The 241,895-nt window shown below is 43.5% G+C and overlaps 6 protein-coding genes and 1 long non-coding RNA gene across 19 annotated transcripts; 3 read left to right on the plus strand and 4 right to left on the minus strand.

The window, feature by feature from the left end:
• Positions 1 to 16,454: 16,454 nt before the first annotated feature.
• Positions 16,455 to 30,089, minus strand: IL1F10 (interleukin 1 family member 10). Of its 4 annotated transcripts, none has more exons than XM_045446831.1 (5): positions 29,976 to 30,089; positions 19,719 to 19,778; positions 17,844 to 17,929; positions 17,436 to 17,563; positions 16,455 to 17,141 (listed from the first exon to the last, which is right to left on the minus strand). In XM_045446831.1, the coding sequence occupies exons 2-5, from the start codon at positions 19,748 to 19,750 to the stop codon at positions 16,929 to 16,931; spliced, it is 459 nt and encodes a 152-aa protein (XP_045302787.1). In that variant the 5' UTR covers positions 19,751 to 19,778; positions 29,976 to 30,089; the 3' UTR covers positions 16,455 to 16,928. The 4 variants fall into 4 exon arrangements, with proteins under 4 accessions (XP_045302787.1, XP_045302784.1, XP_045302786.1 ...); XM_045446828.1 differs by lacking the exon at positions 29,976 to 30,089 and adding an exon at positions 28,867 to 28,962; XM_045446830.1 differs by lacking the exon at positions 29,976 to 30,089 and adding an exon at positions 25,484 to 25,659.
• On the minus strand, positions 27,395 to 33,162 carry LOC123581107 (interleukin-36 receptor antagonist protein). 2 transcript variants are annotated; one of them, XM_045446833.1, is made up of 5 exons: positions 32,994 to 33,162; positions 32,564 to 32,619; positions 31,137 to 31,222; positions 29,976 to 30,103; positions 27,395 to 29,773 (listed from the first exon to the last, which is right to left on the minus strand). In XM_045446833.1, exons 2-5 carry the CDS (start codon positions 32,590 to 32,592, stop codon positions 29,549 to 29,551), a joined length of 468 nt encoding a protein of 155 aa, XP_045302789.1. In that variant the 5' UTR covers positions 32,593 to 32,619; positions 32,994 to 33,162; the 3' UTR covers positions 27,395 to 29,548. The 2 variants fall into 2 exon arrangements, with proteins under 2 accessions (XP_045302789.1, XP_045302788.1); XM_045446832.1 differs by lacking the exon at positions 32,994 to 33,162 and adding an exon at positions 32,813 to 32,877.
• A 21,425-nt stretch (positions 33,163 to 54,587) lies between these two features.
• On the minus strand, positions 54,588 to 72,940 carry LOC123581114 (interleukin-36 beta-like). Of its 3 annotated transcripts, none has more exons than XM_045446850.1 (5): positions 72,840 to 72,940; positions 59,422 to 59,509; positions 58,758 to 58,865; positions 56,005 to 56,144; positions 54,588 to 55,211 (listed from the first exon to the last, which is right to left on the minus strand). In XM_045446850.1, exons 2-5 carry the CDS (start codon positions 59,435 to 59,437, stop codon positions 54,999 to 55,001), a joined length of 477 nt encoding a protein of 158 aa, XP_045302806.1. In that variant the 5' UTR covers positions 59,438 to 59,509; positions 72,840 to 72,940; the 3' UTR covers positions 54,588 to 54,998. The 3 variants fall into 3 exon arrangements, with proteins under 3 accessions (XP_045302806.1, XP_045302804.1, XP_045302805.1); XM_045446848.1 differs by lacking the exon at positions 72,840 to 72,940 and adding an exon at positions 60,446 to 66,294 and having other exon boundaries at positions 59,422 to 59,454; XM_045446849.1 differs by lacking the exon at positions 72,840 to 72,940 and adding an exon at positions 60,446 to 66,290.
• Positions 69,252 to 232,171, minus strand: LOC123581113 (interleukin-36 gamma-like). 5 transcript variants are annotated; one of them, XM_045446844.1, is made up of 8 exons: positions 232,115 to 232,171; positions 156,095 to 156,248; positions 108,187 to 108,330; positions 106,250 to 106,359; positions 104,738 to 104,800; positions 73,588 to 73,692; positions 72,840 to 72,979; positions 69,252 to 70,225 (listed from the first exon to the last, which is right to left on the minus strand). In XM_045446844.1, exons 4-8 carry the CDS (start codon positions 106,326 to 106,328, stop codon positions 70,016 to 70,018), a joined length of 597 nt encoding a protein of 198 aa, XP_045302800.1. In that variant the 5' UTR covers positions 106,329 to 106,359; positions 108,187 to 108,330; positions 156,095 to 156,248; positions 232,115 to 232,171; the 3' UTR covers positions 69,252 to 70,015. The 5 variants fall into 5 exon arrangements, with proteins under 5 accessions (XP_045302800.1, XP_045302802.1, XP_045302799.1 ...); XM_045446846.1 differs by lacking the exons at positions 108,187 to 108,330; positions 156,095 to 156,248; positions 232,115 to 232,171 and adding an exon at positions 74,147 to 74,214 and having other exon boundaries at positions 106,250 to 106,291; XM_045446843.1 differs by lacking the exons at positions 104,738 to 104,800; positions 106,250 to 106,359; positions 108,187 to 108,330; positions 156,095 to 156,248; positions 232,115 to 232,171 and adding exons at positions 74,147 to 74,214; positions 74,705 to 75,002.
• Positions 166,755 to 173,060, plus strand: IL1B (interleukin 1 beta). The gene is made up of 7 exons (XM_045446838.1): positions 166,755 to 166,833; positions 167,253 to 167,314; positions 167,853 to 167,901; positions 169,532 to 169,736; positions 170,247 to 170,408; positions 171,655 to 171,785; positions 172,767 to 173,060. Exons 2-7 carry the CDS (start codon positions 167,262 to 167,264, stop codon positions 172,974 to 172,976), a joined length of 810 nt encoding a protein of 269 aa, XP_045302794.1. The 5' UTR covers positions 166,755 to 166,833; positions 167,253 to 167,261; the 3' UTR covers positions 172,977 to 173,060.
• Positions 180,320 to 185,842, plus strand: LOC123581116. The gene is made up of 2 exons (XR_006703602.1): positions 180,320 to 181,362; positions 185,524 to 185,842. It is a non-coding gene; the product is annotated as an uncharacterized LOC123581116 (long non-coding RNA).
• Positions 228,855 to 238,400, plus strand: IL1A (interleukin 1 alpha). Of its 3 annotated transcripts, XM_045446840.1 has the most exons (8): positions 228,869 to 229,555; positions 229,688 to 229,764; positions 230,179 to 230,233; positions 231,199 to 231,247; positions 232,014 to 232,236; positions 234,031 to 234,204; positions 235,562 to 235,683; positions 237,889 to 238,400. In XM_045446840.1, exons 3-8 carry the CDS (start codon positions 230,187 to 230,189, stop codon positions 238,084 to 238,086), a joined length of 813 nt encoding a protein of 270 aa, XP_045302796.1. In that variant the 5' UTR covers positions 228,869 to 229,555; positions 229,688 to 229,764; positions 230,179 to 230,186; the 3' UTR covers positions 238,087 to 238,400. The 3 variants fall into 3 exon arrangements, with proteins under 3 accessions (XP_045302798.1, XP_045302796.1, XP_045302795.1); XM_045446839.1 differs by lacking the exon at positions 229,688 to 229,764 and having other exon boundaries at positions 228,871 to 229,555; XM_045446842.1 differs by lacking the exons at positions 229,688 to 229,764; positions 234,031 to 234,204 and having other exon boundaries at positions 228,855 to 229,555.
• Positions 238,401 to 241,895: the final 3,495 nt, after the last annotated feature.

Raw genomic sequence — 241,895 nt, forward strand, 5'->3', positions numbered from 1 at the left:
CACTGGAAGGGGAAGCAGATTGTTTCGAAGGCAGTGGAGGGAGACAGTTAATTGAGCTTAGTTGCATTGTGTCTGAGATGTAGAGGGGACATCCAAGGGGGTGTCCAGTTGGCAGGCAGACTCACACACCTGGAAGCTAGAAGAAGAGACTGCTCTAAAGATAGACACCTGGAAGTGATGGCTGAAGCCTGAGAGAGGCCTGAAAGAGAGAGTGTAAAGGGTAAACCAACACTTCAGCACGGAGTAGTTTGTGATATCATTTTTAAAGATGAATTTGTTCTCCCTGCTGCATTATGAACTGTAACATTTTTATCTTTGAGTCTGTAATTTCTACTACAGTATCTTGAATATAGTAAGAGCTCAAAATACAGTAATAAGCACATCAATAATGAATTAATTTACTCATTTTTAAGGGGAAGGGCTTTAACTGTAGCTAGGAAAGTAGATCTTTCTCATGATCTCAGGATGAGGACATACAGGACTATAGGATTCCTGTAAAGCAGAATCCCAGGCAAGGGGGCACCACTCTGGATCCAAACGGCATTCCCAATGCCCTGGCCAATCAGGGCATCCGAGAGGATCACTATAGCCCAGGCTGCTCTTAGGGCCACCTGGAATGAGGCTACCTCCTCCAAATGCCCAGTTCTCATGGCCAGTCAGTTACTGCTCTATCCTCCAGGTATTGTTCCTGGTCTTCCTCTAACCTTATTTAGAGATTTACTAAGAAAACAAATCTCCTGGCTAAAATTTACAACTCAGAAGACAACAGATGTTGGCAAGGATGCAGAGAAAGGGGAACACTTTTGCACTGTTGGTGGGAATGCAAACTGGTACAGCCCCTCTGGAAAACAGTATGGAGGTTCCTCAAAATTTTAAAAATAGAACTGCCCTATGACCCAACGGTTGCACTACAAGGTACTTATCCATAGTATGCAAAAATATTGATTCAAAGGGATGCACCCCAATGTTTATAGCAGCACTATCAATAATAGCCAGTTATGGAAAGAGCCCAAATGTCCATCAACTGGCGAATGGATAAAAAAGATGTGGTATATATATACAATGGTATACTACTTGTCAATCAAAAAGAATGAAATCTTGCCATTTGCAACGACATGGATGAAACTAGAAGCTATGCTAAGTGAAATATGTCAGTCAGAGACAGGTAAATATCATACGATTTCACTCATATGTGGAAGTTAAGAAATAAAACAGATGAACATGGGGAAGAGAAGGAAAAAAAGATAAAAACAGAGAGGGGGACAAACCATAAGGGTCTCAGAGAACAGAGGATGGCTGGAGGGGTGTTGGGTGGGGGGATGGGCTAAATGGGTGATGGGCATTAAAGAGGGCACTTTTGGGGATGAGCACTGGGTGTCATATGTAAGTGATGAATCACTAAATTCTACTCCTGAAACCATTGTTACACTATATGTTAACTAACTTGAATTTAAATAAAACTTAAAAAAAGAAAGAAAGCAAATTTCCTATGCTTACTAACCTCAGTAAAGTAAAACTTCCTTTTCTTTGCCCTAAAAAAGTCTCTTCTAAGCCTCAATGAATGTCACGTCTGAAATGCTAGCCACTTCCTTTTGCTCAACTTCAAGAACACCATTGCTTCCTGAGCTGCATGCAAACTGTCTTACCCTAGATGCTGCCTCCAACTCCCACAGGGCAAGGGCTTGGTCTGCTTTCCAGTAGTTCAGTGACCTGTGGGACCCTGTGGGGGCCTGTGGGCAGGAATTGCAAGTGTCTGTCCTTGGCCTTGAGGTCAAAAAGGTAAGAAAGGTTATGCAGTGGCCATAGCTTTCCCAGGGGGCCCACAATGGGAAGTAATTGCTGTAAAAACCCTGGCAGTTATTTTGCAAAATCACATGTCCCACAGTGATGGTTTGCGAACCCTAATGTGCTTTCCTCCATCTGCCATTCGGCAAAACTATTTATTCTAGCAAGCACTAATTCAATAAAATCTATCTAGGCTTACTATTTACACAACTCCCACTGCACCCTCCTTTCCCTTTGGAGAACACGATTTGTGACAAATAAGTGCCCACTTCCTCCGCACACCCTCCACTTTCCATCTAATAGCCCTATTTTTCTCCCTCACAGCCTGTACCACTAGCCAAAATTATATCATATGTATTTGCTCAGGTGTTTATTTCTCTGTCTCTTGCTACATAAATCCCTTAATACACCTTATTCATGGATACATCCTAATAGTGAAAACAGTATCATACACATAGCAAGTGCTTAATAGTTATTTTTTAAATGAATCACTCTATTCTCTTTTTTAAATATTCCCCTAATTCTTGCATTGGCTGAACCCTGGCTGTCTTTCTGGGGACCATGCTTTCCTTGCAGCTTTCTCAAGGAGAAAGAACTCAGGCCCAGATATTTCAGGGCCAGAGGGTTGGGGCCAACATTGGGTCACCTCTCCACTGACATCAGATTGTGACATCTTCAACCTTTGTTAAATGAACAACCAACAAAGGCAAACAAACGAAAACCCCAGCCCTTTGAAGTTTATACCAACCTGTACTTTGTGTAGCTTTCAGCTACTGACCTCATTATCATTCCCCTCCATTTATTAAATATTTGGCACCTGGAACCAAGTCTTTCTCTTTGTCCTGAACCCCAAGGGACCTTGACATCCATTTGGATGACCTACACCATGACTTCTCAGTCTCTTGACTTTCTCACTTTCAGTGACTCCCACTTCTACTCTCCCTTTTTTACCCTATGACTTGTCATTTCTCATAATCTCTTCACTTCTGAAATGTTCAAACATCCTACTCTGACCACAAAAGACAAGATTTATGTCCTGTTTCTCCTTTTCTCCTTTCTCTTTTTCCCTCCCTCTGTTTCTCCCTCACTTTTCATTTTTTACACTGCGTATGTATTTCAACACCAGAGACCTCCAGTCCCTTGACCACTCAACTTTCTTCTATCATCTCTTCCAATTTTCACTTCCTTCTAGTCCCTACTTGGACCATTCTTTTGTCAATATTCCCCACTGATGGCCCCTCTGCTCTCCCATTGCACTGCTTGGCAAAAATCTGGATCTATCCGATGTCTGCCTCCTCAGATTCTACACCGAAGTCACCAAGTAGCTCAGAAGATCATGGCAGATCTGCCCCATTGCATCTTGATGACAGCCCAAACCAGCTAGCCTCTATCGTTGCTTAGCATCCCTTCCTTGTTTCTATAATTTGCTAGCTATCCCATCTCCACAGAAAATATTTCAAATATTCCTTATATTCTTTAGTCTCCTGCCCAACCTCCTCTTCCTTTACTTAATAACAAAATAACAGAAACTAGCAGGAAGAATTTCTCAACTCCTCATCAGCCCATATTGAACCTTTCTTTATCTTTGCCTTCTTCCCTCTTACCCAAGGCTAGTCTCTGACCTCTAGCTTTGGGTATCATCCCATTCAGCCTCCTCAAGTTTCTCACATCACCTACCATTTTTGATCATCACGTGAGGACTCTTGTGCGCCTGGTCCCATGCCAAGAGCTTGGCATGCCTTGACTTACTCAATCCACCCCCAAAAGGCTATGATATGGTGGCCACCATTAGTATAAACCCACTTTATTTGCCCAAGTTTACATTAAGTGGAAGAAAATCGCTCTACGTTCCTTATTCTACTATCATTAAATAAAAATCCTATTTAGTTCTTTTTCCATTCTGCTGTTAAGATTAAACCCAAGGGACTGCTGCTTATTTATCATAGAAATAATATAATTTCTATGCCTACAGTGTTAGTCTTCATAACTGAAAAACAAAAAATCCTGGTAATAAAGGAGGTATCTGCTCTTCCTCACAGCTTCAGTGGGACAGATATGGTTCTGCAGCATAAACTAGTTCAAAGAATCCATTTTAAGCAAGATTTTTTTCCATATTAAGCAATAATTAAGAACAGCCACGGGTGCCTGGGTGGCTCAGTCGGTTAAGCGGCCGACTTCGGCTCAGGTCATGATCTCACAGTCCGTGAGTTTGAGTCCCACATCGGGCTCTGTGCCCACAGCTCAGAACCTGGAGCCTACTTTGGATTCTGTGTCTCCCTCTCTCTCTGCCCCTCCCCTGCTTGCACTCTGTCTCTCTCTGTCTCTGTCTCTGTGTCTTTCTCTTTCTCTCAAAAAAAAAAATGAATAAACGTTAAAAAAAAAAAGAACAGCCACAAGACTATCACTTTTTGAGTGTGTGCATTATGAAGACCTGTATGAATATTCGTTACTGTCACAAACTTTTCTATTCTTAGTTAAAATAAATATGCCCTTGCAAGTGTTAGTTGAACAAAACAGTCTTATAAAGCACTGAAGCCTTCAGAAGTTGTGTCCTGTAAAAGTAACCCCCCAAAAGAAACCTGTAGTTTTAATTTGACTCAATTGGCACCGTGTTGCTGTTGTGGTTTCAAAACATGACCGCACATTGTTTGAGACTTTTCTCATGAGGAGGTGGGACCTAATTTCCCCCATTTTCAAAGTGGGCTGACATTGATGATGCACTTCTAATGGATAGAATGAGGCAGGAGTGATACTGAATGACTTTTGAAGCTAGGTCATCAGAAGTTATACAGCTTCTGCCTGGCTCTCTCTCTCTCTCTCTCTCTCTCTCTCTCTCTCTCTCAAGACGCCCACTCCTGGAACCCAGTCACCATGTCGTGGAAAAGCCCACGCTGCATGGAGAGTCCATATGAAGGTGATTTGGTCAACAGTCCCACCAAGGTCCCAGCAGAAAGCCGGTATTACCTCTAGACCTGTTAGTGAAAGAACCATCGGATGACCCCAGCTCTTAACCTTTGAACTCCCTCAGCTGATGCTGGGGTGGATCAGACTGAGTCTTGTTCAACTGCAGATTCACAAGCAAAACGAAATTGTCTTCTTCTTCTTTTGTTTAAGCTACTAAGTTTCAGGATGCTTTATTTCACAATAATAGATCAATGAAATCGTTGGAAATAATGTTGAAAAAGCATTTCCACATCCTTAAATGGTATAAAGATTTAAAAGATGTCTCGTTAAATCTGAAGGTCACTAGCACTTTTCTTTTCTCACAGATGCATCATGGAAAGAAAAAAAGCATATGACTCTGCAATGTAACTTAAAAAATAACTTGAGTATGCCTGTTTCATTCATTTTTCTCACATGAGAAAGAGCAGAACAGGAACTTAAAGTCACACAGACTTACTTGAGGACCACATACTTACCCACAAACACACATATTGCATCCCTACCCTGACTTTTCCAACCCATCCTTCTCCATTAGCTCCTTCCCATCCACTTTTACACTTGTTTAAACCTGTTACATCTTGAAAAATCCTTCCCTTACCCATGTGTCTCCCTCTAGCCTTCCCTTAGCCACATGTCTACTCATCGCTCTCCCCTTCAGAGCCAAATCTATTGAAGAAATTATCTCTGCTCACTGACCTTCAGTTCTCACCTTCTACTCACTCCTGAAGATGCTTTATTTCTTTTTTTTCTTTTAGTATTTAAATATCTTTTTTTTAATGTTCATTTATTTTTGAGAGAGAGAGAGAGAGACAGAGCACGAGTGGGGAGGGGCAGAGAGAGAAGGAGACACAGATTCTGAAGCAGGGACCAGGATCTGAACTGTCAGCATAGAGCCCAACGTGGGGCCCGAACCCATGAACCATGAGATCCTGACCTGAGCTGAAGTCGGCCACTCGACCAGCTGAGCCACCCATGTGCCCCATAGACCCTTATTTAAACTTTTGCCCTACGGTTACCAAGCTCCTAGATCCAATGGACACTTTTCAAACTTTACCAGCCTTGATGTACCGCTAGTGTTCAACACCGATGATTCTTACTTTAAAACACTTTTTTCTCTAGACTTCCATACTCCGTGTCTCCTGGACTTCCCTCCACCTCCTCAGGCCTCTCCTTCCGAGCCTCCACTGAAGGCTCTGCACCTTCCACCTCTCAAACATCCCTCTGTCCTAGACCATCTTCTCTTTTAAACAAATCTCTCTCCCCATTTTATTCACCCCCCATGTTCAATTATCTCCTTTGCTTTGAAAACTCCAAATTTTAAATCTCCATTCCAAATTCCTCTCTTGAAAATCAGATCTACATAAATAGCTGCCCACTGAGCACCTCTATCAGGAGTTCACATATACCTCAAAATTCAACATATAAAGCTTATCAGCTTTCCCCCAAAACTGCCACTTTCTCTTCCATTACTCCTTATGTCAGTGAATAAAATTGCCATCCATCACTAGAATCACTACCCGTCAGTAGAGACATCCACCAACAGACACCAAAACTGTAAATCTGTTAATCAATCTCAACAATTACTCCCTTCATTCTGCACATAATAAATTACCAAAATCTATCAACTCTACCCTCTTACTATGCCTTAAATCCATTCACTTCCCTCAAATCCCCTATGACAATTAGTAGACACTCATCTCTTATCTGGATCGGAAGCAAGAAACACTGGAGTAGGGAAACTTGAGAGGCTGTCCCAACATCCATTCTCCAGCCAGGAGCCAGAAGCAACTATTTTAGGAGGTAATTTGGTCATGTCATTCCCCTGCTTGAGATCATTGATAAGAACTCCATGTTGTCCTCTTGTTAACAACCTGGGTTTAGCATGTATAGTCTTAATAAATGTCATGATCTGGCCCTTATTTTCCTCTAAGTCACCTCTCTCGCCTTACCCCTTTTTCTTCTACTCTGTTCCAACCACTTGTGGCTCCTCGAAATGCGTTAGCATAAGGCTTCCCTTTTTATTCTCATCAGCTAGAAAGTCAATCGAAGTACTAGCTTTTTTAGTACAAGGCACCTTATTGTCAACTACCATAACATTGTCCTAATAAATATTCAAGTCTATGATGTCAAAATGTGAGTGGTGTCCTCTGGAGCCATGCAGCCTAAAACGCGCACACCCGTGTGAGGTAATGTTAGCTGCCTTGTGCTCATTTATGAACATTTAGAAATGAAAATTTCAGGAGTTCACAGTCTGGTGCCTTGTAATAAGAACATTGATAAAGTGTCAAGCATTAACCTACCACCGTCAGAGTATTTGGAGCGTGCGGGTTTGTGCTCTGCTATCCCATATTCTCATGTCAGGATCTCTCCAGAGAAGGAACTCCCATCCCTTTGGTTAAGTGATTGGCCAGGCCTAGGAAGTGCCACCTACAAGATACAACAAAAGTATACCCAAGGACAACACAGTAAGGGGAGACACCCAAGTTCCAGAGCAAGAAAGGAGGTAACGTCAACCTCAAACTCTCACCTAAAAACCATTGCCCTGCACCACCCCCCACCCCCACTAACCAATCCTAGGCAAAGCACTTCCTGTCCCAGTGGAGTCTGTTCTAATGAATTCCCAGAACCAAGCTTTCCTGAATTTCCACGCTGGTCATTCACTTTTCCCCTCTCATAGGATGACTGGGGAAGTAACACCTGACAAGCAGCTCTCATAATGAGGATGATTTTCCATGATCTTCTATGACTAATGAGCTTGAGCAGAGAATGACATATTAGGTCACATCTGTGGCACATGTTTTTGTATAGAGACTTATGTTCTGATTCTCAACTTCCTGTTTTCATTATTCCCCTTTGTGTCATGGAAATATACACAGACAGAGTGCCATGTGCTCTGATTGGGATCTCATTTCTATGGGGCTGGTTGTGGAGGAAGTGAAGTTTCGTTTACACTGGGGATCCTCAGAATCTTCCAAAATATCACCCACAGGCTCCCTAGAAATTCAGGTTCCTGGGCTTAGCTTCACAACTCTGTACCTGCCAGTCTGAAGTGGGGACTCAGGAGTCTTTGTTTTTAACTGGCTGATCCTGATAGAAATGATCAAGAGATTCTGAGAACTTTTGGTACTCTGAGAACAGATTATTACTTAACATAGTAAACATGTAAATCTATACTACCTACAAGGTGCTCGGCATCCTAGGAATTGTATGATGGGGGGGGGGTGTCTTGGGTAAGGGTCAGGCTACTCTTTACGATGTCTGTGAAGATACTCTTTGACCTTGCCCTCAGTTTGCAGCTGCCGCTTAGAATCATCCCAAACCATTGATTAAGCTCTCAACATGCGCTCAATATTGAATTCAGGATTTGGGAGAGCAAGACAGAAGCATAAGCTTGAGCAGGCTGTGAAACCAAAACTTACAGGTATCTCCTAATACAGAAGTTAACATAGTAAATACAAATGGAAGTAAATACAAATGGAAGAGAGGGAAGGAAGAGGAAAAAAAAGAAGGAAGGAAACATCAAGGAACAGCATGGGTGCCTTTATTATAATATTATTGCCAGGGCACCAGAAGTTAGTTGCTTTGAGGCAGGTGGTATCTATTTCAGAACCCATTCCTGGGGCCACAGACCCTTTGGTTTCTGATGTTCCTCCTCCTCCTTGAATCTGTTCCTTTTCAACGTTAGTGATTTGTCTTAAATCTTACCCTCACTTATACCAGCCTGTGTCCCATAGACAGAGGCTCCATTTGGGCTTCACTTCCCTCTGGAAGTCCCTCCAAGGGCTAACACTGTCCCTTGGGTTCCCAGTTAGCCTTGAAACCACTAAGCAAGATGAAGAACATCCAAGAGGGCTCGAGCAAGGTAGCTTTCCCACTTTCCTTAGAGCACCAAGTGCTGGACCCCACTCATTTCAATACCCCCATGCCCAGCACTGCACTTGAACACCATGAGAGCTCAGTAATGTTTGATTAGCAAATGAGTGAATGAGTGAGTGAGCAAGTGAGTGAGTGAGTGAATGAATGAATGAAGAGTTTACTGCCTTACACAGCCCACTGAGTTAACTATGAAGGTAGGGTAACATGAAAGCCAAGAGTGCTCATTCAGTCTGGGTTTAACCCTTTCCTTTTCCATTTCTTCACAGTGACTTTGGGCACAAATCCTTTGTAATGCTCCCCATTAAGAGGTAGAGTCTATTTCTCCATCCACATTGCCTTAAATCTGGCCTTGTAAGTTGCCTTGACCAGTAGGACATGGCAAGAGTGATAATGCGAGTTCTGGAGTCTAGGTTTCATGAGGGTTTGCAGCTTCTATTTTTCCCCTTTGGAACAGCAGCCCTAAGACTGCCACATAAGGAAGTCACTCTAGCCTACCAGAGGACACACAGAGGAGAGCCAAGGCATCCACCCAGCAGTGCGTATCAACTGCCAGACATGCGAGTGAGACCATCTTGGACCGTCCAGCCCAGCTAACACTCAGCCGAATGTGTGTGAGCCCAGGAAAAACCAGCAAAGGACCCACCAGCCAACACACAGAAATCATGAAAAATAATAAGTCATTCTTGTTTTAAGTTCCGAAGTGTTGGAATGGTTGTTACACAGCCGTAGATAACTGGGAAAATCCCTCTTGGAAACTAGACCCTTTCTCCACTACTCCCACCCACTGCCAAATCCTGACAAATCTAGACAGGCGTTCCAGTACTATTCTTTATAGGGCCTGACCCTCAAATTGGACCATTTTGGGAATCCTACTTGAGTTTTTTTGGGACTGAATTCCACAGTGACCTGAATAGCCAACACTCCCCCAACTCACTGGTGCATCTATTTCTGTATTAATTCAGCAAATGTTGCTAAGTGCCTGACACATGTTATAAGCACTTTTGCATGCTCACGATCTGTAAACAAATAAAACAGACTAAAACTTCTGCCCTGTGTAACTTGCATTCTAGTGGAGTGAGAAGGAAAAAAGTAAAATACATTTAAAAACTACATCATAGAGTGTGTTAGAATATGATGGTACTATAGAGGATGTGGGAGTGCTGGGATTCATGTTGCTATTTTAAATGAAGTGATCCAGGTAGCCCTCACTGAGGAAGTGAAAATTCCAGGAAGAAGGTAGTGCAAAGGCCCTGGGGTGGCATCAAGCCTGGAGTGTTTGTCTTTGGAGAGAAGTGAGGAGGCTGGGGTGGCTGAAGCAGAGAGTAACAGGGAGAGGAGCATAGGAGGGTAAGTCAGAGATAACTATGTTAGGGTTCTCCAGAGAAACAGAACCAATAGGACAGATTAGATAGATAGATAGACAGATAGAAATACCTATATCTATATCTATTTGTCTAGAGAGAGAGAGAGAGAGAGAGAGAGAGAGAGAGAGAAAGAGAGACTCGTACAGTTATGGAAGCAAGGAGTCCCACAGTCTGCTGTCTACAAGAGAGAACCAGGAAAGCCAGTGGCAGAACCCAGTCTGAGTCCAAAGGCCTGAGAGCCAGTGGGGGGTGGGGGGGAGTGGGGGGGGGCATACTGTTGGTGTAAGACTGGAGTACAAAGGCCCTAGAATCTGGAGCTCTAATTTCCAAGGGCTAGAGGAGGTAGATATCCCAGTCCAAAGAAAGAGAAAAAAATCACCCTTCCTCTGACTTCTTGCTCTGTTGGGGCCCTCAGTGGATTGGATGAAGCCCATCTACACTGGTAAAGGCCACCTTCTTTCTTTTTTTAAACATTTATTCATTTTTGAGAGACACAGAGCACAAGTGGGGGGAGGGGCAGAGAAAGAGGGAAACACAGAATCCAAAGTAGGCTCCAGGCTCTGAACTGTCAGCACAGAGCCCAACATGGGGCTCAAGCTCAGGAACCGTGAGATCATGACCTGAGCCAAAGGTGGCTGCTTAACCAACTGAGCCACCCAGGCACCCCAAGGCCACCTTCTTTACTCATCCTATGGATTCAAATGCTGACCTCTTCCAGAAACACTCGCACAGACATTCCCAGAAATAATGTTTCACCAGCTATCTGGGTATTCCTTAGCTCAGTCAAGTTGGCACATGAAATTAACCGTTACAATAACCCCTTTTCCCCATAAACCCATGAACATTCATTGGAATAATGTTCCCCAGAAGAAGTCTGGAATATACTTAGGTAGGAGATACCCAAGTCTCCAGTCCTCTGAGTAGACAAAGTCACATGACCTGTGTGGTTTTTTTTGTGTTTTTGTTTGTTTGTTGAAGGCTATGAGCCTTCATAAAATGTCACTGGGAAATGCCCCAGTGCAGAAGACCCTCTGCCAAAACTGCAGGCTTCCAGCCTCCTACGCCACTCTACTTCTATGACCAAAGCCTGGGCAAGGGTTTCCCAGGGGGTTGGAGGGGATGACTATGGGAAAGGATGATTCACTGCAGGATGATTCACTGTCACCAGGAGAAGGGATCAGACATACATCTTTGGCTCCTTCACATACATACATAAAGAGTAAAAGTGACTATGTGTTTAATATCTTTCTTCCCTCCGAGGCTCCAAGCTCCTAGAGCATCAAGAAGGTACTAGGAAACTTGTCAGAAGGAAGGAGCAGGCAGAGCTTCATAAAGTCTCCATATGATTTGGACCTGCACTCAGACACCATTTGAGATGGCTGCATCTATGGTAGGAAAGGCAGAGATTTGGTGCACACAGGCTGACACACTGTGGATACTAAATGTAAGAGGAATTGTGATTGCTCAAGGCCTCAAATAGGCAGTGAGGAAGGTTGATCTTTGTCGCCACCTGCAGCCCAAAGGCCTCATTGCAAGTTGCTGGCCTCAGAAATGGGCTGTGGGGACCAAATCCTGGATTGTTGTGAATTTGCGCCTTCTAGGAGCAGAGATCAGAATTTGCTTTAAGGATAGACAGACTTTGTTTCGCAATAATCGCTAGTGAACCCTATTAGTTACACAAACGTAGAATCCAACCGGTAATGCTGTCAAATAACTCAAATGCCAGCGCTTCTGTCTAAGACGTTAACTTGTCTCACAGCAAAGGAAACAACCAACAAAACTAAAAGGCAACGGAATGGGAAAAGATATTTGCAAATGACATATCGGACAAAGGGCTAGTATCCAAAATCTATAAAGAGCTCACCAAACTCCACACCCGGAAAACAAATAACCCAGTGAAGAAATGGGCAGAAAACATGAATAGACACTTCTCTAAAGAAGACATCCGGATGGCCAACAGGCACATGAAAAGATGCTCAACGTCGCTCCTCATCAGGGAAATACAAATCAAAACCACACTCAGATATCACCTCACGCAGTCAGAGTGGCCAAAATGAACAAATAAGGAGACTATAGATGCTGGAGAGGATGTGGAGAAATGGGAACCCTCTTGCACTGTTGGTGGGAATGCAAATTGGTGCAGCCACTCTGGAAAACAGTGTGGAGGTTCCTCAAAAAATTAAAAATAGACCTACCTTATGACCCAGCAATAGCACTGCTAGGAATTTACCCAAGGGATACAGGAGTACTGATGCATAGGGGCACTTGTACCCCAATGTTTATAGCAGCACTCTCAACAATAGCCAAATTATGGAAAGAGCCTAAATGTCCATCAACTGATGAATGGATAAAGAAATTGTGGTTTATATACACAATGGAGTACTACGTGGCAATGAGAAAGAATGAAATATGGCCCTTTGTAGCAACATGGATGGAACTGGAGAGTGTGATGCTAAGTGAAATAAGCCATACAGAGAAAGACAGATACCATATGGTTTCACTCTTATGTGATCCTGAGAAACTTAACAGAAACCCATGCGGGAGGGGAAGGGGAAAAAAAAAGAGGTTAGAGTGGGAGAGAGCCAAAGCATAAGAGACTCTTAAAAACTGAGAACAAACTGAGGGTTGATGGGGGGTGGGAGGGAGAGGAGGGTGGGTGATGGGTATTGAGGAGGCAACGTTTGGGATGAGCACTGGGTGTTGTATGGAAACTAATTTGACAATAAACTTCATATATTGAAAAAAAATTTAAAAAATAAAAAAATAAAAACAAACAAAACAAAACAAAAACAAATACAAAAAAAAATATATATAAGACGTTAACTTTTCTGTTTACGCTCATTTTGTTCATTTCTGTCGTGCTCATTTATGAAGTGGCCGTATATTTTAGCAGAACGATACCTGGGAAAATTTGGCTCCCATTAGAGTTTTCTTCTTCACTTTTATTTTCCTCCCTGAATCCAGGTGTAGACCTCCCTACAACTGCCATCTCTTGTGTAGCCTGTGGAGTTTGTGTCCAGCGTTTTAAGTCAGTGTTTGTAGAGGCTGTAATAAAGTGCAGAAGTGGGGTCATGAGGTGAAAATTGGGGCCCAAAGTAAGTGTGACCAGATCTTGAATCCTGGTTGGAATGACACGTGTTACAGGAGACCCTGAATACATTAGTCCCTTGTATAAAGTTGCTCCAGGCTTCTTGGAATAAAGACAAGGTTCTCTGGTTCTCGACAGCTGGCTATGTCTGGAACCTCTTGTGGACACAAAGAGAACACACACGCTCACGCAGACATTCATGCATACACACGACACACATACGCATGCATGTGGACACTGGTTCACACACGTGCATATGCACGCCATACACACAAATGCACACATGCATGCTAGTGAGCACACGTATACATGTGCTCACTAACACACACATATGCAGCCACACTCAGGATTGCCTGCAGGCGTGTGACTGTCTCCTCTGCCTGAACCATCTTGACCTGCCCCCACGACCCCCCCATCCCCTCCCTTGGCTGGTCCCCATGCATGCCTCACTTCCTCTAAATCCTCTCCTGACCCCTTGGATGAGACCACTTACCCTCCCCACCAGCCCAGCTCCCTGGTGCTGCCTGAAAGAGAAGTTACTACGCTGCTCTCCAACCGCTTGTTTACTAGTCCTTGGCTCCCAACTACAAGTTCACCCTGAGATATAAATAGAGGATGAACCTGAAAGTGTGCCTCTCCCAGAAATTTACACAGTAATAACTCTGATTGGCTGGTTTTGGAATGAAGCCTTTGGTGTGGTCACCAGGGAGGAGGAGGAATTTTAAAAACAAGACTTGGGAGGGAGAAGGAGAACATTCCTGGCATCTCTGAAGTGTATCTATCAGAGGTCACTTCCATTTCTTACTCTTAAATCCCCAGTGCCGGAACATCCCATCATTATTCCTAGAAGAGCCCTACAGAATTTCAATCCCAGGTTCCCTGAGTGCTATTTCGAGTGTCTTCTAGTCATTCTGTAGAAAGCAGTCAAAACACGTTGGTTTTTTATTCCTAATGTCTGGTTTCCGCATCTACAGTGTGTGTCTTTAAAGGGGAGGGGCTGTGTCTCCTAAATCTCTTGTGTCCTCTTTGTCCCCTATGCACTAATACAGAATTGGCATATGTTAGGTGCTCAAAAAAAAAAAATTTTTTTTTTTTTTTTTTACTTATATAGAGAACTTGATCCAATTTACCTTTCTCTTGTGAACTATGCCCGTGGCCACCCAGGCATACCCAATATTCCTCTCATTCGTGAGCCCTGCTCCAAGCAGGATCAAGTTGAGTTACCATGAGTGAAGGAGATGAGCGGGCATGGGGAGGTGACAGGGGCTGGCCAAACCTTGGAACCGAAGCACCAAAGCTGATCCCAGGGTGGTGCCAGACAGAAGGCAGTTGGGACAAGAGGGGGAGGAGAGAGGAAGCTGGAGGGGCTGAAACCCTCATAGCAGCTGGGTTGGGCCAGTGCTGACCTCAGGGGCCCAGGCTTAAAATCCAGGTTCTACTTGGAATACTTGGATGATGCCTCCAGGCCTCCTGGATAAAGTGTCACCTCCTCACCTCTTTCACCAGCATTCATAGTCAGGCCTCCCCTCTTCATTTTCAGCAACTCCTCAGCCAGAAGCCCTAGGGTCCAGCACGGCCATGGCTCACCAGGCCCAGAAGTGTTAACAACTCCTCTTCATCACGCCTCCCTGAGTTGTTCTCTCTGCCTAGAAATGCCCACGCCCACACTCTCCGCCTGGAAAACGACTCTTTCTCTGAGGCCCTGACGAAGTGCGCTTTCCTTTTTGAAGCCCTGTCCAGCCCCCTCTGCCAGCTCTGCCTCTGTGCTACAATGGGGAGCATCTCTCTTACTACCTTGGCTCTCCTTACACTGTATCCCGAATGATCCACAAGACCCAAGTGATCATCCGCTAATCCATTCAAGACTTTGCCCTTCTTCGGCACCTTTGGTGTTTCAGTAGCTACTCTGGGCACTGGTGACTCAAAGTTGAACAGAACGGGCCCTCAAAAAGCACAGAGCCGTCTCAACACATAAACACATAGGTATGACATGATGGCCAGAGGGTGAAGGAATCGGGGCATATGCGGGCCATGGAGAGGCAGGAGAAGAATCTAAGGCCAGCATGTCCCTCCTCTGCTAAAACCCCTCCCACAGCTTCCCTTTGCACTTGAAGATAAACTGAAGCCCTCACTTTGCCTTTAAAGCCCCCATGACCCACGCCCTGCTGGTCTCGCTCCCGTTCCAACCCTCCCTTATTCTCCAGGTTCCAACGCCCCTGCCTCCCACTGCCGTTTGGACACACCAAGCCCCTTCTGTCTCAGAGCCCGCACACTTGCTACACCTCTGCCTCATCACACCGCTCCCCCCTTGCTCCTGTCCTTCAGTCTCGCCCAGATGGCACCTCCTCAAAAAGACAGAGGTGCTCCCCCTGACCACCTTCTCCAATGTTATCGTCATTCAATACCTACCACGCTCACCCTCTGTGATGTAAACTGCTCTTGTTTGTTTGTTTTCTTCTTTGATTATGTGCCTGGTTAGTGTTTTCCCCTCTCGGTTATCAGTCGTAAGGAAGCTTGTGCTTGTTTGCCATCCTGTCCGAACTCCCAAAGAAAGAGTGGAATAAAAATGCGTGGACCGACACCGGGGTCAGATGGGCCAGGACGACCTTGAGTTCCATCACATACGGCCCGCATGACCTTCAGCGAGGGATTTCATCCCTTCTAGTTCAGTGTCCTCATCTGTCAAATGGGTGAAAATGCTTGCCTTGCAGGGTGGTTCTGAGGGTGAAGACAGCTTGTCATTAAATGCCCCGGCCCCTGGTGCCACGGGGGTTGAGTGGTTACACAAAGGAGGAAGAGAGCCAGCAGCCCACCGCTCTGAGCGCTGACGTCATGGGCTCTCCACTCTAGCCTGTGCCAGACCACAGATTGAGAAATGGAGAGGGATTCAGGCTCCAAGGAAGAGAGTCAGTCCCAGCTGCAAACAGTCAGCCGAGTCCCAGCCCTGTATTGCTGTTTGGACCAAGCCACCCCAGCCCATCCGCTCCACCGTAGCCTAAACAACACATCCACTACCAGCTCGCCATCTCTCCCTCACTGCCCCTCCTTGCTCCTCACACGTCAAAACTGGCAGACAACCAGAGCCTCTGCTCGACCGAATGACTGATTCACTGTGAAGTATCTGAAAGGAAAATCCTAAGACTTGAACTAAAACTACAACTGTGAGCAGTTGTAGGCGTTGTCTGTCCATGGACAGCAGGGGAGAGCTGGGTTCTGCCTGGAGCTTCTGGCTGTTTCTAGGAGCTCTGGGGCAGATGGACTGCAGGAGAAGCTGTGGGCAGCCTCGCAAGAACCCACCGAGTTACCCACACCCCTTGCGTTAAACACTGAATACTGGCACCTGTTAAGACTCTGTACCATTTTTCTATTGCTGCTGTAACAAATTACCACAAACTTAGTGGCTTCGAACAACACAAATTTATTATCCTACAGTTCTGGAGGTCAGAGGTCTAAAATGGGTTTCACTGGACTAAAATTCAACTGTCAGCCGAGCTGTGTTTCTCCTGGAAGCTCTAGGAGAGAATCCTTCCCTTGCCTTTTCCAGCTTCTGGAACCACCTGCATTTGCTGGCCGATAGCCCTGTCTGCTACATTTGAAATTCAATTAACAGCATAGCATCTTCCAGCCTCTGACTCTCACCCTCCTGCCTCATTCTTATGAGGACCCTTGTGGGAGTCTTCCCATCTCAAGATCCTTACCTTAATCACATTTGCAAAGTCGCTTTTGCCTTGCAGGTAACATATTCACAGAGTCTGGGGATTAGGACGTGGACATCTTTAGGGGGGCATTATTCTGCCTATCAGCAGGATGCTGCCTTCAGCAGGATGAGCTTGGTTTGGGGGCACCAGCCTGGTACTCGGCCTCCTGCCTCGTTACCGACTCTGTTCAAAGTAGAACTCAGTGCAGGCCAATGGCTCACTTTCCTTGGCAAGTCGTACTGGTTGCTGGGGCTCAGCTGGGCCACAGAGGAACCAGCCAGGCCAGGCAGCAGCCTCAAGCCTGAAGGCTGATCCCAGGCTTCTCTGGAAGAAGGTGAAGCGTGTGGCCTGCTCACCACCCTTGTACAGGTCCTCGATGTTCACATCCTGTGGGAGCAAGGTGGTCGCCGCGGGATGAGGCTACTGGTAAAGATGTCAGCCCCAGAGGGTGGTCAATAAGGGACCTCCAGGGGGTGGTCAATAAGGGACTTTACGGAGAGGTTCTATACCCGGGGAACTGCCTTCTGCGGGTTCTGGAGGGCAGGGGTCTTGGTGCTAGGTGCAGAGGGAAGTAGAGGAATGTGTGGACCTGGCCAGGAATCCACAGATGGGTGCAGAGATGCCAGAGTATCCTGGAAGCCATGTCTGCAGGGTCCCCTAGAACAGGGTGTGGTTTCTCACCTCTAGCTGCAGGGAAGGCCCCTCTTCTGTCTCCACACAGGCCAGGCAGCGACTGCCTCCCTGGAGTCCCAGGAAGATGGGGACTTTGGTGCGGTCCAGGCCTCTGTTGGGAAGTATGCAGATCTTCTCTGGGAGGGAAGAGAGACGAGAGCCAGGAGATGAGAGGGATTCAGATTGCAAGCTCTCAGTGAGCTAAGCCCAGGCAGGAAGGAACCGGGTCAGGCCTGGCCCCTGCATGTGGGCTGCTAGGCGAGCCAGGACCCCTGCAGCGGCCACGACACCCTCTGAAAGAGAGGTCCTCAGCTGTTCCCTGCGTCTTTTCACTGTTACCAGAGGCAGGAGGGAAGGGGAAAGCCTGTGGAAGGTGGAGCATGAGTGTGTCCGAGGGGGTGAAGCCCAGACGCTCACCTGCACAGCAGTCGTCCGCACTGGGATCTCCTACCAGGAGCTGGTCACCTCTTAAGTATAGAGCCTTCTGATCTGCATCCTTAATTCTGGAACAGGATGGCAGTGCTGATGGCCTGCTCCCTTCAGGCACCACCAAACCCCAAAGTCCTTGCCCCTCCACACTCTGAAAGTACCACACTGAGCATTTAGGGGTTCTTCTCTCTTCCACACATGAGAAGTGGGTATACAACTCCACCCAAGAACAGGTGAAACCAGGTCAGCCTTAAGGCCAGGGAAGGTCTTCTGGGGCTCGCGATTCTCAGAGGCTCCCTTTACCAGGCTTGGGCTCTGTTGGGGCCCTGGGGGCACCGAGGAAAGCCAGTACCTTCTCACTGAGGGGTAGACAGAGTTTTCCCGATTATGCCGGCCCTTTTGTATGCCCGTCCTGAGAAATCTCCTAATGAGGCTCAGATATCTGTGGGATGTAGTAAGCCTTATCCCAGATTTTCTGAGCCTGCCCCAATTTTACATAAATGTTTATTCTCTTCAGCGAAGGGATTCATTGAGTATATAATAAAGTGTGGCTGCTTTTCCAATATCTTAAGGGCTTTCTTATAGAACAAAATCCAGGAATCGGGAAAAAAAAATCCAACGTGACAGAAGGTGAGCCAACATGCCCCCCCCCCCCCCCGTTCCACGCGAGGTATGCGCTGGGGTGGGCCCACATTCTAGGTGCCAGACTTAGGAGGTCAGCAAAGAGCTCGAACAGGGTGTGATTACAGGCATTTGGGGTTGGCAAGGTTTCCATTGATGGGCCTGGGAGGGTAAATACGTGCTGGGGAGCAGGGAGGAAACCACAATGAGTGTGTGCAACATCAAAGTCACACAGGTTATTAGCCTGGTCGCTTGGCTGGTTTCAAAACGTCTGTCAGCCACTCTCAGGACCCGGGGAGCCCTCCCTACCTCCTCTGGGCCAATGCCATCGCCTCCAGGAGATTTTTCTCTCTCAATAACAGCTAATTATAATACCCTTAGCTAATGACTGTATGTGTTTAAAGTAGGTTCACTTGTACAATAAAAATAAAGATCTCAAAAGAGCCTAGGCTTGCCAACCAGCATTCTCTCTCCAACCTGGATGACCAGGACTTGTCTGTAACTCATCTGCAAGCCACATTCTATTTGGAGACCAGAACCCAAGTTAGATACCCCAAAGTGCTGATATCTGTTTTGTCATTTGGGTGCTTTATACACAGGTGTTTTGCCTTCCCAGCCACGTGGCAACTTCCTAGAGGTCCTGACTGGCCCCCTCACGTTCAGGACAGGACAGACCCATGCAGGAGCCACAGCAATGCAACCCAGAAGTCATTTCTGCTTTTGGCTCATTCCTCAAAGGACTGGAGGTAGTTTCCAATGAGAAATCACAGGCAATAAAGTGTAAGCTATAAGTAAAGTCTCAAATGTCAAATGAGGTAACAGTGAGAGTTAGCAGTGCATGCTGGGAGCAAAGGCCACAGAGACCGACGTGTGAAGATGCTGTCTCTGAGATTCAAAATTGTTCCTGAGCTTCTGGAGAGAGGAGGTTGGAGTGGCACAGAGAGTGTGGGTCCCAGCTTTGTGATACATGAGGTCATTGATCTAGCCTCTTTGAGCTTTGGTTTCCAAATCTGACCGGACTTAGGCGCGTTCCCCTTGTAGGTTACTCAGGATGGAGGCAAGGCATCTTGGATGCTCAGGGAAGAGGGCTATTGTTAGCATGCTTATGATTAAACTTAATTAGGGGGCACTTGAGAGTTCTCAGGTGAGAAGGAGCCGCATCCCTCCCCTGGGCCTTCCTGCCCTCTTCCCACATCATCTCCAGACCTCCAGTTGGAAAGGATGGACTCCCGGGAGACTTACGTGTAGTATCTTGCCATGGGCAGGGAGCACATTCCTGCAATCCTGGCTGACTGGTCCTTGCTGAGGGGGAAGAAAAGACAGGCTGTCAGAAAAGGAGGGTATTATAAGGGTGGGGCTGGGGGGACAGACCCCCTGAGGGGCCCCAAATCCCTGAATCACAAAGCAGAAAGATCTCACTAAGCTGCTTATCTATAATTGGCCTGATGGAATCCACCAAGGTCTCCCCAGCCCAGCAAGCTCCAGGCATCTCTGCTTCGCCCTGCTTTGGGGTCATCTGGCAGGGGTGTGAGCCAGTGACATGTGAGTGGTGCTAGCTTGGGGGAACTGAAGAACAGGTTCCCCGAAGAGTTTGGCCAGGACTACCTCCTGGGGCTGAGACTAGGGTGGGGTGTGCTCCAGCCTCACAGTTTGAGGATGAGCTGAGCTCAAATCCTGTCTCACTGCCCAGCCTAGCTGTAGAGTCACCGCACCTCTCCCGGAGCTGCGGGAATAGCAGCGCTCCCAGGAGCCATCTCCAGCCCGCTGCTGGAGGGTGCAGGGTCTCCCTGCAGAGTTAGAAAGCCTCATTCAAGGAACTAGAATGTTTTCCCAAGATTGTGAAAGAGAGACCATCCAAACTCCCCCATGATGCTCCAGATGGAAAATAGGACAGGCCCTGAGATATAGAGACTTGTGTTCTTGAGGATGAGTGATCTCAACTGAAGCCAGTGTCCCCTTATTAATCCCACACCACAGTTTCACAACAGCTCTGCTCCTTCCGGTTGGATTATCCTGCCCTAGAACTTGACCCTAAAATGACCACCTTTAGAAAGACCATTCCAGAACCTAGCATGGAAAAAAACCCAGAGCCATTCAGGGCATGAGGGTGGTAGCCATTAGAAAATAGCCTGGAAAAGTAAATGCAAGGGTAGTTGGGGCTGGGGTGCGCCCAGTAGATCTGATTCTCACAGAGTAAGAAAACAAAATAGAAGAAGAAAGAGAAGATAGCAGAAAATAAGAGGGGACAGGGGAAAAGGGGCGGGCAGAAAGGAGCAGGGCTCAGAGAGAGAGAGAGAGAGAGAGAGAGAAAGAATGACACTGAAGGACATTTGGGGAAGTGGGTGAGGAGGAACAGGTTGATGATGACAGCAGAGCTTCTAGTCATGCCAGCAGCTCCGAGCTCCAGGACCCAGTGTTAGTACTGGATTTGCCACGCGGTCACCTTGGACAAGTCATTTCCCACCTCCTAGGCTTGGCAGCGGGCATTTAAGTGTTGGTGAGAATAACGAATAACAGGGCATCTCTAGGATTCTGGATGGATATTGGTGACGTGAATCAAAGTCTTAAACTATTCTACATACTCTGTAATTTCATTTGTTGCCCTTTCTCTAAGGGAAAGTAATGGATTGCCCAAATGTTTAATTATGTCCACTACATCATTTCGGACAATAGCAAGAAGTTGGATATAAGCTAAACACCCAATAACATGTCATTGGTTTAAAAATTATGGCAGGGCGCCTGGGTGACTCAGTCGGTTAAACATCTGATTTCGGCTCAGGTCATGATCTCACAGTTCGTGAGTTTGGGCCCTGTCTCAGCCTCTGTGCTGATGGCTCAGAACCTGGAGCTCCTTCAGATGCTGTCTTCCCCTCTCTCTCTGCCCCTTCCCCACTTGCACTCTGTGTCTCTCTCTCTCTCTCAAAAATAAATAAACATTTAAAAATTTTTAATTAAAAAATAAAAATAAAAATAAAAATTATGGCAAGTTAAGTAAATAAGAAACATGTACATTAAACAGGTACACTAAAGATGATATTGTGGAAGAACATTTTATGACACGAAATGTTCAAAATACGTTAAGTGGAAAATTCAGGTTTTGAAGAATGTGTACATTACTATTCCATCGAAAGCCACACACATGGAGAGACACACACAGGAACAAAGACCATGTTGTTCTCTTTGGCTGACAGGGTTATGAGTGATATTTTCTTCAGCTCTCTTAACATTTTCCCCATATGAACATGATTCTCCTTTGTAGTGTAAAGTAAGTTTTAATTGTTTTCAATAATTAAACTCAGCTAAAGTCATTGGCTCCCAAGCGCACCTGCCCATCAGTCACCTGGGGGACTCTGGATAAGTACTATTCCCTGTGCTGAAGGTTCTGATTCGCCAGGGCTTGAAGTGACTCCATGATCAGCCAGGCTTGGGAACTGGTATACCATCTCGGTTTTTCTCCCTCTCCAATGAACATGTAAATCACCTGACAATTCTGGTTCCCTAGATCTGGGGTAGAAACTGAGACCGTGCATTTCAAACATGCAACCAAGCGAGATTAATGCCGCTCGTCCCTGGCCACACTTTTGAGCGGCAGAGGGCTAGACAGATGATCCCCCAGCCCAGATACGCCATTAGCAGCGTGGCCTCAATGCAAGCACACTTGGTGCTGTGCTCTCTCTCATCCAAACTACTGGGGCTTCTTTTGTTGTAGCAGCAAAAATATGGGCAGCCTAGTAGCTATGCCAAGGCCTGGCCAGGGCCGATCAAATGGAGGGCTCCATGTGAGGATGATGACTCCCACTCTTGGTCAGTGTCGGTGCAAGAGACGGGCAGAAATTCAGGGCTTGTCCAGTCCAGCCAGATCCCCTGGGTCCCCAGAAGCCTCCTGTCCCAACCCCAAATTCCAGTGTTTCCCCCAAAGACTCTCCTATCAGGCACCCCCTGCCTGGGTCTGGCTAGACTGTGATGAAGTAAACAGGAGTGAGAAGCTGGCTTCTAGCCCATCAGAGAGCGTGGGGTCCTGACGCTGAGTCTGTCATGGTCCCTCCCAATGCACCACACACTCCATTCCCTAAGATTTCCCTTCCCTATTGTCTCCAAGTGACCTTTCACTGGACTTTGGCCTATAGTCCTCCCTGGACACCATCTCTGGCTGTCTCAGATTTCATCAATCCACCCGTCCTGAGTCAAAAACCACTACCAAAAACCTGAGTCAAATGCATTAGGCATTTCTCTATCACACCCTCTTCTCATTCTCCTACACATTTTCTGTGTGAACTATGTTCTCTCCAAGACCACTATTAACCCCTGTGGAGCCAAATCAAGACTCTTTTGATTCCTCTAATATTTGGCTACTGCCTCCTTGGAACTCTTGACATTGATTGACTCCCTTTGCACTCCATTTTCCCGTTCTCAGGTCCATGTAGATTCTCTCTTCCATTTGGGGGCATCCCTCAGGCTGGAAGTCACACATCTAAGTCTTAAGCACTTGTATCACATGCCCCACAGAGTTGCAATTCATACATTTCTACATCTGCACTGATCATCTTGGTCTGATGCCTCCCAAGCCCAGACTGAACACCCTTCTGTATCTCCAGCAGACTATAGGACACCCTCCTTTGGACATCCTGCCATCACACCCAACAAATAGATCTGAAGCCAAATCTATCCTCCTCCTCCCAGCCCATTCATCTCCCCACTTTTCCTTACTCTGTATCTGATTTACCAATAAGTTCTGACAAATTATTCTTTAAAATGTAACTTTGTCAAAAAAAATAAATAAAAATAAAAAAAGTAATAATAAAATGTAACTTTGTCTTCTTCATAGCCATTAGACCTGTGCCTGTATTCCTGGTTTTTCTCCCTTCAATCCAGCCCAACCTATGTGAGGTACCCGCACCTACATTCTAAGTACTGCTTTCACAATATCCCTGCTCAGCCCTGGAGTCTCCAATGGCTGCCCATTTCATCACCATCTGGCCCTGATTCACTTGTATGAGTGTATCTCACTGCTCTGTGGACACTAAACCACCCCTCCAGGCACATGACCTCTTCCTTGTCTTCCCAGAGGGCATGCTCAAAGTTGTCTTTGGTTTCCCTGCCTCAAAAGCTATCCCTCCTCCTTGCCATCCATTCAGATCTTTTGGCATTAGAGCCACTGGACATGGTATCATTTATCTATAGGTTGAGTCTCTAGCTCTGCTAAATTAATTATCAGGTCAGAGTAACAGCTCAGGCATACAAGGTTGTGACACTTAACCTCCAATTCTCAGTTTCAGCATCTATAAAATTAGAGTCTGTGGTTATTAAAGATCCTTTCCAGATCAAACTACCTGTGATTCCATGACTCAAAGTTTAATGGATCTTTCCTTTACTATTGCAACCCTACTCTGCACTCCTATTAAATCTCACTGTATTGTGTATTGTTCTATATATAGACATTCATTTCCATAAAAGTTAACAATATCTTGATCCATGAAATGTGGCTTGTAGCTCCCTCCAACCACCCTGACACACATGTATGCTTATAAGCAGGACATAGAAACACACACAGAAGGTTTCAACGGCAAGGTTGGGTTCTGGAACTAGCTCTGTTACCAATTCATATATATTGCCACCCTTTGGGGCAAAAGTCCCTTTTTGTCCCTGGGCCTCCAACTTGTTATCATTAGGATGAGAGGCTAGGTAAGGCCAGTATTGCTCAAAACTAAATTTCACAATGAAATTTTACACAGAAACCTGATGAAAGTAAAATGGATAAAGGGGACCTTCTTTTGCTGAGTCAGAGAATGATGGTGACTCCAGAACCCTGCTAACACTGTCCTTGACCACGGAAGCAGGCACCAGGACATATCCAAAGAACTCCAAGCCTCACCACATACTGTGGAATACCACCGGCTTAGCTGATTTCTTCTGAAATTACTTTCTAAAATCTATGGTTCTAAATATTTAAAAATCTTGACTTGGCTTAAACCATACCTTCTCTCAAATTTTTTCTATGTGCTTTCAGGCTTATTCAGCATCCTACTCCGTTCCGTGGAGGAGATACCTTGTTATCTAGAGAGCCTGTCAGGAGGAGTTAAGGGAGGGGGCATATCAGAGATATTAACAGAAAGGAGAAGGAAAGTGAGAAAGAGAGAGAGAATACTGCCTACCAACCACTGACCTTCAATCCTGGGTGCCTGAAAGGTCCGAATGATTTCTCCCGGGCATTTGCCCTGAGTTTATACTGTCGGGTCAGGGTGGGTCAAGCCTGCAGCAATCTTTATAATTGGTTCCAGGATGGGGAAGAAGAGCCTAGGGATTTCACAATGTCTTTAGCACGGTATGGATAATAAGAAGGTGGGGGCATTAATGAGTGTTTGTTGAAGGGGGAGAGAGTCACCCATAAAGCCCTGGCAGAAGCCAGGCACTGGGCCCCTGCTCATAGCTACTGTCATTGACACTGTTATTGGTGATTTCAGTAGCCATATAAACAGCCTTGAGGTCAGATGTCTTCATGTCACCTTCCCTTTGGTGCCCCATGGGGCTCCATCCTAGACTTAGAGGGATAGAAAAGGCAAGAGTGAATGGGTCGGAGGGGCCCAAAGACAGAGTGACCTCTAGTGTTTTAAACCAGGCTGTGGCCAGTGAGGCAACGTGAGAGAGGGGACTGATGGCATTGCAAAGATGGCCCTGTTTGGAAAGAGGGGAGGGAAGTCTCTGCTTTTCAACAGGTCCTATTAGCTAGTATTAGGCTGATGAGACAGAGCATCTGAGGAAACCTACCTACAGAGGACATGGACCTTAGACCCATCCTGGGACTGGGCAGCCACCATGTGCCCTGGACTGCTAGGACACATGGCACAGTGGGAACAGGGCAGGGGTAAAGAATAGTCAAGCATCTAATTGATATTACTTAACTCAGTCCATCTATTCACCCATTTGTCCATCCAGCCATCCATCCACAAGGGGTAGAGAAGCTTGGCATAGCATTCTCTGGGGACCATATGCCTTACTGTAATACTCACTATTATGTCATTTGCACAGTTCCACAAAGGGCTTGGTAAGGAGGTAGGAGAGGCCAACCCACATGCAGATGTCTGAAGAGGGAGAGACAAGAAAAGATGGGCAGGGAAGGGACCCAATTTGTGTTTCCTAAGGCTGACAGTCATTCTTCACCCCTCTCCCAGTCTCTTCTCTCTCCGTGGAAAGGCCCAAAGCATGGGGTATTATGCCAGGCAATCAATGGGCATTTACTGAGCATTTACACTGCTGTGTGACAAAGGTGTGCATTACATAGTCCCTGTTGTTAGGCAGCTTCACAGTCCAGCTGGGGAGCTAAGTCATAAACACTTAAAAAGATCATTAAAGAGACCAGACTCTCTAATCTGCAGAACAAGGGCATATTGGAAACAATAGATGCAGAGAATCTCCTCGAGTAAAAAAATTCCTAGAATTCTTTTTATGACTTAGACATGGCATATAGGTTCCCTCTAAATGGAGAGACCTGTGCTATGGCATCCCTGGGACATAGTTAATCAGGCTTTGCTTCAACACCTCCACAACCTCTTAAAGAAACCCTAACAATATGTGTGATCTTTGCGGTTAAAATTTTTGGGTCACACATAATTTCTATCAATCGGTCCTGCTTGTACCTCCTGGAATTACACAGGACAAGTTTATTTTTCTAGTAGGCAGAGCTCTGAGTGCTTGAATGGAGCTCTCTGTGTATTGCTTCTCCAGGATAAAGACCCTCAGCTTCCTAGCCTCTGCCCTTGTGACTTGCTCGTGGGACGACATTCTCTACTATTCAGGACCCACTCAGTCCTCAATGCCTACAACCGACACAAACTCCATGTGATGTGGGCATTACACCTCTGTAAATACAGGTCAAGCAGGGTGCTTATACTGAAATTGGAGAAATCTAAAACCACTGTATCTTTTTCATATAAACAGTCGTGATGCCAGGGTCCCCCAGCCCAAACACTTCTAAGGTAGCATTTTACATTCCTTCCTTTTCTGTTGACTCACGTCAGCTCATCCTTGCTAACGCCATTTTGAATTCTATCATCCTACAGATGATGAAGCAATCACTGCAGGCTGGAGAAAGCTTCCAGAGTGAGGCAGAATTTCGGCTGCTTCTTGAAGGGTGGGCCCATTTAGATGGGTGGAGAAGAGAGAAGAAATATTCCAGGGTGGAGGAATAGTTTCCACTGTCTGTACTCACGGGTTTCCAATTATTTGTCAAACATTATTTGAGGTGCTTGGAAACAAACTGATCCAGCCTTGACCTTGAGGTCACTTCAGGGGCCACAGACCGCAAATCAATTCTTACGACGAGGGGAAGTTAACATAGCAATGTAGCACAGTCAGAGCAGATGACCAGATGCCTCAATTCAGCAAAGGCTTCTCGGAGGAGGAGACAAGGTGAGAGTATGGCTGGGTCTGTGAGCAAAGACAGAGTGTGAACTAGGTCTGCAGAAGCAAGCCTGGTGCCCAGAGCCCGTGTTCTTGGCACTCCTGAGAGGCCTCTGGAGGCACTTGTGCTGTCTGCTACCCGAGACCTTCAGCTACATCGGGGTCTCGGCCGCTCCACGGAGACAGAGGCTTCCGGCCTGGCCACCTCCTTACTAGTGCCTCAGCAGAATCTGAACCTGCCAGGCTGGTCTGACTGGTGAGGTGCAGCAGAATCCCTGGGACTCAGGTTTGAGCCTCTCCTCTGGCTTCTGTTTTCATCTCCCAGAGTTTAGGTAGGGACGCTGGAGTCACAGTCCCTGGCATGTAGAACTAGAGGTGTGAAGGTGATCAAGGAGGAGCTAAACCTTGCAGGAACAGAGACTATTCAACATATTTAGCATGATCAGTTTTTACGTAGAATGTTGGGGAAATTAAAGGGCCGATGTTGATTTTGAGAAGGAAAACGAAAATACTGGAGAAAATTACAATCATAATAAAAGAAATGTGTTTATTTCTCTTTCCTGTGTATTAGTTATCTATTGCTGTGTAACTAGTGACCCTGAAACGTAGCAACTGAAAGCAACAAACACGTATTTTCTCGCACAGTTTCTGGGGGGTTGGGAATCTAGACCAGCTTAGCCAGGTGGTTCTGCTTCAGAGTCTCTCCTGAGGTGGCAGTCAAGCTGTCCCCAGGGTCGCCTCATCTGAAGGCCTGACTGGGGCTGGGGCAGCTGCTTCCAAATGCACTCATGTGGCAGTTGGTAAGAGGCTTCATTTTTCAACACATGGGTTTCTCTACAGAGCTGCTTATGCCATGGCAGCTAACTTCCCCCCAGAGCAAGTGAACAAAGAAACAGAGAGAGAAAACAAGATAAAATCTACAGTCTTTTATAACCAAATCTCAGAAATGGCATAGTATTATTTCTGCCATGTTCTGTTGGTCACAGAGACAACATGGGTACAATGTGGGAGGGGACACACACACTGTGAGATGGGGTCATCGGCAGCTGTGTTAATTCATAGGGCTGCCACAACCAATCCCCACAAAGTTGGTGGTTTAAAGCAACAAAAATTTGTTCTCTCACAGTTCAGGAGACTAGAGAGCCATACTCCTTCTGAAGGGTTTGGAAAGAATTCTTCTTTGCCTCTTCCTCACTTCTGGTGATTGCCTCAGTCATGGCGTTTCTTGCCTTACTGCTGCATGAGGGCAATCTCAGCCTCCATCTTCACATGGCCTTCTTCCTGGGTCTCCTCTGGGTCTCTGTTTGTCCTTTCCTCTTCTTGCAAGGATACCAGCCGTGTTGGATTTAGAGCGTGCCGCCCCCCTCCCCCAATACAACATGACCTCTTGACTAATTGCATCTGCAAAGAACCCAACTCCAAATAAGGTCATGGTCTAAGGTTCCCAGAAGGACATGAATCCGGGGGGAACACTATTCAACCAGCACAGGTCCCTTTGGAGGCTGAAACCCACACCCTGAAATCTCAGGGAGTTGTGACCACTCCAGGTCCAGGATGGTTCTTTCTGTAAATTCCTTCTCCGGGAGATTCCAACCACACTAACTAACCCATCATATTCTTTTTCTTGGCAGCTCTGTTGAGGTCTGTTTTCTCATTCTCACTACTGCTGCTCAGAGCAGCAGACCTTAATTCAACATGAATTTTACTCAAGGAAGTGGATGCGGAGGACCATCAGAAATACTGTCTGCTCTGTTTTCCTCAAGGTTAACTTACTTATTACACAAGGAATCCATCTTCATTGTAGAACAATTAGAAAATGCAAATAAATAAAAGAACAAAAAGAAAAACCACCTGTGATACCACCACTCCGACGTTGCTAAAATCGAAGGAAACTCTTACAGACTTTTTTCTATGCAGAAATATATAGATAGGCATTTTTTTTTAATTAAAATGAAATTATAGGATATGCGGCTTTGTAATTTGCTCTCCTTACTTAATACGTCGTGAGAATCTTTCCATGTGAGTGGACACCGCATCTTGGATTTTAATGGTATCTCGGGTCTCAGAATGTATGACATGCCTGCCTGGCCATTCTTCAGTCTTCTGAGCTGGAGCCACTTCCTCACACACCACCACCCTCTCCTGCCACGGCTAGAGCACAAGGATAGGACGGAAAAAAATAGCATACAATGTCAGCTGAGTTAAAGGGAAGAGGGAAGGGGCTGGGCCTTGTGCCCCTAACTCTATGACCTCCCTCTCCTGCACAGTGGTGCACGAAAGGACCTCATGTGGGCAGCTAGTGGCCCTAATAGGCTCAACTGGGATGGGCTGCCCTGTGGGCTCAGGGGTACTGGCTGAGTTACCATAAAGCATGAAGGATTTCTCCCTGCACCCTGCACCCGTAAGGAACCTTTTTATGTGACTCCCAGTTCATCTCATATGGTTTTTGCAAGGTTCCACGAGAGCAGCAGCACCCAACAGGGAAAGAAACTGTGGCCTAAGCCCCGAATCACAAAAGAATTCACCCAAACTGGGAACCAAAAGGGAGAGTAGCCAAATGCCCAGCCAGAGGTGGGGTCCCTGAGAGCAGAGGGGGTGGCTGCCATCAGTGTCCTCTTCCACCTTCACCCCTGCCTGAGCTGTCTCTGCCCAGGGAGTTCTGGGGGCACATTGCCCTAGTCACACTGCTGGAAGTAGAAGTCCGTGATGGGGCTGTCCCAGCTGGCATCCTCTGAGAGTTGGGTGAGTCTGAGAGGCTGGTCTGCTTCCGGCACAGTGCAGAGGAACCAGCCTGGGTAGGCAGCTGACTCAAAGCTGGAGGTGAGCCCTGTGTCTCGCCGGTAGAAAGTGAAGCTCTTGGATTCCTTGGCACCGAGGTAGAGCTCCATGATATTTACTGGCTGTGAGCAGAAAGGCATGGCAGGTGAGGGGAAAGGAGTGGGGGAGGCAGCAGAGCTGGGCCGGGAGCATGGAGAGGCAGGGCTGCAATCAACAGAACCCCACAAGGGAGAGGAGCTTGGGCCCCAGGACACCCAGCTCAGTGGCTTCAGCATCTGCTGGCTTTGTGAGATCAGATAGCAAGGATGTCCCAACAGGACTCACCTCTAGTTTCAGAGTCGGTTCCTGCCCTGTCCCACATGACAGGCACTGGCTCCCTCCCTGGACACCCAGGATGACTGGAGAGAGCTTGGCATCCAGAGACCGATTGGGGACAACACTGATCTCCTCGCCTAGAGAAAGGAAGTCAGATGCAGAGGACTTGACTGCCCTTCCCTCCCTCTCCCTGCATCATGGACTTTGGAGAGCAGGACCTGTGTGAGACCTCCTGTCCCCAGACTGAGAAGGGAAGCCTGTTAGCAGCTGTCACCTAGGGAAGGGTGGTCTCCCGTCAGTTGGCCCAGTGACATCAAGGGACATAAGCACATTGTACCACCTCCCACCCCATGCCCACCCCCTGGTCCAGGCTCAAATTTTCAAGTCTTCTCTAGTCCCCAGGAAGATTTGACCACTTCCTTTAATGCCGCTTGACCCTCTGGCCTCTTTTCGGAAACTCGATTGGATAAGCCTCTCATCAGGGTTATTTGGACATGTTCTACCACCTGTGAGATTTCTGAGACCAGAAGAGGGTCTCATTCTTCTCTGTACCATCCCCCACCACTCATACAAACACATGCACACATGCACTCACATATACATACATGCAAGCATGCACACGTGCACGCACACGTACACAGCCTATACAAGTGTCCCAAGTGGCCAGGTATGTACTGTTCTAGAGAGAAGACCTGCCACAGTGTACGGGGCAGAAGGAGTAAGCCCACCAGCCACCTGGGTCCCACCACTCTGAGTGACCAGGAATCCCCAGAGAGCAGAGGGGACCCAGGGTAAAGGGGCGGAAAACCACTCCCACATGGGAATAAAGGCCTAGAGAGCCTGTTTTAGATCTCTCCTCAGCACTGGATCCCAGGAAAAGAAATGTTTGGTCTAAGTCCACCTCTGAGGGAAGGACAAAGCATTCATCTTGAAAATATTCCCCACCTCTGTATAGAGGCCTCAGGTGGCATTGGGGCATGTGTCCTCACTTTGCTGGAAGATACTGTAGTTTATTTGTCCTTGTTCAGGGTCTGCTTTTATGATGCCCCATCCACTGTGTCAGGCCTGGGGTCTGTAGGTCTGTGCCAGTTTGCATGCCTGTTCTAAGCCCTCTTCAGGCCCCGTCCCCTCAGAGTGTCTAGGGAAGTGGTGTCGTGTTTTGCCACCAACCTTGGATGATGTTCCCTGCATGCAGCCTTCCAGCTAGAAGCTGGTTATCATGCAGATAAAGCACCTTCAATTCTGCATCCTTCATCCTGAAACATCAGGACAGGATGACACTTAGTTAGGGGAGGAGTGGGTGCTCCGGCTTGCTGGGCTCTACAGAGTCCCACTGTCTCCCTCTCCTCTGCCAGGAGCAACAGCCCAACCTTCTTCCCAGCCCTGCTGGGCTCATACCCTACCGATGGGACAACAACGGGACTCCAACAACAATGGGACTGCACCTGAGTCTTGGATTTGCTCCTCCACCCCATTCAATCTTTGCTACACCAACCAATCTCCTCCATGGGTGATGTTGGAAAAGAAACTGGACTGTGAGTCAGAGTCCTGGGTGCTTGCCTGGCTCACCACCATTATTTCCAGATCACAACAGACAAGTCACTTGACCACTCTGGGTCTGAGGCTCCCCACTGCTAAGTTAAGACAATGGGTTAGATAACGCCCAGGCCTTTCCCAGATGAAAATCTGATTCTTCAGTCATTATTGAAGACATCAAGGCACATTTACTTCCACTTATTAATTGTGGGATATCTTTAAATTTGAAATGAAAGAATTTCATTTTTGAAATGAAAATTTATTTTTCATCTCTGATCTCAGTTGATTTTTCAACATCCTATGAGGTGAAAAGATACATCCCAAAGTGGGTTTCTTCAGATATTATATGGAAACAAGCACGCTGCGTGCAAACTGGTTCAATGGTAGCTAAACATAAACAAATCTGTACTTCAGAGTTGCTAACATGCGGAATTACGCCATGGTTCTCTTATGCGGAGACGTAGAAAGCAATATTTCCCACATTTCTTGATCACGGGGCACCACTGTATCAAGCAGCTCATAGGATTGGGGTTCCACTGAACACACCTTGCGAAAAGCTATAGTAGACTCTCGGTTCAGAGAGAGCAGGGACCATTTTTGCTCATTAGTGCAAAGTCCAGAACACGGCAGACTGCCTGGCTCAGTACATACCAGAAGACAGACAGACTGACTAGTTTTGCCCCAAAGGGCAGCAAGGATGTAGCAGAGCAGAGCCGCTGGATGGACATTAATATTCACCCCAGTGGGTGGTAACAGCTCCAAGCTGGGTCTCCCGACTTCCATCCTCATTATGGATACATGAAGCTGCAGCTCGACACAGAATGATTCACTTGCTCCCCTTCTCTTCAGGGAACCCCCATGAGGTGGCCAGCCTCAGCCTGACGAAGGCTGGAAAAACTTTCCTTAGGACAGTGAGCGCTGTTCATAACTGCCCAGCTGCCCACCCACCTGCGCTCTGAGCAGCCACAGCCCCTCCCTACGCAGAAAGGATGGACAACAGGTCTACCTGGAGCTTAACTTCTCCCCAGAGGACACAGCCCATCAGAGGCTCAGATACTCACCGAAAGCACAGCGCCCCACTCAGGACCATCTTGAGTTTCACAGTGTGTAGACTCTCCTGTTTTGAAATAACACAAAATCTTAGGTGGAAATAGAGGTTGAGCTGGCAGGGGCCTGGGTAGCAAGCAGCGTTCTGACCCCACCCCCTCAGCATGGGAACATCCCCCCCAGAGCAGGGGATTCCAGGTCTGGGGTCAGGAGAGAGCCCCAGCCCTGCTGGGGAGAATGAAACCCAGCTCCCCAAAGGACACCTCAGAATGCTCCTTTCTCCTGGCAGAGCCCGCGGTATCTGCCTACTCCTCCGAGGTGCCACAGCCCTTTTAATAATGCACTAGGGAGGAGCCCCTGAAACTGCCACAAGCTGAGGAGGAGCAGGGTTTCCCAGGTATTTCACACCACCCGAAGCCTCCAGAAACACCTGCTGTTCCTTACCTCTCCCAGGGAAGGAAGGTTCTGGAGATAATCTTCTTTTAGCAATTCTGAGGAACTTCCCTGAAGCTTTCCCAGCACTCAGCTCCTGGACTTCAAGTGCTTCCAGACCCAAAGACTGCAGTGCAGATAGCCCCTCCAGGCAAGCAGATTTTAGAACAAACCCCTCTTCCTCCCTTCCTTCCTTCCTTCCTTCCTTCCTTCCTTCCTTCCTTCCTTCCTTCCTTCCCTCCTCCCTTCCTGACTTTGCCAAGCCTATGGAAAATGCTGGAGGTGGGGTTTTCCTGTGTAGGCAATGTTTAGTCTACATGTTCACTGTAGAAAAACCTGAAAATCCGGATCAGGAAAAAAAAAAGTGAATACTTGTGTTCTGTGAGTGTGCCACCAGAAAGCCAATGAAAACAGTTTTCCTCTGCATACATACACACGTAACTGTCAACAGTGTTTCACAGAAACCTACACTAGATTTGCAATTTGCTTTTTTCATATAGCAAATAGCAGAATATCTTTCCATACCAAATATGAATGATGCAACATTGAATAGCTGAATACATTTCATTATATAGATGCAGCATCATTTATTTATAGCAATGAATTATTATTAGTTTATTATTATTTGCTTGAAAATCATGTTGTGACAAATTTTTTGCATCAACATCTTTGCTCATGCGTTTGATTATTTCCTCAGAAAGTAAAATCTAGCTCATGCCATCTGTGATTGATCTTTCTCCAGTACCTGACTGGCAAAATAAAATGTGATTGGATAACAATTCATGCAGTTTCAACACCTCCATACATTCTCTGTGATGGATCTGAATTAAAGGTAGAGGGCAGTGCATAATAACAATTTAATTATATCTTGAGTGCCATTGATAGCAATTTATTGTTCAGGTATAAACGTTAAAGAAATTGCGTTTCAGCTTATAGACTAAAAAACCCTTACAGCATTCAGGAATAAATAAAATATCAAGTTATTCTAATGTGAAAAACACCTGCCAAAACATTTTAAAATCATTAAATGGACCAAACTGAAATCATTGCAAAAAAGAACAAAACATGGGGCGCCTGGGTGGCGCAGTCGGTTAAGCGTCCGACTTCAGCCAGGTCACGATCTCGCGGTCCGTGAGTTCGAGCCCCGCGTCAGGCTCTGGGCTGATGGCTCAGAGCCTGGGGCCTGTTTCCGATTCTGTGTCTCCCTCTCTCTGCCCCTCCCCCGTTCATGCTCTGTCTCTCTCTGTCCCAAAGATAAATAAACGTTGAAAAAAAAAGAACAAAACCAAAAGGAAACTCCAGAAGGTGTTGTCCTATCAGCAAAATGGGTTTAAGCAGACAGGCTTTCATTTGTAAAGTGATTATAGAGAAGTACATATTGTTTCACCCAAAAAAGTAAAACACCAACCTTCCTGGGCTCTGATCCTCTAACCCCAGTGAATTGCACCCACGTGCCCACAGGACACGTGTGTGGGGCTTCAAAAGCTCTGTCCTCATTCTGACTAACATGAAATGATGCCAATGCATGGCTGTCCCCCTCCAGATGGGGCGACTTGCTGAGGGTGCAGGGGGATGTTTCTGCCAGCTGTGTTTGCTCCGCAATGTGTTTCATGGTGATGGGTACAGGACAAATGGATGGAGAGGTGAATGAAGGAGCTAAGATGGTGAAAATATAAATAAATAAATAAATAAATAAATAAATAAATAAATAAATAAATAAATAAAATAAAATAAAATAAAACAAAACGAGCCCTCATTAAGGAAGTTAAGTTCTTGGGGCACCTGAATGGCTCAGTCGGTTAAATGTCTGACTTCGGCTCTCTCGATTCATGAGTTCCAGTTCTGTGGCAGGCTCTGTGCTGACAGCTCGGAGTCTGGAGCCTGCTTCAAATTCTGTGTCTCCCTCTGTCTCTTCCCCTCCCCTGCTCATACTCTGTCTGTCTCTAACTCTCAAAAATGAATAAACGCTAAAAAAATTTAGAAAAAAAAAGTTAAGTTCTTCAATCTTGAAAAAAGACAAAATGGTGACCACATGTGCTTTCAATGTTGCATTGGAACATCATGGAACAGGCTCCACCAGTGGTTACTCAATTCTCTAGGAAACGGATGCCTTGGCTTGATTTATGATGGTGGAGATACCAGATTCTGCAGATACCAGATTCTGCAAAGTTAGATGTGAACTAAGAAGAGAGAGATAAATTGCAAATCATTTCTGCCTGATAAAAAATATAGCATCCAAAGGGTGCAGTTTTATTGCCTTGCAATTCATTAAGCAGGGTTTTGGTTTTGTTTTTCTTAATCTAAGTCAGCCAACCCATTCCACCACTTCTTTCCTGACTGATCGTATCTTTTGAATCAGTTTCATCATCCTGCTGGTTCCTTCATTTATTAACAATGGTAAATCTTTGGCACATGCCCACTTTGTGTTTGTATGAGAGTTATATTTTGGACTTGTTGAAAACTAAACTGGTAATACTTAAGACAATGTTATTTCGCCCCAAGTCACACATCACGTGTGGTGGTTTTAAAATCTGTCCACAAATTCCTTAATACTCTACCATTTAAGAGGTAGAGCTTAATTTTCCTTCAAGTGTGGGCTGGACTTAGTCACTTGCTTCCAAAGAATCTACTACCTGGTAGAAGTGACTTGTCACATCTGAGGCTAGATCACAAAAGGTGATCACAAAGGATCTTCCTGATACTTCTTGGCTCTCACCCCTGGGGGGAGCCAGCTGCCAGGTGAGGAGGACATTCCAGCAGCCTGTGGAGAGGCCCACGTGGTGGAGAACTGAGGCCTCCTGACAACAGCTATGTGTGAGCAATCTTAGAAACAGGCCCCACGTCTTCATTCCAGCCTTCGGATGAGGCAGCCCTGATGACATCTTGACTGCAACTTCATGAGGAGCCCTGAGCCAGACCCAGATAATGCCACTCTTCTGATTCCGGATTCTGAGAACCTGTGTGGAATAATGCTTGCTGTTTGAAGCCGCTGCTAAAGTTTGGAATGCTTTGTTACACGGCAATAGGTAACGAATACACTTTGCCATCACTATGGGGCATTTCTGCTCCTGTTCTCTTTTCATTCTCCTCAGTCTTCAGTGGGTGTCTTTCCTTCTTAGGAAACATCTCAAGTCTTCATGGACTTTATATGGCCATGGAGGTTGCCCGAGAAGCTGTCTCAGTCTGCAGAGGGGTAATGCTTCCCCATGGTGATTCTCACCACCTTTGTGAGATTGGCAGTGCCCCGGAGTGGGGTATGGTTCCCGCTCTTGCTGTGGAGATGAGGAATCAAACAGCACAAGGGACACACCTGTATCAGTGTGTAAGCACACATTCACAAGCAGTTTAGTAAAACAGTAATTTTTTATTAGGAAGATACATTTCACAATAATTTAAAATGACCAGTATCCATTTGGTGTTCACTATGTCCCTAGAATTATGTGTAGTGGGTTTTTTTTCTATTTCATGAGAACTTTCCCATTTTATGCTCATAACTGCCCTGTGTTGTAAATGCTATTATTATCTCTGTTTCATGGATGTGGAAACCAAGTACAGAAAGGTTAATTATGTTGCCTGATACGAAACCAATAATTAGTATTGGTCAGAACCAAATCCAGGAAAGCTAAATCTAAAGCTGTTGACCCCAGGATACAACACGGCAGTCAGAGGGAGCCTTCCTCAGTCGGCCTCAGATCATGTAACTCTTCTGGTCCCTGAGTCTCTGAGAGTAAGAGGCAAGTCTCTGCCATGCTCCCAGGCCCCACAAAACCAGGCTGTCATTACCTCTTGACCACGTTCTTTGATCACACCATGCAGTAACTCAAGCCCATGGACCTCTTGCTCTTTCTTGAACAAGCCAGGCACCGTCCTGCCTCAGGGCCTTTCCACCGGCTATTGTCTCTGCCTGGGAACTTCAAGATATGAGCGTGGCTCACTCCCTTACATCCTTAAAGCCTTTGCTAAAATATCACCTTCTCCGTGAGACCAATACTCATCATCCTATTCTTTCCTTTCCTGCTATCACACTCCCCTTACCATGCTCTATTTCTTTCCAGCGCTCATCATCTGTTAATACATTGTATAATTCAGCTGTGTGTTATGGGTACTATTTATCAGCTCCCCCACCGAACCCTGCTGGAAGATAAGCTCATACAAGGGAGCTGTTTCCTGTCTATTCTGTTCATTAGTGTATTCCAAGCACTTTATGGGCCTGGTATACAGTATGCCTTAAAAAAAAATTTTTTTTTTTAACATTTACTCGTTTTTGAGAGACAGAGGAAGACAGAGCATGAACAGGGGAGAGGCAGACAGACAGGGAGACACAGAATCCGAAGCAGGCTCCAGGCTCTGAGCTGTCAGCACAGAGCCTGACACAGGGCTTGAACCCATGAACTGTGAGATCATGACCTGAGCTGAAGTCAGACGCTTAACCAACTGAGTCACCCAGGTGCCCCACACAGTATGCCTTTAATAAATAATACTGCACTAACACTGAACAAGTTGTATGCTGTTTCACATTGAAAAGGCCAGACAATTGTCTCACGTTTTGCTCGCAATTATGATCTTTTTATTTCTCAGAGAACTTTGATGCTTCTGGGTCCTCATTCTCTTAATACAGCAGTTAAGACCATGGTAGACATACTTGGGCCAGTGGGCTAACATGGGCCCTCTGTTTGTTTTCTAAACAAAGCTTTATTGGAACACAGCCACGCTCATTTGTTTACAGTCTGTGGATCCTTCTACACCACAATGGCAGAGTTGAGTATCTGTGACAGAAACTGCATAGGGTGCAAAACGTAAGATATTTACTGTGTGGCACTTGATAGGAAAATGTTTGCCAAACTCTGGTCAAGACCATCTTGATTCCAGTCCTAAATCTGTCACTTATTAGCATATGTCTTTGGCCAAGTTGTTTAATCTTTCTGGGGTTTGGAGTTCTCATCTGCAAAATGGGGATAAAAAATAGTACTGGCTCAGGGGTGGTTGTTAAGATTAAAGGAGTTAATGTTTGTGCAGTGTTTAGAGCAGTGCCCGGCACAGGCAGGTGCTTAAATGTCAGCTGTATCATCCTCCTCCTCATCAGCCACGTGGCCTGGGGGAATTTGCCTCATCTCTCTGATTCCATGATTCATCTCACCTCATTTGCGTTTTTTTGTAAAGAAAAGAGGAACAAACCACCTCACCGGGTTGTCATGAGGATGGATGAAACAGAGGCTGCGAAGAGCAAGGTCAGCACTTAGCACAAACCCAGAGACACCTCCTTCCTACCCACCCACCCACCCCTGTTTCCCACCTCTCCGGCACCCCTCCCCAGGTATGTAAAGAAAACCCTGAGAATGTGGCAGAGGCCATGTTTACATTGACCTAAATGTGAGGCTAGTTCAAGACTAAACACTTCCTTGCCCGTGTGCAAATGCATCTTACTTGACCCAGAGAGGGAGAAGGCCCCACCTGAGCACATGCAAATCCCTTACAGGAAAGGTTAACATTTGCTGCACATTCACTGGGTCAAGCATTATCTCGAAAGCAATATAGGCATTGTGCCATCGGGCCTGTGAAGTGAGTGCAATTTTTATTCCCATTGAACTGTTAAGACAAAGTCAGGCATGGAGAGATTAAGAAACTAAAGCCAAGGTCACAAACTAGTAAGAGATGGACCTGGTGTTAGTACTCTGGCAATTCAATTTCATACTAACTCATCCCCATTCCCCACTGTGAACGAATAAACCATGTAATGCTTATAGATTCAAGCAATCAAGGAATGGAGGGCAGAGCTGGAGGCCAGAGGGGCTCCCTTCCAGGAGCCTTTTGCAGAAAGGACCAAGGGGCTTCTTGAGAAGAACAGAGGCTTCAAAAAAGTCAGAAGAAACCAATAGAGTTGGTCCAGAGACAAAGGGCTCCTACCAAGACAGAGTGTGGTACACATCAGGACAGAGGGAATTCTTCATTCCCTAGAGTGACTTTTCGTGGCTTAGAACAACCATGAAGGCCCTACCTGGCATAGGGGAGATGATGGTGATACATAGACACACAGCCTCCAGGGAGCTGTGAACAGAAGGTTACCTCCTACCACAGCCCAGGACCCCTACCCCAACTACAGCCACATCCTGTGGTCGCTGTGGGGAGCAACAGAAGGGAAGGTGCTACTTGGCTCACAGCATATTTGAGTTAACACTGGAAACCCTGTGAAATCACAGGGAAGTTTGTGGGTCATGTCACTGCAGCCAGAACGTGCTGAGCCAGAACGTGTTGCTTTGTTGTTTTTGCTTAGTCCCCTGGCATCTTCCAGGGTGGAGGGTCTAGGGAAGGGCCAGTTCTACAAGCTGGAACCAGGGAGTGTGTAGAAAACGATGGGGTGAGACTCGTGTGTGTCACACCTACGGGCAGTTTCTCCTGACTGAGTCACCAAGGACAGAAGAGCCATTGGCAACCTCCTCACCTCAGATCATGGTGAGACCCTCTAAAGCAGGTCCAGGTGCTTTGTTCATCTGTACTTCTGAGGCCTCCAAGAGTCTGAGGACTCACCTCCCACAGATTGTGTGGTTTGGCCATTGCTGGACCTCTGTCCACAGAACAGCTAGGACGTGAACCAGATTCTGTAGCTGAAAATTGGAAATAAGCCAATTGTGGAAAGGAAAAGCCAACAGGTCAGGAAGAGTACCGGTCTGGTCCCATCTTTGCTTTCTGGGCCATAGCCTCCTCCTGTCCAGCCAAAGCACAGGCTCTGGGTGCAAGGCTATGACCCCACAGAGAGGCCACTCTTGGCCAGGCTGGATTGGACAGTCTTTCCTCCGCGGGGTTTGTTTTTTTGTTTTTTTTTGGGTTTTTTTTGTCTCCTTCCACAGAGGACCTGGACCAGTGAGCATCCATAGCAGAATTAGACAAGGCCAGGCCAACTGCCTTGGGGCTCCCCCAGAGGAGGCCTCAAGCCTTCCTTGGCTCTGACTGTGACACTTAGCACTGATGGAGTAGAATCATCTCCTTTCACAAACGCCTCAAGAACCAGGGACTACTTTTTTTAATATCTATATGCTGCTGTGGCCGAGGTCAAAGAGGTTGTTGCCTGTTTTCTCCTCTAGGATTTTGATGGTCTCCTGTCTCACATTACACACTGTATGTTAGCTAACTTGACGATAAATTATTTTTTAAAAAAGCAGAACTCTGGGGCGCCTGGGTGGCTCAGTTGGTTAAGCGGCCGACTTCGGCTCAGGTCATGATCTCGCGGTCCGTGAGTTCGAGCCCCGCGTCGGGCACTGTGCTGACAGCTCGGAGCCTGGAGCCTGCTTGTTTCTGTGTCTCCCTCTCTCTCTGCCCCTTCCCCGTTCATGCTCTGTCTCTCTCTGCCTTTCAAAAATGAATAAATGTTAAAAAAATTTAAAAAAAAAAAGCAGAACTCTGTGTAGATACATATGTAAATAAAAACAAAACGATAGGCAGAAAAAATATATAACAGTTATTATATGTGTTTACATATTTGTCTTTTCTAATTTATTATTATTATTATTATCATTATATCTAACTGTGGTAAAATACACTTAACAAATTTATCATCTTGACCATTTTTAAGTTTACAGCCATGTATGGATCTTTTACATCTTTTGTTAAATCTCTCCTAAGTATTTTATTATAAATGGAATTGCTTTTTTATTTCATTTTCTAACAGCTTGCTGTCAACATATAAAAAAATACAGTTAGTTCAAGGATAATAAAAATAAACGCAGTAATATTTTGCAATCATCATAGTAATGACTGGTTCAGGCAAAAATCATCAACAAGAGTTAAAACCTTTAAGCAAATGTTTGATAAGCACAAGATGTACATTGCCTTAAAGAATCTCCTCACAGACTACCTATCAATTACAAAAGGAAAATTGGTGGGGCGCCTGGGTGGCTCAGTCAATTGAACGTCTGACTTCGGCTCAGGTCATGATCCCGCGGTTTGTGAGTTCGAGCCCCATGTCGGGCTATGTGCTGATAGCTCAGAGCCTGGAGTCTGCTTCAGACTCTGTGTCTCCCTCTCTCTCTGTCCCTCCTCAGCTCACACTCTGTGTGTGTGTCTCTCTCTCTCAAAAAATAAATATTTTAAAAAATGAATAAATAATTTTAAAAAATCTTTAAACAAAAGAAAAATTGGGAATTTTGCAGTGGAGAAACCTAGCCAACCTCACCTTAACCAAGTGGCCAAAATTTCATTTACCAGTAAGGGCACAAGCCAACACAAGGCATCTCCTTACAGATGATACACTGAGAAGGACACGTGATCTCTTCTGGAATGTTCCTGCCAACCGTGCATAAGCTGAATCTAATCATGAGGAAACGCCAGACGATCCCAACTTGAGGGACAGTCACAAACTAACAGCCCCTTATTCTTCAACGGTGAATGAACAATGACAACAGGGATGGAGAAAGAGTAGGTTGACTCAGAAAATATCTCAGAAGTACATCCTCTGAAGGGTCCTCTTCTATATGTAGCATGTGCTACCATGTATGTGGAAAAAGTACACATTCAGAGGCCTGTTTGTGTCCTAAATTTTTCTCCAAAGATAGTCTGCAAACTGGAAAAAGTCGATTAACTTATCTCTAGGCAGAAAAGAAAATGAGAAAATGGGTTGGGAGGCAGAACTGATTTTCATTTTGTTCCCTTCATCCTACCTGAATTTTTTAAAAAAAATCATTCAAGTGTGTTATTTATTTAAAGTTTGCTTTTTTGCTTAACTTCAAAGGTGGTTCTCAAACATAATATTGCGAAAGAAACCAAGCACAAAAAGAAGGCATGCTGTATTGTTTCATTTACATAATTCAAAACTGAGGAAAACCAATCCATGGTGTTGGACATCAGGCTAGGGGTTAGCCACACCCTGAGGTAGAAATAGTGGCTGCAAGGAGCAAGGGCTGCTTCTGGCTGCTTATGTGTATAATCGGAAAATTCTGCAAACTATATCCTGATGAGCTGTGCAGTGTCCTCTGTGTATGTTATACTCCAATTTTTTAAAGAAAGTTTGTTATTTGTTTAAGAAATACCATTAGGGGCTCCTGGGTGGCTCAGTGGATTACTCATCTGGCTCTTGGTTTCTGCTCAGGTCATCATCTCAGTGTTCGTGAGATTGAACCCCGCGTTGGGCTCTGCGCTGACAGCATGGAGCCTGCTTGGAATGTTTTCTACCCCCCTCTCTCTCTGTCCCTTCCCCCCACTCAAAGTAAATTAATAAACATTAAAAAATGCAATTAACTTTCCTATATTAACACTGTATCCTGCCACCTTACACTTATTAGTTCTGGTAGTTGTTCTGTAGATTTCTCAGGATTTTCCATACAATCATATCGTCTGCAAATAGGGACAGCTTTCCTTATTTTCGGGTCTTTATTCCTTGGATATCTTAATTTAATTTATTTTTAATTTAAATGGCTAGGATCTCTGGTAAAATGTTGAATACAACCATCCTTGACTGATTACCGATCTCAGGAAAAAACATCCAGTCTCTCACCATTAAGTGTGAGCTGTAGATTTGTGTGTGTGTGTGTGTGTGTGTGTGTGTGTGTGTAGATGCCCTTTTAGATACTGAAAAAGTTTTTTGTGTTCCTGGCGGACTGAGAGTGTATATCATGAGTAGGGGTTAACTTTAACCTAATGTTTTCTCTGTAGCCATTGAAATAATCATATGGCATTTCTCCTTTATTCTATTAATATGGTTATGCTTTACAATTCTTGCCCACTAATTCTGACATCTAGATCATTTCAGGGTTGGTCGTCATTGCCATAATTCTTGACACAGGAGCACACATTCTTTGTTCCTCGTAAGTTTGAATTGTTCCCTGGGCATCATAAACGTAATATTACAGAGGCTTTATATCTGTTACACTCCTTTGAAGAAATTTATATTTCTGCTCTACCATGCAGTAACTTCATTAGACTCAAAATACAAGCCCTGTCCCTCAAGTGGCAGGAAATATGTCAGATCAGTTCCTTTACCTTTAGCTGGGCTTCTAGGCATAGCTTGAGGGTCAGCCAGGGATTTGGGCACTTTTTACACTGAATTTTGAGCTCTCCCTCACTGCCTCTCTCCTTTTTTTTTTTTAAGTGTTTATTTATTTTTGAGACAGAGAGAGAGAGCACAAGCAGAGAAGGGGGCAGAGGAGGGGCAGAGAGAAAGAGAGGGACGCAATCTGAAGCAGGCTCCAGATTCTGAGCTGTCAGCACAGAGCCCAACACGAGGCTCAAACCCACAAAACATGAGATCATGACCTGAGCCGAAGTCGGATGCTTAACCTACTGAGCCACCCAGATGCCCCTGCCTCTCTCCTTCTAAGATTACCCCCTTACTTTACAGTGCTGTGGTTGTCCCAGATCTGTCCCCTGGTTCTTCAAGGAGGACTTTAGTGTTTAGCTTTAGTTGTCTTATGCTGTGCGGCTTAAGCCTGCCATCAGAATGAAAATTGGACATATTTTTCCAAGTAGCTACTCCCCTGCAGAATGTGCTTGCATGTGTTTGCTTATGCTTGGTCACCAATGCATTCTGGGTCCCTCCCCATTTCCCACCAGCTCTTGTAGTTGGTTTTGTGAAAGTCTTGGTCCAATCAGAGCCTACTCAGTGACACTGAAAGAAACTCATGCCTTTTAGTTCTAAGGATGTCTCTTGTAATTAGCACATTGCAGTATTTCTTTTTCTAGTCTGTTAACCTTCTTTTAACTGGAAAGTTAATTTAAATTGACTACTGAAATATGTCAATTTATTTCTACCATCCTTTTGTTTTCTTTCTTTCTCTTTCTTTCTTTCTTTCTTTTCTTTCTTTCTTTCTTTCTTTCTCTCTTTCTCTTTCTCCTTCATTTAGTGCCTTCATCTGGATGAGTGAGGTTTTGTTTGTTTCTCCTTTGTTCATCCTTCCCTCAACTTTGGAAGTTACATACTCTGTGTTAATTTGATAGTTGCTCCAGCTATTTTAAAAATCTTTCTTGACCCAACGAAATACAAAGCTAATCAGTGTTTTTAGCTGGAGAAATGTGCCATAGTGAGGATGCCCACAGGGTGAGGTTGGTGACCACGTTTGGGGTTATCTGATTTTTCCTTCTTTCGTGTTCACTGAGTTTTGTAATGAGTGCACAGTGGGACTCTGTCATTCAGCTTGTAATGGTTAAGGGTTAAGAAAGAGCAGAACTTGGGGCACCTGGGTGGCTCGGTCGGTTAAGCATCCGACTTCGGCTCAGGTCATGATCTCACGGTCCGTGAGTTCAAGCCCCACATCGGGCTCTGTGCTGACCACTCAGAGCCTGGAGCCTGTTTCAGATTCTGTGACTCCCTCTCTCTCTGCCCCTCCCCCTGTTCATGCTCTGTTTCTCTGTCCCAAAAATAAATAAACGTTTAAAAAAAAAAAAAAAGAAAGAGCAGAACTCAAAGTTGGTGCCTGCCTCATCCTACAAAGCACACACTGACTACCTCCTTGGACACCAAGATGCCTGGAGTGAGTTTGGCATCCAAAGTCCAATCTTCACTAGTTGATATCCAACTCAGAAACAAGAGGCCAGATGCAGAAATCTGAGACCACCCTACCCTTTCTCTGTCCTCCGCCTTTAGACCCATGACTACTTGCCTTCAGTCCGGTGATAAAGGAAGTAGATCCCACGAGGACGTGCTTTGTCTGGCCTGCAATGGGAAGTTTCGCACTGAGTCAGTCTCCTTGCTGAGTCATCACCTGAAACACAGGCATAGATGGAGATTGAGCAGTTGAGAGGAGGGCATGGGCTCTCCCAGCCTGTCTCTGAATCCATCTGAAGCTCAATCTCTTGTCCTCATTTCTGTCTCTCTGCCTCCCTCTCCTACCACTGATCCTTGAAGTCATGAAGCTTATCTCTTCTCCCTGCATTCTGGGGTCATGACTTCCTAAAATAACCAATCTCATGGTCTCTCATCTGAGACTTAATCTTCACTACCCTGTATCTTTCCCAACATTAGTCAGCCTCCTCAGCTTGTAGCCAGACTGGACTGAGACTCAGGGATGTCACCCACTACTGAAAGGAGCAATCCAAATGACAGCCCTACCTTAGTTTAAAGCTAGGTTCTCTTTTCTGCTTATTATGGATCTTTGATAAGAAATACAATTGCTGAGAAGTCTGTTTTGCTTGCTGTTTGCTATGAGCATTGTGAGACCTTTCCTGAATGTAACCCGCTGTGTAGTAGAATGGGTTGTAAACCTTCCTAAATGTAGTCTGATATGTAATGGAATGAGTGGTTGTACATAAACTAACCGGCGTTTCTAGCTTCTGTAAACCTGCTTGCTTAGCACATTCCTCACCTATCCCCTTCCCCTTTTTTTCTCCCACCACAAGTAACGGACAAAGCCTTCCCGCCAAAGGACAGACAAAGGACGCCCAATCAGAAAACCACAAATGTCCATACTTTAAAATCGACTAATCAGGCCCCTCATAATTTGAAACCTCACCTATGCTGTTTGTCCCTGTCTATAAAAACCCTATACTAACTCTGATCGGGGCCTCTTGCGTCACCGGCAACGAGTGCGCAGAGGTCCAGGTTCGAACCTGCAATAAACGACCCTTGCCGCTTGGCTTTGACTCACGACTCTGGTGGTCTTTTGTGGGAGGTTTTAGAACATCGGGCATTACACTACCATATATCTCACTCTGTATGAACTATCACAGTGATGCAACCAGAGGTCACAGCTGGGTTAAATATTTCCCATCAGGAAACTACCTTTCCTTTCTATAGGAATTGGACCTTCTAGAGAAGAAACATGGAGCAGAGATTTCCTGAAAACAAATGGGCACGTCCAGAACCATTTGACTTCCCAGTAAGAAAGCTCCTCTATTTGCAAAGAAATAGAAGTACCACGGGACAGGATCTGGTACACAATGACCATGTTTTGGTTTTGGTTTTGGGTTTTTTGCAAGTGTCCATATTTACTTTATGCACACAACATATCGTCACCTCTTGAGTCTCTGTTCAAGCAAGAGTCTGGCCAGGCCACCCCTATCAGGTCTCAAGACCATCCAACTGAGGACATTCCCTCAGGGGACACTCAGGTCTTGGCGGGGCTGGGCTTTTTGTTTTAATAATAAATAAAAACTCAACTCTAACAATATATATATCCTAACTGGGGAGAGATTAAATTTTCTAACAATGGAACTCAAAATTCCCAAATGGAAAATGTTCAGAGTGATCCAGCTACATCCCACCCCCCGGGTCTGGCCTCAAAGAAGGCCATTCCTGGGCAGCTAGCCTTCTGGTCCCCTAGCTCTGGGCCCCTTCCCTCTCAACTGTTGCTGGTCCCAGATGGGAAAAGGGCAGAGTTTGGTTTTTGGTCAGAAGCCAAGAGTGACTGAAGAAAAGAAAATGAAGGACTGATATTAACTTGCTCTGCACAGAGGACCAGCAAAGGTGGCTCAGACGTAAATAGCATTTGGGTTAAAACTACATCATTAGCTGAATAGATAAAAAAGATGTGACACACACACACACACACACACACACACACACACTCTGGAGTATTACTCGGCAATCAAAAAGAATGAAATCTTGCCATTTGCAACAATGTGGATGGAACTAGAGTGTATTATGCTAAGCATAATAAGTCAGTCATAGAAAGATAAATATCACATGATTTCACTCATATGTGGAATTTAAGAAACAAAACAGATGAACATAGGGGAAAGGAAGGAAAACAAGATAAAAAAGAGAGGGAGGCAAACTATAAGAGACTCTTAAATACAGAGAACAAACTGAGGGTTGTTGGAAGGGAGGGGAGGGGGGATGGGCTAAATGTGGGATGGGCATTAAGGAGGGCACTGTAGGGATGAACACTGGATGTTATATGTAAGTGATGAATCATTGGGTTCTACTCGTGAAACTCGTGAAACTATTATTACACTACATGTTAACTAACTTGGATTTAAATAAAATTTAAAAAAATACTATGCGATTAGCCAATTTAGTTCTCACATCTTTCACTCTCTTGGGCAGATCCCTGAGCCCAGCCAGCAATGAGAAGCCCTCTGGAGCTGGAACTGTGGATCTGGTCTGGATACTTTGTTCTCTAAAGCCTCCTCTCCACCATCTTATAGCAAGAAGGGGGAAAAAAAAAAGCATCTTTCCTGTTTGGAAGTGCAAAGCTCAGATCGCAAGCTGTTTCCTGGCCCAAGTTATCAATACAATCTGTCCTCTGGGGATATCTCAGCCCCACTTAGGGCTTTGTAGTGGAGGGGAAGAAGGTGCCCATCAAGCTATCATTTAACCTCAGAAGGAACAATACCACTGAACTTCAAATGTCAGCTTCAAAGGCTCACTGAAACTCCTGTTATTCATTCCCTCAAGGAGGGAAATGCCCAAGGAAATTCTCTCATTGCAGAACTACCCTAATTATGATGCATACACTAAATTAGACTAAGAAACACAAAATTATCCATGCAAATTTAGTAGTACCAAACATGCACTCCTTTAATTGAGCTGAGTCAATTGAAGAGTCAAATCAGCACATAAAATTTAGTATTCGATTTTGATGAGAATTTGCCTCTAAATCATATCTGGCAGTTACTAAGCCCAATTGCCTAAAGGGCACTTGAGTGTGTTTAAAACTAGACAAAATAAAAAGACAACAAAAAGGATGCAGAAGAATCCCATTATTCATATAATGATTCGAAGAATGTACGAAAACAGAAATTACGGACCAGCTGGGTCTTCTATAGGAGCCAAGTCTTCCAAAAGAGCATATGGTTGCACTCTCTGGTCTATTGAGAGAACCCACAAACAAGTCTCAAAGGAATTCAGAAACAGCAAAGCATTCTTGATGCTGGAACATCCATGGCAGTTCATGGCAGAAAGAACCTGGACATGGTGATACACAGTTTCTATCTGCGGTCACAGATGCATGCAGACACCCGTGCGCACCATGGAGAGGGACAGAGAGGGATGCCACTTGTTTCTCAAGCACTTACAAACATACCTAAGGGTCAGAAGAAGGAATCTAGAGCCAGGGCTCCTCCCACCCTATAGATTCAGGTTTAGTTTAGCAATTATTATGCTACAGTTACCGTGATTCAATTACACTCTCCAGACTGGAGAATTCAGGGAAGGGCAAATTGCCTACAGGTAGAATGCAGGCAGGGCAGTGCAGCCCTAGATTTCGTCTTGCCCGGACATAGCCTCCTCTGATCGGCTGAATCACCAAGGCTGGTCTCCAATAGTATCCACCTTACTCTAAACCAGGAGAGGGACATCTCTGGGTTCCTTTCTTTGAGAAAGCAGGATGAGGCACTCTGGACAGGATCAAGTACTTACTCATTCATTGGCTCAAGGGCCTCTGAAGGCCCGAGAATGACCTGTCCAGGTGCCCTGAGCTATTTGGGCACCCACAGAAGGGTCAGGGGATGGAAGTTCTAGTTCATCATTGACTTTGTCACCAAGAAAGACAAGGATTGAGGCAGAAACTCCAACATCCAGGTGAAAATGAATGTGAAAAATGAGCTTGATGTTCTCAAGTGTATTCATCAGAGGTTTGGTTTTCCTCTCTGGAGAAAAGAGGAAAGATGCCATTTTTGTGATTTAGATAAACCCTCCTGGATTTCCTATATTTATCTCCTTAAAAGGGAATCAGTTCCCATTCCCAGTGAAAAAACAAAGACATTTCCAGATGAGTAAAACAAGGGCACAGCATCATACTATTATAATTCATTTTAATTTTTATCATTGTAATATACACATTATTTTTAAAAGCCAGATAGAGGGGCGCCTGGGTGGCGCAGTCGGTTAAGCGTCCAACTTCAGCCAGGTCACGATCTCGCGGTCCGTGAGTTCAAGCCCCGTGTCAGGCTCTGGGCTGATGGCTCAGAGCCTGGAGCCTGTTTCCAATTCTGTGTCTCCCTCTCTCTCTGCCCCTCCCCCGTTCATGCTCTGTCTCTCTCTGTCCCAAAAATAAATAAACGTTGAAAAAAAAAATTAAAAAAAAAAAAAAAGCCAGATAGAGGAGTGCCTGGTGGCTCAGTCAGTTAAACATGCGACTCTTGATTTTGGTTCAGGTCATGATGCACAGTCACGGGATTGAGCCCCACTTTGGGAGCAGAACCTGCTTAGGATTCTCTGTCTCCCTCGCTCTCTGCCCCTCTGTGCCCCTCAAAATAAATAAATAAACATTTCAAAAAGGCAAAATAGAATTTTTTAAATGCATAACTATAAACAACAGAATCCTGCCCCACACCATCTTCCTTCTCTTAGCCCAATTTTCATATCTTTTCAGGAAAGGTATTCTCTATGCCTTCACAGGAATCCCCATGCCCCTCTCCAGGGCTAAGCCCCCATCCTATGACTCCTGAGTCTTTCTTCTCCTTGGTCTGTTTGCTTTTCAACCCATTTATAAGTGGCCATCTAATCATCTAGGTATAAATGTCAAAATATTTCATTTTTTTATTTTCCTTCAGAGCAGTCACTTCTTTAGATTTTGCAGTATTCACTCCACTTTCTTACCTGATTATCAGGCCCCCTAACAATACCCAGTCAAGGTGTCCTAACTTTCTTGTCATTTTTCTCAGAATGGTAGGGGAAGAGGAGATGATGTTTTGGTTTTGGAACCCTTTTACCAGGCTTAGGGCCAAAATGCTGCAAGCAAAGAGCAAAAATAAGAAAGGCACAGCCCCCTCTGTGGGGGACTGGCTTCGGATCTGCAGGGAAGGTGTTCCCACACTCTTGGGTGTAGTCTGGTTTCATCAGCTTTCAGTAGGTGGGGTGTGTGTGGCTGTCGGGGATAATATAACTATTGGTGTCACCCTGCCTCTACCCACTGTTAAGCACTGTCCGAAGGACTTAAGTAACTCCCAGGCTCAAACTCTTTTTGGGATTCAGAATCTCATCACTTGACCCATTGCTCCCTTAGAGAAAAATCTCATGGTTCCAAGCCTTCTGCCAACCCCATCTTCTTTACATGAGTCTTGAGGACGTCTGGGATTATCTTCCACCTTCCTATATATCCCAAAGTTCTGAGCTGGGGTGGGAGTTTTCACCAACTGCTTCTGAAGAATATTACCCCACAGTCCCTTCAAGCTCTGCTGGCATAGGGAATGCTAGAAGAGTCTTCCATCTTCACGAATGTCTAGAAAAGCCCACACTTTCCAGGCACTGGGAACTGAAAAGAGATTACTGGGAAAAGCTATAAGCTAGAGTCTCAGTCTTGGAGAAAGTGCCTCTATCTTCTGGATTCCTAACAGAGGGATTTTCAATCTGTTTTTAAGGACCAGGAGGCTCACAGGGGTGACCTTCCCCGGACTCTGAGAAGCTGGGGACCTGTCAGGTGGAGGTGCTCCTTACCAGAATTCCTTCATTCAGCCTGAGAAACTATTCTCCCTGACACCAGGGAGCTTCCATGTTCAGATAGAACAGGGTCCAGGCACCTGACTCAGGACAGTTCCACAAAATGTTTCTGTCATCTCACCTCTATAAGGATGCTTTCTTCAATTCAGTTGGTTCCCAGTGGAAAGTAGGCAAATAGCAACTGAGCCACACTATCCCTTTTTCTAATAAGTAGGGTGACCACATAATTTATCATAAAATATGGCACTTTTGAAAGGGAAAGGCAGTGGTACTGGCAATTACACCAGGACAGTAGGTGTGCACTAGGACGTATGGTCTTGCCTCCACTTGGGTAGAGAGAGGGAGGGAGGGAGGGAGGGAAAGCAGAGAACAGGTGTGTGATGGCAGGAGACATCAGGAGTGAGGAAGAACTGTTCTCCCTCTTTGGTGGATTACGTCAGAGGAGAAAGAGAGGTTAAAGAAGGCAACAGAAGTAGTATTCACAAAGCTGAAGGACTCTGTGGACACGGGAGCTCCTTTTTCCATGACGTTCCATGACGTAGGAACAAGAAGGTAGGTTTTATTCTAAATGAGGCCAATCTCACAAAGGAGGGCAGGCTGCCTGAAGGAAGGCAGGTCCTCAATCATTCATTCACTAATTAATTTATTAGCAATGTATTTATTCAACATATATTTATTAAACACAAACACTGCGCTAGGGACTGGGGATATAGTGGTAAACTAGACAAACGTTACTTCCCTGCAATCAAGGACTGTAATGTATGTAAGGAGGAAGTAGAGATAAAGAAAGATAAAGAAATTGTGTGAAGGATAAACAGTCAAAAACGAGAGACAGAAAATTCAGGAGGTAGAAGAAGGGGCTTACTTCAGACATGGTGGTCAAGGAAGGCTTCTCTGAGAAGGTGACATATAAAGAAGTGACTTGAAGGAGCCAGAAAGGCAGAATCAGAGTAAAACGATACAGGTATAGGGATGTGCATGAGCACATCATATGCAAAGGTCCTGAGGCTGTAAAGAATTTGGCAGGTTCAAGGAACTGAAAGATTGGCATGACTGAGAATAGAGATGGAAAGAGAATTACCTGGAAGAGGGGTTGGACATGGGGGTCAGGCCATCCAGGCAACCCTGAAAATATGGTAGGGAATTTGCATTTCGTTATAAGTGCAAATGGAAGCATTGAAGGGGTAAACATTGAAACTACATAGCTTAGATTTCCATTTATGGAGATAACCCTGTCCAGCTTGTGGAAACCAGACTGAATGGGCAGAGGGAGGAGCAGGCAGAACTCACGAGTCAGGAGTCTGATTTATAGCACCAGTGAGCTATCGCTGCTACTTGGTATGGAGTGGTGAGTGGCAGAGAAGTTGAAGAGAGATGGGTGTACTGGAGATGTCTTTTGAAGGTAGCCTTCTTTGGAGACAGACTTCATGAATTAGAGGTAGGGTTCCAAGGAAGGGAGGAATCAAGGATGGCTCCTAGGTTTCTGTCTTGAGTAACTGAGAAGGAGAAGATGGGTGTGGGAATAGGCATGTCTGAGTCCTTCAAAATTCCTATGGTGTAATCCTAATGCCCAGTGTGATCAGATTAAGAGGTGGGGCCTTTGGGAGGTGATTAGATCATGAGGGCAGCGCCCTCATGAATGAGACCAATAGCCATTTAAGAGAGGCCTAGGAGACCTTCCTCTCCCCTTCTACCATGTGAGGACACAATGAGAAGTCTGCAACCTGCCAACGGCCCTCACCTGACTGTGCTGGCACCCTCATATCAGACTTCCAGCCTCCAGAGCTGCGAGACATCATGCTTGTTAAGCCTCCTAGTCTATGGAATTTTGTTACAGTAGCCCAAATAGACTAAAACCTCCCTGGAACTAAGAGAGCCAGTAAAATATCTGAGAACACCTCTTGGCTCCTTCTATGGTTCCTCCTCCTCCTCCTCCCCCTCCTCTTCCTCCTCCTCCTCCTTCCCTACCACCACTTCCTCACCTCCTCTTTCAGAGAGAAGAGTGTAGGCGGGCTGGCCATCTACCCCCTGCTCATGTCCAGTGCTCTTGGGATTTCTGAGAAACTAATATTTACAAGCACAGCCTAGGGCTACATTGTTTTTGGTTCATCACTATCTACTATTCTTTCTACAGAACTCACATTACTCACATTACCCTTCTCAGAAAACTTACTTATTATATGTCCATTTCATTGCTGCCACAAGTCTCTCATAGTCATCCCTGGGGTCATCTGGTGCTGCGTCCTGACCTTGTCAGAGAAAAAAACCAAAACACTGGATTCCCCTGGTGTCCTTTTCCTGTGCCCCTAAATGGTTTATGAGTGCATGAATGTACGTTGGTGAGGGTCTGGACAAAATCCAAGAAGAAGATGCCAATGGGCATTGGCTGGAGGCTCTCTGGGAAGCTCTGGGCTGTGCTTTGTTTCTATATCCACCCTCTCCTGAGAGGATATCCTGACATCATTACAGTCCCCCAAGGTCAGACTGGCACAGGAGGAGGAAAAGTTGAGACAGGGAGGCTCCTAGTCAGCCTTTCTGCGCTGTCCTTCCCCACCTTCTCTGAGGAGCTTTGATGTTCCTCGTGCCCTTATTGCAGTTGGGGCTGTCTCTGCCTTGATCGAGCAAACTCCACTCTGACACACTTGAGTATCAATGGAAGATGCTAGTACATGCAGTGAGAATTCATTTGTTTCAACAACTGCCATGTAGGAGGCAAGATCTGGCACCCAAGGAGTATAGGGTTCTCAAAGATACAACCTCTGCCTTCTAATGTACCTAGAATTTGGTTGAAAAGAGAGCAAAGAGGCCAAGACAAGGAAAAAAAACTCCAGCATGAGTCTAACAAAAGAAATGTCCCAGGATAAGGTAAAGTGCTATAGACCTCAGAAAAGAGAAGATGTTGTATTTCGTTGGGAGGATGAGGAGTGGCTTCTGAACACTTTAGACAGACGTAGGATGTTAGGAAGACATAAGGGGCGGATAAGATACACAGTGATGACAGTGCTTGAGATGTTTGCAAAAGCACGCGCAGAGGCATGGAGGGAAGAAATCCAATGCATTGGGAGTAGCTGGTAGACGAAAGAAGCTCGCTTTGACCGAATCTGCCTTACCCTGGGTTTACACCAGAAAGCAGCACCTGAGACAAGGGCTTGCATTCCGATAATGAGAAGTGACCCCAGGGAACAGGATTGGGGCCTGAAGAAACTGAAGCAGGGAAATGAGGCAAGCCAATGCAAGGCTATGTTCTTGAGCTCAGCACTGCCATGGGTGACAATGACTCAATCCTACTGGGACCCTCCGAGGTACTGTGCAGGTAGAATGCATCTCAGAATTGTACACTTGAATGGTCACAGCGAGTAGCATGTTCCCATCTACTCCCACTCCCTCCCCACAACAGTCAAGGGTTCCTCGTGGGGCTGCTCCCTCTTACTTCCGAGCGTGTACATGTGTGAGTGCCAAGTGGGCTCCTACAAGTCTTTCCCCATGGTGTCCTAGGAGCCTCCAAGCAGAGAGAGACAGATGCTTGGTGTAGCTGAGATAACATGCTGTCAGGTTATTTATACCTTCTCCGAGCTGGTTGCACAGCAATGACTGGAGTAAGAGGCATGCCACCAGGATGTAAGAGGGGATTCAAGGATTAGCTCAGAACCATGGGCAGTTTGTTTTTTGGTTTTTGTTTGTTTGTTTGTTTGTTTGTCTTTGAGAGAAAGACAGCAAGCGGGGACACGCAGACAGAGGGAGACAGAATCCCAAGCAGGCTCTGCTCTGCTAGAGCATAGCCCGACACGGGGCTCGAACTCATGAACTGTGAGATCATGACCAAAACCAAGAGTCAGACACTTAACTGAGCCACCCAGGCACCCTTGTTAAGTGATTCCTTGAAATACTGGTTGATTTAAATTCACTACGGTAAATAATTAATCTTAATCAAAGTATGTATTACATGTCAAATTATTAACTAATGATATTATGAATCTGTTATGATGATCAAGACATTTAAATTTTTTATTTCACCTTTATCTGTTTTCTTTTTAAAAGCGAACTTTTCATGGAAGCATACATATGTACACACAGAAAAGTGGCTACATCACAAATGTACAGCTCACAGCTTCCCATTCATTTGTATTTCACATTTATCCTTAGATTCCTCTTTGGTGGGGGGCCTGGCTGGCTCAGTTTGAAGAGTACGTGACTCTTGATCACAGGGTCATGAGTTCAAGTCCCACATGGGGAGTAAAGATTACTTAAATAGAAACTTTAGATTCATCTTTGGGAATACATATCATAATACATGCAGAGAATTAACAAATAATACTCTTTTATTGATAGGGTTGTATGAACAAAAATGTTTGGAACTCACATCTCTAGGCCATAGGTTGTCAGAAGGAATAGGTATAGAGAGGGGTGTGTGTAAGAAGCATTTGGGATGTTGACTTAACTGGACGTGGCAACTAAGTGGATAGTGGGACAAGATCAGGAAAGAATAAAAAGTGATTCAGGTTTCATACTGGGGTGATGGTCATATGAGGAAACATGGTGCACAAATGGCCGTCTAGAGGAAAAGGTAGTTTTGGGTGACGAGAATGAGGTGGGGCTATGGATGGGCATCAGTGCATGTTAGTCTATGAAGATGACCTACTATGTCTCCGAATGGAAGATTCTCTGATTGCTTGATCCTCTTTCCTGGAATCAGTTACCAGCCCAGGCTGAATTTAGTCCTGAGGCTCTAGATAGAAGTTAGTGATGTAATCTTTGCCCCTCTCCTTGGTGAGAATGACAGGCTGTCCTGCCATTTTGGAAGTCGCTATGAACCAGTCAGGGTAGGAGACGGACTGAAAAGTGGAGGTGGAGCCCTCCTTATTATGGAAAAAGAGAAAAGGCTTCTGTACTTTCTTCTTGTTGTGTACATCCATGATATTTTTCTCCTAGGATTAGGAAAAAGGTTTATTAGAGAGGATTACTGAGAGAAAGGGTCTAAACTAACATAGCCCTTGAGAGTGACCGCTTTCCCCAAAGGGAGGGCCAGGGGCCAGGGACACAACCAGATGAAAGGACACAAGGTGTCAGAAGAGGCAACCCACTGGCTCCTAATAGCTTGGCTCTACCCCAGGATCCCATGATACAAGGTGCTTCTGATTCTCTGAGACAATACTGTCTTCCCTGAGAACAGAGAGAGGTTTAAGTCTCTTTTGTGGGTGCTCTTGGTGGGCACCCACCCACAGGTGTGGGCATCTCACAAGATTCCCAGCCTCCGAGTGGGTTTAGATCTTAAAGCTTTCATCATAACCAAAAAGATTTGCTTCATAACTATAAATGCTACCTTCAGGACAGGAACCATAGGCATATAATCCACAAAATCCAGACTAACAATCTCCCCCTTGTCTCCTCTGTCATACAGTGGCCTTTGTTTAAGTGCGAGCAGCCCAGCATCGTGGGGGATTTCTGGGAGGTAGTTAAAGAAAACTGAGAATGGAGAAACCACCATTCTTTGGCCTTTCTGAAGCATTCTCGTGGGTGTATTCTCTGGTTTTTGGAGAATGTTTTCACATGAAAATGAGTGTTACACCCACGCGAAAAGCAGCATTTATTGACTTGGGGGACAGCCAAGAATTGAACAATCCAGGATTGAAAAAATGTTATTTTTTCTTCAGTGATATGTTAAATGAAATAAAAAGTACATCTCACAGTGCTTCTCTCATTAGCTGTACAACCACTCACCTTAAGCTGTAAAGTTGGCTGGCCCTGAATTTCTCCACAGAAAAGACAAAGATGGTTGTTCTTGATTCCCAAGTAAACTGGATTGCCTTTTCCTGCATCATGGAATTCTTTGTCCATACATGTCATTAAATCAAGACTGACTGGAAACACAAGGAAAAATGGAAACAGGTATCAGCCTCCAGGGAGCAGAAAGGACAGTCCTTCTGACCTGACTCCTCCCAGTGAGGGGGACACTGAGCAGCCAGGACTCCCCCAGAAGCCTCTTCCTATGCATCATGTAGCTGAGACCCTACATCATTATCTGAAGCCCATTTCTTTCACTTACTTAATATCAGAACCCCAGATGTTACCAGGGCACACTGCATCCCCAAAATAAAAATAAAATTCCCCACCACATTTGCAGCTAAATTTTATCACATGCTGAACTTGTAGCCCACTAGATAAACATGGAAGTGTTGTGTGGGGCTTCTAAGAATGTTCTTTAAAAGGAGTTGACTCATCTGGGAGAAGCTCCTTTCTTACACGTTGTGTCTTCTTACTGCCTGCCTCAAATACGTGGATGATGGTTGAGGAGAACTTGAGCTTGGTAAAGCAGAAAGCTAGAATCCTTGGGCCATGGGAGCATCACAGTGCCACCATACCAACCTCAGCCTGCCTGCTCGGGCTTCTTTTTCATGAGGAAGAAATAAACTTTTTTTTTTTTTTAAAGTAAACTTCTTAGTTAAGTCCCAGTTATGTGGGTTTCCTGTCACTATCAGCTAAATTTAATTCCCAACTAATTTAGCCCAGGAGCCTGGGTGTTCTGCTTCTATCCTTCTGGGCAGCTGGCTGAGAATTCTCCAGTCAACACTCTTTATTGAATGCCGACTCGGGACAAGGATGCATGTGAGCACACAGAGATTTACATGAGGATAAGAGAGACATTGTCATTCCCCCTATGGAAGATGAGACCAAAAGATGTAAGCAGAGAAATGACAGAACCACAATAAATTGCAAGATCTGCTTTGAGGGAAGAACCAAAGCCTGAGACAGTAGGAGACCAAATTTACATAGAAGAGTCAAGAAAGACCTCTCTGTAGAGGTAAAATGCAAACCAAGATCTGAAAGTTAAGAGGAAACTAGTATATGAAGACATGGGAATAGGACGATGGAGGGGGTCTGGAGGGAGAGTGTTATGGAGAAAGGATGGGTAAAGGCCCCTGTGTAGCTCTGAAAGAAGACTGGTGTCCCTGAGGTGTCCCCACTAGCCCCCACTTCCCACCCCTAAAACACAAACACATAGGAAAGACACTGTTCAATTAACATAGTCCAAATGGTCACTCTTAATGCTTTGTAGAGAGTGGATGAGAGGCTACACAAATGAGGTGGGAAGGAGGGCAGTGAGGAGACAATGGCAGTGGTACAGGTGAGACATGATATTATCTTAGAAATAAGTCATATTTTGCACACAGACTCATCAGTCTTTGCTGTTGGACTGGACAGAGATTGAATCACGGATGTCTCTTGCATTTCTCGCTGGAGGAAACAGGTAATGGTAGTGCCACTAATGGAGATAGGGAAGACTGGGCTGATCAGCCGTTTTGAGAGGTCAGATCCATAGTTCTGCTTGGGATAGATGAAGTTAGAGATGTCTGAGAGGATATCAAGAGGACATGGGTAAATTTTTCAGAGGGTCTTCTGGTTGGAAGCATAAATGCCAGAGTGATAGAGGCATTGGATCCATAAATCCAAGAGACCAGCTCCCAATCCCTTCAGTGGGGTTGCATAATGATTGCAGACAGAGATCTGAGGACCTCCAGTATTTGTAGATTGTACAGAAAAAGTCGAGTCACAAAGGAGAATGCCAAAGAGAAGCCAGTGAACCACAAGGGAATGTTCCTACAGAAGGAGAAGATGGAGGGTGTTCAAGAAAGAAAGAATTACCAATTATGCTGACTGCAGCTGAGGAACCAAATAATGTGAGGACAGAGAGCGTATCTGGTGACCTTGGGAAGAGGAACGTGAGAGAACAGTTCAGAAGTCATGTTGTTTGATGCAAACATGAGCAGAAGGTGAAGTAGAGACAAGTTATGTAGCCAGCTCTTCCATGAAGTTTGGCTATGACTGGGACATAGAACTGTATTGAGACTAGCATATGGGAAAAAAGAGTGGAAGTAGGAATGGAATGTGGGGATCAAGAGAAGGTGGAATTTCCATTAAACTTAGCAGTATTATATTAGAGCACGTATACCAGTGATGGAAAGGATCCAGTAGATAGACAAAGGTGGAATATACAGGGAAGAGAAGAATTAAATCAAACATGGAAGTCCTAGAAGAGGGAAAGAAGTTGAGATAGATTGACTTTTGATGGGAGGAAGGAATATCCCCAATATTAGAAGAGAGGATACCGAATTAGGAAAGTGTATAGTGGAAAGATGATCAAGTTTGATTCTGAGGACATAGGTAGCAATGGTTGAAATTTAAAGGAGAAAAACTGCAATAAGAAGGTCAAATACTGTTTGAGTGGACAATCCCTCCTTATCTGAAGACATTTTCTCTTGGTAAGAAGGGCTGCCAACCCCTCATCCCCTCATTTCTAGGTGCAGGGTTTCCTCTGTGGAAGGGAACCATCTTGTCCTTGCTTGCCCTTCCTGTGGACATTGGTCCCAGAAGCAGGACAGGCTGAAGGCATGTAAGCTCATGCAAGCTCAGCCCCATCTCCAGTGGAACTGGTGCCCCTTTAAGAAGAAAAAGTGGCTTTGATTGTCACTCACCAGGACTGACATTGTTGTTAAAAGGAGTTGTTATTAAAGAATTTCCATTCAGGACCCACACCATCTGTAGAGGATCATGAACACCAAAGATTCTGGAATAGTCTACCGCTGCCAGAAGACAGAAAAGCACAAAACACATATAAGGTTATTATAAACTTCAGGACTCTAGCTGCATCCTGGTCATAATGACTTCTGAATCCTTAGGGGTAGGCTCACTGCTCAGAGAAAGAGTGGCTATAAGGAGAAAGGGAGGGGAAATAAGCCAGGAGCTGGTTTGTGGATCAAAGCATCTGTAAGAATCTACCTGCATTTATACTCCCCAAGAGATTTTCAAGGTTTGTCTTTTTTTCTAGGGATATCAGTGACTTGTCTGTTTCTAATTTATACTCTCTGGGTAGTAACAAAGCCAAAAATATTTAAGTTTGTCATCAGTTTCTTGTTTTTTTTCTTTATGCTGTTTAACAAAGTAAATAAATTCCAAATATACATAATTAGAAAAGATCTAAATGCTCTGAGATTTTCAAATGCACGTTTTATGATCTGAGTATATTAGCAAGAGCAAATGCATCTGTAGCTAAGTAAATGATAGGGGCCCTTGTACTGTATTATCTTTGGTGAGGCAGGATGGAGATATTTCCAAGCTGGTTTGTGATTCACCACTCACCTTGGGGGGTGGCCATGTTGGCTTCAGAGCTTCCTGTGAAGAAGACAAGGTAAATCAGACGATGGAGAGGAGGTTGTCAGCAGCAGGTCTTGTGGAAAAGGGAAGAAGAAAACATGTCATCCAGTTCTCTCCCCTTCCCAACCCCAGAATTTTGTGTAAAAATTCTTCTAAGAAAGCTGCCTCCAAGCTCCTGTCCCAGATGCACATCTGAGACTAAGGAGAGGGTTTTCCAAGGCCAGAAAACCCCAAATGGAAACTCCCATCTCTATCATGACTGGTAGTCCTGGTTCTTCAGACTACAGTGGCCTTGGGATGCCCTCCATCCATCACATCTGTGATTGTTAGGAGGTTCCAGAGCACCACCTCAGGCACTGTTCAGTGCACCAAGTCTCTGGATTTAAAGGAAGGGAGAGGAGAGTGTGCCTCTATCTCCATTCTAGCCTCCCACATATCTAGTGAGTCACCACTTATCCTGTCTTCAAGTCACTTATCCTGGCTACTAAATAACTGTCAGAAAATCGGCCTCTCTGACCCCCATCTTCCCCCATTCTTCATCCAAAGAGGCATCCCTAAGGATCTTGCACACGGACATCCACAAGTTCCATTAGGCATTTTGACTGTCAGGAGTCATCTGTTCCTGGGCTTCTGGTTAGGGCACCAGGACAGTTCCCTAAGAAGGCCACAAGCTCCCCCACAGTGAGAGCCAGTCGTTCATATCCCTCCCTGCCTCAGGATCCTCAGTGCCCGATTCAATAGTTATCCATGGACAGGAAGTAAGCAAAGCATCACCTGTACTCTTGGAAGTAGCCCTAGCTCCTCCAGTATCCTGTGCCTTCCACCAAGGTCCCCCAAGGCCCTCCAAGGACAGCAGTGAAAGAAGTCCATCATGGACTCTAGATCACTGCCCTAGATTAGTGGGGAGGGGAATCTACCTACCAGATGCTCCAGTACTCTGAGCTAGTAGATGCACATTAGGTCTTCCCCAAAGGAAAGCTTAGACACATGGCTTCTGAGCTCAAATTACCTTTGTCCAAGAGATGCTTTTTCCCCTGGATCCAAAGTAAAGGTTCTAGCTGCATCCAAGGGCTCTGGAAAGCTGTCTAGGACTCCCCAGAAGCAAGAGAAGATCAAAGATCAGCAGGTTTCATGGCTTCAGACTACACCTGTAATCTGTTATTATGGACTATGGCTTCTTCCAGACTTAGATGCTCTGACTCAATCCAACAGGTTCCAAGCTTTTTATACACACAGGGAAGGAAGGAGGTTCTACCTCACTTGGGTTGGGACTGCCTGACGCTGAATATTTTCTGGTTCCTGGTGCAGAGATTCAGTGAGTCTTTATGTAAATGCCAACCAAGTATGACTGTGACTTGCCCATTCACCCTGAAAAAGTAGGGCATGCTAAGTAAGCTCTTAAGAGCAACAACCAGGAAATATAGTCATCAACACTGAGTTTGAGGGAAGAAACATTATGGGACTGCCCCAGGGCTGATGACTGGATTCTTTGGCCACAAAATGACACACTGGAATGTCAGCCCTAGGAGTGGAAGCCCCCAGTAGGTTCAAGGTAGGAAGTAGACTAAGGAAGGAATGGGTCCCCTAAGACCTGTGTAGCTTGCAACTACTCCTGGTTCACAATCACCATATTCTCTACCAATCTCAGACCAGGTAAAAACACCCCAGTGTATGCTTCTCTAGCTTTTCAGAGCCTGTATGCATGCTGCTTCTCCACTCAAAGGAGCCTGCCCTGGGCAAGGCCAGCTCCTGGGCACCCTGCCCATCATGGACTATAGGTCACTGACCTAGATTAGTGGGGCAGGGAGTATGCCTCCCAGATGCTCCAGTGCTCTAATCTAGCAAACACACATTAGGAACACACATTAGGTTTTCCCTGAAGGAAAGCTTAGACAATGCTGTAGATACCCTGCCCCAATCCCTTCAGCCCAACTGAGTTCACCATCACTGTGGCAGTTTCTAGCACCTGTCTGCTTCACACCTCAAGGATATTTATTTCAATAGCAACCTCAACCAATGGGGGAAGGGACTGTTGGGTTAATATCTTAGCCTCCCCGGCTTCTGAAACAATGCTAGTGTTTCTCAGGGAGAAAACAGACTAAGACAGTAGTTTAGTATTCAAGAGCCAGAGACTTGTATTCAAAAGATGTATGTTCACAATTAGGCTTTGCAACTTTTGGACTTGTGTCCTTGGCACAATCCTTTCACATCTCTGATCCCAAGATGACTGTTATATGAATGCATTGTACCTTGCTGGATTATTGTGTTGGTTAAAGAAGAGTATGCAAAGTCCCCAGTACATGACACCTTCCTGTAGCAACTGGCCTATTGAGTCTCCTATGTCTGTCACTAGACCCCAGATCAGCCTATTTGTCTCTACCAGCCTTTTTGCTTTGACTACCAGTAGATCATCCTAGCTCTTGACATTTGTGCTGCCTTATCAGCCTACCTAACACATAAAGACACTCTCAAGTTCACACTATATAGTCTTCCAAGGGATTCTCACTGCACAGTGGGATATAAAGGTTGTTATGATCTTGTCCTGAGTAGCTCCATAGCCATTCCCTCAAGAGTGTGGAATCATGAAGCACTCATACTCAAATGTGCAGTAGGTATGTCTGAGTCAAAACTAGGATTCAAAATCAATCTGTGGCTATGAAGAGGAGTTTCCCCAGGTATCCATTAGCATGAGTTGATTTCCATGCTCAAAGAAGAAAGCCCAGAGCCTATGACATCACCCCCATGTTCCTTATATAAGACTGGACCCACTTGGATATCTTGAGGAGAGGATCTCAATGTCCTGCCATAAGGTACAAAGAAGCAAACATTCAGGACACATTGATATGGATGTTGCATATACTAATGCAAATTCATTCAGGACCACAGCTAATAAGATGTGGAGCCTTTCAGATTCATTATTTCATCCTATAAATACATGGAGCTCCGTGTAGCCTAGGCACTTAGTCCACAGTGCCATTAGTTGAGGTGACGGGGGCTTTGGTGATACCAGATGATACAAGACCTCAACTTATGTCTCCCTAGAATGGAGGTGCATCCTTTACCACCGAGGTGGTGGGTGATCCTGAGAAGGGCCCCTGGGTCAAAATATGTGAAGGAAACCTCTTTCCCTGTAAAAAAAAGAACTCCATATGAATAAAATCTAGAGATATAGCCTTTCTTCTCTCTTCAAGTAGCCCGAACTGGATCTGAATTAGGATTTCATTCCCTTGTCCATCCATATCTATCCTTCACTAGTCAGGTCATGGTCTAACATAGTCCCCTCGGTTCCATAAATCTCTCCCAATTTATATAGCACAATTCCTATCACTCAGTTTGACTATTGTTCACATATTGCCAAGTTATTAAATGAAAGAGTCCTTGTTCTATACATCCTTGATGTTCAAAGTATGATCTGTGGACCAGCAGCATTGGCATCATCTGGCAGCTTGTCAGAAATGCAGAATCTCAGGCTTTATCCCAGACATATAGAATCAGGATCTGAAATAAAGGAGCCTTAAAGCCACGATATGTTCTGTGCTGCTATAGCATGCACCCATGCCATATTCTAGTCACACCAGCACGAGAGAGAGAGAGAGAGAGAGACAGAGAGAGAGAGAGAGAGAGAGAGAGAGAGAGAGAGAGATCAGGACTCAGGGGCTGCCTAGGACTAGGCAAGCAAACCAGATCTAGATTTACCCAATCTCTGGAACCCATGAAGTAGATGGTCTTGGCACTGAACAAAGTGGGTGAAGGAAAGATATAAAGAAAAGAAGTAATTCCTGGAAGGCTGTGGCCATGAACATGCCCTCCTGAGGATTTTCACTTTGAGTGCTCACAGTTTGATTGAGCCAGGAACTCTCAAACTGCATTTGGTTTAATGTAGGCCAAATGCTTTCCACCAGAAACAAAAAGAGAAAACCCATCTAGAGGAGGGCAGAGCCACTTAAATAATTTTACAAAGGCAACAAGCCACAAAGAGTTGAAGATCACCAGGCATATAAGTAAACAAGATCACAAGAACAAGAACCAAAAAAATAGACAAAGCAAGATAGTAGAAATATACACAGACATCTGGTTTTATAATTATTATACACAGAGCTTAAAACAACTATCCTGACCATATTTAAGAAGCAAATGGCAAACATGGATGTTTTCCTAGAGTAGCAAACTATGAAAAGTGGCAGATTTGGAAGCATTAAACAGCATCTCTAGAACAATATAATACAACAAATAAAATTAAAATAAACCAAAATTTGTATTTGGCAACAGACAACACATAGCAGAGGAGAGAATTAGAGAGTAAAGCAAGCTGATGGTATAGGAATTTCTAGCACTCTTTGCCTCTCAGAAACATCAATTTGAACAATTATCCATACACAAAAATACCTTCACAAGAGTTAAGAATTTCAGGTGAGGGATGACAGCATCTGGGTGGAGCACAGAAATAAGAAAAGATACATTGAAAAAAGGGTAGGAAATATAATTTCATGTTACTCCCACCACCCATCCCCCAAGCCAGAGTATCCCAGCATGGAGAGAGACATCCAGTTCACAGGAGAAGAGTGAAGTAAGGAACTGACTTCACAGCAGACTCCACCACCAGCCCACACCAGCACCAGACTGACTTCTGTGGCCTGAGGCTCTTGGCCTACTCTGGCACCAGGCCAGTTACCATGCCCCAGATTTCTGGTGGGCTCCAACAAACCCAGGCTACCAGTCCACTCCAGCACTGGGAAGACCCCCCACAAACCCAGGCTCCAGGCAACTTCCTGCAAATCCAGACCCCTGGCCCTCCCTAGTATCAGGCTCGCTCTCATGGACCCAGGCTACCAGCCTGCCTCAGCACCCAGGCCAGCCTTCACAGACCTAGACCCCAAATAAGTTCCCATGGAAGGAGGGTCCTGGCCTGCCCCTGTGCCACGCTGCTACCATTGGCCAAGGTCCAGGCAGTCTCCTGTGGATCCAGGCCACCTGTTCACCCTAGCACCAGGCCAGCCCCATTGCCTCAGGCTTTAGACAGGCTCCCCCCCATAAACCTACGCTCCACATGGGCTCCCATGGATGTAGGCTCCCAGCCCACCCCGGCACCAGGTGGGATCCTAGAGCTCCAGTCTCCAGACATTTCCCTGGGCCCTAGCCTCCAAGCCAGCCCCCGTGGATTCAAGTGGTCCTTCATGGCCCCTGCAGCTACAGGCTACAGGCTGACTCCCATGGCCCAGGCTCAGGCTTGCCCAACTGCTGGGGTGGCCTCCATGTCTCAGCTTCCAGGCCAGCTCCTGTGGACCCAGACACCAGGCCCATCCACATAGACCCGGGTCCCAGGCCCACCACCAGACACCAGACCGGCCCCTATGGACCCAAGCACCAGGTCTGCCCACCTGCTGATCCAGGCACCAGACCTGCCTGTCTGAGGACTTCAGAACAAGCCCACGCAGAATCTTTGGACAAGCTGCCTGGTATAGGGCTTTCCCTTCCAAAGCCAGCCTGCCAAGACTGAAAGAAGTGCCTACTTCCTTAAATGCACAGACACCAATAAAGGCCACAAGGATCACAAATATTCAAGGAAACATGATATCACCAAGGAAAGTTAATATAGTTCCAATGACTGACCCTAAAGAAATGGAGAAAAATGGTCTGACAAAGAACTCTGAATAACCCTCTTAAAGAAATTCAGTGAACTGCAAGAACACACAAGTAGACAACAAAACAAAATACAAAATGTCCCCAAAAAACGAAACAAAAAAACAATGTCCCAAAAGGACAATACATATAGATTCTTGGGCAGTGGTCAATGCCTGCTCACTGATCAGAAGACTAAAAGATAAAGAGATATGGAGTAAAGACACGTGGATGGACATATGGGAATGCACACAAAATGCGAAGATGTTTGTATTTTTTTGTTAATGTCTGCCAGAAGGCATCAACCACAGAAGAGTCACTGGCTACCCAAGCAAATAAAATCACTCTGCTAGTTGACTTTAGCCAGGCTTTGTCTTCAGCTGCCCTGTGGGCATGTGAACAGTGGGAGTACATTCTATTCCCTAAGGTCATTAGTAAAATATTGATTCTTCAGCCCTGCTCTAAACCTACTAAGTAGGAATTATGCAGGGAATAGGTTTTAATTTACTGGGTTCAGAGTGAGCCCAAACACCTGAGCTTGTAGTTCAGACCCCAGATGATTCTGATATTACTTCAAGTTTGAGAAATATAGATACACAATATATTTCAGCACTTACACCATTACATAACAATGCTTAGGTGGCCAGGAATGTTCCACCCTGGGTGGGTCATCTGCTGACACCCTGCTAGACAGCCCCAATGATGGGAACAAGGGGGATCATACTTTATTCTGCTGTCTTGCTTTGGGTAATTGTTGCTAATTTCTCAAAGAGTGCTTCAATAACACCCCAACACCAGGAGATGGAAATTGAAATCAAGAGTATCACATTTCCAAACCTACTACTAATGGTCACTGCAAGTTACTTCCACTCCATGTATCTCCCCCCGCATTCCTTACCCATAAAAAGAAAAGGCTGAAGGAAAATGATATCATTCAGAGAAGTTATCCAAATTCTGAAAAAGGTGAAAGGATTATTGTGTGCCTTTCCAATGTCATACCAGAGCATTGTCTAACAGGACCACCCAAAGTTTATCTAACTCTCTATAAATATATTTTGTTTGACTTACTACTTCTATTAACTTTAGCAAATAGATAAAGAGCACATGATTTTTGTATAGTAGGGATGCAAATGCCACCTGCCTGGTAAAAAAGATAATGTCTCAGGCACCTGGGTGGCTCAGTCAGTTGAGCATCCAATTTTGGCTCAGGTCATGATCTCTCAGTTCGTGGGTTCAAACCCTGCATCAGGCTCTGTGCTGAGAGCTCAGAGCCTGGAGCCTGCTTCAGATTCTGTGTCTCCCTCTCTCTCTCTGCTCTTCTCCCACTTGTGCTCACTCTCTCTCTCTCATAATTAAATAAAAACTTTTTTTAGAATAAGAAAAGAAAAGTTGGTCTAAAGTTGTCTAAAGTTGGTAATTCAAGAAATAGGACTAAAACATATACCTAGACACATGGAGGAAAAAGAGCTGAAAAAGACTTAGCAGTTGCCTCATGGAAATATGATTGGGGCAGGATATTGCTTTCATAGACATGTATTGCTTTGGTAAGAATCTTCTTTTAAACAACTCTTTAAAGGCTGAGGAATAAAAAGTAATGTTTTATTGACATGAGGATTATTAATTACAGCCACTGTTCTCAGTGTCCCGGGGACAGCATCTTTAGTCCCTGTGCCCAATCGTTTGTGAGTTCAGGGACAGTATCTTCGAGTCCAGCTTCAGGAAGTGGTCTTTGCCCTTCAGCCACCCTGGTGCCGGAAGATACAAGCCCCAAAGCAGCTCAGCAGAAAAACATCCCACTCAACTGTTTTCACTGCAATTGTGATTTTGGTGACAAGGTTCTAAATTCCTTCCTGGAATCCAAAATCCCCTCTCTCGGTGTAATCTCTTAGATTACACCTTCTCAGGAGCTTCCCAGTGTAATCTGAAACCAGTCCTCATATGGGTAGGTCAGGATTGAGACCAAAGAAAGAAATAATTCACCCCAGATCTGTAGGTGGCAAGTTTAATAAGCAAGGGAATTTATATATGATGCTTGTTTTGGGGCAGCTGTAAGATGAGTACATTTCCATACCCACCCACTAGAATATTAAAAATTTATATAGAAGCTTTAACTGGGTTCAGCCACAGGTACCGTCCAGATGTCTCAACATCACATCACTACACTGCCTCAAGGCTATGTCCTTGGGGCAGCTTCTGGGAACCAGGAAGGCACCCAGAGCACACATTGCAAGGACAGGAGAGGGGGTGAGGAGCCTCCAGCTGCCAGGGTCCAGCTCATGGGTCAGCTGGTGGTCACATCCTCTCAAGGACCTCCCCCAACACAGGGCATCAAGCCCTTCATACCAAAGATGCAAAAGAACCAAATCCTTCAGTGAGTGTTGGTCTGGAGCTCACGGAACCCAAATGCAAGAGCATTGGATATTCAGATGTGTGAAAAACAGGTGTTCACCTGAAAATGAGGACGTTGCTACTCATAGGGTCCTTTCTATGATTTCATATGCTGTGGTCTTTCACAAACGTGATGGATAAGTGGGGGTCTCTGGAGGTCTGCTCTCCAGGCTCCACAAGCTAGAGATTACTATGTTTTCATTTTGATCACACTCTAAATATGTTATCAGAACCTCTTCTGGACCATCAGGATAACCAGTTACATGACACCAGGACTCATATTTGAGCTTTTGTTTGAGCTCAAATCTGTGCTAAGTGACAATCCAAAGTGTCACAGCACCTGCATGCAGTTTTCGTGGTAAAGAGATGGGACAATGGAATCACCACACGGCCTGTAGGAGGATGGAGGTGCTGTAACACTCAGACCATAATCACGTCAGAAGCAAATGTGTTATTGGATCCCAACTGGCAGATGTAACAACTGACAGTGTAACAATGTAAATGGTCAGATATAAGAAGCTATCACCATTTATGAGCAGTGAGTATAGTAGTAAATATTCAATAACCAATTCTCCTATTTAATATCCCAGAACTAATTACTTCAGTGCCCATTTTAATGCTGTTTTTTAATAAAACTGCAATGCTAAAACTATATTTAATTGAGGAAGAAAACTTCAAAGAATCAAGAGATGTTGCATTAAATCGGGGCTTACTGATTGCTTACTGACCTGCTTAGTAGAGTATGTGGTCTGATTGTCCAAAAGTAGGAAGAAAAAAAAAAAAAAAGTAAGTGACTGGCGCTATTTTGGAAATTGTATTTAAGCAAACAGAACTTCCTGTGTCTGTAGTATCAGAGTCAAAATAAGAAATCTGTTATATACAGAACCAGATGTAGCTACATCTTTCTACAATTATACCCACAGTGATTTAATTTCATCAGAATACATCATCTGAAGCATGACTGGTGGGAAAGCTAGGCTCTCTGTTCCAAGAAAAGGCACCTTTGATGAAGTTTTGGGGTGATGGTGGGTTTCATGGGGTTCGTAGCTGACGGCCAAGAAAGAATTCTTGAAGACGTCTTTGGTGCAAAAAGGTGATATTAAAGCAGGCGGACAGGACCTGTGGGCAGGAAGAGCTGCACTGTGGTTGTGAACAATGACTGGTTATACACTATGGCACTGGGGGAGGTAAAGACAAAAGGAAGGCCTCCAGAGGGACTTTGATATGCTAAAGAGGACTCCTAAGATACCTGAGGCCTTGCTATTATCAAGCTAAGGTTGGTTTTCCTCTAGTAAGGCATTAACATTAGGACGGTAGGGGGTTCTTGGAGAAATGTGGTACTCTGTATTTGCCTCAAGCATTTGTCAATGGGCCGCAGGTTATACGGGCACTTAATTTTACTTGCCATTTCCTTCTTGCCTTTGTTCCCTATATCACTATAGAAGGGTGATGTTGGGGCTCCAGCAAACTGATTCTACAGGTTTCTGGAGATTAGGCTATTTGATAAGATTGACTTTTTCTTGAAATTTACTAAGATATTTGCGAACTGAGGGAGACTCTGGTCCTGCATGACTGTGATCTCTATCAGTTAGCTACGTGTTTATTTCCTCTCCTTTGTCCCTGGGCAGCCAGCAGTGCCTGAGGAATGTCCCACATATGCCACCTGGGGGAGTGGGGGCAGTGTGCTAGCTTGTAGTTTGCCCTGCCTTAGGCTCTGTCATCACCTTTACTGCTATTTTTAAAGAGATCTTGTGGATGCCTAAAAGGAAAAGTCTAGAAGAGGCAAAGAAATCAAGGCTGTGAGACTGTACAGAAAATAGTCATATAGTAGTGTTCTTTTACATGCATTATCTCCACCCTGGACTGTCACCACTGATAGGGGTCCTTCTTTCCCCAGTGAAACCCCAGTGAGCTATCCTCATTCAATTGCTCTCGCTAATTTCAGTTTACTACGTTTTCTACTTCATTTTACAGCTTAGTTTTAGCTTTTCTGTTGTGTAAACACATGAAGTTTATATTTGGCTTTATGTTTACATATTAGAATTAGGAAAAAAATAGTTTAACTATTGTTAAGAATTATTTACCTTTAAATGTTTCTTAACCCTTAAAAGGATACATTATACAACGTGAAATATACTGGCAACATACAAAGCATATGGAAAATGTAATCTAAATAGGAAAGAAAACAAAACGGGTCAGTTCCACACCAGTCACCAGATCATGAGCTCTGACGCTTCTCTGTATCCACCCACAGAGAAGGCACTAATGTCTTGGGGTCCAGACACCCTCCTCACCCTCGTCCAGATGGCTGTGGGGTGGACAACTTCAGCTTGAGAGGAGAACTTTACGTGACCCGTCCCCCCCCCCCCCCCCCCCCCCCCCCCCCCGTGTCTGAGCTCACATTCTATGCCTCGGCTGCCCTGAAGTCATTCACAAAGTGTGATGATAACAAGGTCCTGCCCACCTCTCAGCACTGACGTGAAATGACACGGAGAGAATATAAATGAAAGCATGCTGGGAACTAGGAAATTTAACAAAGACCTCTGACCAAGCTGCCCCCTCCAGGCTGAGGTCAAGCATTGATACTTAAATTGAAGTTAACATTGTTCTTTCCCCCCACGTCTGAAGTGAGGAAGAGGGGATGGCGGATCTCAGAGGAGGCGATGAACCAGCCAGGGAACGCCACGGACTCGAAGGTGGAGGTCCTGCCATCTTTCGAGTGGTAGAAGAGGAAGGGCTCCACGGGCGCGACTTCGTTGTACAGATCCAGTATCTCCTCCTCCTGAAACGTGACAGAGAACGCCCAGCAGGAGAAGCAGAGGCTGTTAGCGGTTCAGAGTTACTTGTGCACAATCAATAAATGTTCCAAAGTTAGAGAAAGCCTTATCCCCCTATTAAAACACATTTCAAAGGAGCAGCAGAGTGAGCATGGAATCTCACCTTCCCGGCCCCTTTCCTCAAATCCAGAGATGGAGTAGGAATGGCACAAAGAAAGGTTAATGAACAAGTGGGCACACTCCAACGATGCATTGGAACTCATCTCACACAAAAGGCTGATGGGGGGAAAAGAAGGAGCTGCAGATCTGCAGCAATAAACCAAGGACCTCCCCTACCAAAGCCGCAACAGTTGAGGGCCGCCACCTTGCAAAACCAGTCTTCTAACAAAAGTTCCAGTATTAGCCTCTGACCAGCTGCCAACACGAGAGGAACGTCAGTGCCACAAAAAAGACACAAGAGGGTCTAACAAACCAAAGGATTTGTATTTAAACAAACAAACCAAGTAAATAGAGCAATCAGAAAATGCTTTCTATATCATATGTAGAAGTACATTTTGTGTATTTATATACTGTGCATTGAAGTATTTTTAGCAAAATTATGCACACACAAGATCTCCAGAGAGACACTACACAGGGATGGTCCATAATTTGTCCACATTTGGACCTCCTCCCTATCTCATTACCATCTGAACTTAGAATATCCATCAATCATATAATTACTGCTAGACTTGTTCATCACTGTATACCTCAACACACAGAAATTCAATAGAGATGTGTTGGCTGTTTAATAAATAAAAAGACACTTGCTCATTTCAAACTCTGACACCACCTCCTCCATCCTCCTTTTCAACCTCCCGCCTGGGAAGGACTGGGCGGCAAGTCCCCAGCTGCCCTCCCCACCTTACTGCTGTTCCTCTTCCGGCTATTCATGTTTGCGTTCTCGCCGTCATTTCCATTAGCACATTTGCTGCCGTTCTACCATCTTAAATAATGACCTCGCTTGCCCACCACCTTTCCCAACACCCCTTTGCAGAAAACTCTCTGTAACAGTTGTCTATGTAGGCTGTCTCTAGTTTCTCTCCTCCTGTCCCACTCTTAAACCCCTCGGTCTGGGCGTTCACCTCCAGCACTGCAGCAACACTGCTGGCACCAGGGTCCCTAAGGACCCACATGTGGCAGAATGAAACGGTCAATTCTCAATCCATCGAAAACCACAGTAGACAAAATCGCAATAGAAGGGTGGCTTAGAGACAGGACATAGGTGAAAATGTAATTCTCAGTCCTCTTTCATCACAGATGGAAAGGCAAAGTCCTTACAAATGCCGGCAAGGCCCTTTGTGTTCTGCCTTTTTATCTCTCTGAACTCCTCCCCACTTAGTTCACTCCTGTCACACTGTTCCCTCCGCTAATTCTTGAACTTGCTCCCACTCACACCTGTTGGCTAACTCTCTTCTTGCCTTCTACTGTCTGCTAAGATCTTATGATGCCGACTGCACTATTTTCTACGGCAGCCCAACTCCACCTGGGCTGGCACTGCCAGTCTCTTTAGCCTGCTCTAACTGTGCTTTCCCATGGGACATAACACCCTTAAAGACACCACAGACTTACCTATTACACTTACTGTCTACCACTTCTCTCCTCCCGCTAGAATCCACGCCTTCTGAGGGCAGGGCTCTGTGCCATTCTGGGCACCAATATATCTCAAATGGCCACAACGGTGCTGTGCCACTAAAAACCTACACATTTACTGAGCTAAATGGACTGGATGAAATGAAATTGAGTTGAACTAAACTGAAGTTTAAGGAACAAGAGGAAAGATTGAAATCTCAGAAAACTGAATAGGAGAATGAGTAAGCAGACAGGACAAACTTAAAATGTAATCATGACCTGGAAGATTAAACCAAGATATTCTCCCAGGGTGCAACAAGAAAAAAACAAAACAGTGAAAGGATAGAAAGGATGGAAAATAAGATGAGATACTGAAGAGAGATCTAGATGTTCCAATGACTAAGGAATAGGCATTCCAAAAGGAAGGAAAGAGAAGCCAGAATGAAGGAGAGAATATACTTGAAACAATGGTAGACAATATCTTAAAATACAAGAAAGACAAAGATCCTCAACTAGTGATGTGCAGGATAACGCAACTGCATGCAGATAACTCAAAAATATCTAGGAATAAATATGTTTAAGAACGGAGAATATTTCTTTTTTTACTTCTAAAACTAGATTATCTACCAAATAAATATCTCATAAAAGAAACTGGCCTTTTGGGGCACCTGGGTGGCTCAGTTGGTTGAACGTCTGGTCTGACTCTTGATTTTGGCTTAGGTCATGATCTCATGGCTCATGAGGTGGAGAGCCCCGTGTCAGGCTCCTCACTGCAGCCCGGAGCATGCTTGGGATTCTCTCTCCCTCTCTCTCTGCCCTTCCCTGCTCTCTCTGAAAGAAAGGAAGAAAGAAAGAAAGAAAGAAGGAAGGAAGGAAGGAAGGAAGGAAGGAAGGAAGGAAGGAAGGAAGGAAGGGAGAAAGGGAGGAAGGAAGGGAGAAAAGAAGGAAGGAAGGGAGGAAGGAAGAAAGAAACTGGTATATTTTTTTAATAATATTATTTTTCTTACTCACCTTCAGTTGCAATGTGGGCTGCCCTCCTATGTCCTCACAAGACAGACACATTTCTGGATTCTCTATTCCCATATAAATGGGAATCCCTCTGCCTTGCTCAAGATACTCTGGATACTTGCATGGGACAACAGTGACAGTGACTAAGAAGGACAAAAGGGAAGATAGTGTCAGTTTCCTCTTGAAATCAGGACGAGGCCAGCATCACCCAGGTGGGGCAGGAAGAAACCTTGAGTGCAATCCCTGCTACCCCAGGCCCACCAAAACGCCAACCACCACATTTGTTCGTTCATTCATTCACTCACACCATGCACCAGTCACTGCCCTAGGAAATGGAGCAAACACGAAGAGCTAAACAGATGGCAGCCCCTGCTGGACCACCTGGAGGTGGGAAACTCCAACCCCAAGCAGCCCCTCTGCTCCTTGAAGACTTCCGTCCATTAGCAAGTTTGGCCTCATGTGATGTTGAAACCTGCCTTCCCGTGGTACCCACTCATTGAGTCCTTTTAGGACACCCAGAAGTCAGGCAGAATAAGATACTCCTCTTCCATGTGACAGGCCATCAGGTCACTGAAAGCAGCTCTCCGGCTCCCCAGGACACCCCTTCCCAGGCAGGTGTGGGAGTCTCCCCCCTCCACGTGGGCCCTTTTGTAAAGCTGCCTTTGAACACAAGGCCAGTGCCAGCATCCCATGTGTGCTAACATGACGCCTCCCTTGCCTCCAAGGCAGCAGCCACAGGATGACCACTCACCTGGAGTCACACTGTCAGTCCGTGGAACTGTCACAATGGTCTGATCCTGCAGGATCCACACCTGCTGATTCAAGTCAGAGACCTCCCCGGTCTGAGGTTTATTCACTACGGTTCAAATAGAAAAGAATAATGAGGAAACATTCTAATTAGGCCGCTTTACTAGACGCTAGGCCCTTTGGGAAGGAAGGCTCAGGGTTTACACACCAAAACTGGCAGCGATCTCGTGACCCTCAGCCCAGCCCTTCTTTCCAGGAAAGCTACAGGTGGTGGTGAGGAGGGCCAGGGCTGAAGCTGGTCTAAGAGGATAACCTGTCCCACAGTACAGTCAAGGCCCAGGTACTCCTTCTGATGCCTACTCTGTGCTTGGCTCGGTGGTGGGTCTGGAGCTAGAGCAGAGAATAAGCACCACTCGCCACCCCGTGGAAGACCACCATCCAGCGGAAGATGGACAGCACCGGGTGGGAAGGGCCATGCACAAAGAGGGGCAGAGAATGCTGGGGCATCCAGAAGAGACAGGTGTGGGCACAGGCGTGGGTACAGAGCCCCATCTCAACATCACCTGCTGTATAGGGTTCTCCACAGAAAGGGACTCCTCGAATGCATGTCATAATGGGATTGTCTCCACACCTGCGGGGACAGCAATAGGAGACAGAAGGGTCAGGAGACATTCCTAAGACCTTTCCAGGACACTAGTTACTGAGGTCCCCATCCTGGATAGGGAGCTGGCCTGGAAGCCTGGCCTGACACAAAGCCCTAGTCAGAAAATCTGAGCCACCTCCTGAGACAAAACTTCAAGGTGGTGTCAGGGAGGGGGACATGGCGCAGAGTTTACTCCACCCAAAGATCCAGCCAGTGACAGAATCTCTCCCTAGAAGTCCTGAGCCAGGCGTGACTTTTGACCTTAAAAAGCCACTGCCACCTGATGCCCGCATCCCTCCTCCTTCCTCCCATCGGCAACTGCTTCTGCCTGGGAGCAGGGGGGGCAGCCCCAGGCCAGGGCATCTCTGCCAAGATCCTAGTAACTCCCGGAAACCACTGACCCCGCGCTGGACTGAGCCCGGCATGGCCGCATCTCTTCCCTGAGCCCTAAAGCACAAAGAAGAGCTGGAGGACTTGCCAGCTATCAGCGGGCAAGGAAGGACCTTTATCGAAAGTGCAGGAGACTGAATCAGAGCTCCAATAGCTCCCAAGAGCAGTGACCGAGACTGTCATTTATTTGGGAAGTACGGGGAGGTCCCACCTGGCTGGGTGGGGTGTGGCAATCATATGCCAGAAGATCCTGTGAGACTCAGATGAAGAAATCACAGCATCAGCATGAGTGTGACCAGCCTGAGCTCCTTGAGAAGGAGGCACCGAGCCACACCTACGGGGAAATAGAGTTGATGACAGACCCCAGGCTGCTCAGCAAGGGGAGACTGCGGGACTTCCCCGGAGCTCAATTCTCCTGCCTTGTCACTTGGGCTACACCTGGAATGCCAGGCCCTCCACAAGGCAAGTCCATCTGCTGGGGCAATCAAGCTTGCCCTTTATAGTTCCACTAAGGGAGTCTTGTGATTGCAAAATTAGCTGTGTGCTTTAGGCAGGGTTCCCACATGGCATTCCCACCCATCCAACCATGCCTGAACCACCTCAGGCCACCCCTGAAAGAAAGGTTAAGCTGAAAGCCTACTATACTCTTTCAGCCCCTCAGAGATGCACCTCATCCCCTTGGGAAGCCACAGGTACTGAGTGGTGCACCCATAACTGATGCCAACCTGGTCTCTGGTGCCCCCAAAATGCAGTGGACTCAGAACTGCCTAAAGACTAAAATGGTTGGCACTGATTTCTCTAACAACAGAGCCCCAGAACCCAACTTCTCTCCCACCCTCTCTGCTCTAGTAATGCAGGACATTTGTAGGTTCTCAACTAATGGTAACAGTTACTATTATTATTATTTTTTTTTTGTATCATGTTTTTTTATGCCTCTACTCCCACCTCCACACCCCATCTGCTGAGATCAAGCATGAAAACCTTCTGAGGCACAAGTTAACTTGACTGAGGTGAATTTCAAAAGACAGACTGGAATCAACTTCATATTTAACTGCCTAGCTACAGGGAGGTTGGGGGAAGGGCTAAAATAGAACCTTCTAGGAAAGCACTTCCACGAGCCCCTTTTCCCAACCCTGAAAGGAATCTTCTTGCTCAACCTCTCATACTTTTCATCCCCATCTCCCTGTTAGCCTTGGATGAACATGGCCCTTTCCTGTGGAGACATCAATCCCATCATTTTTGGCTTCCAGTCTATCTGTCACCCCAGGAGACAGTGTGAAAATGAATTCAGGCACACTGGTGTTCAAAGCCAGGCTCAGCCAGGGTCACCTCTCTTGGGTCCCCTCTGTCCAATTGAAGAGCCTCTCCATTATGCATCAGTCAACATACCTTTCTTGGGAGGCTCACCATAAAATGGCATCTAAATAGTCCTATCATCTGGCCCCCAAATTCTTTAGGCTTCTGTTTCAATCAGGATCTAGTGTGGAAAGCAGAACCCACACCAGGAATTTCAAACAAAGGGAATTGGTTAGAAAACATGTCAGGAGGCTAAAGAGTAACAAGGAGGTACTAAGGGATCCCAGATAGTTAATTGCAGGAAAGAAACCAGAGAGAACAAAAAAGCCTAGGAGCTCAAAGGAAGGAACTTGTAGGACGGATGCCCAGACCTCAGGAGGAGACCTTCTGCCAAACTGATGCTCAGACCTCTGAAAAGAGAGTATAATCGGTTGGGTGCATGAACCACAAATGTGGAGAGGAGGCATGAGCCCAAGAGATGCTCAGAGGTCCCAAGCGACACAACCCAGAAAGCTGTATTTTCAGTGATTCAAAAGCCATTGGATCTAGCTTGAATTTTCCATGCCCAGAAGGAGGGTGTAAAAATCTATGTTTTATGATGACATGTGTCCTCTTTATTCCACTTGATCCTGACCTTTCCCTCACTTCCCAATATTCAGAGAATCCAGTACTTTCCAGAATTCCCAGCAATCAGTATCCATTCCGAAGTTCCCCGTTTAAACTTTAGTGTGAATGAGTATAAGAGAAATTAGAATAGGAGTGATGGTGATAATAGGGAAGAACTGAACCACTGGGGTACATAATTGAGGAGCAGACAGCCCATCTACTGAAGAAATGGACCAGAACTTTTGTCTTAGAGGGATGGATAATAAAATTACATGTTATCCTAGCTGTATTTGAGAGGACTATCAATATTTATGCTGGTTATAAAAAGTAAAGAATGTGATTCTGCTATGTAAACATAACCCAGCTTGCCAGGTTCTTTCTATTAATGTTTTGTTGTCACTTACAACAATGAAATATGCACACCATTAAGCGTGGCTTGAATTGAATTCAAGTAAGTACTCGTAAAGCCAAAGATCCTAGACATGGAAATAATTTTATGAGCTCACTAAGTCCAGATTCCAATTTTTAAGCTCTAAGATATTATCATCCACGCTTGTTTGCTAACAAGCCCCACTAGTTGGCGCACTTAACATGCCCATGATCTTTTTTGTATCTTAAATTTCACTTATGGTAAAGTTATATGATATTTGTCTTTCTCTAACTAATTTTGCTTAGCACAATATACTCTAGTTCTATCCACGTTGTTGCAAATGGCAATATTTCATTCTTTTTGATTGCTGAGTAATATCCTAGTGTGTGTGTGTATGTGTGTGTGTATGTCTGTATATGTATATATATATACATATATATATATATACACACATATCACATCTTTGCTTTTTAACTTTATTTTTTATTTTTTAAAATTTATATCCAAATTAGTTAGCATATAGTGAAGCAATGATTTCAGGAGTAGATTCCTTAGTGCCCCTTACCCATTTAGCCCATCCCCCCTCCCACAACCCCTCCAGCAACCCTCAGTTTGTTCTCCATATTTATGAGTCTCTTCTGATTTGTCCCCCTCTCTGTTTTTATATTATTTTTATTTCCCTTCCCTTATGTTCATCTGTTTTAAAGTCCTCATATGAGTGAAGTCATATGACATGTCTTTCTCTGACTGACTAATTTCACTTAGCATAATACCCTCTAGTTCCATCCACGTAGTTGCAAATGGCAAGATTTCATTCTTTTTGATTGCTGAGTAAGACTCCATTGTATATATATATACTACATCTTCTTTATCCATTCATCCATCGATGGACATTTGGGCTCTTTCCATACGTTGGCTATTGTTGATAGTGCTGCTATAAACATGGGGATGCATGTGTCCCTGCGAAACAGCACACCTGTATCCCGTGGATAAATGCCTAGTAGTGCAATTGCTGGGTCACAGAGTAGTTCTATTTTTAGTTTTTTGAGGAACCTCCATACTGTTTTCCAGAGTGGCTGCACCAGCTTGCATTCCCACCAACAATGCAAAAGAGATCCTCTTTCTCCGCATCCTCGCCAACATCTGCTGTTGCCTGAGTTGTTAATGTTAGCCATTCTGACAGGTGTAAGGTGGTATCTCATTGTGGTTTTGATTTGTATTTCCCTGATGATGAGTGATGTTGAGCATTTTTTCATGTGTCGGTTGGCCATCTGGATGTCTACTTTGGAGAAGTGTCTATTCATGTCTTTTGCCCATTTCTTCACTGGATTATTCGGTTTTTGGGTGTTGAGTTTGATAAGTTCTTTGTAGATTTTGGATACTAACCCTTTATCTGATATGTCATTTGCAAATATCTTCTCCCATTCTGTCGGTTGCCTTTTAGCTTTGCTGATTATTTCCTTCACTGTGCAGAAGCTTTTTCTTTTGATGAGGTCCCAGTACTTCGTTTTTGCTTTTATTTCCCTTGCCTCCAGAGACGTGTTGAATAAGAAGTTGCTGCAGGCAAGATCAAAGAGGTTTTTGCCTGCTTTCTCCTTGAGGATTTTGATGGCTTCCTGTCTTACCCATTTTGAGTTTCTTTTTGTGTATGGTGTAAGAAAGTGGTCCAGGTTCATTCTTCTGCATGTCGCTGTCCAGTTTTCCCAGCACCACTTACTGAAGAGACTGCCTTTATTCCATTGGATATTCTTTCCTGCTTTGTCAAAGATTAGTTGGCCATACGTTTGTGGGTCCATTTCTGGGTTCTCTATTCTATTCCATTGATCTGAGTGTCTGTTCTTGTGCCAGTACCATACTGTCTTGATGATTACAGCTTTGTAGTATAGCTTGAAGTCTGGGATTGTGATGCCTCCTGCTTTGGTTTTCTTTTTCAAGATTGCTTTGGCTATTCGGTGTCTTTTCTGGTTCCATACAAATTTTAGGATTATTTGTTCTAGCTCTGTGAAGAATGCTGGTGTTACTTGATAGGGATTGCACTGAATATGTAGATTGCTTTGGGTAGTATCGACATTTTAACAATATTTGTTCTTCCTATCCAGGAGCATGGAATCTTTTTCCATTTCTTTGTGTCTTCTTCAATTTCTTTCATAAGCTTTCTGTAGTTTTCAGTGTATAGATTTTTCACCTCTTTGGTTAGATTTATTCCTAGGTATTTTATGGTTTTTGGTGCAACTGTAAATGGGATTGATTCCTTGATTTCTCTTTCTGTCACCTCATTGTTGGTGTATAGCAATGCAACTGATTTCTGTGCATTGATTTTATATCCTGCAACTTTGCTGAATTCATGAATCAGTTCTAGCAGTTTTTTGGTGGAATCTTTGGGGTTTCCCATATAGAGTATCATGTCATCTGTGAAGAGTGAAAGTTTGACCTCCTCCCACATCTTCTTCATCCATTCATCCATCAATGGGCATTTGGGTTCTTTCCATACTTTGGCCATTGTCAATAGCACTGCTATTGGGTGCATGTGCCCCTTTGAAACAGCACACCTGTATCCTTTGGACAAGTACCTAGGAGTGCAATTGCTGGGTTCTAGGATAGTTCTATTTTTAATTTTTTGAGGAACCTCCATACTGTTTTCCAGAGTGGCTGCACCAGCTTACATTCCCACCAGCAGTGCAAAAGTGTTACTCTTTCTCCACATCCTCGCCAACATCTGTTGTTGCCTGAGTTATTAATGTTAACCATTCTGACAGGTATGAGGTGGTATCTCATTGTGGCTTTGATTTGTATTTCCCTGATACTGCGTGATGTTCAGCATCTTTTCATGTGTCTGTTAGGCATCTGGATGTCTTCTTTGTAAAAGTGTGTATTCATGTCTTTTACCCATTTCTTTATGGGATTATTTGTTTTTGGGGTGTTGAGTTTGATAAGTTCTTTATAGATTTTGGATACTAACCCTTCATCTGATATGTCATTTGCAAATATCTTCTCCCATTCCAATGGTTTCCTCTTAGTTTTGCTGATTGTCTCCTTCACTGTGCAGAAGCTTTTTATCTTGATGAGGTCCCAATAGTTCATTGTTGCTTTTGTTTCCCTTGCCTCCAGAGACGTGTTGAGTAAGAAGTTGCTGCAGCCAAGGTCAAAGAGATTTCTGCATGCTTTCTCCTCTAGGATTTTGATGCTCACATTTTGAATTTATTTTTGTATATGGTGTAAGAAAGTGGTCCAGTTCTGCATGTTGCTGTCCAGTTATCCCAACACCATTCGTTGAAGAGACTGTCTTTATTCCATTGGCTATTCCTTCCTCCTTTGTCAAAGATTAGTTGGCCATACGTTTGTGGGTTCATTTCTGGGTTCCCTATTCTGTTCCATTGATCTGAGTGTCTGTTTTTGTGCCAGTACCATACTGTCTTGATGATTATAGCTTTGTAATACATCTTGAAGTCCAGAATTGTGATGCCTCCAGTCTTGGTTCTCTTTTTCAGGATTGCTTTGGCTATTCAGGATCTTTTATGGTTCCATACAAATTTTAGGATTGTTTGTTCTAGCTCTGTGAAGAATGTTGGTGTTATTTTGATAGGATTGCATTTAATATGTAGATTGCTTTGGGTAGTATAGATATTTTAACAATATTTGTTCTTCCAATCTATGAGCATGAAACATTTTTCCATTTTTTGTGTGTCTTCTTCAATTTCTTTCATAAGCTTTCTATAGTTTTCAGTATACAGATTTTTCACCTCTTTGGTTAAGTTTATTCCTAGGTATTTTATGGGTTTTGGTGCAATTGTAAATGGGATCAATTCCTTGATTTCTCTTTCTGCTGCTTCGTTATTGGTGTATAGAAATGCAACCGATTTTTGTGCACTGATTTTATATCCTGCGGCTTTGCTGAATTCGTGGATCAGTTCTAGCAGTTTTTTGGTGGAATTTAAGATGCAAAACAGATGAACAATGGGAAGGGAAGCAAAAATAATATAAAAACAGGGAGGGGAACAAAACATAAGAGACTCTTAAATACAGAGAACAAACTGAGGGTTGTTGGAGGGGTTTTGGGTGGGGAGGTAGGCTAAATGGGCAAGGGACATTAAGGAGGACACTTGTTGGGATCAGCACCGGGTGTTATATGTAGGGGATGAATCACTGGAATCTACTCCTGAAATCATTATTGCATTATATGCTAAATAACTTGGATGTAAATTTATAAACAAACAAACAAACATGCCCATGATCTTGATAAGTGGAGGGAACATCAATGGACACCAGGTAGGGTGAGAGAGCTTGGTCATTCAACATCACTAGAATCTCTATAATCTGTTCATAGATGCACAATCTCCATAAAAACTTATTCACGTAGCCAAGCTAACATTCACAATGAATAAAGCAGAAGGAACCAAGAAGTGGTAGAGAGTAGAGGTTATCTGGCCCCCACAGTTGACAAATACACAGAATCAAATTAGTAGTAGAACTGAGCTTGGAATCTATAACTCCCAACTCCTCAATGCAGGGCTTCCTGCTGCCGTGCTCATCAGTTCCCTTGGGACTCCTGAAAAGACTAGGGCCACTGTAGGTTACATCCCATCAAGGGCTACTAACAAGCAAGCTTGGCAGTCTGGTTTGGGCCCCGCTACTGGAAAAGAACTGGCACTAACCTTGGTCAAACTAATGGGGCAACATGATGTGTACCACGCACCACAGAGAACAGCACAGGCCATTTGTACTTGAGTAGATTTAGGAAAATGGGAAAATGCCAAGGAAATTCCCAGGGCGACCTCTGCAGTACAGCTTTTACCAAACGTGGGTGGGATGATATAGTTGAACTTGCCCAAACCTCTGCTCCTCTAAGCAGCCCAAGCCCATTGTCTAAGACTTACTTCCCTGTGGGCTGATCCATCATCACACCTTCCTGAAGCTGGGTCCTCTGTGAAAACCCAGACTTTAGGTTTCCTCTCCTTCGTGTGAAAATGAAAGACGAATTAGCAAAAATTACCTCCACACGCCTCACCAAATAATACATAGAAATAAATAGAAATATTAAAGGCATCAAGACAAAAGAGCCCAACTCTAAAGGACCAACATCAAGGTATATTTCTCTGAATTTAAAACATCTATTGATCAAATTGTACATTCATGTGCAACCACAAAATAAGAAACAAACACCTAAAGCCTCACCAGACAGCTTGTGGTAAAACACTGAAGGAAAAGTTTAGGTTAAATGCCTAAAGTCTGAAATTCCTGGACAAAGAGCCAAGTGACAGAGAACTTTTAGCCCAATGATCCACATCACACAAAATGCAACAGTCTTGAAACAAAAGATGGTAAATTGAATATCCCCAAAATTTTAGAATTTTGGACAAACTTGACAAAACACATAGGTGAAAGTTAAAAGAAAAAGTATGTGGGAGAAAATATGTGCAACACATCCAATAAGCTAATACCTAATATTCAAAGTTTTTAAATAGTTCCTACTAATCAATTTTAAAATGCAAGTAATTTTATAGGAAAATAAACTGTAGATGTAAAAAGCATTTCACTGAGAAGAAAATATAAATATCCAACAAATAAACGTAATTATAGTTAACCATACTAGTAATTAGCAAAATGAGAATCAAAGCAACAATGAGATTCCATTTCCACCCGACAGGAAGGCACAAATTAAAAAGGTGGTAGGTGGGGCACGAGGGTGGCTCAGAGTTAAGCGTCTGATTGTTGATTTTGGCTCAGGTAATGATCTCATGGTTGGTGGGATCGAGCCTCGCATCAGGCTCTGGACTGATGGCACAGAGCCTGCTTGGAATTCTCTCTCTGTCTCTGTCTCTCTCTCTCTGTCTCTATCTCTGACTCTTTCCTACTCACACATGTGCACTCTGTCTCTCCTCTCTCTCTCTCTCTTCCTCTCTCTTTCAGGATAAATAAATAAACTTTTTTTTTTTTTTTTTTTTAAAGATGGCAACGGCGGTGAAGAAACAGATTCACTCACTGTATGGATGAATGTGAGAATTAACACAGCCTTTTTGGAAGGCAATTTTGCAGGAGCTATGAAAAAAATAAATGTGTGTACCCCTTGACTCCTCAATTCTACTCACAAGAACCAATCAGTTAAATTTACTTTCAGCTTCAAAAGCTGGAAAAATCTGGGGCGCCTGGGTGGCGCAGTCGGTTAAGCGTCCGACTTCAGCCAGGTCACGATCTCACGGTCCATGAGTTCGAGCCCCGCATCAGGCTCTGGGCTGATGGCTCAGAGCCTGGAGCCTGTTTCCAATTCTGTGTCTCCCTCTCTCTCTGCCCCTTCCCCGTTCATGCTCTGTCTCTCTCTGTCCCAAAAATAAATAAACGTTGAAAAAAAAATTAAAAAAAAAAAAAAGCTGGAAAAATCCAATTCAAAGTGATCAAAATATTTACTAGATCCCATCATTGGCAGTCTAGAAGTTGTACAGGATCAGAATGGCTGATACGATAATTCCACAATGTCAGCAAGGATCAGCATGTATTTAGTTCTCTCTGAACTGACGTTCATTACTAAGGCCAGGTTCCCTCATGTCTGTAAGATAATTTTCTGTGAGAATCAGAACTGTATGCTCAGTCATTTACATCTTTTCAAGAGAGAGAACGTCTCTCCCACATCAAAGTCTTTCAAGTCCGCTTGGGCGAACTTGGGAGGCATGCTGTGCCAATCAGGTCCTAACAAGAAACATATGACACATTCAGAATTTGGCAATTTGAGTTAAATGTAATAAAGGAGCTATTTATAAAGATATGGGCAGAGTATAGGGAAATCCCAAGGCATAGCGCCCAACCCCAGGGCTAGTAACGATAGGATACACCCCTTCCTACCCATAGGCCTGAATGGACAAGAGGAGGAAAAGGTTACCAGAACCCACAGAGAGAGCTTTGTGGAAATGACAACGTAATAGGAGCCATGACCCTCCTCAAGAAAAATAGACTGGGGTGACCCCAGAGAGAAGGAATCAGGAATACCCTGACCTCACTCTCTTCCCATCCTCCAATTTCTTTCCAGTGGATCTTGAAGGGTCACTGGAAGTCATCCAGCATAGTCTAAGCCTTTTGCCCCTCAGGTCCACGCTCTTCCTCCATGGGTGAGAACTCTCTGTTCCCTATCCCAAGAAAAATATAAAAAAATATTAGCTTCTGAATGATCACAAGTTAGGTCAATGTGGTCATAATCCCAACTGAAACTTTTTACTCACGTGCGGTGGTTGGAGGAAAAGGCAGAAGTGAGGAGGAAACAGTTAAGCAGTTAATTGAGAGACTACTTGATTCTATAGCTCCTCACAAGGTCTCTAGTTTGATAACCATGGCTGCCTTCTTCCACTAACTATCACATGTTCCCCTTGTCTCTACGGGTACCTCAGCCTGATGCTCTTCTTCTTCACCTGGAGTGGGAATCACATCTTTGCTTCGGTGGACTCTGAGTCCTTGGTGCTTTTCTTTATTGGGTGCTACAGTTTTCAATTGTCCGAAACTACTGGGCAGAGAAGTAATAAGACCTGCTCTAGGGAATCCCTTGGGTTCCAGACACAGTCCTATTTACCTCCACTGAGTAGCAACAACCTAGTTTTCCCTGAATAGTCAGCATCAATCACCCCGAGCAGTAAGATCCCTCCTTTCTACCTGTTTATTCACTGACACGAGGGGCCAGATGGCTATCAGGCATCCCAACCTCCAATTCCTCAGATCCTGACTATATTCCCTAAGGGAAGCATTTCTTTCATTCCTGGGCATTGGAACCTCCTTTCCATGGAGGCTTAGGTCCCAGACGAAGAAGAAAAAGCTCCTACAGTATGTCATTTGGTTTAATAGTAAGAGGAGCTCTCTCCCCCATTACACCCTTTGGTTCTTGAACCTCTGCATTTCCGTCATGAGGAAGATAGCAACATTTACAAACCAGTGGTTTAAGGAATACACTGCTTGCAGCAAGACAGAACTCTCAGAGTGTTGTATTTTAGCCGGCACCACATTTGACTCTTCAAAAGACCATCCCACTATTCTATCAAGAGAGCTGCACATGGTAAAGCTAATGAATTATTATTACCTGAGTGTGAGTTGTTGCCATAATTCCTTTACTGAAAAATGTAACTCCTAGTCAGAAGTGATGCTGTATGGGACATAGATAAAGTCATTCAGTAAGTCTACAAATGGCGTTCCTGGCAAAAGTACTATGAGTTGAGAAGACAAACCAATACACAAAATGTATAGGTATCCAAGAAGAAAGCTTTGACTTCATAATGGAAGAGTCCAATGTAAACAATCTGCCAATAGGGAACTGGGTGGTTTCACCAGGAAATGGCGCCATACTAGGGGTTTTCTGTTGATCTATGCTGATGGTGGTTTGGGCACTCTGCAGTGGCAATAACCAAATCAAACTTGTTGAAAGGAAATCAACCTGCTGAGTCCAGGCCGGTCCAGGCATAACCTCCATATCTGCCACCATGGTCACTTTGTACATGGACCCACTGAGTAGGCAAGTGCCTGGGGGAAGATTGACATCCACAGGGTGGGACACCTTGACCTCTCATTTATTGACAGCATCCTCTCCAGTAGATTCCCTTTGGTAGGCCCTTATTTGGAACACAAATATCTTCACATTCCATGTCCATTCTGAGAAGTTCATCTGCATGCCACTCTCCACACCTCCTTGCAGCCAGTTTTCTAATCGTTTTCTTTCCAAGTCCCTGCCCAGCTAGCCAACTCATTAGCCCACAGATTGATGTAGATCTGTATCATAGATCTCCTCCGACATGAAATGAGTAACCAAATATGCCATCTCAATTTCTGCCCAGTGGGAGGATTTCCCTTCATCATTATTTTTCAGGGCAACTTGAAGGGGCTATCGTGAAATGACAATAGCCCCCTATTTCCGGCTGGGGCCAGCATACTATGCAGACCCATACATACATCCAATCAGGCCTACACTTTTTCTCCTTTATGTTTAGATCTCCCCCATAAGATTCTGCTGTGAACTAAGCAATAGTTGGAAAAGCTGTAGGAGCAAATACTGTGGGAGTCTGAGCTACCAGTTTATGAAGTTTACTTCTGCCTTTCAGATATGCTTGGGCCTGGTCTCCTATGTACTATTGTTCTTTAAATAGAATATCCCTGTGCGTGTCCAATTTTATGGTTTGGCCGATCAGGTCATTCCAAGCTCATGGTGGGCAGTTGAGTTGGATAGTCATTTCATGTCTCAGTTAGGAATTCAGACTCTGTAATGAAAAAACAGCAATTCAGGAGCTGATTTTCAGCAAAGCAGAAGAGGACTTGGCCTTACTCTAAAACCCCAGGGATGTTCCCTGTCATCCTTGAGCCTGGGGCTTGTAAGAGCTCCATGCAGCACCTGTATCTGCCACAAACACTTCTAAAACCAGTGGGTCTGTTCTTTTTTTTTTTTTTTTTTTTTTTTTAGGCTTATTTTACTTATTTGGGGGGCGGGGGTGGAGAAAGAACGCACAGGAGGGACAGAGGGAAAGGGATAGAGAGAGGACAATCCCAAGCAGGTTCCACACTGTCAGTGCAGAGCCCAATGGGGGGCTCAAACCATGAACCATGAGATCATGACCTGAGCCAAAATCAAGAGTTGGATGTGTATCCAACTGAGCCACCCAGGCACCCCTGGGCTTTTTTAATTCTTAAGGCCCAAGGGGCAAATAAACTTGCATCCAAGCCTAGACGTTCGGCATAATCTTTTCTGGCTCTAGGACCCATCAAAACTAGCAGCTTTATGAGTTACTTGGTATGTGGACTGAAACAACATGCCCAGACAAGGAATGTGTTAACGTGTTAACCCTAAAATCCAAAGAGGCCCATTAAGCATTTGGGGTTTTGTCTGTTTGTTTGTTTTCACGCTGGGAAATACAAGGTCCACCAACTTGTCTATAACTTTCTAGGGGACATTCTGAGATGTCTTAGACTACTGGACCCCTGGAAATTTCATCAGTATAGCAGACCTCTGACTGCATTTCACTAGCATGCATTTATCTTTCTAAGGCATCTAGTGTGTTTGCTATTTCTAGCTTACCAGATACACTTAATGTCATCAATATAATGGACCAGCACCAGGTTCCCAGGTCTTACTATGATAAGGAATTAGAGAGTTGGTATAGACGTGAGGCAATACAGTCTTGCATGTGAAGGTAAACTGCTTCTGGTCATCGTTGCTCTTAGCTATGGGGTTTAAAAAACATTTTCCAGGTCACTAGCTGTATACTAGGTCTCAGGGGCTGTGTTTATTTGCTCCAGTAAGGACATTACGTGCCGATCTGCAGCTTCAATTGGCTTTACAAGCCGGTTAAGTTTATGATGATCTACTGGCATTCTCTGCAACCTGTGCAGTATTTGTATCAGCCAAAAAGGCAAGTTAAATGGGGATGTGAAATTAATACCCTTGCAACTTTCAAGTCTTTGATGATGGCACTGATTCTAGTAATTCCCCCAGGTGTGTAGTATTGCTTTGGGGTTTTTAGTTTATTATCTTGGCAGGGGTGAAAAAGAATCCTCAGGCTTTCCCTTTGCATTTTCTTCATAGTAACCTTCACTCTATGAGAAGGAACCCAAAATGGGCCTGCTGCCAATCACTATATTTATTGATTTAAATTAGATAAATTCTAAGCCTGAGAAAATAATCTAAGGCTGGGTCTTCAGACAGACACAGATCCAAAGTCCATCTGTCTCCTGGCCTTTATAATCTTCCATGTGGCTTGACGGACCACAGCAGCGTTTTGCATCTCTGGGGATCAGCATCCGTATGGAGCCAATATCTGAAACCCCTGGAAAGTCCTTCTGTCTTCCCAGCGCACAGTCCTCTGATAAATGGCCACAAGTGTCTCTGGGGAAGGCTTAGGGGAAGGAAGAGCCCTACTTGTTTACCTGTCACTTTGTATCAGTCTGCTTGGGCTGCCGTAACAAAATACCACACAGTAGGCGGCTCAAAAACAAAAATTTGTTTCTCACAGTTCCGGAGGCTGGAAGTCCAAGATCAAGGTTGGGGCAGCTTTGGTTTCTCCTGGGGCTTCTTTTCTTCTGGCTTGTGACCCCTCACGGCCTTGCCTCTGTGTATTCGCATCCCTGGTGCCTCTTCCTTTTCTTACAAGGACAGCAGTCATACTTAGATTAGGGCCCCACTAGTAATGACTTCATTTAACCTTAACCACTCCTTTAAAAGCCCTATCTCCGAAAATAGTCACTTTGAGAGTTAGAGATTCAACATATGAATGGGGGTGGGATGGGAACTATTCAGTCTACAACACACCATGCAAAATTCGTCTTCAAAGGGACCTGGCCTTTGCCTCCAAGGGCTTCAGGTGTGTGATCTTCCTTAAATCTGAAAGTGGGTAAAATGAATCCTCACTATAAGCAATTCAAGTTAGGTTTTCTGCCTGCCACACCTAGATATTTTTTCTCGTATATGTGAAGCAGCACCTCAGAAGGATCTCCAACTATTTCATTTCTAGAAACCCTAAGGTGAATTAGTCATTGCCCCAGTGTGCTGATGTTCTACATACATATGAAGCTCAGGTTGAGCCGCTGCTAGAGGCTCAGGGACATGCTGGGGATGTTGGAACACATCTATTGTGTTTAACCTAGCTAGCTGCCCATTAATCACCCCCGCCCCCAAGGATGACCCGAGGGACCAATAGCCAATGTGTTGGCGAGGGGCGTTCTAGTCTCTTGAAGAACTCACTGGTAGCTACCCTGGCCAGGCTGACAATGATGGTTATTTAAATTGCTGCCATTAGAGGAAGCTAGATGAATGAAATGTGTAAATTCTCTGCACATTTTTTCAACTTTTTCTATTATTCTTTCTAATAAAAAGTTAAAGAGAAGAGTAAAATGCATGTATTATGGTAAACTGGTAGGGTAGTTGATTCTTTGATAATTTTTCCATGCAAATAAGGTGTTTAGACTAATGAAAAGGAAAATTATCAGGTTGGGCAAATCCAAACTAAGGTGTTCTCTAGCATACGGCCTAATCGGTGATTTAAACATAGTGCCTTATTTGCTTTTCCCCAAACAAAACAAACATTTGTCTTGTCAATATGAGACTTCTCAGTTTTAATTAAAATTATCTATTATGCTGTCCAGAAAACAAATCTCTGTAAAGTATTAATCTGTTTATATATAGATACATAAAGGCCTTCTGGGTCCAGAGAATTAGTTCTTTAAACTTTACATTACCTTTATGTTTAGGGATGTTTCAAAACAAATAATGTGAAATACTTAATAAATTAAAATTTTGGTAACAGGGGTGCCTGGCTGGCTCAGTCGGTTAAGCATTCCACTCTTGATTTCAGCTCAGGGCATGATTTCTCGGTTCATGAGATCCAGCATAGAGCTTGCTTGGGATTCTCTCTCTCCCTCTCTCTCTCTCTCTCTCTGCCCCTCCCCCCTAAAAATAAATAAATAAACTTTAAAAAATGGTAACAAATTTATTTTCTTAAACAATTGAATTTCTAAAATATTCGCAAGGTATAAATACAACATCTTGGATGATATTGGCGGGAGGGGGTGGGAGGGATATGATATTCTGAAACCCTAAAGGCTACTATAAACATTCATGTGTAAATTTTGTGTGGAATGCAATTGCTGGATCATATGGTCAGACTCTGCATTTAGCTTTGTAGAAAAACAGAACAAGACAGAACAAAGAGCAAACTGCCAGACTGTCTTCCAAAGAGGCTGTACCGTTGTGTACTCCCACCAGCAATGATTCCTGCTGTTCCACATCCCCACCAGCATTTGGTGTTGTCAGTGTTCCAGATCCTGGCCATTTCCATAGGTACGGAATTATCTCTGTTGTTTCAATATGCAATCCCCTAATGACATATGATGGTGGAATATCTTTTCATATACCTATTTTCCACCTGTATGTCTTCTTTGTGAGGTGTCTGTTCAGATTTTTGGACTGTTTTTAATGGGGTTGTTTCCGCTCACATTATTGAATGTTAAGAGATCTTTGCATATTTTGAGTTTCACCTATGTCTTTTTACTTTTGTTAACATGGCTGCTAGAAAATTTTTAATTCCATGTGTGGCCATATTTGTGGCTCACCATTCAGTATGTTTTGGTCGGACACTAGTCGAAAGATGCATCTTGGGTGCCAGAAAGACTGAGGTACCACATCAGTGAAGGCGCGGCCACTTGGTCCAGCCTGCGTGGAAGGGGCAGGGGCTGAGAGCCAAGGCAAAGCACAACAGCTTATTGTAACACTTTTGACATACTCATTTTTTCAACCCTAAAAACCCCAACCTTAAATGTACAGGTTTTTGAAGTTAATTACCAAATAATATGTGCAACTGGCATAATCACCTAATGCCTCAGCTTCCCTCTCCCGTTCCCTGACCCAACCACGTTGGGCTCGGGGGCTCGGTTTACTCGCATCAAACCCTCGCCGATTGGGCGGTCCTGCTCACTTCAGATTCTCCCCAGTACACCTCTGCTCTTGCTACTGTCCTCTCTAAAACCTTCAATGACTCCCCACTGCCTGAACAATAAAGTTCAAACTGTCTGGCAAGGCTCAGGACCTGGCAAGGGATAGAAGTACACTCAGAAGGTATACACTGGAGAGAACATAAGCAAGGGAGTATTTACAAAAGTGCAGGCAGGTTTAGAGAAAGCAAAAGGAGATGGTGAATCACAGGAGGGGGGAGCTGCCAACAGCTGGAATCCCCTATCCCCATGCCCCCAGGAGGAGAAGGGGCAGGGGGACCTGCCAGTGACTGGTATACCCAGAGCTGAAGCTGTGGCTTCTCTATCAGAATGGAAAGCAGGGAGGGAAAGCAGAAGGGAAAGCAAATGTCAGGGAGGGGTGTACTCTAACTAAACTCTCCACCTCCGTCTGATTTCCCATTGCCTCAGCCTAAGCAGGAGACAGAGGACAAGAGACCACTGAAGCAGCCCACAAGATCAGTGTCACAGACAGAACAGTCTCCTGTGAAGACACAGGACACACCCCCCTGGGTTCCTGGCTCAGCCCATAACTGCCTACCTACCTCCAGGCACTCCCACTCCAGGCTGTCCACCTCACTTTGGTCAAGAAATCTCTCTGGGGGGCCTGGGGGGCTCAGTTGGTTAAGCGTCTGACTTCGACTCAGGTCATGATCTATCTCATGGTTCCTGGGTTCAAGCCCCACATGGGGCTCTCTGGTGTCAGCACGGAGCCTTCTTTGGAATCTCTGTCTCTGTCTCTCTCTGCCTCTCTCTGTCTCTCTCTCTCTCTCTCTCTCAAAAATAAATAAACATTAAAAAATAAATAAATAAAATGTTTAAAAAAAAAAAAAAAGAAATCTCTCTAAAACTCAGACCCGATCACACAGCTCCCCCTAGGAGAACCTTCTTCACTATCCACCCAGCAAGTCCAAGCTCCGTAGTGAGACCCTACAACCTGTTATGAGCTGACTCAGTTCACCACCTCGCTCACCATAACTTTATGAATGCAAGTGTTTGGTTCATCACAAACCCCTTCAAGTGACATCCTCTGTCCCTGGATGCTGCCACAGAGAGGGCCTGGCTGCCAAGGAATCCACCGTTTTCAGCTTTCAAAGACTTGGAGCTAGGCTCTGGTTGAGTGGTCAGCTGTGCCTCCTGGGACCAGCAGAGGGCACCCTGACATTGAATGCCATCGAATGGCCAAGCCTCTAGAGACCATATCCTGGGAGGGGGGCTGCTGGAGCTCTGAATTCAGCATGGTGCCTGAAGGCAAGACCTTTGCAGAAAGCTTAGAATCCTGCTTTCAAACTTCTTTTTTACTGCAGTCCATTTGGAAATACATTTTACCTTGCAACCCAGTTCATACATACATGTAAATTTATTGTCCACTTGCATTGCTAATTTACCAAATTCTGACTGATGGAATTTCATAATGAAATGAAATTTCAAAAAATAAAAAATAATTTAACAACATTAAATTTAGTTAATCAAAGTGGACCTTTGTTGTTTATACCTTCAGCAAATTAGTGTTTTAAATAATTTGCTTTTATATAACTGAAGACTTTTTTGGCAAAATATTCAGATTTTTAGTTACCGAATACATGACACTCTTTAAAATGTAGGTAACAGAGGCACCTGGGTGGCTCAGTTGGTCAAGCTTACGACTCGTGATTTCGGCTCAGGTAATGATCTCACAGTTCATGGGTTCAAGCCCTGCAATGGGCTCTGCACTGACAGTGTGGAGCCTGCTTGGGATTCTCTCTCTCTGCCCCTCCCCTGCTTGTGTTCTCTCTCTGTCTCTCCCTCTCCCCCCCCCCCCCCGCCAAATCAATAAATACACTCTTTTTAAGATGTAGGGTAACAAAATATTATGACAATTTGACTGTGTAAGGTCATAAAGGCCTACAGCCTCCTTAAAACGAAACACCTGATTTTCATGAGTTATTTTCTCAGGAAAAGGGTGTATGAAATTTTAATGAAAACTAGAAAGGTATCGGATTCACAAGTCATTCAGATAAAAATGTCTGTAGGGATTTGTAGGGATAAAACTGCCATCAAATCTACAACATGTTAAAAGATAAACTGAGAATTTATTTGAGCAGAAATTACTCTGAATCAAACAGCATCCAATCCCGCAGATAGAAAGGAGCTCTGAGGAGCTGTGCAAAATGAAAGACTTTCATAGGCAGAAGGGAGTGGAAACGGGGAAGTCAAAGTTGGCAGAAAATCAGGTTGGTTATTGATTGCTGCAAGGTTACTTTCCCATAGGGGACCGTAGGGGTCTCAGGCAGATTAGCTAGCCACTGCTGATCAGGTGACTCCTGACTGACTGGGTTTTTTTCACCCCTGGTTTCAGATTCCATTTCAGGGAGAGTTGAGACTGTAATTGAGCCTCAGTTTGGTGATCTGGGGCTTAGAATGAACAACTCCGGTTTGGGCCCGGTACCTTGTTTTGTAGGAGACACAATAACAATGATCTCATATTTGGATTCATACTACAAATAATTATCTTCCTTAGTTTGCATGAAAGAGATACCACCAAGAGCAGGAAACAAACTATGGGGACGCCTTGCAAGTGAATGGAGATTCCCAAAGTGTCTACAAATGCAAAATAAGAAACAATGATTTTGTGAGCTTGGCTACAACTGGAGCTAGTCACAAAATGATGCAGTTAACAGTTAAAGGCAAATCCCTCACACAGCCTGTGTGAAAACTGTTACTGTTTGAGACCAATGGAGCAAAGTGAAAAGCTTCCATTCTCAAATAATAACTACCAATAGAATATTAACTTCAATTTATCATTTCAGACTGGGGTGCCTAGTTAGCTCAGTCGGTTAAGCATCCGACTTCAGCTCAGGTCATGACCTCGTGGTTCGGGAGTTCGAGCCCCAAGTCGGGCTCTGTGCTGACAGCTCCAGAGCCTGGAGCCTGCTTCGGATTCTGTGTCTCCCTCTCTCTCTGCCCCTCCCCCACTCACACTCTGTCTCTCTCCGTCATTCAAAAACAGGTCCAGGTGCAGACATGACTTACTGGGAGGTTTCTCCCAATCTGAAGACCTGTGAACTAAAGAGACAAGTTATCTGTCCACACTGACCCAACATGCAGTGGTGAATAGGCACAGAGTCGCCACATGAGATCTTCCTGTTAAAAGGAGACTGTCTAGACCTACATAGCATTCCCTGGTTCATAGCAGTTCGGAAGTCCAGCTGGGAACAGATCACCAATTCCTTGACTAGGGACCCGCCCTGTGCCCCAGGAGCAGGTTCTAGCCCTAGACTATCAGTTCTACCCTCTGAATCATCTTTCCTTTGCCATATGGAACAGCCCACGTTTGCAGCAGAGCAGTTTTCTCAGCCTGCTTCCTTCCTGCCCATTGACAGCTGGAGGTCTGTGTTAGTTTCCTATCACTGCTGTAAAAGAAGCACCACAAACTTCATAACTTAAACAACTCAAACATGATCTTACAGTTCTGGAGGTCAGAGGTGGAAAACAGGTCCCACTGGGCCAAAATCAAGATGTTGGCATGCTCTCTCTGGAAGCTCTAGGGGAGAATCGTTGCCTTGCCTTTTCCAGCTTCTAGGAGTCACCTGTGTTCCATGTCTCCCTTCCACCTTCAAAGACAGCAATGGCTAGTTGAGTCTTTTTATTTTTTTTAAGTGTATTTATTTTGAGAGAGAAAGCAAGTTGGGGAAGGGCAGAGAGAGGGAGAGACAGAATCCCAAACAGGCTCCGCACTGTCAGTGCAGAGCCCGACACAGGGCTTGAACTCACAAACTGTAAGATCATGACCTGAGTCAAGAGTCAGACGTTTAACCCACTGAGCCACCCTTAACCTAATCACACCTGCAGACCCTTTTTGCCACGTAAGGTAACATATTCACAAATTCTGGGATTAGGATGTAATCTTTGGGGCCATTATTTTTATTGTATTTATATATATTATTATATTATATATAATTTATATATTATTTATTATATTTATATATTATATTATATATTTTATTTAGTATATAGATGTAGATATATAGATACAACATTTATATAACATTTTATATGTTAAGGCCCCTCTTTATTTTTTACTTCTCTGTCCCTTTCAGTCCAATCTACTTTAATTCTTTTAAAAATGTTTTGCATTCTCAATTTAGAATCAATTCCATTAGGGGAAAAACACACCTACATTTCTTTTCAAGACAGTTTTCTCTACCTTGTGTTACCTGTGAGGCTTCTGGTTCTTAAAGGACCTTTCAGGCGTGCCCTAAATCTCTCTGAGGTCTTACAATTTCCCACTGGTGTGCAAGAATACATATTTTAGGAGACAGGACGTAAAAACTACCAGTCCTCTTTTATCAAAAAGATGGGAGATAACAAGTTAGTGTGAATGTGGAGAAAAGGGAACACTTTTACACTATTGTTGGGAATGTAAAATGGCACAGCCATTATGGAAAACAGTATGGTGGTTCCTCAAAAAAAGTAAAAACCAAATCCCACTCCTAGGTATGTATCTGAAGGAATTGAAATCAGGATCTTGAAGAGACACACCCATGTTCATTGCAGCATTATTCACAATAGCTAAGATATGGAAGTAACCTGAATGCCTGTAAATGGATGAGTGAATTAAGAAGATGTGGTATACATATACAATGGAATAGTATTCAACCATGAGAAAGATGGAAAACTTGCCATTTGCAACAACATGGATGGACACTGAGGGCATTATGCTAAGTGAGATAAGTCAGACAGAACAAATACTATATGATATCTCTTGCATGTAGAATCTGAAAAACCAAAAACCTGAACTTGCAAAAACAAAGAGTAGAATGGTTACCAGTGGGGAAACTGGGGAGATGTTATTTAAGGGGACAAATTTGTAACTCATAGATAATCAAGTTCTAGAAATCTAATGCACAACATAGTGATTATAATCAACAATACTATATTATAAACTTGAAAGTTGCTAACAGACCAGATCCTAACTGCTCCCAATATAAAAAAAAGAAATTACGATTATGTGATATGATAAAGGAGTGTTAGCTAAATACTGCAGTAATTATACTATAAAATATAAATGTATCAAACACATTGTACATTTACATGGTATTATGTATCAATTATATCTCAATTAAAAAAAAAGTTGCCCATCCTTAAGACCTGGGAGTGGCCAGGAATGGCAAAATTCTACTTCATTCTAGTAAATATTGGTTAAGCAATCACAGAGCCCACCCAGAGTCAAGGGGAGGAAACACTGACCATCCCTCTCATGGAGAAGAATGTCAGATAATTTGCAATATATTTAATCTGCTCTACCAAGGAGCTATGGACTAATTGTTACTTTCATTATTTCACATCAATCCACTCCCATTTTATTGCTCTTGATGAGGCAATAGTAAGAATGGCAGCTGGGTTCCAAGATCTAGATCAAGTATCCTGACCTCCAGAAGAGTGGAAGAACTGTGGAAGTTGCTGGTCTTTGAAGGCCTGGACTCAGAAACTGGCAATCCTTCATTTCCGTCATATTCTATTGATCAATCACAGAACCTGCACTGACTCAAGAAGAGTGCACGTAAATGCCATCTTTCAGTGAGGGAAATGTCAAGGAATTTGCATTTATTTTTAATCTGTCATAGTCTGCCTTATTTCTCTTCCTCACTTATGCAAAATACACATATACCCACCCAAGGGCTCCCAAAGTCTCATCCAGTTAAGGCATCAGCTTGATGTCCAGGACCTCATCATCTAAATCAGGGAAACTATGGCCTGCCCACGCATTTACACATTGTGTATGGCTGCATTTGTGCTACAGAGGCACAGCTGAGTAGTCATGACAGGGGCCATATGGCCTGTGAAACAGGAAAGATTTACTGTCTGGCCCTTTACAGAACAAGTTACGCATCCCTGGTCTAAATCATCTCCCAGTGGGATTTCCAAAGGACTCTGGAGTCAGAATAGTCAAAGAAAAAAACAAGGTCAGGAAAGTAGTTCTTCTGCTGATACAAACTTGTAAACATGACTCATCTTGTATCAGAAAATCTAGGAGGGGAGCTTAACTGCTATCAGAAACTGTATTGCCTGATGGTGCAAACTGTTTCCAATTAGGAGCCCAACCCTATAGCACAATGACTCTTCATCCTGGCCATACGTTAAAATCACTTGGGAGCTTTCAAAAAATACCAATGGCTGGGCACCCGCCAAACCAATTGAGGCAGTCACTGGGGATGGGACCCAGATCTGTAATTTTAAAGCTCCTCAGGTGACCTAAAGTCAGTAGGTGACACGAAGAGGGTACAAACCATAGATCCATGCTAAAGGTGTCATGTTTATGGAGTCAGAAACAAGGCTATGTTTGTTTATGTTTATATATAATTATATAGTATAAATGCTAATCCACAAGATAATCCTACCACATCAATCACATTTTATATGTGTTGCTCGAAGTAGACTCAATCATCAGTCCTATATGTGGGCTCATACCCTCTCCCGTGCAAAACCTGAATTCAACCACTGACGTTTGGTCATCTTCCCTATCAGAGGTGGCACAGGGACAAGTTCCTTGTCTAGAACTGTCCCTCACCCCCATTTCCCATAGGCTGGCTGACCAACTGAATCCCTAAACCCCCTATAGTCAGGCAGATCCTTGGTCACTGCTGCAGTTCATCCTTCTCACTCAGACAGGCTCCACAGAGGTGGGCACAACCCCTCCGAATTTTCCTCAAGACTCCTGCCATCTCCATACCCTTCCTGACACAAAGCTGCTGCTCCTGGGTGCTTCTTGCCTCACCCCATCATCAGCACCCTTTCACTGTCCTCACCATCGGTCCAGCTGGTGCCCAACACAGCAGAGATCCATGCCACCTGGGCACTGCTGATGTCATGGGCCCACCAGTGAAAGGGTGCAGAAGAGATGGTTATCAATACTAATACTACTACTACTAATAATGAACTTTCATTGAATCCCTTCTTTTTTCTTTTCTTTTTTTTTAAATGTTTATTTATTTTTGAGACAGAGAGAGACAGAGCATGAACGGCGAAGGGTCAGAGAGAAGGAGACACAGAATCTGAAACAGGCACCAGGCTCTGAGCTGTCAGCACAGAGCCCGACACGGGCCTTGAACTCACGGACCGCGAGATCATGACCTGAGCTGAAGTCGGCCGCTTAACCGACTGAGCCACCCAGGCGCCTCCATCGAATCCCTTCTTATTCCTCATATCAATCCTATGTAAGATAACTTTTATTATCCCCATTTTACTGGTGGGCAAAATGAAATTGGAGAAGTTTAGTAACTTGTTCAGATTGCAAACAACTGAACAGAAATTTGGCCCCAACGGAGTCTGACCCCAGAGTGGTGTGGTTAGTTACCAATGTTCCCTTACGAATGGGTCAATGAGTTGGAGTGAAAAACTAATGAGAGAAATACATATTGCCTGAGCCCAATGGGCAAAGTGGGGATTCAAGGCTGGTGAACTGAGGTATGTTCACTACTCACAATCTCTAGTACTGTTTTTCAGGAATAAAAATCAAATCCATAACCTTAGATATGCATACTATTCGAGACCCGAACCAGTAAGTTCTGGTTCTAGAAGGCAGGGTGCTCAAAGCAGTTCCAGACAAAAGCACCACAATCCCAGGTGACTCTCCACCTTGCTTTATTCAGCAGAAATGGTTCTCGTTCTCTCTCACTTCCCACCTGGCCTGTATAAAGCCCCTCTCCCCATGCAGCCCTCAGCCACTCTCTTCTCTGGGATGGGCAAAGGACTGCCGCCTGGGGAACATCTCGAAGACCAGCTAGTGGTGGGCAACAATGGATGGCCCCAAAGAGGTCTGGATCTAAAAGAAGCTTACGTGGAAGGGTTGGAAGGAAGAAGGAGCCAGAGGGAGAAGGAAATTCCAATAATCGGAATGTTCTTGGCTCCTGGGCCAACTCAGGTGTAAGAATTTGATGACGGTGCTAAAGGAAAGAGGGTGTTGTACCAGAAATGTCAAGAGAAACAAAAAGATCATTTTTCTACGACTATGGCTGACCCAGTTTTCTGACTTTTTCCACAGACCTTTTATATATCAACTTCACACTCAGAAAAGCTCGTACCAAGAAAGATCACTGTTTTTTTTTCATTGTCTCTAAAGGAGAGCCCTGTCCTTCCTGTGATAGAGTCAAAGAGCCAAAGCATCTCTCATTGCAAGGGAAGGTATGAGATGTGGGAAAGAAATGTCCCCTGTCCTCCCAATTCAGAGAAGTGGGAAGCCTGACTGCTAAGGCTGAAAACCCAAACTTTAGCAAAGATTGCCTGATCTTTCCTTTTTTCCTTCACAAAGTAGCCTGGCTACCAAATAAATTCTCCTTTGTATTTCAGAAAAAGAACATCAAAGAACTGAACTCACTGAACAATGAGGATCCCTTCACCTTCCTTAAGGAACAGTTTGGTTCCTGTTTCACTTTGGAGTCAGCTGTGCATCCCAGATACTTTGTCTATACTTCCAACATACACACAGACAACCTGTGGGAGTGAGGAAAGATCTAGGGAAAGAAAAAAAAAAAACACTCAATTCAAATTTGAAAACACCGATGTGAATCTCAATACAGGAGGAGACTGAATACACAAACATCTGAGACAACAGAACTCAAACCCTCAGCTTCTATAGCAATGGGCCCAGAGTCAGAAGTGTTCAATGGCTGCCAGCTTTTCTATTTTTGTCCTCACTTCCAACTCAGGACCAACCAGAGAAAGCCGACTATGCTCTCAAACCAAGCACCTAGGATGCCCCAGTTCCGGCATCCCAGACCAACAACTCCAGTCAATAGATACCTTTTTCACCATAAAGCTTACCCACTCCTCTGTCTGCCTTTGAATCACTGCCAAATGCAAGTGATGGAGGCTTGACTCCTTTGCTAGAGCAAACTCTGAATAAATAGCTGCTGTGTGTTCTTTGAGTAGTCTTCATGATGAGACCTTCTCTAAAGTCCTGATATAGAAGGGAAGCCATTTTAGATTTCTAAGTCAGCATGACTGTACATAAACTTTGTTCCAACCAAAAGCCTGATTTATGGCCCATCAAATACACATTGTACACCTGCCTTGTAAATGCACAGCCTAAGGGAAACCACCTTGTCCTTAAGATCTCTATCTCCCTGCATTCCTTGAAATTAAAACCTGTGATTCCTGCCTATATGTTACCCTGTTATCTTTTGGGCTTTTGCAAGCTGTAAAAAAGAATATAGCCCTGTAAAAACGGTTCATTCTCCGGAGCACGTTTTTCCCTGCAAAGAGGGTGTTTCCCAGGCAACTGTCCTAACTTAGGCTCAAATAAAACTCTCTTTCTTTAGAGATTCTAAAAGGTTTGTTCATTTTGTGTCAACATTTATCTCTATAGACAATAGCAAATAATAACATAGGTTCCCCCCCATAACATGCTGTCTTCACCCAGCAAGCATGTGGGCTTTGCTTTCAGTGTCATTTGTCCCTTTATTTCTTTAAATGTATTTATTTAAAATCAAGTGAGTTATCATACAGCATAGCATTGATTTCAGGAATAAAACCCAGTGATTCATGACTTACATATGACACCCAGTGCTCATCCCAACAAGTGCCCTCCTCAATGCCCATCACCCATTAGGTCCATCCCCCCACCTAATGCCCCTCCAGCAACCCTCAGTTTGTTCTCTGTATTTAAGAGTCACTGGTAGTTTGCCTCCCTCTCTGTTTTTATCTTATTTTTTCCTTTCCTTCCCTTATGTTCATCTATTTTGTTTCTTAAATTCCACAGATGAGTGAAAGCACACGGTATTTGTCTTTCTCTGACTTATTTCACTTAGCATAATACACTCTAGTTCCATACATATTGTTGCCAATGGCAAGATTTCATTCTTTTTGGTCATTGAGTGATATTCCATTATATATATATTATATATATATTATATATAATATATATATATATAATAAAATACATATAGCATACCATACTATACATACCATACCATACATACACCATGTCTTCTTCATCCATTCATCAGTCGATGGGCATTTGGGCTCTTTCCATACTTTGGTTATCGTTGATAGTGCTGCTATAAATTTTGGGGTGCATACACCCCTTTGAATCAGCATTTTTGTAAAGTGTATGTCATTTGGGCTATAAAAAGTAGAGTGTGGTTAATTACAAAGTTCTAGGTGAAATAAATTTCTGGGAAGTGATGATCTCAGTGCCTGTGGGTTTGCTGCCTTCCTAAACATGCCCAACCTCACCCAGGTGCTTCTGTTTTTTGAGATATAGCCAGGCTCTACTGGTTATCTCCTCCAGGAGGCCAGCCTGGACAATGCAAGCTCTGTAATAAGTGATCGTGTAGATGCTGGATGAATTCTAGGAAAGTTGGTCCAGCTGCAGGTGCATTGAGAGAGGTCCAGTGGGGTCCAGGGTCCAAGGGGTATGGCAAGGTAGTGTCTCTGAGTCCCCCGTAGGGGAGGATGGGGCAGTGGGTGTGAACAGGTGGGAGGAACCAATAACAAAGAACCTGGAGAAGCTGCTTCTGGGAAACCTGAAGGCAGGCACAGGTCCCTCATGACTCATCAGGGTTTAGGTTCAAAGCAAGGCAAAGTCCAGATGCTAAAGTGGGGTTAGGCTGCCAGGCAGGCAATCAGGATAGGAACTCAGGAGGCAGGTACAAATTTGGGGGCAGGGGAGGTTGGAGGCTTATATGGGTTTGGTTTTTTCCTAGGCTGCATGTAACAGATCTAATGGTTAAAGTCTGGGTCATCCCTACCTGCTCAAAAATTGTGATCTGCACTGGGAAAACCTAGTGAAAATGTGGAGTCTGGAGGTTGGTGCCTCCTTTTGTTCTGTTGTTGATCTTTCCTCTTGTATACTTTTTTTTTTTAATTTTTATTAAAAACAATTTTTTTAACATTTATTTATTTTTGAGAGACAGAGAAAGAGCATGAGCAAAGGAGGGGCAGAGAGAGAAGGAGACACAGAACTTGAAGCAGGCTCCAAGCTATCAGCACAGAGACATGGGGCTCGAACTTATAAACCACGAGATCACGACCTGAGCCGAAGTCGGATGCTTAACTGACTGAGCCACCCAGGTGCCCCTCCGCTCGTAACCTTTAGAAAGGCAAACCCTGTTTGTATCATGTTAAGACCAAAGCCACCAGGTTACTGAAACACTATGCCTTTCCTTTAGAATTCAGTGAGCTACGCTATTACTTTCTAAGTGAAAATCTTGATACACAATTAGCTTACTCATTTGATTTATCTGCTGATACAGAGTCCAAAACAACATGACTAATATCTAAAAATTAAAGTGACTTGATTAATAGCCAGATTTAACAATTCAATTGCCTTTTTCTTTGACTACAACCCGAAGAGAATGTATAATCAACATTACTTTGTAGTTACAATATTTTCAAGAATTCTCCACTTTGTATGGTAGCGTAAGTACTTAACTAATATTTAATGTGTTTTGTGTTTATTTTCATTTTGGGAGTTCTAGCGACTGACACCTCTTGTTTGACAGTGGCATCGAGCCACCGATGTGTGTTGTGAGAGGTCCTTCAATTTCATTATGCAGCCTTGAGATAATTCGGAATGGGCTCAGATGAGATCATAAATATCCTTAGTCTGATACTGGCTGGAAGACGGACCGGACCTAACTCTTAAGGGACCATGACTGATACACTGGAATAAATATACTTATATATTTATTCTTGAAGGACCATGCTTCATAAAGATGTGGGGCCCCATGTCTTATCTACTATGAAAGCAGCCACTTTGTAGCTTCTATGGCCCATGCATTAACAGTTGGCTTTCTCAGCCCTGCGAAGCTCCAATAAATAAATAAATAAATAAATAAATAAATAAATAAATAAAATTTTAAAAAAGAAAGAAAAAAAGGAGGGGGCGTGATTTGCAGTGAACTTAGATTGCAGGCGGCAGACCGGCCCCCTTCCTTAGCAAAGCAGTGTTTTCCCTCCCATCTTGTTTGCTATCTGCTGAGTGCTGGTCTAAGTCCATCTTTCTCTTAAAGGATTTTGCTGACTGAGCCAGGAAGTAATTAGCACATTCTAACATTATGAAATTCGCCTTGCTTTTCCTCTCCTTGGCAGTCTTTGGTAATATGTAGGCTACGGCTACAGTTCCAGAAAGCAGATCAGGGGCCAGGATCTGCTTTGGGGCTGTGTAAAGAATACAGCAGTTTCTCTTCCCAGATTTCCAAGGAAGAGCTCCCTCCCACTCCCACCCATCCCCAGAGAACTGGTTGTCAAACATTTGCCAGCGCATCGCTAGGTGTGTGTCTGCTGGGATGGGGGTGGGGCGTGGCAGTTGGGCGAGCCAGACAATCTACTGGAATGTGGGAAGAAACCACTAAATGTCAGTTCCTATTTTATTTAGTCTTTGTGAACTTTCTACTTTTGTGTAAATTTCATAATGGACTAATGCCCACATTTCAAAACTGAGTGCCCTCAGTTTTGTTTCATTGATTGGGGTCACTAGGATCCAAAATGTTTGGAGGGCACCACTCCTAAGGCTATTATCTCTGTGCAGTTAACTCATTGCCAAGCAGAGTACAGGATGGATAAGGGTCTTCTCCTTCTATTCCCAAGACACCTTCCTCTTGCCCTCACCTGCCTCACTCTACCCCAGGATCTTGGATGGGGGCAGGAGGAGTGACCAGCTATGAAAGGAACCTCTGATTAGGGTGTTTCTGTTCTTCCTACAGATTAAATTCCCTGAGATTGCCCTTTTACAGGCAATCCTTTCTAGCCCACATGCAAGGGTCTCAGCCCTAGCCCTCTACCTTCCTGTGGCCTCAAACATCACAGCCCACTCAAAATTTCTCCCACGCCAAGTCTTTCTGCCTTATAAGCAATTTAGCATGTAAACACTATGGGTTTAAAACCCGATGTAAACACATGGGTTATCCATTTTCACAGATAGGTTCAATCCAAATTCCCATCACTTACTACTTTAGGACCTAGGAAAAGTAACTGTATCTCTCTAAACTTCCTCATCTGTGAGAAGGGGGTAATAATAGCACCTCCCTGGAGGGGGTATTGGGAAGATTAAAATGCTTATTCAAGCGAGTAGCACTTAGCCAGGTATCTGAGCCATATAAAAGACTCAGAATATGTTGATCTTTATTCTTCTTAACCCTCTTTCCTGCAGCCTGTCACTGGGGGCATCATGCTGTCAGCAAAGCCTTGGTGGGACAGATCCTTAGAGGGCCAGTGGAAGAGTAGAGTGGGGTGGGCGAGAAACTAGGTAGGAAGTACCTAGGAGCCTACACAGGAAATCATCTGATGGGTGACATTTTAGGACCATGGACGCCTGGTCCCCGCTGCCCTGAGATTCTGGTTGGTCTGGGGAGACACCCACGCATGCTCTGTACGTTGCATGTCCAGCACTAGCTTTGGGCTGTCTTCCTCTTAAATATTTCCAAAACCTGTCCTTCTTTTACTTCTCTTTCCCTCCCATCGCACCCTGAGTCGCGCCCCCCATCATCTCACACTGAGGCTTGTGCCGGATCCTCGTTAACTGGTGTTCTCGCACATCATTCCTGGCCTGACCCGCGTTCTTCAGACTCCCTTCTCAAGGCCACATCAGGGGTGTCCGTGTTTTACTGTGCTAGTAATTATCTCCTCTGGGGAGTCCGTTCTCAAACAACAGCGGGAGCAACAGCAGCAGCGGGAGCGGCAATAGTGCCTGACGCAACCTCCCTTTCAGAGTCGCCGGGGGCCGGCCGTGCACCTGTGTGCGCTCACCTCCGGTTTACCAGCGAGGAGGGTCACCCGCACTAGACCTGGGACTCAGGCTGAGGCCTCCCAACTCTGCCTGTGCAGAGGATGGTGACGGGGAGCCTTAAACCTGACTTGGGCAGACAGCGGTCACAGTACCTTTAAATTCCAGCATCTGTCACCAATACTTCCTGTGTCACCTGGGCAGGGAGCCTCCCTCACGCCTTTGGTTTCTGCCCTTGAATTTCTTAAGGTTATTGTGAGGTTCATGCAGTAGCTGTGAGGGCAGCCAAGGCACACTCCGCGGTGAGGGTTTCGCGTGCGCCCTCTGCTGGTCAAGTTTCTGTTTTTCGTAAATTCTTTGAGAAGGTCCGGCTTGCCAGCCTCATGGCAAAGGTCAGAAGAAGGACATGGAAGAGTCCTAGGCTCAAAACCTTTCTTCTCCTGGGCCACTCAGTGATAGGTGTTCCGTGCACCTCTCTGGAAAGCCCGAGGCCCACCCAGGGTTCATCTTTCTTACTGACCCTCCTGAGATTCGTTTCCACAAAGGAAAAGCCTTTGGCCTCATCCCAGCACCCTTAGGTACCCGCAGCCTCTGATCCTCTGACGCCCCTACGAGAACATCGTGGCACCAGCCTCGTGCCCACCCTCATCTGCCACCACCCTCATTGGTTCACCCAGGGGCCTTACTTGAATAGGGAGAGCTTTGTGAGGTGAGACTCATGTCTGGCTCCAGGGGGCTTCTGTCCAAGTCTGGAATCAGAGACAGTGAGGTTAGCACATGACAATTGGGATTTTCCAGGGATTCAGGAACATCAGGGGCCATTTAATGCTTTACTTATTGTTGTATGTTTTGAGAAACCCTAAAGCAAAGAGACAGTAATGACAAAAAATAGCCTTCCTGGTCAAAAATGGTAGAAATGGAGATGAAATAGAACGAACTCAGTTTCTGAATGCAGAACTCTGTAGAAGCCTTAGTTATTAAAAACACATGCGTTGCATTAATTCAGGGGGTATAGGATACATTGCCCACAGTACTCTGAGAGTAATCTGGAAGCTTCTAGCTGATAAAACATTAAGTTTGAGAAATGCCTGAATGAAATCCCTGGTCACAATCCAAACAACCTTTGCATATGGAGAGCACATAGCACCTAGGGAAGAAGAAAACCCAAATGCTGTGCTCTGGTATGAAGGCAGTCTTGGTCTTGCCCACTGCTTGGCTGTAGTGACTTGCCTTGTAGTGTACGTGACTGCCTCTCACCGCTCTGAGCCTTCCCTTCCTTGTCTGTCCCTCCAGCTCTGACAGTCGATGCTTCTAAGAAGCAGGAAGACTGCACCTTGGTGAGGAAAGATGGCGGAAGGTGGAGCTGCCCCAGACTCAGTTTAGACAGAGACTCTCAAGGATTGTGTTGGAAGTCAGAGGAAGCCTTTACCGCTTCCACACATGCCACAAACAACGGCAGAGTTAGCAGTCGATATCACCATTTGGAGTTCCCCAAGGTTGCATAATTATAGTGTCTGGTGCTTGGACCTTCCTGGTGTCCACTCCTGCTGCCTAAGGGACAGGAGGTGCATGGTGGCCACCACATGGCCTGTGTTCCAAGAGCAGGAGCAGTGCTTTCCAAACCTCTCTGTTGGCAGATCCATATTTGTCAGACAAATGTCTTACTTTTAGTTTGGGAATTCTGATTTCCACGTGTGAGTTGAAGGCCCCTGTTACGTGCCCCTCCCTTCACACTTCATGCACTAGACAGTCATTTCGGTCAAAAGCCTCCTCTTTTCATATGCCTTGAGCCAACACCAACACCAGAGTGCCTTCTCCCATGGGATGATCGAAAGTCCTGAGCCAGGGTACTTTTCCCACCCGAGACCCAGACAACTCCTTCTACTGCAGGGCCTTCTCCTCTGCCTGGGCAGGCTGGGGGAGGATTCAGAACCATCCAACTGGTTCACTTCAAAGCCCCAGATCTCCGGGTGAAGGTGATCTGTTTATCTATCACCTTATGCACCTAGGCACCCATGACAGAGCTTCATTTTCCCTTCAAGGACTTCTCTGGTCTAATGCATTTGCCAGAGAAGTTCTCAAAGGTCACTTACCATGCAAGGTCAACAGGGAGGAACCGGTCTGTGCACAGACCTACAAGGTCCTGCTTTAGGAGCTATGTTTTGGTCCTAGTATGGATGCTTTTGCAAGAATCTTACCTTCTGAGCAGCACTGGGGCTCATCTCCTTCCTGGTCTTCAGACTCCATTTTCACACTTGAGTCCTCCAAAAATGACATTTTTAACACAATGAAATGACTCAACAGGAACCTGGGATTAAAGGCAGGAAGGAGGTCAGTTATGACACTTCCGAACCCAGGAAACCTTGCTGGGCACCACAAGTGCTTAGTAGGCCATCAGCCTTGCTCTCTGCTCAGAAATGTTTGCTGTGTTCAGGAAGGCCTTGTAAGAATGGACCGTGCTTCTCCTATCATTCCTTCTTTGATTTTTGGACAGCAATGCTTTCTAAACAGTGGGTCACAATATCATTTTCTTGGATCCTGACAACATTTGATAAAAATGAAACAGAAAGCTCAAAGTGTATTGCTCTAGTCCTGGGATTACCAAACTAACTACAGACCACAGGACAAATCTGTCCCACTGCCTTTTTTTTTTTTTGTTTTTTTTAAGTAAAGTTTTATTGGAACACAGCCATGTCCTTTTTTACATGTTGTCTATGGCTGCTTTCTGGCTTCAACAGCAGAGATGAGTATTTGAAAGACAGATCATCTGGTCAGCAAAGCCTAAAATGCTGCTGTCCCAACATTTACAGAGTTTGCCAACCCTCTGCTGTAGTCTAATTTTTGCAAAGAAAGGCAGGTTTTGTTTGTTTGTTTGTTTGTTTGTTTGTTTTTGTAGCCTCTTGTCATAGAAAACTGAGCCTCCAAAGGTCCCAGGAGGCTCAGCTCCTAATGTCTTGGGGAAGGGATGACACAGGAGCTCTTCACTGGGAGGACTGGGAGGAGAGAGATTTCTAAACACCCCTCAATTCTGCAAGTCACATTTCACTCACTTCACAAAGAACTTTCCCCAACATTAGTTCAGAGAAGGAAGTAAGGCAATAATTGCTATCTCCATTATATAGATGAAAAACCCAAAGGTAGTAAATTCTCAACGGTCACACCACTTTTAGTTTGCAGAGATGGGCAGTTTATGTGGAAACCCAATCCCTTGAGAAGGGCTTAGGAGCGGGACAAAGGGAGCTAAATGGTTTTGCAAAAATAAACAATGGCAAGGAAAGGCTCCGGGGCTTGGCAGCAAGGACAGTGAATGATAGGATGGCCACAGTGAAGGATGGCCACTGGGTGGCTCTAGGGGGTGGGGACACCCGACAAATCTTTAAGGGCATGGAGAGTCACCACTTGAGTTTAAGTTATTTGCTATTTGGCTGCATTCCCACATCTACAAAGCACAAATCTCTTTGCAGTTTGGGGCTAGATCAAGGGACACAGGGAATTGGTGGCACTGGAGAAGTCAGAGAATTTGGCAGTCACATGACATTAGACAAAGAAATGTCTGGCAGAAATGTAGGTACTAAAATGCATGAAGACAGTGGTGGTCCTGGTGGGGGACAGAATGATGCCCACAGGCTGAAGTACTTGGGAGATCCCTGTGAGTCACTTCTGGAATTTTCCACCTGTATCCAAATAAATGCAGGTGGTTTCCCCAGAGCTCCCTAGAGAAGCAGTGCATTCAGCCATCTGAGATCCATGTCTTTTCACCTAAGAACACTCAAAATATTTAGGGTCCCCAAATCTCTTTTCTGAAGACCAGTACTTTCTAGATTCTTCTTCTCTAGCAGCTGAAAGCAGAGAAAGCTAGCATTAGCAGGGCTGGCAAGTTTCCTAAGCTCAGCGTCTGCCTGGCCCTCCAGCAATGCCCCGCTTATCGGCAGAAGCCCTCCTGGAAGACATTTAGGCTGCTCATGGGGCTGAGAGCAAGGTGGTCTGGGCAGGTGTCAGAGATATCACTTAGAAAGTCAAGAAATCCACAGAAGGGCATGCTTCTAATGGGAAAAAAAGCAAGGCAGGTCCAGATGCTGTTCTGCTTCCCCATCTATGTCAACTGGTCTCTTGAACCCGCATCAGTACCACCTACCTGCGGCAAGGGTCCCCACACTCTGTGGCTCCTGGAGCTCTGCTTGTCTTCTCCCTTCAGGATCTCTGATGTGGAGGGGCCAGGTCTGGTCCTCGTTTTGAAGAATTGTTTTGGGAGTGTGTATGCAAATGTAGCAGCGCATTCCTTTATCCAATAATAAGCAGCATCTTAGGTATCAGTCATTACTCATTGCCTGCCATTTTCCACCCCAAAGGAATAAACAAATTCCTGTGGAGTAGTGTCACTCTGCCGAGGACTGTGCCACATCCATTCAACACGTTTCAAGGCACTTGAGACAGGCTGTGTGGCTGCCAGTCCTGTGCAACAGTGAAGGTATAGGAAAGAGACACGAATGAAAGGAAAGGGGAGATGCAGTGTCCAGCCCGGACACCGAGCCTGGGAGGTGTGGGCAAGTCCTTGTCCTCATGGTGGTTCTTTACCCCAGTCCCAGAGTTCAGCCAGGTGGGGCCCCACGTCCCAGAGAAAAACACTGTCCTTTCACCTCTCCTTAAAGAGCACTCCAGGACATCACTGACACCCCCATCCACATCTTCTCTGTTCACTCTTCTTCAATGGGGACATGCAACACATCCCCAGCGGACCTTCCTTGATCAAGCCCACCAAGAACTGGCTTCTTCCTACAGCCTGTTGGCTATTTACTTACCTTATTATTATTATTATTATTATTATTATTATTATTATTTGGCATTGCATTGCATTGCATTGCATTTGCTCTTGTCAGTTAATAAATATGGTTGTGTTTTACAATGCTAAAAACAGCTGGTGCACTCAGAGGAAAATCCACGTGACCAAGCAAGGTCATAGCCACTGGGTCACCAGCAACAGCACAATAGCACAGGGGCAACAGTAACAGCCACCACGGTCCTCTGTGTGCTCTCAGTAATCCAGGGCTGGACTAAGCCCCCTGCATTCCTTATGTCCCCAAATCCTGTGCTGATCCTGGGGCTGGGGTTGTCCTCCCAGCTTCCACTGTAAAAGCCAGAGCAGTCTACCGAGGTTAAGCAATTTCCGTGAGATCACGAACCGAGTTCCAGGCAGCCTAGGCTTTTCTGAGAACGTCGCAGCTCTGTCTTTTAAATGTGGGCACGGACTAGGGTCTTATCTTCAAACCTTCTTCCATGCTCACATCTACATAACACGCGATGACAGGAATGTGTCTGACAAATTATTTTCCTTCCCTATTTACAATGCATCCTGCCTTTCCTAGTCAAGATGATATCTCAAATAGTATTTCATCTCATCAGTACTTTTCTACATTATTTTTAATTGCCACAGGGTATTTCATTATTGGTCTAAAGATCTGAAAAATGTGATTCCCTTGATAGCTGGAATAGAAATCTCTAATTTGTCTATTAAATGCCTAATATAGAGAGATCTTCGGAGAATTTCTTGATAAGCCTTTGGGATAGGGATGAGATTGTGAAAGAAAATATGAAGTTAAAAAATGGGAAACCCAACTGAGTATAAATTCTGTCATCCAACAGTCAAAGAATTAGAATGTTACTGAAATCGGTTTGACTCCTGCATCCTGCATCACCATAGGATGCTGGCACTTCTCATGATTTGTCCAGGCACGTACAGCAGGAGAGGCAGCAAGGTGAATTCCCTGCCGTAGACCTAGCCAGGCCTGAGGAACTGGACAGTGCTTGAGGAACAGAGACAGATGCAGACGCCCACAGGAGACATGCAGCCTGCAGTCCAGAACATAGTGGCCAAGGGAGCGTGGGAATGCTCTGTGAGCATTTAGTGGGGGAAGGTGGGAAGTGGCTCCCACACAGGTAGCACCAGGTCCCAACAGATGGGAGAGCACAGCAATAAGGAATCCAGGTCAGGTGGTAGCCACATATCCAGCAGACCATCCAACCAGCATCTGAGAGGCCCATAAGCAAGGCCTCATCATTGGCATGAGGTTCAGGAGACTGGCAACTTTCAAGAGTCCATAGTGTTAAGTAGTGAGTAGGAGCAAATCCAGAAGAGAAAACAGAGTAAGAAAGCAGAGAAAATTATGTAAGTTCATGTTTGCCATAGGAAAGTTTTTGGAAGTCAGTAAAGGGATGGCTGCAATCCCCATTATTAGTGTTGCTATTAGCTAAAATCTCCTGACTGCCAGTCTGCTCCCTTTCTTTAAAAAAGAAAAATGTTTATTTATTTTGAGAGTGAGAGAGAGATAGGGAGGGGTAGAGAGAGAATCCCAAGCAGGCTTCCCACTGTCAGTGCAGGGCCCGATGCGGGACTCAATCCCACAAACCTCGAGATCATGACCTGAGCCAAAATCAGGAGTCGGACGCTTAACAACTCAGCCACCCACCCGCCCCCAGTCTGCTCCTTTCAACCTCACATTTTTTCCACCAACGTCTGCATGTAAATGTTTGACATGTATTCTGTAGTTGTTATGTACGGTATTTTATACATGACCATGAAGTCAGATGTATTAATTCTATTGAGCAGATCCTCTCTACCCTCACTGTTATCTTTTATTCTATCCATTGTGTAAGGGGGATATTAAGATCTCCTACTATGCTGTAGATTTATAGATTTATTTTGATCTTGATTTCGGCATTTTGAAGCCATGTTAATTAGGTGCATATAAATTTATAATTTTTATATCTCTCTGGTGATCTGAGACTTTTATCTCTAAGGAGAAATCCTCTTTATCTCTACGAATGCTTATTGTCTTAAAGTCTACTTTGTCAGATACAGAAGACTTTTCATTAGTATTTGTGTGGTATATCTTTTCTCATCCTTTTCTTTTCAATGTCCTCCACCCTTATGCTTTAGATGTATCTAAAGCAAACAGCATATAATTCAGTTCTTTTTGCTTTGCGTAATCAACATTATCATACAAACCACTTACATCACTCTAAAACATCATGGATTATAAGATACACCAAAGTTTTATAGATCAATAAGAAAGAGAAATGCCACCAATTAAACCATGACATAAGATCTCAACAACAGCCCTATCAAATGCACAGATCAATCATACCAGCTTCTCCATGCGGCAAATTTTCTTTCATCAATTCCAAGGAATTTGGCAATTTCTCTTGTTTTACATTGCACATATCTCAGAAACAAAGTATAAAGAGCTTCATCTACTTGTGGGTAGCCTCTTTTTTGGGTCTCTGAAAGTTGTTGGTATTTGGCAAAAAAAAAAAAGCTTCATTAAAATTACCTGTTTACCCCACTACTCAGTTTCCATGCCAAGTCAGAGGGCATCTTTTTGAAACATTTTCAGCAGAAATTAAACTCAACACATGTAATAACAATGATCCACAAAACTCAACTGAGGACCAAGAAAAAAAAAACTCTGACAAGTTAGCACACCCTGACAGGGTTCATATGATGCCATAGCCTGTCATGTGTTTCCCAATTTCAGAAATATAAAAATACAAGTAAATGTGTGTCTTTTTTTTAATGTTTATTTATTTATTTATGAAAAATTTTTTTAATATTTATTTTTGAGAGAGACAGACAAAGCATGAGCAGAAGAGGGAAGAGAGAGAGGGAGACACAGAATTCGAAGCAGGCTCCAGGCTCTGAGATGTCAGCACAGAGCCCAATGTAGGGCTCAAACTCACCAGCTCATGAGATCATGACCTGAGCGAAAGCCGGACACCTAACCGACTGAGCCACCCAGGCCCCCCTAATGCTTATTTATTTTTGAGGGAGAGAGAGAGACAGAGCACAAGCGGGGGAGGGACAGAAAGAGAGGGAGACACAGAATCTGAAGCAGGCTCCAGGCTCTGAGCTGTCAGCACAGAGCCTGACGTGGGGCTTCAACTTGTGAATCATAAGATTTGAGAACTCGTGAGCCGAAGTAGATGCTCAAGTGACTGAGCTGCCCAGGCACTCCTTGTGTGTCTTAAAATCAATGAAATAGAGCATTTGGGTTTAAAAACCTACTGCTGTTATGGTGTTTTTTTTCATTACTCCTATTCTGTTTCTCCTCCCCCTTCTTGCTTTCTTTTCGTTTGAATATTTTTTATCATTCCATTTCTCTCCCTACTAGTCTGAAATGTATATACCTCTATATTTATTTTCAACTCTTTTGGTGCTTATCCTAGAAGTATCCCGTGTATCCTTAAGATTCATGCTAATGAAGAACTTTATTCTCCTCTCAGACAATTCAAGGATGACAGAACACCTCCATCTAGCTCAACTTTGCCCAATTAAAAAATTTTTAAGTTTATTTATTTATATTGAGAAAGACAGTGACAGCACGTGAGTAGGGGAAGGGCAGAGAGAGACAGGGGGAGAGAGAGAGAATCCCAAGCAGGCTCCATGCTGTCAGCACAGAGCCTGACATAGGGCTCGAACTCATGAACTGTGAGATCATGACCTGAGCAGAAATCAAGAGTCGGATGCTAAACCAACTGAACCACCCAGGTGCCCCAACTTTGTCCAATTTCTATGCTTCTACTGTCACATGTTTTAATTCCATATACTTTCAAAACTACGTATTTTATCATCATCATCATCATCATCATCATCATCATTATTATTTCATAGCATGAGAGTTAATTTCCTTTTGCCCACATATTTAGTAATCTTCTTGGTTCTTCATTTCTTCTTATATCTATATCTTCCATCTGGGATCATTTTCTTTATACCTGAATTACATACTTTAGAATCGCATTGTCTAATATGGTAGCCACCAGCCACATGTGGCTATTTAAATGTAAAGTAAGTAAAACTGAATAAAATTTAAAATTCAGTTCCTTGGCCTCATTAGAGGCACATTTCAAGTGCTCAGTAGCCACAAGTGGCTAATGGCTACTGCACAACAAACATAGAGTACATTTTCGTCATGTCTGAAAGTTGTACTGATAGCGCTTAGCTCCAGCTTCCTTTCTGGAAGGCCTTACAGCAGTGAACACCCTCTGTTTTCGTTTAGCAGAATATACCCTTAATTCTCCTTCATTCCCGAATTGCCAAGTTCATCATTACCACTGGGAAGCTCCTGTGGGTTCTCCGCCCGTATCAAGATACTTCTGCAGGTCCCGCTGTCCTACCATTTGCCTCAAGAAACATCCAGTCCCTGTCAAAAGGCAATCTTAAAAAACTCACGTGGAATCTGGATTTTTTTTCCCCAGGGAAGAAGTCTTCTCCATAGGGTCGGAGATTAGTAAAATGTCACTATTGCAGCTGGGAATAAATAAAAAAGGAACTGAGTGGGATTTTGTGGATGAGACTGGGAAGCCAATCATCACTTACTACATTTTTTTTTTCCTATCAGAAAATGCATCTTACATTCCAAACTCACTCATATATGAGCTTTTGGAAACTTCAGGGAGCCTGTGGCCCTTGTCTCCTAAGAGGGGCCCACACACACAGCAGGTAGATGGTGAGAAACTCTTAGAATTTCTAATTATACAACAGTATGAAAGTACCAAATATATACAACTTTTTAAAAAAGCAAGCATTAAAAAAATGTGTGCTCGAAAATTTCACTGTTTGAGTGACGATGATTTCAAAACTGTAGGTCTTGGGGCGCCTGGGTGGCGCAGTCGGTTAAGCGTCCAACTTCAGCCAGGTCACGATCTTGCAGTCCGTGAGTTCGAGCCCCGCGTCAGGCTCTGGGCTGATGGCTCAGAGCCTGGAGCCTGTTTCCATTCTGTGTCTCCCTCTCTCTCTGCCCCTCCCCCGTTCATGCTCTGTCTCTCTCTGTCCCAAAAATAAATAAACGTTGAAAAAAAAAATTAAAAAAAAAACAAAACTGTAGGTCTTTTTATATTTGGGGGGCGTGGGTTAAAATATAAAATTAAATAAATATAAAATTAAATTTATCAAATATAACATTTAAGTACAAATGTATTTAAATTAATTGAATTTATTTTATTTACTTTGCTTTATTTTTTAAATTCCAGGCTGGAATGCACACTGTAGCAAAAAGAATCTAAGTGTATTAGGAAGGTATGAAATAACATCACTGAAGGGAGTGGTTGAGAAAGGTGCTGACCCAAAGCAACTCTGGAAATGAGCGACGTGTGTAAGACGAAAGGCAAAGACACTGTACATAAGCCCTGCACACAGATGGTAAAGTTGTAGTCCATGGAGTCTGGAGCACAAGTGAACAGCTTTGAAACCAGTATACATGGGTTCTGGAATTGGACAGTTAAGCAAGTGAATGGTGGATGGTAGCAGACAGGTTTCTCACTATTACAGTGAGAACTTACAGACAAGCATGGGGAACAGGCTAATGTGATCCACGTGGTAATGGGTTAGAGTTAGGGACATCAGTATGAACTCAGGGTTAGCTTAATATAGTATAGATGGCTACAAATAGAAATATTTATAAATATGTATATAGGCCTGAGTTGGTAGACACATGTATGCTTCCTTGCTCGGTCAGCTGAGAGAGCCTAGAAGCAATGATTCCCCAGGACAGTAAGCATAGCTAGTGCCCAGTTGATAGTTTTTAATACAATTCTCTAACAAAAAGAATTAAGGCTCCTTGGGAAAATGTCTGAAATTCTAGGGCTGGATCGGGAAATGTGCAAGATGAGCCTAGAGTGCCACTTGGAGTTCCAGAAAGGAAAGGGGGCATGGGGAGAGGCAATAATTGGATATGTCAAAGGGACACCGGAGCCAGCTGAAGGGTTTCCAGTGGCCAAAGCTGGAACAATTTGAGCAATAAAATAAATAACATAGCATTGGATTAGAACTGAAAGTATAAAATAAATATCCGTGAGTCCATACTGATGCAAATAAATGATTGAATAAATAAATAAATGGGGAAAGCAGACAAATCTCTCTGCAGAGGAAACCCAAATAATTTATGTATATACTTTCTCCCTTAAAGAGGTGGAACATTAGGGGCACCTGGGTGGCTCAGTCGGTTAAGCGTCTGACTTCAGCTCAGGTCATGATGTCATGTCTCATGGGTTTGTCCCCCACTCATTCTCTGTCTCTCTGTCTCTCAAAAAAATAAACGTTAAAAAAGAAAAAAGAGGTTGAACATAACTCCCCACATCTCGGGTGTGCACTGACCTATATTCACTCCCTTCCAAGGAATACAGTGTTAAGGGGGTGGGGGGTCATAATATAACAGCGGAGGAATCGGAGAGACTCTTTCTCAGTCAGCTGATCAAGGCTAAGGTCAACACTGATAAGTCATGTTGATAACATGTAGTTTTGATATGATGTCATAAGACTGGTACTTTACCTCTATGGTTCCTCTCAAAAGCCAGTAACTCCAGTTTAATCATAAGAAAAATATGAGGCAAACCCCAATTGAAGGAAAATCTACAAAATACCTCAAACTGTCAAAGTCATTAAAACACAAAGGTCTGAGAAACTGTTACAGTCAAGAGGGACCTAAGAAGATAGAATGACTAATTATAATGTGGATGGGATCCTAGAATGGTAAAAGGACTTTAGATAAAAACTAGTAAAATCTGAATAAAGTATGTATTTTAGTTAATAAAAATGTATCAATATTATTTGTTCATTCATCATGACAAATTGCCCCTAATAATGTAAAATGTTAACAATAGAGGAAATTGAGTGTGGGATAAATGAGTATACTCTGTACTATCTTCAAAACTTTTCTAGGGGCGCCTGGGTGGCGCAGTCGGTTAAGCGTCCGACTTCAGCCAGGTCACGATCTCGCGGTCCGTGAGTTCGAGCCCCGCGTCAGGCTCTGGGCTGATGGCTCAGAGCCTGGAGCCTGTTTCAGATTCTGTGTCTCCCTCTCTCTCTGCCCCTCCCCCGTTCATGCTCTGTCTCTCTCTGTCCCAAAAATAAATAAACGTTGAAAAAAAAATTAAAAAAAAAAAAACAAAAAAAAACTTTTCTATAAACCTAAAACTATGCTAAAATAAAATGTATATTATTTTTTTTAAACATTTAATCTTTTGCTAAAATCCATATGACTTTTTATACTTTGGGGTTTGGAATCATGTGGCACATATCCATTTTTTTAAAGATAATAACAATAAATGCAAATTCTCACCTCCTTACACCCTGAGCTTCTGATTTAGCAGGCCCAGGGGTAAGCCCAGAAATAGACTTTCTTACAAAGCTCCCCAAGTGATCCTGGTGCAGGTGGTTCAGGTCATATTTTGCAAAACAAAATATGTTTTATTTAAAAATGTGATAGGGGCGCCTGGGTGGCTCAGTCGGTTAAGCATCCGACTTCAGCTCAGGTCATGATCTCACGGTCCGTGAGTTCGAGCCCCGCGTCGGGCTCTGGGCTGATGGCTCAGAGCCTGGAGCCTGCTTCCGATTCTGTGTCTCCCTCTCTCTCTGCCCCTCCCCCGTTCATGCTCTGTCTCTCTCTGTCTCAAAAATAAATAAACGTTAAAAAAATTTTAAAAAAAATGTGATAAAGTGGGGGGCCTGGGTGGCTCAGTTGGTTGAACGTCCGACTTCGGCTCAGGTCATGAACTCGCGGTTTGTGGGTTTGAGCCCTGCATCAGGCTCTGTGCTGACAGCTTGGAGCCTGGAGCCTGCTTTGGATTCTGTGTCTCCCTCTCTCTCTCTGCCCCTCCCCTGCTCATGCTCTGTCTCTCTCTGTCTCTCAAAAATAAATAAATGTTGGGGCGCCTGGGTGGCGCAGTCGGTTAAGCGTCCGACTTCAGCCAGGTCACGATCTCGCGGTCCGTGAGTTCGAGCCCCGCGTCGGGCTCTGGGCTGATGGCTCAGAGCCTGAAGCCTGTTTCCGATTCTGTGTCTCCCTCTCTCTGACCCTCCCCCGTTCATGCTCTGTCTCTCTCTGTCCCAAAAAATAAATAAAAACGTTGAAAAAAAAAATTTTTAAAAAAAAAATAAATAAATGTTAAAAAAAAATTTTTTTTCAGTGTGATAAAGTGTATGACAGAGCTGAGAGCTATTTGGGGTAATTGGGACCTAGCAATCTGCATGAACAGTGTTTGGTCTAGCCTCAAATACAGACCATTATCAGCATCCTACTACAAAAAAGAAAAAGAAAATGTGACATGACTCTGAGAACAACAGTATCAGAGAGGAATCCAATACTTTAAAAACAAAACCAAACAACGACAAACTGTAGTTGCATTTTCAGCACTGCTAAACTCATTCATTCACACATTCATTCATTTCATTTTCAAAAACTTATTTGCATGAGGCATGGTGCTAAATGCTAGAAATAAAGATGGTGAGCAAATGCAGACACCATCCCTACCCTTGAAGGAATTGTAGTCTAGTGGGAGATACAAATGTCAAAGTTCCACCCAGGCAAATGAAAAACAACTCCTAGGACAAGTGCTGTGAGATAGAAAAGCCCAGCTTATTATAGGGATTTGGGGCCAGGGGAGAGAGAGGCTTCTCTGAGCAGTGACTCTTGAACTGAGATCTAAAGAGGATCCAGGGTTTAACTAGCCCAAGAGGGGAGGTCGTAGCTCTCTGGAGGATCATAATGTTTGTTATTAGAATAAGCATTAGAATAAGCAAAAGCAGCGCAAAGACAGAGCAACGAGGACTCCGTGAGAATCGCTACATCTCTGTATCTGGCAGGTTAGCATGTCTTACAGATACCTCATCTGTGTGCCTTTAATCACCATGCTCTCCTTCCACATAGAGGAAAAGGATCGCTGCCCCAGAAACAAAGAGCTCATGGCACCTACTTTTCTTCCTCCCCCCGCTCCGTCCTCTGGCATCCATAAAGCCAGTTCCCTGGCAAAAACTAAAATAAATTGTTCATGAAGATCTACTTGCAAGATAAGGCTTTGGGCACACCCAGGGCATTCTACTGCTCAGAATTCAGCAAAAAGTATAAGGTGTCCTATTCCTTCCTTCATCTGCTCATGAATTGTGCTCAGCTTGAGGTCCATCGAGGTAAGAGCTGTGAGGTGGGGGTGTCATGATACTGAGAAGAGTATTTCAAAATGTCAGGACAAAATACATATTTAACCACACGAAGGCCTTCCAAGTTAACCCAGAGATCAGGTCTCTCTCAGGTGGAATTCTGTCAGCTCTGTGCGGTGTGGTCTGATGATCTTGTACTAAGCAGAAGTCATGACTGACCATTGCATGGTTTTAACACCTGGTTTAAAACATAAGCTAATTATTGCTTCATAGTTTCGTTCATAAAAATCTATCAAAATACACTGTGGAGTTGGAGGAATAAAAGCACAATTCAACAAGTTTCAGTAGTGCAAAGACAGGGAACACTGACAAAGCAGAGAGAACTGACTTCGAATCCTGGCTTCTGCGCCAGCTCTGTGACCTTATTCACCTCAGCTTTTCCAACCCAAACTTCTCCTGTTGTAAAGTAAGATCATGTTGACCTCTCTGGGCAACTGTAATGATCAGAGGTACAGCACATAGCATAGGGCCTGAGCAGTGGCGGGCAGGTCACAGGTGGCATGACGGTGATACTGATGATGATGATGATGATGATGCTGAAGATGATGATGATAACGATGACAACGATGATGACGATGGTGATGGAAATACTAATGATGATGATGGTGGCGGTGGAAATAGTGATGATGATGATGATGATGATGATGGGGATGGTAATGGTAATAATGATGATGATGATGATGGGGATGGGGGTGGGGGTGGGGATGGCAATAATGATGACTTCCCATCTACAGAGATTCTGGACCGATTGGTTTAGGATGAGGTTCAGGCCACCTAATTAAAGTACTAATTTAAAGCTAATTTAAAGCACGAATTTAATCACTTCTCGGCCCTTTGACTAAGATCAAGTGTACTATCTGGTCTTACCAGTTTAAAGTACTAATTTAAAGCTCCCCAGATGACTCTAATACAGAGCCAGTGTTGACAACCACTGCCCTAGACCAGCAGTCCTTAAACTCTTTGATCTCAAGACCTCGTTTTACTCTCACATATTATTAAAATCACAAAGAAGTTTGTTTTAAAACAGAATTCAAAACACAGAAACATACATATATGTCTTTCATTAGCCATCAGAGCAATGACATCATCATATGTCATAGATAGAGCCTCTGGAACACTCCCCTGGACACACATTTAAAAATCAGAGGGAGAAAGGGTAATAATGCTTTAAATTGTTATAAGAATAGTTTTGACCTCATGGGCCTCCTGATGCTGCTTCAGACTAAGCTTTTTACACCTAAGTATTGCCCTCTGCAGCTCCCTTTCCCCAACATTGCATGTGCACACGCATGCATACGCGCACACACACACACACACACACACACACACACACCCTGTCAGCCTCCATCCCTGGCTCTCCACCACACCTAGAAAAGGAATCACACCCATTGGCTCTCAGTCAATAGAAGACCATCAAATTCCACAGAGTCTGATAGACTGATCATTAGAAAGAGAATGTACTAAAGCTTTCCTCAGCTCTGGCTGCTTAAAAAACAACATGAAAGATTTGCAAAGTAAATGAACAGTGTAAACAAGATTGCAAGATCTGCATGGGCAAATAAACTGTTTTTATGCACCCTCGGACTCTTTGGAAACAGACTAGACACTGAGCACATAATTGCTTGAACAATCACACATTACCTTCATGGCTGGCAATACAAACAAAACATTGTCGGCTGACCCAGATAAGTAGCAAAGGTTGCAAATTGGCCACCCTTGGGAAAGATTAGAGTCACAGACAAGTTCATCTGGCCCACCCAGTGTTATTTCAAAATACTGATTAGTTCCCACATTAAAAACAAAGAGAGCTCACATTTTTAAAAATCTAGATTTTTGGCTATTTTTTAAAAATCTGGTAATACTAGGGCTGTGTTTCCACAGAGGGCTGGAGCAGAGTGGTAATTTCCCCCTTCAGATGGTGCTTGGGTTTCTTTCTTATCCCAACCCACGTCTTTCAATTATATCACCTGTCATGCCCACCAGGTACTATATTTGGGGTTATACATTCTTGGAACAAATACGACAGCCCTTGTTTAGAAAGCTCATGGATCCTGAAGGCCTCTCTTTCTGTTTAAGCTATTGTAGTAAGGTTAAACTCACTCCATTTACACACAGATCAGGATTACTATAACTTTGACTATCCAGAAGATTCTCTGAGATTTGATAGGCATAAAGGAGGCCTCCAAGAAGCCAAGAGAGTGGACATAAAGTCCATGCAACTTCCTCCAGGTAAAGGTGTCACCCTTGGCCAATTTTCTTCTATTTCACACACACAGTTCTATAAGCTTTGTTCCATCATACTTTTTAGTTCAGGGATGAAAATAATTTGGAGAAAAAAAAATAGTTTGTGAACATAAGAATGGCATCCCCCAAACCTCCCCTGACCAAAAACAAAACACACATTCCGAGGAATTTTTTTTTTTAAACCACGATTAATGGTAGAAATAGGAGGAAATATTCTTCCCAATGTTAAAGCCACAATAATGCCACAGTGATTAAGACAATGTGGTATTGGTAGAGGAACAGACACATAGATAAATGGAACAGAATAGAGAACTCAGAAATGGACCCACACAAGTATGTGCAATTAATTTTTGACAAAGTAGCAAAAGTAATTCAGTGGAGAAAATATACCCTTTTCAATAAACAATGCTGGACAATTAGACATCCATAGGCAAAAAATTAACCTCAACCTCAACCTCAACCTCAACCATATATAAAAATTAACATGGCGCCTGGGTGACTCCGTTGCCGAAGTGTCCAACTTTGGCTCAGGTCATGATCTTGAGTTTCACAAGTTCAAGCCCCACATCGGGCTCTATGCTGACAGCTCAGAGCCTGGAGCCTGCTTCAGATTCTGTGTCTCCCTCTCTCTCTGCCCCTCCCCTGCTCATGCTCTGCCTCTCTCTGTCCCCAAAATAAATAAACATTAAATTTTTTTTAAATTAACTCAAAATGGATCATGGACTTAAAGAGAAAATACAAAACTATAAAACTTCTAGAAAAAAAATGGAGCACATCTTTGGTACCTAGGACTACACAAAGAATTCTTAGACTTGACACCAAGAACATGATCCATAAAGCGAAAAACTGATAATTTGGAACTCATCAAAATTAAAATATTTTCTCTGCAAATGATCCTGTTAAAAGGGTGAAAAAACAAATTACAGCCTGGGAAAAGTATTTGCAAATCACATATCTGACAAAGAACTAGTATCTGGAATATACCAAAAAACTCTCAAAGATCACCATTTAAAACATAAACCATACAATTAGAAATTGGGCAATAGGGGTGCCTGGTGGCTCAGTTGGTTAAGCTTCCAACTCTTGATTTCGGCTCAGATCATGATCTTGCAGTTTGTGGGTTCAAGCCCTGCTTTGGGCTCCATGCTGACAGCACGGAGCCTGCTTGGGAGTCTCTCTCTCTGCCCTTCCCCCATTCACATGCATGCACACGCGTGCTCTCTCTCTCTCTTAAAATAAATATATAAACTTGAAAGAAAGAAAAAATGGGCAAAAGACATGAACAGACATTTCACCAAAAATAACATGCAGATGACAAGTTAACACACGAAAATATACTCGACATCATTAGCCATTAGAAAAATATGAATTGAAACCCCTCTGAGACATCACTCCATACTTGTCACACCGGCTAGAATGAAAACACAATGAGAACACCAAATGCTAGCAAAGATGTGGAGAAACTAGACCACGTATATATTGTGATAGAAATACAAAATGGCACAGCCACTCTGGGAAATTGTTCAGCAGCTCCTTTTAAAACTAAAAATGAACACCTACCATATGACCCAGCAATTGTACTCTTGGGCATACACCCCAGAGAAATAAAGATTTAAGTTCACACAAAAACCTATGCACTGATGACTTATGGTTGCTTTATTCATAATGGCCCCAAACTGGAAACTATCCAAATGTCCTTCAAGAGGTGACTGGTTGAACAAACTGTGGCACACCCATGCCTTGGAAGATACTCAGCAGTGAAAGGGTAAGAACGCTTGATATACCCAACAACTTGAATGAACCTCAAGGAAATTATGCTGAGTAAAGAAAAGCCAATTTCAACAGGATACTTACTTCATGGTTCCATTTATGTAACATCCATTAAATAACAAAATTACAGAGATGGAGAACAGATTGATTGGTAGAAGCCAGGGCTTAGGGATGAGGGGAACAAGGTGAGTGTGTCTATAAAGAGGGAGATAAGAGGTGGTATAGTCCTTATCTTGATTGTGGTGCTTACATGGAGCTACACATGTAGCACTGCATACAGCGGCAGACACACACAAATGAGTGTGTGTGTGTTACTAGTGAAATCTGAACAAACTCTGTGGATTGTACCAAGGGCAGTTTCCCGGTTTTGCCATTATACTGTAAGAGTGCAAGATGTGATGGGGCGCCTGGGTGGCTCAGTCGGTTAAGTGTCCGACTTTGGCTCATGTCATGATCTCACAGTTTGTGAGTTTGAGCCCCCGCGTTGGGCTCTGTGCTGACAGCTCAGAGCCTGGAGCCTACTTCTGATTCTGCATCTCCCTCTTTCTCTGCTCCTCCCCTGCTTGCATGCACTCTCTGTCTCTGTCTCTGTCTCTCTCTCTCAAAAATAAATAAACATTAAAAAAAAAAAGTGCAAGATGTTAATAGTGGGAGAAGCTGGCTGAAATGTGCTCAGAACCTCCCTGTATACTCCTTTACACCTTCCTGCCAATCTGTAATTGTTTCTAAATGAAACATTTTCTTAAAAGGTTACACATTTAATTTTAGAAGGCCCCTTTTACTATTGGAACTCCCAATTTTTCTACAATGATCAAGATACAGCACTAGTGGTCTCCAGCCTCCCGGAGCTCACAGTTTCTGCTGATTTGTTTTGTAACCCCGGCCAAGCCACTTCTCCTCCCTGGACCTCAATTTCCCATCTTCAAAATGAAAACTGAATGACTGTTCAAAATTCCTGCGGTTTTTGAGATGAAAGGCCTCAGATGGACTGAAGAGGCTGCATTGCAATATCAATGTGGGTTTTTTACGCAGTCAACTGTATGAGCCCGAGGGCAAAACCCAGGGCATGACAACCAATGAGACGTGTAAACGGGGACCATTAGATGTCTGCCCTGGGCCCTGCAGCCAGACTGGTGTGGCCAGCTGGCAGGGTATGAAGACAATGGGGGCTTCTAGAAAAGATGTGAGTGGAGCTACAGAGGGAGAAATGAGAAAGAAGAGGGAGCAGTGCCAATGCCCACCTGACTCAGCCACACCTACCTTGTGGGTATGAAAGACTCCACCTGCAAGCCAGACCCCACCCTGTCCTCTTCAGTCCCTACCAGGTGGCAGGATTTGGTCATGGTCTTACTGCCTAAGCTGGTGTCCGGGCACCAGCAAGCTTAAAGTATCTCATCCAGTCCCATGGCTTCAAATCTCTTAGCCAATGATGTCCATGTTTACATCGTAGCCCTCACCTCTCCCATAGACTCCAGGCTTGTTTATTTAACTGCCAATCTGACATTGATATTTGGCATCTCAAATGGTTTGGCCAAAACCAAACTCTTGCCTCCCTGTCACCCAAAGCTTCTTCTTCCCAATCTTCCCCTTTAGGAATTGGCACCCCCGGTCTGCCGTTCCTCTATGGTCTATTACCGACTCCTGGTAACTCCACCTTCCAAGATATATTCCAACTGTGTCCACTTCCCTCTCACCCCACTGCTACTGCCCTACCCCGCAACAGTGAGGTTTTCTTTTCTCCTCTGGACCTGAGTCCCTGCTTTACCCCAGCCCTAATAAGATGATCCTTATCATTGTAAATTAGATCATGTGACTCCCCAACTTAAACGCTCCAGTAGTTTCCTGCTCACTTAAAATAAAATCCTAATTCCTCGCCCTGATTTAATAAGGTCCATCTACCTTTCTGACCGCTTCACCCTCCGCTCCCTCACTCCTGTGCCGCATGGGCCTCCTTCAGTTCTTCCGATAATGGCACAGCTTTTGCACTGACTGTTGCCTCTGCCCCAAGTAGGGGCTCCTCCCCAGATCTTCTCATGCCTGACTCTTTCTCATGGGCACCACTCAGAGAACTTCCTTGACCAACTCTCTCGGCTTACATACCTGCTGCCCTCATCACTTGTTTCATTTTCTTTGCAGAGTATTTCACTATCTGGACATTTTCTTCATTTATGATTCATAATTGGTCCCTTGCCTGTCTCCACCATGGGAACATAAGCTTTATGTGAACAGGCCACCTTGTCTACCTCATCACTCCAGTGGCCATAACATAACCTGTTACACAGCAGATGTTCAGTAATATTTGTTAAATGAATGACTAACTAGAGGCCCCTGTACTTCCCTGGCCATGTAAATATGTTTGTCCTGGTTTTCTAACAGATGACAGTTCTCCCACTATGACTGCAGCCCTGCCTTGATTTATTGGACTGAAACCTAGTCCCCAAGCACACTCCTAGTTTCTTACTCTTGGAAGCTGAATCCTGGCCCTTAAACCTCCAGCCAACGGCTGAGACCCAGTTTCCAACCAGATGGCCTAAAATGAGTCCTCAGTACCACCCTGCCATGGTCTGGGGGGCCCTGAAGATCTTCCAGCCCTCTGCAGCTTGTCATTCAGGTCCCAGCTCACATGTTGGTTTTCAAAGAAGGCTGTCCTCATTATGCCCCTACAGGGTCCCTCCCTGAAGAAAGAACGGGCTCAGCACCCACGACATCCCTGCATCCCCCACCCCAGAGAGGAGAAGTTGCTAATTGGATGCGCTGACATCCACTGGGGTGCCTTCAACCAGGGAGTGAGCTAATAGTCCATGGCTGTGCTCATGTCCACTCATTCCCTGAACAGACAGAGTAGGCCACCTTGCCTTTGTGAGGAAGGCCATGGTTCCTATGACAGATTCTGGCCATACTCTCCCTCAAGAGAGAAGGTCCAGCCATCCTCCTTTCTTCTTTCTGTTTCCTCTCCCAGTTAGTAAATATACCTGGTCAGAGACTTCTAGAAGGAAGCCCAGCTGTCCATCACACTTTCTCCATAACAACTCTCATCCGGGTGGCTGGCTTGTATTATTTCACCCACTGAACCACCTAGATTCAGAGAGGAGGAAACTTGAGTGAGGCTCTTGTCCAGCCTTGAGCCAATCCATGGGCCCCTCCAACACAAATACAAGAGCCCTATATCGAGTTCCATAGGATGCTTGTCCCATCATTTACAGAATTAGTCCCTTGTTCTCTGTTGAACCATTATAATTTGCACATATAGATTCCTTTACAGGGAACACAAGAGGAAAGGGGAGACATGCAGTAGGGTTCAGCCACCAAATCCTACCCCCAAAAACTTCACTAAATAAAGTGTGTAGTACATGGTAGTTACTCAACACATATCCACTGATTGGTTGAGTTCAAGTAGACAGGACAACATAACCTAAGATCCTAGAGGTAGGAAGATTCCAGGCTTGGGTGGGGAGACCAGAATTGGGCTGCATGGCTGAGAAAGTCCCACCCAGCACCCTAGTGATAAAGAAAGTCACCCCCCAAAATGTACACATTTCTAGAGGTTGCTGTTTCATTACACTCTCCTGCAGGCTGACCCTGCCTCCTCCACATGCTGTTATGAAGAGCTTTCTCTCCTCCCCCCACCTGTGTGTGAGAACCCCAGCTACAATCAGTGTACAGGAGATTTACTTTCATCTCCCCCCAGTAGTCCAGGTGTATGGCTAGTTTGAGCACACCCAAAGTTTGCTTGTCTGCTAACTCGCCTTTTGGGTTCACGTGGGAAACGTGACCCCATCTCTGGCCTTTTTCCAAACATCAGCTTCCTCATTTTCCTTCATCCCTTATGAGTTACAGCCCCTCTTCTCAGTAACTTGCCACAAGGCCAGAATCCAGTGGCAATAAAAACGATTCTTTTGTAATTTTTCAATCTTTAAGTTCTTATTTCACAATCCTCTTTAGCAAGAGCACCTCAGTAAAGATTATTTTCATCTAAGAAAGGTTAAAACTCAAAGACATGACCGTGGTCTGAAGATTCCTGTTAAAATGGCTAGAAGGAAGAAGTAATACAACAGTCTAGAAATATATTAACAGTGGTTGCTTTTGAAATATGGGGTTATGATGATTTTCTTCCATTTTTCCATATTTTCCAATTCTCTGCAAAGTTGTTATATTACTTTGATAGCCAGGATCAAATCCAAATACTTAAAAAGACCAACACTCACAAACATGGAAATCAGGGCAGAAAAGAAACTTTTAGAGCATTAAAAAAAAATTTTTTTTTAACGTTTCTTTTTTTGAGAGAGAGAAAGACAGAGCGTGAGTGGGGGAGGGGTGGAGAGCTAGGGAGACACAGAATCAGGAGCAGGCTCCAGGCTCTGAGCGTCAGCACAGAGCCCAATGCGGGGCTCAAACTCACAAACCATGAGACCATGACCTGAGCCAAAGTTGGACACTTAACTGACTGGCCACTCAGGTGCCCCAGAAAAGAAACTTTTAAAAGACCAGAGGGGCGCCTGGGTGGCGCAGTCGGTTGGGCGTCCGACTTCAGCTCAGGTCACGATCTCGAGGTCCGTGAGTTCGAGCCCCGCATCGGGCTCTGGGCTGGTGGCTCAGAGCCTGGAGCCTGCTTCCGATTCTGTGTCTCCCTCTCTCTCTGCCCCTCCCCCGTTCATGCTCTGTCTCTCTCTGTCTCAAAAAAAAAAACAAAAAAAAAAAAAAAAACAAAAAAAAACAAACGTTAAAAGACCAGAAATTATATTTAAGTAAGAAGACAGTGGGGGTCTGGGGGAGGGGGATGGACAGTTTTTCCCTCTATGCTGTTTCCAAATTTTCTCAGTGAGCCTTATTGCTCTTGAGAATAAAGAAACAAACATTACATTTATGAGAAATCAGATTCATGAAGAAGGGGAGAAGGTCTTCAAGGTATCTTGCTAGATGTTTCACTTCCATGAATTCATGTTAAAAGAAGATGGTGTCATAAGACCAGCAAAACACACAATTGTTGCAAAATCAGGGAAACCCACTTCACATCACTCCTTGGCTTCCAAGGCCAGCGTCATAACCAAAAACACACATCGTGGTTGATTGTGTGTCACAAATTAGAATGACATGGCAAGAAAAGACAAACAAAAACCCTCTGATTAACTAATAGCAGCCAACTCTTGGTGGGAATGCAAAACTGGTGCAGCTGCTCTGGAAAGCAGTGTGGAGGTTCCTCAAAAAATTAAAAATAGATCTACCCTATGACCCGGCAATAGCACTCCTAGGAATTTATCCAAGGGATACAGGAGTGCTGATGCATAGGGGAACATGGACCCCAATATTTATAGCAGCACTTTCAACCATAGACAAATTATGGAAAGAGCCTAAATGTCCATCAACTGATGAGTGGATAAAGAAGATGTGGTTTATATATACAATGGAATACTACTTGGCAATGAGAAAGAATGAAATCTGGCCATTTGCAGCAACATAGATGGAACTGGAGGGTATTATACTAAGTGAAATAAGTCAGGTAGAGAACGACAGATACCATATGTTTTCACTCATATGTGGATCCTCAGAAACTTAACAGAAGACCATGGGGGAGGGGAACGGGGGAAAAAAGGTACAGAGAGCGAGGGAGACGAACCATAAGAGACTCTTAAATAATGAGAACAAACTGAGGGTTGATGGGGGGTGGGGGAGAGGGGAAAGTGGGTGATGGGCATTGAGGAGGGCACCTGTTGGGATGAGCTCTGGGTGTTGGATGGAAACCAATTTGACAACAAATTATATTTAATTAAAAAATTTTTTTTAAATAAAAGAAAATAAAAATCATAAAAAAACCCAAAAAACCTAATAGCAGCCAACACAGGCGGCCTGGGTGGCTCCACGGTGCTGGTCTATAAAAAGCAAGAAGCAGCTTCTGTGACCACAACAGGAAGGATCTTATGGCCCTAATGAATAACATATGAACTATGTTCCCCCATTTGCAGACCATTTTCCTGCTCATTATCTTATCTGACCAGTCCTATGAAATGGCAAGACACATGATATTACTATATTTGACAAAAGACTTGTATACAAAATAGATAAAGAATAAAAAATAAATACAGAACTCTTTTGTGATGATTCTAAGACCCAGTGTAATTCTCCACCAAGCAATATCCACCAAGCAATTCTCTGCAACACAAGCTGAGTGTCCTACAGTTCAATTCAATTCTAACACATCCCCCAGGAGATAATGTCGGATTCCACAGGTTAAGGGCTCAGATCCACAAGACTGCTCCCCTCAGATGCCTGTCACAAATAGTAGGTGCCCAGGTTACCCACAACTTCTATCTGACTTGGCTACAAGTCAGGGGTTCCCATGACCCCTCCTTCGGTTTGATTAATTTGAAAGAATGGCTCACAGAACTCAGGAAAACACTTACTCATGTTTACCAGTTTACTAAAGGATATAATAAAGGATACAGATGAACATCCAGATAAAGAGATACATAGGACAGGGTCTGGGAAGGTCCCAAGTGCAGAAGCTTCTGTCCCCAAGGAGTTGGGGTATATCGCCCTCCCAGTGTGGATGTATTCACCCATCTGGAAGCTCTCTGAACCTTGAGCAACTGCGCTTTTATGAAGGCTTCCTCACGTAGGCATATCAGTTATGAACTGTTTCCAGTCCCTCTTCCCTCTCTCATGACAAGCCTTTCTAGTGACCAGTCCTCATTTAGGAATCCACCCAGAGTAGCCTCAATAGAACAAAAGATGCTCCTAGTACTCTTATTTAAAAGGAATTTATAAGGGCTTTAGGAGCTCTGTACCAGGAATCAGGGCAGAGACCAATATAAATATTTTTTATCACCTCACATTTTCCAACACAATAAGACAAACCACCAAATTTTTTAAACAGGTAAAAGATCTGAAAAGAAACTTCAAAAAAGGTATGTGAATGTCCAATAAGCACATGAAAAGATGCACTACGTTGTTAGTCATCAGAGAGAAGAAAATTAGAACCACAATGAGATGTCTCTATATGCTGAATTAGATAGCCAGCATTAAATAAAATAAAAAGGATTGGCAAAGATATGGAGCAACTGGAACTCTCACACATCACTGGAGGGAACACAACATTGTATAGCAGGCACAAAGAACTCTTGGGCAGTTTTTCACCAAGTTAAACATATACTTACTATATGACCCAGGAATTCTGGTCCTAGCTATTTAACCAAGAGAAATGAACACATCAATCCACACAAAGACTTGTACATGAATTTTCATTACAGCTCTATTCATAATTGTTAAAACCTGGAAACAAACCAAATGCCCATCAGTAGTTGAGTGAACATGCAAATTATGGTACATCTGTAAAATGAAAAACTACTCATCAATAGAAAGAAATGAACTATTTTATTTTTTTAATGTTTATTTATTTTTGAGAGAGAGAGAGAGAGAGACAGAGTGCGAGTGGGGGGGGGGGGGGCAGAGAGAGGGAGACACAGAATCCGAAGCTGGCTCCAGGCTCTAAGCTGTCAGCACAGAGCCAGACCTAGGGCTCGAACTTGCGAACCATGAGATCATGACCTGAGCCGACACTGGATGCTCAACCGACTAAGCCACCCAGGTGTTCCAGAAAGAAATTAACTATTGACAAACAAACAAACAAAAACACAGCCACATCTCAGAAACAACCAGAGCAAAAGAAGCCAGACACAAAAGACTGGTTTCGTTTTCGTAAAACCGTAGAAGAGACCAACTGAAACCTGCAGTGGCCAAGTAGACAAATGGCTGCCTGGGGATGGGGTGGGAGGCTGGCCGGGAAGGGGCATTAGGGAACTTTAGGGGGTGATGGAAATATTCTATGACTTGGCTAAGGTATTAGTTTCACAAGTTTTTCATTTGTCAAAAATCACCAAGCTGTACATTTAAAAATGGGTGTTGTCAGGGCATCTGAGTGACTTAGTCGGTTGAGCGTCCGACAGTTGAGTTCAGCTCAGGTCATGATCCCAGGGTCGTGGGATCCAGTCCTGTGTTGGGTGTGGAGCCTTCTTAAGGTTCTCTTTCTCTCTCTCTCTCTCTCTCTCTCTCTCTCTCTCTCTTGCTCTGCTCTCTCCCTCCCCCTTCAAAAATTAAATTAAAAATAAATTAAAAAATAAATAAAATTGTATATAAATTATACCTCAAAAAAGTTTATTTTTCAGGGAAAATAATATGGTTAAGTATGACCTCATCTAGGCAAAAACATAAATAAATAGTATATATTTATGACAGATACATGCAAAAGAAAGGGCTTAACCTAGAAGGATCCCAACCAGCTGACACAGTTATCCTGGAATCAGGGCGTTCATTTGGGAGTGAGGATGTGTAAGAGGGACTTGGAGATTCTCTTCTGCAAATTCTGTGTTTCATTTGAATTTTGTGAAAAAAACAAAAAACAAAAACACTTAGAGGAAGGAGGCGGAGGAGAAGACGGAACTTAAGTGATTTGCTCAGGGAACACCAGAGGCAGATGGGATTGAAGTTGAAGCTTTCTAATTGCATGTGTGGGAACAACCCAAGTCCCAGGAGGGGGCTTAAAAGGAAGATGTTCTCCATCACCTGTTGCTCACTCTAACAACATGCAAAACCATGTCCAAATGCCACTTAGAAAACTCCCAAACATGAAAAACACTGCCAAACTTCGGTGGGAACACATTAATGCTGTGGTTTCTGATTGCAACTGTTAGATGTGTATTTATGCCATTTTTATCATTAACTTCTTCTCAGGAATAGGAAGAGCTATCTTTCAGCCTCCTCGCCCACAGCTGTCGCTTTGGCATGGACAGCGTTCACAGACTCATCTGTCTTAATGTTCTCCCTGGAATCCACTGGGCTGAGGCGGCTGCTCAGCCCTTCTTCACCCCATCAGGAATGGTTCTCTGAGCATTCTAGAATGCTACAACCTAGCCCTCAAAAAATCCCTCATCTTACCCCCAAAAATATGCATCCTAGCAAATTTCATATCAACTATCTTTTCGTGCCCACAGACTGGGCACAACTAAAAATCTATTTTCTGTTTTAGAATAGTGCTTGGCACATATAATAAGCACTATTGATGTAAGCAATAATATGACATAAAGCTTGACACATAAAGAAACACAAACAGATGCCAATTTTCTCTTAAAATACTTTTGAGGTGGTGTGTGTGTGTGTGTGTGTGTGTGTGTGTGTGTGTGTGTGTGTGTGTTTCCCATTTCTTTACTGAGTTAAGCTTTTCTTTACTAAGGTCCCTAACACCCTGGGCGGATGAACTCACTGAGGTATGCCCTGAGGGGCACATGGAATGTGGGCACATGGCCACTAGGTGGCGGAAGAGAGTCTCCTGCGGGGAGAGTGAACTCCGCTTTGCCCGCTAGTGAGGTGATTCAGGCCTTTCAACAAACCTAGAATCTGCTCGGTAAATCCTCCAGAACATGCCTATTTAATGATGAAAAGGTCACACTTCAGAAGAAAATCTTTAAAAAAATTGTTTTTTTTAATGTTTGCTTATTTTTGAGAGAGAGAGACAGAGCGAGAGCAGGGAAGGGGCAGAGAGACAAGGAGACACAGAATCTGAAGCAGGCTCCAGGCTCTGAGCTTGCAGCACAGAGCCCGACGCAGGGCCTGAACCCACGGACTGCGAGACCATGACCTGAGCCGAAGTCGGATGCTTAAGTGACTGTGCCACCCAGGTGTCCACAGAAGAAAATCTTTAAGGCCAGTTCATTTTCAAAGATGTTTCCAACTTAAGGTCCTGAACGCAGACACTTCCCAGCAGAGTAGTCATTTATCAGCCCTGGGGACCTTGTGCTGCTTTTTAAAGCAGACTAGGGACAAGACAACATCTAGCTCACCCTTTAACCACTGTATTAATACGAAGGATTTGTCTCTGTCACTGCTTCCTTTGGTTTACCTCTCTAAAGGGAGGAGGAGTTGATAAAATGGCAATTAGTCCAAATCTGGGAATGGGGAGCCAGAAAGCCTTGGTGGCAAGGTAAAACTTGAGAAGTTAACTACGGATTGTCTCTACATACATCTGCTTATCTTCTTTTGCCCTTCCTCAACCACTCTCTACAACACCCTCCTCCCAAAACTGCCCCAAGAAAAATTGGTTTGTGGACTTAAGGACAGCCAGGTGACAGTCTCCGTGTGATAACGATCTCAGGGATTTCCAAGAGCAACTCTGATTCCATGCGAGGGCTGCCTTACCCCCAAACCATACCCTTCAAAGCTGCAACCCTAGGTGCAACAGCCAGACAACCCTGCCCACTAGACTAAAATAGGCTTCCCTGATGTGGAGAGGGGAGGCTGTGGGAGGAAGAGGGTATCTAAGGGAACACAAGGAAGCTGCAAGCCTAACAGAAACTAGAAATAACAAAAACAGTAGCAAGAAAGGTCTGGACAGAAGCACAGAAACATGCAATTTCCTGTGGCCTCAGGAAAGTTCAAAAAAACTTCCAGAAGCTGCCCTTATTTCGTATCTCAGCAGTGAGAGAGGCCTGTGGGCCCGAAAGCCGATGGTTGAGAACAAGGAGGACACAGAGTACCCTGCAATGGGAATGCTGGGGAGCAAGGCCAATGGCCAGAGGCCAGTCAGAGCCAGACTAAGCTCAGCAGTTCCCAAGAACCACCACAGACCCGCTGGCCCCTCCCCGCCAACAACCCTGTGCTGTGGAGACCCCCACCACATCTTGAACACCCCCACGGGAGAGAGGAGGAGGGGAGAACCCTGACCTGGCAGAGTTTAAACCTAAAAAAACTGCGAAATTACTGAAGTGCCTGAGTTTATCTGAGAGAAACGAATGCTAAAGGCTTCAATCAGACATGAAGGGGAATTATAGAAAATTATAGAAAAATGAGGGAAGTGCCACTTGTGCTCCCCTGAATATGTGGCCTGTGAAATGTGTTCACTATCTGGAAAATGGCCAAAATCCGAGTTCTGGCCAGAGAGACACAGGCTGACTTCTGTTTCTGGACCTTGAACAAAAGGCAGGGAAATCACTGTTTCAGGAAATGGGCTGTGAAGTTTGCAGAGAAGGAAATGAGCCCCAGAAACAAGGTCAATGAGACAACATTTTCTACGCTGACATCTCTGGGAGGCAGAAGGTATGATCCCCATTTTGCAAATGAGGAAGCTGAGGCTCAGAGCGGTTGAATGACCTCTCCAAAGTTGCTTGGCTGGTGGGGAATGGAGCCCAAACATGAACCCATCAGCACTACCCCTCAAACCTGCTCTCTTCTCATTGCATCTCACTCCTACTGCAGTATGTGGCGTGTGTTACTTTCTTAAATCAAAAAATAATAATAGTAATAATTTAAGCACAACAATGACTGTCTCACCTTACTTCTTGCCGATATTTTCAATACCCAACTCCTTAAGAGTTAGCCATGGCATTGACATTCAACAACCATCCTTCCAGACATAGTTTTCCTTTTCTGTGTTTGGACACCTACCTGCACTGTCCATTAGAGCGGCCACATGCCACATGAGGCTATTGAGCACCTGAAATGTAAAGTATAAAACACACACCAAATTTCAAAGATGTGGCACAAACTAAAGAATAATTATCTCAGGGGCGCCTGGGTGGCTCAGTCAGTTAAGTGTCCACCTTCAGCTCAGGTCATGATCTCATGGTTTGTGAGTTTGAGCCCCACGTCGGGCTTGCTGCTGTCAGCACAGAGCCCGCTTTGGATCCTCTGTCTCCCTCTCTCTCTGCCCCTCCTCTGCTCCTACCCTCTCTTTCTCTTTCTCTCTCTCTCTCTCTCTCTCTCTCTCTCTCAAAAATAAACATTAAAAAAAAGAATGATATCTCACTGATAACTTTTACATTGATTATGTGTTCAAATGATAATATTTTGAATATATTGTATTAAAATATATTAAAATTAATTTTACTGGGGCACCTGGGTGGCTCAGTCGGTTAAGCGTCTGACTCTTGATTTCGGCTCGGGTCATGATCTCATGATTCATGAGTTCAAGCCCTGCATCCAGTTCCACACTCACAGCATGAAGCCTGCTTGAGATTCTCTCTCTCTCTTCCTCTCCCTGCCACCCCAAACTCATGCTCTCCCTCTCTCAGAATAAATAAACTTAAAAAATTTTAATTTTACCTATTTCTTCTTACTTTTTTAATAGGGATATTACAACATTTTTTTTTAATTTTTTTTTAATGTTTTATTCATTTTTGAGACAGAGAGAGACAGAGCATGAATGGGGGAGGGGCAGAGAGAGAGGGAGACACAGAATTGGAAGCAGGCTCCAGGCTCTGAGCCATCAGCCCAGAGCCCGACACAGGGCTCGAACTCACGGACCGCGAGATCATGACCTGAGCCGAAGTCGGCCGCCCAACCGACTGAGCCACCCAGGCGCCCCACAACATTTTAAATTACATGTACAGCTTAGCCGCTGACAATTCTACCAGACAGTGCTGCTCCACAAAATTAACTTGATGTCTACTTGTATGTGGTCCCTCATTGATTATATTCCAAGGTCAGTGACTCAGCTGAAACAGAAGTTTCCTAATACCAAGGTTCTGTTTAAGTTTATGTTTGCTTGTAGTATTTTTTTTTCCTTATGCTCTCATGTTGATGTGTTCCTGTGGCTGTGAGGAATACCAAAAGTCAAATCTTGAGAAGGCAACGTAGTGCAAAACTTTAAAAGACACAGACCCTGGTTCAAATCCTGCCCCTACCAATTCCTACTTATGGGCACTGGGGCAAGTTATTAAACCTGGTTTTTACCCCTGCAAAGAGGAAAGGATAATAATAGCTGATGCTTACTGATGTTGTAAGGATAGAATGAAATAATAAATATAAGGTGGCTGGTAGCCACTTTTTCTCTTACATAAAGCCCTGCTGGACTCCCTCACTGCCGTCATCTCATTTCGAGTTCACTCTTTGCACTGTACTTAAAATTCACTTTGCAAAGGCAGTCGGTGTATGTGGAGAAATGTGAAATGTAATGAAACTGTCGAAAAGTACAAAATTGTGGATAGAGAAGGGAAATTCTACCTGATTTAGGAAAGCCTAATAATTTGTTTCGGGTGCCTGGATTTCCCCAAGTGTGAAAGAAGGAGAAAGTTATGTGGCAGTAACATTTGGAGGCCTTAGGGGTGAGGCCAGGTGGAGACACAGAGGAGGTAGGGCTATCCTGCTTGATCCACCGTAGAACCAGCAGATGGACATCACTGGGCTCTGATGGGGAATGGGTCCATGATGTGGTGGTCACTTTAACTTGGGTTTCTCCTGTTCTTTTCCTTCCTTTTCAGTTTCTGCAAGAACAGCCTTCAGCCCTTGGGTTTCCAGCGTGCACCCTGCTGACACCGCCCCCCCCCCCCCCCCGCCTTGCACACAGAAGATGTTCAATCTGTGGTTGCCATTATTGTCTGGTTCACTTTAGAAGCAACAATTCAGGGGCGCCTAGGTGGCTCAGTAGGTTAGGTGTCTGACATTGGCTCAGGTTATGATCTCGTGGTTTGTGGGTTCGAACCCCGCATCGGGCCCTGTGCCAACAGCTCAGAGGAGCTTGCTTCGGATTCTGGGTCTCCCTCTCTCTCTGCCCCTCCCCTGCTCATGCTCGCTCTCTCTCTCTCTCTCTCTCTCTCTCTCTCAAAAAATAAATAATAAAACATTAAAGAAATTTTTTAAAAAAGAAGCAACAATTCAGGGAGACCCTTACTGTGCCTGGCGTAGCAACCAATATTGGAGGGAGTTGTGTGTTAGGTAAAGGCTAAGTGAAAAGACTCATTGGAATAGAGTAGAATGTTTGTAACGTTTTAAGGAGGCTTTAATGGCAAGTTATCGACAGCTACAAAATGCTTGCATCAAAAGAGATAATGCATGTGTAAGACTGTAAGCAGGAAGGCACTGAACAGAGTGGGCATTGTGGCTAGTGGTGGTGACAAATCTGGACCCCAGCTTCCTTCGGTCACTGGCTGAGTAGTTCCCGGTAGATCAGTCCATCTCTCAGATGCCCTTCCTCATCCTCAGGCATTGGCTACCTGAGGCCCCTTCCAATACTGAAATCCTTTATTTCTGCCACTTCAGAAATACCTGCATGTTTTGTAATTAAAACAATCAAATAACTCTTCTTTCCTGATGTTCAAAACGAGCTACAAAACTAGTCCCCCAAATACCTAACTAAATCAAATCGATAAAAATATTTGTATGTTTCGACTGTTGAAACTCCTATCTTAAAAACATATAAAAATAGGGGCGCCTGGGTGGCGCAGTCGGTTAAGCGTCCGACTTCAGCCAGCTCACGATCTCGCGGTCCGGGAGTTCGAGCCCCGCGTCAGGCTCTGGGCTGATGGCTCAGAGCCTGGAGCCTGTTTCCGATTCTGTGTCTCCCTCTCTCTCTGTCCCTCCCCCGTTCATGCTCTGTCTCTCTCTGTCCCAAAAATAAATAAACGTTGAAAAAAAAAAAAAAAAAAAAAAGAAAAACATATAAAAATAGCAAACCACACGCCTCTGTTTTTCTGCGGATAAGCAAGCCTTCCTATGTGGCCGTGCAAATCACAATGGATACGCTTTTCAATTTGCCAGCTGCAGCTGCTCAGGGGGGCCGCCCTTGCACTGCAGTCCACCTTCTCATCCATGATTTTCTGGATGCCTGGCATCTTCCCACTGCAGCTCCGATGTGGAAACAAGACTGAAAAAGCCTCTGACCCCAAGAAACCATTGGAGGCAATGGCCGCAGGCCCCACGACCTCAGACTCAGGCAGTAGGAGAGCCCAGCCCTGACCTTTTCTCCAGCAACAAAACAGGAGGTTTGGGTGGTGGCTTTGCTCTGGACACGTTCAGCGGTTTCTCTTAAGTCGTCCTCTGGTCAGTGCTGCCCCTTCATGGCACCCCAACATCCATGGCCCCTACCTGCTTACTGCTTGGGGCCCTACCTCCATTATTCTTGCATTTCTGACTCGGAAACGTCACTGGTCTTTGTTAAAAGTGGCCTGTGTTAGGCAATTCTTGGGGTACAGGTGGGTGCGTGTGTGACCTCTCTCCTTCAACAGGACACAAGTTTGCTGGAGTCGAACGGCATTGCTTCCACTCCCCTCTCTCCGTGCCTTCCAGGCCACGCTGCACCTGGCGTACCTGGTGCACCTGATACACCTGCACATGGGCTGCTTCAATGGGGAGGCGGTGATAACAAGAAGAGAAACTGCTCCTGGGAAATGCTCCCCGCCAGGAGACTAAGGGCTTTGCCCTCAGCTATAGAAATAAACCCCAGCCCTAGGGCTGGAGCTTCTCCCCTAGGCTGGGCTGCGGGATCCAGTCCCAACTCTGGTGGCGGCTCCGGTCACTCCTCCTGGGCCATCAGCACAAACTCCTCACTTCCTCCTGTTTGATTTGCATAAACTGAAAGTAACTAGCCCAATCTCCTTCTGTCACAGAAAGGGGTTTTGATGAGATGAAACAGAGCTGAGTCAACACAAGGATCTAAAACGTAAGCTGTGAGTCAAGCTGGGTTTTTCTCTGGTCAGGCCCGGTGATGGGGCCTCGTTGCACGGCTCCTTCTTGGATGTCTGCTCAGAACCTCCCTCCTCCATGGTATGTCTTTGGGAACAAGGTCTGATGATGGGGATGGGGTCAGATGACATGAAGGCCCCTCCCCATCTCAAGGGAAATATCATTTGGATAACTTTTTTTTTTTTTTTTTTTGATTCGCCTTTTCCATTAGTTGCTCAAACAGCCACTGCTCCTGGCCAGGGCCTGGGGCCTCCACTTGCTACAAGAGAGAGGCAGCCTTTCATCAGCTGGAGGGTGTCACAGGTGGGCAAAAGACCACAAATCTGCCCTGAGACCCAGCCTTGGAAGAGCAGAATCTGTCAATATCTGTGGGCTGGGCCCAGGGTCTCAGGATAGCCGGGCTCCCCAAAAGTCCTTTATCTTTATGTACTAAGCACAACCTGTTTTTCCACAGGATGGCATCATCCCAGCCTAGACACAGCCCCGGTAGTGAAAGGGGAAGTGACAGCATGCCTGCCTGTGTGTGCTTGCACACTCACATTCCTCCGAGAGCGTGTCGTAGCTTTGCAACACGTCTCTCCAACCAGCTCACCCTTTACCAACCGGGCTCAGATCCAGCTACAGAGATGATCCAGGCCCTGGATGACACACTGCCTATGACCCTTAGTCTCTATGTGGGTCTGACTCACAGGTGGCTTCCATTCCTCTCTCATTTAATCAATCATCGAGGGCTCTCTGGCTGGGAGTCCTCGAAAAAAAAAAAACCTAATGGAGTAGCCACCTACATGTCTCCTGTCAGCCAATCTGTCCGTCTGCTGCTGCTGCTGTTGCTGCTGCTACCAGGTTTCCTCCCGACAGGACTCAGACTAGCCTTGTGTTGCCCAGTATAGCAACTGCAAAGTTCTCACAACATGGAGATGACCGAGGCCCAAGCTGCCTGGTCATCTGCAGCTGGAGAGACCGAAATGCATCAAGAGAGCAGAGAAACATGGTCAGGTCACTGGCAGCCCACGAGTTCGTGAGCTCGTAGTCCTGTATTGATCCCCACCCTCAGCCCCCACCATTGCCACCGGGATGACCACTCCCACCTTTGCTGCCCAGCCCCCCTGATGGGTACCCCCTGATGAGCATTCCTATACCCCATCAACTTCCTGGTCTCTGGCCTCTGCCTTGCTCTCTTCTCCAGCACTCAGCCCAACAGCTCATGGGTACATCCCATCCAGTTTGGCAAATGGGCGCATGGCCCAAAACTAAACCATTCCTCCCCTAAACTCTGGATCTAGAAAACTCTAAATGGACAAGCATCCTTCCTTCCTAAGAGCCTCAGGTGGCCTGGTTTCCTTGGCAGACCCTTCCGGGTAGCCTAGGATGACATTAAGCGGGCTCCTGACAACTCCATGCCAGCGTGCTCCCCACAGCTGACCACCACTACAGGCTATTCTGAGCCAAACTTGGGCAGAGAAGGAAAAGGGGACAAGTGGCTGATGAGCCCCAGGGGAAATCTCCCCACTGTATGTCTACCTTTGTGAGACCACCAATGATTTTCTGAGACCCACCCTCGAGTCAAGCCTCCTGAGCTATGTACTCCGTAAAACTATCAAAATAGGAAAAAAAAAAAAAAAATCACGATGGATGGAAGCAACATCTGGGCTGCAGTATCTGTTTCTGAGCAGAGACAGAGCATTCTACTTTCCACAGTGAACTCTTCTGCACTGCTTGATTGCTTCCTCTAAGCTCATATACTTTAAAATTTTTTTAATTTAAAAAAATTCTAGGAATTTCAAAACTACAGTATCCGATTTATATATCCTGAAATCCATATACATATATAATACAGACATGATGCAATAGCCAATATGAATCTGAGGGCATTTTCTCACTCGCCCACCACACACTCAGCTCTGTGCTGCGGGGATACTGAAGCAGCATTAGGGCCCAGCTTCTGTCTCTCAAGAGCTCACTGAGTACCTAGGGATGCAAAACATATACAAATGCCACCACTGCCCACCCAGCAGCAGGCCATTCCACCTCAGTCTCTTACATGGGCCCTGCCTTTTCTATCCACTCCCCCTTGGGTCTCTCCTTTTCCCCCTAACCGCCAACTCTATACCTATCCATCCCCACAGTTCCAACACCAAGTGCAGCATCCCTCATTCCTCATGTCTTTCCACACCCCTTACCATCCCACTTGGATCCATCTGCTATCCGCCCAGGACCTCACCAGTTCCCGTCCATGATGGAGATGAAGGAGGATGTTTTGCTTTCCGAAGGCCAGTCCAGACAAAGTGGCCATGCCCTGATTCCAGGGCTAAGAAGAAAAAAATGGAGAAAGGAAAGTGGAGACCACCCCCCGCCCCAGATGGCCCAATTTATTACCAGCATGAAAGGACCCTGGTTGAAGACACTCTGGACATACTTAGAGCAGCCCTGTCCATCAACAGCACCTATCTTGTGTACTTGAATTTAATTGCACCAGAACACTCAGAAACAATAAATTAAATTCCGAGGTTTAGAACCAACTGCCTTTTCACCTCAAAGCCCCACTGCACCCTTAGGCCAAACACACCACCACTACCCCATTTACCGCTAGTAACCTTGGAGGTTTACTAGCCAGAGTTCCTTAATGCAGATTGCCGTGGGAATTAAAGACGGGTGATCTAGGAATTCCTAGGCTTCCGCAGGTATGACTACCCTACTAGTCCAAGGTTTCCTGGATGGCTCAAGTCTCAAGGATTGGGTATCCTCTCTGAGAATATCTCCCAGCTTATCTCAGAGAAAAATTTACATATACTACAATACCTTTCCACTCCCACCTCCACCTGGGAGATCCTTGGACCTGCTGAACAGTTACTTTGTCTAGCTCTTTAAATGCTTCAAGTAGAGCTATTTCGAGGAAAGTAAAACTCCAAGAAGCTTTTAAAAAATGTCACACTCCAGCCTCACATGCCCAGAGCAGGCATCAAGCAGGTACCAGGGGCATCTTCCATTACTTTATCCCGTAGTCCCCAAGCTGGTCCTCAGAACGTGACCCAACAAGCTAGAGCCATTTTAAAAGGATCTAAGTGAGAAGCCACAGTTGGAAACCCAGGCCCAGTGTTAGCCACCTCCAACTCACTGCTAATGTCATCTTTTTATATAAATCTGGAATTGTGGAAATGCCAATCTTTTCACAGAATTTCTCTCCAGGCTGGGAGAGTTTTAAATGTTCCCAAAGCATGCTGTCACCGGGACCTCACTTGCACTCCCATACATCAGGCCCCTCTGTCATTTAGAAATGTTAGAAACTTCCAGGACTGGAATCACTCAGTGGGACACTCTGAACCTGAAAGGCTATCAGAAGAGACGAAGCCCCGGAAAGACAAATATAGAAGAGCGTGGGTCAGGAGATTGAAGAAGCTGCCATAATCATGGGTAGCAACTATCTATGAGCATTCTCTTCCTCAAACCAGGCTTGGGGTAAGATAATGATACCTTGCCGAGCAATATGATTTTTAATACAATCTCTTAACACTCTGGCTTCCTTACATTGTTCCAGGAACTGAGGGGCTATGACTATGTGGTGATGACCCTGGTACTAGTGGCTTGGGGAGGATCCTCTAGATGGTACAAGGGAAGGAGAGCAAACTATGCTGATGCAAGGGTTTGTTAGATGGGCTCATAGAGCTTCCTCAGATGGCCTCCCTCAACTCTCTCCCCCTGCTTTCCTCAGTTAACAAAACTCTTGTTGAAATTCCCAGAAACACCCCTATCCTCACCTTAAAAAAAAATTATAATCTAATAAAAATTTTTTAAAAATAAAAATAACTAAATAAAATTACAGTCTGAGTCTTGGTGGATCCTTATGACTGCATAGCTTAGAGCACATTCAATCTGATTGCTATGCCGTCTTTGATCCTTCATGGTCCTGCCCCAGGTCATACTGGGGCCCCTGGGCCCCAAGGCCCTCAGCCATCTCTCTGTAGTATTCATTCAGACCTGGCCTCTGGGGTTCTACCTGTCAATGATCTTAAAGGTGACAGGGTTTGTTGGGTTTTTTTTCATTTGTTCTCAAAGTCCCCCCAGAGGCATCTTCAGGGAACAAATTACAAATATTTATCAAACACTTATCAAGTGCTTAATACATGCTAGGCTCTATACAAAGTATCTTAAGTAGTTTATCACATTTACTCCTAACAACATATTCTATTTGGCTGAAGTTCTTATCTTCATTTCACAGAGAGACTTGCACCAGTTGCGGGGTGCCACATTCCAGGTATATCCCTCTAATCAAGCTTGTTATTTCCTTACTGACATGGATCTGCACTATCGATTAATAAGAGATGTGTATTAAATTTCCCACTATATTGGTGGCTCTGTCAGTGGCTCCTTGTGGATCTGTCATTTTTTTTTTTTTGCTTTAGTATTTTTGTACATTATTAGTGCATACATGTTTAAAATTGCATACTTTTGTAAGGCTTTTTAATCAATATGAGTGAACCTATTTATCTCTAGTAATGCTATTTGTCTTAATGCTTATTTCTTTTGTTATTAATCAATAGCTTTATCTTGTTTAAAACTAGCTTAACATATATTCTTTTCACCATTTTGTTTTCAGACTTTTTGTATCTTTCTGTCATATATGTATATTGCTATGTATTGTTATGTTGTATCTTCATGGGTTCTGTGATAAAACACAGCTCTACTTTCTTATATCCAGTCTGATAATCTTTGCCTTTTAACTAATACGTTTAGTTCACTTATTTTGATGGTGATTTTTCATATATATTAATTCCTTCTACTGTCTTATTTTGTGCTACTTGTCCCCTTTTTCTGTTTCTTGTTTTTCTCTTTCCTTAGATGGTAGGAGTTGCTTCACTCTGTTTTTCTTACACCATTAGTGTTTTGTTTACTGGTTTGGAAATTATATATTTTATCTTTATTATTTTGGTGCTTACCTCCAAGAACTTCTAACATCACATCTAACGTAACAAAATCAAGAATTTCAATATTTTCCCTCTCCTTTAGAACAAAAAAGAACCACAGAATGCTTTAACCCCAATCTCTCCCCTCTCCAAAACTACTGTAGCCCAGAATTATAGTTCCCTCACAAATTAGACATTATTACCATTTTACAGTTGATATTTGTTTAGCTTTATCCAAACTTTGACCATTTTCTTGGCCTACCATCCCTTTTTACGTCCCAGGCCTTCCTAGTGGGGTCATTTTCCCCACCTTGTAGTACCACCCTTCAAAGTTGCCTTAATAAGGTTCTTTGGTATGAATCCTCTCATCACCATTATCTTTGCATAGGTTCTTGTTCCTGAAAGATAGGTTCACTGGGTACCCAACCATAAGGTGATAGGGCCTACTCACAATACTATGAAAATATCGCACTGTTTCCTGGCTTTACTATCATTGTTGAAGAGTCTGCCATCATTCTGAGTATTGTTCCTCTGTAATAAACCAATTCCCCTTTGCCAACTCTAGTGTTTACCCTCGGCTGTAGAATAATCTTCCCATTGCAACTCACATCAAGTTGTTTCTCTCATCAGCTCAGTCATGCTTTTAAAACTATTTAGGGGGCGCCTGGGTGGCGCAGTCGGTTAAGCGTCCGACTTCAGCCAGGTCACGATCTCGCGGTCCGTGAGTTCAAGCCCCGCGTCAGGCTCTGGGCTGATGGCTCAGAGCCTGGAGCCTGTTTCCGATTCTGTGTCTCCCTCTCTCTCTTCCCCTCCCCGTTCATGCTCTGTCTCTCTCTGTCCCAAAAATAAATAAACATTGAAAAAAAAAAAACTATTTAAGTTAAAACTAGTTTATCCAGCTTTTTCGGATGTCTTTTACTAGGAGAAACTGCTCTGTATAACTAGTCATCCATATTGCTAGAAATGAAAATCCTTTTTTATTGTTTAATCCACTTTAACTGGCTCTACCAGTTCTGGCTCTACCACTCCATTAAAACTACTTTTGTGAAGGTCTCCTAATTGCCAAACCTAATGGATTCAATCCTTGTTTTGCCTGACTTCTGCAGCATTGGGCACCATTGGCCATTTCTACTTCCTTTTCCCTTTGGCTTCTGAGTCACCTGGTTTTTCTTCTGGCCTCTGGCTCCTCAGTCTCCTTTACTGACAATTCTTGCACTACCTGCCCACAGATGGTGGTTGTCCAGGATATATTCCTTTTGAACCCCCAGATCCTGTATTACCCTTCTCCATCCTGCTCTGCTCCCTAGGACGCTGACCCTTATGGGACTATATCCACTGGGCTCCCCTGCTGTCTGTCTTTCAGTTGGGTTTAGCCAGCAGGAGGAACTGAGAGGAAGTCAGAAGGCAGAGGTGTGATGTCAGAATCGCTAACATTAACAACTCAGGTAACAACAGATGTTGGCGAGGATGCAGAAAAAGAGGATCTCTTTTGCACTGCTGGTAGCAATGCAAACTGGTGTAGCCACTCTGGAAAACAGTATGGAATGTTCCTCAAAACATTAAAAATAGAACTACCCTACGACCCAGCAATTGCACTACTAGGTATTTATCCAAGGGATATAGGTATGCTGTTTTGAAGGGGCACATGAACCCCACTGTTTATAGTGGTACTATCAACAATAGCCAAAGTATGGAAAGAGCCCAAATGTCCATCGACGAATGAATGGATAAAGAATAAACACACACACACACACACACACACACACACACACACACACACACAATGGAGTATTACTCAGCAATCAAAAAGAATGAAATCTTGCCATTTGCAACTACGTGGATGGAACTAGAGGGTATTATGCTAAGTGAAATTAGTCAGTCAGACAAAGACAAATATCATGACTTCATCATATGAGGACTTTAAGATACAAAACACATGACCATAAAGGAAGGGAAGCAAAAATAATATAAAAACAGAGAGGGGGACAAAACATAAGAGATTCTTAAATATGGAGAACAAACAGAGGTTTACTGGAGGGGTTATGGGAGGGGGGGATGGGCTAAATGGGGAAGGGGCACTAAAGAATCTACTCCTGAAATCACTGTTGCATTATACGCTAACTAACTTGAATGTAAATTTAAAAAATAAATTAAAATAAAGAAAAAATGAGAATTTATGGAGGTTCCACTGGGAATCTGAAATAACACAGAAACAAAAATCACAAAAAAAAAAAAAAAAAAAAAAAGAAAGAAAAAGAAGAAGAAGAAGGCAGAGGCGTGAGAGATGAGAGCATTTACTCCCCTAGCTCCACACCCAGCTCCTTCAGGGTTGCCCTCTCCATTCAGCTACCGTCTCTAAGTTCTGAGAAATACAATGACCACTTCCAACTGTGTTTCACCGGCCAAACTGTTCTTATTTCCTCATCCCAGACAGACATATTCAACTGCCATTTGGGGAGATTTACCCATAAATCCCAAAGACATACCAAATTCACGTATCCCAACTTTAAAATAGTAACTCTTTATATATCACTCCCCCCCAAAGCAAACAAACAAAGTTGATCATCCCTCTGGCTTCCAGGTGGTGTTAGATAATGCCACTTTACTAGGTCAACCTAGAAGTCTCAGAGTTATCCTCAGATTTTGCTTCCTGAACCACACACATATCCAATTGGTCACTAAGTCCATTCTGATTTTACTTTGGAAAAAACCTCAATTCTATCTCTTCCACTCTCTCCTTACCACTGCTGCCTTGTTTCAGGGCCTCATCACTTCCCCCAGACTTTCTGTCTCCCTGCTTCAAGTCTGGCCCAGCTCCAGCTTTGTCTATGTTATAGTATGAAAATGAACTTGCTGAAATGCAAAACTGACTGTGTCACTCAGATCACCTTTGCCTCCCTACAATGAGACTCTTCTTAACCTGGTCCCTGCCTACTTTCTAGTCTCATTTTTCATCACTTCCTGCAGAGACCCTACCTGAAATCTCTTTGCCTGACATTCCCCACCCCTCTCGTGTACTATTCCTCTTTTGAGACTCAGTACCAGTAGCTGCTCAGGAATGTGCTCTCCCATTGTGCTTGGGACTCAATCAACCAGCCCTTCTCTTGATCTCTTGCACACAATTCCATCAGAGCATTTATAACATTTATTAAATATTTTTATCTGTCTCCCCCCAAATCTGTCAGCCTCTTAAGATCAGAGACCAATTCTTACTCCGCTTCATTTTTCCAGGGCTGATCATAGTCACCTTCATGTAGTGTGATCAATAAATGCACACCCTTCTTCCCGGAGATCCGTTGGCCCAGTCTTTCCAGTGTTGTAGATCAACTAGATCACACATAGCTCAGCACCTACTTTTAATTGTTACTCCTCTTATCCTTCCTGTCTATATCTGAGCAGCCAGTTAGGACAGAGGTAGATGTCAGTAGTGTCCATCTCTAAACTTGTTCAAATTATTTCTCAGGCCTACTCTTTCAGATGAGTAGTTCAGTACTTCTCAGCATTATACAAGCCAACTTGTTGTTGTTGTTGTTGTTGTTGTTATTGCTGTTTTTAATTTTTTTATGTTTATTTACTTTTGAGAGAGAGAGAGACTGAGACAGAGCACGAGCGGGGGAGGGGCAGAGAAAGCCAGAGAGACAGAATCCAAAGCAGGCTCCAGGCTCTGAGCTGTCAGCACGGAGCCCATCGCAGGGCTGGAACTCATGAGCTGTGAGATCATGGCCTGAGCCGAAGTCAGCCACTCAACTGACTGACTCACCGAGGCGCCCCAAGCCAACTTTTTTTTTTAAGAGAATCCAGACTATTTCACAACAAAAGTAGGTATAACTTTGAAATAAGTCAAACCACTAAAGGCAACAACCAATTCCCCCCCAAATTATAGATCTATCAGCTTACCCAACCAATAATCCATCTAAAACATGCTGAAGTTTTTTTTTTTTTTTTTTAATGCAAATTGATGCTGTTAACTCTTATTTTTATCCGTTCACGAGAGTTATTTGTGGTCAAACAGCCTCCTGATGGATATGTGATTTCCAACAGAGTAAATAAAACAGAGATTGTTTGGTCCCTCCCATTTTCTTAGTACACTGCAGTTTACTCACCTGATTTAGTTTTGGGGACAAGCTAAGTTTATACATGCCTACAGAGGACAAAAGGATAAGCATTTTTCGGCATAGCGATGATACAGTTTTACTATCACAATAGAAGATAGGCCTTAAGAAACACATGACCATGCTGTTTAAGTATTGCCAGAAACAATAACTTTTCTAAAAACCAAAGCCATCATTACGAGAATATCTCAAACATTTTGTCAGGTTTCACAACTAAGTTAAACCACCCATTCAAGTAAACGTTTAAAAAAATGCAAAACAATTCTTCAAAAACTTCATGACAATTCTCTGAGTATTGGCTTCCCTATCAGGAGTGTGCATCAACAATATTCCTGTCCTCAGTTCCTCACATGGGACAAATCCACATCTGGGTAAACAATGCGGTCATAAAACATCAGCGGCAACTTCTCAGCAAGATAACACCTAAGTGTGACAAGTGTCACATGTTTTACATTTCTAAAAGTGGAAGGTTTTGTTTTTTGGCACCTTCCCATCCTGTTTTTTTAGCAGTGAGGGAGAAGGTTCTATGCACTTCTACCTGGCGTAGCCCTGCCTTTGATATGGTTCCCCATCCCTGGTTACGCTAGAAAAGAATGCACTGATCCAGGAGCCAATTAGATGTGCAACATATCCATTTAAATAAAATTTTATTTAAATCATTAACCATTTAAATAAAATTTTACTTAAATCATTAACCATTTAAATAAAATTTATGTATTAAGCACTCTCTGTACTCTGGGGAACAAGTAAATAAGAAGGAAATGATCTAAACCTCTAGGAACACTCAGGATCTAGAAAAGAGGAAAGGCAGATGCAAAGTGGAAAAACTGTGGCACAGAACAGATGTGATAAATAATACGATAGAGATGGAAAAAAAAGATATCTAGGCATATGGGAGAGGGGGAAAGAAGAACCCCCACTGGGCATTGCCTTGGAGTAGATGGGGTACTAAGGTAGGAATTCAGTAAGAGAATAGGTGGAACATTCTTGTATTCTGCCCCCTTGATCCCCACAGCCACCCTGCTTTGACTCTCCTCCTAAAAATCAGTCACTGTTCTGGTCTGGGAATGAAGGGAGAGACAGAGACAGAGAGAGAGAATCCAGAATTCTTGCTCACTTAGGGCTAGGCTGGAGATTTGTTGAAGACAATAGCGCCCATAGGAATCTCTGAGAAGTCATACCCTTGGCACCTGGTCATCACCCATCTCCTCTGGCAGATTCCCCACTTCTCTCTTTCTTGCACTGTCTGCCAGTGCTAACTGGCCCGCTCACTCTCCCCCAGCATGTCTTCTCCTCACGCCCTTGAATCATTACATTCCTTCCACCTGAATGGCCCTTCTCTCTCAATCACCATATGCTTACGTTTCATGCAGGCATCAAGGTCTGGCTCAAATGTCATCTCCTCTGTGAAAAATATAACTGATACATACATACATACTACAAATTATTAAGAACACACTTCATTCTGGGAACACATTTATCTCCTCTAACTCTCATAACCACCATGGCAGGCAGGTGTTATTACACCCATTTTGTAGGCAAAGAAAGCAGGCTCAAAAGTGTAAGAGCACACAGCTAGTCAGTGACAAGGCTGAAATTCCAGCCCAAGTCTACTAAGCCCAGCTTCTGTTCCCTTGACCACAGCACTATTTTACCTCAAAATCCAGTGCTTTCAGCCCTGATCCCGTATTAGGATCACCTGATGCCCAGATCATGCCTCAGACCCATCACAAAGAATCTGTGGGGTAAAACTGTCTACATTTTAATGCTCCCCCAGGAAACTCTAGTGTAAACCCAGGATTGAGAACCACCATCTTACTTTATCTCCTTCACCTGCTCAAAGGTACCTCTTGCCCTCTCTGAATTCCCACACCACTCTGTTTCTACCTTCAATTATTCAATCATTCATTCAATCACTGATCCCTTACTGGGTACCAGTCACTACACAGAGCTCTGGGGATCAGCATGAAACAAGACCATACCTCCTTGTCCTCGTGCAGTTGCTCTCCAGCAGAGGAGGCACTCCGTTAAATGTAAGAACGGCAAAATGTGAAAAGCAAAACTTTAAAACCTTTGTGATTTGGGGGCGGGGAGTAATTTCTTAAACCAGACACTAAAGGCATAAACCATAAATGGGAAACTGAACACTTTGACCTCATTTTGAATGTTAAACTTTTTTCATTAAGAGATACCATTAAAAAGTGGAAAGGCAAGCCACAAACCAGGGTATAAAATTTGCAACATATACATTTCACCAAAGATTAGTATTCAGAATATAAAGAACTCCTACAAATACTTTTTTTTTAAATCCAGCAAGCAAAGGCAGATGCATTTCATAGAAAAGTAAATATAAATGACTAGAAACATTTGAAAAGATGATCCATCTCATTAAAAATTAGAGAAATGGGGGGGGTGCGCCTCAGTGGGTCAGTCGGTTGAGTGTCTGACTCTTGATTTCAGCTCAAGTCATGATCCCAGGGTCATGGGATCAAGCTCTGTGGGGAGCCTGCTTAAGATTCTCTCTCTCTCCCCCTCTGACACTCCCCTGCTCAGACTCACATTCTCTCTTTCTCTCTCTCCCTCTCTCTAAAACAAACAAACAAAAATTTAATAGAGAAATGGAAATTAAAGCATAGTAAGATACCACTTTACACCAAATAGACTGTCAAAATTCTTAAAGTTTGGCTATACCAAGTGCTGCCAAAAATGTGGAGTGATGGGGATGTTGAGATACTGCTAGTGGGTATGTAAATCATAATGCAAACAACTGCAATGCAATGTAATAAGTATATATTAGGTGGAGCAGGAAGTGACTAGGACATACGGCAGGTGGGGCAGGAAAAAGCCTGTGAAGGCTGGGATGTAAGGGATGAATAACAGTTACCCAGCCAAAGGAAGGGAAGGGTGTTCCAAATAGAAGAAGGGTGAGCATAATACATTCACGGCCAAAAACAGGGATGGGCAAGAGCCAAGTCAAGAGGGCTAGAAACTGTGTCCAGGAGCTTGGACTCTAAGAGCCATGGGAAATTCGTGAAGGGTCTTAAAGAAGGGCATAACATTCATTTCTTCATTCAACAAAAAGTCACTGGTACTTGCCAAAGGGCAGGTCCCACATAGGCTCTGGCTCCACATGACTGCATCTGTTCTAGAAATATCACTCTGGCTGTAGGAGAACAGGTTGGAGGGTCACAAAACTAGAAGCAGAGAGACTACTGAGGAAGTGAGCTGGAGGTTGTCATCTGGACTGGGAAGCAACAGAAGCAGAGGATGTAAATGCATGGAGACATGAGTACTTGGGAAGTAAAAGAAACCAAGCAAGCATGGTGGTTATTAGACATGAGGTTGGAGTGGTGAAGAAAATAAAGGGCTCAAGGTGATGCTCTAGGTATCTGGGGGGATGGTGAGACTTTCACAGGGTAGGAACCAAACAGGAGGGTAGGAAGTGGACAATAGTTGCAGTTTGGCATAGTTAAGGGGTTAACAGAAGAAGACTAGATAGGAGACCGGGAAAGGAGTGGCCAAAGGAAACCATAGTGGTATTGCAGAAACTGGGGCAGGAGGGGATTGTGGCTTAAGAAGAAAATGATCAGTAGTGTGAAATGATGCTGCCAGTCAAGGTTTTTGTTGTTGTTGTTGGTTTTTTTTTTTTTTTTTTTTTTTGGTTCTTTTTTTAGGGAAAAAAAGGCTCAAAGTGATCAATGACTGTGGGGACAAGGATGGCCTTCATCAGAGAAGTTTTGATCCAGTGGAGGGAGGAAGCAAATGTGTTGAGGGCTGAGGAGTAGGAGGAAAAACAAGCGAAGGCACTTTTTGAAGAGAAACAAAGCAGTTTTGTTTTGTTTTGTTTTGTTTTGTTTTGTTTTGTTTTGATTTAAATAAGCAAGGCATGAGAGGCTCTGGTGAGAAGGAGCTAGTAGAGAGTAAAAAGTTGAACACGAGGGAGAGAGAGATCCCAAAACAGCAAGATCCTTGAGAAGACGGGTATTCCATTTCAACCCTAATTGGGTGTACTTCAATTCAATTCTAGCAGTAACCACCCAGAGTTAGTGCAGACTCCACAAGTTAAAGGACATGGTCCCCAGTAAGACTGTCCTGACCTCAGGTGCCAGTGGCACTTCAAGGGCCCCCAGGGCACACATACTTCTGGCTGACTGGCTATAAATTCAGAAGATCCCAAGACCCCTTGGGTTTTATAATTCGTTAGAAAGAGTTACAGAATTCAGGAAAGTGCTGTTATCATTACTATTTTATTACATAGGATAAAAATCAGGGGGACCAGCCAAATGCCAAGACACAGAGGGAAAGGTCTGGGAGGGAACAGAGAGCTTCCCTGCCCTCTCCATGTGGAGTCAGGATGCATCAGACTCCCAGCACATGGTTGTGTTCAACAACAAGGAGGCTTCTCCAAGCTCAGCATCTAGAATTTTTCTGGGATTTCATTATGGAAGCATGTTTGATTAAATCATTGGCCACATGACTGAAGTCAATCTTCAGTCCCCCTCTCCTGCCCTCCCAGGAGGCTGGGAGGAAGAGTTGACTGGTATCATCGTGTGGCTCAAAGCCCCAATCTTCTAGTCACGTGATTGATATTTCTGGACACTAACTTCCATCCTGACGTTATCTAGGGGCTCTGCCAAGAGTCAGAAACTTCAAGGGTTTCAAAAATTCCTTAACAGGTATCTAGGGAAAAAACAAGATAAACTCTTTATCATACAACAGTGGGTCAGGAGGTTCCAGGCCTGGGTGGAAGGATAAAAAACCTCTCCCACTCCAGTAATAAGAGAACAGATTTCTGGGTTGGGTGGGATGCAGGCTGGAAGCATGATAGGAAATGCTGGAGGAGCTCTCCTGGGGGTGTCTATTTTGAAGGACTAAGTATGAGGGGGAGAGGTGGGATCAGGATTTGAGGTCAATGGTGAGAATTTGAAATCATTGCTGTGAGAGCTTTGTAGGACTGACAGACAATGTGAGAGCCCATGCATCCAGGTGGCAGTCATCTGTGAGGCTAGGTGGTTGTCTTCAACAGCCTCCAGCAGCCCCAGTAGAGATGCAGAAGAAACAGACCATCAATACAACTAGGCCTGGGGTTTTGCCTAGGAAGTATTAGGGAAGAAAAAGGGAAAGCCTGCTGAGAAGACCAGCAAGAAAATGGTTGAACAGATGGAGCACAGAAACTAAACTGGCTGAATAAGGAAGCAAAAGCAGAAAGACAGATAGAGAGGGAGGATATCTGTGGTCTAGTGGTCCTGATAAGGGTGAATAATTGGTACTTTGAGAGTATGGGGGTGAGAAACAGGATGGCTGTGGTCAGAAAGAAGGATGTCTGTGTGTATGATTGCCTACATGGAGTCTTTCCAAGAGGTGCACAGCCTTGGGGGTGGCAAAAAGGGGTGCCTCTTCTCAGCACCTCCTATTAATTTCTTGTACTCAAGATAAGTTCCCTGAAGAGAGGTACCTATATTTAATTCATCTTTGTATTCCTAGTAATACTGAAAATACTATATGGAAGGCAATTATACTTTTTGGGAACAGAGGATGCTGGAAAATTCATGGTGAGCTCACTGCAGGGGGCTTCATTTGGACAGCAGCCTCAAGGAACTAATGAAACAAAGAGACAGTGATGCTGACTGGGGAACAAGATTCCCCCTCCCTACTACAACCCCAGACCAAGTGAGCTCTTTATGAATGAATGTTGCCAGTTAACACTTTCCAGTCTTAATGCACACATACACACACATAACCAGTGATCCCTGTTGGATTATCACTACTATCAGAGATTTGATGTCAACAGTGAAAAGGAGGCCACTCTCATTAGGAAGAGAAGAAAGAAGGAGGAAGGGAGGCAAACTAGTATTTCCTGTGTGTTGACCATGGTCCCTCTCTGTTAGATGCTTTCACATACAGGACCATGTTTATCTTTATAACAACCCTGAGAGATAGGTCTTCATTTTAAACATAAGGACATCAGGCCAGGAAGATGAGTGACTTTCAGGGATAAGGCTATGAGGGCAGAGGCTAATTCTCTTTGGTCTTTTTGACTCACCCACTGACTATCTCCTAGAACCCAACATTCAGTGATAACTCCACCCATTAGTTGAGTGCTCATCACAAGCAAGGTGTCATAGGAGGAGAGGGAGTTGATTTTGTCATGGCTCTCTAGGAGCTTAAAGACCAGAGGGGAAGGTCACATGTGTTCCCAAACAGTCACACTCAAAGCAGCTCCCTAATATTAATTGGGGGAGACTAAAGTGAAAAGTCCTGTTCTGGGTATTGACATGGTGAGTTTGTTTGCTTATTTTCAGGATTGCTTTCTTTTGACTAGCACTTAGAAGAAGTAAGAGCAGGGGAGCCTGGGTGGCTCAATTGACTAAGAGCCCGACTTTGGCTCAGGTCATGACCTCATGGTTCGTGGGTTCAAGCCCCACATTGGGCTCCCTGCTGTCAGTGCAGAGCCCACTTTGGATCCTCTGTCTCCCTCTCTCTGACTCTCCCCTACATGTTCCCTCTCTCTAAAATAAGTGCCCATTAAAAAAAGAAGAAGAAGAAGAAGGAGGAGGGCAAATTTCCCTGTCCAGCAAACAAAGAGAGACTGAGGTGAATCCTACTGTATCCTTGATACTTGAAAATAGTCTCCTGGGGAGCCTAGGTGGCTCAGTCGGGTAAGGATCCGATTTCGGCTCAGGTCATGATCTCACAGTCCGTGAGTTTGAGCCCCGTGTCAGGTTCTGTGCTGACAGCTCAGAGCCTGGAGCCTGCTTCGGATTCTGTGTCTCCTTCTCTCTGACCCTCCCCTGTTCATGCTCTTTCTCTATCTCAAAAATAAATAAAAAAATTTTTTTAATTTAAATAAATAAATAAAATAGTGTCTCCTAAGAAATCAATCTCAGGAAAGAGGGAGTCCAGGAACTTACCAAAGTTCACAAAATCTGGCTGATTCCTGAGATCTGGTTGTCCACAAGATAATGTAAGAGCTAAGTGGTCTGACAGTCAAACAATCTGCGTTAAAGCCAGCAAGACTGCCGTGGGTTCAGAGAAAACATTGTGGTCTTATTCCCCTTTCCCTTCATCTCCACTCATACCGACCTAGTACCCTGGTCCACGGTCCATTTGTAGTAAGATAATCAGGCAGGGGCCAACTCCCACTGTCGGGACTAGTTGAGCAAGTTCCTGAAGAATGTGGCCCTTGGCTGAGATTTCAGTCCTGGGCTTCCCCAGGAGCACAGTGTAACATCCTGCCCTCTCTCTTACTGAACACCCCTGTGGGGAAAACTCCAGGCGGAAATTGGGCACCTACATGGGAGTCTGCAACTTCCCCAATCTGTGGCTTGACCCTCGGCTAGACTCATTCCTCATCTACAAACTGACTTCGATAGCTCAATAGGAGAGATCTGAGCAAGAGTTCTTGGGTGCCTTAAGACCACGTGGAGTAGAACCCTGTTGGGCAAGGTCATTCTCTGAACTGAACAAGCAATTTCAGATGGAACTCCCAAGAGGAAGTAAGAAGTGAGAAAGGGCAGGGAACCTACCCACTCAGCCAGAGCAGGCAAATCCACCAGGCAGGAGCCAAGGACACAAACCGCCCACCCAAAAGCACTGAACTGAATGACTCTAATATTTCAGGGCCTGCATCCTTTGGAAAATCTGGGGTGAAACCTAAGACAGGAGCCAGCTGGCTCATTTGACCAATCTCCACTGAAAAGTTCTTAATCCTCCACCCTGGCCTGGGACACAAGAGGAACAAGGCAGCAGGGGTATGCTCCAATTGTGGCCACAGGCTAGTGGAGCAGTCTGCCAGCAAACAACAGATGAGAGATCATTTCAGACAGCAAGAAGCAAATACACAGGAGTAACATGCTAATGAGTAGCTAGAACTTTTTATTTTGGTGTAGAGTCCCATTCGTTTATTTTTGGTTTTGTTTCCCTTAACTGAGGAGACATATCCATAAATATACTGCCGAAGCCCATAGCTAAGAGACCACTACCTGTTTCCTTTGAGGAGCTTTATGGCTTTGGGTCCCACATTTAGGTCTTTAATCCATGTTGAGTTCATTTTTGTGTATGGTGTAATAAAATGGTCCAGCTTCATTCTTTTGCATGTAGCCACCCAGTTTTATAAAAAATATGGTATCTATTATATATATTTAAAATATCATAAATGTATATGTTTATTATATGTAATATACATGATGAAATATTACTCAGCCATAAAAAAGAATGAGATCTTGCCATTTGCAACAACAAGGATTGACACAGAGGATACTATGCTAAGTGCAATAAGTCAGAAAGAGAAAGACGAACTCTATATGATGTCATTTATGTTCATATGTGGAATCTAAAAAATAAAACAAACAAAAAATGGAAACAGACTTGTAAATACAGAGAACTAACTGGCTGCCAGAAGGAAAGGGGTTGTGGGACTGGGTGAAATAGATGAAGGGGATTAAGAGGTACAAACTTCCAGGTATAAAATAAGTTAAGTCACCCATGGGGGAAGGGAAGGGGAAAAAAATAGTTACAAACAGAGAGGGAGAGAGGCAAACCATAAGAGACTCTTAAATACAGAAAACAAACTGAGGGTTGATGTGGGGGAGCCGGGGAGAGGGGAAAATGGGTGATGGGCATTGAGGAGGGCACTTGTTGGAATGAGCACTGGGTGTTATACGTGAGCGATTAATCACGGGAATCTACTCCCAAAACCAAGAGCACACTCTATACACTGTACGTTAGCCAATTTGACAATAAATTATATTCTAAAAATATTAAATAGATAGATAGATAGATAGATAGATAGATAGATAGATAGATAGATAAAGTCACAAGGATGGAAAGTACAGCATAGGGTTCATGGTAATATTAAAAAACATTGTATGGTGATAGGTGGTAACTATACTTACCACGGTGAGCATTACATAATGTAGAGAATTGTCAGATCACTGTGTCGTACCCCTGAAACTAATTACATTGTATGCTGCCTATACATACCATCGTAATTAAAAAAAAAAAAAAAAAAAAAAAAAGATGGCTGGAACTGGAGACAGAGGATGAGACTTGGGGGTCAAAGGAGATCTTGATGAGAAAAACATAAACCAACTTGCCCTCAGTTAGGGGCAAGACTGACAAGTCAAGAAACAGACAGAAAGCCTGTGTGCCAGGTGTGGTAAGCAAGAGGAAGAGGGCTGAGAGATTAAAGAAAGTGCCATCAGGGCTGGCTGTGTGAGCCTCAGAAGGGCCTCAGAGAAGGAGACCCCACCTAAACTAACTAATGACGTTGCAATGGGGCATGCTGAGGTCATGGACTTCTGCCCCAAACTCGGAGACATGGGGGTAGCCTATCCCCTAAAGAGGGGCACCTAGAGTCCATCTCATGCTCCCTAGTCCACAAGCATCCTGCAACCAGAGATGTGGACAGGCCCCAGCAGGAGGCAAACAATACCGGCCACCTGGACTAGCCAAGAGTGAACCACCCAGGCACTCAAAGCCCTCCCATTATTCCCCAATGCACTCACAGAACCACTCCTCTTCAGATCATGTCTGGATGTGGAGACCCCAGTAACCATTTCCTTAGGCCTCCCTTTGCACAGTACAAACCTGCCAGATGCCCTGCTGAAGCAGACATCCAGGGAGAGGGAAGGTGAAGTTGGGCTCCTGGATGGGGGAAGGCCAGTGGTGAGGATTCTGTACGGGCAGACAAAATTTCCCTTCTTCTCTTCTAGGTTTGTTAGCTGGTCTAATAATTAAATTGCTGTAAGACAGATTAACAGGAGAAAAGCAAATTTAATTTCATTTGTATAGAGGCCCCATAAAAATATGAGACCCAAAGCAGTCAAGCAATGGAGCCATTCTGAGCTAGGGAAAAGGCTAGGGGCCTGGGGCTTCAGAGGGAAGGAGCACAATTCGCAGGCAGATAAGATGTGTGGTAATCAGATGTTTGTCCTCTGAAGCAGAAAAGTCTTACAGATAAAACTTATCTCTGGTAATAGCCCTCTTTCTGGTACAGGCCCCTTATCTAAATTGTTTTAGGTAGTTTAGGTATTTTAGGGAGAGGTAATAAGCTGGGTTTTGAGTCTGATTGCCTTCAGCTCAAAATAATCCACATGCCAAAGTAGTACATTTTGAATAACACATTCTATTTCAATTCATTAACCACTTACAACATGCCCAGGTTTCACAGGGGTCAAATATGCCTTATGCCTAATTATGAGGACAGAAATGCATCCCCAGTGATCACCTTCTAAGAGTCCCAAGGACACTGTCTCAGAATCTCCCTCCGACCTCCACCTCAGTTTGCCACACTCACACTGCTGCTGGTGACATTCACTCATTCATTCATTCATTCATTCATTCATTCAAGTCAATCAAATTGTACTGAGCACCGGCTACCTGCTAGGTGCTGCTCTAGTGTCTGGGGATACTACAGTGAACAAAGGCACCAGCCCCTGACCTTGGGGACCATTCATGAGGTGGCTGCACTGCTGGGCACACAATGCCTCCTAACTGGTCCTGTCCTATCAGCTCTGGAGAAGGTATATTGCCCTCCCCTAAATCTCTGAGACCACCTTCCTGCCTTCAATGAGGCTTTTCTGAAGGCTTGAGGATGAAAGAATGGGAGTAAAATTGCCACGCGCAGTGTGGCTACCTCCAGGCCCACAGTCCGGGGCCTCCTTCCTTGCCTCACTCTTAGAGTCTCTCAGTGTGGTAGGAACCAGCTCACCCCCGCTTCCCCTGCCCCTACCCCCCACGATGGGTTCCAGGCAGGTCCAAGGCTCAGAGTCCTCGCCCCAGCTGCCAGATGCCTAAGATTGACCCCATACGCACCAGGGTCCTCCTCCTGCCCCAGCTTGCCTTCTCCCCAGAATGTCTGACAGTAGGTATCCATTCCTTTCAGGGCTCCAAGCCAGAGAGCAACAATGACCACATGGAGACCCCAGTCCACAGCCCAGTTTGCCAAGGTCAGCCCACTTCTTTCTTACAGTCCCTGGTCCAAAGTGAGGAGACACTCACCACTCACCTCATGCCTTTCCTGGTGCTTTCAAGTCCTCACTTTGCTCTGCAGTGAACAATCCCTCCAACATGAACCCACAATTTCCCAAACACCATCTCAGTGTGCAGCCCAGGGCACTCTCAGTTCACCGAGAGCCAAACCATGTTTCTCCCCCTCCTCTGACCTGGCCGTGTCCCTAAGCGCACGTAGAGGAAAGGGCAGATGACCCCTCCATGGCAGCTTATACACCTCATAACACCTGCCATATTCTGCCTTAAATCGTAGGCATTTGCAAAAATTCCTTGAGGACAAGTACCATGGCTTGTATAGTTTTGTTCTCCTTCCTCTGTGCACCCATGGCACACATGCACCACAAACACAGCTTACATGGTGCTTGGTGGGATGAATGATGGAAGTCATTCCAAAAGCTATTTACCCTGACTTGTCATCACCTCTGATTTCATCTTTCTGGATCTCCCACATTCCCAGAGTAATTGGGAAAAGTCCTCAAGAAACACCTGAAAATTGCCTTTTGGGTAAAATGGGAGTGTCTCTCCAGAAATGTACCTCCCAGGCATTTGTGATGAAACATGGAACAGAACACCATCTCTTCCTGGTAATAGTGACAGCTCCTGTCACCTCCCTGTCCCAGAAGACTTCATAAAGAGCTCAGGATTCCCCAGAAAAGTAGATGGACACCGTTCTGACTCAAGCCAGGGTAGCAAGGTGTTCACTGTGCCTTTGCAGAAGGAACTAAACTTTTCCAGGAGGACGACATCCCTGATCAGGCCCAGATCAGGCCGACCTGCTGTCTCTGCTTATCAACAAGGCTGCTGACTGAGGAGTTCATTCTGAGCTGGACATTGTGCTTCTGGTGAGTCTCTGTTTTTAATCCAGGATATTCTTTTCTAAGGAAGTACCTTCTTGTCAGAGGAAGCTAGCTCAAGATGGAAGCCATGAGAGTGGCAGCATGATCACTCCTGGCTTTCATTCATTTGGTCAGCCAACATTCAGGAAGCACTGTCATGTGCAAGGCATGGAAGTGAGAGCTATAATCCAAGCCCTGCGACAGGTATGTTAATAGTAAGGGAGATGAGCAAATAAAGCATGATGATGGAGGTTTGCGGAGGGTGTTAGAGGCTCACGGCACAGAGGAAGGACACCCACCATTTTGCTTGGGAAGGGGCATGTTATGGAGGAGGTAAAGTATGAACTGAGTCTTGAAGGATTAGACGATGGACAAACTACAAAGAGGAGACGGAGGTTCCAGGTTGTGCGAAAGCACAGAGGCTAGAAAGAATATTGCATTCAAGGGACTACAAATAGTTTGGGAAGGTTAAAGTGTGGGGTAGGAGAGGAGAGCAGAAGATTCCATCGTGGACCTTGCTTGGCATGCTCTCGTGCTTGGACTCATTCACAAAGGAGATATGGAGCCAGTGATGAAATGTGAGCAAGGGCTTGATGTCACCAGATTTGCTTTGTGGAGATATATATCCCTGTGGCTGGTGTACAAGGAATGAATGAATGGATGGAGCTTCCATGGCAGCAATCAAACCAATTAGGAGATGATTTAAATGCCCTAGGTAAGAAGGGAGAAGGGTTTGAATTGACAATGGAGTATGAAGATGGGAGAAATCTACAGATCCCAGGCAGTCAGGAAGTGCTCAAAAAAAAGACCTATTCAAACAGCTGATGGTGGTTGATGAATGAATGGATGGGTGAGTCCTTGGGTTGCAGTGACTGGGATACTTTCTGGTGAAATGGTTCATCCAGTGAGAAAGGCAGTGGGGCAGGGGGGTAGTGAAGGGCTTCTCCTTTGTACTTTAAATGTTTGTATTATTTGAAACTCTGAAAATGAGCATGTATATTAACAAAAAGCCTGAGAAGGATGTTTTGTAAATCACTACTAGTTCTAACATACAACTTTCTGCCTGCACGTCATCAGTTAACTTTGATAGATCATTTCTAGAACTATCATATCAAACATCCTCCCTTGTGAAAATCTACTTTGAAAAATGGGTCATGTGAGGCAGCCTCATAGATTCAGTACTACATGCTGGAAGATTTTCCAACCCTCTAATGCCACGGAGAAAAAGGAAACCCAAGTCAGAGGTTGGTGAATTCTGGAATACCTATTCATTATATTGGAGTTTGGGCAGAATGTTTATAATACCTTTATACAATCAGACTTCCTCATTCCACATTGCTTAGTAGTTAGGGGAGATCAACCACCTAGAATCTGGGCCCCAGACTGGACCATTGAACCCAACAAATCCTGAGTGGCTTGACTAGGAACTTCCTATTTCCAGAAGATAGAAAACTCAGTTACAGCCAACAAGAAGGAAGTGATTGGAGAAGCGAAATTAACTGTATCCTGGAAGGAAATGGCCAAATCACCTTCAATTATGTAATAACCAGCAAGTAGAATACACACACCCCAGGCAGTTTAGGAGAGAAGAATTTCATCATAATTTTAGGAGCCAAGTATTTGTAAGCATTATTTTTTCTTAACCTGATGATTCCAAGGGTAGTAATCCTAAAGGGATTTTTTTTTTTTTTTTTGAGAGTGCTATAACAAAGTCTTGAGGAGATAGGAAAGGACAAAAGAAATCAAACAACAGAGCTGACAGGAGCAGGTGAGAAAGTGAAAAGGAATAAGGAAGAAACTCAGAAAAGGGAAGAGAGAGAAATAAACACCCAGTTCGCAAAGTCCCAGGACGACCCTGAGAGAAGGAGAAAGAAGATAATTCACATAACATGTCACAGCCAGGTGGGATAAGGAGGGAGGACGAGGGAACAGAGTTTACCCTAATCCTAAAAGGACAGTGTGGAAACATTTATGGGCAGAGTTGCCAAGATTCATGGATCTGCCAAGCCAATGTCATTTAGAAGATAACTGGATCATTGAGAAAGAGGTCTGTGCACTGTGGACAGCACAGGATGGGATTAAAAAAAAATATGTGTAACAATGAACACAGTGATTTGGCTCAGTGATTTAAAAAAAAAAAAAAAAGAATCTGGTTTAGGTTCAACTAAACCATGTTTGAGTCATGGTTCCAGCATTTACTAGTTGTGTGATCTTAGATAAGTTATCTCTGTCAGCCTCAGTTTTCACATAGGTGAAATGGGTCATACTATCTGCCTTAAAGTTTATTATAAAGACTAAATAAGACAATGAAAAGAAGCACCTGGTACGTAATAGTTGCTCAATAAAGGACGGGTGGTTTTTTTTTTTTAAGTATTATTTCTAAGTTTACATCTGAGAAAAATGATTTAATACAATGGTATAAGACAGGGGCTTGCATCCTATGACCTGAAAGATAAATCCAGTTAAGCTCATTCATTTACATGTTTTCTATGGCTGCTTTCTCACAATAATGGGAGACTTAAGTAGTTGCAACAGAGACCCTAAGACCCACAAAACCTAAAATATTTACTAACTGGCTCTTTATAGACAATGTTTCCAGACTCCTAGTATAAGCGGCACTAGAGCCCTGTGTTTGGGGCTGACTGTCTTACACCCATTATGTGCAATAAAAGATATAGAGTAGAAATGCCTGGCATCCACCTTACCTACCAAAAGGGCTTTTGCTACTGAATCCAAAGGAAAGACAAGTTTCCATTGGCCTCTCAGAGGTGGAATAATGACTCAGTCAATAGGGAGAAGCCTCTGCAGACCATATACCTCACCAGACCCAGTGGCCTGCTTATATATTTGAGTCCTCCTTGTTCTAGACCAAGCAGGGAAATGGCCCATCCCTGGAATCTGCCTATCTGCCCTAAGTACCTGGATCCAAGAGTGGGGCAGGCCCAATGGAGATGATGCTATACAAGGAAGAGCAGAGGTCTCAAAACTAAAATCACACTCTCCCAATCTGAAATAATCACTGAAACAGAAAGAAAAGGAGAGAAGTATCCATGGAGACTGGCATGGCTACACAGGACACTGTAAATACTTTCAGACACCAGAAAGACCCATGGAAATGGTGGAAAGAAATGACAGACTCTTTTTTTTTTTAATGTTTATTTATTTTTGAGAGGGGGGAGGGACAGAGAGAGAGAGAGACAGAGGGTCCAAAGTAGGCTCTGCGCTGACGGCATACCATGAGATCATGGCCTGAGCCGAAGTTGGACGCTCAACTGACTGAGCCACTCAGGTGCCCCCAAAATGACAGACTCTTAAGAATATTGGAAGTCAATGCCAAGGATGAGATGGGACTTGGCAAAAATGGTGGGGACAGTCATGCCTTAATGCTGTTCTGCACAAGAGAGTCAATAAGAAAGAAATGGCCCATAGCAGAGAGTAGATACTACAATTAAACATGATAATATAAGAACTAACCCATGATTATTCGGGTTGTCTTCCTGTTCAAAATGATTAAAGACCATTGGGTGAGGCCAGGCTTGATAAGAGAGGCGAGAGGCTTAATATCAGACATAAGGTGGCACCAAAGCACCCGCTCTGACTAAATGCTGGAAAGATGACCAGCACAGAGGGCAACGTGCAGTTGGTAAGGGCTTGAATGACTCAAGAGATGAATCTTCCCACTACATCCTGGCATTGCCAACTCCCCACTTCTGCTTGTTCCATTTTCGTGGGCCTGCATTGCCATCTACACCACCGTCACTCTTCTAGGTCCTCCCCCAGTGCAACTATTTCTGTAGTAAGAAGTTTTCCGTTTATTAGGGACTTGAAGGAAGTTCTGTGGCCTGACTAGTCTTCTTGGAGAGACAGGGTTTGATACACGTATTGTGCAATATGCCTGCCTGACACAATAAGAGGTTTCACTTCCTAAGATGGTCAGGATGCTGCCAGGTTTGGGGTCCAGGCTATGGGGCTGGGATGAGACATGGCAGAACTGTAGAAACTACTACGTCAAGGGGCATTGCCCCATGGCTCCAAAAATTTCCCTTGAGCAAAAAAGAATGGGAACTCATGCAACCTGGATGCTAGAAGATAGAGAAGTAGATTTGAGACTCCCGACCTCAATCTCAAGTCCTTAGAAATAGAATGGTTTAACTCACAAATGACGCTTGAGTCTCTTGCAGACCTCCCTTTCTGTCACTGGCTTTCACCCTCCTTCACTCAGCTTCTAATCACATCAACAGGCTGAAGGCATCTCTGTGTTCTCTGTCAAGAGAGCCCACAGAGCTATCAGACCACCAGGTCCTGCTGACCCCAGCATAAAGACTCTGAGGAAGGTAGTAATTCCCTCAGTGAAGTTTGGGGACCAGTGTTAATTTGTAGAGTGAAGACTGTGGAAGCAAAACAGAAATGTCCATCAGGTTCCCTAGACAGGACCTCTAGCGTGTCTGCAAAAACAGCCATTCAATTTTATGAGGGTTCAGAGTTGAGAACTGACTATTGCTTACCAAACTCATAAGAAATTGATGCACTGAACAGGAGGCAGCTTTTAGATTCCCTGTGGAACATACAACTTACCAAGGACGGCATTCTTGTGACCACCTTCCTGATATCAAGGTATTAGGAGCCTAATTAAGATTCAGAAGGCTGCTCGGTGAGCCAGTTTGCTGAGCGATCCTTGCCCCACAGTAAGATCTATTTCCCTCCTACCTGGAAAAGTCAGGAACTCTCTCCTACGGACAACATAGAGCAAGCACAGTACCTGGCACATAGCAGGCACGTACTTATTTGAGGGAAAACTGTCAAATTCCTGCGTACCCATGCAGGCAGCAAATTTCCTGTCTCAGTTTGCATGCTAGGCACTGTGCTAGACCCAGCTTTAAGAGTTCACAGCTTCCTGGGGCACCTGGGTGGCTCAGTCGGTTGAGTGTCTGACTTCGGCTCAGGTCAGGATCTCATAGTTTGCGAGTTTGAGCCCCGCGTCAGGCTCTGTGCTGACAGCTCAGAGCCTGCAGCCTGCTTTGAATTCTGTGTCTCCTTCTTTCTCTGTCCCTCCCCGCTCACACTCTGCCTCTCTGTCTCTCTCCCAAAAGTAAATAAACCTTAAAAAAAATTAAAATTAAAAAAAAAGAGTTCAGAGTTTCCTAAGGGAACCACATAAGCCAGCAAGGTTTCAATTCAGTGCCATAATAAGTGTTATAATATAGATGTGCCAAAAGAAGTGGGGAAGGCCCCATTCCTAGATTCCATGCATAGTTTATGACCTGTCATTCAATCAATCTACAAACGTGAGGGCTACCCTGGGCAGGCATTCTGCTGGTCTCTGAGTTAAACAAAGTTTGATAAAGAAAAAAGAATCCCATTTACAATAGTATCAAAAACAATAAAATAAATAGGAATAATTTAACCAAGAAGGTGAAAGATCTGTACACTGAAAACTTGAGACATTGATGAAAGAAACTGAATTAAACCCAAATAAGTGGAAAGATATCCCATGTTTGTGAATTGGAATAATTAATACATTAAAATGCCCATACTACTTAAAGCTATCTATATATTCAATGCAACAACTATTAAAAATCTAGTGGCATATTTTACAGAAATGGAAAAAAAAAATCCTAAAATCTGTAGGGAACCACAAAAGACCCTGAATAGCCAAAGCAACCTTGAAAAAGAACAAAGCTGGTGGCATCACACTTCCCAATTTCAAACTAAACTACAAAGCCATAGTAACCAAAACAGTATGGTACTGACATAAAAAGATACATAGAACAAAGGAATAGAATTGAGAGTCCAGACATAAGGCCATGCATACTTGGTCAGCTAATATTCAACAAGGGAGTCAAGAATACTCAGTGTAAAAAAGATAGTCTTTCTAATACATGGTGTTGGGAAAACTGGATATTCACATGCAAAAGAATGAAATTAGAGGCCCCTAACTTGCACCATTTACAAAAATTAACTCAAAATAGATTAAAAACTTAAAAATAAGACCTGAAACTGCAAAGCTCCTACAAGAAAACATAGGGGGAAAGCTCCTTGGCACTATTCTTGACAATGGTTTTGTGGATGTGACACCAAGAACACAAGCAACAAAAGCAAAAACAAACAAGGGGGACTATGTCACCCTGAGAAGCTTTTGCACAGCAAAATAAACAATCAAAACAAAAAGGCAACCTCCAGAATAGGAGAAGGTATCTGCCATATTACAGGTAAGGGATTAATATCCAAAATTTATAAGGAACACCTATAACTCAATAGCAAAAATAAACAAATAAATAATCCAATTAAAAAATGGGCAGAGGACCTCAATAGACATTTTTCCAACAAAGAAATTCAAATGGCCAACAGCTACATGAAAAGATGCCTAACACCACTAATCATCAGGGAAATTCAAATCAAAAGCAGAAGAGATACCACTGAGGATGTAGAGAAAAGGGAACCCTAGACCATTGTTGGTGGGAATGTAAATTGGTACAGCCACTATGGAAAACATAGAGGTTACTCAAAAAATTAAAGATAGGACTACCACATGATCCAGGATTTCCACTTCTAGGTATATAGCTAAATGAAATGAAATCACTATCTCACGCATCTGCGCTCACAAATTCATTGCAGCTTTATTCACAACAGCCAAGACATGGAAACAACATACGTGTCAACCAACATATGAATGGGTCAAAGATATTTTATATAATACACACACACACACACACACACACACACACACACACACAGAGGAATATTATTCAGCCATAAAAAAGAAGGAAATCCTGCCAATTGTGACCATATGGATGGACCTCGAGGGCATTACGCTAAGTTAAATAAGTCAGACAGAAAAAGACAAATACTTTATTATTCCCCCTATATGTGGAATCTTGGAGGAAGAGGAGAAAAAGAATAAGGAGGAGGAGGAGGAGGAGGAGGAAGTAGAGGAGGAGGAGAAGAAGGCAAACTCATAGAAACAGAGAAAAGAATGGGGAGAGTGTGTTTGGTCAAAGGATGCAAACTTCAAGTTATAAGATGAATAAGTTCTAGGAATCTAATATACAACATGGTGACTATTGTTAAGTATTCCATATCATATACCTGTACTTGAAAATTGCTCTCAGGGTAGATCTTAAATGTTCTCACCAAAAAGGATATATACACATAATTATATGAGGTGATGGATGTGTTGATTAACCTTAGTGGTAATCTTTTTGCAACATATATGTATAGAGAACTGTTGTGTTGTACATCTTAAACTTACACAGTGTTATTTTTGAATTATATCTCAATAGATCTGGGGGGGGGGGGAACAGTCTAATAACTCTTGGAGATACCAAGACATATAGTTGCAGCTAGATAGTCTTATAAAAACAATAGTCCAAGGGCACCTGGGTGGCTCAGTCCGTTAAGCGTCTGACTTCCACTCAGGTCATGATCTCGGGTTTGTGAGCTCGAGCCCCACATCAGGCTGTCTGCTGTCAGCACAGAGCCCACTTCGGATCCTCTGTCTGTCTCTCTCTGTGCCCCTCCCCTCCTCATTCTCATTCTCTCTTTCTCCCTAAATAAATAAATAAATAAATAAATAAATAAATAAACTTTAAAAAAATAGTCCACATTTTAGAGTTAGCAGAAAAATTATTTTAAGCAGAAAACATCTTATCTGCATTTTAAGGAGGAATTGTGCTCCTGAAAGCTTGACTTATTCACAATCTTTTCAAATACATTCTCAATCCAGGTTCATGCACTGTTCATCAAGCATTGATACTGATTACATTTGTAACTGGCTAGGGTACCAGCACCTGTTCTGAAAGGGTTGCATGAGCTTGTCTCCAAGGTTCCCCCAGCCCCATCAGGAGCCTAACCACTGAATAAATATATTTTTTCTGCCCCATCCTAGGAGGTCAACTGTCTCCCCAGAGGCTCCTATAATGGACCCTGAGCTCCCAAAGTAGAAAACAGCACCCTCAATACAGACTGGGAGGGTTACTGTCATTTCTTTTTATCCCCTAATCCATCTCCAAGTGGGAAGCCTCCTAAATTTAAGTACAATGCATGAGTGAGGAAGCATGTTTGCGTATGTATCTCTATGTCCTCCATTTTGCCCCCAGAGATCCCAAATTAAAACATTATTCTAACCTAGGAAAATCCTGCATTTTAATATTGACACCATTCATGTAATTGTTATCAGGAAAACAATATATATTTGCATAATGACACATTTGCAAAGATGTGTCATCATTTGCTACCATTTGCCCTTCCATGGCCTAGAGGATTATTTCATTTTATCTTCTCCCAGAAGTTCCCATCAATTTTTAAAAAAAAAAAACTTGATTGTGAAATTAGTTAACCAAAGGGGAAATTTCTCAGCTCTCTACTTCTGCTTTTAAAGAATATAAAAGAATGAGATTGAAATTGGCAGAGAGCAGATCTCTCGAGGCACAGCAGCCCACTCCGGGATTCTATTCTCTCCAGTCAGTCTTCATTACTCAGGTACAACTTGAACTAACTCTTCTTTATGACTCGATCCTAATCAAGTCTCTCTGTCCCTCTCTCCCTTCCTCTCTGATTAAGGGCTGGGTTTTCTATAAAGATGCCACACGTACTACTATGGTTATGATTTGTGAAATATTCTGGGAATAGGCACTGCTTATGTAGCAGCTGACATCTGAGAGATCAGTGTCAAAGCCTCTGCTCCAGATCTAACAAATACGCTCCTGGTTTGGGTTTGGGTTAGCAACTGTTTCCTCTGGACCCAAAGGAAGGCTCTTTCACACATTCACTCATTCATTCAAAGGCTGTTTCTCTGCATGCCTGCCATGTTGCAGGTACTAAGGGAAATTCACATAAGAAGGCGGCCCTCGTGGGGACTGGCCTGGTAAGAAGTTACTCATTTTCTCCTCTTTACCCAGGTTTCTGAAATGGCCATGGCAGCAGTACCTGAACTCACCAGTGAAATGATGGCTTACTACAGGTCAGTGGGGAGACTGAGACTAGCAATGTGAGCAGGGTTCCTCTTTCAAGAGTGGAGTGTTATCTGTGCTTGGAGACCAGATTTGTCCCCCAAACTGCCTCTTCCAGTGGCAAGTGGGGTTCCAAGTGAACCTGGTTTAACGACATATTTCCCACTACAAGTCCAGCCTTGGGGCCACATAGGACATTCAGATGTTGTTGCTACAGGGGCTTCCTGCAGATGACAAACAGGAAAAAAAAGATTCCAAGTGCACAATACAGGGGACTCCTTGGCAAAGTTTGGCTTGATGGAGAGGAAAAGTTCAGATGTTAACTGGTCTGGAAGTTAGGTCTCAGGATCCAACAGAGAGTACAAAGGATATCTGCCCCGCCTCCCATGCTGCCCATGTATATTAGCATAAAACTTGCCAACAGCTTTCAGTAGCTTTAAGAGCCATGCTATTTGCAGTTTCCTATTAACAGTGGAGACTGTTTGCAGGGAAGGGAAAACAAAACGTGTCTGGGAGACTAACTGAGCAATCTCTCTGTTTTTATTACAGTGATGAGAATGACCTGTTCTTTGAGGCTGATGGCCCCGAAAAGATGAAGGTGAGACCGTGGGCCAAGCTCACAACTCCTGGAGGGACTCAGACATGAGAAAGGCTCCAGGAAAAGGGTTCTGGGCCACCTTGTTCCCGTGGCATTTTGTGATGGAAGGACTTTCACCTCTTCCAGTGAGGCAGATGCAGATGGCACGATATGGCTCCCACAGTCACTCACTGAGGCTTGGCGATGGTGGCCATGTTCATGGAGGGCGAGGAGGAATGGCTGTGGGGATAAAGTTTGCTATCTCCTGTTTGGAAGGTGGCCCAGGCTCCAGTGCAAATTTAATTCTCCTTTTAAGAGAGGGTTCAGCCTACATTAGTCACTGAAGTCCTTGGGAGTTCATGTACATCTGCCCCCTTTAAAGGTAGAATAGCTTTTTGCTCCCTGGGATAGAGCTGATGACAATAAGATGTGGATGATGTAAACAAAAAGATGAATTGGGAGTTGAAAGAAAATCATTCACTTGCTATTTGACCTCAAGCCATTTCACCCACTGGACCTCTGAAATATAAGGGGCATGCACTAGATGATCTCTTAGCTCTTGGCCTCCTGTAACCTTCAGTCTTGAAATACTGTCAGTGATAGCTAAGTTTATCCCAGGAAATTGGTGTTTCTCTGACTCTCACCTTTACTGAGAGCCATTTTGACGTTCAGGATGTCCCTTCTTTTCTGTACAAGGCCTAATAAGTTTCCAAGGTGCCATCAACCCAGCCAGGTCAATTGCACAGATTAGCAAGCAGCCACTTTTCTCTGACTTTTTTTTTTCTTCTTCAGTTCATGGCAGCTTCCTCTAGCCTAATAAGTCAGTCCCTATTGCTGTTCAAAGCCTATTTCTCTAAATGCTTTAAAACCAGTAGCTGGTTTACTCCAGCCCTGAGGGGAGGTGGTGGGGGTTGGGGTGTTTCTCTGGCTGGCTCTTTCCCTGCTGTTCCTTCCACAGCCTGTCTCTCCCTCTGCCTCATCAGGAGCCTCAGCTCTGAGCAGGAACTTCTCTCACTCAGCTTTCCTCTGTGCTGTTAGAGGCCTCTTTAACTGTTGAGCATTCAAACCATTATCAAACCACCAGGGCAACCTCACTTAAGCCCTCATGCAGTTTTGCGGTTTCTCTGAATAACGGGAAAGTGGGAACGTATTTCACACATAATAACCACTTGTAAAGTATTTGTAGAATGCTTATAAAACAGTGTTTAGAAAAAAAGAAAGAACTTGTATAGGATAATTAAAAACCTGTTGAATGAACATAGATGAATAGAAAATGTTATGATCACCATTGCCATGAAAAATTAAATATACAGTGTTAGAGCATTAGGGACCCAAGAGGACACAGTTGAAGAAGGTATAAATTTACGGCCAGGTGGAGTAGTTTGTGAAGAAGATAAATGAGGTAGACATGGGTTTTATTCTAAAAGAATACCATCTAGGCCATCAGAAAGCCCACAGTTCTGGTTTGGGTTCTGTCTCTAACTCACCATGTGTCCTTGGGTAAACCACTTAACCTCTATATGCTTCAGAGAGAAGAGAGTTTATCATTAGAAGCTCAGTTATCTCTAAGGCCCCTTCTACTTCTCTGATGTCAAAATGGGAGCTCTCTGGCCCAACCACATTAACATACTCTTCCTGGGTCTCTCCACAGGGCTGCCTCCAAAACCTGAGCCACGGTTTTCTGGGAGATGAGGGCATCCAGTTGCAAATCTCCCACCAGCCCGACAACAAGAGTCTTAGGCATGCCGTGTCGGTCATTGTGGCTATGGAGAAACTGAAGAAGATATCTTTTCCCTGCTCACAGCCCCTCCAGGATGAGGACGTGAAGAGCCTCTTTTGCTGCATCTTTGAAGAAGGTACTTAATGAGAACCAAGGGCAGACAGGAGATCTCTGGTCATTTCCTTTTCAGAGTCCATAACTCAACAGACAACTAACCTACCCTAATGAGAGAAAAACAGAGAAGCCTAGAAACTAAATGAATTCAGTTGAAACTATTCTTAACACAAAAGCGCCATAACTATTCACATTTGCCAGTTACTCTCCCATTCTCAGAGGTTTTCATCTGCACTACCTCCTGCAAGTCTCACACTGTCCCTGTTGGGCTAGTGTTATGGCCGTTGCCATTTTACGTGAGTAGCTCTATTGTTAGTCTACAGCCAGCAATGGAACTGCAGCCCAAATCTACATCTCAGGATGCCAAGTCCAGAGTTCTCGCACACCCCAACTTCCTCCCCACCAGTGTTATAATCGAACTCCAGCTACACATGCTCAGATGTCCTCCAAAACACCAAATTCTGCTGCCTTACATCATCTGGCCTGCCTTTCCAATTTTCCTCCTAAACAGCATATATGCTCCACATTTCAGAACCCATCATCTGTGACACGTGGGATGACGGTTTTATGTGTGATGCGGCCATACAGTCACAGGACTACACGTTCCGAGACATAAGCCAAAAGAGCCTGGTGCTGTCTGGCTCATACGAGCTTCGGGCTCTCCACCTCAATGGACAGAATATGAACCAACAAGGTAACTGGGGACGTTTTGATTCTTTTCTTGGCCTCCTGACCCTGTGCTAACTCTCCACATTTTTAACAAAGTAGTACAATAAGGCAAATTATGACCTAAGTGGAAAAATGTATAATGTATAACAGGTAAACATTTGTGTTTTGGTCCTAGCAAGGACACCAGATTGATTCCCTTAGCATGTTCATTTTTTAGCAAGAGATGAGACTCTGAGAAATTAGAATGCTCAAGCACACCCAGGACCATTGTCCAGCCAAGTCTTTGAATGATAGTGTAATGTCAATGCTTCCATTAGAAAGGGGTCATTTGATGGACATGACCTAACTGCCTGTGGGTTCCTTTTTCCTGTCGTTGAGGTTGAAACTAGGATGGTGAAGAGATACTGTGTCCATCCGCATTCCCAACCCTGCCCCCTTAACCCAAACATCCTTCCCGCCCAATACCAGATGGTTCCTTGTAGGGAAATTTTACTGGCAAGCAGGAGCTTATCTCTCTCTACTGTAGCCAGCAAATGTTTCAAGTCTGGAGAGCCCATTAGTTGTGGGAATCCGCCTGGCACCTCACCACTGTGGCTGAACCCTGTATGCAAGAGGGCAGCCAAGGGAGCAGCTGAAAGGAGCAGGCTGTTCCCTTCCAAGGCTGCTGACCTTGGAGAGAGGCATCCCAGCCAGGCCAGGACGAACCTGTTTCTTCAGAACTGGGTTGTGAGCATGACCTCAAGGCCCCCAAATGAGATGGTGGTGACTAAGGAAGATTAAAGTGAACGTCTCTTTGGAGCCACTTTTCCCAGCTAAGCCTCACCTCTCCCAAGTTCTTCCCGCTTGTTGCTCCATGTTCCTGAAACAGATCTGTGCCTGATTTCTTTCGGGAGCCCTGATCTACCTCTTTTCTTGCCTTGCACATTGATCAAATTGTTCTGCCCATACGGATGGGCATACCACTGGCCAGTCACAAAATGGCTTCCTTCTTTCAGCATTTAAAAATCAGACCCCCTAATTCTTCATTGCCACTGTGATGAGGCTCTAAGAAACCCCTGCAGACCTTCTTTCTAGAAAATATGAAATCAGGCAACTAACCCTGCTACTGTCTGTGACAAGCCAAGTTATCCTGTCTGTTAGGCCATAAGAATCTTAGTGTGGGTTCCCACAGAAGATGTTAATTGTATGAGTCCTGGGCTTGAGGTCCAGTTGTTGGGCCAGCCCTGCATGGCTGTGCGTACCTGACCACAAGGCCCCTTTCCGTTCTCTAGTGGTGTTCCGCATGAGCTTTGTGCATGGGGAGGAAAATAGTAAGAAGATACCAGTAGTGTTGTGCATCAAGAAAAATAACCTGTACCTGTCCTGTGTGATGAAAGACGGGAAACCCACCCTACAGCTGGAGGTGAGTACCAGGGGCTGAAGGCTTCCTAGGCTTCACTGAAGCACATTTAGCCCTCATTTATTTCCAAAACAACCACCTTTTTTGCTCAGAAAATACGGGAGCGTATCTACTTGGTAATTTTGCATAAATGTAAATACATTTAATGTAACTACCAAATGCATGAAACTTTCACTCCCACCATGGAAAATTAAATCATTTTGCTGATGTTATTATGTCCTGCCATTGTGACCGCCCAACAGATTATACAGTGTTAGGGTTAGAAGGCTTATAACATTGTTAGGGCTACTCCATTTGATAAATGACACCTTAGGAAATGAATCAATTCAAGGGAGCTGTCACCTGTCATCTCCTCCACTCTCAAAATCACCTGCCACCCCACCCCCCTAACCAGCTTTGCCAGCAAAAGTTTCAATTCTAAGTTGAAGTCATTCTAACCAGGGCCATAGAGAAAAATACAGCAAAAGTCCCTGGAAATTAGGTAGTCCTACAAGTTTTCACCTAATGTTCACTTTTTAATAAAATTCTCACTTATAGGGGCGCCTGGGTGGCTCAGTCGGTTAAGCGTCCAACTTTGGCTCATGTCATGATCTCACAGCTTGTGAGTTCGAGCCCCACGTCAGGCTGTGTGCTGACAGCTCAGAGCCTAGAGCCTGCTTCAGATTCTGCGTCTCCCTCTCTCTCTAGCCCTCCTCCGCTCATGCTCTGTCTCTTTGTGTCTCAAAAATAAATAAACATTAAAAAAATTGTTTTTTTTTAATTCTCACTTATATTATGCTCCCTACCATTTGATATTAAGTTTCAGAAAAGAGAAAAAGCTCTTTTAGTCACTACACAGAAAGTTGGTATCACAAAGATAAATCAGGAGTCTGGATCCTGGTCCTATGACTCATCAGTTTCCTCTCTAGCTGCACAAGAGAATAACTTTACCTGAGTGTCTTTGTCCCTTCCCTCATAAAAATTCTTATTTCTGTTTTGCTGCAGATGTTAGACCCCAAAGTTTACCCAAAGAAGAAGATGGAAAAGCGATTTGTCTTCAACAAGACAGAAATCAAGGGCAATGTGGAATTTGAGTCTTCCCAGTTCCCCAACTGGTACATCAGCACCTCTCAAGCAGAAGAAATGCCTGTCTTCCTAGGAAATACCAAAGGTGGTCAGGATATAACTGACTTCATCATGGAAAGTGCTTCCTAAAGAGACCTGTACCCTAAAGAGAGTCCAAATGTGCTGAATAACCCCTGCTGGCTGGCGGAAGGGGAATAGAAGGGCTTAAACATGGCCTCAGGCTGAACTTCACTATTATCTAATCAATGCACAGCTGTCTTCCTTAAATCACTGCTAAGAAGATATGTCCGCCAGCCAGGAGGAATAACCCCTTCTTCCCAGGGCCAATCCTCAGGTCCCCTCTACTGAGCCAGGTCACCTTTATCTCTTCTACTCACTCAAAGCCACCCTGGCAGAAACCATTACACTTTAGGTTCAAAGAAACCCTCTGTCCTTTGTGCCCAGCCTCTGATGAACAACCTATTAACTATTTATTTATTTATTTATTGGTGGGTTAGTCTATTTAATTTAAGTCAAGAGGGCCAAGAAGCATCAGTGTCTGTGAAAAGAGCCCAGCCTTCAATATCTATGAAATTAATTTAATTTGCACTAGTGTGCCATCTTTATACCAAGCCCTTTCACCAAGGCTGAAAAATGTATAAGCTCAGATTGTTTACATAGGAATATTTATGAATGATTAAGTATGATCACTCTGCTTCAATGATTCTGAAATAAATTTCACTGAAAAAAAATTTTTTTTCTATGTGGTAATTGCCTTTTCTGGGATCTGATCCAGAAGAGTAAAGATAAATGGGGCCATGAGAGTTCTCCTTGGGAAGCTGTAAGCCCAATCCTCGTCCCTGAGCGTGGCAAAATACCTAGGAACATCACCGGCCAGCAAAGACAAGCCTCCCTATCCCTTCCCTTCATTTCCATTTTTCAAGAAAAGGATATTTGGTACACAAGTTTCATCTGAAGAACAGGATCAGCTGAAGTAAGGGAGGAAGGGTTGGTGGTAACAGCCACCAACAATTTCTCTACTCATTTATTAGGGAAATGCTATGTACTAAGAGCTACAGAAACAAGATAGGTAAGGCATTTCTAGTTAGATAGGAGAGGCAGATAATATACAAGCAAAAATAAGGCAACCTGGCAAAGAGAGGTAAGCTAAAGTATGAAAGGAGCAGCCAGGAGGAGTGACAACATCCGCTGTGAAGGACAGAGGGTCAAGGAGGACCGACCTATGAGTCAAGCCTAAAAGAATGAGCAGGATTCCTTGTACAGAAAAGAAGGGAAAGGGTACTCTCAGTAGTGGGACCAGTATCATCAAAAGCATGGAGTGAAGAATAAAGAATGAATGATGCAAAGAGTAAACTTTCAGAATTGCAGAAGTCACCAGAAGCAAAGTCAAAACACCAAAACAACCTAGGGAAAAAATACTTATAACTGTATCTCACACAAAGGGATAATTTGTTTAATATAGAAAGAGTTCCCTCAAAAGCATTAGAAAAAACATGAACATAAATCCAACAAAACAATAGGCAAAAATCTAACAAAACAATGTATTAACAGGCAGTCCACAGAAAAGGAAATACTATTAGATCTTGGACAGAGTAAAACATGCTCAACATAACTTATAAGAAAATTGAATTAACAGTACTTTGAGATAACAGTGTTATCCTATCAGATTACCAAAAATCAAAGTTTAACAAGATACCCTGTTGGGAAGACTGGGGAAACCCCCACTCTAAGATACTACAGGTGGGAGTATAAATTGGTACAACTCATATAGAGGAAAATTTGATAATAACTATGAAAATTACAAATAAACAACCCCTTTGGCCCAGCAATTTCATTCATGGGGATTTATCCTACAGGTGGAAATATACCCATGTGAAATGATACATGATCAAAATTACTCATTTCACATCACTTGTAAAAGCAAAAGATTGGAAATAACCCAAGTGTCTATCAATGGGAGCCTGGCTAAATGAATTATGAGACATCAATACAATAGGATGCCATTCTATATGCATTCTATAATGCAGCTATAAAAGAATCACAAAGCATTCCACACCAATATGTTGACTACAGTATAGCATTAATAAACTCTTGTCATATATTGTATTTAATGTAACTGGCAATAAAGCAGCAGAGGAAAGGGTCTATATCTGCAGGCAGCCTGACCTAGAATGAAGCAAAGCCTTCCTAAGCTCACTCTTGTATGGAAAAGCAAAGGACTGTCCAGAGGTGCTTTGAAGGGACAAAAAATACACTAGTGCCAGCTGTGGGCACCTTCCAACGTTCTGAAAAATCACTGATTTCTGCCAAACACCACAGCCTGAGACTGAGCATCTGAGCATGGGAGACAATCATCCACAATCCCTCAGTGAGACAGAGAGAGAGAGAGAGAGAGAAGAATCATTGGCTCAGTTGTGATCATGTGATGTTCGGCATCACATACTACTCATATTGCAAGACATTGCTCGTTTATCAAGATAAAATTTATTAGAAATGTTTGCTCATCTTCAAAATACTCGCAGAACAAGCTAGGGCACAGGAGCTAGATGGAGGCCCTACGACCTGGCAAGAGCCCCTTCTCCCAATTCTGTCTGCTTCATAACTGCAGTGCAAAGGATGGGAAGGTACCCAAGTGGTGCTCATTCCTCAGGACATGATAGAGCTGGCAGGAGACAGGCTGCTGGTCCATGGATGGTGCTCATTCCCCAGCACATGATAGAGCTCGTGGGAGGCTGGTGGCCAGTTCAGGGAAGAAAGCAGAAGTACCCCCTGGGATCCCCAGCAGTGATACTGTCCCCTTTCCTTGGTTGATTGATACAATCCTACCCACCTCTCTCAGGTCCAAAGGGAGAACATGCCCGAAAGAATGACAAACTTGAAGCCATTGAACCTCATAGGAAGCCAGATTCCAAATCAACTATATGAGTGCAAATTGGTACAGCCATTTGGGAAAGAAACTTGGCCATGTCTAATTTATTTTTTTAATATTTATTTATTTATTTAGAGAGAGAGAGAGAGAGAGAGAGAGTAGGGAAGGGGCAGAGAGAGGGAGAGAGAATTCCAAGGCCACTCTGCACTGCCAGTGCAGAGCCCCATGCAGAGCTGGCACTCACAAACGCTGAGACCATGACCTGAGCCAAAATCAAGAGTCACTCCCTTAACCGACTGAGCCACCCAGGCGCCCCATGTCTAATTTATTTTTAACATGACTTATGACTCAGCAATTCCACTGTTTGGTGCCTTCCCCAAACAATTTCAAGGATGTTTATTTTAGAATTGTTTATAAAAAGTTCAACAAAGTAAACTGGAAACAACCTAAACACCCACTGGTAAGGAAAAGGTTAAATAAACTATGCTAAGTTTTAAAAAATTTTTAATAGTGCTGAAATGGAAAGAGATTCAGACAAGTCATCAAGAGGAAAAGTCAAACTGCAAAACTGTTAGCACAGGATGATACTATTTACATAAAAAAGCACTGCACATCCAAAATGCATGGCCATGTGCTTCTAAGAGTATGTAAGGCAGAGAACTCTAGAAGGGTACTGACTAGATTAAAAATAGTGGTTACTTGGGGTAGGGTAAGGTGGGGGTGGAGCAGGAGGGGAGGTCATTAAGAGGAACTTTAGCTTTATGCTTGAATTTTTTACAAGAAGAATGTATTTGTGAATTACTTACATAATTTTTTTCAATCCTCTGCATTAAAATGTTCAAAAGACATGGGTTTCAATTCTCGGAACTGAGCCAAAGACTAAAATTGACCCTCCAAGGGCTATTCTATTTCTGGTTTGGAGCCAAGTTCTTTCCCTGATAAGAGCTCTCCCTTTCTCTGCACTAGGTGTTCTTATCCTGGAAAAGAAAAATAACCTATTTCTAACTCTTAATTCTTTTTAACATTTATTTATTTATTTTTGAGAGAGAGAGAGAGAGAGAGAGAGAGAGAGAGCCAGCATGCACGCACTGTATGCAAGCATGCAAGCAAGGGAGGGACAAAGACAGAGAGGAAGAGAGAGAATCCCAAGCAGGCTGCAAGCTGTCAGCACAGAGCCCACCACAGGGCTTGATCCCAGAAACTGTAAGATCATGACCTGAGTCGAAATCAAGAGCTGGATGGATGCTCAACCCACTAAGCCACCAAGGAGCCCCGAAATACCCTGTTTCTAAGTGGAAAGGATCAGATGATTTGATCTGATCCCTCCCCAGAACCAGAACCCTCCCCCCACTCTACCAACCACATGCAATATAACGGAAGTAGGTAGTCTTTACAATGGGCTGGGAAGTCGATTTGTCTGCACCTCCAGCAGGTAACACACCACACCTACCAGCTACCAGCTTTCAAGGAGATCCCATGTACCCAGACAGTAGGAGGCAAGTGCTTATAAATTTGAGTCCATACAGTTAGGGTGTGGCTTATCCCATATGCTTGGGCTGGAGTAAGCAAGTATCTGGTGGGGGGAAGGTAAGTGATGCAGTGGTGTGTGGGAGCTTATCTAGGTTGGGGGTGGGTGGTTGCTACAATGTCCTTCCAGTGAAGGAAGGATAAGTCAGCCTGCCTTCTGTGCAGACCTGCTCCCTGCCACATTCCTCATCCCCCTGGACAGCCTTGCTGAATTATCCACAAACATCTGATTCAACTGGAAGCCAGGGTGAGAATGACTTAGAGAACTGGTGTGGTGCCCACTCAGGGATGCAGAACCAAAGTCAGAGCCTCCTCCCAGTTCTTATCACATCTCACCCAGATAGACCCTGACTTCTAAATTGGCACTTTGGAGCAAGCCGAGTGAACAGATTTTCCCCCTGGGAAGTCCCAAAGCAGTATGTTTCTTATTTGTAGAAGTATGATTGTTTGCTTACACAAATAATCATGAAAATTCAAATCCTTCTTGGAAAGCAAATCATAAAACCATGAAACGAAGCACATGGACCAGGAAAGGTAGACAAGGAGGGTGCCAAGGGCCTGGGCTACTCTCTCAAATCAGGGGTCTCCCTGTCTCTGAGAACATCTCACCTTCTGGCAAATAAGGCACCTGCAGTTAGAGGGATCCAGGTGAAGCTGTGCTTGGGCAAGCCTGTGCTTGGGTCCCTCAGGGGACCAAGATGTCAGTTGTTACTGGTATTCGGCCACCCTCTTCCTGGCCCTGAGCTTCCACACAGGCTGTTTGAAGGGGCCAATGCTTCTCTTTCTCCCCACCCCTCACCTCCATCCCGGCACCCAAACCCATCAGCCCTCAGAGACAGAAAAGGTATGACATCCTTTATATGCCAGGGATCAGAAGTGTGAGATGAGGGAGTCCTAGCCACCACCTGAGCAGCCTGACACTGCAAGTCAACCTGAAGAATCACCTAGCCAGACGGTCCACATGGTTTGCGTGTGACGGCTCAGTTTGGATGAGTCCCTGGAGCAGAGGGATGTGTGGAATCCAGATACATACAGGAGCATCTACACACTGTATTTGGCTTTAAAATACAATATATCATTGGGCTGCCTGGATGGCTCAGTAGGTGGAGTGTCTGACTCTTGATTTCAGCTCAGGTCATGATCCCAGGGTCCTGGGATGAAGCCCCACATCGGGCTCTGTGCTGAGGGTAGAGCCTGCTTAGGATTCTCTCTCCCTCTCTTTCTGTCTCTCTACCCCACTCATTCTCTCTCTGAAACAAAAAATAAAGTAAAATAAAATACAACACATCAGGAACACCTGGAAGAGATGTCAAGTAGAGGAACTAAGCCTCGGTGCCCTCCTAGCCTTGGGGATGAGACCCTTGTCCCAAGTATGTAATGTACTCGATGCACCATCCATCATGGGCCTCATTTCTAGAGCAGTGAGTCCAATTCCTCCCCCAAAAGGCCCTTCTAGGGCCCTAATCCTTGTAAGATATTGGTCTTCTGATATTTTAGCATACAAACCACCTACAAGAATTCTGAAAAACTATGACTTCACCCCTTTGCCAACATACATGTTTTAGGTTAAAATCTAAAATTTTTTGTGATTTTAAATAGTTAATTACAAAGGTTATCATTTCTGGAATACTGTAAATTTGACATAAAAAGAAAACTGCTACATCACTTATAAACATATCCAACAAAATCCTAATACCTCAGTGACTGATTCTTACTGTCATCCATCTAAAAATTACATGTTATACATCTAAAAATTCCACTTTAACGGGAGAAAATTAACAACATTCCTTTTTTTCTTGAACTGATATATCCATTCATTTCTCCTATGAAATTTTAATATACTGTAACACATATCATGCCTAAAAACATTTTACTGATCATTCTATGATACTTCTTTGCAATAATAAAAATGTGTTCAATCAAAACTTAACTTTAAAAAAACTTATTTTTTATGTAAATATAGGATGTTAAACTAAAAAAAATTCTTCTAGATTGAGTCATAATTACAATTATTGTTAGCATACAATTGATCAAGATAACATAAATATATAAACATATTATGAATATTGATTATTAGCGGGGCGCCTGCGTGGCTCAGTCAGTTAAGCGTCTGACTTCGGCTCAGGTCATGATCTCATGGTTCATGAGTTCGAGCCCCACGTCGGGCTCTGTGCTGACGGCTCAGAGCCTGGAGCCTGCTTCGTTCGGATTCTGTGTCTCCCTCTCTCTCTCTGCCCCTCCTTGATCATGCTGTGTCTGTCTCTCTCTCCCAAAAATAAATAGTAAAACATTAAAAAAAAAAAAGGAGACTGATATTCTTTATTTAAAAAAATACATATTGATTACTTGTGATATATCTTGATGAGACCAAGCTTTTTAAAAAATTATTTCATACATTTATATATTACTCATAATTAGAATGATCCTATTCAACATTGATCCTATAGGTAGTGGGAAAACATGTACATATAAATAATACATAGATAGGAATGAAAGGAATTTTATTGTAGCTACGTCACACAATTCTTTGAAGTCTTTCTAAGTTACTTGCCAAAATCACATAGTCAGTCATCTATCATCAAAAATTATGTTTAATGACTTATTATTCAACAACTTATTTAGGTCCTTCTTCAGTTTTGTTGGAAGTTAAGAAATGGAAATCACCCTAAGCCGCAAAATTCCTTGGAGTCCTTCACTGGGGACTGAGACATTCCCTTTGTTTAGTGCCCCAGGGGTCCCGATTCCCCAGAGCAATGTAACTTCCTGAGAGGAGCAATGTGTGGGAAGACTGGCGTTCTCTTCTTTCTTGAAGGGTAGAAGAGCAAATATACAATGGGAAGTGAAGGTAAGCCTGCCTCCTTTCTGCTATTCACATGGCTGCCTGCCCTGATGCTGTTTATTGGACTGGATGAATGCCAGGAGTGACCACAGCTGATGTCAGGGCATCAGGTGACTACACAGCACCTAACTGAGCTCTACTTCATGGTGAGGGGTTAAAGGCTGGAGTGAGAGGCCTGGGCCCACTCTTAACTCTGACCTTTTTTCTTCCTCTGTAACAATGCAGGGTGGGGGCAACGTCAGGTATCAGCTCTAGCATCTGTGGATCAGTTCATCATCAGTGATAGGAAAATAACCAAACACAGCAATAGGATGGAGAATAACTGGGTGGGTTAGCAATGAAAGACGTTATTTTTATTTTATTTTAGGTAAGGTGGTCAGGAAATGTCCCTCTGAGAAAGTAGCTTAAGTAGAGTACTGAATATAGATAAGGTATCAATCTTGCTAAGATCTAGGGGAACAGTGTGCCAAAAGAAGGGAACTTCTGGATGTGAAGCCCCCAAGGTCAGAAGTGGGCTTGACATAAATAAGGCACAGTAAGAAGGCCAATGTGGCTGAGGCAGGGTGAGCACAGGAGAGAGGGACAAGGGCCAGGTCTCTAGGCAAGAAGTGTGGACCTAGTGTGTTATGCAAAACCATTGGAGGTTCTTAAACACGGAAGAGATAATCTCTTGTATTCTTTATCATCTTGCTGTTGTGTGAAGAATGAAGCCTGGGGACAGGAAGAAAGGATGACAAAAGTGGAAGCAGAGAAACCAGTTAGGAGACTGTGGCAATGGACTATGCAGGAAATAATAGTATCCTGGACCAGGGTAGTAAGTGGTGGGGGATATATTCTGGGCATAGAAACAACAGAACTGGCTGACGGAGTAAATGTAGCAGATGAGAGAAAGAGAGAAATCAAAGGGGACTCAGGTTTAAGAGCTGAGTAGCTGGCTAAATTGGGGTATTTAAAGAAATAGGGCAGCCTCGGGAAGCAGCACATATCATGTTCTTTTGGGGAGAAAGGGCTGGACCAAAAGTTCTGTTTTAACCAAGCTATATTTGAGATACCTATTAGCCACCAGAATATAAAATCCAAATCTCCCTTTAGATTCAGATTCAGGAGTATCTGGCATGTAGAAAGTGTATGATGCCATGGGTCACCTGATACTACCTAACAAGAGTGAGTTGCTGGAAAAGAAAGGATGGCTGAAGACTGAGCCCTGGGAATGACAACATAGAGAGGTCGAAAGGAAGAAACAGACCGTCAAAGGAGACTGAGGAGGAGTAACCAGTGAGGTGAGGGAAAAACCAGGAGAAGGGAGAGGACAACAGGAGAAAGCGGGTAAAGGAGAAGGAGGTCCAGCAGGTCCAACAATACGGAGAGGTCATGTACATGAGGACGTGGCCATTGACTCTGGTGAAAGAGAGGTTGTGGGTGGCCATAACAAGAGGACAGAGCTTAAGGACAAAGCCTTTCTAGAAATTGACTCAGGAGAGAATGAAAGGCAAGCAAATGGAGCCAGTGAGTAGCCAAGACTCCTTTGCATAGTTTTGCTGTAAAAGAAAAGGGGGAGCAAGAGGGATAGAGAAACACAGTGGTAGCTGGAGAGGGCTGTAAAATCAAATAGAATGTTTATGTTTAAGATGGGAGTTGTTATAGCACATCAGTAGGTTTGGTAGGCTCATATAAATCAATCAGTAGGAGGGAGAGAGAAATGATACAGGAGAGGAAAAGGAGGAACACAGGAGGCAAAGCCTAGAGTAGTCCTGAGGGAAGGTGAGGAAGGGAGGTGATGTACATGGATAGATACAAGTCGGTCAGTAATTCCTGGGGGAGAAATACAAGGCAACTCTTCTCCTGACCATGCCTGTCTTCTGACTGAGATCCACAGAGTGTGCTCAGTCACACTAGCTACTCAGGTCCCTGTGGGTGTTATTCCTGCACAGACTGAGTCCTCTCCTGGCTCTGTAAGCAGGACCATTTTCACTGTCCAGATCTTACGCTCAAACCAAACAGGTTGAGCTGCCTTGGCCACTGGCACATTCTCTTGGAGTCATCCTCTGCCAAACTCCAAATGTTGTTGTGCTTTCCTTCAACCCGTTTTAAGGTCCTACTGGATTCTAGAAAAGTCTCAGAGGCATCTCCCTCCTACTCATTATCATATGGCAGCTATGAGCAGTGGCTATCACAGGTAATAAATGCATAAGAATTTATGCCATCACAGGCACTAAATACATAAGAATGCTGAGATTTTAAAGCACTCATTAATCATTATAGTGAGTGCAGAATTGTAGTCTTCAGCAAATGTTGAAAAAAATCAGATACTAAAAAATTTGGAAATTAGCTAATAAAGCAATAAAAGATAATAACTAAGTACCAAATAAGGGGAAAGATCTCATCTTTCTGTATCAGGTGGAAAAAAGTTGAAAGCAGTTAAGATAAAAATTGGGCAACGGTAACATGTGAAAGGTGTCTATGGGGCTTAGTTGTGAGACCATTTCACAGCTAAGGCTTCCCACTGACTTGCCAGCCTGGCCCCAACTCTAAGAATTGACTCTAGGAATTACAGGTGGTTTGCATCAAGTTACCCAAAAAGAGACCAATGACACTGTCTCAAATTCTCAAACCTATAGCTCAAAACAAGTTCCTGAATCTGACCCAGGAACCTCAGGGTCAGAATCTTTGGCTTAGGAACCATCTCAGATGGTTAATTGGTGATGTACCCTTGTATTAAATGGCTTTACAACTCCAAGAAAATGTTTAAGAAAAAAAAAAAAAAAGCATAGAGCTGATGATGTAAATGAAACCCACAGCTTTAACACTTTTATGTTTAGAAATAAGTTTTAAGATTGTCCCGGTAATCTGTCTTTGTTACTCAATGAGTTTGAAACAATTAAAGAAACTGAAACATTAAAGAATCTGAAATTTACCTTTGTAATTTCAATTTGAAATGTGTAATTGATATTAGACTCTGGTTTTAATTTGAAGGGTAAAAAACAATTTGCTTATGTTTGTAAAAATTGTTTCAATTTTTATAGCTTGATTTATTACTTTGGTTTTCATTTGCTTTTTTTTTTTTTTTGGAAGTTACAGGAAACTACTCAGATGCTTGGAAATATTTTGTTTATTAGGTTTTTAAGTCTGCCTTGGCAGGCATTTGAAGTATTTGAAAGAATTATATATTAAATTTGTAGTTTCAAGTATTTAAGGGACCTCAATTAACTGTGGTAGAAAAGAAAGGTAAATATTTAGGGGGACTTAATACATTAAGCAATAAAATAACTGAGCAGGAACTTAAAAAGTGAAAATGGTTTTTCTCATTGTTATATCAAAAACTGGTATTATAAATAGAATAGCAATATTTTTTAATGTTTATTTTGAGAGCGGGGGAGGGGTAGAAACAGAGGGAGAGAAAAAGAACCCCAAACAGGCTCCGAACTGTCAGTATGGAGCCCAACATGGGGCTTGATCCCACAAACTGTGAGATCATGACCTGAGCCTAAATCAAGAGTCAGACGCTTAACTAAGTCACGCAGGTGTCCCTAGAACAGCAAGAGTTTTAAGTTGAACTTAACATGTTAAGAAAATCTTGGCTTTTTGAAATTTATAATTGTAAAAAAATTAATTATGTAAATTTAGGCTCCAATAATTGTAAATGTCTTTTCCATGTATACATGCAACATTTAAACACTGAACCACCCCCCCCCCCCACCCAAAAAATTTGACATTAAGGAATCAGCCTCCTTCACAGCACTCAATTCAGAAGACCACGGAGGGAGGACCCTCCCCGAGTGGTCTTTATGAAGCTGTGCCTGTCCTACCCCTTCCCAGTTCATTAACAGTCCCTTTGAATCCCTGATGATGAGCAACTATGCTGCTGAGTCTCAGCACTGAGTCCCAGAAGGACAAACATCCATCCATTATCCTGCCACCCGCTGCCCATCCCCCACCCCACACACTCTTTGGCAACAAAAAGCAGTTTGAATTTAAATTTTCATGAACCCCATGAAAAGTATACATAGCCCCAGCCACATTTCTTGGAATTTTCTTTTTCTTTCATCCATTGCCACACAGCTGTCTCCACTCTTTCTCTTCCAAATTGTTAGAATCCTTATGCCATGCCCTAGACTCCCTGCTCTTTACAGATTTGGCATCACTAAAGTCTAAATAACTAGACTGGCTAAGATAGAACTGCCTCTTTGAGGTCACAAATAAGAGGGAAAGGGCTAAAATATTGTATTAAGAAAGGTTATCCAAAATGTGGGGAAAAGACAAAAAGACTATTTGTGCCTTTTCACTGTCTAACGAACCCACCTAAAAAGCATCCAATGCTGTAGGGCAGGGGTCCACAAAACATTTTCTGTAAGAGGCCAGATAGTAAATCTTCTAGGCCTGAGGACCATAAGGTTTTCTGGCACAACTATTCAACACTGCTGTTATATCTTAAAAACAGCTATTGACAATCTATAACAAATGGATATGGCTGTGTTCCAATATATTTTTATTACAAAACAGGCAGAAGGCCAGATTGAGCCCACAAACCAGTTTGCTGACCCCTTCTCTAGAGGAAAGTATCTTTTTGTTTGATTTACTGTTTACTCATGATCAAGGCCCAGACACTATAGAGTTAGACATTAACTTGCAGAAGATTGAGGGGTTGAGTCATTTTTGTCCAGTAAAATAGCAAAGTAGTTCTGTTAAGAAAAATGGTAACCCAGCTGCTATGATATTATTGCCCTGGTTTATATCTAACCTTGCCATCTTACCCCAACATTCTTTATTCCACTGACTTTATGTGTATGTATATATATATGCACACACACACACATGCACACATATATGTGTGTGTGTGTGTGCATATATATATATATATATATATATATGCACACACACACACACACACACACATATATAGGTATCTATATCTATGTATGGAGATTATATAGATACGGATAGATGGAGATAGAGATAGAAAGATATAGATATATAGATACATAGATTAGATATAGATGTAGATGATATAGAGACAGAGAGAGATCTGTCCCTTATCTCCTCCTTTGACTAGCTTTGCCATACTTTTGGTAGCCTTAATATGGAGTTAAATAAAGTTTTGACACATTTCCTATATATTTGTGAGAGTTATATTTTTTAATTTTTTTTTTTTTTTTTACTGTTTATTTACTTTTGAGAGAGACAGGCAGAGTGCAAGTGGGGGAAGTTGCAGAGAGAGAAGGAAACACAGAATCTGAAATAGGCTCCAGGCTCTGAGTTGTCAGCACAGAGCCCGATGCAGGGCTGGAACTCACAGACCACAAGATAATGACCTGAGCCGAAGTCAGATGCTTAACCAACTGAGACACCCAGGCGTCCCATGAGAGTTATATTTTTAACACCTTAAAACTTATACTTTGACAACTTCTGTGTCAATCCTTTTTTTCCTGTCTCCTTAGAACCAGAATCACTTGGGTTACCCTGGACCAGACTGGCCCCACCATTCCCCAGGCCATGGAAGCTTTGCAGCCCCTCCTCCAACCCTGACCCACCCTCAGTGCTTAAGCTCCTGGAGTTAAAAGACACTTGGACAGTAAGACTGGGCTGGGTGGATTAAAAAGAAATGCAGGAAGCAGGATCTACCAGGGCAAGCTCTACCTGTCCAGACTCTCTAACCTCACCCAAGGTCTGTGGGGACAGGGAGGGGACCGCTGTCTCCACCTCCTCCTCTGCTCCCCAAACTGTGAGTCACGCTGAATGCAATAAACCTTGAATAGAAGAGTACAAAGGCAATAAGTATCTGAAATCTTCAAAATGCCTCTCCTTTGGCCCAGAAATTCTACTTATAGGAAAAAAGCAGGGATATGTAGCAAATTTTATGTATTTTATTGATGTTTACTAGTATTATTCAAACTAACTTTTAAAAAGTTGGAAAAAACCTGATCACCCAACAATTGAAAACCAGTTAAATAACTTTTCGTATATCCACATGATAGAATATTTTGCAGCCATTGGAGATCACATTTAAGTAGACCCTTATGGCAAGGATAAATGTTCATTATATGGTGCTGCATGAAAATAAAAGTAAATTACATAATAAGCAATTTTATTCAAAAATTAATGAGTACATATAATGATATATGCATATTATATATATACACAGAACATGTAACATTTTATATATACATATATGTATACACATATATAATATATAGCATGATATATATGTTACATGTAATTTATATTATATATAATACAATATAATACACATTATATGCACATATTATATATCTAATATCTGCTCTAGAGAGCAGAAAGATTAGACAAATATGATAGTGAAGGTGGGCTATATCTATCCTGCTTAGCCTGGGGGACTGGTTTTGAGCCCTCAGGTTAGGACCAGAGAGCAATGCAACAATTTTTTTGAGAGTCTGTGTCTCCTGCTGTTTGCAGGGAGCCAAATGACAGCATAACTGTTGAAGACCCCTCCCCAGTCATTCTACAGGCTGTGGAGCAGCTTTCTGGAACTCCCAGAACTTAAGGAAGTCAACTGTAGGAGAGAGGAAGCAAAGATGTGCATGGACTTGCCCCTGAACTTGTGGGCTGCACCACAACTGTGGAAAATTCCTGAAACAGTGGGGAGACTTGGGGAGAAGGCAGAGGCCCTGCATCAGCAAGTCCAGGCTACAGTCCACACACCATAGTTGTTTATCTCTCTGGCTGATAAAGTCTCAGAATCTTTGGTCCCAACATTAAGTACCACAAGAGGCATACTAACCCAGTCCCATGACCACAAAAGGAAATAAACATAGACTCTGGTTTGGGCAGGGAAGGTGTAGGGAAGAACAGGGATGAAGTTCAAGACAGCTTTCATAAAAGCTGAAGTTCAAGACAGCTTTCATAAAAGCTAGACCCCGAAAAATGAGAACTTCTATTAACGGACATGGGGCAGATGAAACAGAAGCAAAGAAGATAAAGGGAGGGAAGTGCAGAGGGCGGAGTCAGATGTGACCAGAGGGAGGGTGGGACATGGTTAGTATAGAAGGAGGCAAGGCTGGTGTTTAGAAGCAACAGAATGCCACAGGACAGTTTGGATTTAATTCTGTGGGCAAATTAAATTTAATTCTGTGGGTAAACTGGTCACCCCCAACCCTGTGACCTAGCTCCAAGATAACAGGGGTTTGTTGAATGTGTGCTTCCACCCCACCATTCCCTCCCTCTTCAGAAGAAAAAGAAGACTGAGGCACAGAGGAGGGCACTGACTTGTTCCAATGGCACCATGATTTGGCACAAAACAAGGACCAAACCTCATATCCAAGTATGCTGACTCAGGCTCCCTTCATCACTAACATATCTATTTTAGCCACCATAGACTGTCTGTGATATTGTTCACCATATCACCATATCACCATATCACCATAGACCGTGATATTGTTCATGGCCAATGTTAGCCATCAGGTGCAGAAGAAGAAGAAGAGTGAAAGGCTGGGATTCCAGCTTTTACACAAACTTGATTGACCTATAATCATACTTAACTTCTCTGCTCTATCTTCCCACTTATAAAATGGATTCCTTTGGACCAGATGGTATCTAAGGTCCTTTCCAGTTATAAAAACAAATGGTAATAGTGCCCAATTTTTGTGTCTAACTTTGCTATTTTACAAAAGTAATTGTATCTTTGCCAATTCCCTTCCTATCTCTGCTTCCTCCAGGCCCTTTTCCTAGAAAAACAACAGTATTGACCTTTATTCCTCTCTTAAGAAAGTGCTTTATCTCCTCAGTTATTGAGATGATAAGAAGTATCCAAATGGCAATTCTGGAATGGCCTGGAGGCAATAAAAAACCAAGTGAAATAGGTCCACTATAATAACCACCAACACCACAAATTCCTTTTTATTACATAAGAAAGATACTCTTACTGAAGAGAAAATAAAAAATAAATCCCCTGTAATGCCCACATTGAATAACCATATTTGTACAGCACTTTACTGTTATTTTTACAAACTTCACATTTTATCCTGCAGAACAATCATGCAGGTGAGTTTAATTTTCAGTCCAACATCTGGCACAGTGCTCAGGACAAGAGCTTAACAAATGTTCAATGAAAAAAAAATCCCACTTTTTGTGTGTGTGCCCTTTTTTCCCCAGCCTTACTGAGACAGAATTGAAATATCATATTGTGTAAGTTTAAGGTGTACAATGTGATGATTTGATAACTGTATATATTGTGAAATGTTGACTACAATAAGGTTAGTTAACACATCCTTAATCTAACATAACTGCCATTTTGTTGTTGTTATTATGGTGAGAACTTTAAAGCTCTAGTCTCGCAGCAACTTTCAAGTATACAATACAGTATTTTTAGCTATGGTTGCCATGCTGTGCCTTAGATCCCTGAAACTTACTCATCTTAGAGCTGAGTGTTTGTACCCTCTGACCAACATCTCCCCATTTCCCCCACCCCCAGCCCCTGGTAACCACCATTCTACTTCTGTTTGTATGAGTTCAATGTTTTTAGATTCCACATGTGAGATTATATGGCACTTGTCTTTCTCTGACTTACTCACTTAGCATAATACCCTCAAGGTCCATCTGCATTATTGCAAATGGCAGGATTTCCTTTTTATGGCTGAATAATATTCCATTATATCTGTGTGTGTATATATGTAATATATGTATTACATGTATATAATGTTTTCTTTATCCATTCATCCATAGATGGACACATATCATTTCCACGTCTTGGCTATTTGTGAATAAAGATGCAATGTATATGGGAGTGCCAAAATCTCTTTGAGATAGTGACTCTATTTCCTTTGGACATATACCCAGAAGTGGAATTGCTGGATCATATGACAGTTCTATTTTTAACTTTTTAAGGAATTCCATACTGTTTTCCATAATGGCTGCACCAATTTACATTCCTACAACAGTGCGCCAGGGTTCCCTTTCCTCCAAATCCTTGCCAGCATTTACTTGTCTCTTATCTTTTTGATAATACTCTAACAGGTATGAGGTGATATCTCCTGTGGTTTTCATTTGTATTTTCCCTGATGTTGATTGAGCACTTTTCATGTATTTGTTGACTTGTATTTCTTCTTTGGGTAAATATCTATTCAACTCAAGTCCTTTGCCCATTTTTAAACTGAATATTTCTTTTGCTATTGAGGTATATGAGTTCCCTATACATTTTGGATATTAACCCCTCACCAGATAAACGGTTTGCAAATATTTTCTCCCATTCCATAGGTTGCCTTTTCCTCCAAGTGCAGGGGCACGCAGATGCCTGTGCAGTGGCAGGTGCCAATTGCAGCTACTCATGTAGTAGTGGCAGCCAAAGCCAGCAGCAATGGCCTGGGCCAATTGCGGGCGTACTAGCAGCTGCGGGGCCCTGACTATGGACATGCGTTCTCTCCACAGGTGCATGGTAGTGGATGCCAGTGATGGGAGCCGGGGCCAGGGGGTTCAAGTGCAGAGCTTTAGGAGGAGCTAGCTGCAGGTGAGTGGCACAGGCCCAAGCCCACAAGCAGCTGTCAGGGCCTTGGCTGTCAGCATGAATTTCCATGGCTATAGGATTTCACCATGGGTGTATACACAGCAGTAGGGGCTGGTGGTAAGAGGCCGGCCAGTGGCCCCCAAGTGCACAACTGGAAGGTAGCCACGAGCAGGCATGAATGGCAGTAGGGGGTCAGCTTCTGAGGTCCAGGCTGGCATTTCATACCCACACGGCCACAGGGGACTGGGATGGCTGCTGGTTGCAGGTCCCAGGTTCTGATGGAGGAATGCGGGATGAAGTAGGAGAGATTCAGGCGGCTGGAGGCTGGGAATAGGAATACCTGTGGGACAAAACACAGTGCCACCTGCGGAAGGTCCATGGCAGCTGTGCTGGCTGTTGGTTTCTTTAGTGACAGAAGTTGCTGGGGTCCTCTGCAGAGCAGGTTACTCGGAACCCTGGTCACTCCCACTGCATGGCTCATACTTAGTAGCCCCTGTTCTTCCCTGCTCCTAGTTGTCCCTATATATCTAGCTTTGCTGGTCTCTGGGGTAAAACCAAAGAGCATCCTTCATGCAGTGTGCCAAAGGGCTGGGGAAGCCGGTTGCTGACCCTGCTTTTCCCTTTCCAGGGAGAACTCGGTCCAGCTGGCGAGTTCCCTCATGGTTGCTGAACAACACTGGTTTGGGGGGAAGGGATGATGCAAAAGCCAAATGAAGCTGTTCTTCCTTCCCTTTTTGTGCAGCTCTTTGTAGGTTTTGTGTTCTACTGTATCGCTGCACTTTCTTTCGTGGACTCCAGAGTCCTCCCAGAGCTGCTTTGGTTCATGGACAGCTGTCTAATTGTTGATCTTTGTAGGGGGACAGAGGCTGGACTCTTCTACTTTACCATCTTGGTGACATCACTTCAATGATCCCGTTTTTAGATGAGGAAATTGAGGCCCAGAAACTATAAACCATATTAACAAAGTTCATTTATTCATTCAGTAATGTTTAGTGAGCACCAACCACGTGGCAGACCCTGTTCTAGGTGCCAGAAACACAGAAGGGAATATTTTAATATGGGGAGACAAAGAATAAACAAGTAAGAAAATAATTTACTTCAGTTAGAGGCAAATGCCATGATGGCAATAACACAGAGTGATGTGAGAGAATTGAAAATGGGGTTCTTGAATAAGCTCAAGGGAGGACTTTCCTAGGAAATGACTCTGAACTAAGACCTAAATGGTAAGAAGATCCCAAACACGGAAAGGAAGAACAATCCATCAGAGAGAACTGTAAGTATAAAGGCTTTCTGACAGCAACCACCTGGATGAGAACGCCCGTGAGGCTGGAGCATAGTGACAAAGGGGAGCATCGGTGCTGGGAGGTGTTCTAACCACTGGCCTTCTGAGAAACAAAATAAAAAGTTCTGGTTTGTAGCATTTACCAGTTCCAAGGTATAAATGCTTCTACCTACCAAGCTACCAATGTGATTTCATGAAATACAAAATTGGAAACAGATGCACACAGCCAGCTCTCCCGAGTAGATAGCATAGCTTTGGCACACCACTGAGAGCGGTGAGAGGAAATTGAGAGGCAGATAAAGGCCACCAACACTTGAGTGTTGCAAGCCATACTGAGGAATTTGGATCAAGATCATTGGGAAAACATGTAAGACTTTAGGCAAAACGTAACATTACCAAATTCGTGTTTTAAAAACACTTTCCTAACCACAGTGTGAAGAATGGACTATATGCACAGGATACAGATAAGGAGACTATTGCACCATCCAAGGGATGATGGTGGCTTAGACTATCGTGGGTCCAAGCTTCAATAATGGAAGATGAAGAAAGATTAAAGAGATTTTGGATTCTAATTTAGAGGTAAAAGTAATGGTCTTCCCAGTGGATTGGATGTGGGAAAGAGAAAAAGAAATGAATTAAAGATAACTTCTTAGATTTTTTGTAAGAGTCACTGGGTAAAAATTAGTACCATTTGCTGAGGAAGACCAAGAAAGGATGATCAAAGGATGGGTAAAGGAGGTGGTGGGTCAAAGGTTCTGTCTTGGACATGTTTAGTCTGAGACACCAATTATATATTCAAGTGAAGATGTCAAGGAGTCAGCCAAACATACAAGTCTGAAGCTCAGAGATAATACGCAGGCTGGAGACACAAACTTAGGAATGGACAGCAAGCAGAGAAATGGATGGCAAATGAAGCCACAGGACTAAATTGGACTCCTGAAAAGAAGGAAGACCCACAACTGAGCCTGGGACATGACAGCATTGAGAGGTCTGAGAAGAGGAGCCAGCAAAGGTGACTGAAAAGGGCAGCCAGGGCAAAGGAAAACCAGGGGAGCAGGTTGTCACACAAACCAAAGTAAGGAAGCTTTTCAAAAGGGAGGGAGTGATTACCTGTGTCCAACTCTGCCAACAGGGTAAGATGAGGACAGAGAAGTGGCCACTAGATGGAGGCCAGTGGTGGCTTTGGCATGTGGGTCTCCAAGGAATGGTGGATACAGAAGACCCACCAGAATAGAAGGAAGAAAGAATTGTGTGATGTAGGCATGGAGACAACAAATAAAAAGTACAACTCTTTGGGAAGGAACACAAAAAAGCAGGGTGGTGGCTGCAGAGGGACATAGGGTCAAGGGAGGACTTCTTCACAAGGGCAGACTCTTGGGCATGTTCATAGCTGTTGTCAACAACCTGAGAGAGAGGGAGGAGTTGGTGTTGATGAGACAAAAGTCCTGAGCAGGCAGTGAGGCATAAACACCAGAGCTCAAGAGAACGGTTGTACTCAGGGACACCTCTCCTGTCATGATAGAAGGGAAGGCGAGTGGATTCGGTCTTGTGGTTGGAAGATAAGAGTTCCTGCCCAACTGCCTTTGCTATTTCAATAAAGAACAAAGGGATTATCATCAGCGCAGGGTGGGTGAAGGTGAAAACACTTCTCCCTCCTCGTCAGCCTTCTCCCTTCTCCTCACTAAATGCTGTTGTACTCAATGCCCAGAACTTCTCCCTCCTCTTTTTTGAGCTGGCTCTGCTCTGGCTCACAATGCTATCTCTCCAGAAGAAGATATCTACATTTTTAAAACAAAGTATCTTGGAAGAGCGCATCAGTCCGAGAAAAAAAAAAAAAAAAAAGCCTCTCTCTCTAACAGAAGCATCTCAGATTGGTCTGGAAATGTTCCCCCAGAGATGGTAGGAAAGCCCTAAACTTAGATAACCACAGCTATTCACATGGACAAATGCTGAATGACATATGGGCATGTAACTCTCTGGAGTTCTGGTACGGCTGCATTACTCACATTTGACCACCAACCAACCCTCCATCTGTAGAAAGTGAGTTTGTGGCAATTAAAAAGAATGAAATCTCGCCATTCGCAACTATGTGGATGGAACTAGAGGGTTTTATGCTAAGCGAAATTAGTCAGAGAAAGACAAATATCAAATGACCTCACTCATATGAGGACTTTAAGAGACAAAACAGATGAACATAAGGGAAGAGAAGCAAAAATAATAAAACACAGGGAGGGGGACAAAAACATAAGAGACTCTTAAATATGGAGAACAAACAGAGGGTTACTGGAGGGCTTGTGGGAGGGGGGATGGGCTACATGGGTAAGGGGCATTAAGGAATCTACTCCTGAAATCACTGTTGCACTATATGCTAACTAATTTGGATGTAAATTTAAAAAATAAATTAAATTTAAAAAAAAAAATTTTTTTTTAAGTGAGCTTTGGATTATCTGCCCCAAAGAGGGGCAGGGCAGCCCAAAATCATTTACATTCCTTGCCAGCTCACCGGAAGTGGTAGGATGGGATTGACTACAGTCTGTAGAATGTCTACACACTTGGCATTCACCTCCGTTTATTGCTGTGAGTGGATGGAACCCACTCACAGTGTAGATGCCCACACATTTCCCGCTCCCAACAACATCCGGGACATTTGTATCTGCCACCCAAGAGAAAGGTAAGACAGGCCTCTAAGCAAACCATGGGTGGAGGCTCCTGTCTGAAAAATGAATTGTTTCACCCACAGCTTTTTTTTTTTTTTTTCTGTCAGTAGAAATACTTAGAGATTGAGTTGGCAAATGCGAGCCTGACACACGTGCAGGGAAATTCTGGTCCCCGCTGCTGCTACTGCGGCTGCCACTGAGTAATCACTCTGAATTCACTGTCTCCACCAGAGCTCTGCCTGCCCCTCCTTGGGAATTCCCCCAGAACGGGGAGTCTGCAATCCTCTTGATGTCTTGCTATTTCTAAGAGTGGCAATGGAATATTTGTGGAACTTCCTCCACAAGAGGAAATGGTGACCTTTAAACTTTCATCAAAAGAGAAGGAAGTGAATGCTAATAAGGTTCCTTCAATCAATGCCACCCAGCAAGGTTGAGAATCTCTTGTCTTCATAGTGACCTCAGCAGAGTCCCTGAGAGACAGCTGAGCAGTGACTCCATGGCTCTCCAGGACCTAAGCTCCAGTTACCCTTCCTCCTTCTATCTACCCTCCATCTCAGGGGGCCTTGGATTCCATTTCCTAAGATTAGGGATAAAAAAGACTCGTCAATAAGAACTTGGCAGTCCCTACCTGAGTCTATTTCCCAAACCTGTCCCAGGGATGTCTCTCCATGTCCCCTCACTCATCTGCCACTTGGCCTCTCTGTGTGAGGAAGGAACTTTCTACCTGGTCACGGAAAAAGTCCTCCTTTGGACTCTAGGCTGCTCCTCATCAGCCAAGGTCCTGCAGGCTCAGGCCTCTAATAGTCTCTTCCTGACCACAGACACTGAAATCCCTATCCTTAGGAACTCATCCTTAACTCTCTTCCCATTCCCCCTCCCCTCTTCCCTGGCAGGAAGTCCCTGCCCTAACCAGCTAACTCCTGAGATATCTTCAATGACCTTCACACTATCCTAAATTGAGCTGCCACAACTCTTTTATTAAATGTCTCCCTTACCTGTGGGCTGGCACATTCTCCTCCGAGAACAGAAATTTCCTGAGAAGTTTCCCCACAGCAGCTGCTAAAGTGGAAGGAGGAAAGGAGGGAAGAAGGGAGAGAAGGAGGGAGAAAAGGAGGGCAGGAGGAGAACCTACATTTTACTGAATACCAAATGTAACTAGTATATTTGGCAGTCTGAACTTAGTGAATTATAAACAAGAAATGACTTTATTTTCCTCCAGCAACTGCTTCACACATGCTCTGACATCTCCAGCCAGCACAGAACTTTCTAGTAAACCTTCATGTATGAACAGTCTCAGCTTCCAGACAAAGATGACAGATATGAACTCTTTCACCTAAATCTGTTCCTTTTTGCAAACACCATTAAATAACCTGAAATGGATCTTAAAGGCACAAACCCACAAGCATGGAGAGAAGAGAAAAGGACACAGCAACGATGGCGGGGGTATGAATTGTTTTGATCGGGCAACTCCTGGGCATACACTTCATTGAGTTCACATTCACAACAAAAATTCAAAAGTTCCCCGTCCCACACAGGAGTTTTTTAAAGAAAAAAAAAATTGAAAGCTGGAAAGAAGTTGGACAAGAGGAAATTGTTCCTAAGTCAGCAGTGGAAAAGCTGAGAACCAACCAACATCTAGTACATTTGAGACTGGAGGGGAAGGTAAAATAAGGAAGACTGTTTGGAAACCAGTTTAAAAAATGGTACTTGGATGGCTCAGTTAAGCATCTGACTCTTGATTTCAGCTCAAGTCATGATCTCATGGTTTGTGAGTTCGAGCCCCACATCTGGCTCTGGGCTGACAATACAGAGACTGCTTGGGTTTCTCTCTCTCTGCTCCTTGCCCACTTGTACACACTTACTCTCACTCTCTCTCTAAATAAATAAACTTAAAAAAAATAATGGTTAGAAACAAAAGAAAAAGTACATTTGTAAATATGTATTATATGATTCTATTTACATAAAAGTCTAGAAAATGTAAACTATCTATAGTGACAGAAAATAGGTCAGCCTTTGCTTGGGAATAAAGAAGGGGAGAAGAAGGAATTGCAAAGAGTCCTGAGGAAACAGATAATAAATATGTTCACTATCTTGACTTGGTGATGGTTTAAAGGGGGTATGTTAAACATAAATTACACAGTTTAAATTACATGCAGTTTAGTATATGTCAGTTTTACCTCAATAACACTGTCTTTTAAAAGTACTGGCAGAACTATGAGGAAATTCTCATTTGTTGCTGACTGGTTCAGTCTTTTTGAAGAAGAACATGATAATAATTTAACATCTGGTAATAACAAAAATGACATTAACAGGGGGGAAAAAACTAACAGTTATATCCACAGATCACCTTTCCCATACTAGTAGAAGACAGCAAGTTTATTCTGTAGAAAATGTAAAATAAAGGGGAATGGGAGACACCAGGCACGTTTGAAGGTAGGAGAAAAATACTGAAAACAGGATGATTAATGAAAGCATGTAGCATAATGTTGAGAATCCCAGACCTTCTTCCCCACACTACTTACAGAAGGATCCTTACCAGGCATTTATCCTTTAGGCAGGAGACTAAAAGAGGCTTCCCTAGAGAATAAAGTCAATACTAATATTAGGGTTTCTCCAATACAGTGGCCCTGCCAAGTCATTAAAATGACAGCACTTACAGCCAACAGGCCTCACCCATATATTCAGAGCTTCCAATTGGCTTTAAAGTTGCCTAACCTTGAATATAAGCAGAAAAGTTACTAAACATCTGCAGAAAGTTTCTAGCAACATGGATAAACCAACCAAACTCTGAAAACTATAAAACACTGATGAAAGAAATTGAAGATGACACAAACAAATGGAAAGATATTCCATTTCACATGGCTTGGGAGAAGAAATATTGTTAAAATGTCCAGACTACCCAAAGCAATCTACAGACTTAATGCAATTTCTATCAAAATACCAATAGCATTTTCACAGAACTGGAATAAAAAATCCTAAAATTTATATGGAATCACAAAAGACCCCAAATAGCCAAAGCAATCTTTAATTGATCACAATCCCAGATTTCAAGATATACTACAAAGCTGTAGTAATCAAAACAGTATGGTACTGACACAAAAATAGACACATAGAATAATGGTCCCAAATAGAGAGCCCAGAAATAAACCCATGCTTAAATGGTCAATTAATATTTGACAAAGGGGGTAAGAATATGCAATGGGAGAAAGACAGTCTCTTCAACAAATTGTGTTGGGAAAACTGGACAACTACATGCAAAAGATTAAAACTAGGCTACTTTCTTACACCATACACAAAAATAAATTCAAATTGAATTAAAGAACTAAAAGCAAGGCATGAAACCATAAAAATCATAGAAGAGAGCCCAGGCAGTAATTTCTGGTATCACCTGTAGCAACATTTTTTTTTTTTTAGATATGTCTCCTGAAGCAAGGGAAATAAAAGTAAGAATAAACTATTGGGACTACATCAAAATAAAAGGCTTCTGCACAGCAAAGGAAACAATCAACAAAACTAAAAGACAGTATAGGGAATGGGAGAAGATATTTGCAAATGACATATGTGATAAGGGGTTACTATCAAAAGTATATAAAGAACTTACACAACTCAACACCAAGAAACAAATAATCCAATTAAAAAATGGGCAGAAGGGGCGCCTGGGTGGCTCAGTTGGTTGGGCGGCCACCTTCGGCTCAGGTCATGGTCTCGCGGTCCGTGAGTTCGAGCCCCGCGTCGGGCTCTGTGCTGACAGCTCAGAGCCTGGAGCCTGTTTCGGATTCTGTGTCTCCCTCTCTCTGACCCTCCCCCATTCATGCTCTGTCTCTCTCTCTATCTCAAAAATAAATAAACGTTAAAAAAAATTTTTTTAAATGGGCAGAAAACATGAACAGACATTTCTCCAAAGAAGACACACAAATGGCCAACAGACACATGAAAAGATGCTCAACATCACTCATTGTCAGGAAAACGCAAATCAAAAGCACAGTGAGATATCACCTTACACCTGTCAGAATGACTAAAATCAAAAACACAAAAAAGAACAAGTGTTGGTGAGGATGTGGGAAAAAAAGGAACCTTCGTGCACTGTTGGGTGGGAATGCAAACTGGTGCAGCCACTATGGAAAACACCGTGGCAGTTCCTCAAAAAATTAAAAATAGAATTACCATATGATCCAGTAATTCCACTACTGGGTATTTACTCAAAGAATATGAAAACAGTAATTCAAAAGGATATATGCACCCTTATGTTTATTGCAGCACTATTTACAATAGCCAAATTATGGAAGCAACCCAAGTGTCTATCTATATGAATGGACAAAGAAGATGTGAGGTATAAAGACACAGACACACACACACACACACACACACACACACACACACACACACGATTATTACTAAGCCATAAAAAGAATGAGATCTTGCTATTTGCAACAACGTGGATAGATCTAGAGGGTATAATGCTAAGTGAAATGTCAGTGAGAGACAGGCAAATACAGTATGATTTCACTCATATATGGAATTTAATAAAGCAAATTAGCAAAGAAAAAAGAGACAAACCAAAAAAATAGACTCTTAACTATAGAGAAAAAAACTGGTGGTTACCAGAATGGAGGGTGGTGGGGAGATGAGGGAAATAGGTAAAAAATATTCAGAGTACACTTACCATGATGAGTATCAAATAATATATAGAATTGTTGAATCGCCATATTGTACACCTGAAACTAACATAATACGCTATGTTAATTATATTGGATTTTTTTTAAAGCAGGAAGAAGAAAGAGACTATGCAAAGAGAAGGAAACCTAAAAAAAACTATTATGGATATCCTCAGAGTAGTAAGATAATAGGCCCATTGGTTGCATTTCTATACACCAAAAATGAAGCAGCAGGAAGAGAAATCAAGGAATTGATCCCATTTACAATTGCACCAAAACCCATAAAGTACCTAGGAATAAACCTAACCAAAGAGTTGAAACATCTGTACATTGAAAACTATACAAAGCTTGTGAAAGAAACTGAAGAAGATCCAAAAAAATGGAAAAACATTCCATGCTCATTGATTGGAAGAACAAATATTGTTAAATGTCTATACTACCCAAAGCAGTCTATACATGCAATGCAATCCTATCAAAATAACACCAGCATTTTCCACAGAGCTAGAACAAACAATCCTAAAATTACATGAAACTAGAAAAGACCCTGAACAGCCAAAGCAATCCTGAAAAAGAAAACCAAAGTTGGAGGTAACACAATTCCAGACTTCAAGCTGTACTACAAAGCTGTAATCATCAAGACAGTATGGTACTGGCACAAAAACAGACACATAAACCAATGGAACAGAACAGAGAACCCAGAAATGGACCCACAAACATATGGCCAACTAATCTTTGACAAAGCAGGAAAGAATATCCAATGAAATAAAGACAGTCTCTTCAGCAAATGGTTATTGGGAAAATTGTACAGCAACATACAGAAGAATGAACCGGGACCACTTTCTTACACCATACACAAAAATAAACTCAAAATTGATGAAAGACCTCAATGTAAGACAGGAAAGCCATCAAAATCTAGAGGAGAAAACAGACAACAACCTCTTTGACCTCAGCTGCAGCAACTTCTTATTTGGCATGTCTCCAGAGGCAGGGGGAAAAAAAGCAACAATGAACAATTGGGACCTCATCAAGATAAAAAGCTTCTGCACAGTGAAGGAAACAATCAGCAAAACTAAAGGGCAACCAACAGAATAGGAGAAGATATTTGCAAATGACATATCAGATAAAGGGTTAGTATCCAAAATCTATAAAGAATTTATCAAAGTCAACAACCAAAAACCAAATAATCCAATGAAGAAATGGGCAAAAGACATGAATAGACACCTTTCCAAAGAAGACATCCAGATGGCCAACAGACACATGAAAAGATGCTCAACATCACTCATCATCAGGGAAATACAAATCAAAACCACAGTGAGATACCACCTCACACCTGTCAGAATAGCTAAAATTAACAACTCAGGCAACAACAGATGTTGGTGAGGATGCAGAGAAAGAGGAACCCTTTTGCACCGTGGGTGGGAATGCCAACTGGTGTAGCCACTATGGAAAACAGTATGGAGGTTCTTCAAAAAAATTAAAAATTAGAACTACCCTATGACCCAGAAATTGCACTACTAGGTATTTATCCAAAGGGTACAAAAATGCTGATTCAAAGGGGCACATGCACCCCCATGTTTATAGCAACACTATCAACAATAGCCAAAGTATGGAAACAGCCCAAATGTCCATCAACTGATGAATGGATAAGGAAGATGTGCTATATAAACATACAATGTAATATTACTTGGCAATCAAAAAGAATGAAATCTTGCCATTTACAGCAATGTGGATAGAATTGGAGGGTGTTATGGTAAGTGAAACAAGTCAGTCAGAGAAAGATAAATATATGATTTCACTCATATGTGGAATTTAAGTTACAAAATAGATGAACATAAGGGAAAGGAAACAAAAATAATATAAAAACAGAGAGGGTGACAAACCATAAGAGACTCTTTTTTTTATGTTTATTTATTTTTGTTTTTTTTTTATTTTTTTTCAATATATGAAATTTATTGTCAAATTGGTTTCCATACAACACCCAGTGCTCATTCCAAAAGGTGCCCTCCTCAATACCCATCACCCACCCTCCCCTCCCTCCCACCCCCCATCAACCCTCAGTTTGTTCTCAGTTTTTAAGAGTCTCTTATGCTTTGGCTCTCTCCCACTTTAACCTCTTTTTTTTTTTCCTTCCCCTCCCCCATGGGTTTCTGTTAAGTATCTCAGGATCCACATAAGAGTGAAAACATATGGTATCTGTCTTTCTCTGTATGGCTTTTTTCACTTAGCATAACACTCTCCAGTTCCATCCATGTTGCTACAAAGGGCCATATTTCATTCTTTCTCATTGCCACGTAGTATTCCATTGTGTATATAAACCACAATTTCTTTATCCAATTCATCAGTTGATGGACATTTAGGCTCTTCCCATAATTTGGCTGTTGTTGAGAGTGCTGCTATGAACATTGGGGTACAAGTGCCCCTATGCATCAGTACTCCTGTATCCCTTGGGTAAATTCCTAGCAGTGCTATCGCTGGGTCATAGGGTACATCTATTTTTAATTTTTTGAGGAACCTCCACACTGTTTTCCAGAGTGGCTGCACCAATTTGCATTCCCACCAACAGTGCAAGAGGATTCCCATTTCTCCACATCCTCTCCAGCATCTATAGTCTCCTGATTTGTTCATTTTGGCCACTCTGACTGGCGTGAGGTGATATCTGAGTGTGGTTTTGATTTGTATTTCCCTGATGAGGAGTGACATTGAGAATCTTTTCATGTGCCTGTTGGGTCATCCGGATGTCTTCTTTAGAAGAGTGTCTATTCATGTTTTCTGCCCATTTCTTCACTGGGTTATTTGTTTTTCGGGTGTGGAGTTTGGTGAGCTCTTTATAGATTCTGGATACTAGCCCTTTGTCCGATATGTCATTTGCAAATATCTTTTCCCATTCCGTTGGTTGCCTTTTAGTTTTGTTGGTTGTTTCCTTTGCTGTGCAGAAGCTTTTTATCCTCATAAGGTCCCAGTAGTTCATTTTTGCTTTTAATTCCCTTGCCTTTCGGGATGTGTCAAGTAAGAAATTGCTACGACTGAGGTCAGAGAGGTCTTTTCCTGCTTTCTCCTCTAGGGTTTTGATGGTTTCCTGTCTCACATTCAGGTCCTTTATCCATTTTGAGTTTGTTTTTGTGAATGGTGTGAGAAAGTGGTCTAGTTTCAATCTTCTGCATGCTGCTGTCCAGTTCTCCCAGCACCATTTGTGAAAGAGACTGTCTTTTTTCCATTGGATGTTCTTTCCTGCTTTGTCAAAGATTAGTTGGCCATACATTTGTGGGTCTAGTTCTGGGGTTCCTATTCTATTCCATAGGTCTATGTGTCTGTTTTTGTGCCAATACCATGCTGTCTTGATGATGACAGCTTTGTAGTAGAGGCTAAAGTCTGGGATTGTGATGCCTCCTGCTTTTTTGTTCTTCTTCAAAATTACTTTGGCTATTCGGGGCCTTTTGTGGTTCCATATGAATTTTAGGATTGCTTGTTCTAGTTTCGAGAAGAATGCTGGTGCAATTTTGATTGAGATTTCACTGAATGTGTAGATAGCTTTGGGTAGTATTGACATTTTGGCAATATTTATTCTTCCAATCCATGAGCACGGAATGTCTTTCCATTTCTTTATATCTTCTTCAATTACCTTCATAAGCTTTCTATAGTTTTCAGCATACAGATCTTTTACATCTTTGGTTAGATTTATTCCTAGGTATTTTATGCTTCTTGGTGCAATTGTGAATGGGATCAGTTTCTTTATTTGTCTTTCTGTTGCTTCATTGTTAGTGTATAAGAATGCAACTGATTTCTGTACATTGATTTTGTATCCTGCAACTTTGCTGAATTCATCTATCAGTTCTAGCAGACTTTTGGTGGAGTCTATCGGATTTTCCACATATAATATCATGTCATCTGCAAAAAGTGAAAGCTTGACTTCATCTTTGCCAATTTTGATGCCTTTGATTTCCTTTTGTTGTCTGATTGCTGATGCTAGAACTTCCAACACTATGTTAAACAACAGCGGTGACAGTGGACATCCCTGTCGTGTTCCTGATCTCAGGGAAAAAGCTCTCAGTTTTTCCTCATTGAGGATGATGTTAGCTGTGGGCTTTTCATAAATGGCTTTTATGATCTTTAAGTATGTTCCTTCTATCCCGACTTTCTCGAGGGTTTTTATTAAGAAAGGGTGCTGGATTTTGTCAAAGGCCTTTTCTGCATCGATTGACAGGATCATATGGTTCTTCTCTTTTCTTTTATTAATGTGATGTACCACGTTGATTGATTTGCGAATGTTGAACCAGGCCTGCATCCCAGGAATGAATCCTACTTGATCATAGTGAATAATTCTTTCTACATGCTTTTGAATTCGATCTGCTAGTATCTTATTGAGAATTTCTGCATCCATATTCATCAGGGATATTGGCCTGTAGTTCTCTTTTTTTACTGGGTCTCTGTCTGGTTTAGGAACCAAAGTAATACTGGCTTCATAGAATGAGTCTGGAAGTTTTCCTTCCTTTCTATTTTTTGGAATAGCTTGAGAAGGATAGGTATCATCTCTGCTTTAAACGTCTGGTAGAACTCCCCTGGGAAGCCATCTGGTCCTGGACTCTTATTTGTTGGGAGATTTTTGATAACCGATTCAATTTCTTCGCTGGTTATGAGTCTGTTCAAGCTTTCTATTTCCTCCTGATTGAGTTTTGGAAGCGTGTGGGTGTTTAGGAATTTGTCCATTTCTTCCAGGTTGTCCAGTTTCTTGGCATATAATTTTTCATAGTATTCCCTGATAATTTGTTGTATCTCTGAGGGATTGGTTGTAATAATTCCACTTTCATTCATGATTTTATCTATTTGGGTCATCTCCGTTTTTTGTTTTTTGTTTTTTGTTTTGTTTTGTTTTGTTTTGTTTTTTTGAGAAGCCTGGCTAGAGGTTTATCAATTTTGTTTATTTTTTCAAAAAACCAACTCTTGGTTTCGTTGATCTGCTCTACAGTTTTTTAGATTCTATATTTATTTCTGCTCTGATCTTTATTATTTCTCCTCTTCTGCTGGGTTTAGGCTGTCTTTGCTGTTCTGCTTCTATTTCCTTTAGGTGTGCTGTTAGATTTTGTATTTGGGATTTTTCTTGTTTCTTGAGATAGGCCTGGATTGCAATGTATTTTCCTCTCAGGACTGCCTTCGCTGCGTCCCAAAGCATTTGGATTGTTGTATTTTCATTTTCGTTTGTTTCCATATATTTTTTAATTTCTTCTCTAATTGTCTGGTTGACCCACTCATTCTTTAGTAGGGTGTTCTTTAACCTCCATGCTTTTGGAGGTTTTCCAGACTTTTTCCTGTGGTTGATTTCAAGCTTCATAGCATTGTGGTCTGAAAGTATGCATGGTATGATTTCAATTCTTGTATACTTATGAAGGGCTGTTTTGTGACCCAGTATGTGATCTATCTTGGAGAAGGTTCCATGTGCACTCGAGAAGAAAGTATATTCTGTTGCTTTGGGATGCAGAGTTCTAAATATATCTGTCAAGACCATCTGATCCAATGTATCATTCGGGGCCCTTGTTTCTTTATTGATCATGTGTCTAGATGATCTATCCATTTCTGTAAGTGGAGTGTTAAAGTCCCCTGCAATTACCACATTCTTATCAATAAGGTTGCTTATGTTTGTGAGTAATTGTTTTATATACTTGGGGGCTCCGGTATTCGGCGCATAGACATTTATAATTGTTAGCTCTTCCTGATGGATAGACCCTGTGATTATTATATAATGCCCTTGTTCATCTCTTGTTACAGCCTTTAATTTAAAGTCTAGTTTGTCTGATAGAAGTATGGCTACTCCAGCTTTCTTTTGACTTCCAGTAGCATGATAAATAGTTCTCCATCCCCTCACTCTCAATCTAAAGGTGTCCTCAGGTCTAAAATGAGTCTCTTGTAGACAGCAAATAGATGGGTCTTGTTTTTTTATCCATTCTGATACCCTATGTCTTTTGGTTGGCGCATTTAGTCCATTTACATTCAGTGTTATTATAGAAAGATACGGGTTTAGAGTCATTGTGATGTCTGTATGTTTTATGCTTGTAGCCATGTCTCTGGTACTTTGTCTCACAGGATCCCCCTTAGGTTCTCTTATAGGGATGGTTTAGTGGTGATGAATTCCTTCAGTTTTTGTTTGTTTGGGAAGACCTTTATCTCTCCTTCTATTCTAAATGACAGACTTGCTGGATAAAGGATTCTAAACTGCATATTTTTCCTGTTCATCACATTGAAGATCTCCTGCCATTCCTTTCTGGCCTGCCAAGTTTCAGAAGAGAGATCAGGCACAAGTCTTATAGGTCTCCCTTTATATGTTAGGCCACGTTTATCCCTCACTGCTTTCAGAATATTCTCTTTATCCTTGTATTTTGCCAGTTTCACTATGATATGTCGTGCAGAAGATAGATTCAAGTTACATCTGAAGGGAGTTCTCTGTGCCTTTTGGATTTCAATGCCTTCTCCCTTCCCCAGATCAGGGAAGTTCTCAGCTATTATTTCTTCAAGTACACCTTCAGCTCCTTTCCCTCTCTCTTCCTCCTCTGGGATACCAATTATGCGTATATTATTTCTCTTTAGTGCATCACTTAGTTCTCTAATTTTCCCCTCATACTCCTGGATTTTTTTCTCTTTTTCTCAGCTTCTTCTTTTTCCATAATTTTATCTTCTAGTTCACCTATTCTCTCCTCTGCCTCTTCAATCCGAACCGTGGTCGTTTCCATTTTATTTTGCAGCTCGTTTATCACATTTTTTAGCTCCTCCTGACTATTCCTTAGTCCCTTGATCTCTGTAGCAATAGATTCTCTGCTGTCCTCTATACTTTTTTCAAGCCCAGCGATTAATTTTATGACTATTATTCTAAATTCACTTTCTGTTATATTGTTTAAATCCTTTTTGATCAGTTCGTTAGCTATTGTTACTTCCTGGAGATTCTTTTGAGGGGAATTCTTCCATTTGGTCATTTGGATAGTTCCTGGAGTGGTGTGGAACTGCAGGGCACTCCCCCTGTGCTTGAATAACTCGCGTTGGTGGGTGGGGCCACAGTCAGACCTGATGTCTGCCCCCAGCCCACTGCTGGTGCCACAGTCAGACTGGTGTGTGCCTTCTCTTTCCCTCTCCTAGGGGCGGGATTCACTGTGGGGTGGCGTGGCCCGTCTGGGCTACTTGCATACTGCCAGGCTTGTGGTGCTGGGGATCTGGCGTATTAGCTGGGGTAGATAGGCAAGGTGCATGGGGGCAGGAGGGGCAGGCTCAGCTCGCTTCTCCTTCGGTGGGTGATCCACTTCAGGAGGGGCCCTGCAGCAGCGGGAGGGAGTCAGGCCCGCCGCCAGAGGTGTGGGTCCGCAGAAGCACAGCGTTGGGTGTTTGCGCGGTGCCAGCAAGTTCCCTAGCAGGAACTGGTTCCCTTTGGGATTTTGGCTGGGGGATGGGCGAGGGAGATGGCACTGGCGAGCGCCTTTGTTCCCCGCCAAGCTGAGCTCTGTCATCTGGGGCTCAACAACTCTCCCTCCCGTTGTCATCCAGCCTTCCCGCCCTCCGAACAGAGCTGTTAACTTATAACCTTCCAGACGTTAAGTCCCGTTTGGTGTCTGAACACACTCCGTCCGGCCCCTCTGCTTTTGCAAGCCAGAGTCGGGGTCTCTGCTTGGCCGGTGGGCCGCCCCTCCGCCCCAGCTCCCTCCCGCCAGTCCGTGGAGCACACACCACTTCGCCGTCCTTCCTACCCTCTTCCGTGGGCCTCTCATCTGCGCTTGGCTCTGGAGACTCCGTTCTGCTAGTCTTCTGGTGGTTTTCTGGGTTATTTAGGCAGGTGTAGGTGGAATCTAAGTGATCAGCAGGACGCGATGAGCCCAGCGTCCTCCTACACCGCCATCTTCCCCCTCCTGTTTCAACCATAAGAGACTCTTAAATACAGAGAACTGAGGGTTGCTGGAAGGGTGCTGGGGGAGGGATGGGCTAAATGGGCAATGGGCAGTAAGGAGGACACTTGTTGGGATAAGCACAGGATGTTATATGTAAGCAATGAATCACTAAATTCTATTCCTGAAATCATTATTACACTATAAGTTAACTTGGATTTAAACTTTCAAAAATAATAAATTTAAAAAATAATACTAAAAAAACAATAATAAGATAATAGGCCCAAGAAACAAGAGCAAAATACTATGGGGGAGAGAGGAGGGAGAATATTCAAAGAACAAGAAAATACGATAAGAGAAATGAAAACTTAATAAAAGAGTTGGAGATAATATTAAGCAAATCTCCCAGAAAGTAATCCAAAAGCATAAAAATAGGATAGAATCAATAAGAACATTAGAGGACAGGTCCAGGAGAGTAAAAAGGTGAAAATAGAGATTCCAGAGAAAAGGAAAAGATGGAAAAAAACTGAGAGAAAAGGCACTTAATCAAATAATTAACAAAGTTTTCAGAACTTGAAAAATAAGAGTTTTCAGATTGTAATGAAATATAGTGAATAATGAATAAGACCCACATCATGAGATTTCAGAACACTGGAGATATAAAATATTCCAGATAGAAAACAACAGTCACATGGAAATAATTGGGTATTTGAATGGCATCAGACTTCTCAGCAACAATATTGGAGGCTAGAAGAAAATGAAGCAATGCCTTCAAAATCATAAGGGAAAACTAACTTCAGCTTAGAATTCTTTTTTTTTTTTAATGTTTATTTATTTTTGAGAGAGAGACACAGCGTGAGCAGGGGAGGGGCAGAGAGAGAGAGAGGGAGACCCAGAATCCAAAGCAGGCTCCAGGCTCTGTGCTGACAGCTCGAACTCACAGACCTGATGCAGGGCTCGAACTCACAGACCTGAGCCAAAGTTGGGCACTGAACCGACTGAGCCACCCAAGCCCCCAGCCTAGAATTCTTTATCCAGCCAAACATTAGCCTGCCATGCACACACATGTGAAGCAAATGTGACAAAACATTGAGGACATTGGCTGAGGACGATGAGTATGCAGATGTTCATTGTGCTATTTTTAGACTTATCTGTGTGTTTGAAAATTTTCATGATAAAATGGATGAGGAGAGGGCAGAAGGAAGAAGAACACAATTTCACACTTAATTCAAAGTTTCTCACCTTCCCCTGCTCAGCCTGACCTATGGCTCTGGGAAGGGAAAAATGTCTATTCCTTCACTCTTTCCTCCTTCCCCTCCATCTTCTACCCTACCTCCCCTGACCCGGAATCTAGGAAGAGGCAGTGGGAAATGGAGAAAGCCTTCCATATGTGGGGCTTGCCAGAGAGACCAAGCCTCCTCAGGGGGTGGGAGTACCCTGCTGAGGTCTAAGTGGTACTGGTGCTTGGATACAACTTGTCCAAGCAGGTCAGACGAGTGGATGGGGCAAGCAGCAGGAAGTCATTCACTGGCATGAGCTGATCTGTATGCAGGGGTGGGAGAACTTGCAGAGGAATCAGCCATGAGAAAACAGTGTGGTATCCTTCTTTAGTAGATGCCTTTGTTGTGGTGCCTGGGTGGCTCAGTCAATTAAGTGACCGACTCTTGTTTTCGAATCAGGTCATGACCTCACGGTCACTGAACCCTGCATGGGGCTCTTCTGCACTAACAGTGCAGAACCTGCTTGGGATTCTGTCTCCCTCTTTGCCCCTTCCCTGCTCTCTCTCTCTCTCTCAAAATAAATAAACTTTAAAAAAGGTAAATTTTAGGGGCACCTGGGTGGCTCAGTCAGTTAAGCATCAGACTCCAGCTCAGGTCATGATCTCACAGTTCGTGAGTTTGAGCCCCACATCAGGTGAGCTCAAGCCCTACTTTGGGTGAGCCTCACTTGTCTCTCTCTCTCTTTCCAACCTTCAAGGGTTTGCTCTCTCTCTCTCTCTCTCTCTCTCTCTCTCTCTCTCTCTCTCTGCCCCTTGCTCACTTGTGCCCTCTTAATTAATTAATTTTAGCAGATGTCTTTGCTCAGACACAGGAAATCACGGAGAAAGGAGGCTTGTAGGAGTTATTTCACCAGAGACTCTGACCCATGGATGTAAGAGTACCCAGGACACAGAGGAAGACAGTAGGGATGCGTTCTTTCCTCTTCAACACAAACGCAGCCCCTCTGGGAGACAGGCCTCTGGTGAAGACATCAGCCTTTTCGGTTGGTCCCTGCAGCAAAGCCAGTGTTGTGCCCAAAGCATCACAGGTAGCTCAAAGCAGCAACAAGGGTGGCACCATGTGAGTACCAGCTGCCAGACTGGTTTATATGTGAGACAGCCTCAGAGAACTCAGCGATAAGCCAGGTGAGATCTGCAGGATCTCAGATCTGCAGGACCGAGGTCCTGGTCATAAGGGAACAGGGGCCAGGGAAGCTGGAGTGAATTGTTACTACACTTCCTTTACATCCACACAGTTGTGAGGCCCACAGAGTCTTGTTATTTTTCCAAGAATAGTCTTTTAGCAAAAACTGCACAAATTGAAATTGTATGATGTGATCATTGTGACAAAAGCATATACCCATGAATGAACATATCCATTACCCCCAAAAGTTTCCTCATACCCCTGTACAACCTTCCCTCCCCATCCCTGCACCCCAACATCAGACAACTACTAGTGCTTTCTGTCCCATAGATGAGTTTGCATTTTCTAGAATTTCATATAAATGAAATCATACAGTGTGTACTCCTTCATGCCGGGTTTCTTTCAGCATAACTATTTTGAGATTCATCCATATTGTTGTATGTATCATTAGTCCATTCCTTTTTATTGCTGAACAGTATTCCATTGTATGAATGTACCATAGTTTGTTTGTTCATTCACTTGTTGATGACATTGAGTTGTTTCCTTTTTAGTAATGACACATAGAGTTGCCATGAATATTCCTGTAGGAATATTTGCATAAAAATATGCTTTTATTCCTTGTGGGTAAATAAAAACCTGGCAATGGAAGGGCTAGCCAGTATGGTAGCTATATGTTTAACTTTTTAAGAAACTAACAAAGTGGGGGTGCCTGGGTGGCTCAGTCAGTTGGGACGTCGACTTTAGCTCAGGTCATGATCTCACGATTTGTGAGTTTGAGCCCTGCATCGAGCTCTGTGCTGCTGACAGCTTGGAGCCTGCTTCAGATTCTGTACCTCCTTCTCTCTCTGCCCCTCCCCCACTCACACTCTTTGTCTGTCTCTCTCAAAAATAAATAAACATTAGAAAAAATTTTTTAAAAAAAGAGGGGCGCCTGGGGGGGCTCAGTCGGTTAAGCTTCTGACTTGGGCTCAGATCATGATCTCACGGTTTGTAAGTTTGAGCCCCATGTCAGGCTCTGTGCTGACAGCTCAGAGCCTAGACCGTGCTTTGGATTCTGTGTCTCGTTCTCTCTCTGCCCCTCTCCCACTTGTGCTCTGTCTCTCAAAAATAAATAAATGAAAAAAAAATTTTTTTAATAAAAGAAACTATCAAACTGTTTCCCAAAGTGTTTGTACCATTTTGCATTCCTACTAGCAGTGTATAAAAGTCCTAGATCTCGGGGCGCCTGGGTGGCGTAGTCGGTTAAGCGTCCGACTTCAGCCAGGTCACGATCTCGCGGTCCGTGAGTTCGAGCCCCGCGTCAGGCTCTGGGCTGATGGCTCAGAGCCTGGAGCCTGTTTCCGATTCTGTGTGTCCCTCTCTCTCTGCCCCTCCCCCGTTCATGCTCTGTCTCTCTCTGTCCCAAAAAAAATAAAAAAAAATAAACGTTGAAAAAAAAAAAAAAAAAAAGTCCTAGATCTCTTCTATCCTCATCAACACTTGGTATGGTCAGTCTTTTTCATTACAGACACTCTTAGAGGTGTATAAGGAGGCCCAGAGAGTCTAGAGTTACATTGGTATGTTCTTCAGCACCCAGAACAGTGCCAATCATGGAGGAAAAACCTGTTTTTTGATTGATCAGAATTTTACAGTAAATGGAATCAGTTACAAGCTGGTTTGGCCGGGCCTTACCTCTGGAGACAAACTTGCTGAGGATTTAAAAGAAGAAAAGTCTGGTTTACCTCTGCTCCACTAGAGAGCCACTAAGGCCCGATCCATGAGAAGTAGAGGTCAGCCCACCCTGTACTTTACACCCGAAGTATTTGCGAGTCCACTGTATTTCAGGAAGGCCCGGGGCTCACTGACCCTGCACTGCAGAGAGTGACTAGCTCAATGAGGGGTCTAAGAAGAAACAAGCTGGGTGAGGAACAGGTAGAGAAGACTCAGGGGAGCACATAACAGACGTCTCACATTCCTGAGGGGCTCTCCTACAGTACCAGAACATCTTTGCAACTTTGAGGGCATACCTTGGATAAACAGATGGGACTCACAGAGTAGCTCATAGCTTTTGGTCCACCAGAGGAAGAACATCAGCTCTCCAGCTGCAGAGGGGGCTGCTTCACAAAGTTACAAGAGTCTCCTCTCTCAAATCAGCCTCGTCTTTGCAGAAATGCAACCGAAGGTACTCACTCATACCCTGAGGAAGAGGTGGGACTAGGAAAATAGCTCCTAAATTCCAGAAAGTAGGTCAGGCTCATACTAGGAGTTTTCTAAAGTCTTCATTTAATGAAACTGAAGAGTTGGAACAGAAAATGCTAAATTAGTCTTTAACAGAAATTGCATTAAGGCAACCCAAGTGGACGGCGATAAAGTTCTAGGGCCTGGCTCAATTATAGTGGTGACAGCTGGGTCAGAAGATTTCCCAGAATATTAAGTAATGCTGAGCATGAGGCCAGCTCAACTGGAGAGAGAAAAACTGGAAGGACCTTATACAGGGGTCTACTACCCAACAGCCACGAAGGTATCCAATAAAAAGAGAAGCTCACTTCCCACCCTTGCCACCTTCAAGAGTCCAGAAGAGAATATTCCTAAGGCCAGAGGAAGCTCTCTTCATAAAAGTTTCACAGAAAATTGGGAAAGACATTTTTTAAATGTTTTCAATGTTTTTTAAATGTTTGCAACATGTTTTAAATGTTTTGCTTATTGTGACAAAAATAATATATGTTTGTTGTAGACATTTTTTAAAATAGGGAAAATCACAAATAAGAAAATGAAAACATCTGTGATCCCACTACCATAATATTTCTGTTGTTGACATACTGGTGGATAGAGAACCAGTCTTTTTTCTTTTTATAAAATGGAATCATAACACATATACTGCTCAGTAACTGAAATGCAGACCAAAGTGGGAAAAAAAAAATATTTACTTCATTTGTGTCCATTGGTTTACATTATTATTTCATGAAGAGCTCTTAAAAGCTAACAATAAAAGTTGAACTCCTTTAATTAAAAAGGTAAAAGTCATTAACAGGAAATTAATGAAATGTTTTTTAGAGTGAAAATAGCCAGCACTGGTGGAAGGGTGGAGAAGCAGGCACTTTCACACAATGCTGGTAGCAATGTAAAAAGACACAATCTTGGGGCGCCTGGGTGGCGCAGTCGGTTAAGCGTCCGACTTCAGCCAGGTCACGATCTCGCGGTCCGTGAGTTCGAGCCCCGTGTCAGGCTCTGGGCTGATGGCTCAGAGCCTGGAGCCTGTTTCCGATTCTGTGTCTCCCTCTTTCTCTGCCCCTCCCCCGTTCATGCTCTGTCTCTCTCTGTCCCAAAAATAAATAAAAACGTTGAAAAAAAAAAAAAAAAAAGACACAATCTTCCTGGAGGGCGATTTGGCAATAGGGTACCATAAACTTGGGACCCTTAATTCCACTTTTAGAAATTCATCCTAAGGAAATTTATCCCCAGGATTAGATAAATTTGCTTTTATTTTCTTGTGTTAATTTTATTTCTCCCCCCCCCCCCCTTATGTGTAAGCCTTTTATTTATTTGGAATTTAATTTGGTATGAAGAAGAAAATGTAACCTTTTAATTTTTTTATTTTTCCAAATGGCTCACTGGTTCCCAAACACTACTTATTAATCAATCCACACTTTCTGATTTTACATAACGGAGTTTGGCTTTAAAATGTAATCCACTTCCTCTCAGGCTACATTTGAGGAAATCCTGTTTCTTCCCTCAGACCTATGAGACAGTGAATATGTCACTTCCCCTTTTTTCACTTTGTTTCTACGAATTCCTTCTTTCCAAAGTCTGCAAGGCCACTAGTTCAGTTCTATAGAAATTTCCAGGGCCCGAACAAAGCAGAACTAACTAATATGGGGAAATCTGGGAAATGTCTACCTATTCAGTTAAGTCTATCCTATATGGTGACTCAAACTATCCACAGACTAAATCATCCTTTTCCTCCCCAAACCATTTCCTCCTCTAGATTTCTCTATTTCTATTGTCTCGATGTCATCCTAGAGTCATCTTTCTGCTCTCCTGAGCACCCAGGACGTATCACATCAGTTCTTCCTTTCCTGTATGGGCCGCTCAGGTCCATTCCCTTTGTGGCACCCCATAGCTGCTTCCCTCAGCCCAGGCTCTCCTCAGAGTCTGTCACCAGGAGGAGCAGACCAATCTTCCAGATTCACTCATTTCCTGGACTAATCCATTAAGCTCACCACAGTGAGAATCTTTAGCATCACGTCAGTACTCTGCTCAAAACACTCGAGGTGTTCCTTGTTGCTCATAAATGAAAGTCTAGACATCACACACTAGGCGAGGCCCACTGCAATTTGATCCCACCCCACCTACCTCTCCAATCTTTTCCTATTCCAACATAGCACTCCGTCTCTTAAATATTACACTAAATGTTTCTTTCCTCTTCTATTTCTAGTCTGAACTGGGTTTAAGGATATTTATTCAAGTATTGAACAAAGTGCTATACTGCCTGATCTTAATTTTTAAAATTGTAAATCTCGTTGCACCTTAATGCCCACGCATTTGCTTTTCTCAGTGGGTCAGCAGTGCTCCTAAAAGCAAAATTCCCAGGCCCAAAGTAAAGCCATGCTTTTTTCCAAGCTCATCTTTTAAAAGACATAAATATCTGCAAGTTGCGCCATATTAAGTCCTGGAAATTTTGCATCAAAGATTTACCAGATCACTTTCCTCCAAGTCAAGAAGGATCTGGGGGCACAACAGGACACAGGGTGACTCAAAATAAAGTGCTGAAACAAGGTCAGAAGAAGCTGGAAGGAGCAACGAGGCAAGCCCCAAGTGAGCCAGCCATGTTCCTGGCTGCACTGGGAAGGGTGCACCACCCCAACTGCATCTCCACATGGATGGACCAGCGCAGTCAGCTGTCTTGACTCTCAGGACACCACATTCCACATTTCCTCCCGACATGCCTGGCTTCTTCCCGGACACCCTGACTGCCACTCCTGGGTGCACACATGCTGACTGGTGGGTGTGCCTCACCTCCACACCCAGCCCTGGGCCTCTCACCGACTCCCAAGAGGTCCATGCCTCTTCCAAGCTCCAAATTCATGCGTGTAGGTCCCATGGGATTTGCCTCATGGGATCCTCACAATCCACACCATTTTCTCCAATTCTGCCAGCATTTCTCTCAGAAAATTGTGTTTCAGTATTCCTCACTGCTGCTTCCAGGATACATAGAACTTAAATATCCACCTAAGGGGGTGCACTTTTCTTTGAGCCGTCTATATTCCTCATGCCCCACCTCTAACCAATCACCAAGTCGTGATGATTCCACACTTCTAATAATTCCAATGTATCCACTCCCTTCCATCTCCACTGCCACAAGTCCAAAGCCATCCTCATTTCTCACCCAGACAGTTCATTAGCCTTCTCCCCAGATTTGCTCTCTCCTCTTTAGAATCCAGACAGATCTTTTTATTTGTTTTAAGTTATCTATTTATTTATTTTGAGAGAGAGAAAGAGAGGGAGAGCACAAATGGGGGGGAGGGAGAGACACAGAGAGAGAGAGAGAGAGAGAGAGAGAGAGAGAGAGAATTCCAAGCAGGCTCCACACTGTAGTGCATAACCGAATGTGGGGCTCGAACCCACGAACCACAACATCATGACCTGAGCCGAATCCAAGAGTCAGATGTTTAATCGACTGAGCCACCCAGGTGCCCCTCCAGACAGATCTTTTAAAAACACAAAACTAAGTTTGCCACTTCCCTGCTTAAAACACTTCAAAACTGCCTTCGGAATAAATCCAATGTCCTTAATCTGTTTACAGGTTGCCTATGACCCAGCTATGCCTACCTCTTGAGCAGTACCTCCTACCATTTTGCCCCTCAGTCTCCAGGCTTCTGCCACACTGGCCCTTTTTAGTTTCTCTAATACCACCAATAAACTACCTTTGGGGCCTACGCACATGCAGCTCTCATTGAGACACAAATCTCTTTCCCTACATCTACCTGCACCTTCATCTGGCTAAATCTTACCCTTCCCGGGGCGCCTGGGTGGCGCAGTCGGTTAAGCGTCCGACTTCAGCCAGGTCACGATCTCGCGGTCCGTGAGTTCGAGCCCCGCGTCGGGCTCTGGGCTGATGGCTCAGAGCCTGGAGCCTGTTTCCGATTCTGTGTCTCCCTCTCTCTCTGCCCCTCTCCCGTTCATGCTCTGTCTCTCTCTGTCCCAAAAATAAATAAACGTTGAAAAAAAAAAAATTAAAAAAAAAAAAAATCTTACCCTTCCCATCCATGATGCTGCTTTCTCAGAGAGACTTACTGTGACCTTTCAGACTAGATTAGGTTCTCCTCCCTGCCTCCACCCCCCGCGTATATCTCTACAGCATCCCACACTACCCTTTTCTTAAAAACCACCACAACTATGATCATATGTGCTTCTCCACTAGCAGAGATGTTCTGTGAGGTTCAGAACTGGTTTGTCTCAATCACCACTCAGTTCTTGGCTCCAAGAATGTTTCTGGATCAAGGAGCACCATCTTCTATGAATGACTGCATGAACTGATAATCCTTAATAATTATTCCAGTCTCATATAACCACTACAGACAAGCTTTCATTCTACTTAGAATTCCTTTAACTATAACCTGATTTTTGGTTAGCCACATTTGAAATTCCCTGCAGCAAATCTGTTTCTCGTTCTATGCCAAGGAGGGGCCTGGACCAGCAGAGTAAAGAAAGGTCTAAATTCCAAAGATAGTGGAGAGGGGATAAATCCCAAAGGGGACACAGTCTAAGCAAAGATATAGAATCAGGAGAATGTTGGACATTTGCGGAGAAAGGAAACTAACACTAAACTAAACACTCTCACAAACACAACCTCATTTAATCCTTCCTAAACCCTATGAAGAAAGAATCATTAGTCCAGCTTTACAGATGAGGCAACCAAAGTTCTAAAAGCTAAGCAACTTGCCCAAGGCCACACAATAGGAGACACTGACATGAAATGCTATGCCTTATGCCTTTACTCATCCTATTTCCTCAGCCTGGAATATCCATTCTCCACTATCTCTTCAAACCTACCTCTTCAAGTCACACCTAAAATGCAATCTCCATGAATTCCTCCCTAATTCTCTGTGTTAGCTTTAGCCACTCACTTCCCATCTGTCTGTTCTGCCTCTATTACAGGACTTTGCCCTATAGTCATCTGCACAGATCTTCCCCACAAGTTGAAAGCTTATTAAGGGTAAGTGAGGTTCTTTGCCACCTCCCTCCCACAGCTTCTGACACAATGCCTCACAGTGAAGCAGATTCCCAAGCTGGCTTCAGGAAGGTTTCATGCAACTCTGCTCTGTGGGAACTCCTGCTCTCCTCTGCCCCCCAGGTCCTGAGTCCAGGCCCTCTCAGTCTGCTCTTCCTCTCCCAGGGGAGCTACAGTGCCTTTGAGCAATGCTGAGGGGGATATGATGACCTACTGGGAACTGCACTAAGATCCCATGGAGGGCAGAGTGCAAAAACAAGAAAGTTAAGATCACATTTCCTCCTCGGATGTTCTTTTTTTTTTTCATCAAAATACTCCAAAACTGGTCTAGCCTCTTGACTCAGAAACATAAACTTCCTTTTCTTAAGGGTAATCAAGGCCCCAGATGATCCTTTATCTACATCAAGCCTGAGTCATCATCAATGGAGTAAAACTGTCATTTCCTTGTAATTTATCAACAACTGTTATATATTTCTGTATTAGAAATGGAACTTGTTTCTATTTATACTCAGAGTGACAAATCAAATTGGCCAGTGAAGTAATGAAAAAGCATGTACCCATTTGTAATGCAACTATACATGTGACAGAGAAAGACTCTACAAGAGAATAGTAAGGAATGAATCTAGGAAGGTCCTTATGTAACTAAACATAACACTTCAGGAGCACAGAGGTAGCATGAAGCAGACCATGGTCATGTTCAGGGTAGTCATGAAGTATGGAATGAACAGCAATAGCTGGAAAAATCCCAGTAGTCATCCAGTCCAACCTCTTCTTTTTATAGACAAGGAAAGCTCTGAGACATGTAATAATGTCATAGGTCACACAACAAGTGGTTAGGGTCAAAGCCAGATCCAAGTCTCTTGCTTTTCTTGCTTTTCCAACCACCCTGTGAGCCACACCTGCCATTTCCTGCCCTGTGCCACAGTTGCTCTAATTAGGGGCCCATCCTCCCAGCAGCCAGGAATTCATACCAAAAGGAGGGAGGAGAGAACCATGCATACGCTTTGCTATTGATTATTTGTATGCAAATAAGTCAGCTTCACATTATAATGATGTTTATATTGATGTTTATTAAAAAAATGCTTCAAAAAACTATAAAGCACCATATAAATGTTAGATGTTTAATGTAATTGTTATGAAATTTCTATCTGGGATGTTAGCTCAACAGTTTATCACTGGCCATTTTATTTTCACAGCTAACATATCTTTCTATCTGGAATCAGAATTTGGCCAAAATGAAAGCATCTGATCAGGTTCTTGATTCACCTTATCAAAAATTCATCTCCCAGAGAGTGGAGAATGTTATAAGAGGACTACCAATCCAGACACATTTCTGTACAAGAAGGAATCAATTATGTGAAAGAGGAATTTTGAGATAAAGTGCATGTCACCTTGGAGTCTGTAATAGAGAAGGGAAAGATAGTTATTCATAGTAGTCATAATAGGTCAGGTTATACCACAGTAACAAATTCTGATATCTCAGTGACTTCACACAATTAAGGATTTGTTTCTCATTCATGCAAAGTCAAATGCAGGTTGTTCTAGTCTCTTGCATTTGCAACCACACCTCATCCATTTGTAGCCACACCGTCTGGGAGATGCGACTTCCAAAATTGCTGCATCAAAGGAAGTTGGAGATGACGGAAGCACTCACTGGCCCTTGATTGCATAAGCCTAGAAGTAGAACACACCACGTAGCACTTCCTGCTCACAGTGCTTTTTTGGCCAAAAAAATCACGTGTCCCTAATCCAACCGCAAGGGAGACTAGGAAATTAAGACATATATTTACCAAGTAATCCCACAAATGGATTTTTGGTAAGTAGAGCCTACCACATACATGTTCCCCAGATTTTAGCAAAGCAAGTACTGAAATGCTCAGAGTATCCCATTTGTATAAAAACAAGTGTATATATGCCTTGAAAAAAGAAAGAATGAAAGAAAATACATCAAAATGGTAATAGTGAATACCTCTGCTTATTTAATTATTTATGAGTTTCATTTTCTTTTTATATTCTTTATATTTTCCTAGCAATATTTAATAATCATGTTTTAGAATCCAAAAAGAGTAATCCAAGTTTTTTTTTTTTTAATTGTGAAACAAGTTCAGACCAGAAACAATTATGACTCCATGAGGAAAATGACTCAAAAGAAAAGGGAATTTCTTTACAGTGCCCTTCTGATTAGACAATCACAAATAGCCAGCAAGAAGAGTGAGACGGGCATGGACTTGACACAGGAAGCACTCTGATGAACTCTGATTTTATTTATTTATTTTTTTTAATTTTTTTTTTTCAACGTTTATTCATTTTTGGGACAGAGAGAGACAGAGCATGAACGGGGGAGGGGCAGAGAGAGAGGGAGACACAGAATCAGAAACAGGCTCCAGGCTCTGAGCCATCAGCCCAGAGCCCCACGCGGGGCTCGAACTCACGGACTGCGAGATCGTGACCTGGCTGAAGTCGGACGCCTAACCGACTGCGCCACCCAGGCGCCCCAGAACTCTGATTTTAAAGTGTACCTGTGAAGGGGCACCTGGGTGGCTCAGTGGGTTAAGCGGCCGACTTCGGCTCAGGTCATGATCTCGCGGTCCGTGAGTTCGAGCCCCGCATCGGGCTCTGTGCTGACAGCTCAGAGCCTGGAGCCTGTTTCGGAGTCTGTGTCTCCCTCTCTCTGACCCTCCTCCGTTCATGCTCTGTCTCTCCCCGTCTCAAAAATAAAACGTTAAAAAATAATAATAAATAAATAAAGTGCATCTGTGAAAGACCAAAAGAAGGGCACAGTGCCAACGGAGAAGGCAAAGAGGGGGCACAGCCCTATGGGCCACCATCCCAAGAGAAAAGAGAAAGGGAATTTAGAAACAACAACAACAACAAAAAAGCACATAAATTAGGGAACAAAACAGCTAAGGCAAAGAGAAGGAATCACAGCCTAATGGGGATTTGGCTGCTCAACATGAAGCTGTCCCTTCCTGCTGCAGGTTTGTGCCAACTTGAATTCCTCTATTACAGCCACAACCATCCTCTGCTCCCTGGGTTGCCAGAGCACTTGTCCAAAGTTTACCCAGAGTTGAATGGATAAAGACCTTAGTGAGCTCTACACAGGACCCTGATTGTCTAGCTCTTACCGCCCTTCCCATCCTCATCTTGCCACTTCCACAGCCCCTGCCTCTCTGAGCTCCAGCCTCAAAGCTCTACTTTCACTTATTTGACCCCACAACCTTTGCTCAGCCTAGAATTTTCCCTCCTCCCTCCCCACTGAACTGCCCACTCCCAGTCTAAGACTAGCTTCTTTGTTCATGGCCTTACTAAACTTATCTCAGCTTATCTGCTTACTTAGGGGATTATTGTTGAATGCTTTCACTGGTTGTGTTCACTTGACTGAAGTTTCATTCTTTTTAACTCCTTTTTTTACTTTTAGGTGAGAAGTCATGGGAGACCTTGTTTCTTCATCTTTCCCCTCTTTACTGAGAAGCCAGTGTCACTAGGTAGTCTGGCATTTTGAACTAGAAATTACGAAATGGAGTTTTCATCTTCATTCCCACACTCACACAAACTCTCCATGTGACCTTGCGACCCTGACACTTCCTCTCTCTCAGCCTGTTTCCACTTTTATAACGTAAGAGTTTAATCTAGATAGTGTCTCCGGTGCATCCCTCAATATATCTTTCTAGGTCCTTCCATAGACTAACAAGACAAGGTAGAAAAACTTAGAAATTAAAAAGAGCAAAGAAAAGGAAGACATCACACTAAAAAAAAAGAGCCCATAGTTGCTTGAGTCAAGGCTCTGAATCTCATTTCTGCAATTTGGTAACCTCGAAATCTTACACAGATTGGTTGGTTAATCTCCCTGGACTTTGACTTCCTCTTCTGTAAAATGTGATAAGAATACCTACCTCACAGGTTTAATGAGAGGATTAAATGAGATACTGTATTATAATACCAGAAGGCTATGTTATATGTTAGGTCCTTTCCTCCTGCTTACTAACTGTCATGGAATTTAAAAGCAGGTTATAATTAAATAGGCCATGAGTTAAGACAAAAGGCTCAATTGCTTCTGTACATAATAGTTTATGCATACTTTACTCCTCTGAAGAGGCTTTCTACAACCTAAAAACAAATCATTGCATCCCCTGAAAATTCACAGGGAAGAGTCATACTTATTTTTTCATTCAAGCAATTCTGTCAGATGCAACTACCTGCAATGATTTTAAAATTGGTCCCAAAGATGTTTATAGATGTTTCTTATCGTCATGGTACAATGGCAAGAGCATGGCTAAAGTCCATATTCAGACTCCACCATTGACCATATGCTCAACTATGTTGATCACTTTCACCGTTTTCCTATATGTCACAGAACCAAATACGTCTCATTGGAGGAGAAGGGGAGAGGGCCAGGAGATATTTCAAACGATTTCTTTTTTCATTTTTTTTTTTCTTTGAAACGAAAAAATCTTAGAATCAATAAATTACAGGGTGTTTGAGGCTGGAAAGACCTTTAAAGATGATCTTTTTCAGCCCCATTGCTTGGTGTTTGGTGGAGGTAAGAGGGATGAGCACCTAAATGCCGTGGAAAGAGAAGACTGGACTTGGAACGGAAAAGTGAGTTAGAGTGCTGGCTCTGCCTGTTTTGTGACCATAGGTTGGCCACTCAACCTTTTCAGGGCCCTCAACTGTGAAAAGGGACAGTAATCATTACATCTGTGAGTAAAGTGTGGGGCCAATGAGACAACGCAAGTGAGAGCTCTTTGTGAAGTATAAAACAGTTTTCAAATGAAAAGCACCACCATGACTCTTTGGACTCACAGACTCCAGGCTTCTAAAGCGTATCCACTCACCTGCCAAAAGATATCATCTCATCTTGCATACTTAATTTGTGAATCCTGAAAGAAAAATGCTGATGTCTAACAAAAACTCTGGCACAGAATAAGTACAGAATAAATTTCGTTTTTCTGAATGATGTAAGTGAAAATGACTAAAGAAGAGTTTTTGAAGCCTCCTCAGGGTCAAGAGATGGGTACTTAAAGCCCCAAGGTCCCCGTCACAGGACAGCCCCCCTAAACTCCCAGGCTCCCATAGAGCTCTACCTAGCAGGTTTCTCTCCCTAGGAGGAGATGATCTGGTGGTCAGACTTACTTACAAGTCAGTCTTGGTACACACAAACAGAAAAGTAAGTTCCCCCCAAAAAGTGAGGACTTCTTACTCTCTAAACCTCACCCACTTTGTTCTTCCTTTAAAAGCCAGTTTCCGGGGCGCCTGGGTGGCTCGGTCGGTTACGCATCCGACTTCAGCTCAGGTCATGATCTCGCGGTCCGTGAGATTGAGCCCCGCGTCGGGCTCTGTGCTGACAATTCAGAGCCTGGAGCCTGTTTCAGATTCTGTGTCTCCCTCTCTCTCTGCCCCTCCCCTGTCCATGCTCTGTCTCTCTCTGTCTCAAAAATAAATAAACGTTAAAAAAAAAAATTTTTTTTTAAATAAATAAATAAATAAATAAAAGCCAGTTTCCAAAAAAGGTCATAGGAAGGAAAAAGTTAAGTGAAACCTCAATCTGAATTGGCTGTCTAGAAACTGGGCCATTCTCATTGTCTACAACAGAGGAGGGGCATAGGACAGGATGGGCGTTACCACTAATGGTAGAACCAAGGATGTTTTCCTGGATTACCAAACAAGTGCTATACGTTACTCCCAGAAACTAAATATCTGCAGGGTTTCAAGCGAGGTCTTCACCTGAAAATGTCCTCCCTGTTGAAGTTTTCAAGCCAATAATTTCATAAGAACTACATTTCCTTCAGTGAACTAAAGCGTTACAATGATGACTATACAGGTTCCCAAATGACAGAGCCATCATTAACATTGTTACTATTTTTGTTTAGTTGCACCCCCATAGCAGTCCACATTCACAGTGTGCTTTGCAATTGTTTCTTAGTAATAGTCCTCACAAGATCTCCAGGAGGCAGAGGGAATAACCAGGACTGTGTTGCCTGAAGGAGAACCAGAGATGTAGAGAATTGGCTACCATCACCATTCAAAGAAGGATCCATCCTGAGACACCCAAGATCTGCCCCAGTCTGGTCCTAAATTTACATTGCCTACATCCGGGACACATCAGTTCTGTGGCTCTTGTTTATAGCTATTGTGACACTGGGTCTATGACCAAGAGGATCTGGACAGGCAATAGAATCAGAATCAGAGATTTTGCACTTAGGATAGAACTTAATGGTCATGTAAACCAACTCCATTACTTACCATGAAACGAGACCAGAGAAAACATTTTACCCAACTCACACAAGCCACTTTCCTCCCAGTTCTGAGCTGTTTTGCCTTTTCATGCCACGTTACTTGGCAGTGCCTCGTCTTTCTCTCTTTACCTTTTGCTCCCCTTCTCTACCCTCTTTTTCCATCCATTTTCTTTATTTAAAACTTACATGGCTTGGGGCGCCTGGGTGGCTCAGTCAGTTGAGCGTCCGACTTCGGCTCAGGTCATGATCTTGTGGTCTGTGGGTTCGAGCCCAGCGTCGGCCTTTGTGCTGACAGCTCAGAGCCTGGAGCCTGCTTCGGATTCTGTGTCTTCCTCTCTCTCTGACCCTCCCCCGTTCGTGCTCTGTCTCTCTCTGTCTCAAAAATAAATAAACGTTTAAAAAACAAAACAAAACAAAATAAAACAAAACTTACATGGCTTAAGCTCCAACCAGGATACCTTCAACATTTATCTGCCAAGAATGTGGTGTTCTATCACCTGAACCGGGCCAGTCTCAGGATACCCAAAAAGTCTTTGATAATAACAGCCAGGCAACACTGATGTAGTGTCGTAGCTGAGTCCCCTCCCCTTCCCTCAACCTCCATTCTCAAATCCAGCCACCAGCTTTTGGCCGGGGCCTTGCCCATATTTCCTGAGTCACACTCCTTAGGTTAATTCTAGAAAAGATCAAACTTCTCTTTGGGCCCTGATGGAGGGGCACTTTGCTATAACATGGCCAGTGCAGAGAGTTCTCTCCTAAAGCTGTCACTTTGGTAGGAAATGGGTTAACGGTATTCAGAGGAGTAAGAGGATTAAGACTTCTGTGGGGATAGGAAGATGGCGTACGAGGACGCTGGGCTCACCGCGTCCTGCTGATCACTTAGATTCCACCTACACCTGCCTAAATAACCCAGAAAACCGCCAGAGGATTAGCAGAACGGAGTCTCCAGAGCCAAGCGCAGACGAGAGGCCCACGGAAGAGGGTAGGAAGGGCAGCAAGGCGGTGCGCGCTCCACGGACTGACGGGAGGGAGCTGGGGCGGAGGGGCGGCTCGCCGGCCAAGCAGAGCCCCCGAGTCTGGCGGGCAAAAGCGGAGGGGCCGGACAGAGTGTGTTCCAACAGCAAGCGCGACTTAGCGTCTGGGAGGTCATAAGTTAACAGCTCTGCTCAAAAAGCGGGAAGGCTGGAGGACAAAGGGAGGGAGAGCTGCTGAGCCCCCGGACGACAGAGCTCAGTTTGGTGGGGAACAAAGGCGCTCGCCAGCGCCGTCTCCCTCGCCCATCCCCCAGCGAAAATCCCCAAGGGAACCAGTTCCTGCCAGGGAACTTGCTCGCTCCGCGCAAACACCCAACTCTGTGCTTCTGCGGAGGAGCCAAACCTCCGGCAGCGGATCTGACTCCCTCCCGCTGCCACAGGGCCCCTCCCGAAGTGGATCACCTAAGGAGAAGCGAGCTAAGACTGCCCCTCCTGCCCCTGTGCACCTTGCCTACCCACCCCAGCTAATACGCCAGATCCCCAGCACCACAAGCCTGGCAGTGTGCAAGTAGCCCAGACGGGCCACGCCACCCCACAGTGAATCCCGCCCCTAGGAGAGGGGAAGAGAAGGCACACACCAGTCTGACTGTGGCCCCAGCGGTGGGCCGGGGGCAGACATCAGGTCGGACTGCGGCCCCGCCCACCAACTCCAGTTATACACCACAGCACAGGGGAAGTGCCCTGCAGGTCCTCACCACTCCAGGGACTATCCAAAATGACCAAACGGAAGAATTCCCCTCAGAAGAATCTCCAGGAAATAACAACAGCTAATGAACTGATCAAAAAGGATTTAAATAATATAACACAAAGTGAATTTAGAATAATAGTCATAAAATTAATCGCTGGACTTGAAAACAGTATAGAGGACAGCAGAAATCCCTTGCTACAGAGATCAAGGGACTAAAAAACAGTCACGAGGAGCTGAAAAACGCTTTAAACGAAATGCAAAACAAAATGGAAACCACGACAGCTCGGCTTGAAGAGGCAGAGGAGAGAATAGGTGAACTAGAAGATAAAGTTATGGAAAAAGAGGAAGCTGAGAAAAAGAGAGATGAAAAAATCCAGGAGTATGAGGGGAAAATTAGAGAACTAAGTGATACACTAAAAAGAAATAATATACGCATAATTGGTATCCCAGAGGAGGAAGAGAGAGGGAAAGGTGCTGAAGGGGTACTTGAAGAAATAATAGCTGAGAACTTCCCTGAACTGGGGAAGGAAAAAGGCATTGAAATCCAAGAGGCACAGAGAACTCCCTTCAGACGTAACTTGAATCGATCTTCTGCACGACATATCATAGTGAAACTGGCAAAATACAAGGATAAAGAGAAAATTCTGAAAGCAGCGAGGGATAAACGTGCCCTCACATATAAAGGGAGACCTATAAGACTCGTGACTAATCTCTCTTTTGAAACTTGGCAGGCCAGAAAGGACTGACACGATATCTTCAGTGTGCTAAACAGAAAAAATATGCAGCCGAGAATCCTTTATCCAGCAAGTCTGTCATTTAGAATAGAAGGAGAGATAAAAGTCTTCCCAAACAAACAAAAACTGAAGGAATTTGTCACCACTAAACCAGCCCTACAAGAGATCCTAAGGGGGACCCTGTGAGACAAAGTACCAGAGACATGGCTACAAGCATAAAACATACAGACATCACAATGACTCTAAACCCATATCTTTCTATAATAACACTGAATGTAAATGGAGTAAATGCGCCAACCAAAAGACATAGGGTATCAGAATGGATAAAAAAACAAGACCCATCTATTTGCTGTCTACAAGAGACTCATTTTAGACCTGAGGACACCTTTAGATTGAGAGTGAGGGGATGGAGAACTATTTATCATGCTACTGGAAGCCAAAAGAAAGCTGGAGTAGCCATACTTCTATCAGACAAACTAGACTTTAAATTAAAGGCTGTAACAAGAGATGAACAAGGGCATTATATAATAATCACAGGGTCTATCCATCAGGAAGAGCTAACAATTATAAATGTCTATGCGCCGAATACCGGAGCCCCCAAATATATAAAACAATTACTCATAAACATAAGCAACCTTATTGATAAGAATGTGGTAATTGCAGGGGACTTTAACACTCCACTTACAGAAATGGATAGATCATCTAGACACACGGTCAATAAAGAAACAAGGGCCCTGAATGAGACATTGGATCAGATGGACTTGACAGATATATTTAGAACTCTGCATCCCAAAGCAACAGAATATACTTTCTTCTCGAGTGCACATGGAACCTTCTCCAAGATAGATCATATACTGGGTCACAAAACAGCCCTTCATAAGTTTACAAGAATTGAAATCATACCATGCATACTTTCAGACCACAATGCTATGAAGCTTGAAATCAACCACAGGAAAAAGTCTGGAAAACCTCCAAAAGCGTGGAGGTTAAAGAACACCCTACTAAAGAATGAGTGGGTCAACCAGGCAATTAGAGAAGAAATTAAAAAATATATGGAAACAAACGAAAATGAAAATACAACAATCCAAATGCTTTGGGACGCAGCGAAGGCAGTCCTGAGAGGAAAATACATTGCAATCCAGGCCTATCTCAAGAAACAAGAAAAATCCCAAATACAAAATCTAACAGCACACCTAAAGGAACTAGAAGCAGAACAGCAAAGACAGCCTAAACCCAGCAGAAGAAGAGAAATAATAAAGATCAGAGCAGAAATAAACAATATAGAATCTAAAAAAACTGTAGAGCAGATCAACGAAACCAAGAGTTGGTTTTTTGAAAAAATAAACAAAATTGACAAACCTCTAGCCAGGCTTCTCAAAAAGAAAAGGGAGATGACCCAAATAGATATAATCATGAATGAAAATGGAATTATTAAACCAATCCCTCAGAGATACAAGCAATTATCAGGGAATACTATGAAAAATTATATGCCAACAAATTGGACAACCTGGAAGAAATGGACAAATTCCTCAACATCCACACTCTTCCAAAACTCAATCAGGAGGAAATAGAAAGCTTGAACAGACCCATAACCAGCGAAGAAATTGAATCAGTTATCAAAAATCTCCCAACAAATAAGAGTCCAGGACCAGATGGCTTCCCAGGGGAGTTCTAATAGACATTTAAAGCAGAGATAATACTTATCCTTCTCAAGCTATTCCAAGAAATAGAAAGGGAAGGAAAACTTCAGGACTCATTCTATGAAGCCAGTATTACTTTGGTTCCTAAACCAGACAGAGACCCAGTAAAAAAAGAGAACTACAGGCCAATATCCCTGATGAATATGGACGCAAAAATTCTCAATAAGATACTAGCAAATCGAATTCAACAGCATATACAAAGAATTATTCACCATGATCAAGTGGGATTCATTCCTGGGATGCAGGCCTGGTTCAACATTCGCAAATCAATCAACGTGATACATCACATTAATAAAAAAAAAGAGAAGAACCATATGATCCTGTCAATCGATGCAGAAAAGGCCTTTGACAAAATCCAGCACCCTTTCTTAATAAAAACCCTCGAGAAAGTCGGGATAGAAGGAACATACTTAAAGATCATAAAAGCCATTTATGAAAAGCCCACAGATAACATCATCCTCAATGGGGAAAAACTGAGAGCTTTTTCCCTGAGATCAGGAACACGACAGGGATGCCCACTCTCCCCGCTGTTGTTTAATATAGTGTTGGAAGTTCTAGCATCAGCAATCAGACAACAAAAGGAAATTAAAGGCATCAAAATTGGCAAAGATGAAGTCAAGCTTTCACTTTTTGCAGATGACATGATATTATACGTGGAAAATCCGATAGACTCCACCAAAAGTCTGCTAGAACTGATAGATGAATTCAGCAAAGTTGCAGGATACAAAATCAATGTACAGAAATCAGTTGCATTCTTATACACTAACAATGAAGCAACAGAAAGACAAATAAAGAAACTGATCCCATTCACAATTGCACCAAGAAGCATAAAATACCTAGGAATAAATCTAACCAAAGATGTAAAAGATCTGTATGCTGAAAACTATAGAAAGCTTATGAAGGTAATTGAAGAAGATATAAAGAAATGGAAAGACATTCCGTGCTCATGGATTGGAAGAATAAATATTGCCAAAATGTCAATACTACCCAAAGCTATCTGCACATTCAATGAAATCCCAATCAAAATTGCACCAGCATTCTTCTCGAAACTAGAACAAGCAATCCTAAAATTCATATGGAACCACAAAAGGCCCCGAATAGCCAAAGTAATTTTGAAGAAGAAGACTAAAGTAGGAGGCATCACAATCCCAGACTTTAGCCTCTACTACAAAGCTGTAATCATCAAGACAGCATGGTATTGGCACAAAAACAGACACATAGACCAATGGAATAGAATAAAAACCCCAGAACTAGACCCACAAACGTATGGCCAACTAATCTTTGACAAAGCAGGAAAGAACATCCAATGGAAAAAAGACAGTCTCTTTCACAAATGGTGCTGGGAGAACTGGACAGCAACATGCAGAAGGTTGAAACTAGACCACTTTCTCACACCATTCACAAAAACAAACTCAAAATGGATAAAGGACCTGAATGTGAGACAGGAAACCATCAAAACCCTAGAGGAGAAAGCAGGAAAAGACCTCTCTAACCTCAGCCGTAGCAATCTCTTACTTGACACATCCCGAAAGGCAAGGGAATTAAAAGCAAAAATTAATTACTGGGACCTTATGAAGATAAAAAGCTTCTGCACAGCAAAGGAAACAACCAACAAAACTAAAAGGCAACCAACGGAATGGGAAAAGATATTTGCAAATGACATATCAGACAAAGGACTAGTATCCAAAATCTACAAAGAGCTCACCAAACTCCACACCCGAAAAACAAATAACCCAGTGAAGAAATGCGCAGAAAACATGAATAGACGCTCCTCTAAAGAAGACATCCAGATGGCCAACAGGCACATGAAAAGATGTTCAACGTCACTCCTTATCAGGGAAATACAAATCAAAACCACACTCAGATATCACCTCACGCCAGTCAGAGTGGCCAAAATGAACAAATAAGGAGACTATAGATGCTGGAGAGGATGTGGAGAAACGGGAACCCTCTTGCACTGTTGGTGGGAATGCAAATTGGTGCAACCGCTCTGGAAAACAGTGTGGAGGTTCCTCAGAAAATTAAAAATAGACCTACCCTATGACCCAGCAATAGCACTGCTAGGAATTTACCCAAGGGATACAGGAGTACTGATGCATAGGGGCACTTGTACCCCAATGTTTACAGCAGCACTCTCAACAATAGCCAAATTATGGGAAGAGCCTAAATGTCCATCAACTGATGAATGGATAAAGAAATTGTGGTTTATATACACAATGGAATACTACGTGGCAATGAGAAAGAATGAAATATGGCCCTTTGTAGCAAAGTGGATGGAACTGGAGAGTGTGATGCTAAGTGAAAAAAGCCATACAGAGAAAGACAGATACCGTATGGTTTCACTCTTATGTGGATCCTGAGAAACTTAACAGAAACCCATGGGGGAGGGGAAGGAAAAAAAAAAAAAGAGGTTAGAGTGGGAGAGAGCCAAAGCATAAGAGACTCTTAAAAACTGAGAACAGGGGCGCCTGGGTGGCTGAGTCGGTTGAGTGTCCGACTTCGGCTCAGGCCATGATCTCACAGTTTGTGGGTTCAAGCCCCGCATCAGGCTCTGTGCTGACCGCTTGCTCAGAGCCTGGAGCCTGCTTCAGATTCTGTGTCTCCTACTCTCTCTGCCCACCACCACCCCCCCCCCCCCCCCGTTCACGCTTTGTCTCACTCTGTTTCTCAAAAATAAATAAATGTAAAAAAAAAAAATTTTTTTTTAAATAAAAAAAAACTGAGAACAAACTGAGGGTTGATGGGGGGTGGGAGGGAGGGGAGGGTGGGGGATGGGTATTGAGGAGGGCACCTTTTGGGATGAGCACTGGGTGTTGTATGGAAACCAATTTGACAATAAATTTCATATATTGGGAAAAAAAAAAAAAGACTTCTGTGGGTATCATTTTTCTCTCCCATACCCTGCCCCAACCAGGAAGCTATCTCCTGACACTGAGAATGTTTTATGCCTATTCAACCAAACCTCCCTCTCCAGAAGAGACAGATCATCTTCTCTCAGAGCCAACCCTCATCTGCCAGGGGCTGCCAAGCATTCTATCAATTCATACTCAGCCCTGAGGTACAAAAAACAAATTTAGCTAAAACACAAGCCACAGCTCCCAAGCTCCTTTCCAACTCCAGCCATCTAGAAGTCTGATTTTAGGAGTTCTCCCCTCCTCCCCACCGTACGTTTTTACATTTCCTGCCCTTCTTCCCTTTTTCTAAGACCGCATACTTACAACTGTTCAGAACAAAGCAATAAATAAATGAAACTTATTAGTTTCATTGAATTAGTTCAATAAATGAAACTTCTCTAACTTAAACCAAGTTAGAAGCTCCTGGAATCTCTACAAGCAACACTACTATCAAGTACGCAGTGTGTCAGTATTTTGGCCAGTTTCCCGTTAAAGGAACATAAAAACCATACAAAACAATTCTTCCCTGTAAATTCCCCGGTGACGCACACAGACCACGCCTACTTCAAGAAGACAAAAGGCCAAGAAGCCTGACAAGGGCCAAGTCTCCAGGCAGAGAGGGAGTCATTTCATTGGCGCTTGAATCAGCAAAGGTATTGTCCTTATCACATCTTTGACTTTTAAAATATATTTTGCTTTTCTTCTTGGCTGTTGTCTCTCAAACTGCCTTCTCTGAAGATTAAGCCTCTTCCTTCCTTTCTTCCCTGGTTTGGTGTGTGAGTTAGAATCACAGTCAGATTTCAGAGAAGAATTCTTCCTGCTGATGGGGAACTGAGGGAATTGGCTTCATATAAGGGCACTGGTGAGTACAGCTGAGCCTTCCTTTGGAGGGAATCTGGACTACCAAGCTATTAGGAGAAAACTGGAAATTTCCAACTCTGTCTCTCTCTTGCCTCTATGCAAGGCAAATACCTCATTCTTGTGGGGGGTTTTTTCTTTAATTTATCCAAGTTTTCACTGAATGCCTACTGTGTACAATGTATTGGGTTGGGCACATAAAACTACCAAGTTTCTAAAAGAAGTTAATAATCTAGTAGAGGAGGCAGATACGTTTGCAAATAACTCAAGGGAGTGAAAAGAAGAATGGGGAAAATGCTGACTGTGGGCTAAGTCATTCATTAGGTTTCTCAAGAAGCACAAAGCACAGGTGGCTCCCTTTTCTGGCATTTGGTTCAGTGGCTGCTAGGCTGACGGCCACTGGTATTCTCTGTTGCAGAAGTCAAGATGGCCAAAGTTCCTGACCTCTTTGAAGACCTGAAGAACTGTTACAGGTAGGAAATCAATTCTATCTCTTATGATTTAATGAAGGGATCCAGGTACATGAGAATCCACCTCAGAGTTAACAGTAACTAGCATGGAGCCCAACTGGCAAAGGTATAGAGATGTGTCCTACTGCTGAAGTCAGGGCAGGTTCAGTGAAGATCCAGAAAGAGTAGGTACCCCACATGTTAAACTAAGATGGCACTAACAGGGAGGCCACCTTTTCAGAAAAACTATTTTTACATTCTGCTGTGTCTTAGTGAATTTCAACATCTACTTAGACACAGCCTCAGTCAAGTTCACATGCTCTGATATAGTATTGGGTTTTCATGGACTGCCAGAGAGAAAAACCATTCTCAGGAAAACTTCTGGATCTCAATCTGGAACAGGCAATGGCTAAACAGCAATTTTAGCATGTGAATGCACATACACAGTCTAACCTCATTCAGACATAAGAGTAGGGTAAGTGAATAAAATTTAAAATTAAAGAATACTTTAAACAAACATGGTATTCCCATTACCTGTTAATATACACTAACACAAACTAGGCTATCAAAATGTGGCTATACTAGTTCCCAAGTATAAACTATTAAATTTATTTTAGTGAATACATGAAAGCAATGTGTAACACATGACCTATTTGGCTAAAATTAAAATAAGGTGCCTCCAAAGCATTTCTCTTTTGAGGAGGTTAACATTTTTCCCTGAAATTCAACTAGAACTCTTCAATTTGTTAGCCAAGGCCCATTTTTACAGACCAAGTTCAAGGCCTGTCCCGACGATTACTAATTCCAAATTAGTGAGTCACAAATTACTGTATACATGTACGTAAATGTATAGAAGTCCTTAATTTTCTTAGATGACAGTAATGACCAGGTGTCTGTTACCCAAAGCTAATGTGGTCATTAAAATACACTGCCCGGTGACTGCAGTGATGTAAAACACAGAATTACATTCTCATTATCTTGTTTGGCAGTGAAAATGAAGAATACAGTTCTGAAATTGACCATCTCACTCTGAATCAGGTAAGCAAATGATGTAATTCTTATGGGATTGCTGTTCTTTTTTTTTTAAGTTTATTTATTTTTGTTTTGTGTGTGTGTGTGTGTGTGTGAGAGAGAGAGAGAGAGAGAGAGCAGGGGAGGAGCAGAGAGAGAGAGAAACCATCCCAGAAAATAAAAATAGATCATACTAAGAGTTTACCACTGCCACCACTATGGTATGTTCCTTAAAGTCTCTTCTAGGTACATACACACATTTGAACAATTATTAGGATTATATCATATATAATTTTATATACAGCTTTTTTCACTAGCAATACATCAAGGGCATTCCAGAGTACCGTGAACTATGAGATCACGACCTGAGTCAAAACCAAGAGCTGGAGGCTTAACCAGCTGAGCCACCCAGATGGCTCACAGGATTGCCATTCTCATGCAGTATTTTTTCTACCAGAAGAAAACAGCAATAACTTGAATCCTCAATGTTTTGGTTTCACCCTAACTAGAGGTTCAGAGACCTGCATCTCTCCCTCCTAAGTGAGATCAACTGCCTCTCTACACTGACAGTTGATGGCACTGTCTATTCTCAACAGACTTTCCCAGGGAAAGGTGGGAGGGAGGTAGAAAAAGAGGAGAGTTTGGGGAGGGAGGGAAGAAGAGAGGGAAGCGGGGAGAAGACTGATGAAATAGAGACCCTTCTCACCAAGTCTATGGAATACAACTTCTACTGAAAAGGATCTCATCCTATGACCATATGCAGCCCCTCAGTTTCCATGTTCCTTCCTCATAGAAATCCTTCTATGATGCAAGCTATGACCCACTTCATGAGGACTGTACAGATAAATTCATGTCTCCGAGTACTTCTGAAACCTCTAAGACACCCCAGCTTACCCTCAAGAAGAGTGTGGTGATGGTGGCAGCCAATGGGAAGATTCTGAAGAAGAGACGGTTGAGTTTAAATCAATTCCTCACTGCTGATGACCTGGAAGCCATTGCCAACGAAGTAGAAGAAGGTAAGAAGTCAAGTGCAAATAATATCTTTGTTTTCCATTTTTAAGAACCTGGAGACAACAGAGCACAGGAGAAAATAAAACCTAGAATCAGTAACAAGAGGGCAACCAGGCATTAGTCCGGTAACTACAAGGAAGGAGAAGATACTTTCATCCTTCTCCAGTAGGGAGGGAGCAGCAGTGGTCTGAGTCTATAGAATACTTCCTCATGGGCTTATAGATAAAGGTCATGTAGCTTTTATCCTTATGGCAGAAAGCTGTCATATACTGTTAGTAGGTGACTATTTACAAGCTACATTCCTCCAGATAATAACTCTGCCCCCATTGAGCAAGTCACTTAACCTTTCTGTGCTTCAGTTTCCTCTACTGTAAAATGGAGATGATCAGAGTCCCTACTTGTTAAAATTAAATGAGTCAATACTTGCAAGCTGCTGGACTAGAATAATGCCTGGCATGGAAATACCCACTAAATGTTAGGTATTGCCATTACCCCTACTCCTATTCCTCCTACTTACTACTACCTTTGTTAATACTACCAATACTGCTAATTGGTTAATGGCTGCATTATCTCTACACTTTATGACAATCTTACATTCTCATTTGACAGATGAGGAAACTAAGCTCAGTTAGGTAAGTCACATAGTGTGTAAGCGGGAGAGCTTTAAACCAAATTCAGTTCTGATTATAACACTTAGGACTATTCTCCCATGCGTCTACTATACAAACCTCTACATGAAACATAAGCCCAATATTTTTCAGATAATAGCTTTTTAAGATAACAGGTAAACACTAGTACACATTCAGCCAGAAAACTGGAAGATACAAGAAAAGGTAAAACAGAAAATAAAAATAGTTCATGCTAAGAGTTTACCACTGCCACCACTACGGTATGTTCATTAAAGTCTCTTCTAGGTACATACACACATGTGAACAATTATTAGGATTATATCATATACAATTTTATAGTCAGCTTTTTTCACTTAGCAATATATCAAGGGCATTCTAGAGTACCAATTTTTCAACATTATAAGTAATATAACAATGAACATCCATATCAATAAATCGTCATTTTTTTTTTACTTTTTTTAAAAAAGTTTATTTATTTATTTGGAGAGAGAGAGAGCGGGGAGGGGCAGAGAGAGGGAGAAAGAGAGAATCCCAAGCAGGCTCTGTGCTGTCAGCACAGAACCCGACATGGGGCTCAAACTCATGAACCATGAAATAATAACCTGAGCCGAAACAGTTGGATGCTTAACTGACTAAGCCACCCAGAAGCCCCAGTAAATCTTCGTTTTTAACACTATTTATTTCCTTGGGATAGATTACTAGATGTAAACTTACTCAGAGCCATGAGGATTTGTGAAGCTACTGATATATCCACTATTCAGAAAGGGGGGTAGACATTTAGACCTGCGTGTCCAGTGACATAGAATTCTTAACATATTCATTTTTTCTCAGAGTATATTCATTTGAAAAATATAGATGGTGAATGTTAGCAGTCTTCCTGGTTTCTTAGAAACCTCCAAACAACCAAAATGAAAATACTTCACAAAGGATCTCTTTTAAAAAAAAAAATACTGCCTAAGGAGTTGAAGTTTAAAAAGAAATAAGTAATCACAAAGATAATCCTAGAACCAACTCCGCTGACTGGGTGGCTTCACTTCTCTCTGTTTCTTCATTTGGATTGGAATATTCTTAATGTCTCTTCCATAGCTACTTTTGATGCTTGTATTAGAGTAGAAATATCATCTGTGTTTGTACAAAGACATCAATCTGAGCTTGTGATAATGGTTTTAGAAATCATGAAGCCCAGATCAGTAGCACCCAACTTCTATAGCAGTGAAAAATACAACTATCAGAAGATCATCAAATCCCAATTCATCCTGAATGACAACCTCAGTCAAAGTGTAATTCGAAAAGCAGGGGGAAAATACCTCGCAGCCGCTGCATTACAGAATCTGGATGATGCAGGTAAGTGGACACAACTCTGTCCTCCTCCCCTCCTCTTATTGCTGTATTTATTTCAAGCTTTGTACTTTCAAAATATAGACCTCTCTAGATTCCTGGCTTTGCACAATCCTTCTAGAATAGGATGAAGCACAACACCCCGCAGTAAAATCCTGGGCAAGGACGGGAGCTTCCGCCAAATCAAGAAGCTCCACAAAGAGAGAAGTTTCCTTTCTTTGGGACCACTGAGTAGTAAGCTTTCTGATGTAGTATCTCCTTTGGTTCTCTTAGATAGTCTTCTCCTCAGTTTTAAAGATGAGGAAACTGACTCCCAGAAATATGAAATGACTTACCCAAAGTTACCCAGAAGCCAATGAGGGGCAATCACTCTCCATTAGAAAGCCTGCTGATCAAACTTAGAAATAAGCACGCAACTAAAAAGAATCATCATCTCTGATAACATAACTGTGAAGCGAAACATCCAATAAGCTGAGAATATTTTGGGGAGGATGAAACTTAGTGTCCAAGAAACTTAGCCACACAAATCCAATTTCCATGTTGTACATATTTTAGCTTCAGGACATGTCATCAGCATACAAAATTATTTTCAGAGCTCCACATGGGCTACTTGGCAATAAACAAACGGGGCTCCTTCTAATTGGACATACTTCAGAAAACATACTTTCCACTCAGACATTTACAAATTATTTTGTGTTCTATTTTCCTACTTAATATTATCTCATGTAATTTTCCCACATATTGAAATAGTATATATATTTGCCATTTTAATGGCACTAGAATATTCAATCATGTTGCTATGCTGGTCCCTTAGGTTTGCTCCAAGTAATTCTATTGCAAAGGTTATTGTATTTATAATTTTTCCCTAGGAGGTTATTTCTTTGGAGCATATCCCAAAAAAGGAACTCTTAGGTTCCTAGGAGTGAATAATTATCCAGCTCTTATTAGGCATTGTTCTCTGAGGAAAACAACTAATTTTCACTAGCACTAGTAACGTGATCGTATCAGGTTCCTCAAACCCCTCCACTTTAGGTTATAATGAACTCATGGGCTCACAAGTTGAAGGGTCTTGTCCCACTAATGTAATTACAAGAGATTCAACAAATAGCCCCCAAGCATTCATTCAACATAGAAAATTGTGAAGACATCAACCAAGTATTTACCTGTCCAGTAAAAGCGGCAGACATTGTGAAGGATACAAAGATCTATGGAATCTCATTCTGGTGTTTACATCATAGTTGGGGACCTAACTACACACACACACACACACACACACACACACACACACACACAATTTACATAACATGGGATTTTATTCAAGTACAATGGATTTACTTTCTTTTTTGGCTTTTTTCTTTGCCAGTGAAATTTGACATGGGGGCTTATACATCAAAAGAAGATTCTAAACTTCCTGTGACTCTCAGAATCTCAAAAACTCGACTGTTTGTGAGTGCCCAAAATGAAGATGAGCCTGTATTGCTAAAGGTCAGTCGTCCTCAGTCTCCAATTGACCTTCATTTACATCCCATATGTTCGTGACTGATTCCAATAGACAGACACCCCTAGCAGGGTGGCACAGTCCTCTTCTCTTCCTACCACAGTTTCCACCTGTCCACCTGCCCCTACCTGCTACTTCTCACCTATCCCCAGAGGCGCTTCTACACAGGATCTATGAGAAAGTAAAAATGGCAAGAGTGAATAAAAGGGAAATTACCTTCTTCCTTCTTTGTCCTTAGCCTACCTGATCCTAGTCACCTCCCATCCCAGGGCATCCATTTATTCTATCCATCTTGAACTCTACCATCTGAGCTATACGATGGTAGGCCTTAGGACAATGGGGCCTGCTTCTAAGAAACTCAAAAAAGCCAACTAGGAGCAGACAGTATGAATCACCTGCCATTGGGCACAAGCAAAAATCTGGGAGCCAAGACTGAAACCCTGGCCTTTGACTCTATTGCCTCTCTCTCTTCATTGGTGCCAGCATTATCCCTCATCCCAGCCCTATCTCCACTACCACCTTTCCCTCAAGCATACAGACACACACATACCCACGATAGCCTTTAGATGTTTTCTCCACTGGTAAGAGGTGACTCTTATTTAGTAAATGTATAATGCAAACCCCCAACTCCAACCAGGATTTTTGTGGGTGCATGTATTTCTCCACGTGGGTTAAGTGAGGTAAAAATGATATCTACAGACAAGGGCAGTATCTTCCTTCATGAATTCATTCAACAGTCATCATTTATTGAGAGCCTTCTATTTTTCAAACATAGAGCCAACAGCTACGTAGACCGTGGTGAGCCAAAATCCCTAGCCTTATAGAAGTTGGTCTTCTGGGGGACACAGACAGTAGACAAGCCAAAAAAAACAGCAAAAAGTAAAAGATGCTGTAAAGCAAATGAAAAGGGTGCTGAGCTACAGAAAAACGGGAGAGTACTCTTTACATAGGGAGGCAAGAGCAGAGCTCCCTGTGAGATCTGATAGGAGCATGCCTTGCAAGGGGGCAGGTAAACATGGGCATTCTAAACAGAGGGATCTGAGTGCATCTGGGCCCTATACCTTCAAGAGTTTAAAGGCCACCTTCAGAGACCAGAAGGAACATTGTAGAACCGAGGCACTGTGAGAAGGAGGAAAGAAAAGCGGAGGCTAGTGTTTGTGGAGCCTTGCATTTGGGTTTCATTTGAGGTACAATGAAAAGTCATTAAAAGGTTTCAAACAGGGAAGTGTCCTGACCTCACTTATATTTTCTAAACTAGAGAACAGATCACCAAGAAGGCAATGAAGAAAGCACAAAGCTCAAATAGGAGGTAATAATAACAGTCATGGAACTGGGGGTGGTGAGGCAGATAAAAAGTAGACAGAAATGGTTATGTTTCAGAGATAGAAGCAACAGGAGGTAGGAGAGAAAATACATTTACTGAGATGGGGAAAAAGTAGGAGAGGAATAGGTTTGGGAAATAAATTCTTTGTTGGCATTGAAAACCCCAAGGAAACCTCAAAAGGATAATTGGTTGCTTTAGATTAAAAAGAGCACAGAAGAAGCACATCAAGTTGAAATTTGAATTTTACTTTTCCATGAAAGTATTGTTAGATTCTATCCATACTCGCAAGAATAGTACAGTCTAAAGAGATCGCAATTGTCATGGAGTTAATTGCTGTTACACTTGGAAATGTGTGTGTGTGTGTGTGTGTGTGTGTTTTGGGTTTTTTAAACTTTTAATTGTTAGCTTAAATATGGAGATAAACATCTCTAATAATAAATTATTTTCCCAAAGATATGATCAGCACACTTAGAGGTCAAAATGTTTAGAGGTCTCAGAATTGCTAGTGCTCAGATTTTATGCAAAATGCCTTATGCTTATGTTGAAGGCAGGACAAGAACAATGTTCTACCCTACCTTCCAGGATACAGTAAGACACGACTGTCATTGGCAATCCTCATGAATAATTTGGATTTCTCTCCAGTTACTTAAGGAAGTTAGCTATTATGTGTAGACTGGCCATACATCTAACAGGCATGTAATAGATGCTTGCTGAATGAACAAATAAATGAAGAACCTATATCATCACATTACAGAGTCACAGTCCTAAAGTGCTATATTTCTTACAAAGGCCAAATGTCAAGGGATTGCACTTTAGTTCTTTGTCTAGAATCTTGTTTTCTAACATATCTCCGTTCTCCTAATTACAGGAGATGCCTGAGACACCCAAAACCATCAGAGATGAGACCAACCTTCTCTTCTTCTGGGAACGTCATGGCAGTAAGAACTACTTCAAATCAGTTGCCCATCCAAAGTTGTTCATTGCCACACAGGAAGAAAAACTGGTGCACATGGCAAGAGGGCTACCCTCTGTCACTGACTTTCAGATACTGGAAACCCAGTCTTGACTCTGGAGTCTACTTCCTTGTGAAGTGTTTACAGTCCATATGTACTATGTACATGGAGGAGTCAAATCTTTTACTCTTAGTCACCTGCTGAGCATGTGCTGAGCCTTTGTAATTATAAATGAATGTTTACTCTCTTTGTAAGAGAGTGAGCAAGCTCTAATGGAACCAACATCAACATATAATGTTGTTTGTTATTTAAAGAATACCCTATACTTGAAATACAAATCAAAACCACCATGAGATACCACCTGACACCTGTCAGAATGGCTAACATTAACAACTCAGGCAACTGACAGATGTTGGCGAGGATGCGGAGAAAGAGGATCTCTTTTGCATTGTTGGTGGGAATGCAATCTGGTGCAGCCACTCTGGAAAACAGTATGGAGGGTCCTCAAAAAACTAAAAATAGAACTACCCTACGACCCAGCAAGTGTACTACTAGGCATTTATCCAAGGGATACAGGTGTGCTGTTTCAAAGGGACACATGCATCCCCATGTTTATAGCAGCACTATTGACAATAGCCAAAGTATGGAAAGCCCAAATGTCCATCGATGGATGAATGGATAAAATGTGGTGTATATATATACAATGGAGTATTATACGGCAATCAAAAAAAATGAAACCTTGCCATTTGCAACTACGTGGATGGAACTGGAGGGTATTATGCTAAGTGAAATTAGTCAGTCAGAGAAGGACAAAAATGATATGCCTTCACTCATATGAGGACTTTAAGAGACAAAACAGATGAACATAAGGGAAGGGAAACAAAAAGAATACAAAAACAGGGAGGGGGACAAAACAGAAGAGACTCATAAATATGGAGAACAAACAGAGGGTTACTGGAGGGGTTGTGGGAGAGGGGATGGGCTAAATGGGTAAGGGGCACTAAGGAATCTACTCCTGAAATCATTGTTGCACTATATGCTAACTAATTTGGATGCTAAATTAAAAAAAAAAAAAAAAGAATACCCTATACTTTGCAAACCAAAAAGACTTTGCTACCAAAAAGACTCTACCCATATTACATATGGGTTAAGTAAGTGAGGCCTAAGAAATACCCACACAGCAGTTGGAATGAGAAGCCATTTGCCCAGGATTTCATTCCAACTGCTTGTCTTTAAGTTGCTGATGGACCCTTAATCAAATACTGTAAGTTTCTGGGACTTAGTTTGGTTATCTTCAAAATGGAGGGGATGATACTTATACCTTTCCTGCCTCAACAGTATTTTATGCCAATCAATGAGATCAGTTTGGTAAAATGCTTTTTGAATGAAAATTTTGAGCCTCAAGAAGTCAAGTGTAAAGTATTTATTATTTATGTACATATATATTTATGAATATATTTTTAATATAATTATAACATGTTATTATATTTGTGGCAATTATTTGTATTCTTGGAGTATGACTGATCATCCTTAACAACAGTAAAGAATGTTTTTCAGGCTAAATAGTTTTATTGATTCACACTAAGGCACTTTGGTCTAAGACTTGCTTTTTGTAGTACCTGGAAGCTCTATAATTATGATAATAAATTTATATTAACATCTTGTGCTGATCATTGACAATCTTTCAGTCCTCTACTTTTAAACTTGCTTAGCATGCTTGTGTCATTCAATTTCACCTGCTATCAAGTCCTACTAGCTAAAGAGAGATAAACTTAACTTTGGTGACCACGAGACAACTGTTAATCTAAACTTTCTTTTCCAGAATGTAAGCAATGTTCCTTCAAGGTTCTACAAGTTGTGATCAAACTATAGTGTTAAATTTCTATCAAAAATAAGGACTGATACATTACTATAAATCATAATTGAATAAAACTTACAAAAACATAAGTCTGACACAATTATTTACTGTCTTAATCATTATTTTAATGCATGGTAATTAGGAACAAATGATAAAACTTCACATAAATAACTCTAATTAGTGTTACTTTATAAAACCAAACCAAGTTTTATGGTTTTTCTCTCCCCTTTGTTAGCTTGCCACTATGCACAAATGGTACTTAGAATGATAATATTCCCAGGGCGCGTGGGTGGCTCAGTCAGTTGAGCGTCTGACTTCAGCTCAGATCATGATCTCACTGCTCGTGAGTTCAAGCCTCACATCAGGCTCTGTGCTGACAGCTCGGAGCCTGAAGCCTGCTTCAGATTCTGTCTCTGTCTTTCTGCCCCTCCCCTGCTTGCACGCTCTTTCTCTCTCTCTCTCTCTCAAATATAAAATAAAACATTAAAAAAAAATGATAATATTCCCATGTTTCATTTGAAGCTCACATTACACATGTATAACATTTGTGCTCATATAGCTATACAAACTCACACATACAGAGCCACATTAAAAATTAATGGATCCATCTACAAAAGACTCATTTTAGACCTAAAGACACTGCAGACTGAAAGTGAGAAGATGGAGAACCATCTATCAGGCTAATGGACATCAAAAGAAAGCCAGAGTAGCCATACTTATATCAGATAAACTAGATTTTAAAACAAAGACTGTCATATGTAAGAGATGAATCACTGAGTTCTACTCCTGAAGCCAAGACTACACTAAATGCTAACTAACTTGAATTTAATTTTTATATAAACTTTTTTTTAATGTTTATTTTTGAGAGAGAGGGAGGGAGAGAGAGAGAGTATCAGAAAAGGACTCTGCACTGACAGCAGAGAGCCTGACATAGGACTCAAACTTACAAACCGTGAGATCACGACCTGAGCTGAAGTTGATCCTTTAACCGACTGAGTCACCCAGGCACCCTACTAACTTGAATTTAAATTTTAAAAAATAATAAAAATAAAACAAAGACTGTTACAAGAGATGAAGAAAGGCAGTATGTCATAATTAGGGGGTCTATCCACTAAGAAGATCTAGCGATTGTAAATATTTATGCCCGCTACTCAGACCACCCAAATATATACATAAATTAATCACAAACATAAAGAAACTCATTGATAATAATACCATTACAGTAGGGGACTTTAACACCCCACTTACAACAATGGACAGATCATCTAAGCAGAAAATCAACAAGGAAATAATGGGTTTGAATGACAAACTGGACCAGATGGACTTAATGGGTATATTCAGAATATTTCATCCTAAAACAGCATAATACACATTTTTCTCAAATGCATATGGGATATTCTCCAGAACAGATCACATACTTGGTCACAAATCAGCCCTCAACAAGTACAAAAAGATCAAGATCATACCATGCATATTTTCAGAACATAATGCTATAGAACTTTAAAAAATTTTTTTAACATTTATTCATTTTTGAGAGACAGAGAGAGACAGCATGAATGGGGGAGGGGCAGAGAGAGGGCGACACAGAATCCAAAGCTGACCCCAGGCTCTGAGCTGTCAGCATAGAGCCCGACACGGGGCTTGAACTCACAGACGACAAGATCATGACCTGAGCTGAAGTCAGATGCTTAACAGACTGAGCCACCCAGGTGCCCCAATGCTATGAAACTTGAAATCAAGTACAAATTTAGAAAGAACACAAATACTTGGAGATTAAAGAACATCCTATTAAAGAATGAATGGATTGGGGCGCCTGGGTGGCGCAGTCGGTTAAGCGTCCGACTTCAGCCAGGTCACGATCTCGCGGTCCATGAGTTCGAGCCCCGCGTCGGGCTCTGGGCTGATGGCTCAGAGCCTGGAGCCTATTTCCGATTCTGTGTCTCCCTCTCTCTCTGCCCCTCCCCCGTTCATGCTCTGTCTCTCTCTGTCCCAAAAATAAATAAACGTTGAAAAAAAAAAATTAAAAAAAAAAGAATGAATGGATTAACCAATAAATTAAAGAGG

The sequence above is a fragment of the Leopardus geoffroyi genome, chromosome A3 (genome assembly GCF_018350155.1).
Source record: "Leopardus geoffroyi isolate Oge1 chromosome A3, O.geoffroyi_Oge1_pat1.0, whole genome shotgun sequence".
Taxonomy (NCBI): Eukaryota; Metazoa; Chordata; class Mammalia; order Carnivora; family Felidae; genus Leopardus; species Leopardus geoffroyi.

Bases quoted from the DNA above. Each gene is read 5' to 3' on its own strand.
- LOC123581113 (XM_045446843.1), bottom strand. From the start codon at position 74,799: ATGACAGTCTCGGTCACTGCTCTTGGGAGCTATTGGAGCTCTGATTCA. The intron at 74,215-74,704 runs GCAAGTCCTCCA...CTGTCCCCGCAG, and splicing joins TCCTTGCCCGCTGATAGCTG to GTGTGGAGACAATCCCATTA. The intron at 70,226-72,839 runs GTGAGTAAGAAA...GTCACGTTTCAG, and splicing joins AGCCCACATTGCAACTGAAG to GAGGAGGAGATACTGGATCT.
- IL1B (XM_045446838.1), top strand. From the start codon at position 167,262: ATGGCCATGGCAGCAGTACCTGAACTCACCAGTGAAATGATGGCTTAC. The intron at 167,315-167,852 runs GTCAGTGGGGAG...TTTTTATTACAG, and splicing joins GAAATGATGGCTTACTACAG to TGATGAGAATGACCTGTTCT. The intron at 170,409-171,654 runs GTAACTGGGGAC...TCCGTTCTCTAG, and splicing joins ACAGAATATGAACCAACAAG to TGGTGTTCCGCATGAGCTTT.
- IL1A (XM_045446840.1), top strand. From the start codon at position 230,187: ATGGCCAAAGTTCCTGACCTCTTTGAAGACCTGAAGAACTGTTACAG. The intron at 230,234-231,198 runs GTAGGAAATCAA...CTTGTTTGGCAG, and splicing joins GACCTGAAGAACTGTTACAG to TGAAAATGAAGAATACAGTT. The intron at 232,237-234,030 runs GTAAGAAGTCAA...TAATGGTTTTAG, and splicing joins TGCCAACGAAGTAGAAGAAG to AAATCATGAAGCCCAGATCA.
- IL1F10 (XM_045446828.1), bottom strand. From the start codon at position 28,892: ATGGAAAGATTCTCACGACGTATTAA. The intron at 19,779-28,866 runs GTAAGGAGAGCA...CTTCCCCCTCAG, and splicing joins AGATTCTCACGACGTATTAA to CAAGGACCAGTCAGCCAGGA. The intron at 17,142-17,435 runs GTGAGAAACCAC...TTGCTCCCACAG, and splicing joins GGCCTTCCCTGCAGCTAGAG to GATGTGAACATCGAGGACCT.
- LOC123581114 (XM_045446848.1), bottom strand. From the start codon at position 60,500: ATGCAGCTAGAACCTTTACTTTGGATCCAGGGGAAAAAGCATCTCTTG. The intron at 59,455-60,445 runs GTAATTTGAGCT...TCTTCTTCACAG, and splicing joins AAAGCATCTCTTGGACAAAG to GAAGCTCTGAAGCCAACATG. The intron at 56,145-58,757 runs GTGAGTGACAAT...TTGTGTTTCCAG, and splicing joins TAACAACAATGTCAGTCCTG to TCAGTCTTGATTTAATGACA.
- LOC123581107 (XM_045446833.1), bottom strand. From the start codon at position 32,592: ATGGTCCTGAGTGGGGCGCTGTGCTTTCG. The intron at 31,223-32,563 runs GTGAGTATCTGA...CTGATGTTTCAG, and splicing joins AGTGGGGCGCTGTGCTTTCG to GATGAAGGATGCAGAATTGA. The intron at 29,774-29,975 runs GTGAGTCCTGTT...TTCTGCTCACAG, and splicing joins AACCGACTCTGAAACTAGAG to CCAGTAAATATCATGGAGCT.